Source organism: Callospermophilus lateralis, chromosome 5 (genome assembly GCF_048772815.1).
Source record: "Callospermophilus lateralis isolate mCalLat2 chromosome 5, mCalLat2.hap1, whole genome shotgun sequence".
Lineage (NCBI taxonomy): Eukaryota > Metazoa > Chordata > Mammalia > Rodentia > Sciuridae > Callospermophilus > Callospermophilus lateralis.
In genome coordinates, this window is record NC_135309.1 from 24368737 (window position 1) to 24657094 (window position 288358).

General features: G+C 37.0%; 1 protein-coding gene across 1 annotated transcript; it reads left to right on the forward strand.

Annotated features, from left to right (window-relative positions):
• Positions 1–5073: 5073 nt before the first annotated feature.
• On the forward strand, positions 5074–233484 carry Gabrb2 (gamma-aminobutyric acid type A receptor subunit beta2). The gene is made up of 10 exons (XM_076856374.2): positions 5074–5147; positions 5842–6070; positions 6194–6285; positions 7300–7367; positions 86552–86772; positions 123335–123417; positions 192528–192665; positions 194304–194456; positions 197609–197853; positions 230593–233484. Exons 2-10 carry the CDS (start codon positions 5994–5996, stop codon positions 230938–230940), a joined length of 1425 nt encoding a protein of 474 aa, XP_076712489.1. The 5' UTR covers positions 5074–5147; positions 5842–5993; the 3' UTR covers positions 230941–233484.
• Positions 233485–288358: the final 54874 nt, after the last annotated feature.

A 288358-nucleotide genomic window follows, 5' to 3' on the forward strand; every position in this document is an offset into this window, starting at 1 on the left:
TGAGGATCTTCTCCAAAACCACCATTTCCTGTTGCTTTTCTAGCAGCAGGTCAGAGGGACCACCTGGAACCTGTGGGTGTATCTCATACTTTTTCAATAAAAATGGTTATAAAGTTAGAAAACCTTATCACCACCCAACAAGTAAACTAAATCATCTGTCTGTAGGGATAGAATCTTGCTAGCAAGGGGAAAGTGTGACATATCTTTTGAATTTCATACCATGAGTGTATAATACCGCTTTGAAATTTTTTGTGAGTTTTTAAAGGATTTAATACATTTGATTAGTTCTCCCTTACTAGTATATTCTGTGTCATTGGATTTGATAATAATGTATTAATTTTCATCTTACCGTTAGGATCCATACAAATTTGACCAAAGCTTCTGATAGCTGTCACTGTCTTTTGCTAGAAATTTCTCTTCTAGATCATCCAGACTGAAGGATCATTAAATATACACACATTCCCTCAAAAATAAGTTTTAAGAATATTCTATAAGTACTATATTACTATATTTTATAATCAGCAATGAGGAAGGCAAAGAAAAAAAATCAAGGTAATAGTTTTTTATTTCCATGAAGGAAGATAGAAAAATAGGTAAAATATGGTTATTGTAACATAGTCACATAGTTATAAAGCAAAAAAAAAAAAAAAAAAAATCAGAGCAGAAAAGGGAAATATAGTATCAAGATGAAAAGTTTGCATAGTCCCTAGTCCATCCCTCAGTTCTGAGCTTTAGTTGCATACAGCAAAATGTCCATGATAAATTGAATTGACTAGATACTCAATATGACCAAAATGAGTACATATCATCTCCATCAACTCTCTTCTACCACTACCACTGAGTTACTCAAACCAGAAACGTATGAGTCATCCCTGAATCCTGCTCAAACCTCACTCTCCATGTCCCATCTGTCACAGAGGTTAGCAACTTCTCCCACGTGGCTGTAAGTCACTTCTATTCATTGTCACTGTCACTATCCTAATTCAAACCAACGTCATCTCTCACCAGGTCCTTGCAAATTCTTCCTGACACATCCCTTACAGCCATTACTGTCTTCTTCCAGTGTGATTAAAACTCATCTGTCACACTTCTGCTTCAACCCATCCATGGTCCCAGTCATCCTTCCCAGCTCTTAACTGCTGGGAAGGAGAACTAAGAATTAATAGCCATTTTTACCCCAGTCCAATACAACAACAATCTTACTGTCCTTCTCATTCTTCATTTATGCCATCCCTTCTTGACCCAGGAAATTTATTCATATAAGTTCCTCTGCCTGGAATATTCTTTTCTGTATCAGGTTGGCCTATCTTTCAAATTCCAACTGAATTTCTTCAGGCAAGTTTTACCTACAACCTCAGAATGAGCTACATACATCAATTATGGGTTCCACGATCTCCTATCTTTTTCACTTCACACATTACATTTACACCTATTTCTATGCTAGTTTTCTCTGCAACAACAGAGTGCAAACTTCAAGATAAGGGTCATGTCTGACTTTTCAGTTCATTATCCCTAGTGCTTGTTCAACAATGCATGATAAAGAGTAAGTGCTGTATATATGCATTACATATATGTATACACGATTGAATATTATGAAGAAGAATGACAGATGGTTGATGACTGTTTTTAATTTGCATTTATTTATATAGTATACAATCAGATTACATTGAAGCATGATTTTTTTTTTTTTTTTTTTTTTTTTGGTACCAGGGATTGAGATGCTTATCCATTGAGCCACAACCTTTTTTATTTTTTATTCTAAGTCAGGATCTCACTAAGTTGTTTAGGCCTTACTAAATTGGGGAGGCTAGCCTCAAACTTGAGATCCTCCTGTCTCAGTCTACTGAGTTGCTGGGATTACAGGTGTTTGCACCACACCTAACTGAAGCATGATATCCTAATAGTACTTAAATTTTGCCTACTCATTGTACATTTGGGATTATGTTCTCCAGCAACTGACACATTCTCAGATTCCATGTGACTTTTCTCATTTCACATCTTCCAAGCAACCATATCAGGAATGTCTTCAAGACGAGATGTCCAGAGTTAATTTGCCATACAATAAAGACCCATTTTAGGCATCAGTAAATTTAAGGTTTATAACAAGAAGGAATGCAATTTTAATTATGTTAGTTACAGCTACTGATAAGCAAAGACCCTGTGATGTTACTACCTAGACAAAACCAATATTCTTTCATCTTTTTTTATTCTAATTGCCGCTTGAGTCTTTAATACTAATCTTCTTTTGAACCTTCATTTATTTTCTGGAAATGTCTGCTCCTCCCTTTCTTCTCAGACAAAGCTAAAACTGTACCAAATTTTATGTCCTCTCAATCTTTTTAAATAAATGACACTAAGGCTTCTTTTGCTTTCTTTCCATTCATTATATCTTGTTCATTAAAAGATTGCTTTATTTATTAATAACACAGCAAAGGTTACACATATTACATCATTTTACAACAGTCCAGTGGAGAAGATACTCTTCTTCCAGGAAAGGAAACTGAGGCTTGGAGAGGTTAGATCAATTGTCTAAGTATTTGAACTAGACTTTGAAGGGAAGGAAGGTTTACCTCCTTTTTTTTTTTTTTTTTTTTTTTTTGGTGGTGCTGGGGATTAAACCCAGGGCCTTGTGCACGGAAGGCAGGCATCCTACCAACTGAGCTACATCCCCAGCCCTTACCTACATTCTTTATGCTCAATTTGTACTGCACTATTTTACTTGTTGAGATGCAAACTCCTTTTATTTAACTCTTATCCCTTAATTTTAGGTACACAGTAGGTCTTCAACACATACTTAGTACTCCCTGGGTCATTGTCATCCAACACATACTTTAAGTACTCCCTGGGTCATTATCATCGTTTTAGATGGGTGAGAGTATTTGTGGCTTCTTTTGTTTACTAAATTTTGTTCTAAGAACCTAAACTGAAGTGGGCCTAGTAGAAGGGGGCTGGAATATAGGAAATACAAAGTCAATAATGGTTAAAGAAAAGCCCCGTTTTGAGATATTTTCTGGGAGAGCAGAACTTTAGAAGGATTCTTCATTTGGTTGCCTGAGTATTAAATTATTTCGTGAATCCTCTGGTTACAAATGCTGATAAGCCAAACGTTTTTTTTTTTTTTTTTTTTTTTTTTTTTTTTTTTGCCTCTTCATTGTAGTTAGCTTGTGTAAAAGATTCCCACTGTATGCAATACTGGGGCGGGGAGCAGGGGGAGCAAGAAAGTCAGCTATTTGCCTTGGCCATAGGTCTGTAACTGGCAACCCAAGTGCATACAGATAGGAGATTTACAGATTCTCTTCCCTTCTTCTCCCTCCCACTTTCCCTCCAGTGTTTTGCTTTGGATGGCCTCCAGCGAGTTTCGGAGCCTGATAGAGCGTCACGCTGCAGATGTGCGCTATGTCTGTAGTTGTTTTAAAGTGCTGTTTTACCCATCTCTAACCTAGAAACTTCCTTAGCCGGTGAAAGCTCACAGCTCCCCCTTCCTGTTCGCCCTCCCTCCAAGGGAAACCCCTAGCCTTCACAAATTCCTTGGAGTCTTCTCCCTAAACTGCCTGCAAATGACCCTTTAACCCAGGAGGGGGAGGTGAAAAGTTATCAGGAGGTGTGTGGCTCATGACTGCATCCTGGACCGGATGGACCCCTAGTGCTGCAAAGTCCTGGAGCCTGCAGCTGGACCCAGCCGCCTGCAGAGGACCCTGCAGCCCAGGGACCCACCCTCTCCAGGGTCCTGCCGGTACCGGACTGGGCACCACGGTCCCCCAGCTCCTCTCACCGCCACCCACCACAGGCTCAAGAGGTCAGCGGGCCGCAGCGAAGATCTGGCAGCAGTCAGGGATCTGGACTTGAAGTTGTCTAGTCTGGTGGTTAGGAACGCTGTTTCCCAGGTGCAATTGCCTCTCTCCACCTGAGTGACCTTGGGCAAGTTCCAAAGCTTCAGTGCACCAATTTCTAAATCCATAAAATGGGGGCACTGAAGTGATAACTAAAAGCTAGGATTGTTGTTAAGAGTTAATATAGCATTTCCCAGCACGTAGTAGGGGCTCTTTTTTAACGGTTACAACGTTTAGTAGTAGCAGTAGTAGTTGGAGACTAAGCACTGTGGTCCAAAATGCAGGTTTGAGCTCCGGCTCTTCCTGTTCTTCGCTAGGGAGTGGGGGCCAAGGGAGCGGAAGCAAGTGCCCTATCCCTTTACCCCCTTCCAAAGTAAACTCGAGATTACTCAGAGCCTGTAGTCGCGGTCTAGGGGCTCCTTCAGAGGGCCCTGACATCCGTGCCGTGAGGGTCCCTTTCTCTGAAGCGGAGGAAATATTTGGTGAATTGGGTACCTTTTCCCTCCCTCACTCCCCATCTTCATCTTGCTAAATTCTCTGGGTCCCAGTAGCCGCGGTGAACCTACTGGGGCCTCAGGCAGGAGGGAAGAGGCAGCCTCGGGGTGTGCCATTCCCTCCGGGCTGGGGAAGGGAAGAAAGGAAGAGGTGGTGCGGACACCCAGGGAGAACCCGCTGCCTCGGGCGGTCGCGAGCCTTTTCTTCATTTTGCCTGCCTTCTAGGGACCGCTGGAGCTTGTTGGATCTAGGGGCGCAATCCTTGAACGCCGGGTGTCCAGCTCCCCAAACCGGACCTAGGGGTTGGAAGCGCCCGCTCCGCGTGCCGCTGGAGTGGGCGGTGAGCGCGGGCGCGCGGGGTAAGGAGGGCGCGCGGCGGTGGGGAGTGTGCCTGCACGTGTGTGCGCGCGCCGGTGCGCGTGCGTTTGAGGGAGTGTGGGGGGCCTGGCCAAGGCGCGTCCCACCCTGCCGCCCACCTGCCCTTCCAGCACCGTGCCGCTGCCCACACCCTCTCGTCCCCAGCACCTGTGCTAGAGCACTGACCACCCGCCCCTGCCACCCCCTGCAGCCCTCATGCCCCCATGTCCCACCTCCCCCTCATCCAAACCCCACCCTGCCCACTAAGAGTTTCCCAATGCAGATTCAGACCAAAACCTGGAGAGACAGCCTTGCCTTCCTGCTCCCCTCGCCCCCTCCCCCTCCTGCTATAAATAACCAGTACTAGCGGGTCAGGAACGTCACACCGCCAGAAACCAGGACCCAGAGGTTTTCTTCTCTGGGAATAGGGGGCAAAGGGTGAGGAGGAAGAGAAAGGAATCGCTCGTGAGTAGTGAAGAAAAGATCGCTCTTTGACTCCTGAGACAGACTGAGCATCATTTTATTCTTTTTGTTCTTTCCTTTATTTTTTTTTTATTTCCTTTTAAAAAATGTTTTCCATTTCTTTCTTCTTCTCCGCACTCTCCCCACCCGCCCCAAATCCATGGGGTTGCTCCACACTCCTCCAATTGGTTTCTTTCCTCCCTCCCTCCGCCCCTGATTCCCTTTCCCACCCACCCCACCCCCACTGAACGTCCCCACCCCCACCCTAGTCTTGCCCCAGGCTGGGGATGCTATTCACCTAGGGAAATAAAGTTCAAACTCCTGGTCCCTGTCAGCCTGCTCAGACCTGAAGTGGGCTTCCGGGCACCCATTTTCCATTCGCACCCGACACCTGCTCTCCTCTAAATTCTTAATCTGGTTTTGCATATTTAAGGGGACACACACACACACACACACACACACACACGCATGCAGGCACACACCGAAAACCCACAACCCGCGAGGTGCAAAACTGCCTCCTGCAACTACTGAAACTTACCAGACGCTGTAGTTGTTTTTGTTTTGACGAAAGATCAACAAAGATTTTACTCTGGAATGATTCTGTGGGGTGACTTTCTATATAATTCAAGTATGTATATATTATACATGTATATGCTTTTCCTTTTTCCCCTTTAATTTTTTTTTTTTTTTAAACAAGGAAATCTGCTCCGTCCGCGGCAGCCACTGCTGCCCCTTTGATGTTTTGGTACGCCGTGCGCATGCGCCTCACATTAGAATTACTGCACTGGGCAGACTAAGTTGGATCTCCTCTCTTCACTGAAACCCTCAATCCCATCAAAAACTAAAGGGATGTGGAGAGTCCGGAAAAGGGGCTACTTTGGGATTTGGTCATTCCCCTTAATAATCGCCGCTGTGTGTGCGCAGAGGTAAGTGTCTTTTTTCCTTTCTTACTTGGCGGAATTCTGTCTGCATACCTCTGTGAGAAGGATGCTGAAGACGATGTGCTTGCTTCCTCATTGATGCCTGTTTATTGTCATTTCTTTCTTTAGTGTCAATGACCCTAGTAATATGTCGCTGGTTAAAGAGACGGTGGATAGACTGCTGAAAGGCTATGACATTCGTCTGAGACCAGATTTTGGAGGTAATGGGGTTGCCTTGCAAATAAGAAACAGCCCAGCTACAGCTGAAGCTGCCTTTTGAGCTTTGTGTGCACTCTCTTCCTCCCCCTTAGTTGAGGGTACATGTGGCACACTGAATGAATCTCTGTTTTCCCATATTGAAAAAGGGATCCAAACTTATGCTGATGTGTTACTACCCAACACTTGAGAGGTCTTTCAGAGACCCTCTTAGTGTGGACTCAGATTTGGTGACTTGCTTTCCTTTGCCTTCACTGTTACAAATCCTTTGCTTTACTGTCTTTGCTTCGGTGAGAGACAAGCCTGTTAAGTTTGGTTAATGGTGTGCCCAGAGAATCTGTCTTGCAGAAGGCCATAGTGAACATTTTTGAGAACAAGATGTGCAGGCAATTGGTTGAGAGGTGGCATTAACCCCCTGTGCCCGCCTACTTTGGAAGAGTTCCTTTGGCCACGGTTTAAAGTGGCTCATCTGAATATCATCCATTCCTCCAAGCTTCAGCAGCCTGAGGGAGAAGGGGAGGGGCTGTGGGGTAAGAGGGTAAGGGGGCAGCTGGGGTAGGTAGAAAATGACATCTGTCCCTGCAGTCCTAAATATAGTGATATACTCATTTAATTTTGCTTTAGACTTTTCTGGCATTCACAGAGTTAAAACCTACACACCTAGGGGGTGTGGGAAAGAATGAGGAGGAGGGGGTTTCAATGCAATATATAAAAATCCTCTCCTCTAGAATGATTCTTAAGCTTCTCTTAGTTGTGTGCATTCACAAGCTGAGACATCTACACATGTAGTCAGAGCTGGAATCCCTCAACCACCAGCACACGTGTGTGCATATTCAGTGGAGCAGTTCCTAGAGGAGTGGGTGTCTACCACTGTTTTTGCAAAGCAGCAGGGAAGTGAAGCATTTGAGGATTAGCAGTGGAGAGGGGTTTGAGGCAGGGTGTCCCATGCCTAAAAGACAACTCTTGTTAAGAATGAATAAGTTCTCAGAAATCACATGGATGACCATGTTGGTTTGCAGGTCCCCCCGTGGCTGTGGGAATGAACATTGACATTGCCAGCATTGACATGGTTTCTGAAGTCAATATGGTGAGTATGGAGGTTTATGGCTATGTCTGTGCAGACCTTTGATTAGGAATAGGGTTAAGGAGGGAGCTGGCCATTGATGGTGGGATATGTGGGAATATATGTGTGTGAGGAGGAGGAAAGGGCATGACATTTTGCCTTGAAATTCACTGTGTTTGAGGTTACAGAACTGGCTCATTTTGGTCCCTAATATTGTTTCTTTTCAACCTGATTCTGACACTTGGGTCTTGGTGTAGAATGAGAAAAATGGATCACATGTTTGTTCCTGAAAGGCAGCCACATGCTGGAGACCCCTGCAGATGTGACCTTTCTTAAGGCTTCATAGAAAATTCATTTCATGAGTGGTTTTTTTTTTTTTTTTTGGAAGGGGTTAGCTTAAGAGAAAAGGAAAGAGGTAGTTTTTATTATCATTTAACAGAAAAATTATTTGACAGAGAGTATAACCTACAAACTAAATTATGGTACGAAGAGGCTAAACAAAAAAATCTTGGATACTGAGGCCCACTTGTTGCTTTTGGAAATCGCCTATTTATAGTTAATGATAACCCCATTCCCCATCCCCATGGCTTGCCACAGGCTTTAACCCTTTTAGTTCATGAAAACAAAAGTAAAAAGTATCATTCAGTTCCTAAAAGGCTGGCTAAGTTCCACGTGTCATCTCTGGTCACTTCTGGAGTGTTATTCATCTTGTGCCCTAAGCTTGTATGATTCATTGACAGCTTCTTTAGTGGTTACCTTCCTGGACTTGGGGCTAAGAGAAAAAGCCTCTGTGTTCCCCAAACGGGAAGCACTTGTGGGGGGTTTGCTTCATGCAGGAGCGCCCCCTGCTGCCCATGTTGGAGCACTGCAGACATGCATGATGATAAGTGTCCCAGATTCCCCCACTGAGGTGAGGCATTTCTCTGGTAACTTTTCTAATTTAAAGTTTTTTCCTTTAGAAAAGCCCATCTAAATGGGCCACACTTTGATGTAAATCTCCAGAGTTACTTTTGACAGAGCACACAGCACATTTAAGAATATTGTGCATCCTTCTATCCAGAAGATGGATGGATAACTAAAGAAAGGGAGTGTAGTGTGTAAGATTTTATGCAGACACTTCTTGGCCAGCCATCAGGAACTGAGAATTAGAGCTCTTATTTATTAACTCAAGATGGTCAATGTACCAAACTGCTAAGTTTTGAACAGGCTCTCAACATCACACACGTTTCCATATTCCCTGAATTTAAACAGGAACCTGAAATGACCAGTACAACCCTTATCCATTGCCCCCAAATAAGTGATAGTGTGTGTGGGATTATGTCAAGATTCTGAAGAATCTTATGAAAACTTAAAGGAATGTTCAACTATTTCAGCAATGTTGTAGTGACATGAATCTTTTTGTGTCCTAAGTATTGGGAAAGTTTTTATGATACAAATGTCAATACTGACCAAAGACAATATTGGATCGTGCAGAACCACACATTATGAGATTCCCTGTGTGGACAGACAGTGTTTGTTAAATGAATTTCTCAGCTATATAGATAATCACTTTGGGGGGATTCGAGATTTTTCATCAGTTTATATTCTGAGTTTCAACATAAAAATAGGAAATGGTCTCAATGTGGGTATCTCCTAAGTTCCAGGTACTTGATTCTAGATTGTGTTGCTGAAAACAAAGTTATATATAAAGTCATGTGTGATTCTGTGTGTCCTACATGTGGTTGGATTAGACACTTTTGTATGTTTTTTTTTTGTAAATTTATGCCGTTTTCCTGCTCTCAAATTATATTTTAATACTTGCTTCCTTAGAGGATTATTAAAATGGTGTTTTGTGGGAAAATAGTAGGAAGAATCTAGAATCCAAAGAGACAATCATGAGATGACTAGAGTTTATTGCAGTAGGTTAACTGAGCACTTAAGTGAGTTCCATAGAAAGTTGTTTGAGTGGTAGAGTTTTTGTTTTCTTTTCCTTTCTTAAGTTGTATTTATTTTTTCCCTTTATGAAACATTTTGGAGAGATATCTCAGGTGGACTCCATGCCAAGACCTGCAAGTCAAAATATAGATCCAGCTAAGGAGAGGTGTCATCATTTAAAGCTATTTACTGTGGCTGAAAATCATGGGATGTTGAAAGTACAAAAATAAATGTCAAGTTGTAAATGGGACAGCATTGCAGCATTACTGATTAGAACCGAGTGTTAAAAGTTTGAAGCCAAGGCTGGGGTTGGGGCTCAGTGGTGGAGCACTTGCCCCACATGTGTGAGGCACTGGGTTCAATTCTCAGCACCACAAATAAATAAATGAATAAAATAAAGATCCATCAACAACTAAAAAAATATTTTTTAAAAAAGTTTGAAGCCAGATTCCTTTCTTATCCTAATGCTAACACTGGTGGATATGTTCAACTACATTGTAGCTTGTTGAAAAATGAGCATCATTTTAGCTAGCAACCCCAAGAATCTAAAACTAATCCTCCAAAGAATTTTTTTTTATTATATCTGTTGCTGCTACTTTATTTTTAAATGTAGTTGCTTGCTTCAAAGCAACAGATGAGTAATTCCATCACTAGTGCTTAAGATGATGTTTGTAGTATATTGTCCTTTGAACACATTTCTAAAAGGGTTAGGATCTTTTGGTTAGTTCCATTAATTATTTAAGTGAAATTTCAGTTGATTAATATGCATATCTCTCCCTCATTATCCTTTTTGTACTGCAGCCTCTGGTAATTGTAACTTTCTTATTCTAGCACATCTTTCTTTGAAGAATGCTGGCACTAGACCATTTTAAATTAGTGTTGACTCATTTGTGTTGAAGAAAAAATGTCCATCCATGTCAATGTGATGCTTCTTATAAGTGACAATGATGAAAAGACCCTGGACTGAATCAGGAGTCTTGGATGGTAGTTGTACTGCTGGTGCTTAGTCATACTGAGGATAGTCACAGCCTGAGTGAGCTCAGTTTCCTTCTTGTTAAGAGAAAGTAATAGTCCCATTTTACCCATCTCAGGTGACCACCAGAATTAATAAAAGATATATGTGAATGTATTGGTGCGCTATGAACAGAAATTAATACCATCCTAGTACCCAAGAGACAAAGTCTCAAGCACTCCTGCTGCTGTCCTACATGTCTTTGCATTGATAATCTACCTCTTTAGGTCTTAGTTTGCTCATCTTTGGAACGAGAAGGAGAATGTTCAGTTCACTTCCAACTCAGAGTTACATGTGTCTCCTGCTTGGTTTGTAATAGCAACTCTACTGCGTATAGAGAAGTTTCAGGAAAACTTGGGGATTTATAAAAGCATTAGGAAAATGCGAAACTCCTAAATGGCTTAGAGTTGAGAGTTCTAAGGAAGGTGGCAATTGTATTTAAGCCATGAGACTCAGATGACTGTCACCCCGTGAAAGATCTTTGGAGGAATGAGACTTCAATTAGAATGCTCCTGAGCAGGAAGCTTGGCTTTGGAATGAAATATTTTTAGATGTTTTGGTTAAATTGGCAGGAATCTTTTTGTTAAGATTCTTTGATGAAAAGTGCATTTTAAGATTCAAATTTGGCTCTGAGGATTATGGACCAAAATAGCTTTCTCTTCATTTAAAGCAGATTCTTCTCCATCTTGAAGCAACACATTTGCCAACCAACGAGTGAAGCAATATTTCACTTTTGAGGAAAGAGTTCTAGTAAACACATACACAAATTACCTTTTTATGGAATGGCAAATGGAGAAAAGTATCGCTTTTTTTTTTTTTAAACAGATGTTTCTTGCATCACCAGCTGCACAATTTAAAATTCCATTCAACCAATACTTATTTAGCTGCCACTATGAGCCCAGCATGTGTAAGACCTCAGGGACAGAGTAGTGAACAAGACCAGGCTGTCCCTTGACCTCATGAAACTTAACATCTAGGTGTTCTCTAATCTAAAATTCCACATCAGGTGCTTACTATGCTTCTGCCTAGTTTAATTCTGATCTTTTCTCTAAACCTTTTCTGCCCAGAAGGTACACAAGTGCGTGCACAGTTGTCTCTCTCCTATCAGTTCCTTTGTTCCTTGTTCATTTCTCCAGTCATTTCATGCTTGGTATCTCAACTTGCCTTATATTTTAGACAGTTGTTCTATCTTATTCTGTCGTGTTTATAATTTATTTCTAGACAAGGCACTGTCTCCTCCAGTGGGCGAATGCCACAAATAATGAATGAGGAATTCACTTTCTTAGTAGGAATTCATGGTTGGTCACCACACACTGTACTATCTATGTGGATAAATAGAGCAGAGAATCATAGCACTCAGCTTTGAGACATTCACCATTTAAAATATCAGCATAGGATCACAAGTGCTTTGAAGAGAAAATCGACAGAACATAGTAGGCATATAGAATACTGATGCACTGCATAGAAATTAGCTTGAGGAAAAAGGGGTTAGAGATCTGTGGACAAATGTTCCAAGCAGGGGGAAAAATGCAAGTGACACAGGAAAAATAAATGGTATTAGGGATTTGAAAATAGGTTTAAATGGAGCAAAGGGGTGAGAAAACTGGCGTTAAAGCCGCGGGGAGTGGCCAATTTTGTGTTTTCCCAGTAGTACAACTTTTTTTCCCAAAGGTAGTAGGGACCCAAGAAGGGGTGTCCTTAGGAGAATGACATGAGCAGATTCACACCTCTAGGAGGTGATGTGAAGGGTGGCCGGTGGGCTCATCTGCATCAAGACTTAAGGTTGGGAGATGAGATGGACACCTGCTGCAGAAACCCGGGAAGTATTGACAAACTCAGAAAGGGGTGAAAATGAGCAGAGGTGGAATTAGTGTATTTCCAGAGCAGAAGTGGATTTTGGTAAATTCCACTTCCAGTGGTTTCATTTATCACTACAGGGAGGATGGGGAGAGCAGTGGATGCTGGGAGGATGCAATATGTGTGTAGACAGTGAGTTGAGCTTGGAAAGTGCTAATTTTCCTTGCACAAGGAACTCCCAGTGGAGTTAACCAGTAGGTGATTCCTTAGCTAGGGGGATTGCGATGATGAGAGAGAGACGGCACTTATAACTGAGTGGGCACAGAGAAGAAACTGGGCAGACAACTCAAAGTGAGGTCTTGTGGGCCCTGTAATTTTCAGTGATAGGAAATCATAAAGGAGCCTACAAAAGAGATTAATACACAGCTCAGGAGCAGGCGGAAAGGTAGAGTAAGGCCCTCCTGATGATAAAGCAAGAAGAGCATGTAAAAGAGCAGCAAATGACCAGCTGTGTCAGATGCCACGAGAGTCGGTTGTAATTAGTTGTGAGACTCGTCTCCCAGATGTTCTACGAGGACACGTTGGTACAGTGCCGTCAAAGGAGGTTTGGTGGATGGAGAATACACTTTTGGAAAGTTTGGATCTTAAGGGAATTGGGGAGAAGGAAACAGATGAAAAGGAATCCTGTAAGTTGGAGGGAAATACTGTTTAGAAGGAAGCAGGTTGAGGATGAAGAGGGGAGGTGGGTGGGGAGGAGCAGAAGGAGGCTGAAGGCTTTCTTGCCTGAAGACCTTCAAGTTCTCAGCGACAGGAGACACTTTCTACTGAGATTCAGGGATTAAAATCAGCTGCTGTGAGGAAGAGGTGAGTGAGATGTCTCAGGAAGCATGACCATGACCTGATGAAGGGTGTGTGAACTCGGTGGCTACCAGGAGACTCTAATTCTGTAAGAGCAGTTCTTTGAAACTCCTACTCTATTTGGGCAAGCTCTTTTCATGACTACTTTTTCTCCTTCACTTTCTCCTCTCCTCCTCTTCCCTCCCCTCCCCTCCCCCCCCTCCTCCTTCTCCTCCTCTATGTGTACAGTGCTCAGTCATCTCCATCACCATTACCAGCAGCAGCATTGGTATCACATTAATATAATAATATTACCTAGTGTTTACTGAGTCCCTAACTTATACAGATATTGTATTAATGTTCATCATCTAAATCAGACCTCCTGTAGAAACTGAGATTCCCTACAATCAAAAGGGGAACTTGAGGCCCAGAAAGGTTAAGTGGCTTATTCAAGGTCACTCAGGTAGCAGGTGATCATTCTCCCATCCCCGGTTCTTAGCGTGTGGTACATGCTGCTTTTAAATGCAGCAAGGCTTTCTTCTTTGATCATTTCCATTCCATGCTGACCCTGTTTCTTCACAGCTATTTTTGTTCTTGTTTTGGAGACAGTGAGTGGATCAAATAGAACTAATCCTTCACGAGATGCTTCTGTTGCTCCTCTCCATCTTTATCTTCAAAATGTTTTGATTTTATTAAAGTGATTGTTTCAAGTAGTGTTTTATTCAGTATGGGTTAAATGTAAGACACAGTTCCTGTCCTTGGGAAACTTATATTTTATGTTACATCTACTTAACAGAATTCCCAAGGAGTAAAGGAAGATTTATGTAGAATCTCAAGGAGTTGGAGGTGTTGCTTTTGTCCTCAATTCTTTCATTGCAAATGGGTGACATTTGTTAGCTGTCTAATAATATTTCTAGTGCTTCAGCAAATTCTGTCAGGTAACCATCCAGGTTAATAATGTATGATATATAATTGCAAGGAAATGTTGCTTGATTCATTCTCAAGAACTTTGTGGTTTTAAGTTTTGGGTGGGTGTAGTATAGAAAGACCACACCCTTTTTTTGGGGGGGGGCGGGGATGGGTAACAGGGATTGAACTTGGAGACACTCAACCACCGAGTCACATCCCCAGTCTTAGTTTTTGTATTTTTATTTAGAGACAAGGTTTTACTGAACTGCTTAGCACCTTGCTTTTTGCTGAGGCTGGCTTTGAACCAGTGATCCTCCTGCCTCAGCCTTCCAAGCTGCTGGGATTACAGGCATGCACCACTGTGCCTGGTTTTCTTTTTCTTTCTTTCTTTCTTTTTTTTTTCCTTAAGATAACACTTTTAGCTGCACTTTTTGTTTGTTTGTTGAGAATGAATAATTTGTGCATTTTGATTGGTTGTCCCCCAAAATAGTTCTCTTAAAGAGAGAGAACTAGAGGTTTATTTTCACCTCTTGCCTGACCTCATATTTCATCAATTTTAAACATCTATACACTTGATAGTTTCTCAAACTGTTTCTCTTGGCTAATGCTTGGGACAAACCCTTACTGTTACTTTATGCTACTGAACAATGCTTTTACTTGACTGAGGCATGAAATGAAAAGCTGACTATGGGCTTAGTCTGTCCGAGAAAGCAGGTAAGGGAAGTATCTTGGATTTCATATTTTAAAAGTGCATCTGTGTGTTTTAGCTCTTTTCCCCCCAAATGATGAAATATTCCTGGGAATTCCCACATGAACACAAGTAGGAGAAAGTGTTCTTTGGTGGGGGAGGAGGGCTTACTTTTAGGAGGGACACGGGCTTGTTTTGCAGCTGTTTTATACCAGGTTTCTAACCTTGGTGCTGTTGGCACTTTGAGCCAGACAATGCTGTGTTGTGGAGGGCTGCATCCAGCACTTCATGACCTTTCACAGTGTCCCTGGCCTCTACTTCCATGATGCCAGTGGCACCCTGGAAATTTTGAAAGCCAAAAAATGTCTCTAGAAATTGCCAAGCATGCCCTGGGGTGCAACACTGTCCCCTTGAAGAAGCATGGTGTGAAGAGTCACCATGTGCTACCTAGCAAGTGGAGGAAAGGAGGGAGGGCTCTTGAGCGCAATCGCTACTTTCACTTATGGTTAGTGGGATATTGTGGAAAAAACAATTTAAAAATACTAATCAGCATCCATATCCTCATCTTTTCATTTCACCTGTTTTAGTTTGCCTGTGTTACATCCTAGTTCTTGTTTAGTATTCATATTTTGCAGATTGCACTTAGTTATCTTGGTGATGAGATGTTACACTGTATATTTTAATTTAATAGATCATGGTTATCTTTACAGTGTTATTTCTAAAAAGTATACAACATTTCTACCACCCATGTCAACGAGTATGTATTTTTCCAGTCTTTAGTTTTGCACATATGTGCCCACATAGGAACATATTGGCAATTTCTTTGCCAACGGCCCATACTTTTTTCAAAATGGGAATCTATTAAATCCATTTTGTAGTTTGTTAGCCATAATTCTACTGGTAGACTATTTGAAAATGAAGTAACATATTATTTACTTTTACTTGTGCACCATGCATAATAATATGGAAGTCAAATTCAAAATAGAGAACTGAATTTAAAAAAACATGGAGGTTTAAGTATGTATTTGTCAATGTTATTTATTACCTTGACCTATTACTTTGACACAGCTAATCTTTACTCAGCTTCTATCCTGATATTACTCAGATTTTCCAAAATCACACTGTTTTCAAATGACATAAACAAAACTTTGAAGCAGGCCATTAAAAGAGGAAGAAGGAATTAGAAGGGTAAGAGTTTTTTAAAGATAGAAACACAAGATTTATGTTACTTCCAATCATGCATTTTATTGGAAAACTATGTGTTTTATTAAGTAAGGAGATATATGAGTTTACACTATGCTGTCACAATTTATATGGAAGAATATGGGGGATGTGTTGAGCCATTGACTTGCTCTGGTGCTCTGTTTTGCCACATTCTATTGGCATCTCTACCTTGCTCTGCAATTTGGCACCTACTGCCCATTGTCTTGCCAAGAGGTCTTAACTTAGAAGTAATTCTTTAAGCAATTGAAGATGAAGTAAGTTCTCTCCTAACACAATAGGAACAATTAAATGAATCAAGTTTTAGAGTGAATCCACATGTATCTTAAAAAAGCGATATGTGAGTAAGCCATAGAGGAAGATCTAGAGATTTTGAGCCCAGTTTCTCTGCATCCCCAGAGCTGAGCTCATTCCTGATAATTACTAGATGCTCAGCAAATATGGACAGAGTTTGTTGGAGGAGTCGTTGAAGGACTATCATAGGCTACCAGAAAATGTGTCTCAAGTCCTAATTAATCTGGCACTGTATCAATTAGGCTGTATTGTAGAAGGTTTTGAGACAGGTGTAGCACCAGAATTAAACCTCTCTTTAGAATCTAGAAGAATTTATCATATTTGCCTAAGGGAAAGAGAGGGAAAGATGGAGACAAGAATGTTTCAGAGGGGGGACAGGAATGTGGCATATTCCTTAGGTCTAGAACTAGAAATAAAACATCGAAAATTAATTTTTTTACAGTTATTCTTAAACATTTTTGCACAAGAAAATTATCAATCTGGTGTTAATATTCATATTTTCTGAATCTATGCTCAGAACCTGAATCAGCAGGTCTGAGGTAGTTTCAGGATTCTTCATGTTTAAAGCTCTCTAGATGACTCTGGTGGAGGTACTACCATCGAGGAGGGTGTTATGTTCAGAACACTAGTTTAAGTGAAGTAGAAGTGAATATCATCACTGATAACAGAACTAGATAACAGCTGAGGGTCTCTGGTTGTAGTAAGGATTTTTCCAATGATAAAGACCCAATTGTACTGAGTGGCTGGGATTTGTAGAGGAAGATTTCATGGAAGAGGGAGAGCTTGAACTAAAAAAGAAGGAACAGGACAATAGATGGAGAGTAAATAGAATTGTCCTGTTGGAGAAGGAAGTGGGACATGGACAATATGAAAAAATGTCATTGCATGTTAGCAATAATGGGGTTACTAAGACAAAACTCTAGGGTGTGTATGACTATCTCATTTAACACAAAGAAATCATACGAACTAGGAATCAACATTGTCTCTTACAAATCTGGAAGCTAAGCACTAGAGAGGTCATCTAATTTCTAAAATTCCACAGGAAGTAAGTAGATAGGAATGCTGGGGTGCATATATAGGGGGAAGTTTAATTGCATACTACCTTGAGAGCTCTGCAGAGCAGACATTAAGATTTCTTAGGTACAGGCTATGACATGAGTCCTAAGCATTTTCACAAGAAACAAAGGAGAAAACAAAAGAAACTTGCTTAACGTAAGACTGGGAAAGCGAAAATGTATTTTCCTTTAAAAACTGCCATTTAGAATATCTTCACTAATTTTATTGACACATATGCTAGTTTTAGAAAAACTGAATTAGGTCTATCTAGTAAGAGGAGGGATGAACAACGCAGCATACTTTTTGGTACTGTGAATAAATAGATAATAGCAACATGAGTTACTTGAAAATGTCTGAAAAACATCAGAACATATTGGCATTTTAGTAGACACATTGCTATATGATTTGTATAATCCTTCCTTGTTTCAAAGATGGATGATTGCTTGGTTAGTAGTAGTGGTCGTATCACATACTTTATGTGAGTAAAATGCCACTGCATCCCTTTCTGTCATTACTTGCAGCTGCTTTGTCATAGAGCTTGAAGGTATGCTTAAATGTTAAGGCCTAACTGACGGAGCACCTTGACGTTGATGCCTCCAAGATCGATATTTCACTTTTTCATTGGTGCAAGATCATTAAGTAAAAAATTCGAAAAGTGTTTACCCACAGATTTCTCCATGACTCTGTCAGATATCCATTTATGTAGGGAAAAAAAAAAATACCTGAGATAATCAACTTAAAGAGACAAAAGATTTGTTTTGGCTCGTGGTTTCAGAGGTTTCAGTCCCTGGTCACTTGGCCCTGTTACTTTGGCCTGTGGCAGCACAGTGTGTCTGAGTATGTGGCAGACAAATCCTGTTCACCTGTTGGCAGCCTGGAAGCAAATAGAGAGGGGAAGAAAAAGGAGTCTGGTTCCAATGTTCCTCTCAAAGTATCCCCCAAGGGCTTAACTTCCTCTCCCTGGGCCCCACCTCTGAAGTGCTCCACCTGCTCCCAGTAGTGCCAGGAGCTGGGGACCTGTACCGTACACATGGGCCTTTGGGACACATTCCAGAAAAACTACAGCAACAGTTTTAATTAAATGATTAGTCTCTAAAAGTCAATTTTTCACTCTGCTACTTTATTTTTACATTTAATTAAAATGATGTTATTTCTATGTAAATCTTGTTATTTTGGCCCAAGCACTTCAGAGAGATAAATCTGTTTCATAATTATGCATCTTTTAAAATTATTGGTATGAAATACCCATTAATTCATATCTATTATAATTATATTTCCATAAGTTTATGTAATTTATTCCATCTTTGCACTGTCAATGTTATCATAATTAATATCTCTTCATGTATGAATTATGTCATATTCTTATACTAATATATGATGGATCATAAAATTATAAATATGTTTATTAATATATTTTGTTATTTTGACCCTATCATTTCATATAGATAGGAAGGTTTAACTATAGTTAGTTATTAGAGCTTTGAATCTTTTCTAATAAATTAACCTAAAAAAATTCCATTTTACAATGAAGGTTTCATGGATATCACTTGAAAAAATACTTCTAATGTTTATCTGTTAGTATTATGTAACAGTTTCCTGAGTAGGCCCTGCTTTTTGTAAGTCATCTGTGTGTGTTCATGTACATGCATGCACACATTTATATATGTGGGTGTACAAACACATATATACATGCATATATGTACACATATATTTGAATGCTTATGAACCTAAAGTTTGCCACATATAAGTTTGTAATTTTTGGACCAAATTGTGAAAATTAATTCATAATTTTGACCACAGAGACATCTATCCATATAGGTCTCTAGTAAGAACTAATCATTATTGCTTGCGCACTTACCATGGGTTCAGTGCCCAGGTCGAGATGCATATTATGTTTTAACTAAATTAAACTTCACAATAGCTTTATAGTTGAAGGAATCTAACTGTGCTCATTTTACAGAGGAGGAATTTAAGTTTTGAGTGATTAACTTACTCAGGGTCGCAGGCTGGTTATTGCTGAGACTTAAACTTCTGGCTAACCTGCTCACTACGTGTAAATGTATCTGTTTCCCTACATACATCATGTGATGTATTATCCAGCAAAATAGAAATTTAAAGAAGATTTGGTAAAAGTAAACAAGTTATGATATTTTTATCTCATACTCACTTTGACACTTATCTAAATTTTTTCACTTGCCATGAAAATAAATATTAATCTCATGAATAGTAGCAAATTCAAGGCTGTTTCAATTTGCACATAATTCTACTAATGGGAAGTATTGCATAGTAGGATTTAAACTGAGATAATTTAAAAGTGATTGATGTTTTCTATGAGTATCGTCACATTTTCTTCTATGTTGCAATCCCTAAAGCATCAACACAGAAAAAGTAGTGTTTTAGTGTGCTGTGCATCTCTTTCAAGAGGAAGTGTTTGTTTTAAAGTTGAAACTAATTTTCCTGATTCTTGGGACTACAGGTTAAGTAGGTTGGCAAAGGACTATATCAGATTGTTAGATTTTAAGCAAATTGCAGAAGTCATCTTTTAAACTTAATTGTTTTTGTAAGGGTGCTGACTTCATCGGCCCATTGATTATTCAAGGAGTATTTTTTAGCTTGAAACTTGAATGAAACAATTTATGGAACATTTGAAACAAATACCATCAATAAAAAGCTGACATGATAAAGAATTTTAAATATGAATGAACAGATGCCAATTATTAGGTTGTGAAATCTAATCACCGTTTCTTTGTACTTGTCATGGAATCCACCACAGTTCACAAAATGAAATATTAGTGCTCTAATCTCTTTTTCTTCACCTACAAAAAGCTTGGATATCTAGTTTGAAAATGTATACTTCTGTTTCTTTGGCCAAGTGAGCATTTGAGTTGCTACGTTGGAGGAAGATCTCTTGCAGGGTTCTCTGATGGGCTGTGTACATCATTTCTCTTTCAAGCGTGGTTAAGCTTCCGTACTTCCCACACTGGTGGGATTGATGTGCTGGGCTATCTAAATTTGAGTCTAGCTCATTTGTTGGAAGAATGCTCCTAAATGTTTACTTGAATCCCATTGGTGTGCCTATATGGCAAACCATTTTTAAAATAGAATCCACTAGAGAATGACTCCTTTATTTTAAAAGTCATAATATTTTAAGTTCTTGCCAAACTTTCAGATAAAAGATTTATATAGAATTTGAGACCACAAGAAAAGCAAAAAGTTACTTTATTTTCTTCTGACGCTTTCCAGTGCCTTTTCTTAGACCTCAGGTTTGAGAGGCCAAGTTCTGTTTTGTAAAAAATCTAATAAAATCATTGTGCCGTTTTCTTTTGAACACTACAGATAAATATTTTCTGACAAATATATTACTGTCTGGTTATTTGGAAAGATCAGCTCTCATTTTAATATCTTAAATGACATGTTTTCTAAGAGACCATACAACTCTTCCTATTTATTTGATGAGTCAGTTTTGAGAACCATGTTTTAGACTTAGCTTACCTTGTTTGTTTACCACTGGCTCAGATTTTCATCCTAGGTAATCCAGTTAGGTAGAAATGTGTTGTTTTATGCAACTTTCTTCCTCTATTGGGTTCTTTAGTCTAAGTGGTAAATGTTGTAAACATGTCCTGCTTTTAAAATTCTCAGATTTGGACAAAATACCTCTTCATTGATCATATTCTCATTTAAGAAAGTAGCAACAATCTCTGAGCTCTGGATTTCCCATTCCGTTATCATTTTAGCGCACTGTGCCCTGGAGGTAAGAGCAGCCTCTGCCTGTGCTGTTGGACTTTACAGAGAGCAGCATGAGACCAAGAGAGGGAGGTGGAGAGAATTGAAAGGATGAATATCTTTGGCTTGAGTGTCTTAATTACTTGAGAAATAAAAGGCCTTTTTTTGTACATCATAGCTGAGTTTTGTTTGGTATGCAAGAATATTAAAGTTATGCAACAAGGATATGTACTATAAGAATGTGTAAGAATCAGAGAATTGTTTTTCTTTTTTCGTGCTGGGGATTGAACCCAAGGCATTGCACATGGTATTCACTCACTGTATCACAGAGCTACATCCCTAGTCCTTGACCTTTTGAATTTACATGATATGGAATAAAATATATATATATATATATACACACACACACACACACACACACACACTGGGTTTTTAAGCATTTCATAGTTTAAATACAAACATTTTATTTTGTAAGACTCACTGAAATACAGGATTTGAAAAATTGTATTATAACTCAGACACATAACTGACTTGTCACTGATCATGATTCCTAATTACTGAAACTCACCATTTCTTAAGAAAGACTGTGAAATTAAATGTTATTTTAAAGTTATTTCGCACATCATTTAAAAAAAATCAGTGAAATAAGAAGTATTGTCACATTTTACAGATGGGTAGGCTGAGGGTTAAAAGATTTCCTGGAAGATAGAATGAACTATAACCAAGAAATGACAGTCCCCTTTGCAGCATCTAGAAAGTGCTGGAACCAGGATTGCAGCCTGATTTCCCTTATGTCATTATTTTTGTGTTCTAAAGTTAAGGAAAGAGAATTTGAAAAAAAAAAAAAAAATAGAGTGGATGGGCCACCAACTCATTATTCCAGAATGATGGTCCATAGTCCACATTCCAACTTCTCTGATGATTTTTGAGAAACCCAGAAAAATCAGACAAATTGAGTGTATAGAATATAGAGTCTTGTAGTCTTGCAAAAGAAGATGGTTCATGTCATTTATGTATCAATTTAACTAATACCTGTTTCAGCATCACAAGAATTTGTGGGTAAATTGAAGGTTATGATTCATATTTTCTTCATTTTTGTAAATCATCTTTCATTCTTGTGGCACGAATTCAATTTTTGCTCAAAACAGAAATCTGTTCTGAAAGAAGTGGATGCTAATCCTGAGAATTAAGAGCAAAATTAGATTTTGACTAAATTTTACAAGAGGCTTTCAGAGCTAAGAAAACATCAACCCTCCATGTCCTACTTGCTATTTTAATGAGTCAGTACCTCTCTCAGAATACTCAGTCAACTGATGATTAGCATTTGTATAAAATAGTAATTGTGATGTGTTTCAAGATCAGTTCAAAAGACTTCAGTCTGAATAAGCTTGTGTTCAAATTTGATAAGAGTATGTTGCTCAAACAAAATGTTTCTACTTTCTTTTTCTTTTTTCTAGTTTATCACATATTCAAATGGACTGACAAAAAAATAAATAAAATTATGTTAGATATAGCATACATGTGAAATATTGTGTGTATATGTCCAGCATTTAAAACTAATTACTAAGTCTTATGTTTCTCTAGAGAGGAAACAATACCAAAATGACATTGCATTTTTAATAGTTTTTTTCTGTATTTATTCTGAAAATATCAGTGGATCAAAAGCAGGAGTTCTGAAAGTCCTGGCTTTGTCTCATATTTTTTTCTAATGACATTTAAGACAGGGGACAAATTTCTTAAATTCTGTACAGTAGTTTCTATATTGGGTAATAAAGACATTTAAATGAAAGATGCAAAGTAACTTCCAAGTGATACGTTGGATTTGTAAAGAAGGTTGATTTGTCATATAAATTTCTTCATAATTCTATATTGATTTTATTACTTACTCCTGTCCATTATAAAAAATAGTAAATATAATAAATAATGCAAAATAATTTTTAAAAAAGTTTTTGATAGTTGTAGATGGACAGTTGGCTTTATTTTATCTATTTGTTTTTATGTGGTGCCAAGGATCAAACCCAATGACTCATACATGCTAGGCAAGTACTCTGCAACTGAGCTTCAGCCTCAGCCCTAATGTAGTATAATATCGTTGTTCAGAAATGATTATCTTCAGACTTCATGGGATATCAAATATCTACACATGAAATAAAACAGAATGATATAACATGTCATGTTCTAAAATATAATTTTTGCATTTACTATTTTGTGAAAGTATTTTGATGCTATCTCCAATTTTTTAATTGTTGCATAAAAATTCATCATATGCCTATGCTATATTTACCAAATCAGTCTTCTATTGATGGATATTAAGATCATTTGGAGAAATTTTCCTATTTTGAACTAAACTATATTGAACACTCTGTATGTGCATATTTGATTGTAAAATTATTTCCCTTGGCTAATTCTTGGTAATTGGCTGACTGGCCCCCAGAACATGTACATCTTACATCTTGATACTTACGACAGAATTGTTTCCTTAAAAATGTGCCAGCTTTTATTCACATTTCCATATATGCATTCAGTTGGCACACCCTCACTTCCCCAGTCTTAGGTTTCTCTCTCTGCATGTATGTTTTTTTTTTCATCTTTGCTACTCTGATAGCTAAAATTGGTTATTTCCTGCAATAATTAAGCTAACTGAAACTCAATTTTGTGTTTAAAGTCCATTTTTAATTCTTCACTCTGAATTGCCTTTTCATATCACTCACTGATTTTGTTTCCTTCTTTCCTATTGATATGTTAGGACTTAATAATAAGAATATAAGGCCTTGTGCCATATATAACAGAAAAATTACCTTGTTCAAGAACTTTGTAAGTCATGTGTTTTATAGTCCCCAAACTTTATATTTGTGTGCATTAGCATGTTAATTTTTTATTTTGTAGTTTCTGATCTTTGGTTTCAGACCTTGAAAACACTTGTCTTCACCAAAATTTTTAGAAAAAAACTAAAGGAAATGGAGATCTAACAAAAAACTCAGAGAAAAAAGGAACTCAGGAGTCTGACCTGGTGCAAGTCTGCCTTATCTGCCCAAATCCCTGTACCAGTCAGAAGTAAGCCCCACAAAATAGTTGACCAACCCCTACCATGACCTGGCCCTCCCAAACCCTATAAAACTCAGACCCTTGTTGTAGCCAGTCACCATTTGCCCTCTTAAAAACGTGCCCCTCTGCTGCTTAGTAAAGAATAGCTGATCTGTTGAAGTCTTGTCTCCTTTTATTTTTTCTTTTTGTATTCTCTTTCATTTGCTTTCAATAAGCATTCAAATGTGCTTTCAATATTTTAAAAATTTTTTCTTACATTAAAATTAATTTGAAATGTATTTTGGGAGATGTTCTGAAGCAGAAACCTGTATATGTAGGTGAGTAGATTGATAGTTGTCACAATAAAATTTCATAAAATAATCTATTCTTTCACTAATGGTTACAGGGTTATTTATCATGTGGGGAATTTCATAAGCCCTTAGGTCTATATTTCTACTCTGCAATTGCTTCATTAATATTTGTAACAGTATCATGTGAGTTTCTTTATTCTTAAATATGAGACAAATCTTATTATGTATATACTTATTTATATTTTATCTTCATGAAAAAGTTAAGCATTCATAAAATCCTTAAATCTTACTAAGTTCAAAAATACTACCACTGTTTTTGTGAAGATACTAAATTTTTTTGAGGAATATAAAGGAAATTTACTTCTCAACAGCATTGGTTCTTTCTATTGAGGAACATGATATTTCTTTCCATTCATACATATTCTTTTATGTTCTTCAGTAAAATTTTATCATTTTCTCTGTGTAGGTCTTACACATTTCTTGTTAAATTTATTCCCATAGGCCCTCCATAATTCTTGTTAAATATATTCTTTGGTACTTTGCAGTTTTTATGATTATTGTGAATGGGATTTTTATATTCAATGATTATTTTTTTGATTCTTGGCCAAATGAACAAATGTCAAATAACCCCCTGAGAACATTCATCTTCCAGCTTTACAGTTCTGGCTCCCATTTCCATTTCAGTATATGCATGAGACACCTCCAGTGTGGCTAACACACTAGAAAGACATATGCGGAGACCTCATGCATTTCTTTCAAGTTTATTCTATTCTTAATCAATTTCAACATGTAAACAGTGATTGTTCCAGTTTAATTTTAATCCTCTGTCTATAGCTCACTTGGCCCAAAGAATTAACATGAATTACCACTGAGAGTGTAATCTTAAAGTTCCCTTCAATGATTTTAACTTGATCCAGTAAAATTTAGATGAAAACTATAGCCCCTGCTTAGGTTATTTCATTTTTATCTTGCATATTTTAAGTGCTATAACAATAAGAAAAAATTTTTAATATAGTCAGCAAAATCATTCTCGTGCTATGCCTAACCTATATTTTCTGTTACTCGAAGGATGAATGATATTTATAATTTGTGGGTAAGAGATATGTCATGTTGACAACAGTTATAGTCAGAGAATAAAACAGTGTAAGTGACACACTGTGTGTGCATCCTTGCCTCACATAGCTACTTTTGAGTGTTGACGTGGCTGGATTCAATACAAAAACAGAATATGACTTATATCTGGGTTTTTGATCACCTTAAAATTGAGGACCATGAAGCCCTCCTATTATAGTAGTCTGAGGTGATAATTGATTTGTCATTTTGAATACATTGACTTGCTAGCCTGTTTTCCTGAACAGTTTTGATGATCATGTTGATCCATTCATCTAAGAATGTCTTAGATGAGCATGGAGTTCAAGATTTCTAGAAAATAGTTCAAAATATGTTATTGAAATTCAGAGGAAATATGTCCTATACATTTTAGGAAATTTAGATTCTTCAGTTGAATTTTAACCTTTGTTGTGGTTAAGTCAGATATACCTTCAAGAAAAAGCCAAAAGTGTCAGAAATTACAGGAGAGAAGCATTTCTATAAACCAAGCCAGCATTGTTCATACTATGAGTCATTTGGCTGTTGTGGACACACATGCGTGTACACACACACACACACACACATACACACACGAGAATATAAAATGGATTACTTCTTTTAAAAAGAGCTTATAACCTACAGGTTTGATACTGGTAAACTACAGGAGTAAGATGGGATATAATTTAAAATGATAATATCTTATGGGTCAGCTTGAAAAGATTGTACTTTTTTGGACAGGAAAATATGCTTCCTGTAACTTAGTTGAGACACTTGAGAAGAAAGCTGATATTCCATATAGTTTTGCATGAGTTTACTGATTATATATTTAGCCTTGCAAAAGAGACTGTCTATCCTGAATGGATGATTTATTAAAAATCAATGTGCTACTCTTTAGTAATTTCAGTCTTCCTTCTGAGATCTTCCTTCTGTATCAGACAGACCTGGTCTTTTGACAATGAAGTCTTGGTTCTATATATGTTAATAAAAAATACAAATACAGTACAGCCATAAATAGCATAATTCTGCATATTCTAGTGTCATCCTCTCCAAAGTACAATCAAGAGGGTGATTGTGCCTTGTGTTCAAATTTGTGTTGTATTAATTTATGAAGTTTTATGACCTAATAATATATGGATACTTTTAAGAAGATTAATATTTTGATTAATATATGGATTAGAATCAATAAAATCTTTATATGCTTCATCCAATGGAGCTTTATCCTGCTGAACAATTGATCTCATATCCCGTTAGACTCTACTTAGGGTAGTTATGATCACTTCTGTTTCCTTGGCTGTTCCAACCATAGGCAGGTTTAGCTAAAAAGGATCTGACTCAGAGTGGTTACATAAGAAATGAATTAAATTAATGTTAAAATAGCCAATAATCCCTTTTATTAGTGCTTCTTTCTCCTAAGAATTTATGGTGCAACCAGATTATAGTGTTGTTCAAAAGTTATCATTGCCTGCATTTTTCAACCAGCAATTTTTACTCAAGGTTGTTTCAGCTGAATTTTGGAATTTGTTCTGGAAGCCTTTGTACTGCATTATCACAGTAGTCCTACAGTTATGTAAGACTCTGCATATCAATAGAGGTGACAGTAGTATATGCAGAGCTCTTCAAAGAATGCTTCTTATTTGTTGGCCAGCAGATCTAACTTGACATCTGTAGGCAGACAGTATTTATTTCTGAATTTTGTGCACTAAGATTGTGGCTAAGATTAAAAACAAAACCCAAGAGCACAGCTAAGCAGAAGTACCAGATTGTACATAAACTGTGGTTTAATTGTTGTGACTTAACTGTGAGAAAATATACCATAATATTTGAAATGTAAGGAAAACAGGAAAGTCAGCAGTGAACTAATTTAGCCTATTGCATAAATAAAGTTTTAACTTAAGTCCTTGACAGTCTTTTAATACTGAATGTCTTTAAAATTGGTTGAATTGTGTTTAAGGAACAGAATGAAAAATAGTCTGAATCTTATTGCTAGATCATAACTAAATGCATTTGGTTCTTACCTTTCCAGCTAGTGGAAACACATTTTTTTCTTAAAACTGATGAAGACAGGGTTACATTAGAAAATTTGTAAAGTGCATGCTTTTCCCTTGATATTTTTATAAACACTGGTAGCATCTCAGAGCAGTTGAAGTTCTGAGATATGAAGCTTAACTCTGTTGCTTACAACCTATGCAATGTAGTCCAAATTAATTAATTTATCAACTCATCACTTTTCTCATCAGTAGGATGAGAAAAAGAATGGTATCCGCCCCAAAAGATTATTCCCAAAATTTAATGATTAATACGTGAGAAGTCTTATTGACGTTCTCTACCCATAACAGATCTTCATAAATAATACCTACTAATAATATCACATACTCACACATTTAATTTTGCATGATTTCACAGCTCAGCTTATTTAGAAGGGGAATCAAATCCAGGTACCAATATCTTGAAAAGCATGCGAAAATTTAATGTTCATAGAAGCTGTTTAGTGGAGAGGCACTAGGGTAGGATTCAGAAGACCTAAATTCCAAATCTGTCATATACACTCACTAGTTTGTGACCTTGGGTAGTATTTTCTCATTTTCTCCCTTTCCTTCCCCCGCCCCCCTCAGCTCTAGTTCTATTTCTGTGGGTGGAAAAAAGGATTGCATTAATATATCCTTCCAGTTCAGAAATACTGAAAATGTTTAAATAATAACAAAAACCAATAGTCTTTTTTTTTCTTTAAATTTCGGAATGTGCAACCGAAGTTGAAAAGAACAAGGGAAGAAAAGAGCATTGCTTGTAAGGTTTTGGGGGGAAAAAAAGCTAACTATGGTTGTGTTGTTTATCAGAAAGTGTGCTTCTTTCTAACTGAATGTTTTGCCGTTGTTTTTCAGAATCAGTTCTTTGCAAATTCTGTAGAGTTTTGGTGGTATAATCCTCCCAAGGTGTTCTGTCTGCAGGAGTCTGCAGTAAAATTGTTAGGTGCTAATATTTCTGAATATTAATATCTGTTGACATGTCTGAAAAGAATCTTATGGAAATGCTAAAATGCAAAACAGGAGACTGGCTCTCCTCATAGCTCTTTCTGATGTAGTTTTGTGTCAAATCACATGTTTAATCTTAATTGTGTGATAACACCTAGGGGATTATTAAATGTTCATGAGGCCAATAAGAACTCTATCTTCAACAGATAAAGGTCCAAGGTTCATATACAGAATATAACACCCTTTTTTACTGGAAATAGTACAGGTTTCACCCAGGGAGAGTCAGGTGCCCCAGTGCACGGCTGTGTGGTGTCTATTTGGCTTCTGTGATCAAGGGAAAAAAATAGAAGAACTGATTTTGCAGCCATGCCAGAGAGACAGCTCAGTCTTCTCTCTTTTGTATGGAAATAGTTGCCAAGGTCATTTTCATAGTGCAAAAAATAGTCAAAGAAAATATTGATGTTCAGAAGATACGGCTCTTTCTCCTTTCAAAGTTAGGTTTACCCACTTTGCTGATGCAGAGAATTATGACTTTGACATTACAGACTTGCTCAGCTCTCCATCTCCAAGATTTGGTGTAGATTTTGTCCTTCAGTTTGCATTAAGACCATCACCTTCAGAACTTTGCTGTGTTCAACCAATGCTCTTTTCTGGTTGAATATCAATACTTCCTCCAGTGATGATACCAGTGTTAATATTGTCACCACATTTGACAAAATTGAAAGTACTTTAATATAATTTCCCACCATATGTGGGAGGCAGACATAACAAGTGTTGGTGTTTCCTGTCTCTTTCTCTCTTTCCCTCCCTCCCACTGCTTAGAAAATAAATTCCAGAGATGTTAAGTGTCCTGTTAATACTGAATGTCACCTGTAGAAATTCTACCAAGTAGTAGAATTTTGACTAGAATTCTGATTTTGAAAACTAGTTATTAATTAGTGCTTTAGCTATTAATTCAGGAAACATATTGTTGGAAGATTAATCAAGGAAAATATTTTTCTTTTAATATTATTAAGAAAGAGGGATGAAGGTGCTCATTGGTAAGGTACTTAGAGCAAGTACCGGATGTATTTCTTTAAAGCGATGGTGAACTTGGTAGTTAACCCCAAAGGCTCAGCTCAGTCTTACTAAGCATACTTTTATTTTGATATCTTGAACCTGGAGAAAACAGTAAAAACAATGGGTCTCCATGGTCCACAGATTTCTCTAAGTTTGAAGAACTGACACATTTGATCAAGCATCATAAATCATTGGTGTTCTTAGTCATAGTCAACAAAGTAGACCTCCTGCAGACAAGCTACAAAATCAGTAAATATGATTTGTTAGACCTGTTTTCTGAGCAAAGTATTGCAGCAGATATTGATTGCTTGGCAAAGTTCATTGATCGCTGAGGCCTAGCACTGTGATGAGGAGCTTAGCCACACTCTTTATTCATTCATTTCATGAGGCAAATATGCTTTCTCCATATTTGTGGAGCCTGCACTAAAAAACAGAGCTTTGTTCTGGGGAGTTAGCCAGAGTGCTGTCATAGATACCGTCTTACAGAACATGTTCTAACCCCAGCATTCGTATATCAAGGATTTGTGACTATAGGCACGTTATATAATCTCTGAGTCTCAATGTCCTCAACTGTGAAATGAGGTAATTTCCTACTTGAAGTTCATTGAAGATTAAATATGATAATAGCTGTATTTTTAGGGTATTTTCTCTATATAGGAAACATTCGTTAAAATCAGCTTCGATACATGTAATGTTGTCATTGCATTATGTCAAAAGGAGCATTAATCCCAAAGAAGTTATGGAAAAAGAAGATGTAGTAATAGGTAGCCAATAACTGAATATTAAGAATTTGAAAAGACTAAAATAAGCAATAGAATTTTTTGTTTTCTGACTACATAGTTTCATGATAATTTGTTCTTTGTTAAACTAAGGCATACAAATGAAAATTAGCAAGGCAAATGTCACCTTCCATTTTACCAGATTTGTATCCCTTCATTTTATGAAGAGCTGAGTATCACTTAGGTAAGTGTTGAAGTTACAGGTGACACAAACAAGTACTTTGACATCCAGCTTTTTAAAGATACTCTTCTCTACTACTAGAAGCAGCTGCAGAAATACTTTCTAATTATCTAACACACATAATTTCCTATCCAGTTGGAAGGTGTGGTTGTTTTTCTTTTAAGGTTGGTTCAAACCTTTTCCTCTTACCATTAATGTCCTTATATCTCACTTGGCATTCAGTTAGCCAAAAAACAAGTAACTATGGCTCATTTTATGTTCTTTTCAGTACATAATTTAATATCAACATTGGTTAAAGAGGGAAAACCAACACTGATTAAGAAAATTGTGAAAAGAGAAAATGAGCATGGTGTTAGAGTCCATTAAAAATGCATTTTCTGCTCCACTTTGACCTTGCTTTGCTCATTGGAATGGTATCTTGGACTTATATGTTTAAATCATAAGATTTATGAATTCAACAAATTGCATAATGACTTGCTAAGTTTTATCTTTCCTTACCTTTGCTCATTTTAAATTATTTTTGTCTTCTTAAATTGTGATATTATTATTTTAGTTCCCCATAAAACAGTCTGTGGGATTTTTCTGAATTTAGATTTGTTTCTTTAATCTGCATTTTCTTTAGCTGTTAGGAACCATTTATTGATTGCCCTCATGTCTCATTTAATCACTGCTCAGTCTTTGGTGAGACTTACATGCAACATGATTCTTTAAAAATAGCACACTTCTGTAATATGAAAATTGTGCTGATTTCCCCTGCATCAGAAGACAGGTAGCCATCTTTAGTGGGAGAATGATTCTTAAAGGGTAGGTAGCTAGAGGACAGCTGTCTCAACCTACTCTATAAATTAGTGAGTATATTTCTGGTAAACCTGTACATGTTTAAACAAGGGGTGATGCCTTAGTGTAGAATAAATACAATCACTGTACTCCTAAGCAAAGTGGTTTTGAATTGTAAGATAATCAAAAGAAGTGTTACAGATCTACTCAGTGTCTACACATGTGCATGGATGGATTTCTTTTCTCTTTCCAAGAGGGATCCTCTACCCTCTCACCTGCCTATAATCACCTCTTTTCTGTTATATGCCAGATGGCACAGCAGTTTTCAAGATAGTGACATCCACACTTAACCTTTCTCTGCAGCCTCCAAAGTGGCCATTGGAACAGGTTCATTACCACTTCATAAACTCTGCCCCAAGGCTACTTATCAACCTTATAAAGCTCAAAGGTAGTTTATATGTTGATACCTAAGAAACAATCCCTACTGCTTCCCAAAGCTCTTTGTTTTGAGTTGATAAATACCAATTTAAATTAAAATTTAATATTGGAGGTGTATCAATAGCTTGTGCTACGTGTATGGCACAGATAAAGTCATAGTTTATAATGTCCTGCCTTACATTTGAAAATAATGAATCCCACAATGTATGTAATTATAATGCACTAATGAAAATCAAATTAAAAGAAAGAAAATGAGCATACTTTAGGATGTCTTCTAAGTATACCCAGTGACTTTATCTGTGTGTCTCTTACTATCTTGCATGAGCCAAAACATTTCCGTTTTGTGAACAAATTTAGAGCAAATTTTGAGGATCTTTGGTGCATGCATAATGCCATGTTTGCAAATGTTTGTGCTCTCAATAATCAAAAAGAATTGTATTGACTAGTAGTCTAATATTTAAAAGACTCTATGAAGGCGTCATAGATAGTAATAGGTATTTATTTCCAGTTTTCACCACCAAATGTGTCTTCTACTATGAATGATCACATGTCAAGAAAACTCAGAGGATTAATTTTTACCATTTGAAGTGTTAGAACTTAATTCTGAATACCTCTTTTTTTTTTTTTTCTGTTAGGATATGATGAATATCAAGGGATTGTAATGTCACTAGGTAAGAGCTTTGTATGAGGCCCCCACTTCAGTGACAGATTAAAACTAAGTCTTTCTTTCCTTATAATTGATATTTTTCCAATCATTGAATATTGTTTTAGCTCTGAAAAAATGACTGCTTTTGCATGTTCTCAAAGGGATTTTTCCCCTTTTGCACTTTTTATTTTGTATAAAATATTCAAAGAATAAGCTTTTCCCACATAGGAGGAAAAAAGTCAACTGAAATTCTATTTCTCCGGTGTGGTGTACATCAGTGTTCTTTCGTGGCCAAATTAGAAGTTTCCAGTTTTATTTTGTCACCTGTGAGTTATTTTAGTCAAATTTTCTTTCTTTTTTTTTTTTTCTCACCAGAATTTAGCTAGGATGTGTTTGTTAGACTTGGCCTTTAGACTGTTTTTTTTTTTAATGTCTTTTTTTTAATCAGTGTATTATAATTATACACAATGGTGAAATTCAATGTGATATGCTCACACATGCACATAGGATAATTTGGCCAATTTCATTCCTCAATTCCCTTCCTTCTCCTCCAGTCTCACCTTGTTTCCCTCCTACTCTGTTACTTGTCTCCTATTTTCCTAAGATTCACTTTGGTGAATCTTTTCTCTATAGCTTCCAAATATAGGAAGAAACACAGACCCCTTGACTTTCTGAGTCTAGTATATTTTTTAACTTGATATTCTCTAGTTATATCCATTTTCCTGCAAATAACAATTTCATTTTTCTTCATGGCTGAGTAAAGTTCCAGTGGTGTTTGTACCACATTTTCTTTATCCATGTATCTGTTGAAATAATATTTACAGCATTGGAGGCATAGTTCTTTGAAATACTGTGATATTTTTGTGCATCCTGAGCACAGAGTATGATGTTGGTAGGGGGTCACTGCAATTACTGCAATACCCAGCTAATTTACCCTGGGTTTCTGGAGAGGGAGTTTGTATCAATCTCTGGGTCAAGTTTTCTTCCAGTTCAGAATAGGGATGAGAAGCACAGGCATATAAAAATGTGTCTGCAACCTTACATCACCTCTAATGACTTCAGCCAAAGCCACTGGAGTAGTTATCCCTGACACTAACAAACCACAGTGAAAGTACATCTTTTTCAACTTAACTCACATTTTTTTTGTAAGGACCTCATCCATTCCTGTACAAATTTATCTCAAGTGAGTTAACCACAATAGAAGAAGCTAGAGTGTCTTATCTGATGAAGAGTCTTCCATGTTGGCAAATATGACCATGTTAGCTCTCCAAGGATGCTGCGGGGTGTTTTCTCAGTGTCACTGACATAAACCCAGGAAAAATTGTAAGTGGGTTTTTTTTCTTTCTTTCAAAGACAACCACACACATCTGATCATACTCCTTTTTCTCCAGCTTTACCTCCATCTGTAGTGTCTTTTGTGGAAGATTTGGGTCCCAAACACCTAATGAGTTCCCTGTAATATCTTTCATCATGTCATTTTGTGTCCTAGAAATTCATATGTTCATATCAGAGGAGCTGACTGAGCCATTTAAATTTAGTCACAGAGCAGAGCAGGGCATCAAAATCATAATTGACACATTGATGCTGCCTTAGAGACATGAAAGAAGTAAGGGGTTTATTCCTTCTCTTAAAGAAAGTGTAGGTTGTTGCCAAAAACAAAAGTAGAGATGGCTGAGGGACTGGGAAGCAATAGCCATGGGAACTCATATTTTTCAGTTCCTTGAGTTAGAGCTTCATTCTTGTCCTTGTCTTGTGATCATTTGAGCATGGATTAAGCACAATTTGGGGATAATATAAATTTGCAGTATTTCAGTGTGAAAATTTGATGAAATGTACTGGACATGGCCCTTGGCAAAATAAAGTCTTTTGCACTGAGAGCTTTCTAAAGGACAAGAACTAAGTCCTGTTTCATGTTCTTTGTAAACCGAGCAACACAGGTATTCAGAACAGTATAGTTCTTCAGAAACTACACTGCTCTTGAAGCCATGAAATGGCAAGTTTGTGTTTATTTTGTCCCTTATCATTTATTTATCTTTGGGAAATTTCAATGCTTGTCTCATGTTCACTTCCTTTAATAATACAGGCATAGAAGTGATTGTTTGAATTTACTATGATGAAATCACGTGCCCTTTACAAAAGCCATGATATATACATATGATTTAAGAGGGATTTGGGATTTAGGTAATCAATTACCAAGCCTAAAAGTAGGGCTAGTCTATATAGTCTCCTCATTACAACAGCAAAAATGTTAATAATACCTAACTCAAAGAACTACTGTGGGTATTAAATAAAATAATCCATATAAAGTCGTTAGCACTGATTTCAAGGGTATACTCAACAAATATTATCTAAAATATTGATGATCAATATGCACAACTAAAGAAGTTAGTGTTCCTCAACAACAATATTTATAAAGTGTTTTACTCATTGAAGCCCTACCTACTATATGCATCTTTGCTAGCAAGTATTATTTGGCAGATGAGGAAAATGAGAGTAAGAGGGGAAGTAAAATACTCACATCCACTCCACTGGCAAATGTCAGAGTCTAAACTCAAAGTTTGCAAGCAAAACTTCAAAGTTCATAGTCATTTTCTAGAGCAGTTGCCTCTTGACATACCTTCATGAAGTGGGAATCCGAAACACTGCCCTGACATCTGGCTGACCTTGGTGTACCAGGTTGATCATGCCCGAGATGTTCTCAAACACCTTTGTGGCAACATGTGCTGTTTGTCTTTTTGTTCCATCTGTACTTTCTTTGTCTGTTTTTGGTTGAGTTGCTTAGTCTGTAGATGGAACCTGAACGTGTTTTCCTACCTATCAAATGAATATGCTGATGGGGATCTTGTGAAGCAATTTGAGAATTACATTTTTATTTTATCTGAAATAATCTTGAAGAGTTCCAGCCACAAAGTAGGAATTCATGAATTATTTTTTTGTTATAAACATAAAAGGGAGAAATTCTTTTATCAGCTCTTCTACATGTGCTTCCAACCTTTAGCTCTAAGAAGCTTAGTTAATACATTTGCATGGTAATTAAAAATCAGTGACGTTTAAAGGAACTTAAATCCACTGTGGAATTAATAGGATATGCGAAGCATATCAGAACTTAAACATCTTTTCTTTCCAGATAATTAAAATGCTTAGGAAAAATAAAAACAGAAAAAAATCTCTAGTAAAATTTAGTGTCTCACAGCTATCCTTGTATGCTATGATATATTCATTCGTTTTCTGAATTAAAAAGATCTGTTTTGCAAATAATCCCCTGGGTAGAAGAGAACATATTTTTCAATAATAAACTCATATTGTTGAAAACAAAACAGTTTCTTTTACTTTTGAATTTTAAAGAAGAATTTGAATTCCATTTCCATTCATGTTTAGTGAAAGTGCTAAATACAATTTCAGAGAAATCTGTTGAAGGTTTTAATTTGGAAATGATCAGAAGGAGATTTTAAAGAGAAACAATATTATCTTTCATAGAAGAGACTGACTTTGGGAACAACTTATTCAAACTACCAAGTTTGCATAACATGGTCCTCTTGCCTACCTAAGTATTAAGTATACTTAAATATGCATACAGTACAGAGTACTCTGAACTGTATACATGCAACAGAGTAAATGAATTGACTTCTGTGACAAGAACCTTATTCTATATGACTGCAATGACAAAATATTGATAAGTGGTATTATAACTACTCTTTAATGAGCACCAGGTTTGGGAAGGTCTTGGGTTTACATACATTTTCTCATTTTAAAGTCATTAGCAATCTGAGAGTAAAGTATATTTAGTGTAAGGAAAGGAGAGATTGGAAAGAGAAAGCAGTTCCCTATGTTCACACATATCATGAATAAAGGAGGCTGGTCTGATTCAAAATTCATGTCAAGGTTTGAGATGACTGGAATTCAGAGTGATGTGTAGAGATTTATCTTGGCTGAGAAATCTGGGAAACTGCAGAGTACTACCTACAGAGTTAGACAACTCTAAGGCTATGATTCTTCTGTGACTGTAGATCCACTGTGCAAGTTTCATAATTAGTGCATATCATTTGCATGCAAAATGAGAACATTTGGGGGTAGTCTACCTTATAACTCCATTAGAAATGGGAAAAATATATATATACACACATGTGTATATATGTCTGTATCTACATACACACACTTCTAGAAATAGAGGGAAGGCAAGTCCTATTCTTGTTTCCATTTATTTATTCAACAGATACTCATTAAACATTTGCTCTAGGGCAGACACTATATCTAGGAGATAAAAAGATGAACAAGTCAGACCAGATGTTTTCTCTTATGATGCTTATTCTACTGCAGTAGACAAACAATAATCAAGTCAATATGCAAATAAGAAAATTACACAGTGTTCTGTGCAGAAACTGAACAGGTGGATACATGAGAGAGCGACTAAGGGTGGCGAATAAGAGGTTGACATTTCAAAGAGGTTGCATTTAAGCTGGGTTATGAAGGATAAGAGAGGCTACTCTTGGGGAAAGGTGAGGGAAGAGTGTCTACACTCTGACTGGAAAACCAGCAAATACATTTGTAATCGTTTAAGCAAAAGTGTCAGGTGTTGAACACATCACTGTGGTCTCTGGAGCTTTGATCATGAAATTCTGGAATGAAATCACACTTAGCTGATATTTTTGGCATGGGAAGAGTACAACTATATGGAAAACACCTGCTTTCTTGCTTCAAATGAAATGTAGCCAAAAATGCCTGACTTTGAAATGGATTTGTTTTTGAGTAAGCAACAAAATGATGCTTTTGATAATATATTATAGCTCATCTCCAGCTTCTTTGTAGTTAGCATTTTCAGTGTGTGTGTTTTCTGTAGCAATTTCTATTGTGGGTCATTTTTAATTGAGTTTTATGAATAGTTGCTTTTGGGGGGATCAGAGAAGTAGAGTTTTATCTAAACCTAAGTGTGATATTATAAAATGATTCTAAAAATAAAATTAGATTGCCTTGGTAATATTAACAATTGGTCTAGATTGAATTGTGTCCCTCAAAAGTCGTATATTTTTGTCCTGCCTCCCATTAATTCAGAATATTACCTTGGTTAGAAATAGGATTTTTACAGAGGTAATCAATTAAAATGAGTTAAGAGGATAGGTCATAATGCAATATGACTAGTGTCCTTATAGAAGGGGGAGATTTAGGAAGATTACACTTATAAAGGGAAGATGATATGAAGAGATATAGAGAGAAGACAGATATTTACAAGCCCTCAACAGCAGCCTGTCTTGTAAACACTTTGATTTTGAACTTCTGGCCTCTAGACCTGTGAGACAGTAAAACTCTTTTTAAAACTACCTACTTTACAGTACTTTTTTATGGTAGCCCTAGCACATTTATATAACCATCAATTTATGAAAATGAGAAATACATAATACACATAAGCCAAAAATAGTTGTTGGTTATATTTCTTGTCCTAGAATGTTATTATTCTGCTGCACCTTTCATTTGAGTGATAACCAAATGTCATTTTGTTATTTTGTCATAATTAGTAGCTTAATAAGAACAGCTTAAGATAAAATTGGGAGGTAATTTTTTTTCTTGGAGCCTGTATTTTATAGCCTGGAAAGAACAAATTGAAGATCAATTTGGGGATATAAAAAGAAAATGATCCTATCCATTTTACAAAAGAAAAGAGCAAGATTTATGAAGTGCTTTGGCCTATCTTTTCAACCTTCTGCTATGTATTTTCACATGGGACAGTACTAACATTTGCTGTCAGTGTGAATCTATGGCTGAAAAATATGCCTAAAATGATTGTGTTTCATACATATATGATGTTAATGCTTTCTAAATTATTGTAGGCCAACATTTTTTACTATGAAATAATGGAGTGTTCAGTTATCTTAATGTGTACAGACAGTCCAAATGCAGTTAGTGCCATGATTTTTACCATAACATGATCACCATTTTCTTGACTCTTCTGTAAAAAGTATATAATTCTTTTTTTTTTCTCGAGAAAGAGAGAGAGAGAGAGAGAGAGAGAGAGAGAGAGAGAGAGAGAGAGAATTTATTTATTTTTCAGTTTTCGGTGGACACAACATCTCTATTTTATTTTTATGTGGTGCTGAGGATCGAACCCAGCGCCCCATGCATGCCAGGAGAGTGCGTTACCGCTTGAGCCACATCCCCAGACCCAAGAATATAATTCTGTTTTAAATTTTTTTTATTAGTTGTTTATGAACCTTTATTTTATTTATTTATATGTGGTGCTAAGAATCAAACCCAGTGCCTCAAACATGATAGGCAAGTACTCTACCACTGAGCCACAATCCCGGATTTGAAAGAATATAATTCTGAACCTTAACTATGGATAAAATGTTGATAAAAGAAGAGAGAAGATCAAAAGCAGGACATTTAAATCATCTTGAAAATGAACTTCCTCCTTGCCTTCATTTGAAAAGTGAAGTCTCAATTCCAAAAGTAATGTTCAGTTATTTGAATTAATGTCAGATTATTTAAATACACTCATATATGTGCACATAACCCATGGTCTTCAAGGCTCTAGTGGAAATCCAGGCTTGGAGTTTAAAAGTTCCCAAATAATATGTTGTAAAATCAGGTTTTAAAAGTTGTAGTTATTTTTTTTTTAATTTAAAGAGGGATTGTCTGAGAAGGTGAAACTCAATTCTAATATGCAGGTGTGGTCATAAATTAACTTTATACAAGGAGCAGGGGGGCAAAAGGTGAAGAGGGAACTGAAGGTGTGAAATGAGAGGCGGTGAGGCTTTGGGAAGTGGTGTAAGGTGTGAGGTGGAGATGACAGTGGTTTCCTTAAGACAGCAGCGGTGGGGCTTGGAGGATGGATTCCACCTCATCCCAGAAGGCTGTGGTGGGGCATAAGGCCACTGCTCTCCTTAGTCAGTTTGCATCCTGTTCTGAATATTAAGTGTTGAGTATACGACTCCAGGGAGGAGGTGATGAGAAGAGAGGTTTGAGAAATACTTAGGAGGCAGGGTCAGCAGGATATACATGTAAATAAAAATGTGTTCTAATATAATGCTTTAATCAATATGAATATATGCAAGGTATAGTGAGGGTTCCAACTGAATGACGATTAACTCTTTGAGGTTGACACAAAGGCAAAAGCTGAAAACACAGAATGTGATGTCTGAGCTGGTGTTCCTTATGCAAAAAAATGGGACAAATGCTTTTCGAAAGGCAAATGGTATGGTACACATTGACTTATACAGCTACACACTGATTTATACAGCTAGACAGTAACGTGAAGACATCATAGAGATGTTGCTGAAAAGCTATTTTGTATCGCAAGGTACTGGGCTAGATGGAAATCACTAAAATCTGCTCAGCAAATCATATTGATTTATTTTAAACATCTGTAAATTTTATTATTCATTTATTTATTTATTGTCACTGAGATTGCACACAGGGCCCTGGGCATGCTGAATATGGCTCTCCTACTGAGAGAGATCTCCTACTGCAGCCCTCATATTTGATCTGTTCTTTTTATACAATATTATATCAGTTGCTTGAGCAATTTAGTCAGAGAGTACATTTTACATGCCATGTTTTACATCTGTGAGGTTGAGGCTAATTCAAAGTGAATGAAATAAGAAAGGTCCTGTGCTCTGTTTAGGTAGTGTTGCTTCATTTCTTTATATAGCTATCTATAATGGAATTAAACATTATTAGTTAAAAATGGGCCACAAAGGCTCTCCAAAGAGAGAATAGCTCAAAGGAAATGATTTTGTTCTGGCAGATTAATTTTACCTAACCTACACAATGTTGGCTTACAGATTTCTACGCCTTGTTTTTCTAATAGTAGTGGAACGCTCTATAATTATGAAGGCATGAACAAAGATGACCATCTCAATGACACGTGAAACTAATTACAAGTACAGAGCGAGTAATCTGGCCTACACTTTTGTGAATTTGTGTCAGGGCAAAATACAAGACGCTCATCCGTTTGTCTGCCAACCGCATCCTTCAGCTGTGTACTTAATTGTCTCTTCTTTGAAACAAGAGAGCCAGTCTTAGTTTCCCTTTGAAAAACTCAGCAGTTTATTTTCCTTAACACAAATTTAAATAAAAATGACTTATATAGTTTTTTTTTTTTTTTAATGCCCATCTACTTCTTAAAGTGACAGCTGCAGAGAAGGGTTGTTGTATTGAGAGACAAGGAATGTATTATTCCTTTCTCATGGTGCCCTAGTGCCATGATCAGGAGTTCCTGGTCTTGCTTCAGAGAAATTGGCTTCAAAACTCATCCCCCACCTCTAAAGCCTCATCTATAAAATGGGGACACCACTGTAACCCCTGCTACTGTACTTTTAGTTTATAACCTGTTTGCTCATCTAAAATGCAAGTTTATAGTATCAGGGACTTGAGATCTAGTTTCTCCATAACCCTAGTCCCTAAACCATGGCTTGCCACAACCTAAGTCTTATCAGAATTTGTGGAATAATTGAATGAATTAAAAGCATATGTAGCTACAGATTGGTTTTTAGTGTTTTTCCTTTGTACCTTATAGTCTTACATAATAGTGAGGTTCATTTTGACATATTCATAAAATGCATCTAACATAATTTGTACCATTTAAATCCAAGTACTTCCCTTTTTCCTCCCCTTCTCCCTAGAATCCCCTTCTTTTACTCTACTGGTCTTCCTTCTATTTATTTTTTGGTTTAAATTGATACATTATCATATACTTAAAAATGGAATTCATTGTGATATATTCATATATGCATGGAGTATGATTTGAACAATTTACATAGGGTTTTAGTGAGGGGCAAATAGGTTTATATGTAGAAAGCCTCCTGGATAGTGCCTAAGAATAGGTAGATAGTAATATAGAAACTCCCTTTTGGTATACATAGTCATTTTGTATACATAGATTTCCATTACTCTTGGATAAATATCTAGAAGTGGGATTGCTGGATCTTGGAATAGACATGTCTAACTTTATAAGACAGTCGAACTATTCTGTAAAGTAGTTATTTCATTTCACAATTTTACCAGTATGTATAGGAATTTGGACTGCTCTTCATTTTTGTTAACAGTTGTTACTGCTCCTTTTAAATTTAGCCATTCTAAAGGGGGTGTAGTGGTATTTCATTGTGGTCTTAATTTGCATTTTTTTCTGATGACTAATGGTCTTAAGCAATTTTTTCATGTGCTTATTGGCCAGTTTGCATATCTTCTTTTGTGAAGTGACTGTTTTAGGTTTTTTTTTTCATTTTTAATTGGGTTATGTGTCAGTTTATTATTGAATTGTAGCAGTTATGTACATATTCTGGGTGTAGTCCCTTATAAGACATTTGCACACACACGTACACACGTATAAAAATAAATTTTCTCTTGGTCTGTGATTGGCCTACTCACTTTCATAACACCCTTTTATTTTTATTTCAGAATAATTTTAGATTTACAGAAGAGCTGCAGTGATAGTACAGAGAGTTCCCAAATACCATTTGCCTAGGCTCCTCTAATAGTAACATCTTATATAACCATGATACATTTATCAAAATTAAGAAGTTAACATCAATGCAATACTGTACAAAGCCTATAGTTTTCTTTTTCTGATTTTCCCAGTTTTTCTACTAATGTCTGTTTTTTTCCAATCCAAGATATCACATTGTGCTTGGTTTTCTTGTTTCCTTACTCTCCTTCATTCTAGGACAGACGATTCTCAGGTTTTCCTTGTCTTTCATGGCCTTGATAATTTTGAAGAGTTCTGGCCAGGTATCTCATAGAGTGTCTCTCAGTTTAGGCTTATTAGGGTTTGAGGCATTCCCCCCAAAGTTCCTACATGATTACAGGAATGCTCAGAGATGAGGTGATTGGATCACAAGCTGTAACCTGATCAGTGCATCCTAGTCTGGGTGCACTGACTGAGTGGTAACTGTGGGCAGGTGGGGCATGGCTGGAAGAGGTGGATCACAGGGGGACATGCCCTGGAAACATTCATCCTCCCTCAGCCCCTTCCACACTCATTCTCTCTGCATCCTGGCTGCTTTGGGAGTGGCTTTGCTCCTCCATGGCCTCCTCTATGTTCTGCCTCGCTGTTTGGCCTAGAGCAATAGAGTCAGCAGACCATGGAAGGAACCTTTGGAACTCTGAGCCCAAATAAACCTTCCCTCTTTTAAATTGTTCTTGTTGTATATGTTGGTCAGAGTGACACAAAACTGCTAACATGTGGCTTAATAGCCTTCTGACAAACAGAAGTTTAAACATTTGGGGAATTCAGTTTGTCAGTGTTTTTTACACAATGAATGCTTCCTATGTTATTCAAAAAACTTTCACCATCCAGAGTTTACCAAAGTATTCTCCTGTGTCTTCTCCTAGAAGTTTGATAGTTGTCACTTTTACTTTTAGGTTATGATTAAATTTGAATTAATTTTTCCCCTTTCCCCTCACTTCCTCTTATATGTAATTTTGTATAACAATAAGGGTCTCCTTCCATTTCCATGCAATTTCCCTTCTCTCTCCCTTTCCTTCCCCCCTCTTGTACCTGTTTAATGGTGATCATCTTCTCATGCTCTTCCTCCCTGCTCTGTTGTTAGTTGCCCTCCTTATATCAAAGAAGACATTTGGCATTTGTTTTTTAGGGATTGGTTAGCTTCACTTAGCATAATCTGCTCTAATGCCATCTATTTCCCTGCAAATGCCATGATTTTGTCATTTTTTAGTGCTGAGTAATACGCCATTGTGTATAAATGCCACATTTTTTTTATTCATTCATCTCTTGAAGGGCATCTAGGTTGGTTCCACAGTCTAGCTATTGTGAATTGTGCTGCTATGAACATTGATGTAGCAGTATCCCTGTAGTATGCTCTTTTAAGGTCTTTAGGGAATAGTCCGAGAAGGGGAATAGCTGGGTCAAATGGTGGTTCCATTCCCAGCTTTCCCAGGAATCTCCATACTGCTTTCCAAATTGGCCATACCAATTTGCAGTCTCACCAGCAATGTACAAGTGGACCCTTTTCCCCACATCCTCGCCAGCACTTGTTGTTGTTTGACTTCATAATGGCTGCCAATCTTACTGGGGTGAGATGGTATCTTAGGAAAGGCAGCAGAATCCAACATACACTAGTATGGCAGTATGTAAAAAAGTGGATGTGTAACCGATGTGATTCTGCAATTTGTATACGGGGTAAAAATGGGAGTTCATAATCCGCTTGAATCAAATGTATGAAATATGATATGTCAACAGCTTTGTAATGTTTTGAACAACTAATAAAAAAATTTGAATTAATTTTTCTCCATAGAAGAAGGTGGGGAGTCAAGTTTCATTTTTTTCCCCCTTTTTCTTTATAGGTAACTAGTTTACTAACATTCTTTGTTTAATAGTCTGATCCTTTTCCATTTAATTGCATTGGTGTCTTTGGTAGAAATGAAAATACCTCGGTGTGGTTTTGTTTCTGGATTCTAGCCTGCTGTATTGCTCTACTTGTCTCTTATACTGATGGTACCATCGTGATTACTGTAGCTTTAGAAATGGTTGGTAAACTTTTTCTCAGAGGAGTACATAGCAAATATTTTGGGATTGCAAGCCATAAGGCCTTTGTCACAATTACTCATTTTTGACATTATACCATGAAAGCAGGTACAGATAATATAGGTATGTTAGATTCACTAAAATTTTGTTTATCAAATTAAGAAGCATCTTGAAAGCAGTAATTTGCAGATAGATACATCAGAATAAGACTTGAAAGCAGATAATACAACGTCTTCAACTTAGTTCTTCTTGTTCATAATTCTTGTAGTTATTATAGGCCTTATGAAGATTCACATAAATTAGAAAAAGCTAATTAATTTCTACCAAATTGCCTGTTGAAAGTTTATTTACATTGTGTCAAATTCGTAGGTCAATCTGGGGGGAATTGACATCTTAGCAATATTTTGTCTTCCCTCCTTGAGCAGAATGTAGGTCTTTATTTACACAGGTCTTTATCTCATGGATGTAGAGGTGTTGCTCATGATTTGTTAAAATGTTCCTCAAGTGTTTTGTAGTTTTATGTTTTTAAAAATGGTGTGACTTAATTTATTTTTCAGTTGTACAATTATGGGATTCACATTCTGTGACCTTTCTAAATTTCTTCGTTAAGTCATAGGATTTTATTTGTAGATTCTTTAGGATTTTTTATGTTATGCAACCATGTCATCTGTGAGAAACAGTTTTCAGACTTCCTTTTTAGTCTTTATTATTTTACTTCTGATTATTTGTGTTTCTGAATATTAATTATGATGATATCTCCATATATGTATATTCTTTATAAGAATGAGGAAGTTCCTTTCTAATTGCTATGGGTTTCCTTTAATTCATGAATTAGTAATAAATTTTGCCACATGCTTTTTCTAAAATTATTAATACAATAATTTGCTTTTATTTCATAACATTGAATGAAGTATATTAGTCAATTGAACAATTCTGAAGCCTGTTGACATCCCCGGGATAACCTTCTTTTGATCATGCTATATGAAACCTTTAATATATCACTAGTATTCTAATATTCTGGTAACGATTTTCATGTCCATGCTTTTGTGGGAAATAGATGTGTAACTTTCTTTTCTAGCCATATCCTTTCTTAGTTTTGTTTTAAGGACTATTCTGACTTCAAAAAAATACGAGGAATAATAAAGATATTTCTTTAGAATCAGTCACATTGTTTTTTTCATTAATTTTGATACAACTCACCTATGAGGCCATTTGGTGTCATAAGGTTCTTTTTTGTGTGTTAATCTCTTTTACCATTTGGAATCATATTTATTCCAGTTATTGGGCTATTCATATTTTTGCTCCATGAATTGTTACTCTAAATGTTTTGGTCTTTCTTCAAGATTGATAAATGTGTACACAGGAAATTGTTCATAATATTTTTTTATTTTCCTTTTAATGCCTTTGGCCTCTGTGGTGATAGTGCCTTATTTTTATTCTAGATTTGATGGTTGGGATTCCCTTATCTGTTTTCTTTCTCCCTCTTCTCATTATGACAGAGAGTTTCTCAATATGGTTGATGTTTTCAAAGAATCTGCTTTTTGTCTCGTTTCTTCTGTTTTGCTGGGTTTCACGTTAATATTTATTATTTCTTTCTTTTTAATTTTGGCTGATTTTGAACTTCTTTTCATCATTCCATAAAGAAAATTCTGTATAAATAGTTTTGAGCCATTCTTCTTTTCAACTATAAGCATGTCATGCTACACATTAGACTCTGAAAACTATTTTGGCAGCATTCCACAAATTCTGAAGTGTTTTGTTTTTATATTATGTAAGTGCAAAATATTTTATTATTTCTCTTACTTTTGTGTAGTCTATGAGTTATTTAAATTTGATTTTATATATTGTAAAATTATCCAAAGTTTTCTTCTTCTTGTTATTGAGATCAAATGTGATTTTATCATTGTCAGAGAAAATAGTATAAATCACTAGGGATCATAGACTATTCTAGTATGTGGGTTATTAATTTAATAAACACTTCATATGTACCAGGATATATGCATATTATTCAGAGTATTTGGGGCATAAATATTAATTTGATTATTTTGATTTGAATCATTTACATCTTCATTTTTCTTTTTTGGGGGGGTCTCTATTATCTGTCAGCTAGTGAGAGTATTGTTACCACGTAAAACAAAAATTGTGGATTTTCTTCTACTTTTGCCTTTAGATCTATCAGGTTTCGCTTTATATATTTCACAGCTCTGTTTAGATGCTTATAGATTTCATTTACACCTTTGATGTGTTTTGATATTTTTATCACTGCATTATTACATCTTTATATTTAATCATGTTTCTTTGTCAGAAGTTAATTTTTCCAGTTTTAATGTGACTGGTGCAGTCTTCTTAAGATTAGTTAATAATGATATTCTTCCATTCTTTAATCTCTCTCTGCATTTTTAAATTTAGAATGGAAAGCCTGAAAGTGTGTCTTCCTTTCTAATCCATTGTGATCATCTCTGTCTGATAAATGGAATATGTAGTACATTCACATTTACATTTAATATAATGTGGATATATTTGAGATGTTTAAATCAATCATATTATTACTTCTGTTCCATTTGTCATGTAACGTATTTTTGTTTATTTGTTTGTCTTACCAAGTTTTCCATAGAAGGTTTTTTGTTTTGTTTTGTTAACTTTTTAATCTTCTTTTTCAGTTTTGGTGTTTCTATTTGATTTTTTTAAAAATTAGTTTTCGCTATATCAAATGTAGTTCCCAATCTGTTTTCTTATCATGCACACCTTTTCCTTTGAATCCACTAAAATATTTATAAAAATTGCTTTAAAATCTTTATCAAAAGAAAGACACGGTTTCTAGAACCAGAAAAGACAAAATAAAACAATGCAAACAAACAAACAAAAAACCCTCGTGGTCTTCTATCACTGACTATTTTCTTTTTCTTTAGAATCACCACATTTTTCTGCTTCCTCTAGTCTAAGAGGTTCTCTGACATCTTTGTTCTCTGGTCCAGTGGAAGTTTCTGAAAACATCACATGAACTGTGAAATTCTCATTCAGCTAACAGATCTCCAGAAGATGTTGTTTTGCAAAGTCTTAAAAAGTTTTGCAGTGCTCATGAATGTTTAGTTTTAGCCAAGTTTCAGCAGGAAACTCCTGTGGCAATTCCTGGAGTTTCTTTTCTATGAAATTTTCAGTTCTTCAGAACCCTGTCCTGTACTTTGTTCCCTAAATTCGAGCTGCCTCATCAGCATCAAATCTTGATCTTGTTTCTTCTGCCTAGCCAGACTTCTTTTCCCTACTTAGAGTACAGTTTCCTTTGTTGTACTTTGGACAGAAATACCATGCAGGAGGTCCTAATAATTGTGAGTCTTCATTCTTTTGCCCAAGGATCACAACTTTGAGCCATCTAGTGTCCAATACTTAAACATAGTTGATTACTGTATTTTTTATAGTTTGATCATTTTTTGTCATTGTTCCTCATAACCAGATAGAATGCATTTTCATTTCTTTTTTGATTATCTCATTTTTTTAGCATTTATTTTTTAGTTTTAGGTGGACACAGTATCTTTATTTTATTTTTATGTGGCGCTGAAGATCGAACCCAGTGCCTTATGCATGCTAGGCAAGTGCTGTAAAACTGAACCCCAACCCAGCCCTAACCCAGCCCTTTTTTTAACTTTTTTTTTTCAAGATGGAATCTCACTAAGTTGCTTAGAGCCTCACTAAGTTGCTGACGTTGGCTTTGAACTTCAGATCCTCTTGTCTTAGCCTCCCAGGCTGCTGGTGTTATAGGCATGAGCCATAGTGCCCAGCTAAGAAAACTTTTGATTCATAAATTTTTAAGTACATATTTTTGTGCAAATGTGCATGTTCCATATCTATATCTAGAAGAGAGATTGACTCTTTATGTTGACTGTATTCAATAATGAAACTACTGATCTTTTAAATAATTGTCTTATTTATTTAGTATCATCCACATTGCAACGTATCTAAGCCTATAGTTTAGTGAAGTTCATTGTACCAAAACAACTTTATCTTTTCACCTTGTTTTAGGTTCTGATTTGCATCATATTTTCTCTATCAATATAATGAAGTTACATTAGGCTTCCATAAAATAATGGATATATGAACATTTTTATAAGTTATATTATACATATACAATTTTATATAAGGAAATATAAAAGTTTCATGTTTATGTATAAGTATTTACACACAAGTCTAAATTAATAAAAATAATTTTATAATGAATCATTTAAAATACATAACTTAATTTTATATTTCATTCTTTACATTCATTTATATTTACATATAAAACAATTTAATAATTAAGTAATATCTATTGTTTTCTCACAATTTTTAGTTACTTATCATCTTATTTTAGCTTTCTTGTCCTTGTAGAAAGGGTGAAATGCATAAATGCCCAGATTTAAATAAAGAAAGATACACAATACACCTAAAAGAAAATGAGTTTCAATGTCAAATGAGTTTCTCTTGATTATTTTTGGAAAATAGGTTAGGAAAATTTGTTTAATAATGAAAAAGTGTAGCAGTAGCTTAAGACCAAGCACTTCAACTGGTAGGTCTCTAAAACTGTGCCATTAACATTGAAAATCAAAGGATAATTAGGTCACTGTCTTTTAAACTGGCAGAAAGGAAAATAGCATAGTTAACAGTTTCAAAAATACAGCAGTGAAAAGACTACTGCAATTTACAATAGATGGTGGAAAATCACAACTGTCTGTTGAAAGACCTGTGGTTGAAAGGTAATTAATTCCACATTGCTAACAACAGATTATTTTCTCATCCCTTAAATACTACTCACAGAACCCCCCACCCCCACCCATTTTGATTGTTTGCACACAAACTTGGCATGAAATAGAAGTTCAGACTTATTTTTGGAAGCAAATCTCATACATGTGTATAGGTCTTCGTTTTTTCCTTGACTTCAAGATAGTTTTATAATCTATTCAATGAATTTCTAATATATGTGTTTTCTGTAGAACCCTTTATTAAAGACCTTTTTCAGGGATTTCACTAAACACTGAACATCTGTTACTTAAAACATCTTTTTAATTAGATGATACATGCCCTTTAACAAATATCAAGAAAAAATTGGTTAGTAGTAATAGATTCAATTTAAAAGATTTGGGGAAATTTTGACCTTCCTTGCTTAATCTAACTGGACATATCTTTTCATAGCATGAAACTTGAAATGCAAATCACCTATTAACAGTCTCCTTTTAATGAACTGAAGTTTTACTTTCTCAATGAAAAGAGTATGTATGCAAGTGTCTATAATCACGGAAGGCTTAAGGGAGACCCATGGTCTTAGCTCAGACATTATTTGAAAAGTGATTATAAACTAATAGGAAAGAGAAATCAAAACCAGAACAACAGAAGCTGAAAACACCTAGCAAACAAATGAAAGAAATCATTAACCAATGCCCTATTACAGATTACCTGAAAAATAGGCACTTTATATACATTTTGCCAACTAACTTCCATAAAAATCCTACCATGTTATGGTTTAGATTTTGAATGTCTCCCAGAGGCTGGTGTGCTAAGGCTTGATTGCTAGCCTGTAGTGCTACTGGGAGATGGTGGAAACTCTAGGAGGTGGAGCCTAGTGGGTAGAACTCAGGTGACTTAGGATGTGCTTTTGTGGGGGATATTGGGACTCTAGCCCCTCTGCCCCCCGCACCTTTTTAGATTCAGTTGTTAGCAATTTACTGTCAAGTTGTGGTATAGAGAAGAGCATGTCCATGACTTGTACTTGGCAGTGTTTTTTTTAAAAAAGGGGGGAATCAGGCACAGAGCTATATACGTCACTGAAAAATCACTGTCCAGTGGTCAGAGTGAAGCCTGCTGTCAGTTATAAAGACTTCTCACTCTACTTTCATGTGTAACTATTTAGAACAAATAAAAATAAAGAAAAAAATGGTGAACAGGTTCAAGGTAAAAGTGTTTAGTAAATATCTATAATGAACATTTGGAAATCACATCTTTGGTATGAAATTTAAAATTATGAACACTGACTGGTCATTCATCCAAAAAACTAAAAGAAACTTAAAAATTTATTTTTCCCACCTTTAGGCCTTATGCAGAAAAGGACATAAAGATAGCCAGCATTCCCCTCTGTCTTTCTCTCTCTTTTCGCTTTCTGGTTACTGTAAGTTGGGAAGTTTCCTCTACCACGTGCTCCTTGCCATCATGTTCTGCCTCACCACAGGCCCATGGGCAACAAGGTCAAAGAGCTATGATCTGAAACCTCTGAAACCATGGTCTAAAATAAGTCTTTCTTCCCTTAAGTTGATTTTCTCAGTCATTTTGTCACAGTAATGGAAATCTAAAGTATTTGATGCCCATTTTGCAGATGGATGTGCATTTGTTGGATCCCTAGACCCATGTTCTTTCCATTGCTATGAATCAACTTCAAGATCACCTATTCTACCCCCTTTGTTTTTCTGTACACAAGAAAAAAAAAAGAAGAAAAAGAAAGAAAAGAAATAGCCAACCAACCAAATATGCACAGAAAATTAAACTGAGTCCACCAAGAAAGATGGAGGTTCTTAATTTACTTAATTAAGCACATGATGGAGAGTAACCTTAATATTCAGTTCTGGACATCCCCAGAGCTTTTCTATGGTAGAAGACTCAGCAACATTTCCCTCATTTCCTCATCTTAGGAAATGAGCTCAGAGAGAGCCCACTTATGCAGATTTTAAAAAGCTGCAGTTCTACACCCACAAGACCCATAGACCTTACATCCTGGGGATTTTGAACAACTTGCCTTGTTTTATTGCTTTTGAATGATTTCATTTTTCATTGCTTTCCTAGCCAGTAGGCTTGGTATTTGAACCATGAAATCAATTTTCCTCCTCAGAGAATGTGAAGGGCTACAGGATATAGTACTTTCTCTGAAAACAATTATTAATAGAGACAAGCAAGGCAATTAGTAGGCATTCACATTTACCATAGTGTGTTCCTCTTCTTCCCTATCCCTCAGAAGGAGGACAAAACACTTGGCTTTTTCATGCTTCTCCTTTATAGAGTCTGTCTAGTGGGCGTTGTGATAAATGGCTTGAAACCAAGTTTGCTCTCTCCATGTTTGCCACCTATTATTGCTCATAATTTGGACATCAGGAAATAGCACATGACTTTTCTCTCAAGTAAGAGAAAGACCTGATAGTCATTGCCTTATTTTGATTTATTTTTTAAATATAGTGATTGATAAGCTAGTATTAGGGGAAAAAAAGCGTTGGATGTATGGCCTTCGATAAAATATGACTGCAGGAAGAATCTTAATGGATTACTGTGCTTGATTTGGTGAGTGGAATTTTATAGTCTTTTTTTTTAAGCTAAAATACAAGGTCATGGCAGATTCAGTGTATCACAGCCAAGAGTACAGAGAGACAGAGATAAGATATTTTTGGTCCATAATAAACTCTAAACTAAAATGGTATTGGTACTATTTTGAAAGAGAGAAGAAATAAAGCTAGATAATCGGAATATTTCTTAACTCCTTATTAAAGAAAAAGTGGTGATTCTTCAAAGATGTCCAGGTAAGTTAGTACAATTACATGGCACACACATTCTTTGTTATTGGAATTCTACTAAGGATCAATCATGATATGTTGTAAGACATTTTTCTTATTCATTTCTTTCTTCATTTCTTTGTATCATTTAGTGCTGACACATAACAAAACATGTTCAAGTACTCAGGAAAAGCGTTATAAGTTTCATTTAATAATGAATTTTTTCCCTATCTGCACCACTTATTGTAGTTTTTCAGTGAATGTTGTGGGTGAAACTATGTATACACACTTTAGTTCCCAAAGTGGATTATTACCAAACGTTTTTCTAAGAAACATCTCATACCAAAAACAATCAAGGAAACTTTCTAGGATATTGAGTTTGACTAAGGAAGCCCAGTAAAGGAAAATTTCACCTAAAGTATATAGGCATAAAAATGGATGGCTACAATCCAAAAACAGAAGTAGCTTCACTGGATGTGGGTTGAGTCAAGTTAGATTTGAGCATAGTCCAGCAGCCTCCCTGGAGAAGAAATGAAATAAGTTTCTTGTGACCTTGCCTTCTCTCTCTATCCAACCAAGGAACCTGAAAGGTTTTAACAAAACCTAGGATGTATGATGTATTCGGAGGACTTTGAGCTACAAGGGGGAAGGGATTTTGTGAAGTGAATGCTGTCTTGGTAATGTTTGGGTTATACTGTCTCACAGTACAACCTTCACAATTCTACCTCAACATCACAGACTGGCTGAATTTAGCCTAGGTTTCCTGGGAATGTCTAGATTTTTTTTTTTTTTTTTTTTTTTTTTGTTGTTTTTTAAGGCAGTGCATTTAAATTTGATGATGAGATCACATGATCATGACCTGCTGAGCTGAGATTAGATTCTGCCTATTATATAGCACACTTCAGCAATCATAATGCCTCTGTCCTGGGCAGTGTTAATGACCATCCCCACACCTGGAGCTCTGTCCTCCAGGTTTATTTCTTGTAGCAAGCCTCAAAGATCAGGTTTTGTGAGAGAGTTGACAGATGTCAGCTGAACCATTTCTAAGAAACCCTACTGTCTGTGCATTTAAAGAAGAGATGCAGTCATTTTTAACTACCTGTAAGCTTGAAGCAGTGTGGTTTTGATGAGAAGTATAATGCATGGACTTGGTGAGTTAGAACTCATCTTGGGAGGTTCAATAACTTTGAAACCAGTTTCTGAGCATTTTATGTATAAGACACAAAACTCTAACATCAGGGTGACTCTCCTTAAATGTTTTTTTTTCTTAATGGGATGGGGGGGTACCTGGGATTGAACTCAGGGGTGCTTAACCACTAAGCCACACCCCCAGCCCTTTTTTGTATTTTATTTAGAGTCAGGGTTCCACTGAATTGCTTAATGCCTCTCTTTTGCTTAAGCTGGATTTGAACTCACAGTCCTCCTGCCTCAGCCTTCTGAGCTGCTGAGATTACAGGCATGAGCTGTCTTCTACCACCTAATGTTGAGTATTTTTGAGTTATGCATTTTTGAATGAATAAAGGCTGAAAGGAAGCTGAGGAGCATGGATTTGATAGGGAATATAGCCACTATTATGAAATAATTTAATCAAGTATTAATGATATTACATATGATCAAATTATTCACTAATGAATCATTTTGCCAGGTTCATAAAGATGCAGTGGTTAAGGATGCTCCTCATAAAGTTATCAATATTGGTATAAAATGCAATTAACAGTAAAGCCACATTACTCTATTGGATAATTACTCTAAAATTGAGGGGAATCCTCTGTAGACAATAACATGATGATGTAGAATATGTCTAAGATACATTTTAAGTAAAAAACAAATAGCAGTACAGCACAGGTTTTTGGAATGTTCTATGACCTTTGACAGTGGTTATTCGAAGATTTTAGTTGATTGTTAACTTCCCCTTTATTTTCTTCTGTTTTCTACACTTGCCTTTTTATTAGAAAATCAATATATCTCTTGTTTTTTGAGAAAAATATTAGAAATAAAATGAATTGAAAAATTAACAAGTGATGAGCAGCTGTGTACCCTGTACCTGTTGGGAGGTGTTTTTTTAATTTTTTTTTTTTTTTTAGTTGTAGGTGGACACAATACCTTTATTTTATTTATTTATTTTTATGTGGTCTTGAAGATCAAGCCCAGTGCCTCACACGTGCTAAGTGAGCACGCACTCTAACACTGAGCTATAAGCCCAGTCCCTGTTTAGAGGTTCTGAAAAATTAAATGCTTTACTCTTTTTAACAATTCTCTGAAGAAACATTATGGTAACTATTTTATTGATAGGGATATTGAATGGCAGAGTTTACATAACTAGTTCAAAGTCCAGTCACAAAGTTGGTAAGGAATAGAGTCAGTGATCTCTCACTGGTCTCTTGGAATTTTACAACCCTGTCCACATTGCCTCCTTGACAGCATTTTGGTGGGTTGTTGCCAATGGCCATCAGTCTCTGCTTTGCTGTATGGGTTGTCACAGTGCCCAGGACCTTTGCATCTAGTGAGGAATGGAAATGGAAAGTCTCATTTGATTGCAGAGTGTGTACTATGAAGGTTTACAATAGTGAACCAAAGATAAGCTCAGCTTATCTTTCAATTTTTTTTCTGTTTCTTTGATCCTGCTAATTATGCAGCATAAGGCAATGGAACTGTATAACCCCTTTCTTGTGCTCTGCTAACCACGAGGAAATCTTACGTTGCTGCCTTTAGACTAATGTATTTCCTTTTGGAGATGACCCTGTCTTTTGTTTAACTAATAGCATAGTTGAAACCTCAGAAATACTTTCAGAGACCAAAATTTACTCATGACTACGATTTTAATCATGGAGTCTTGAATACCATTCACCCTCTGGAGGACAGAATCCATTATTTTGAAATGCTGGCATTTAATTTCTCAAGAGTGCTTTGATAAAGAGGAAATTCAGAATGATTCAGGTCAACCATCTTCAAATTTTTCTAAAAGGGAGTAAACAATAAAAAAAAAATTAAAATGAGTGAAACTGAAATGCCTTTTTAAATGTTAAACCATTAATTTATTTCTAAATTATTTTACTATATCAGTCTGTGATTTATTATACAGTATTTTTGTTATGAAATAATAATTGAACTTTCTACATTATTTTTATTTTTGAACAAACTATTAGGATTCAGGTAACTGTTAGTACTATGCAAAATAGATAGTTCTTAATGAGTTTATGAGGTAGGATTTAGGTAAGGAAACTTTGCCACTGGACAGGCAAAAGTAATTAGTAATTAGTAATTCCCTAATTCAAACTGTTTAGGCGAATGAAGCAGGTGGATACCAAATTTGAGACCAGCCTGAGCAACTTAGCAAGACCCTGTTTTGAAATAATCCTAAAGTAGAGGACTGGGGATGTAGATCAATAATAGACTAGACTACTAGCCTAGGTTTGGTCCTAGTATGGCCAAAAAATAAACAACAAAAGACAGAAAAAGAAAAGTTTGCCTATGATAACAATGTTCAAATAATCTTACAATCACACATAGGTAGAAAATACTTGTGAATTAAATTTTAAAGTATTTTTTAAATGAGGATGATAACGTTGGAAATAATCAATTGTAATATTACAGTATTATGTTTTACTTTTCTTTTTACTTTGGAAACATCAATAAAAACCCTTTAAAAATAATATTTTATAATTTAAAAGTAAATTATGATTTTAAATGTTAGACTGTTGCAAAAGTTAATTTAGACAGCTATAACCAATGAAAAGGACTTTGTATAGATTATTTTATACTTTTTTCTCCTCATATACTCACAAGGTTTCTAAGTAATGGAATATACTCTATTTGAGGAGGCATTATGACAAATGCCAATGTTATGTTTCTCATTTGAACTTACTTTAGATAATTAAAAAAATAAATAAATGAAATACCAATTGGAATTTCAAGCTTGAAAATGTACAATATTCCAGTAACTCTAAGCATTATATGCTGCCTGGAGAAATATCAAATAAACCGTATAGTGCAGACTTTGGCAGCACTTAGAATGCTATTCACATTTAATGCTTTTCCACATAGAAAGATAAGTTCACCTTCTTACACCTCAGGAGCTACTAGAAATATTTTCCTTCATCTTACACACATATCAGGAAATTTATCTCCACAGCCTTTTGACACCTATATATAGATAGGAAAACCTCAGAGATTTATATTTCATATTGAAACTAGTATGGTAGAGAAAAAATTAAGCCAACTTTTATAATTTCTCCTCATTTATAATGTAGCAACATTCTCAAACTCTTATTTTTGCATCATTAACCTTAGAACATCATGCAATATCCAAGCAATTCAAATAATGTTTTTAGTTCTATTTTAGTTCTGTCACCGCCATATTGACTAAAGTGCTTATCCATCATTGGTGTTTGAATTTGAGTTCTTATTAGAAGCCATTCCTTATTATGAACATAGATTCATAATAGTAGTGATTTTTATAGAAGGTTATATCATATCAAGTAGGGTTTTATAAAGCAAGAATTCTTCAACATTAGCAAATAAATTAGTGTAATTTACTATATTAAAGGATTCAAGGTAAAAATAAATTACAGTTTCTGTAGATGCTTAAAAGATATTCTGTTAAGGTGGCCAGATATCATACAGGTATATAAATGTTGGCAATTTTTCTCTGTACTAGCAAGAATCCATTAAGCTATAGTGGAAATATACCTTGAAATAATATTTATGGTAGGAAGGACAAAGTTGAATCTAAGTAATTTTACAAATAGAAATTTTCTTGAAACTATGATATTCTAATGTTCTTTCAAATTGATCTTGAAACAATGAAATTTTCATCAAAATGTCAGTGTGATTTTTAAAAAGAGTAACCTGGGAGTCTTTTATTTCAAAGAGTAAATGTGTGAATTAAGTAGATCAATGAAACTTAGCACATGAAGAGTGACATTTCAGAGAGTAGGGAAAGGAATAAATATCTGAAATGATTAATGGCTATAAGATAAAATTTGAACTTGATAAATTAGACGATTTTTTTCTTCTACTTCTTTTCCAGAATTAGATTGGAACCACTTACAGTGAAGTATTATCATCTATAATATGTCTCCTTTGTATCAATGATGACAAAGTTTTAAAATGAAAGAAGGCATTAATGGCAAATTAAAAGAAGTTTTGCAATGAGTACATAAACTATAAATAAAAAACATTTCTCTCTTAAGGGACACTAAATAGTGACATGGCAGGATTCACTGGCTCAACTCCCATAGGAAAGAACTTCAGGCTTCCTTCTATCTGTTCAGATTTAATTTTTCCTGTATAGTATCAGATTTCTCCTTCTAAGTAATCAGCTGGAGCCCCCATATCATAGGTAGGAAACTTGTCTTTTTGATTATTATTAACATTATTGCTGTTGTTTTCCTGACTTTTTTTCTGTATCTCTTTAAAAAAAAAAAAATCAGTTTTGTTGTTATGGTTAAGTTCGTTAAAATGCTTTTCATTTTATAATGCTGACTTTATCTACCCCAGATGTGTTCCCTTTTAGTGAAGAATATTATTCTTTTATTGATGAAGGGGGGATTGGGGGCCCCTGATGCCTCAGAGCTTTTCAGAATGCAGAGCAGTTGTAAAGAGAGGAAGAAGAGCTCTAAGTAGTGGGTAGTTCCGATGCCTTTTGGAGAAAGACCTAGGACAAGGGAATGTTTGTCAGCATGTGAGAACCATGTCTCACTCTGGAAGTACAGCTAAAGAATGTTTTGAAGAAGTTCAGCAGGAGCAGATCTGGGTTTCAGCTTCTGTTAGCTCTGACCAAAATTCATTGTGAAGTTACTATGGGACATCCACAGCATAAGGCTTTGGTGTCTTGATCCAGTTACTAATTTTAGACCCATATCTCCTCTTCTGTAAAACTGGTGTAAATTTTAACAGGATAAAACTTGAGAGTTGGGCAGACATTAATAATCCTGGATGCTTGTTGAACACAACACTGTGCTATTCAGTATGTTAGGTGTTTAGGGGATACTATCTCAGTTAAGCCTAAGGTGGGTTCTACCAGGAGGTGCTCATCATCTCTCTTCTATTATTCGTGAAGAGGTTTGTGATTGCCAGTGATGTACCCAAGTTCACTTTGCAGGTAAGCCATAAACCACACTTGAGAACTACTTCTCTGGCTCTAAACTTTTTCCATGGATGATTTCTTCAGACTTTTTTTTTTTTTTTTAATGGAGATTTATGTTTATCTCCCCCAATGCTGGACATAACAGCTAATGCTTTTAGAAATTGCTTTTGGAATCCAAGACAAAATAAGACAATTTGTGAAACTGATGAAAGTCTCTTAGACAGTAAGTACAGGTAAATTACTTGCATGGTTACATAACTGAATACATTTGCAGCTGAGACAATATTTTCCCCTAAAAACCACTGAAAGCATTGATTCGTGGGCAGATTTTGTTTTCTCTGAAGTCTAGTGATCAGTTTCTATGCCTGTAGCACAAACATTGGATTTTCTCATGCCAAAAACCATTTTTCTGTATCTCCTACCCCATAAACCATAATATGAGACTTATTGGCATGCTTTAGAGAAGCATTTCATTTAACTGAGGATTTAAGTCTATAAAAACAGTGCAATCTCATAAAGAGAAGGAGTTTGTATTCTTATAGTCCTCGAGTGGTGACTACAGTGGGTCTAAGGCTATTAGGCTTAATGTAAGTAAGGACGTTTAGTCTAATGCTACACATTTTAGGGTGGCATTTTCTTTATTCTGAAAGGAAAGCTCCTTCACTATATAATCCCTTCAATGCAGTTTGTTTAACTTGTTATATGGAAAAAAAAAGAAAAGTGTATGCAGCCTGAAATGTTGCCCATTTCACTAAGCTGCTGTCCCAGTGAAGTCTTCTGCTCCTTAGTCTAGTTTCCTGTGTTTGAGTTTAAATTCCCTCATTTTCTATCTACACAGCATTCACAAACTCATTTGCTTTGCTCGACCTGTAGATTGATTTTTTTTTTCATACATAAGAAAGGCAGGCAATGACAATAGGCACCCCCTAAGACTACTAATGAAGATTGAGTGATCTAATCTATGTAAAGTGCCTGGTATGAAATACATGTTTAATAAATGTTACCTATTTTCATCTGCTTCATTTATGTTTGCCTTTTTTTTGTGTGTGTGTGTGTGTGTGGGGGGGTTACTAATAAGAAGAGGCTTTCACATAATTTCGAGGATCATCTACATTTCCTTGAACTCACATTACTACATGATGAATAGTTTAGGCTGAACCTGGGCTGATCATCTCTGCAGGGAAGAAACTGTGATTAGCACATCTATTACCCAGAGCTTTGTTACTCAGCAGTCATTCATCCTCAAGGCAAGTCATCTGTTTGCTCCAAGAAGAGTGGCTGTTTCATTAGAGTCTGTGGTTCCAACCGTCAGATGCAGATCAGCTTGAATTTTCAGATTTTTTCTTATTTCAGAATGTCTCTGGTCTCAGGAATAGGTTTACCTCTTGACACAAAATTGAAGCTTAGGCACTTAACATGATGAAACAAAATAATGGTTGCAACACAACCAGGAGCATATTTTTGATTCACGAGCTTCCTAAGTGCTTTCCCGGCTGGAATGATACCTGTTGTTTACTGTATAGCCAGGATATTAACCTACAGCTTTTGTAAATATTTTTTTCTGAAATGGAACTACACAAAATTAGTAACAAAGGAGCAAATACGTTTGTTTTAAACTGGAAAGGACATGTTTATTGCTATATGAATACTGGATTAATTAGACAAGAGTTTAGAAGTCGTATTAGTTTTAGCACTTGGGGATCCTAAAAAGACAACCATAATGTCCAGAACTCATCCGTCTTTACAACTGGGAGATTTCCTCAAAACATTCTGTAGTCAAAAGCCAGTAATCAGGAAGTAGTAAGAGGCAATAGCTATTTCCATTTAACTAAAGGATTCACAACTATCTTTCTAGACAAGGAAACTTGTGTATACAGTAATTTCTCAGCCTCACTTCAAGATTAAAGTGAGATAATGCATGACAGATAAAGAAGAATAAAAGACCCTCTGAGAAGCTAAAGGACAAAGTTCACGGTGCCTCAAATCTTTTTCCTAGGATAGAATCTACATGTCCACATCACCATATGACTGAGAGGGTCTCTTGTAGCTGGTTCTTGAAATTTCTTATAAGAAAATGAAAAAGTAAAAATAAAAACCTAAGTCCCAGACATTTGGTTCAAGCCCTGTTTTCTGGTTTACTCTCTATGGTGTCCTTCACTTTGCATCCAAACCATTTTGAGTCTTGAAGCAGTAGTTGTATTAACAGAAGAAGCCATCGCAGAGGGATGATGAGGAATTTATCCTTCCTATTCAACTGGCAGTTGTTTTCTGGTATAAGGTGTGTAGAAAAGGTTCTTGGCATTCTAACCCAGGTGGCCATACTCTGGTCCCTTCCAGTTCTTGAGTTCTGGATAATTAAAATATAGGGACTTAAGAATTTAGGACAGCTGTAGGTGAATTCTCTTTAACCTTTTGTAGTCCATAACTCTAGCTGCCATTCATCCAGTGCTACTCTGTGTCAGACCCTAGGACAAGGGCTTCTCACATGTCACTTTGTCTAATGTTCACAGCTACTTTGTGAATTGGGAATTAATATTACTATTTCACAGGTGAGCAAATAGATAAAAAGAATAAATGAGCAGCCCAAATTCATACAACTGAAAGAGCAGAGCAGGCACAGAATTCTAAATCCAAGAATATGTTTAGCCTCTTACTGCAGAGTTTCCAGTGCTCACTTTTACTCAAGAGATAGGAAGAACTTTACTCACACCTTTACCAAAACCTTTCTATTTTGTTTCCATGTGCCAAAAACTTATTTCACATTTTCCCTTTTGATCGTTCAAGTTCCATAATTTTCAACCAAATGGTAACATTAGCAATTTAATAGACATGGTATTTTTCACTCAAAACAATTAAGAGTGTAGGAAGTGGGGAATAAAATGACTATTCCAAGATCTTTCTTATTACCTATCCCAGTCCAATTTGCAACTTGCTTTATCACTGTGGTAAAATAAAATTGGAGATCTCTGTGGAAATTTGTCACGAGAAGCAGGATATATAACCATACACATATAGTTGTTTAATATACATGTACATTTTGTATATTATATATACAAATATTAGTTTGTTGTTTCTGTGTGTGCAGTTTGACATACTGAACCACTGGAATTAATTTCCCAGATTAGTTTTTCATCCAACATGAGAGTAAGGGGCAAAACATGAGCAAGTTTTACCAGCAAAATTGGAGGAGGAATATTTTTAGAATCTGTGGGGCCACTAAGGCAGGTAGACCTGGAATGAATGTCAGCTCCTTGGCTTTTGCATAGCATGAGGACAGACTGTGGAACAAGGTACTTGTTCTACTTGAATTTTGTTCAGGAAGTACCCAGTGTAGTTGCTGAATGAAAGAGCTAATTTTTGCTCTCCAGAGATTCAGTAAAGACTCCTTCTCGTTCAGCAATTTGAAGCATACAGAAAAACTAATAGCACATGAGTTGTGTGAGCTCTCTTTACTGACATCCAAAATTATTTGTATGAAATAGTTCATCACAGTGACCTTTCTGGCATTTTCGAAGATAGCAGAGCCCCAGTGTTGAGCTGATGGCTCTTTGAAAGGAGTATTTATTATCTCTAGCTGAGGAGGAGGGAACTTAGAAAGATAGGACTGAGTGGGAGGGAAAAGCATATCTATCTTTTCTAGCGTTGCATAATGAATGCAAGTTGATGTATAAATTCCTGCATTATACAGTTGACTTAACAACGGCACAAACGGATGCCTTCACACTGAGGTGCCATCCTTCTGGACTAACCTCTGTGTACTCAGGCAAGGGTATTTATGTTGCTGTGTGAACTAGGCTGGAACATATCATACATGGGATGGGAATCTCTGTCAGTGATACATGCAGGAGATTAAAATGCAATCCATCATTGTTGACAGAGTGCCTTCAGGTGTGCGTTTGCAGGAATTTAGACTCAATGGGCAATGTCTTTAGTTACGGAGACTGTTCAGTTATAGTGGATGAATGATACAGATCAAGCTTGGAGGGCAGGAATGAAACATTTATGATGCTTATTTCCAAGCAGGGAGCCCACTAGTTTTTTTCCTTTCACTTTTTCTCTGCCAATTTTTATCTATTCTTCAAAGTTTAATGTGGATTCATCTGCGTTTGAGTAACTAATAGTAAGAGGTCCACATATCAGTCACAATTCACTTATGGCCAGTGACAGAAACAGAACACAAACAGGCTTAAGCCAAGAGGGAATGTATTGACTCGCTAATTAAAATGACCAGGGATTATTTTGGTTTCAGGCATGGCTGAATCTAGGTGCTTAAACAAAATCATCAGGAATCAGCCTTTGTTGACTGTACTTGCTATTTTGTTCTCTTTATTTCCAACCCGGTGCTTTCCAAATGGAGAACTCCTTCCTCCACAATGGGTGCATTCATATTCATTCTCTCTCTCTCTCTCTCTCTCTCTCTCTGTCTCTCTTTCTCACACACACACACACACACACACACACATACACACACACTTCAGGGTATGTGAGAAATGAGGGAGTGAGTACCATTGACCTACCTGTAGCTCCCAAAACTTCTCTGAACCAGGAGGCTGAAATAATCCAGCCAGGTTTATCTTTCAACATCTAAGGAGTTGATACCATCTAAATGACATGAACACAGGGAAGAAGGGAGATGGTTTCCCCAGTCATTGGTTCACTGTAAGCAAAAATGCAAGCTGAGTAGGTAGAAACACCAAGTGCCACTTCCTCCCTCTCGTAAACTCTACTGCAGGTTGAGCATTCCTAAAGAAAATTCGAAATTTGATGTGCTAGAAAATGTGAAAGTCTCTAATCATCAAAATGGTGCCACAAGTGGAAAATTTCATACCTGCCTCTGATGAGTTGCAATCAAAACAGGTGCTCTTAGGATATTATATAATTATTTTTAGATCTATGTATAAGGCTAACATGAAACATAAGTGGGTTCTATACCCAAATGTCTCAGATGTATGTGTAGGTATTCTAGAATCCCCAAATAACTTTCAATTCAAACCATTTTGGGTCCAAGTATTTTAGATAAAAGGTACTTAATCTGTGTTGACCATTCCACTCTCTGAATTTTAGCATGAAATTATAGTGGCCATGGAAACAGTGCCCGGTTTGAATCCTGTTCTGTCTTAGAACTATTTCTTTCAACAAGTCACAAAGCTCTCAGGTTTCTTACTTTGAAAAAAAAAAATAAAAGAGTTTAACATTATCTATGCTTTTGATTTATTATTATATTTAAATATATCAAACATAACATAGCATGTTTTGTATATTTTAAGGCCTCAGTACTGAGCAGAGAAGTTGTTATTCATTACCTCAGCTATAATCACCATGAAATATTTATTTAGTTTAAGCTTTTATCTGACATATATATCTTCTCATATATCATTGATATCTGCAATGACTCTGATATGGCTTTTTAATCTATATCTGTACCCTACCCTTGCCTGACAAGATATTCCTTTTCTCCATACTAGATTTTTCCATTTTGATAGCTGTAATTTTCAGAGAATCATATCTTTGGTTGAATCCGGTATTCATCTCAAGTAAATGCCTCTATGCATGCTTCTAGATTCAGAATCATATACAAATATTTTATTTTTTTTCTCCCATTTGATGATTTTCCTAATGTATGACCAAAGTAATGTGCATAAACATTACTTTCCTTCCCCCAGGGTATCTTCAGACCATCTCTTCTAAGTATTACTCATGTTTTTAGCTCTATCATCCTTTTGTGGTCGAAGGTGAGTTGCTTTCTCATATATTCATCTATCTATCCATCCATATATTCACAAGTACTTTTAAGCACTTACTCATTAGGCCAGTCATTGGTGGTGCTAGGATGCATTATTGACCATAATAACCAGAACAGTGACAAGTCCTCCACCTTTAGAGAACAGAAGTTCTAGAAGTAAAAAGATAATCAGAAAACATGATCAGTTACATATGCACAGGCTTGCACAGGTAATTTACTATTTATTATAAGGTGAATTTACAAAGTGTTATATAACTGGAGGACCTGCTTATCAATCAATAGATATCACACCAAATCTCACTAGAATGATATATGAGCTGAAACCTGAAGAAGAAATCCCACATACGCTATGAAAAGAATGATGTCCTCCAAAAGCCAGAGTGGTGGCCTTTTTCCTTAGTATCAGTGAGTTCCCAAATAACATTATTAACTGCTTCACTATGTGCTAATGCCAGGCACTACACATATAGCTGAATACGGAAAATATAATCCCTGCCTTAGTACAATTCACAGTACCTCAGAGAGAACTGCAAGTGAGAAATTGCAATTCAGTGTGATAAACTCTGCTCCAGAAGAAATATGCAATGCTGTCACTGCATATTGGAGGACGTGAAACCCAAATTTGAATAAGGGGGAAGATGGCAGTGAAGGTGAGGAATCAATCATTTTACAAGACTTTGCAAAGGAAGTAGCATATATTTTACAACCTAAAGGGTGAATAGGATTTGCTTGATTTAAGAGGGGAAGGAAAGAGTGATGAAGATGGAGGGAATAGCATGTATGAAGGTCTGGATGTTGGGGACCCTTGCAGATCAAGGAAATTAAAGAAGTCCCATGTTCAGTAGTGTGAGCCGTGAGCTTGGGCAAGTCCTAATAGACCACAAGGAAAAGTTTGGACCCCACCCTGAAGGCTCTAGAACAGTACTGAAGGACATGTTAAAAGGGTGAGGAAAGGAGAAGAATTGCATTTTGGAAAGCTGCCTTTGGCACGAGTGTGGAGAATGTTTGAGAGGTAACAGGACTGGATGAAGAAGTGAGGCCAGTTGTAGTGACCCAGGTGAGGTGCAGTTGTGGCCTGAACGCAGAGGGGTTGGGGGTAGAGACAAGTGTGAGCGCACTTGTACACTCAATCGCATAAAATAGACTTCATCCCATGATAGTTGAATGTTCTTTAATATATTCAATATGACGCATAACCTAATGTTTCTATAAATCTATGTAAACAGCGGGCTCCATCTTTAGTTTGCTCTGGGCAGAGATTCAGCGGGAGGAGGAATTCCTGAACTAACAAGGCTTCCTTTAGAGAGTCTTCTCCCCAGCCAACCCCCCTAGGATTGTCTGATCTTGGTTCCTCTGTTGTTCCTGAAAGGTGGGTCATTTCTCAGGGAAATGTCCAGTTATCACCCACATGATAGGGCCTCCATAGCATCCAGTTGAGTACAGTAAAGAAAACTTCCTGAAAGAATAGAAATGTATTAGAGGGGATGGTAAATACATGTGGTTATCTCCAGGAAATAAATATTTTTTTCAAGATAACTTTGTGTAGATATTCTAAATCTGGGAGTAGTTATAGAACACCTATTGTAGTCTCTGAAGCCACCCAGGAATAAAGAGAGTGAAAGATTGAATCAAGACAGGAAGATTCATAATCAACGTAGACGTGTTCAAATTAAATAAAGATCTGCTACTGCTGCTGCTCTCCTCCTCCTCCTCCTCCTCCTCTCTCTCTCCCTCCTTCCCCCCCCCCACTCTGCATTCCTTTTGTGCCTTAATATATGGCAGATTTCTCAAGGCCCATATCAGTTATGGTTTTTGAAGAGCGTCAGCACTAAGCATGCGAATGAGCGAACACCACAGGGAATCACATTTCTTACAGTGGCCACCATCTATCGTTGCAACGCCTGTCTTGCCAGGTAGAGGTTTTTGTTACTGGGAGTATCCAAGCAGAATTTGAGTTACCATCTGTCAGGGATTTGGGCAGAATTCTTTCATTAAGGAGGCAGGTTGGAAAAAAAGAAAATAAATTTATGGTAATCTCACCACTTTTAACGTTTTAATGTACTTTGGCTAGATTTTGTCTAGCTAAAACCACAAATGTAGACATATGTATTTTATGATGCTTTATGCTGTGCTTCAAACTATCAGTTCTTGCTTTTTATCACAATGTGTTGGTTTATTCTCATAACATATCACATTTTAGTTCTCCAAAGTTCTCTTTTTTGAACGGTCAACTTTTCAGAACCAGGATTCTGAATCCAGGGATCCAACATACATCTGAGAATTATTTACTTGGAATTTATTTTAGTGTAGTTCAGTCCCTTTTTTTAGAACACTGAGTCAGTGAGAATATCAGATCAATAGTTGAATAGAATATTTTGCTTATTGTTTTCCCCCTATCCAGTATCTTAAGTTTTTAATAATGAAATCATTTTATTTATTCAAATGGATTTTTTTTTTTGAAGAGAACTTATGTGCTCTATTTGGTCAGAGGATTATACATTAAGCAAAAAATTAAGGGGCCTGCTCTTGGAATAACTTACAGGTTAAGACAGAAATGAGAACCAACATGTCCTTCCTAAATCACTGAAGCATCATAACTAAATGACAGAAAGGCTGATTACGGGGCTGCTACCATGTGATAATTCCTCAAGATGTGCTTCAAAGGACTGTGATTCATTACACAGTCAAATGAAGAAACCTTGGATTAAACAAGGCTAAGAAGTTTATTTACTGCAGGATTTCTCATAGCCATTAAACTACTGTGCATGGCGAATATCCAAGAAAACATTGGATATGTGTAGTGTTTTCCAAATACATTGGCTCATTGCACAATTTTATTGAGAAATGTTTTAGTGGAACTACTGTTGCATGGAACACATTTTGTCTAGGCTGATGATATATATGAAAATCTTAGCACAGGCAGGTAGGAGATATTCTATGCAAGTCAAGGTTCTCAAGTTAAATTGAATTGTTGCTGCCTAGTTTTTCCAGCTGTTAAATGTGGAACAAAATACCCAACTCAAATGATAGTCTCTTCCACTTCTGTGTGAAGTAGGGCAGACTTTATTAATGGGTCATATGCCAGGGGTTAGGCATCCTTGGAATTTTTTGAAATACAGATTCCCCAGGTATGTTTTTCAGAAGAAATTATGTGGCCATGTCCAAGCCTGTGGGGTACTTCCTTTCTAAGACTAGGACTTATAGATTTAATTCTATAGAGAAGAATGTAACCATTCTTTAGGTAAATTGGACAGTGGTACAGTGATCAATTTAACTTATATATGGAAAGGAGCTTCAATATTGACAGACATTAAAGATGCCCTTTTCTAAGAAATTCAAATGGCCAACGAATATGTGAAAAAAAAATGTTCAACATCTTCTGGAGTCAATGAAATGCAAATTAAAACTACATTGAGATTTTGTCTATCTTCAGTCAGAATGGCAATCATCAAGGTTACAAATAACAATAATTGCTAGCAAGGATGTGGAGAAAAGGTACACTCATACATTTTTGATGGGACTGCAAATTAGCACAACCACTTTGGAAAGCACATGAAGGTTCCTCAATAAACTAGGAATGGAACCACCATTTGACCCAGCTATCCCACTCCTCAGTATATATCCAGAGGATTTACAATCAGCATCCTACAGTAATGTAGCCACATCAATGTTTATACACCTCAATTCACAATAACCAAGTTATGGAACCAGCATAGATGCCCATCAACAGATGAACTGATGAAGAAAATATGATATAAATATACACCACAGGGTTTTTACTCAGTCATAAAGAATGAAATTGTATCATTTGCTGGTAAATGGATGAAAGTGGAGAACATCACACTGACTGATATAAGCCAGACTCAGAAAGTCAAGGGTCAAGTGATTTATCTCAGATGTGGAAGCTAGTGGGAAAGAATGGGGGAGAGAAAGGAATAAGAAAAGGCAAACAGAAGATAAGCCAATAGATTAGAGGAAGGGAATAAAAGGGGGAGAGAGGAGGAGGGGAAAGGGGACGTACTAAGGAGTGAAATCTGACAAATTGTGCTCTGTCCATGTATGAATATACCACAATGAATCCTGCATGTACACACACACACATATATTTATACATACATACATATATGTGTATATATGTATATCTCATATACAATATGTATTATATGTATTATTTAGATACACATTATATATAATTATGATGTACTGATTGAATATTCATAATAGAGGGGAGATCAGTAGAGTACAGCAAGTGAATCACTGGAAGGGAGAAGAGAAGGAAAGGAAAGCTACTGGGAAATGAAATTTATCAAATTATGTTCATATATGAACATGGCATAATGAGTCCCACTTTTATGTGTAGTTATAATGCACCATTAACATTAATTAATTTTTAAAAAGATGATTCATTCTGCCATGAGATAGTCTTGAGAAAGAAGAATTGAAGTGAGATGGAAGGTAGTAGGACTTTGAAAAATGCCCCAGTGAGGGCCATGCCTACTACCTGGAACCCAAAGAAAACAGGAACTATGCTGGAAAAGCTGAGCCCAGTACTTATGGCAGTCTTCTGCTGGAAGTTTCCTTTCCTAAGTCTCTGAAACCAAGGCGCACACACAAGCCTGTTGAGGGGTGCGCTTCCCTTAACCACTTGGCCACCCACATCCTTGGAGGCATTTCAGGGTTGAATGGGAAAATTGAAAGCAGCCTGGCTCTCTGCTCCTGGTGAACCTTAGGGGAGAGAGTTTGAGACTGTGTTGTCTGACTCCCTGCCCCCATGCTGTCTCCACCCCGACTTTAAGTGCCCATGCAGTTTGAGGCAGAATTATAAGTTTCATCGTTTCAGTTTCCTCTTCTGTAAATTTAGATTGGATTAAGGAGCTTCCTATGTAGGAAGTGGATTTCCCACGAAGGTCAGGGATCCAGGGCTCTGGATTGCTTTTGACTCACTTTGGAAGTTGGGAAAGATGCATTCTTACTTTGTCTGTCTTTCAAGTTAGACTCCACTCCACGTTTTCAGTTCATTATTAAGTTCTGAATGTATACTGACAACTCTGCCCTCAGAGTCCAGGTATCAGGATATGTGTTAACTTTTGTTTAAGTCTTAGCACATTTTTATTATTTTTTTCTTGAATGGATTAAATCCCACTATGGTTTACTCTGCTTTGGATGGAAAATACTGTACCTTATTAGCAGGCTCTGTTTGGAGTGTCTCTTTGCAGAGACAGTAATTCAAAAAACAGTGCTATTCTAATTGATATTTGTGCCATATAAAAAATTTTAAATCATCATTCATTTTTTTTTCTCTTGAAAATTTATTTCACTTTATAAGGAACAGCACCATTTGCCATAGGGTCCTGATAAATCTATGGCAATTTCCTTTTGGAAGTAAATATTATTATTAAAAAATTTATGGAAGAGAAAACACTTAAAGTGACTATACAGATTTTGTACTGAGTTCCTAGCCTGTTCTAGGGTTTTTATATATATTAACTTTAATACAAAGACTCTGTATATTTAATATGTGATTCTATTTTTATCTAATTGCCTTTATTCTTTACTTCAGGAAAACTAGATTTTTTATACAAATCAGGCTAGTGTGTTATACTTTGCAAGATACTTGATAAAAAATAAGTAACCACATATTTGGTCACATGCATTTGTTGCTTAAATAGTTGTTTATTTATGTTATTGAGTATTCATATAATGTTTCATATTGGCTTTTCATCTGTCACATGTATTTGTTAGTCAAGAAGGAAACGTAAATTTGCTATTGATCTAAATTCCAAAATGATGACTTTCTGGTTTAGTTGACAGTGGAAATATTTTCTCATAATTTCTTTTTAAATATGCTAAAATGAGAAGCATTATCACATTCACCATCAAAACATAAACTTTGAAGTGTTCCCTAATGGATAAAAGTAGCACTTTTTAAATTTTATGAAGTGAACCATTGGCCCTGACATGATCAGGTTTACTGTGTTGGTGATATCAGATTCAACCCTGGTTCCTGGTTAACACAGTTGTAATCAAATCCTCTTGAGAAGTAGGTGAGTTACTAAGGAGTAGTGAAGAATGCTAATTTGTGTCTTTGGTTGAATACAAGAATGACAACAGATATCTTATTAAGAACAGTTGCTTGTTTTACTTGCTTGTTTCAACTACTAATGGCTGGTGCCCATGTTTACTTTATCCTGAGACAGAGCACTTATTATGCTCTTTAATTCTTAAAATAATTTATTCTGCAGACATGATTATCTCTGACTTGCAAAGATTATAGGGCTTGTCTTATGGAAGGTGGCACAGAACATCAGAGATCTAGCCACCAAAAACCTTCTTTCATCCTAATCAATGAATTTAAGAGCTAATTACAGAATGAATTTATGAAACTTTTCAGTATTAGAGTAACATGAGATTCTGTAATCAACTCCAAAATTCCAGTGACTTGACACAGTAGAAGCTTATTTCTCATTTGGAACAGCTCAGTGAAGCTGTTCCTTTTTTTTTAGAAGGCAGGTTTCCTCTGTGTTGTGACTAAGGGATGTTGGCTCCTTATGTTTGGGGACTCTGCCTTTGTACAGGGTCATAAAAATGAAATGAGGCTCTCCGTGCCCTGAAAGTGGGAGAGCATGCTGGCTTGCATTTGATGACTTCGTGAAGATTGCGGGGGGGTGGATGTGGTGAAGAGAGGGGGAAAAAATAGTTCCAGGCATGGTATTCTCATAGACTATAGAGATTATGAAGTCATAGGTGTGTGTGTGCGTGTGCATGCGTGCACTCTAGTTACAAGCTGCAAGATCTTAGATGCACAATACTGAGAGCACTGTGTTGAAAGAGTTCCCTGAAGAAAGATATAGTGTCCTCATGGTTACTGTGGTATTTTGAGCGGTTGAAGTTTTCTTCATCATGTTCTTTTCATAGTATTCATATTTTCTATAATGATTTCATGAGAGTAAAATCCTTAAAGCATTCTTTCAAAAGACCACCTCCAGTCATGTCTAGAGATTTTACAGGGACTAGCCTAGAGTGAGGCCATCAGGATCATGTATATGGTGAACTTTCAGAAAGCAAGGTATATGGTAGAACGGTAAAGGGATGGGGTGCCGTTTCAATCCCAGAAATCCAGGCCTGGTTGTGTGTTCTGTGGAGATGAAGAATGTTTGCTGCAGAGTGTGATAAAACTCTCTGTGCTCAATGCCAGTTTGGTCCCTTAAAAAATATATATATATCTTTGCCTTCAAAAGCAGTCATATGCATTTATGTTTCATCTCAGCCATCAGGTATTCTCTTGGAAGTATTGACTAAGCCTATTCTCTTTGCTTCTGCAAATTGACCTTCTTCTCAGCTTCTACAAGCTTGTCAAAAGTATGAACACAGTGACATGTGCTTATTTTAAGATGTCCTTTCCTTTTAGTACTGTCAGATCTCTGCAGAGGCTGCTGCTTCAGAGAGAATGAGCCCAGCCCATGCTGAGCAGAATGAAAATAAGCATCTGAAAAATTGAAAAAGGGTCCACATAGCACTTCTTGTCTCTTTCTGTCAGTTTCCTCATATTCCCGCCCCCAACTTTTCTTATAAGTGGAAAAAATGCTCAGAATCAAAGGAAAAAATGAACTGGTCCATTAAGGGTAGATAGGCATTGCTCATCACAAATGTGAGTAAATAAGGTAAGACATTTATTTGAAATTAAGAAACACATAATAGGATAAGTAGGCATTGCAGTCAGCCATAACAAATGCTCATGAATATCTATGTGGGATATCCATTTGCTTCCCCAATATTTCTTGTGAAGTCATTATTTTGTAACCAGCAGATTTAATGAACCATTATAGAAAACTCCATAGGGGATCAAAAAACACGAGAAGCATGTTGTAAATAATTTTGTTTCGGGGATGCTTAATTATACTGTCTACCACCAGCCAGTATGCTGTAGTCAGGAAATAGATCTTAAAACTTGGCTCAGATTTGAAAGATCACTTTTGAGACCACTATCAGTTGTTGCACATCAGGCCAAGAGAGCAGTTTACATCAGTGATCACTGTGTGTTTAGTTGATTTGAAAGTAAAGGAGTGAAATGTGTGTGAGTTCTGTTTATTATCCAAGGTGAAATTTAAAAAATAACTTGATAATATCATGTGTTGGAGACATAAAGTACAGTTTTCCTTGCATTTCTTTCCTAGAAAACATATGTATACCAAGTTTATCATGTTGGTCAAACTAATCTCTGCACAACCCCATGGAAATAGAGAGTTGATGGTGACTTTTTTTACCCCCTTAGTATGTTTGTGCAAAAGGAGAGGGAAAGAATTCCAGCTTTTCTTATATTTTTATGATGATATTTCCTGTTAAAAAGTTCAAAGAGGGGCTGGGGCTGTAGCTCAATGGTAAAGCACTTACCTAGCATGTGTGAGGCATGGGTTCGATTCTCAGCACTGCATATGAATTAAAAAAAAAAAAGTCTGTCAACAATTAAAAAATTATTAAAAAAAAAAGTTAAAAGAATGTTTGCTAAATAACTATATAAAAACCAAAACTTATAGAGAAGGAGATTGTTGGTTTGTGAAATCATTCTTCATGTAGTAATGAGTGTCCTTCATATACTTGGGGAAAAAAATTGAATATTCAGTAGTTATTATGTTTCACACTGGGGTACTCCCAGTCTCCAAAACTCTTTCCATCTTGTAAGACTAAATATCTGTGATATTAAACAACTCCCCTTTTACTCCTCTTGCTGCTCCTGGAAACCACTATTGTTCTTTCTGTCTTTATGAATTGGATTAGTCCAAATTCTCATGTGAGTGGATTTACAAAGTATTTGACTTTTCATCACTGGCCTGCCTACTCAATGTCGTCGAGTTTCTTCCATGTTGTATCATTTTATCCATTGACAGACATTTGAACTGTTTCCATCTTTTGGCTATTGTGAGTCCTATGATTAAGAACATGAGTGTGCACTATAAAAGATGATCATCTTGGTTTCTTTTTTTTTCTTTGTGGTGCTGGGGATTGAACCCAGGGCTTTATGCTTGGGGCCAAGAGCTGTACCCTGAGATGCGCCCTCTGCTTTGAATTCTTTGCAGCATATACCCAGAAGTGGGATTGCTGGGTCATTTGGCAATTCTGTTTTTGTATTTTTGAATAATAGCCATATTGTTTTCTATGGCAGCTGCATCATTTCTCATTCTCGACAATAATGCAAGGACTTCAATTTCTCCACATTTTCGTCAGCACTTACTTTATATGGTTTCTTTGTTTATGGTATCTACCCTAGTATGGGTGAGAGGCTCTCTCTTGGTGATTTTTGATTTGTGTTTCTGTAAAAATTAGTAATGTTTAGCATCTTTTATTTATTCCATCATTTGTGTATTATCTTTGGAAAAGTATTTTCTAGGCTTTAGCCCATTTTGAAGTCAGATTATTTGGCTTTATACTGTTGAGTTGTAGGAGTTATTTATATATTCGGGAGGCTAACACCTTATCAAATGTGTGGTTTACAAATATTTCATTGGTTTCCCTTTCATTCTGCTGATTGTTTCAAATTTCCTGTGTTCTTATTTGTCTATTTTTGCTTTTGTTGCTTGTGCTAATGGTCATATCCAAGAAGTCATTGCTAAATGCAGGGTCATGAAAGTTCTCCCCTGTGCTTTCTTCTAAGAGTTTTTTAGTTGTAGATATTGTGTTTCAGTCTTTAATCCGTTCTGTTACCTTTCGTATGTTGGGTAGGATAAGAATCTAACCTTATTTTTTTACATGTAGATATATTCAGTTTTCCCAGTACCATTTGTTGAAGAGACTGTTTCCCTCTCTTAACTAGTTTTGACCCCCTTGCATGAGGTAGTTTTCCATATGTGCAAAATTTTTTTTCTGATCTCTCCATTGTAATAAGTTTTGAAGTTAGGAACTATGAGACTTCCTATTTTCTTCCCTCTTTTTGTCCAGGATTTTTTTTCTTATTCTTCTTTTCCTCTTTTTTTTTTTTTTTTTTTTTTTTTGGCCTATTTGAGAATCTTTGAGATTTCTCATGAATTTTAAGTAGATTTTTCCATTTCTGCAAAAAGTGTTATTCAGATTTTGATAGAAATTGCATTAAAGTGTGGATTTCTCTGAGTAGTATTAAAGTCTTTAAATATGAGTGTTTCCAATCCATGAACAGGGAGTTTATTTCCAATTATCATTATTCTTTCATTGCTTTCAGCATCATTCTATTTTTCAGAGTATGAGTCTTTCAAGACCTTGATGAAATTTAATCCTGTTTCATTCTTTTTGTTGGTATTGCAAATGAAGTTGTTTTCTTAGTTTTCTTTTTGTCTTATCCATAGTTAATATATAGAAATGCAATTGATTTTTGAGTGTTGATTTTGTATTTTGCAAGTTGTCTAAATTGATTTTTTTTGTTATAACAGGGTTTTTTTTTTTTTTTTGTAGACTGCTTAAGGGTTTTGTGCATATAGAATTATGTCATCTGTGAACAGAGATAATGTTATCTGTTCCTTTCCAATTTGGATGTCTTTTCTTTGTTTTTCTTGTCCAATTGCACTGGCTGGTACGGCCAATATTATGTTGAATAGATGTAGTAATAGCCAACACCCTTGTCTTGTTCTCATCATAATGGAAATGCTTTCAGTCTTCCACAGGTGATTATGATGTTGGCTGTGGGCTTTTCTATTCTTATTATGCATAGGCAGTTTCCTTCTTCAGTTTGCTCAATGTTTTCATCCTGAAAATTTGCTGAAAACGTTACTGAATTTTGTCAAATGCTTTTTCTGCATCAATTGAAATGATCGTGTGATTTTTTTTTCATATTTAAAATGTGATTTATTACATTTCTTGATTTTCATAAGTTGAACCACCCTTATATTCCAGTAATAGACTCTACATTGTTGTGGTGTATAATCAGTTTGGTGTGCTGTTCCATCCTGTTTAATATTTTTGTGAGGATATTTTTTTTTGCATTATTTATCAGAAATATTGATCCCTACCTTTCTTTTCTTGTAGTTTCTTTTATCTGATTTTGGTATTACAATAAAGCTGAGTGTGTAGAATAAGTTTGAACACGTTTCTTCCTCTTCTGTCTTTCGGAAGACTTTGGCTGGGATATTAACTCTTCCGATGTTTGGTAGAACTCACCAGTGAAGTCATCAGCTTCTGGTCTTTTCCTTATTGGGAGATTCTTAATATACTTTCATATCATTCTGTTTATATGTGACAGCATATGTGTATATTTCCATTCATTCAATTGAAAGCAAATGAATAAATTGTTTTCTTTTTAAGCTAAGTCAGCAAGATAATCCTTCTTCCTCCTGGTGTTTTCTTAACCTTTTGGTGAACACAAGTGTAACCAGCACACATAAATTAAAGCTTTAAAGGTGATCACAGCTGGCTTGCCCTCACATTGAGTGCCACCATCACCAGGGTTTGGAGTTACATTGTTTTATTTATTCCTGTCATCAGCCAGTGTGTTAGAATGGAAATGGAAGGGAGGAAGAATACTCTATAATTTAGAGTTTCTTAATGAGTAAAGTTCTGAGGAAAGCTGAGAAAAACATCCTGACTGAATGAATCTCATGGCTGAATTGACTTTATCTCTAAGATGATAGGGGAGACCAAATGATTCCTAATGATCTCTGGAAGGCCTCTCCTATCAAAGCTGCATGCAGGTCTCCAGGTCTTCACCATGCTCAGATAAGGCAGGGTAGGTTCACCAAAGATGCATGACCAACAGCTATTCTCTTCTCCAAGCCCTTCCTACTCTAGGGCCTTGACACTGATTCTTGAACTTGGAACTCTCTTCCTTCCTGTCTTTGTATGGCTGGGCTTTTTCCCCTTCATTCAATCCTCTGCTGTAATATCACCTGCTGACAGATTCCTCATCTGCCCTTTCTAATGTGACTGCTTCCCCCATATCTTGATCCTTTCTCAACATTTATTATGTTTTTTTTTTTATGTGCTAGCATGCCTCAGAAAATGATATTTGCTTACTTGGTTATAGTCATTCTTTCCTACTAGACTGATAATTTGGCTTTCACCAATGATCCTGGCCTGGAACTCTGGTCCTTTGGGGCCACAGTCTCCCTTGGCATCATTCCCAATCCTTAATGGGTACAAATTTTATTTGACTCTGCATCTTTAAACGTCAACAAATGCAGAGGAGTCATTTGGCAAGTCTGACATGGGTGGAGTGCCTTCAGGATCTAGCAACAATGGTTGATGATATCCAGATGTTGTTCTGTGAGTGATGAACATCTACTAACACAACATGGGAAAGGACAGCAGGAAAAAAGTAAATGGTATAATTTTTATCTAAAAATTCACCAAAGTAAGATGCAAAATTAGATTCAGTCTTTGAGTGAGTTAGAGTCTTATTCAAATGTGTCTTGTCCTTTAAGCAAAATTGCTCCTAACTTAGTGTCTCACACATGAAACAAATGGAATCTTTAACTATTATTTCTGTGCTCTTTCTAGGAAAAAAGTTATCCTTTGTGTTTTGTATTCATTAAACTTATGTTCTTTGTATGCAATTTTCCCCAGCTTGAATCATGGCATCAGTAATGAGTTTGTTATACAAAACCAGGTTGTTTTAATCTTTCTTCATAGTGTGAGTGAGTTAATGCAAACACCTTTTGGGTAAAATTGTGTCTCTATGCACACTTGGGAACACTTGCATGTGTATGCAATTTCACTTTTCAAACCACAGAAAATGCCTAGAAATCAACATTCATCCTTTTTGTTTTCCTCTCCAAGATAGAATTTATGTTACATGTGCTCAAAATTATTTTTGATCTTTTTGTTGGTGTATATGGTAGCGTGTGTACATATATTCTTTGTTTATTAAGTTTTGGAGGAAGGTGAAGGAGAATGGAAGCAATGTTGGGATTTCCAACATTGGAGACATTTCCAACATTGGGAGACAAACTCAAATTTAGCAGAAAGATGGGTATTCCAGAGGCACCTTGATATAATACTCAGAATGTAGTCAAATATCCCAGAAACTCTATAGCCAGATTGTGCCTTGGAAACATTGTTCACCATTCTGTCTCAGATGAATCACTTAGAAATGAAAATAATGAGAATAAAGGCTAATAACAATGGAAAATTTTTCTGGAACACTAAGTCTGAGCCAAGCATTCTGCTTTTCACATTCTTTGGGTGAACTCATTCGCTAATAGTAATTATCATTTCCCTTGTTCCACAGAGCATGGTCTCTGATGGAGGTTAGGTAGCATGCCCAAGGTCTCAGAGCAGCTAGCAAGTGGTAAATCCTATGTGAAACTTACAGTGCTATTGTGATGACAGGTGAAAGCATATATGTAAAATGGATAGATCCAGGGGATGAGGTTAGGTATTTAAAACTGGGTACAGAAACATGAGGAAAAAAAAATACTCTAAGGTAATATGAGATAACTTGTGAAATAATAAGCAGAAATTGATAGGTAATAGATCATGCATATAAGGTCTATTTTTAATGCTGATTTATCAAGGTGAATTGAGTTCAATACTGGTCATATTACATATAAACATAAAAGACAGAGATGGCCAGTGATAGTGGATGGATTTTATAGACATCCTTAGAACTCTGTTAGTCCTTAGTCCTATTGCCACTGAGAGGGTAAGTTTATAATAAAATGCAAAGGGAACTATGCAAAATAGTGAAAAAGCTCACTGCCTCGACCGTGTGCATTTTAGTTTCAATGCAAGATGATAATTAGTTGCTTTTGAAATTGGATTTCCCTTATGGGTGATCTCAGTTGCAGGTCCCATGTCCCAAATGTGTGTCTAACAGTTATTCAGGGCTGATACCATGTGCTTCTTCCAAAATGCTGCAATTGAACATCTGTTGTGATGGCTTCCATTAAGGCGGAGCTGAGTTTTACTCCATTACGTTCTAGTTTAGGAGGTGGCAAATGTGTGTGGACATATTACCATGACCTATAATTGGATCAGCAATTTGTTGGGCTCAGATGTGGAAGACAGAACCTTTTAAAGAGCTGGGAAGATGGAAACAGCTTGTCAGAAAATTTACATGTCTCTCAGAGATTCCTTTGCTTTAAGTAGATAAGTTGTGTCCTTTGGAAATCCTTGTCTCTGGCCCTATGATCTTAGCTGGTAGAACTGCAGCAGCTGTGAAAAACGAAAGAACACCAGTTGTCTCTTGGGATGTTTGAAATGTGAGAAAAAGAAAAAATGAAAACTAACTTTCAAACGCCAGTTGGTGGAGAGAGAAAAAATTCCTCAGGGGTTTAAGAATAATAGTTAAGAGACTTAAATCATCAAAGCTTAAAACATGTAGGAAACATAAAGAAGGGAAAACTTGGCCTGGGGTTGGGGCTTGGTGGTAGAACACTCACCTGGCATGTGTGAGGCACTGGGTTCAATCCTCAGCATCACATAAAAATAAAACAAAGGTATTGTGTCCACCTACAATTAAAATACACACACACACACACACACACACACACACACAAAGAAGTGAAAACTTTGGTGTATTCATGAACACACACATCCTATGCTAAAGATCCGATGCCTGAATCACTTTATAGAGAAGTGATGACTTGGTTTCTGATACCCCCCAAATTACAAATTAACTAAAAAATTGAAAACCACATGACATCTCACCACAGAGAGATACCACCATTAATATTTAGATATATTGTCTTTTGCAGTCTTTTTCTTAATATAATCTATATGTTTCCAAATTTAAGTCATGTCACGCACATTAATTTTCAGCATTTAAAAAATATATCTAATAATTTATATTATTAACATATTTAGAAAATCTAGCATATTGATAATTTCACAATATTATTTTTATTCCTGTATATGTTTCATTGTATATTTGTACTATATTTAATTTACTTAGTTTCATATTAAAGATTCAACTCTTCACTGGATTTGAGTTGAGTTCTGAGTATCAGGAAAGATCTAACCACTCTTGAAGACAGAGCTTTTCAGTCAGCTGTGAAGACAAGGCTCATAAAGGCTTCAGGAGTTTGAAGTATTTGCAAAGCAGAAAAGATCAGTGTGGATGGGCTTAGCTTTTTGATGTGAAGAGGGAGAATAGAAGGTGAGATCAAAGAAGTAGTTGGGATCCTGATCCTGTAAGGCCATCGTAGTAGGTTTGGATTTTATTCTGAGTGTAAGTAAAAGCTTTTGAATTATTTTATTTAAGGAAGACATGTGATCTATCTGCTTTTATGTTTTGACTACCCTTTACAGGGCAAGGGTGAGACAGGAGACAGTACCAATGGCATTATAATAGCTCACACATAATAGGGCCTTATAATAGATTGTTAGTATTGAAGACAGATGTAAGAAATTTGTGACAATATTTAGAGGGAAAGCTGTGAACACTTACTACTTAATTATTTTCTAAAAATATCACTAGATGAGAAAATTGGAACAAAAATCATGCACATCTTAGAGATCTCTGCACGTGTTCTCAAGAACAGGCGATTATAGTTCCTTCCATTTACCAGAAAGTGTGCTAAATATTGACTGTGTACAAATGAATAAGATGCAATCTTTACTCTCAAGGAGGTCACAGTCTATGATGCCTCATTGCTGTCACTAAAATACCTGAAAGGAACAACTTTGAGGAGAAAAGACTTATTTATTGACTTTTATGGTTTCAGAGGATTCACCCCATGGTTGACCAGCGCTAAGGCAGAGACATCATGGCAGAAGGGGGCATGGGAACAAAAGCTGTCAGCCCAGGGCAGCTGGGAAGCAAAGAGTAAGTCAGACAGGAAGGGGCTAGGGACAGATATAGTCCCCAAGGTCAGGCCCCCAGTGGCCTTTTTCTCCATCCATGCCCCACCTTCCTACAGTTACCATATAAAACATTCAAATTATTAACCTATCAAATGGATTAATCCACTTATGGGGTTATAGCCTCACAATCCGGTCCTTTCTTCTCTGAAATGCTCTGCATGAGGAACCATGCTTTCAACACATGAGTTTTATGTGGGGAGATACCAGTTCCAAATCAAAATATTCTATAAAGTTAGTTTTTATTACAGAATTATTTAGGTGATAATTTATGTATCAAATGTAATGTCTTTGTCCTATACAAGGAAAAAAATCATAAGATTTTACATAAAAAATAGTCTGGCATCCTAATCTTTGAAAGTAAGTCATTTTGTGTCACACTTCTTAAAAAAAAATAGAAATACTAATTAGAAAAACTGAAAGACTTTTCTAAACATCCCCCAAATTGAATTAGGTCCTGTGTGATAAATGTGCATGTTGAACAAACATTGGGCTTGATTCACATGAAACTGGTATCGCATTTAAATTAAACATGTATTAGTACTTCTTAAATCACAGGTTTTTTACTGCCTTGAAAATATTAGCCCTGACTTAGAAAAATCAAGGGCTCAAATTCTCAGCTCAGAAACTCAGTTTTGGTAAACCACTAGAAAAAGAATAAAGGATAATATATTAGAAACCATTATTCTTTCAGCCAGGGGTGATTAAGAGCAAGTTAAATTATTTTTTTCTAAATTTTAAAAGCTTTAAAGCAAATTGGAATTTCTCTGGGAACATCTAATCTTAGAAGAACTCAATAAGCAAGACTAATCACCAAAGTTCAAGATTTTAGCACAGTAATAGTCATTTTCAAAGCTTGGAAAGTGGAGCTATAATAAAGAAAATTAAACATCCCATACCTTATCACTGATGCAAACAACATTTAACAACTGATTATTAAAAATAAAATGTTATGTGTCTTTTCATCCTTAAATAGCAGACCAAACATATGTGGAGACAACTCTTTACTCTGATGTCTTTCCCAGATAGAGAAATGTTAGGGAAGAAACAACAATGATGTTGAGAGTTTTTCCCATATCCATAGTCTTTGGACGAAGGAAGGAAAAGGTCCATGGATTAGAAATGCTTAGGTGCCTAGAGAAGAAGAAAACACGTGGGGAAGCCACAGAGATAAAGGAGGGACAAGGTGAAAGTCAAACTTGAAGGGTGAGTAGTGATTTAGGTCCAGGTGGATACAGGCTACCCATCTGCAGCCTGCAGGATCGAGACCAGGGGATACCACACTTGACCTCCAGAAAGCAAGTCCTGAGCTGGAAGTGCTCAGGGCAATGCCACAGGTAGGGAAATTGCTAGATAAATGGAGAGTGATCTGCAAGGAGCTACTTCTCACTATTTAATGGTAGAACACCTTCAGGCATTTATGTTGGTGTTTGCTTACTAATTTGTCACACTGGTCAACTGAGTGAAAACATTGGTTCAGCATGGATGACAAAGAGAGGTAGAAACTTAGATGAAAAAAAAAAACCACTGTGAATATAGACATGAGCTTAATAACGTTATCATTTACTTTAGTCCTAAAATACCTACCCAGGTTATTTATTAATCATGAAGGAATCACAGCTTCAGGGTGGAGAAGTCTGGCAGATACTACCTTAACCACTGTACAAGATGATATCCCCAGAAATAAGACCTACGGAGAGTATTTATTCCTAATATGGTGCAGATGGCATCGTCAAGGTGACATTCTGGCCCAAACCGAAAAATCTCAACCTAATCATAAGGACACGTCAGATAAATCCAAACTGGAAAACCTTCAACCACGTAACACTGCTATATTTCAAAAGTACTGACATCAGAAAGGAAAGACTGAGGAACTGTCACAGGTTCCAGCAGCTGGGAACTAAGGTCAAGTTTGGATTGTGGATACATCTTGAAACAGAAAAGGACATTAGTGAATAAAGGTGTGCTATTTTAATAAGCTTTGTACTTTGGCTAATAATAATAAAATGGTAAGTAAAAAAATAAGAAAGTGAACTTTCTAATTTGATATTGTCTTATGATCATAGAAAATTTTAATTTTTGATGAAGTTTTGTAAAAAAGTACTAAAGAGAAATTCTGTACTAATTTTGCTCTGAACTATAAGATAAATTAAATGGAAAGCAATTTGAAATACAATAACAAAACAGCAGAATTTAGTGTGTGTGTGTGTGTGTACGTGTCTCCAAATTTCCAAATTTCCAGTAATAGTTGTTATTTTCCCAGGTAGGAAAAAAAAATGACACAAAAAAATACATGAATAGGCAATTTAAAAATTAATAAAGTTAAAAGAGGTAAGAAAAAATACAGAAAGAGAAACACACACACAAATTGTTTCACTATTTATTTTCTAGAATTCTAAGCCAAATAGACAGGAAAATTTAAAATCTTGGTATAAGGAAAAGAAAATTACAAAGACAGCAAAACAAAAATAAAAATGAAAAGAAATTCAGATGTTAAGAAGATTTTTTTGCATGAGAGCATGATTGGAATGTGAGTTCAGCAGAGCCTGACATAGAACAGACCGATTTTATTCCTAGAAGTGGCCTCTGAAGCTGCCAGGTCCACGGGCCTCATTGCACACAGTGGGATCTAAGAGTCTATGACCATTTGGGGTGGTCTGGCCAGGCCCTGTGGGAGACTGTGGGACACCCTTCCCCTGTGCATGGAGGAAACTTACTTTATGCATATGCCTGTTCTCCTCACCCCACGTATCCAACCAACCCTTGTTTTTTCAAATTCCTAAGTTCATTAGATATAGTTTTTCTTTAGAGTTGGAAACATGCTGTGACTCCAAAGGATTCACTCAAGGTCATTCTGAAGGGAGGTGGGACTATTAGGATATGGACGTGGATGTGTCTGACCCAAGACATGCTTTTAAAAAGCCCTTACCTGAGTTTCAACAAATGCATAACATCCTGTAACCACTGCAGCTAGGAGATGCAGAACAGTGCTGTCGCCCACATCATTTCCTCCTGCTCACCATTTGAAGTCAGCCTCCTCACCCAGCTGTTCTTTGCCTATACAGTTTTTCCTTTTCCAGAATGTCATACAGATGGTTTCCTATAGTGCATACCCTTTTGATCCTGTCTTCTTTCACTTAAAATTCTACATTTGTAAGCCATTGATGTTGTTTCATATTTTGATATTTTTCTTTTTCATTGCTGAGTAATATTCTGTGTTGTGGATGTATTATGTTTTGTTTATTCCTTCATCTTCTGAGGAATGGTCATATGGCTTCTTGTTTGGACCAATTAAATGCAGCTACTGTAATATTTGCACCCAGGAGTGGGATTCCTAGATCATAGATCAAACGTATGCTAACTTTGTAAAAAACTAACAAACTGTTTCCCAAGTGGCTGGTAATTTTGTATTTCTGCTTGTAATGTGGAGGCTTTCTTTCAGTGGCTGTGCATTTCAGCACTTGGAACTTCCCATTGTTTTTCATGTTTTTACTTGAACTTTTCTAATGGTAGCAGGATCTCTTTATGTATTTTTGTTTGCTTTTTGCATTTGTTTTTTCTTTTGTACCAGAGATTGAACCTTGGAGTGCTTAACCACTCAGCCACATTGCCAGACCTTTTAACTTTTTATTTGAGACAGCGTCTCCCTAAGTTGCTTAGGGCCTTGCTAAGTTGCTGGCCCTGTATTCGACCTTGGGATCCTCCTGTTTTAGCCTCCTAAGCTGCTGGGATTATAGGCATGCACCACCCCACCAGGCTCTCTTTATGGTTTTTAATTTGTTTTTTCATAATGACTCATGATGTTTAACATGATTTCATAAGCTTAGCATTTGTATGCCTTCTTTTTTTTCTGGAAAAGTCATATACTTTATTTTACCTTTTAAATTTTTAAATTTGTTTTAATTAGTGATACATGACAGTAGAATGCTTTTATACACTTTGGTATATCATATATAGATGGGATATAATTTCTCATTTTTCTGAGTGTACATGTTGCAGCATCACATTGGTCATGCAGTCACATATATACATACTATAATAATGTCTGTTTCGTTCTACTGTCTTTCCTATGCCCACATCCCCTCCCCTTCCCCTTCATCAATTCCCTCTGCCTAGTCTAGGGTAACACTGTTCTTTCCTAGTGCCCCCTGCCTTATTGTGAATTAGCATCCACATATTAGAGAAAACATTCTGCATTTTCTGTTGCTAAGTGTTGCTCATATCTTTTGTATATTTCTTATTGGCTTGTTTGATGAGTTTTGAGGATTCTTTATTCCTTTATGTTGTCACATATGTGGGCGGTCAACATTTTATCCCAGTCTGTGGTTTGTATTTGTACTCTCTTCATTCTGTTTTTCATGCAGCAAATTTTTTTTAGATTTATTGAGATTCAGTTGACCAATTTTTTTTTTTTTTCCTATTGGTTGTTCTTTTGGATTTGCATTAGAGAAGTCTTTGTCTAACTCAAGTTCACGAAGAATTTCTTCGGTTTCATTTCAAGGTTTTGTAATTTTACTTGTTTTTGCTTCAATCTATGATGGATTTACATGATATGAACGCCAGGTCAAGTTTCTATGTCTATTTGCACATAGATGTCCCAGTTAACCTAATTCATTTGTTGAAAACATCAGACATTCTACAGTCTGTACCTCTGACACAAATCAAGTGAACATACTGGTGTAGGGGTTTGTTTTTAGACTCTCCTGTTTCATCAGTCTCTGTTTCTATCAATGCTACTACTCTGTCTTAGTCTGGCATAGGAGTAACTCTTACAATCAAAGTCAATCCTTCAAATTGGATCTTCCCTTTTAGCATCATTTTGGCTGTTCTTCTTCCTTTATTTTCCACATAAAACTTAGAACCTTTTTGTGAATATGTTCAAAAAAATCTGCTAGGTAGTATCTGGCTAGGGACTGAGTTTCATCTCTAGGTCAATTCAGAGAGAATTGGCATCTTACTGTTCACTCTGTGAATCCAAGAACATGCTATATCTCTCCACGTAGGCATGGATGCTTTTGGCTCTGTGTACGTGCATGTGCGTTTTACTTTAAGTAGATAACAGAAATAGAAGAAAAATAAAACAAATATGAATTTCCCTTCTGTGATGGTCTTTCTTCTCCTTGTGCTGCCCTCTACCATATGCTTTGCAAAGTTCACAGTTAGATGCTATTTTATTCCTTCCAGGATCAGGATTTATACTCGAAATTAGTTGGAGAAAGAGCATATAGTAGGCTTACTCTAACTTGTTTAATGTTAAAAATCTTTTGTCTTTAGTTTTAATCATCTAAATCCCTTCCTGTTTGGAGATAACATGGATTGCAGATTCAAAAGCTTCTTCCCCTTTTGATAATGTCAGGATGTGTAATTTAAAAATAAATGAAATGGAAATTGATGTGACAGTTTGCAGAATCACCAGGGTCTGTCTGGGAGCATTTCTTAGCAGGCAATAACTTGCTGACAAATAACAGGAGTTAGCATGTAACACAGGATCTCACAATATTACCATTTATTTAGCCCCAAAGAGAATATAATTTCATGTGTCCAAACACATCTCAGCTGATTGGTAAACTCTAGCATCTTCCAAACTAAATTCTCCTAAATCTCAATGGGATTTATTATCAAGGAGGTATAAATAGCTTTATCTTCCAATAAAAATAATAATCATATTTTCCATTTTATCTGCAAGAATTTGAAATCCCCGAATTTATCCTCTCCAAGTATTAATTGAATTTTTAATATATGTCCTCTTTTTAAGTTATTTGTAATGTACACACATGAAAAAAAAAACAACTGGCCTTTTTTTCTGTTTTCTAGCTACATAATTTGAGAATCTTCAAGTTTATATATATATATATATATATATATATATATATATATATATATATATATATATATAAAGCTTTTCTAGGACTGTGGACTAAAACAGCATGCTGCAGAAAAGAAGCCCACCATGGGATATTTGATATGCTGTTAGAATGTTAATTTATCTTTTGTTAGAATAGAAGTTTGGTCATAAATTTAAAAGGTTGCACAGGGACTTATGAATTTCTTCCAAATATGTACATTTTTGAAACCACAGAAAACATTTTACTGTTTTCACAGGGACTGTAGTTTGCTTTAAAAAACTATTCTATGTTTATAGCATATCATCTTATAAGTTATGTTTTCAAATGGTGTAACTAAATTATGATTGTAAATCTCAACCAAGTGTGGGAAGTGAGGACTTCATGAAGATTAAAGCATCTTACACACAGAACTGTCCAATTATGGGCAGAAGTCCAACTGGTGTGCCTTATGGGACCCTCATTGATTCATTATTTGTGCCCCAGGCATTGTGTTGCACCTGGGGTTTCCGAGATGATTAAAACATCATCCTAGTTTCTTTTTTCTTGAAACCCTCAAGTAGGGCGTAGTGAATTGATTTTGAACTAGAATTGTAATTATCTTTTTTCAAATGAACATTTGGTCCTTCACTTAGTGGTTCAGATGAAGGGGAGAAAGCAATTACATTGTACCCATAGGCCTCTAGTGGATAAAATCTTACAATAAATATGCAGGTGATTCATTCATAATGTATAGCTTTTGTAGTTTATAAATTTCACTTGAGTTCTACATTTAATTCCCTTTATAATTTCCTGATTAGGCCAGGCTTGAATTAAAAGCCCTGTTTATAGTTACTCTAAAAGAAATATAAAAGAAGTGATATAAATGTATACCCTAGAAAAAAAGTAGAGAAATAATAAAGTTGAAATTCCAAGGTCAGTGCTCCCTCTGTAGCATTTCATTTTCTGAAAAACGAGGAGCCCCGCATGTTGATCCATAATCCATGGATTTAAATCCTCATGTTGTATTGACTGAGTTAATGTTGTTCAGTTAGCTAGGAAGTCAGCTAAGACTTGGTGAAAATGTCACCACTGCTGGGAAACTCATATGGATTAGACTGATTAGGATTCTCTCTCTTTTTTTTTAACTCTTGCAGTTGCTACAGTAATAAATTAATTACTTTCTAAACTATTATTTTAAATTTGCATTCCGTACCGAAGTGTGAACTTCATGAGGCTTTTTCTCTTCACTGGTCCATTACCACTCTGTGCATCACTGGGCTCTAAACAGCAGGTCTCTGTTCTTTTCTTTACATATTCCAATCCCATGTTTCCTCAGGTCCTTTGCAGATTCTCCAATTGCTTGGGATATTCTGCTGAGAGCCAGTGAATTGGGCTCATTACCTGGTCTCAACATGCCAACTCCTTAAAGACCTTTTTCTTTACAATCCCAGTGAAGTATCTCATGTTCTCCTTTCTTTGCATAGTAGAATGGAACATTATTTGACATTATTTTATCATCTTTCTATGCTTTATTTAAAACTTTCCTGAGAACATGCATTTAACCTTTTTTTTAAAAAAAAAAAAACAAAAAACTTTTTACCCCATTTCCTCCGTGATGCCCGTCACATCATACTTACAAATAACACATTTGTTGAATGAATGAATATATGAAACCTTAGGTCTGATATGCTCATTAATTCTTTTAGAAGACAAGAAAACAAGTACATGGTTATTTTTTTAAAAAATATGTTATGACCCACCTACAATAGTCCTGAATACTACACTTTCAAAAATGCAAATTAATTATCAAGTATTTATGTCTTAGTATCTTTCCTCCTGGGAAATATATTATAAACTTCCTATGGATATATTTTCTTCCCTCCTCCTGTATTTAAAGCCCCTGCCAAAGTGCATGTATGGCACATAGTGGTTGTCTAGGAAGAATGTATTTAATAAAATATATTTGTGTACTTTTCTAGGGGTAGTTTATGGTGTTTGGCCATATGTATTTTTTTCTCAGTAACAATGAGGTGCTTGTCTATGCAACAAGTCTATTTTGGTAACAAATAAAAACTTTTCTTCTCATATCCACAGGATTATACCTTGACAATGTACTTTCAGCAAGCCTGGAGAGATAAGAGGCTGTCCTATAATGTAATACCTTTAAACTTGACTTTGGACAACAGAGTGGCAGATCAGCTCTGGGTGCCTGATACCTACTTCCTGAACGATAAGAAGTCATTTGTTCATGGAGTGACTGTCAAAAACCGCATGATCCGCCTGCATCCAGATGGCACAGTCCTTTATGGCCTCAGGTCTGTAATATCCATTTTAATATTTAACTTTTCCTGAACAAAATAATTATTGATTTTTGTAACAGAAGAGTAATGTGCTGTTTTCTTTACTCTGCCTGCAATTTTGCTGATAAACAGTTAAACCTCCTATCCAGTAAATATCTGAGAGCTTAGGATAGCATGTTTACAAAGGGACTTAGCGCCAGCTAAGACTAAGTTTTTTTTTTTTTTTTTTTTTTTCTGAATTATCTTCCAAAATCAGCTGCTGATCCTAAAGCTGCTTTCTTTAAGGAACAGGGATAAACAATATCAAAATAACAGAGATGCAAGGTTTCTTCAGAATGGAAAAAAAAAATCATGGATGCTGAATGATTGTGTTTGAATGTGGCAGATGCTCTGTTTTGTAAATTGCTCCTGAGCTGCCTGAACTGGGTCATGGTCCTCTGATGACAGGAAGGCTTAGTGTGCCCTCACACCCTCCAAGGAGCATTCTGACCTGAAAATAAACAAAGTAGTTGTCTTGTGCTTATTAATAGGATATTCATACTCTTAAAGGTACCTCCCTGTCAGAAAAGAATTGTGATGCTATGCTATGTGGATAAGGATCATTTTAAATTAGGCAGTTTCTACTTTTAAATTTTATTTTGTATTAAAAGGAATGTATGACTTCCAGGGGAAAATGAAGAAAATACACACGTGCGCACACGCGCGCGCACACACACACACACACATATTTCTGAGAATAATACAATGCAGAGAATTTCTTTTCATTATAGTTCACATCTACTCAACTGGCAGTTGATTGCATTTGATCAACAATTGATACAGATCTTAGTCTGGACATAGTGCAGTGGTGGGAATAAGTCACTGTTGCTAATAAAATAACATTCATCAAGGATGTATTATAGTGGAAGTTATTACAAATTTTAACATTTTCAGTAACCTCTGATCTATTCTATTTTATGGAATGGTGATGATAGTAATAATAATAGTATTATCCATTGATTGAACACTAGAGTTAAGTGTTGAGCTAAGTGTTTCCCATGCATTATCATACAGTAGTCTCCCCCTTATCTACAGTTTGACTTTCTTCCATTTCAACTGTGTGGTCTGAAAATATATAAAAATTCCAGAAATAAATTACATGTTTAAATTTGCACTATTCTGAGTTACATGATAAATCTTAGTTGCCATCTGGCTCTCTCTCTCACCTGGGATGTGAATCATCTTTTTGTTCAGTGTTTCCTTGCAGTATATACTGCCCAACTATTAGTCACTTAGTAACTGTCTTGGTAATCATGTCCTATCAAAGTATTGCAGTGCTTGCATTCAAATAATCCTTATTTTTTTAATATGGTCCTAAATTGCCAGTTCACATATGCCAATTTGGCAGTTCACATGTGCCAAAGAGATGTTGTAAAATGCTCCCTTTAAGTGAAAAAGTGAATGTTTTTGAGTTACAAGGAATGAAAAAGCATCATACACTTAATTTGCTAAGATCCATAATAAGGAATGTACCTTTTAAGTGTAAAATTGTGAAGAAGGAAAAAGATTTCTGAGCTAGTTTTCTCTCCCACCTCAAAATGTAAAAGTTATAGCCACAGTAAGTGATAAGTGCTTAGTTAAGATGGAAAAAGCATTAGAATTGTGGGTGGAAGACATGTCAAGAAAATGTGTTCCCTTTGACAATAGTATCTTCTGCTAAATAGAACTGAGCCTAAGAAGACTTTGACACAGGATCCCCAGAATCCATTGACACCAAACCATTTACTGCAAGAAAGGATGGTCACACCAATTCAGAAATAGGTTTAAACTGAAAAAAATATAAAATTTACTGGGAAGGCTGCATCTGCTGATGCAGAAGCTGCTGTCACATTTCTGGCAGAATTGAAGAAGCTGATTAAGGACAAAGGATCGCATCCAAAGTACATCTTCAAATTCAGTGAAACTGAGCTCTTTTGAACTAAGATATGCAATAGAACCCACATTCAAAGAAAAAAAAAAAAGGAAACGAGGGCGTGAAGTATGGAAGGGCAGGTTGTCAACTGTGGTACTGTGAGGCAATAGGGCATGTGAGAAAGTCAGGCCTAGGATGCAGAGTAGAGAATGCACATGCACTTGAAACAAAAATGAGTTTTCTGCCCATGTTCTGGCAACATAATCAGAGAGAGTGGGCAACAGCCATCCTGTTTATGAAAAAGTTCTTCTAGTGCTTCATCTCAGAAGTGAGAAAATACTTGGAAGAGGGAAAGTTGGAATTTGAAGTCCTATTAATAGTAGACATTGTTCCTGGCCATCTCGAATCTGCTTACTATGTAAATCAAAATGCCCACATTCTATGTTTACCTCTGAATACAATCTCATTGCTTTAGATCCTTGGCCAGAGCATTGCTCAGTTTGTCAAGGCCACATATATCCACCTGGCATTTGATTGCATTAGATCAGCAGATGATATAGGCCTTAATCTGGATATAATACAGCAATGGTAATAATTCACTACTGCTGATGAAATAATATCCATCAAAAATTCCAATGATGAGTTGAAACAAGACATTGTCAATATCCTTGGGAGTAACTTAAAGAGTGAGGTAATAGATTATGGTAAAGTCTTCCCAGGGAATGATGGAAAAGTTAAGAAAATCATTTCCAGGACAAGGCAAGTAGGCGGAGAAGGATTTGCCAACACACTTGGTGAAAAAGTGGAGCAACATATGGAAGGCCATCAAGAAGTGTTAACAGATGAGGAATTTTAAGAACTCAATGAGTCTCCCATAGAGACAGAATAAGATGAAGAAGAAAAACCTGAAGCAGAACCAGCAGTGTGGGCATTCCTAAAATTTGCTGAAGGATTTCTAATTATGCAGACATTAAGGGACAAGACTATGGAATGCGATCCTCAGATGGAACGCAGCATGAAAGTTACCCATGGGATCACTGAAGGATTGCAACCTCCGCAGCAGCAATGCGTTGATGAGTTCAAAAGGAAGACCAGTAACTTCTGGTTATGATGTTCTTCCAAAATTTTTCTGCAGTCAGCTACCAAAGATCACTAACCACTGACATTACCTCATCCTGACATCCACCCATCAATATTGTCATGGTTCTGTGATCCCAGATCACCCGCAGCAGATGATCCTCCTCCTGACACACCGTCAGAAGGTCCGTGGTCACCTAATGCTGCATCACAATGCCCTTGCCGGTCACTTCTCTGCATCTCCTCAGGCTGGCTTTGCATCGCCTCACATCATCGCATAAGAAGGTGAGTGCAATAAGAAAATTTAAGAGAGAACACATTCCATTCACCTAAACTCAAGTGCTGTGTGGTTATAATTGTTCTATTTTATTATCAGGTACTGTTATTGATCTCTTACTATGCTTTGCTTTATAAATAAAACTGTACCAAGGGTGTTTATGCATAGGAAAAAGCATAGTATACATAGGGTTTGATTCCCCCGCTCCATGGCGTTAGGCATCCACTGGAGATCTTGGAAAACATCCCTCCCAAGGATAAGGGGGAGCTACTGTATTAATCCTTATAATATCCCCACATATTAGGAACTGTTGTGATTTTACATTCAAATGAACAAACAGAAGATGATGAGCCTTGCCCAAGAACACACACACAAAAATAAAAATCATTGGAGATGGTATTTGAACTCTGTTCCAGTTTCAAAACCAGAGCCCAATGCTTCACAGGGATACCTCTACTTGAATATTTTTCTTACCTGTTTTATCTCATTTTTATTTTCTGCTTGACTCATGTGTGATCATAGACCCTGAGATTCAGATTCTGTTTATCATGGTTGTAGAGAGAACGGCATTTAGCTGTCAAGGGAGAGGGGGGAAAAAACAAAGGAAGGACAGAGAGGGAGCCCTGAAGGCAAAATAATGGATTAGACGCCCACACTGCTCACTTACATGCTTCTTTAGGAAGGAAGAAAAACAGAAAATACATTGAACATTGTCTGAAAAAATTCCACCACCGTGGTGACTTTAAAAATCACTAATGGAAATAATTGTGTTCAGCAGATACATTTTGCTAAACATATATCTTGAAGTCAACCACGTAACACAGGCAATCACAAAGATCTTAATGAATGAGTGGCCGTGTGGACCATGGAAAACGGGGATCTGGAAAGGTTGTAGCTCCCACTTCTTAAAAAGTTAAGCATAGAGAGAAGTAGGGATCTGGAAGAAGGCAGAGGAGAGACAGAAATGATAAATTGGCCACTGGGCAGGGAACAATGGGAGGGAGGACTGCTAATGGCAAGCAGTGGCCACGCAGCGGACTCGGTGATGGACATACTTTTCCCATCAAATCGTCTCATCTTCAAAGAATTCATGCAGAAATCATCCCGAGCTCTTACTCTTTCCCTACAATACTCACCTTTAGGATAGAGATCTGTTGTATTTTCTTTTTAAATCCAGTACTGATACTGGCTGCGGCCGCACATAACCTGTATTCCGAGCAGCTTGGGAGCCTGAGGCAGGAGGATCATGAGTTCAAAGCCAGCCCCAGCAACTTAGTGAGGCACTAAGCAACTCAGTAGGAAACTGTCTCTAAATAAAATATTTTAAAAGGACTGTGGGAGGGACTGGGGTTGTGGGTCAGCTGTAGAGCGCTCACCTAGTGCGACCGAGTCCCTGGGTTCGATCCTTAGCACCACATAAAAATAAATAAATTTAAAAAACAAAGGTATTGTGTCCAACTACAACAAAGAATAAATAAATAATTTTTTTTTTTAAAGTGAGCGGCAGGGGATGTGGCTCAGTGGTTAAGTGCCTGTGGACTCAATCCCCAATACCAATAATAATAATAATAGCAATATGAATAACAAATCCAGTACTGACAAAGCACCTACATGTAAATAGCAACTCAGTGAATATTGGAAATGAATTTGTGAATGTGTACATATGTAGTTGAGTGTACAGGAAAATTGGCAATCAGAATATCTTTGGATTTGAGAGAGACAAGGAATACCAGTACAGATGATGAATTGACTTCTTTGCATTGTCACTAGTCATACCCCCCCCCCAAAAAAAAGTGACTACTCCATTGTTCATTTGTACCATTAAGACCAAATGGATACCATTTCTGTGCTTTGAACATTTGATGGTAGGAAATCATCATTCTCCCATCCCCACTTCCCAAAAAGGGTTGCTAGATCAAACATGCAGATTCCTGAAAGCATTTGACATGCACAGAGCAGCCTCACAAATTGTGATTGTTTTCTCAATTGTATTGTTAATTCAGAAAATTAATTTTTAAAACATTTATGAATGTACCATTTCATTTTTTATGGATAAATAGTAGAACATTTTATTTCAACTAAAAATGTCCACTGACAGGGTTGATTCACAGATGCTCAGATCCTCCTCCTGCTCATCCACCCACAATTTTGTCATTTTTTTTTATTGCTAACAGTCTAACAGGAAATTTACCTTGTGTCAGTATTCAATAATGTCTGTATTGAAACAACACTTAAAATGTCAATATCAGAGGGTAGTCCTCAATGAAGGATTTAACATATACTCATCACTCTGTGAGAACTATGCTTGCATTATCTCATTTAATGTTAACTTTAGGTCTACAAAGTAGATGGTACTAGTTTCTCCATATTACATGAAGAAATGATGTCATGTATAAGATTACACTGCCACTGTGCTTGGGCTCATAGTCATCTGAACACTGAATGCAGAGGTACTACTCTTCATCACTCTGTCCTATTCTTCACATGATGGTAAGATGGAAATAAATAGTAGGAATCACCTGAACGTACCTGGCAGAAAATTAAAAAGAGGTTAAGAAAAGCTCTGTTTTTCCATTGACTCTATAGATATAGACTTTATTCTTGATCGATCAAATAAGGTCCAGAATAACAAGTGCATTTTTACGTCTTGAGTTCAAGTGTTTAGGTCTTCAGTTCAAGTTTACTAAAAGATGATTCAGGGTGTGTAGATTCCTAGGGTACTGGTAAGACCATTGTGAAGAACTTGGTGTTGGTGGGTTCATCAGCCTGACTAAAGCAAACTGCAAGGGAGTCATCCAGACCTGATCAGGGAGGCTGAGATAGGTAGAGCTTTCAATACTGAGACGGTGAACAAGGAATAACAAGGCCTTTGAGCTGAATGCCAGGTAAGTTCAAGGCATAAGCTAAGAGTATAAACTCCCCGCACCTTGAGACCTGGGAAGGCTGGAAGGAGGAGGGACAGACACTCATTCACAGGATCTGAGTGAGCTTCTTTCATAGGTTTTTCTATGGTGAAATGTTCAGGCATTAAAACACAGTAAAGAGAGAGAAAGCTATATGGCAAAAGGTAATGCTTGTTGAATTCAGTGATGGCTATGTAGGTGTTCATTGTGTCATTCTTTCTACTTGTCTGTATGTTTGAAAATGTTCATAACAAAATTTGGAAAAGGAGACAGTTATACTTCAGATGTCAATAGTCCTTTAGTTCTGTTATCTAGGAAACATGACTCATAATTTAAGAGATCTGTAGTCAAGTAATGTTCTTTCTGACCTTTTGGAGGTGGAGAATCGTCTAAGAACAGGAGGAGCTGTATTTACAGAAAGGCCATCTCATTTCAGTGTATGTGCGGCTCAGTGGGTGGCATCCATGACCACAGATGGCCAGGCTAAGCTACCATCCAAACATCAAGGTCAAAGCTCTCCAGCTAATACTTGGCTAACTTCCTTGTGAAATTCTCCCACAAGAGCATGCCCATTGCTTCTGACTGCGTCCAGCAAGAGTGCCAAGTCTACTCATGGTGATGCATTGTATTTGGTTAGCATGAGTTTTGAGCATTGCACACTAACTTCTCTGCAGCAAGCCCTCATCAAGGTACCAGGGCTGTTGGAAGTTCAAACTGTGAGGACTGAGACTTAGAAATAGGAAAAATATATTAGATCTTCCTGTGATAGGCTATTTTCTGATCCTGATTAGATCTCTGTTCGTTTCCCCTTCTCCAACAACTTAGATGTGCAGCTTCCTCTCCGTTTTCCCATTGTTCATCAGGTTGATAATAATTTAGACTCAGGGAACAGAGTCCTAATACTGCAGGGGTGGATAAGTGGACACAACTGTGCACATCAACCAGTTTCTGAACCAAGCGCTGTTTAATAGAGCTTGGGCTTTAATTCCGTCTTTGGTCTCTCACTTCTTGCTGAACCTTGATTTGATTCTCCAGGGGCGAATTTGGTGATATAAATTTTGTTATAACTCATCATTTTTGTATCAAGGATCCATGAATGTAAAAGAATACACCAACATCAGACGAGAAAATGAAATGCTTTATGGAGTAGCACACTAACAGGTGGATAGTGAGTGTTTAAAGTTACTTGATGTTACTGAATCAGTGAATGTAGAGATGGGTAGAAAATTTTAGTTTTACCTGTTATTTTTTCATTATTTTGTGAAGGAAGACAGGAGGTCTTTTGTCTAGAACCAGGAGACAATGCCAGGGTCTCTGCCTGCCTCGTCTAGAATGAGAAGGAGCTAGTGAAGAGAACTTGGAGGACTGTCGGATGTGTTGAGGACACAGATGTACTGGAGCCAGTGATCTCCAGCCATTGCATGTGGTTGCTTGAGCTCAGCAGTAAGCAGTAGGTTCCTGGTTTAAGACCTGAGCAACTGTGACAGTCTTTAAAAGCTGTCCTGTGGCCCATTTGAAGCACGTGGTCAGTAACTTTCATTTACTCAAGCATTGCATGATTCTTCTTAAACCAAACCTTTCCTTTCCTTCTCTTCATGTCTTATCACGCCTCCATTTTTTCTCAGCTTTATTTAAAGAGCTATGGTAAAAAGTTATGAACAATGTTTTTTCCTCCCTATCAGAAAATTGTAGTTTGTGGCTGAAAAATAGTGAGATCTTTGAATATAATCTCACCAACTTATTCCTTTCTGACTGTTGTAACAAAATGCCACAAAAGGGTGCCTTATAACTTCAGAAAAGTCACAGTTATGGAGTCTGTAAGTGCAGAAAGAAGGTACGGTAGCATCTGAGGTTATATTTAAGGAGGCCATGTTCCTGGCTCCTGAGGACACCCTCTCTTGTGTCCTCACCTGGGGAGAGGAAGGCAGCTGTGTCCTCACCCAGTGGAGACACTTTTATAAGGGACTTGATGGCATTGATGATAGCCGTACCCTCAGGGTCTAACCACCTCCAGAGGCCTCACCTCCTCATACCCTCACTTTCTGATGAGGGTCAACTCATGAATCAGAAGGAAATGAATATTCAGACCATAAATAAACACACACCCTTCCTCGCTTTAGCTAAAGCCTAATGACTCCACTTTGATAATAAAATAAAATACTCTTATATTTTACTATACTCTTTAGAGATTTTAATCAAGAGGTACGGCCAGGTAGAAGAAGAATGTTTTTGTGGCAGTAACCAAGCTGCAGAACTGTCAATGAAAGACTTTTCGATTGAGTAGGCAGAAGAATTCATAGCTAATTATATACCAGATAGTCTGAAGAGATTGAAGGGCCTTCTATTCCAAAATAATATTGATACAATCAGGTTAAAAAAAAAATAACAGAAAATGGAGAATTTTTTAAAATATTTTTAGTTGTAGATGGACACAATACCTCTATTTTATTTATTTATTTATTTATTTATTTATTTATTTATTTATTTTTATGTGGTGCTGAGGATCAAGCTCAGTGCCTCACGCATGCTAGGCAAGAGCTCTACCACTGAGTCACAACTCCATCCCCAAAATACAGAATTTTTATCCATAAACCTGGCTAAAGTATAGCAGGTAGAAACCAGTTTAATATAGTGTTGACCATTATAAAGAACATTATATGTGTGTAATTCAGATTGTTATTTATTTATAATATACATATGTTAAAAGTAAATATATCATATATAAGATTTCAAAACTAATGAGTAATTATATTATTCAGGGAATTAGAGACCAATACACTAGTCTGAAAATTAGTAATTCATCTAATTATTTACTTAAATGATTACTAAATGTTTATTCTACCTCCTAAAACCTATAACTATGTGATTTTGCTAATACAAGGCAAATATCTTTTTAGAACTTCCATTTAATTATGCACATAGCAGTATTTAACATTTTTTTAGTACTCTGGCCATGGCATTTATCTCCTTGAAAAATTTTTAGTTCATTAAAAATAAAAACAATATAATTACATTCATTTGTATAAAAGAGCAGTCAACCTGAATTATCAATAAGTAATATCCTTTTGTAAACACAATAGTGGATATTTTAATAAAAACAGAATCTACAACCAAATTGGACATTATTATTTATGACAAGCAATTAACTTTTCATCATAAATATTTGTCACATTAAAAACTTTTCAAAAAGAAAACCCTCATCCCATTATGAAATGACATTTATTTCTCCTTGAAAATTTAAAAAATATGATTAGATTATGAAAAAAGTTCCCTAATCCTGCCACTCAGAGGTAACTGTTACTTGTTCCTTTTCTATACACTTTCATGTAGTTTTCTTCTGAAAAAGTATTTATGTGATTTTTTTAAACAAAAATGAATCCTCTTCCAGGCGAATTGGTGCATGCCTATAATCCCAGCAGTTCAGGAGGCTGAGATAGGAGGAGTGCGAGTTCAAATCCAGCCTCAGCAACAGGGAGACACTAAGCAATTCAGTAAGATCCTGTCTCTAATAATAAAATACAAAATTGGACTGGGGATGTGGCTCAGTGGTTGAGTGCCCCTGAGTTCAATCCCTGGTACCCACCCCCCTCCAAAAAAAAAACCCCAAACAAAAACAAAAACAAAAAAAGAATACTCTTCGTACCATTTTGTGTTCTGAGTTTTTAAAACAGTGTATGATGTATATGGTTGCCTTGTCAGTAAAACCCTCCTCAATTTCGTTCTTTAATCATTATAGGACATACTTAGGTTAAATTACTTCATCCAATATAGGATGTGGTTTATGGTTTTCATGTAGGGTGAAAATGTGCTTGTGGTCATTGCTGTAAAATGTATTACTATTACTTAACATGAACTTAATGTTTTAATGAGAGGCAAAGCTATTTGCAGCACAGTTTTTTATCTTACAGTTGTGCGGTTGCAATTTGTTAAAAATGCTCTGGAGCTGCACTGTTGCTGACTTCACTAGGACAGCTCTGGAAGGAATGGCTTTCTTGCTCTCTATCATAGCTGACCCCTCTGAAAATAGCAATTTGTTTTTATGTGAGGAGGAGGGAGGCCTTGACTTCACATGCATGCCTCCCGTAGATAACACTGGATCAGAAACTTGTCACTTCTAATTAAAGTTTCACATTCTTAAAGAAAGATCCAGCACGAAGCAGAAGGCAATTCAGCCACCTCCTGCTACGTCTGTTCTGTCATTGGGAAAATGGCAAAGGATAATGTCAGCCAGTAATGGACTTAGACAAGCAGGGTTTTATTATATTTCATCCTTTCTCTTCTCCAAAAGTTTTACCACAGGGATAACTAACTATCCACCCCATGCTGAAATGCAGTCTATTAAACATTAATATATCAATTTTTAACTTGGATTTCCTAATTGGCTTAATTCATTTTCATAGATCTATTCAGTGCATATATTTTGTCAGGCAGAACAAAAGCGATTTTATTAAGAATATCAGTTCCTTCTGGCCAGAGTGTGACAAACAACTCTCTTCAGTTTTCCCAGCCTTCAAACAGAAGAAAAAAAAAAAGAAAACAAAACAAAATCTCTCTGCCTGCCCCTGTGTGGGAAAAGACTCATAAAATGGAGTGTTACAGAATACATTCTTTTTTCAAAAAGATGTTGTTCATTTTTAAAACACCTTTCTTTCCCATATTTTTTCCATAAGATAGAATTATTTAAATTAAAAATAAAGGTATTTGGAGGTTATTTCAAGCATCTTCAAGTTCATTTTCTAGTTTAAAGGGAGATTTGGAGAGGATAGCAATTGTACCTCCATATAGAGATACCAGTAGAGCAGAGCTGAATCTCAAACTTCCAACTTCCAAACCAGGGTTTGTTCTTGTTTTTATTGCTTCTGCAGCTGCTGCTGCCTGTGATGTTACTCTGTTACTTAGAGCTGTCATTGTCTGGCTGACATCAGTAGCAAATAGTTCAAATCTAAATCAACAGTACTAGGATCAGAAGCACACCATCCCTCAGACCTTGGAAACAGAGACAGTATGTACCTATGATTCCAGGAAATAACCTCGGCTTTTTTTGGTTCAACACTTAGCTGGATATTTGTTTAAAAACACTTAAAAGAGGAAAAGCGAATCTGGCCACCTTTCTTCTTCCTAAATTTTACGGACCCATGCTCCAGTCATCAGTGAGTATCCTTTCCTATCATCTAGATGGGTCCCTCATTGTCCTAATGTCCTTTGACTTCAGAAGAAAGTTTTCTTTGACTGTGTTTTTGTCACAAAGGTGACCCCCCCTGCACAGTTGAAGTGGCCCTGGGAGTCCATAGGCACCAGTTCTTGTGATTTCGTGGGATGAATGTTAGATAAATCTCACAGAATAACAAGCAGAAGTTTATTAGATAGAGTGAGAGTAGAGACTTTCAGGACAGGCATTGCTTGGGCCACCTTGTCGGGGAGGAGGACATGGTTCTTACAGAGTCAGGGTTTTTCAGAATTTTGGGTCCCTTGTTCTCACCTTAGTTGTTCATCTCCCCAGGTGGTTACTACCCTGTTGTTTAGCCCTCAGCAACTTTTTTGTTAAGATTGTATTGACCTAGTCCCAAGGGTAGAGACTGCCTGGTCCAGAGGGATGGGTGTGAGGTGGTCTTGAGATGCTAATTCCCTTAAGGAGTGATAATTAACTATGATTGGGGAGGTTTGGCACACTATTCCCATTTCCCAGGTACATGTCTGGTTTGATAAAGTTTTCTGTTACCCCCAGTCCTGTGACCTATGGGTTCTCTTTGATGTATATGTCTGATGTCCTCCCTGTGGGTTACCACCCTTCTTTATTCTTCCTCCTCCCATTTGTTCATGGTTAAAGAAATACTTAGCATTTGTAGTGTTGAAAGTTGGCACCAAGCCCAAAAGTGTAAAGGGTACCTCTGAAGGACAAAGGAATAATCAGAGACTCCAGGGATTTTCAAGTAGGTAGGAAGTACTCCTAAGAAAGACATGACCCTCATGGTTATACAAAATACATGTATGATGATGTGAGAGAAAAAAAAAAAAGGATAGGGTCACCTTAGATTGGGTAGAGAGAAGTGATGGGAGAGGAGGGGAGGGGAAGCGGGGAAAGAAAGGACAGTAGAATAAAATAGACATCATTATTTCTGTGTGTATATACGTGATTGCATGACCAATGTGATTCTGCAACCTGTACACTCAGAAAAATGAGAAATTATATCCCATCTGATTCAAATGTATGTTATGTCTAGGTCTTTGTACTGTCATGTGTAACTAATTAAAACAAAAAAAATTAAAAAATAAAAAATAAATGACAATTACATTATTTTAACAACAACAAAAAAAGAAAGACATGAATTTTCTATTGCAGGCTGAAAAATAAATATTGTATTGTCACTGAAGTGGCAAAAAGGAGAAGCATCGAAATCCATGGAGGATATGTTGTTCATAGGCTGTAAAAATGTCTGTGAACGTATAGCATTGCTACACACAGCAGTTTCAGTGGTAGAATATGCATATACCTGATATCATTACATGTGGACCCTCAGTCACCAGAATTCTGCAAACATGAGAAGAACCTAGTTTTTCATTTTATTTTGTTTTGTTTTATTTTATTATAAGCAAAGTGTTTCCTAGTGGATGTTTAAAATTTTGCTATTATGAATAATAGCAAATAATGCCTTCATTGTATAATTGAGGAAACTAAGGTTTTGGACAGTAAGTAATTTGTTAATGAGTTTCAGGGCTCGAGTTACCTCAAAGTCCATTTTCTCAGTCACCTCTCCAGAGTATGCAAGAATTCAGTCTCTGTCCAGGTAGATGCAAAATCTTCTATGGAAAATGTTGATGTAAGAAAAAGAATGGAGAGCTTAAATTTCTAAGATCCTGAAAGGAACTTTGAACAGCCATTCATTTGATATCTAGATAGAAATCATAGTTATCATGAAGAAGTTGATGAATCTGGCTCTCTTGGCTTTAAACAAGACTCCACAGTAGGGATCAGTGCTATTTCCAGTTAATCTGTAGCTGTTCCCATAGAATATGATATTTTTTCATTAGGTGTAACATAATAGGATCACCTCTTTCATGTTTTTTTTTTTTTTTTCTTGAAGGAGTTTATCTTATTATGCAACTGCTTAAAAATCCTTAAACACTGAAGGTCATTTTTGTTTCACTTTGAACTCCCAAGTTCAAGTAAAATAGTGCTACATGCACTATTGTTTGTAATTTGGGGCATGGGGATTTGGGAATTTTATTCTATTTTAGAATTACACAGCCATATTGTAGAGTTTTAACAGAGCTCTGGACTAGAGAAAAATGATCCTTATTCTCAGATTAGGTCAGTCCTCAATTTAATTAGAAACAGGTGCAACATTTTTCATTGGAGGTGCAGAGGCCACAATGGGGTGAGCAGTTTCTTAGAGTGGCCTTTAAAGCTCCCAGAGACTTTGAAGGCCACTACAATTCACTCTGCACAGGTTTTTCTGTTGAATTAAGGAATCGCAATTCATGTAATCCAAGAAAAACTTATTCAAATAACCTGTAAACTTTCATTTCAAGCTGTGCAAACATTCTCCCTTTGAGACTCTTGATGCTGACTTTAGCATCAATACTTGTCCTGGAGGGGAAGCTGTAAATGTGGAGCCGTTTTTTGCGGCTGAAAGGTACCTTCGTCCTCCACCCTATTGAGGAAGATCACAAAGTACAATGAAGAAAACCTATATTTATTGGGGCTGGGAATGTGTCTCAATTGGTGGCGCACTCACCTGGCATGTGTGCGGCCCGGGTTCGATCCTCAGCACCATATACAAACAGAGATGTTGTGTCTGCCGAGAACTAAAAAAATAAATATTAAAAAATTCTCTCTCTCTCTCTCTCTCTCTCTCTCTCTCTCTCTCTCTCCCACTCTCTCTTTAAAAGAAAAAAGAAAACCTATATTTATTTTCTGGAGCAAGTAATGATAGTTGTTTCAGCTTTATTCCTCATGGGGAGGGGGGGGAAAGAATATAAACAATTATCCAATCTATGTAAATTACCTCCAAATTTTTAAGTGATTTTTGGTGAAAGTTTGAGTTACTTGCTTTGCTAAACCAATAGAAGAGGAAGATTTCTCACCTCTCCCTACCTCTTTATTTTGGAGATCACAGAGAAGCAAGCCTTCTTTTTGGTAACCAAACCAGTGTAATAGGTTAATGACTTCAATCATATTCACTGTATTATGAAATGCTCAGACTATCTTACTTCTCAGAAGTAGCTCATTATCTGCACTCTGTGGACAGAATAAAAGGCAACACAATGCTAAATGGCTATAAATCCTTGGAGGAAGATGCTAATTCCATGTTGGATTGTTCTCACTAGGCATAATGGAGAAAATAATTAGGACTTTATATTTTAGCAGCTGTAATAGGCTGACAACTAAGGGAAACTACTGAAATGACCAGAATAAAGAACAAAGATCCTTCTGGCATCAACACACTGGAAAGCATCTGTGCATTTTACATCATTGCATAATGAGGCCAAAGAACACAAAGCCAGTGGAGAAGCAGAATTTCAGTGCTGGAAGAACTTGGACTTGGGATCTGACTTCTTTGTTTCATGGCCTCTCTGTATCAAAACTTAGCTGTGCTCCAACTTTCTGAGCTTCAGCTCCCTTATCAGTAAAATAGGGCTTACACAGTGCCTATGTTGTAATAGTATTAGGGAAATTAAGTGAACAAATGATTGTTTGTTAGGAAAGTGCTTGGCACATACTGTTTATAAAGATTAGTTGCTATTCCTAGGATTGCTGTATATGACTAACCTTGACCTATTCTGCTTGCTGATTACGATAAGTGAGATGTATTATTCAGCTTCTCATCATTGTGACCAAAACACCTGATAAGAACAACGTGGAGGAGGAAAAGTTTATTTTGGCTCATGGTTTCAGAGGTTCAGTTCATGGTTGACTGACTTCATTGCTCTGAGCCCAAGATGAGGCAGAACATCATGGCGGAGGGCATGGCAGAGAAGTGCTACTCCACTCATGGTGGCCAGGAAGCAGAGAGAAAGGAAGGGTCATAGAGAAGATGCACCCTTCCAGGGTCCACCTCCAATGGCCTGCCTTCTCTAGCCATACCCCATCATAATACAGTTAGTACCCAGTCAGTCAGTCAGTCCAAGGTCTGATGGACCAATTAGTTACAGCTCTCATAATCTAATCATTTACCTCTAAATTTCTTTCATGAACCCTGAAGCTTTTGGAGGACACATCATAGAGGATGATTTTGGCAAGAGAAAAGGATGCCGGCTGATCTGTATTATTTCTATTACCATGTCAGGCATTGGGGGTCTACAGAAACCAATGAGACATCCAGTCTCTGACTCAAAAACTTGGGGGTTAGTAAGGGAATCCTACATATGGTAGAAAGATTAAAAGAAGTAGGGTAAATAAATGATAGCCAAACAGTGGAGTCAAGAACTTGGAGGTTGAAATTTACTATCTTTGAATCTTTTTGAAAGTGAACTACCAGCTCTGTGTTGAAAAAAAAAAAATACCATTTAAGAATGTGATCAAAAGTAAATAATAAGTCCTTTTATTTTTAAAAGAAAAGGACTTTGAGGCTTACACAAATTTAGTAACTTGTTCCAAGTAGCATAACTATAGATTTAAAAGGAAAGGATAGATTCCAAGATTAATTCCAAAGCCTGGATCTTCTTTTGTGATGTTTTAAACCTTTTAATGCAAAGTATGGACTGGGGTCGGGGGAAATAGCAGACTATGATGCACTCAGAATTTTTGTAAGTCTAATAGTTGAATGTAACTATTTATTCTGACCCCCTAAACATTAATGTCTATGGCAGGGTTGTGAAAGGAAGTTAGAGATGATATTAGAATTACTAATATTAGTAATTCTAACTTATATTTAATGAAATGGACTGATTGTTGTTCAGTGAATCATTAAACATTTAATTCATTTATGCATCAATCCATCGTATCAGCATCTCTCGTTGCAAGAGTGACTAAGCCAAATATAGTGCTACCTCCAGAAGCTTCTGCTTACAGAAGACGACGTATGTAAACCACCAGCAAAGGGATATTTAATGATAAATATAAGTCCTACAAATTATCATGTATTTGTTGAAGAAAATTAAATAGAATTATATAAATTTTTAAAAATGACTGTAAGACAGAGATGGACTTCTACTTTATAAGGAGACATTTTATTTGAGATGTTATTACTGAAAACCATGCAAATAGATACTTATGGTAGGAGTGTGCTAGTCAGAAAGAAGAGAAGCACAGTGGTCCTAAGGGCAGAAGAAATGTATGTGCTCACAGGAAGAACTTCCTAACCTCTTTGACATTGCTTTCTGTCTTCTTTACAACTGTGCATCGTTTACTCTGCCTGTTGGGCTCTCCTCTCTAGATTATCAGCTACGTAAGAGCACGAACCTCTGTTTTTTCGCCACTGCTTGTATCCTAACATCTTGAACAGTGCCTATCCACAGGAATCAATTAAAAAATATTTGTTAAATGAAGAAGCAAATAGCATTTTCTGGCATCAGTCTAACTATTTCACTGTTGGCTGAACGGGATCTATGGTCTCTGCAGGATTGATCCCAGATTTCTTTGTCATTCAACTAAATCTCAACGCAGGAAACTGATTTGCATTATGAGGTAAATTAATAGAGAAGCATAAAATCAAATTGATATCATTTGGAACCCAGTCATCAAAGATTATGTTTTAATAAGGTGAAAAACAAATCTAATTGTCCTTTCTAATAGACAGTGCATGGTCTTTGTGTTTATTGGTGAGGAAGACAGCATTAGCAGGGAGTTTGTGCTTGAGGCAATATCAGTTTCAACAGGTGATAATAAGGCATTTTGAAAACAAGGACAGGATCAGCAACTGGCATGAATTCAACTTCCCACACTGGGACTTAAGTAAAAATGTGAGTTGACTGTGTAGAAAGTAAAAATTTCCATTATCATGGCATTTTCTTATACCATATACCACTTGCAATCCATGCAACATTTTAATCGATCTGCAGGGTAGTCAAGTTCGAGAGTTATACCCAGGTGAAATTTAGATGACCCTTGTAGACTTCCTTCTACCAAAGATGAGTTAGTGAGAAACCACTTTCTAATAAGAGTCTAGTCTTTTCAAATGCATATCTCAGAAATTCATCATGGCTGAGTTTAAGGGGACTATTCTCTTTTATTCATGATAATCAAATATTATGTAACTAAAAATGTTCAGCTTCTTACTGATTTTCTTACTGATTGCACAGCAGGTATGCATATATGCCATTTGGACAATGCTGACTGTACAGTAGAGTGTGTGTGTGTGTGCCCAGGTACACACACATATTCCCTGTGATATGAGGCAAGGCAAGCAGTGGCAGGAGAGAAGAGAAACTAACTACCATGTGGCCAAAAGGAACAAATTTTCCCCCAAACAGTATTACTCCTAAGTCTTAAATATTTGAACTCAATTGGCTGGGTTCATGGTCTGATTCTCTCTTTGGGACATTAGATATAAGGAACACAAGGGTCAGTCTCATACAATGTAAAAGGTGCTTATAATGTGATAACAAGAAACCCTGTGCTGTGCCCCACCCCAGTTGTCTCTTCCTTATCTAATTGGCAGGTGAACAAATTGCATTTTTCACTGTAATACCAATGAGATTGGCTCAGGGTTAGTTCAAGGAATCTTTAAAAGTTCCTGGGTTTTAAGTGGTGAAACATCACTTCCAAGGGTGGGGAGACATTATCCACAACTTGGTCTTCACTTAAGTTACCTTGGAGAAGGAGAACTGTGTCCACTGCATGGGAGGTCGGGGCTGGACAGAGATACCCCTGAAAGAACAGAGGTGAGAAATCAACCCCAGTGTGAAAGTGAGCTTCTAAACAGAAGAAAAATGGGTGCATTACTCTGAGAGGCCAGGTCCCAAATAATCTTAATTAACAGACATTCTGATTTGGGGAACTTCAAGTTCTGAAATCACCAAAGAGGCTCAATTAAGCCTGGGTCCCTGAACAAGTTTTAATGTTTATTTTATTGACAAAATGACAGACATCTTAGAAAGTATAGCTCTGATCTCCTTTTCCTTTCTTGAGGTTTAGTGGTTTCAGTGGGATACTCAGGCTTCTGTGTGTCTTTGTTTTTTGTTTTTTTGTTGTTGTTGTTGTTGTTGTTTTGTTTTTTCTTTTTCCCATCATAAATGGAATAGTTGATTCAACTTCCTCCTCCGTGGTATTTTAAAATTCTAAAAACAAAATTCCTATAATTAAATGACAACCTTCTTTAATTACAAAGAGCTATTTCATCTTGGCAAATTTTCAATTTCCGTACTCATGGGTAGAATAGTGTAACACATGCAGAGCCAAGTTGACAACGGATCCTTACCATAGTTGCTTCCTGCAGAGATCTGAGGCTAGGGAAGGTGTGATTCTGTATTCCTGGTGCTGTCAACTATTGCAGCCCAGTTTGGAGTTGAGGGAAGGGGTTCCCTGTGCAGACAGCATTTACCTCAAGTCAGCTACTGAACAGGAGTGTATTCCCTATATGAGCCATGACATCTTCCTGCTTCAAAACATGGCTTCTGTTTCCTTATTTATTTTTCCTACTGCTCTGAGGTTAAGAGAACCAACTGAATCAAGAGTGATTTAGGGACACTGGGCTTTTGACTTCGTTGGATAGCACCATCTGCGTGAACAGATGGGGAAACGTGTCATAGGGCTAGAGGGGGACTCTGGGATCAACAAAGAGGAGAGAAATTAAAAGGGAGTACAGTGGCAGGGGAGAGAAGAATGAGTGTCAGTGCCTGGGAAATCTGTGCACTCTGACCCAGGTAGTGGTCACTAAGAGGTTGCCATCCTGGAATCCAAGGGTCCCTAGGGAAGTGAGCCCTGCATGCAATGATGCAGGCAGATTGCTCAGCACTAGGAATGGGCACCTGCCCATGATCTCTCTGCTGACGAGGAGATCCCTGGTGCTGTTATTTACAACTCCCATGGAGGATAGCATGGCTTAGTTTCAATTAAGCTTTCAACATGGCCACTGGCCAGCAAAAGGGATGCCTCAGTGTCCTGGTGGTAAAGATGATGCCCTACTGTGGATGCATCATTACAAATGCATCCCCCAAATGGACACAGAGCATATATTTTTGCTCATGATATTCATCACATGTTTATTTCTCATTCATTTATTTGTCAATCTTTCATTTTAACTCACACTGAGTAGTTATTTTGTGCCAGATACTATAACAAATGCTTCCCATGCTTTCACGCTAAGAGGTGGGCATTTTTTTACATAGAGAAAAACAAATCTCAGGAGCATTAAATCCTGTGCCTAAAGTCACACAGCTGTCAATGATAGAGATGAATATTGGATCCAGGCCTATTGGACTCCTGAAATTATATCATTATTCCATATTGCTTCTTCTGCCTTCATTTTCTTTGATCACATGACATTATAATTGACAAAGTGTCACTTTTTCTGTTTGAAGATTCATAATGCATGAGTGATTGTTTTCTGAGCGATAGCTCCTATGTTACAGAAAAAAAAAATCTGTAAGCTTAGATTCAACACATCTTTGGTAGTCAAGAAATGTTGCTCACATATTAGCTTAGTGTATTATTAGTTCATGTCACATATCTGTAGGTTTTATGGACTAATAAGGCATGCAGCATAATTGTTGGCATTATAGTAGAATTGTTGTTTAAAAAAAATAGACAGTGCATGTCTGAAAAAGTACTGGAATCTCTATTCACAATCTTCTAAGAATCTGTTCAGAAATTTCCCCCCTCCACTCCCTCTTTCTCTCTCCTTTTGCCTAGCCCATACTTTTAATGGACATAATTTTTGTTTCTAGATATCTAAATAATGTGTGATGCTCATTGGAAATCTGAATGGTAAAGAATTTAAAAGTGTTAAATGTTGAAAGAGAAAACAGCCTTCAGAAAGATGCATCATTAATATTGTTTTGTGTTATGTCTGTGAATTTTCTTATGCTTTAATTTCTTCCATGCATAGTTCCTCGAAATTACCCTCTAACATACAAAACAGTATAGAATAGGTCCCTCTAAGCACATCTTCTTGGGGCATTTTGCACATGTTATCAGATAGTCTTTGTCTGTGGACCTGTGATATCTTCCTCCCCATAAAAATAAGCATGTATCTCAAAGGCATCATTGAGCAACAAAAGCCAGACACAAAAGAAGCATACTCTAGTATTGCTATTATATGAAGTACAAAACAGACAAAACTAATCTGCAGGAGCAGAAATCCTAAGAGTGGTTCCCTTTGGGGAGGGGTGCTGGTGAAGGGGAAATGTAGAGGGTATCTAGTGTGCTGTGGTCCAAAAGTTTGGCCCCTATACAATGTCATTCTATAATAATGCACATTGCATATTCCAGCCTCATGTGGGTGCTATTACTCAGGTTGTTTCAATAAAAAGTTTTAAAAGGTTATATGTTAATAAAGAGTTTAAAATCATGAACCCTTGTATAGATTTGGTGGCACATCCCCAAATTGGCCTCCAGAGCGCATGGATATAACTCTGAGCATGTAAGTGCCTGCATGTCATCTCTTTGAGTTCTCTTGAGGGCACTCATATTTACCTTAATTGATTGTTCAGTGCACAGTTAGATAATAGATCCATCCATTTGACTTGCAAAGGAGTTATTTTACACCAAAATGGAATAAGCTCATAGTTTAAATGGTGTTAGTCTTATTTCAACATAAGTTTCTATGAAAAGGGGCAAAGATTGGATCATTGTATTTAAGCCTTGATTTGGTGTCACTCTTGAATAGCTAATATTTGCTCTGGGGCAGGTCAAGCATCTGTGAGTAAAGGTCATGGACCCAGACACTAATGGGGCTTGTTTCATTACCTAGTGGAGAGGATCTGGAACAGTCTAATGTAAAGAGTGGGAACTTAGAGCAACTGGAGAACCCATCTCACTCTAAAAGGAATTCAGTCTCACAGCTCAAAACTATGCACTGACCATTTGAAAGAGTTGGTTAAATTCATCCTGTGGCGCCTATAAAGCATTAATCTGCATATGACTTATTGTGAAGCACCTGGCATAGTTCTTCAGACAGATAGATAAAATGACATTTTAATTCCATTTCATCACTGATACACCAGTCTTATACGTAGTAGCAGTTCAAGATCTACTTCAATAAAATGTTACAGTGATTATGCTTTAAATATAAAATTGTGTTTTCCAAAATTAAGAAACTTGAATTACTAATCTTTGATTATTTTCAAATGAATCTGAGGGTGGAAGTGCTGCATCTTTCATTGTGTTTTGCAGCTCTTCTTTAAAAACAAAACATTAATAGAGGAAGTGTTAAAATCCTGTGCGGTGAGATCTGTAGAAATTGCTCATTGTCGTTGAGTGTTTTACTTTTGTATTTTTGTAGGATACTTGAACAGTTGTTATGGTGAAAGTCCAAGGTATACTTCCTGTGTTCCCTCTTGCTATGGAGGCCTGTTGGATAGAGCATTCCAGCCAGTTATGTAAAAAGAAGGCATAACTGTGAATTTGCTACTCTAGACCTGTTTAAAGTAATATACTTTCATTATAAATATCATCATGCTAGGCATGCAAGTATGTGTCAAAAGACTAATAGCAATGTTTTTTTGCAATTATGTTTTTACTGCTCCATTCTTTCTTTTATTTAAAGACTGTTTTCCCATTTTTCCCTTAACCTCTCTCGGAGTGTTCAGATTGATTATAGCAATGATGATAGGAGCAGTTAACAAATATTGAACTCTTAGGATTTGGAAGTGACTGTTCTAAGTTTTTCCTGAGATTGGCTTGTTTGAATTCTCTCAAGCAGTGATATAAAATAGGCATTTTTATCCACATTTTACAGAAAGGGAAAATGAAATTTAGAGGAATTTATAGTATCCCCTATATCAAAGATTTGGAAATATCAGGTCCAGATTGAAATATGAGACGAGTTCCACATGTCACCTTACCTCTTATCCGAAATGCTAATGCTGTGTCTTTGGATACGTATTTGTGAATCTAGAGGAGTCTTCCTGTTCTATTTTAAATCTTGCTTATTTCTCCAACTCACCAATTTTCTGAGAAAAATTTACAGTAATTCCTCCCATTTCCCTTACTGTGCATATTGACTTTAACTCACAACTCTTCTCTCATGTAATGCATTATAAGAACAATTTACAACAATACCATAGGTAATCCATCCTTACTTATTTCTGCTTTAGCATGGTCTAAATCGTCTACCTACCTGTATTATGTGAACGGGAAAGTAGACTATTAGTCATTTAACTGGCTTTTATCATGGTGAGCTTTTCTATCACACTTCCCAGGGAACTTGAGCATAAATGCTTATATCAAAACGTTGTTTCCTGATTCTTAAATCAATTTTTTTTCTTTCCTGACTTTCTTAATGTTTTTAAAACAAGTTTTATGATCTTGTCACTCAAATGGTAGCGGGAGCATGTCATCAGGCTATCCAATTCCATGTTATTCTCATATCTACTGTGTAGGCCAGGAATCATTGTTGCCTCTCTGAAGACAATCGCATGACCACCTCAAGCTGCACTGTTGGGAAATGGTGAACACTGGTGTTTGTGCCCAAGACTTAAGTGGCAGAATGAATCAAGGACATATTCTTTCCTCTGAACTGAACTAATACCAATAAGAGCAATAACACACTCACTTCATAAAATATTTTTGTCCTTGCATCTCCTACACGGCTTACTTTGAGGATAAAATAAAAATGAACTAAAATTCAAAGACGTGCATTATTAAAATGATGTCTGCACAGGAAGCTCTCCGATGGGGTTTTCTGCATGAGCTCAACGTTTCTTACTGACTTGGATAAACCCTTCTCCCCCAGTGAACTTTAGGTAGGTGTTGGGCACAGTCATCTTTGGTCACCACTGACTCTGTGTCAATTAAGGTGAACCACTTAGTTTCTCAGAGGCCAGTTTTAATCAATTATGAAATCACAGGTCACATCAAGGGCTGCTTAAAATCCACTCTCAGAACAGATTCAATTACTGAAGTATTTGGCATAGGACTTTTTAAAATTAGGGTATCTCAATTTCAAGTTCATATTTCTTTTTTTAAAAAATATTTCTTTCTAGTTGTCACTAAACCTTTACTTTATTTATTTATATGTGGTGCTGAATTGAACCCAGTGTCTCACATCAAGTTTATATCTCTCAGTTATCTCAAGACAATAAGCGGATGCTGAGATGTGTTATATCGGTCTGTTTTCTGATACTACAGACTGGGTAGTTAATAAAAGAGTTTCATTTTGTCTCACTGGCTGTGGTCTAAGATTGATAGTCTTCTTTTTGTTTAATTTTAATCTTTAAAAGCCACCTATATTTAATCATGGGCGGTGGGGGAGGCGCTCAATCCTGATGACTTTATCTAATTCTAATCACCTCTGAAAAACCCCATCTCCAAAGACCAGGAATTGAATTTAGTTCCCAGGCTCTTACTACCAGGTAATGGGGATTAAACTTCAACACATGAGCCCTTGAAGGACACACTCACACAGCACTTGTTTAGATAGAAAATGTGTTTTCTTTAGTGCACCACAGTCCCCACCATTCCCTGCTGTCTTATGTTAAAGCTAATCCTCATTCTGTAGAGGCCATACATTTGAGCCTATAGGTGCTTGACTTTCTGAGTTTTGGATTAGACTACTTTACAATGGTAGCATTCTTTGTTCTGCGTTATAATCATGCTGTGCAAATTTCAATAGATAATGCATAAACTAGGTTGTCTGGAATTTATAGTCAACCACTGTTTGCCATCATCCACCTTTCACCAGTTCAAATTTTGCCAAATTTGATTACCGCTCAAGTTACTCCTTTCATTATACCAATTTGTTCCATCTCTGATCCAGTTCTCTCATACTGCCTGAATAACCCTCCAAGCTACACCCTCTGTCTAGCAAACTCTTGTCCACCCCGTATCACATATTGTATAGTTCCCTTCCTCTGCAGTGACTGCTTCAGTACTTGCCCTCTTGACTAGAAATCTTATATACAAATTATTGGTACTTTAGATGTGATACCTAATAGTAATAAATATAAATCAACATAAGCATGATTAGTTTCATTCATGGCTAAACATTGACCATGCCAAAGTATTATGAAGTTGTTTTAGTCCTTACGTGCATACTCACTGATATGTGTTGTTATTGTTCCTGTGCTGCTGTTATTATTGAGGCTCAAAGAGGTTAAATAAGATATCCAGGGTTACAATGCTGTTGTCATCAGCTTTTTGTCACGGTGACAAAATATCTGAGATGAACAATATATAAAGAATAAAGGTTTTATTTTGGCCCTTGGTCTCAGAAGTGTCCGTTCATGGTCTTTGACCCTGATGTTTTAAGCCTGAGGCAGCATGGTGCATTATGGAAGGAACACGAAGCCAAGAGGACCTGATCATCTCATCTCATGATGACCAGGAAGCAAAAAAAACGGAGAAAGAGAGCAGGAGGGACCTCAGGTTCTAATGTCTCCTTCAAGGGTACATCTCCAATGATCTGACTTCCTTCCTAAAGGTCCCACACCTCCCAGTAGGGTTGTAGTCTGCTGATCAAGCCTTCAACACATGGGCCTTCAAGGAACATTCAAGAAACAAATTAGAGCAGCTGTTATCTTCCTGATCAGTTTATCTTGTATCTGGGCTTTGCTTGTAAGGTTATTGAAGTCAAGCCCTGCATCTTAATAGCTTAATAAAATGCCTATGACAGGGCTACCTAGCAAGGGCCCTGCTCTCTAAAAGTAGATTCACATTAGTCTACTTCCTGTCATTCAGCTATAACACAACGCTGGAACTTAATGCTTTTCTAACTTTCATTATCCAAATTGTAAAAAAAAATTGAACACTTGGAAATTTTAGATGGTAAAGGTATACACCCCAATTTTAATACGTAGACTCATTTTTAATTCCCTAGTAACAGAGAATAAAACAGTGATTACCAGAAATGGGGGTGAGGAGGAAATGGGGAGCTTTAAGTCAAAGGGTACTAAGTCGGGGGTGTGCAGGATGAACAAGTCCAGATGTTGAGGGTACAACATGATGACTGTATTCCACCAGGGATTCCTGCTGATTAGTGGAATCTGGCTTCTGTTGTCACACATGCACTGACAGTATGTTGGTTTGCTTCTCTGTATTTCATTACATCATGTTCTAAACATGTGTGTATATATATATATATATATATATATATATATATATATATATACATATATCTAAACACACATATGTGTATGTACATATATAAATACTATATATGCACACATGTATCTATTTGTACATATATACATTGTATATATATTTATACACATACACTATGTATGTATATACACCCACAATGAAATGTAAACAAATAAATAATAACCATTAGCTTGTTGCCTTATATTTTCCTGAGGAATGACAAATAGTTGCTCATTGTGAGATTATCATTTTTTCCTCTCAGGTAAAGAAAGCCTGATAAGCTTTGGGTTGTGTTGTATGGGAAAGACAAGGACACTATTGAGGAAACAAAGGTAAAATCAGTTGTGTCACAGTGGTACAATGCATCTTAATCACTTAAAAATAATTACTCTAGAAATAATTGCTCATTAGCAACATTGTGGTGTAACACCACCACAGATGCCTTAACTAATGGGACACTTGAGCATGAAAATTACAACCAACAGGTAATGTTGCGTCCAGTGCTTTGGAGACTACTCCTAAGCCATTTTGTTAATAATTACCTGACAGAGACTTGTCTTTACCTTGCCCTTGTCATCTCTAAGCATGTGTTGAAATACTTTAATGTTTATAAACTGCATTGCAGCTCTTTAGATGTGTAATTACATTTAGCAACCTCTGAAGTTATCGTCTGTTTTATTAAGCTCAAATCCATTAAAAGTCAAATTAGCAAATGTGTGCTGAAGCTACAGAAGATTTCAGCATTTGCTCCTGTTTTCATGAACCAGAAAGTGCAAGCCATCTCAGAAACCACCCTCCTGGCAGGAGTGGCCCCCACTACATCACCTTGACAGAGGAACCTGATCTAGACACATCAACTCCAGAAAGGGAAGTCTGCCACCTACCCTGGAGAGCCATTTTCTTAGTTTTACAGCTCTCACTATCAGCTAAGTCATCTTTCTATTTAAACTGAATTGCCAAGTCCTTCATGTTAGACTTATGACCATGACTTCCTGCTTGGTTCACAGCAGAAAATGGAAACAGCTCATCATCCCTCCCTGGGGCCCTCCATAATAATGGGGGCTGTTATTATACCTATTGGTCTTCATTTGCTTTTCCAGTTGGAAAACAGAGCTCATACGACTATGTGTGAAACAATGAATTCTTAGGTTTTAATACCCAGTAGTGTTTTACTGCACCATGGAGTCCTTCTGCCTTCTTGTTTTCATTTCTTTTCTTGAGAGAAAAAAAACAGAGACAGAAAAGACAGAGACTAAGCTGGGGGGTTTGGAAAAGCTCCTCAAGGTGGCTGTTCTTGAACATCATGTCCATCCTCTCAGTTTCCCATCTCCCAGCCTGGATGAACGGAGATTGTCTATATGAAAACAGTGTCCTGTGTCTTTTATCTTCTGATATCTAATATCAATTTTCTTTTTTCTTCCAGGGATCAGGCATGATTATCTTCACCCCTGTCTTTTTGCTGATGTTCTCTAGTAATATTTCAGTGACATTTATCATAAATTGTGTATCTCTTTCAACATATTTTTATTCTTTTGTTTTTGTGAACCTTTTCTGTTTCTTTGAAATCCTTCTTCACAGTGAGTCCGAGTTTCTTTGTATTATGATTCATTTCATTCTGCCTTGATTCATTATTTAGGCAGCTTAGCTTCTAACTGAATATGCCATCATTTGGGTACAAAGCAATTTTCTTTTTTTTTTTTTCTTTGTGTTTTTCAACAACCTTACATTACAGATGCAGTTTGGAAGGAATGTCAGTAAAGTATGTATTTGTTTGTTTGTTTGTTTCCTGACAACTAATTTTTTTGGTTTGTCTGATGTAGTCTTTCTGAGTTTTAGGAGCTCTCTGTATTTCAGTTTGTGGTTGCGGAGACCCGCCTGCCCTCCCCTCCCCTACCCCACCACAACACAAACTTAAATGAGACAAAGCTTCTGGGAAATGAAGTGATTCCCCTAATTCAGAAGAAAAGCCTTCTCTTTGCTTTTTGGTCCAATTCTTTTGGCCAGGCTTCCTAAGAATCCTGGGTAAGTGATTCTCCAGTGTTCCATAGGACCTCTGTCATATTGACTCCTCCTGTATATATGCTGCTTCAAAGTCTCACAGCAAGAGATGAAATCAAGACCAGAGCTCAGGGATGCTCACTGTTCAGGCTTCTTTCAAATGATCTTGACCCTCACGCCTGTGTGCTGGATGGTTTTGTATCAGCCCGCCAGATACATGCCCACCACTCCCGTTACAAGTCCGGCAGTGGAGAACACCAATGTGCTACATTTTGCCCTTTAAATTAAATTCCCTTTAAAAATTACCAGATATAAACCTACAGGAACATGATGTAAAAGGTTCCTGAGATCCAGGTTACTCTGTATAAAAGATAGTCCAATTTGTATTCTTATCAGTAATTATGAGAATTTATCAAATTCCCTACTTAATACCTTATTAAAAAATCGACAGTTTGCCAAGAGAAAGATGGTACCCTTCTGATTCCATGAAAAGTCCAGCCTGCATCCCCAGTACACACAATTTGTCAACTTCAATTCCTGATGGACTGAAGGATTCGGTATAAAATATGAAACCATAAAACAAATTTGTGAGATATTTTATCTTAAGACAGAGGATTTTTCAGATATAAAAGCAGGGTAGGAAGAAAAATGATAGCTTTAATGATAACAAAATACCAAAAACTCTAGTGGACTACTAAGAGAAAGAGAAACAAAACATTCTCTGGACAAAGTGGGGGGAAAAAACCCTACAAAGTACATGAATAAATAATTTATAATTAAAGAAATTGAAACTGCTGCTAAATATAGAAAAAAATTATCTGATAATCATAGCTTTCCAAAGATGGACTAGGTTCCTTTCAGAGAGAGTGAGTTCCAAGTCACTGGATAGATTCATTAGAACAATAATTATAGAGATCTTATGGAAGGAATTCAGTCTTCAGAAAGATATTTGGATAGAAATCGTTTAATCATCTCTTCTACTTTGAGAACCCATAATTAAGTGATGATATGTCTACTGATATTTTAATGACACATGCAATTTATTGAAGTGGCTCCCTTTGACTCAGTTATGCTGACCAACATTTCCAGCCTTTACAGAGGATAAATGCTATGCAAATAAAATAAGTTAGCAGCAATGAGCAGCCGTGGTAGAAATTGAAGCAGACAGGGAAAATGGTCTTTATAAGGTTCCTCAGAGACAAACAGTACACATTCATTGCAGAAACAGGGAAACTACAAAAAACATTAGAAAACAAAAGCCAATCCTATTTTCTTTGCTTCTTTTAGTACACTTTTAGTAATCTAACTGCACACTATGTATTTTGCCAGAGCCATGGAAAGCTGACCGAAAGAGTCCTTATAATATAGATTTATATGATTTTGTTTTCACACTAATCTCTTAAAGTGGAATTTCATTATCAAAGGATTGTACATTCCGTGGGTTTTGCTTAATGTCGTCAAATTACCCTCCACAAAGTTTGTACCAATTTACACTCCCCCCAGCAGCGTGTGCAAAAGGATCGATTTCTCTGCAGAGTACATAGTACCTGATCCTATACTTCCTTTAATTTTGTGCTGATTATATAAACACCAATTGTCAAGGTTTAATGTGTATTTCTAATACAAATTAGTGGTTTCTAATGCTGTTAAGCATTTCCCCACGTATTTTCTACCTATTTTATGTAAACTACCTCATTTCTAAATAGTAAAAAATAAAATAAAATACCATTTAAATGGAAATTTTTACCTTTAGAGATTAGAGTGGCAGTAAGCCTTGAGACTAGGCTGTTTATGGATTTTGTTGAAGTAAAAAACGTATCCTGAGTTGTGGGTATGTGACAGCAGACAGCTCTAAGTAATTTATTTTTCATGTTTAAAAAAATAACAGCAGCAGTAACAACAGTAAAACCTATTTTACTTCAGGGTTTAAGGTTATAATAGTTGCAACCTTGTACTGCAGGGGAACTTTGTGAGGGCATGTTAGAGCCTGACCACAGAATATGTCACCCACTGAATTCAGTGAAGTATTCTATAGAGATGGTCAGAGAGAGAAAGACACAGAGGGATTGGTCAGACATAGTTTTCCTCTGCCACCTGGAAGATTGCATGAGGTGGTGGGAAGGGAGGTTGTTTAAGGGCCACTGTAATCCTAGGCTTTCACTCCAATGGCAGTACTCTTGCCAGAACTTCCATGCTAGGATGGGTGAGGACCAGCCCTCATTCCCCTTCTTTTCCCAAATGATGAACCTTAATCAACATTCTTCAGATTCTGCTATGGGGAACTCTGCCTTGGACAGACATGAGTCTCATTAACAAATACATGCACAGGGTCATTTTAGGTACTGATAGGTATTCTGAAGGAAATAAAAAGGATGAGGGAATGACCAGTGGAGGGCAGGGAGGGCTACTTTAGCTAGAGCAAGGGGGGAGACTTCTTAGGTGGGCCATGATGAACTGAGACCAGAATAATAGGAAGGAGATAGTTCGTTTAGGGTAGAGGGAATGTTCCTTTCCTTCTCCCCATTTCCCAAGACAAAGGACCTTGGACCTGAATGGTTCTAATTTTTTTTTTTTTTTTTTGACAGTCTAACTGGTAAGAACCTCAGATTTTAAAATACATTTCTATAATGTATTCTATCAGCCAGAAACCCAACAGGAAACAGATGGCACACTGAAAATGGAATAATTTGAGGAGTGTGCAATAAAAGGGTGATTTACAAATAGACAAACAGCACCCTCCCCCTCTGGACAGGTTGTCATCCGCTCTCTGGTCTTCCAGTCTTAGAGGGTAAGAGCAGGATTGGACAAGGGAACCCTGATGGGTTCCACAGGAAGGGAGGATGAGCAGCAGTTCCCTGGATTTCATTTTCTTTAAACTCCTGCTCTGTTCCCAGTGGCCAAATCTACCCTGAAGCCAGAGAGCCAGAGAGCCAGAGAGCCAGAGAGCCAGATTTGGAGATCCAAAGAGTCCAGTGTTTAGTGGTACAGAAATTGTGGCTAGGGGTAGAGGGTGGGGCTGGCAAGGCAAAGTACCAATCCATCATGTACAGTTTACATTTTAAAATTATATTTGGAAGAAGAGAAAAGAGACCCTGCTGAGATTGGAACTTAATCCCTCACGAACTAGCTGTGAATTGACATCCATTGGCCACTTAAAAAAAAAAATTGTAAAAAAAAAAAAAAAAAGACTGGTACAAAACTAATGTCTTATGTTCTGAAATATAATGTCTCTGATGTGTCATGCATCAAAACAAAATATAATAATTATGTTTTAATGAATGAGATTAAAAATGTACCCAGCATATTGAAACATTGTTTTAAATTGTGAAAAAAAAAAAAAAACTACTGAAATAATCAGAGTCCCAGCTTTCATTACTGTATTTCTACTCTGTAAGGTGATTCTCATTCAGTTCAATCTCTTAATGTGATACAAAGTCAGATTTCAGTTGTTAGATGATGAGTCAAAAAATAGAACAATTGCATTTTCTCAGAGCCTTATACTTCCTTTTAGGCATAGTTTAGGAAGAAGTGGGGATAGTCCCACTACTGATGTGAGCAATGCAATTTGTAGATGAGACAACCAATAATGCAGTTTGGGAGAGGGGTAAACAAGAGATTGACAACAGAAGAATAATACTTAGGTTGATATGTATTTATCTACTAATATTTTTGATTAAGTAGGATTTATTTGTTCACAAAATGAGATTTCATCAGAGGCTGCTGTTCGGATCCCACAGACTTGCTATTTAAGGAAGTATCTTTCATAACAGTGCCCACATTTGTGACAGACACCTAGGCAGCCCTTTAGTGGTCACAGTATCTTTGCAGAGGATAAGATTCCAGAAAATCAAAGAGTCACAGAAGGCCAGACAGCTGTGGAAGAGTACAAATAGCTCTAATCTGAAATGCATGATTTATCAAATGGGAACATGATTGCTAGCAATCTTACTTTTTTGGGTGATTACAAAGTTGAGCGTAGTAGTGCATGTGACTCTATGTGAGGACTTATAAAAGAGCTTTCAGAAACAATTATGCATGAGTCTTGGAGAGTTTAATTTAAGCCCAAGGCCCCTGTGAAGGTAAATGAAGAGGACAAAATGGCAAAAAAGAAAAAAAAAATGGTGAGGGAGACCTTCAATCGGGAGAATATTAAATAGAACTCCTTGGGGAGGCCTGTATTTTTGCTCGGCTGGGGTGGGCTAATCTACATAATTGACTAAAACAGAATGAACAGCTGTGAAATCCTGCATTTGGATGTGTGGGTAAAACAAAATTACAAAATATACAAGGTCACAGAACATGATGTGTTTTCATAGGATTATAGAATTTCTAAGCTTGTTTGGGCTATAAGAAATTGACCAATCTTCCAGAGAGGCTGAATTATTTTATCAAGGTCATCTAGCTAGTTAGTTAAAGCATACTATTAAATACGTGGACTCTGCAAAGCTTCCTGGGTTCACATCCTGGCTCTCCCACTTACCATGGGATTCTTGGGGGAAAACCACTTTCTGTTGTCTCAATTTTCACATCTATAAAATGAGAATAGCAATCGGACTTAATTGAGGAAATACATTCCAGTGACACAGAATGGTGTTTTGAACTTATTAGTAAGTCATCAATTAATATTAGGTATGCTTGTCACAAGTGAGAGAGCCAAAGCTGAAGTCACCTACCTCCCATAACAATGTTCTACCTATTTACCCCATTAAAAACAACAACAGTAATGAGAGTTATAGGGGAGAGATTAGTTTCCCAACCCAAATGGTTGCAAGACAAAGCATAATGTCTTCTTTTAGAATAGGACAACAGAAGTGTTTAAAGGACCTTTGAGGGAAGAGGCTCAGATGAGAACTTTTCAAAATTTGGGTTCATACACTAATGTTTAAATTCAGTATTTGGACCTTTTTATTTGCCAATCTGAAATTCTGAACTTAGTGTTTTTTTTGTTTTTTTTTTTTTTTTGCTTTAAAGCTTGCAAAAATACATATTGATATCTTTTTGATAACTGAACTTTTAACATGTTGATTTTCCTGTGATAATGATGCATCCCAGTGCCAGATGATCCTTTTATCCTTCATAATTAAAATATGTTGTGCTTTTAAGTAAATGTGTATTTTAGCAAAGCAAAAGCATGCTGTGTATCAGAACAGTATGTTTCAAATAAAGTTGTTAATGAGTCATGTGATTTTCTTTTAACATGAAGATGTTCAATAAATTCTTATGGAATTGGATTGTCACCTGTATGAAAGAATCAACCAAAGCATAAGTACAAAGTCACTTTATTTACTCCTTATAACATCTGGTTGAAATTCTAACCAGGTTTTCACGTGCTCAGATACTTGTGTGACTCTGAATCCTAAGGAGTCTGCAGAAAAGCCTAAGTGATGTTACACTAATTATAATTCTATGGCTTTTCATATTGGCTGAGTGACAAAATCATCAGTTATTACTTAACAATTTCCTTTGGTCTTATCCAAACTGGAATTCACAATATCATATTCCACTTGGAATGATATGGTAGCATTGTTAATTCTCTGGTCATAACACTATAAAATTTCTGTTATGGCTTTGGTAAAAAATGCTGGCTGAGCTGTTGTATTTCTTGGTTTTATACATGCCTTTAGTGACTCCTTGGGCTATGTGGTGTACTAAGTTTTCTTGCTGTACATTAGTATTTTATGACAAAAGTCATTTTGGGGTGACAGCAGCCAATAGCTAAGTAGTAAAAAGTTTATCCAAAGACCTCTTTGCCCAAGCAGAATATTGACAGTTTCCAGGCACAGCTTTTATCATGTGGTATAGTTCATCCCCACAGAAGACATTTCCAGCTTTGACTATAGATGGTTTGCCAGAGGTAAACAAGGCACATTCCAGAGCATAGTTTACTGTTTCCTTTGCTTGAAGGCAGAGCTATCTCCATATATATATTAAACCTAATCAGGATACCTGCATAAAAGTCTTCTAGCCTCATTTCATAGTCTCCTGCTACTGTAGGGGCGTTGAGATATTTAAGGCCATTATTGAAGTTTATCAGGATCCACAGAGGCATGTTCACGAAAAGCCCATTAACTGTGTTTATTGCATTGACTTATTCCTGTAGAGTCTCTGTCCTGTTTTAAATCAAAAAGTCCCAAAGAGCAGATTCAGATGCTCATTGCTAGGCTTTTCTGAATAACATTCCTTCCATGATAACTTCTTCAGTAACAATGACTTGACTCTCAAATTTACTTGAGAATTTTTACATAAATTAGGCACTTAAGGAGAATTGCCTAGAAATTCTTAGTTTGAGAATACTTATAATCATAGATTTTTCTTTTTAATTTATTATTATGGGTATTATAATCATCATCATTATCTTAAATTGGTGACATGTACCAGGCACACGTACTTAAAATGCAAAGATGACAAAATTGTTTGTGGTTCCTGATCTCAGAAAACACTTGAAAAAAGATGCAGGTTTGTTATGCATCTATATAGTCTGTCTGACAGAGTTCCATATACATGCATGTAAAGTAATTATTTATTTTGCATATTTATGTTCTGGGAAGTTATTTACATCCATATATATGTACATATAAATGGTTTATTTATAAGTTTTTATATTCTACATTTCTTCATTTACATAAACTTGTGCCTAGACAATAAATTGTGGTAAAATATCTTATCGTGGTATCTACTCATTAGCAGGTAGTAATAACTACAGCAGAAGGTGCAGAACATATTATGAGTTACAAATCTCTTCCTACTTTTGCCATCCTACAACAAATTAGGATGGCAGGTTTTTATTTGCAAAACAGGGCAACCAAGTGTCAGCAACTACAGATCAAGATTCCAAATGGTTGATTTTGGCTCCAAATTTCGTACTTTTGTCCAATAGGAGACACTTACCAATGCTTTGTGAATAGTTAATAGAAAATATTTTAATGTCTGTTAGCTGTATAATGTATTGTGCAATTAAAAAAATAGTAAAACAGACGTAAGTGTGAATGTTGTAAGAAAAACACTTTCTTCTACTTATTTTTAAGATATGAAGAGGACTTGCTCTTGTGATAGCCTTAGCTATTTTATTTTTCCTGGTGTCCATGGCATTGGTTCAGAGATGGCAATTGCCATGAATGTACATTATCACAAAGACTGACCCGCCACCTATTGCAACACTGCAATTTCACCTCACTTGCAGTTTGTCTTTCTGTACCTGTCGCCTTCTTGATTATGTGTATGCCTTTCTACCATTCATGTCTTCTGGATTCATTTTATTCAATGAATTTAATTTTCTCCATTTCTGCAGGTAGGAATTAATTCTGCTATTTTACAAGTGTAATACTGGTGTTTGGTATGCCTATCATGTATCTAATCTCTTTTCCCTTGAAACCTTCCATTCCACATATTCATGTCTCTTTTAGCAGCAATTCAGACTGTATCTTCATCTAAAAACACAAATGAACAAAACAATCAGTGGACCAGTGAGAAATTCATATAAGTATCACTTAATTAAAATGAATTGTAATGTTTCAACCTTGATAAAAGAGTGAGATGTGAATGTTAGTTTTAATAGGATTTATGGCATATAGAAATCTGGTAAATCTCAATGAAAGCAAAAGTCATCACACTGACAATCAGATAAACTCTAGTATTATTTATGTAGGGTTGCTTAAATCAGTTAAGTTATATCTATTGTTAAAAATATAAAAAGAACCTTTATAACCTAAGACACATTATGAATTTAAAAAAGAATATAAATTATGCCATAAAATAATCCTTCAAATACAAAGATTTAGAGTGAGCAAAACCAACTGCTTACATCATTAAAAATCCATATGTTTATTTATTCAACAGATGTATATTGAGTGCCTTGCCTCGAATATAGTGGAATGTACCCTTACACAGCTTAAACTTTACTGGAAGAAATAGTTCAAAGAAAAATGAATAATAAAGATAATTTCAGATTGTGGTAATTGCTTAAAGGAAATGAGTAGAAACCTGAAATGGATCATTAGTCATGGCAGCCACTTTGGTGGCCTGCTGGGGAGGGGCTTCTTGGGGGAGGTGATTCTGAGCTGAATGATCAGAAGAGAGGCTCTGTGTAGGCCTTGAAGATTCTTGTTCTAGGCAGAAAGAACAGGTGTCATGGCTGAAGGACACTGAGCTAGGACACAGTGTGTTAGGTGATCAGGAAGAAGAACATGGACAGAGATTCCAAAACATAATGGGCCATAGCCAGGACTTGGGATTTTCTTGGAAGAATCACTGAAAAAATTAAGCTGAGGAGTATAAAATCGAATTTATACTCCTGTGTGGAGGTGAGGCAGGGGGACACCTACTCAGTGGGGAGGCAGTGGAAAAGGTAAGGAATTGAAGCAGAGTAGCCAACAGGGCGTGTTGAAGAAAAGGAAGGAATCAGAGTGATCTTCAGACGTATAAAAAAGGAAAACAAAAATTAACAAAATATATACCTTTATAGAAAAGTTTATCAACCTAAGGAGGCAATGATTCTTTATGCTAAGTGAATCGAATATTTTTAATCTTTAGTTGACAATCCTATGCTGTTCTAAGGAATTCCATACACTCCTTCTACTTGGATTACAGGTTTAAACTGTACTCAAGGTTCTTTTAATTAAAAAAAAATCTAACTATACACTATTTTTTCCAAGCTAGAACTACATCTTTTTTCCCTCTTCCCAGCACAGAGCATTGTGCTCCTCACAATAAGCATAAGTTGGTCAAATTCAACATTAGTTTGTTCTCTTAGTTTTCTTCAGGAGATGTAAAGTTTAAAAGTTTTAAAGCACTTGCATACTACTCTACTATAGAAAGAAAGGTGAAAAATGGTAGATTGAAGGTAAGGTTGTTGAAAAATGCGATTTTAGGGTCTTGAGAAAGGAAGGAGGAAACCTGAGAGGAAGAGGAATATTGCTTGTCTCTCATTTACCTGTGTGGTTGATAGAACATTCGGGGGACTGCACCCAGACATGGGAACTGCCTGCCTCACAAACACTGTCAGGTGATTTTTGCATGAGTAGTTAATGGTCCACTCTTAGGGAAATACTGATTTAGTCCAGTCTCTGCCTTGTAATCATCATGAACCTCATACAGGAAAGTGTTTTATCGAAAATTGCATCACTTCTTTTCTTTAGAGCTTAGGCTAAATCACAGTCACCCAGAGAGTCCAGATTTATCCGAGACACCTGGGTTTAACTTTCCAGCTCAGGTCATGGCCCTGCTAATGATGCATATTACTCTTTCTCTTCTAGAATCACAACCACAGCTGCCTGCATGATGGACCTGCGGCGGTACCCACTGGATGAACAAAACTGCACCCTGGAAATTGAAAGCTGTAAGTGTCTCTGAGAATCCAGCTAGAGGGAACTCTGCTGTAAGCTTTTCTCGGGGCAGGGGCCCCTACACTGGTGGCTGTGCAGACCAAAGTCCTGCAGAAGTTCTGCTAAGCACAAAAAACTTAGTGGAAGGAGGTGGTGACAAACAACATCTCCCCTCCATTATGCTGCCACCCTTTTATTCCTGTCTCTATTTCCTTAAATGAGAGGTTTAATGGAAGAAATAATCTGGGAATAAAAGGAAGTTGATAGGATCCTGGAAGGAGACCAAAGGCTATTCCAGACATTTAAAGTATGGAATTGGTGCAAATGGTTGCAATTGACTTGAGAAAATAGGTGCAGGTGGCGCTGTCTCATAAAATCTCCCAATGGTCTGTCTGCCTCTCTGTGTCTCTTTGTAATTGTTAAGTGATGTGGCCTTCCATATTGATTAGTTAAGGTGTCCTTAAATTATGGATTAATGGAATGTTTTGTTCTAGTTTTAAAACTCTGTTTTTGGTGTCCAACGTTTATATTCTTGCTGAAGTGTGTGTGTGTGTGTGTGTGTGTGTGTGTGTGTATTCATTGTATTTACTGTTCTGAAGCACGGTGGCTTTTGTAGGCTGTGGTTTTAGCTCCATGTTGATTCAGTCACCTGCCCTGTTGGTTGGGCTAAAATGTTGATTGGTAACCTGTCTTCATATCAAAAATCACACAGGAAGTTATCTGAAGTGGAAGAACATTCTGAATCTCTTTTTCTTTGTCAATTCTTTGGAATGCTTGCATTCCTTCTCCGGCTAAATAGTTGGGAGCTGACAATTTTACATCCAGTTTTCTAGGTACTCAGTAGCTGCATTGCTGGGAAGACATTCTCATCGTTAGGGAGGAATTTTAGCTGTGGCAGACCATGGGACTCCAGATCACTGCTCTGAGCAGAAATGCAGTATTTATGACACATTGTGGGTATTTTTGAAGAATTCAAAAGCTAGGTTCTGAGGATAATTAAACTTGCATGCATTTTGTAAAAGCTGATTGCTTACAAATATTCCAAATAATCATTATTTTCCAGTTAGATCTTTGCCATACAAAACTATTTTAAGAAATTGGTCTATAGGATTTCAGAGATTTATTGTATGTAAATGTCAGTGGGACAGCATCATTACTGCATGTTGCTTTTTCTTAACTTGTGGTTCAATTTATTGTACAATATTGCTAAGAATTCAAACTCTGACAATTTCACATTGTGGATGTAAGGTTATTTCTTTAAAGGCAAGTTGCTGTCCACCACTCACGAATTGTTTGTGATAAGAGCAGGTTTTGAGGTAGAATTTACACTGAGATTTTAAATAATCACACCTCTCCATGGAGGAAGCATTTTTATTGCTCTTATTTAAATAGTCTTCCATATTCCTCTCAGATAAGTAAATGAGGCCTTTTGAGTTTTTAAATAATTGTTACTGGTAGATTATAATTATACAGATATATCATGCTATATTTATATATACACATAATATAATTTGATCAATCTTATTCCCCAACACCTTGGCCTTTCTGTTTGAAAGAACTGATACCTAAAGACCTGAGCAACACCCAAATATTTTGTGATGTTATTAATTTTTGACAGAGATACTGAAAATTGACATGATAATTTATTAAGCTTTATATGTTTTATTTAAGATTAGTTACTCTGTGAAATGAAGTAAATATCAATATTTCTGTCTTTATAACTAGGGTAACAGACTCAAAAAGTTAAAGTTATTTGTCCAAGATCACTCAGCTCCTTAATGGCAGAGTAGATTGATGCTGATGCAGTTAATACCTGGTTTACCTTAGTAAAGACACTGATTTTGAGGGACCTGATTAAAAGAACTCCAATCTTAGCCCCCTTATTCTGAAAATCAGGAAATTTTCCCAAAGGGAAATTGGGACTTAACAATGTGTAGGCAGATAACAGATCATTTCTATAGAGAATAGAATATCATATTGCTTTAACAACATGCAGATACCCAGACTTTGTTATTATAAATAGTTTCCTAGCTGAACAGAGTGAAGCTTACCTTTCTATCCCTTAAACAACTAGCTTCTGATTGATGATTGGCATTCCACCTTATAAATATAAATAAATAAATCCACTTATTTATCCTGTGTCTCTCTTTTTCTTTCTCCCTCATCTTTCTCCTTCCACTTTCTTCCCTTTCTCTCTCCTTCTTTTCTTTCCTTCCTCCCTTTCTCAAATGAAATCACCCTAATAGTAGCATTGCTAAATCATTAACACCTCGTCAACATTCAAAGTGGGTTTATTGGTTCAGTTCTTCTCTGAAGAAGATCACATAATTCCTGATTCCTGCTGGCTTGGAGTGTTATGCTCAAATTCGGGACCCCCAAAGACCACCAGAGACCCAAGATCGATGTAAGCAGCAAAGGGTGTTTATTGCGAGCTAGCTCAGTCCTCCGCATGCACACACACAGCAACTGGTGACACTGAGAGGCCCTGAGCCCAGGGTTTGCAGCAATTTTATACATTCTTTGGAGAAGGCAGGGACCCTCACATACATCATAGCATCTCTTAGCAAATCATCACACACCACGGGAAAATCAAATAACAACTCTAAAACATGATTAGCACATTCACTGGCGGGAACAAGTTGGGTAGGGGTGATTGGTCAGTACAAAAGGGGTATTCATTTGAACTGATTGGTTTAAGCCAAGAGGGGTATACGTGCTGAACTACATGGTTTCCCAACATGTTATCAACCACCATAAACTACTGGGAGGGTCATCTGGCATCCCTGATATTTCCCTGTCTCATGCTGATTGGTGGCTGCTAGGGGGTTGCTATGGATCCCCACCTAGCCTGACTGAGTCAGGGACACCTGGCACAGCAGCAGATCTCTCCTGTTATTTGTAGATAAACAACTTAGCAGGGTGGGAATGTGCTTAGGAGAGCTCTGTGGGTTTTTCCAAGGACAAAGGCCATGTCCCTTCCTTGGATAGGCTTTGCTCTGAGATAGAGGCTGGTTTTTCAGGAGTAGGGGAACCTTAGGAATGAGTTCTTTGCTCATTTGTTCATTCATTAATTTATTTAGGAATTTACTTATTTATTATTTATTGAGAACTAATTATTTATCATGAATTCTGATAAGCTTTAGCATAATGGAAAGAACAATAGATACTTTCTGCCCTCTGTGATGAGGAAGATGGATATAATTTAAATAAACACATACACAAATATAAAATTGCATTAGTCAAAAGTGCTATCTGGGTATTTAGTTTTATAAGGTCTTAAAGAAAGAGAATTTATAGAAGTCTGGAAGTAAACTGCTGGGGATTCTAGGTGGTCAGAATGGACTATGTTTGCTTCATTACTGTTTTTAGATTTAAAATGACAGAGATGTCCTATAGGATCAATGGGATCTGCAGAATTAAATGGGCCCTGATAGTACTTATCACTATACAGGCCATGAACCAAACTGCCCAAATAGAATTCATTAAAAGGTGCTTCCATTTATTTCACTCTATTAAAGCTGTCTTTCATCTACTTGTTCCTCTCATCTCTATGATCAGAGACTACTCATCATTTTTTGTCTTTGTAGCATGGGCATTTACACATTCATGGACATATCTTGTCTAAATTTGTCTCTGAACCTGTCAGGACAGGTTGGGAAAGGGACACTGTAATATTTTCCTATTTTTTTCTAGGGTGTTACTCTAAAAGTACCAGATAACACTTGCCTATGTAAATACAGTTTTTTGAATGTTCTTGCTAGTAATAAATTCTAGTACAGAAATAATGAATGGTCTGAAGGTTGCTGATGCTGTTAGTACAAGCCAAAGATCTCTTCCAAGGGACAGAGCAGGTCAGGTTGAGGCCAGCTAGCTGATATTGGTATAAGAAAGCTGAGCTGTTGCAGATTTAACAGAGCCAGCCCTGTAACTATTCCAATTTTGAGGAGTCTGACTATATCCCATTTCTCAATTTCTCATTTTTTAATGTAGCATACTAAGGAAATTCACAGTATAAAATGTTTTGCTGACCTTATGACAGTGTGACTAGAACTTTATATAGTTTTAAAAAGAGAGAAATCTTTGACTCATATTAACAGTCTGAAATCATATTTGGCAGCAATGGATTTCCAAAGCATTGGTAAACTTGAGACCATTTATTATTTCTGTACTGGAATTTATTACTAAGTAGCAAGAACATTCAAAAGAACTGTATTTCCTTAGTATGTTCCATCCGTAAATTTAAAAAAAAATGTAAAAAATGGGAGTGAGAGGAAAAAACATATCCTCAAAATGGGAAGAGTCAGGGGTGGCTCTATTAATTCTGCACCAGCTCAGCTTTCTAATACCAATATCAGCTATCTGGCCTCATCATGACCTGCTCAGTCTCTTGGAAGAGCAAGGAAGCCTCATTCTGTCTCCAACACCAGTTTCAGGTTCTTCACTGGGGTCATATGAACTCCTTGTTTCGAAAGGAATATGGAATTCTCCCATCTGGATGCTTTGATAACTAGTTCAAGTAATTAAAAATGCAAAGTGTTCTTTTTTTCTCCTCTTCTTTTGGTGTGCATTTATCTCATCCTATCTCAGGCTGAGTAGAAAATGTAGACACAATGTCTTAGAGGATGAGTTTAATGCTGTCTCAACTCTGTTGGTTTTCTAGTCAGTCTCAACCTTTGTGGGATCCACAGTGAATCATACGGTGCAGAACACTGCTCTTCATTAGGCAGTTTCACAGGATTTACCAAGTGTGGGCTGAGATGGATAACCAGACATCATCTTTTAAGATCTTACAAAAACTATCTTACACACTGACCTTTTTGACAGTATCAGACATTAGTTCTTTCTGGCCTCTAAAGTCACTGATTATCAGAGTGATATTGGAGAAGTCACTCTACCTAACCAGACCTTAATTTCCTCATGGATAAAATGGGGACAATTATATCTACCACATGAGGTTTTATGAGAATAAATGTAATACTAGAGATGAAGAATCTTGCACATTGGATGTGGTAAATAGTAACTTCAGTCACCTCATAAATAGTAACTTCAGCCATTAATAATAATTACCATAATAATAGAAGTTTTCATTATATTTTTAAAGGGTCCCATTATAGTCAGTCATAGTGACACATACCTATAATGTTAGAGATTCTGGAGTCTGAGGCAGGAGGATCAGAAGTTCAAGGCCAGCCTCAGCAACTTGGTAAGGTCGTAAGCAACTTAGGGAAACCCTGTCTCAAAAATGAAACGTTTTTTTGAAAAGTAGGGGCTGAGGGTGTAGCTCAGTGGTTAAGTGCCCCTGGGTTCAATTCCTGGTACCAAAAATAAAATAATTTTCAGAACTAATAAATCCAGCTACAGATGGATGCTTAGTACAGCTTTGCCTTTCTTGACTTTTATGCAGTTTATTCTAGTCCTTGTAGTGACATTCCAGGTTTATTTCATCTGTGATGCTATTTACCTTCTCTTAGAATGATTCACCCACCTGTGTCTACAGTATAAAATGCAAATTATCATCTTTGGCTTTGGCCTGAGGAAATAGAGTTAATAACTAGCTTTAACATCCAAAGACGTATATTTAAAACTGCTGTGACATCTGTTGGATGTCAGTCCATTTGTAAATATTATCCATTCGTGGTTTTATTAATATTTCAACTGGCCAAATAAGGCCATCACCTGCTTATCAGGTAAAGCTTCCATGACTGTTGAAGAAGGGGTCCCTGTGAGTAACAATAAACAAGCACCAACCCCTCATCCTAAGAGAGATTCACCATGCTGTAGGAAAGCAGAGGGTAGATATGTGCCTGCTGCTGCCTTACAGAATCTCAGTTTGGATATCTTAAAAACAACTTGCTGATAGGTTATTGATGGAATGAAGGTTGTATTTTCTTTATCTAACAATTTTATTTTAAATCACCCTTTTGACGAGATCAATATAGATGTGTACATTTAAGCATTTGAGGTATTCATTGCAAATATACTATAACAAAGGCTTAATATTAAATCTTGGAAGCCAGATATACTAAATACCAGCTAATACTTTCATAAATATAACTATAATATATTGGAAAATGTAGAAGCAAGATCAGTGCCATAGATAGATAGATAGATAGATAGATAGATAGATAGATAGATGATAGATAGATGGCAGTGGGGGTGACCTGGTTAGTGTGGCTTCCTCAAGTTAACTAAATAGGTACCTTAGCTTCTTCAAGCTCAGTTTTATCATCTTTTAAAAATTGTGATCCTTATAAATAATGAGATAAACAAGACATAGATTTTATGATCTTTATAAATAATGAGACAAACAAGACGTAGGCTTTTGTGCAATGCTTGACACTGATATTTTTATATGTAATGGCTCTTATCATTATAAACATCATCATCATCGTTATCAAATTATACCTGGAATATTGTGCTCGGAGTCACAGCACTTTAAAAATATTTAGCAATCTGAACAACCAAAATGTAAATGGTACATAAACCAGGGCATTTGAAGGACCCAGTAGAAGAAACTGGAATTGGGGGCAGGAAGGCACATTTACCCCATGGAAGGGAAATTTAGGCTAGTGGCAGGGGTGCTGTGTTTGAACAGGATGGCTGTTTTCAAATAAGCACAGAATTTCCTCCCAAGAGAACACACTATATCTAACCTAAGGGCAAAATCCGACCAACCCTGAAAAATGCCAAAAGACAATTTGGGGTTGAAGAGTAAAAAACAGAAAATTTCATAGCAATTGTAACTGGCAAAAAAATCAGATAGGTTGCAGTATTCTTTAAGACCATTTCCTGGGGATGAAGGACTTCTGTCATTGGACCAGTGATGAGGTTGTGATAATTTCTAAGTGGCTTTACATTGAGGGTTGCTTGGCACCAGCAAAAATCAAAGGATTTTAATTAGAGGACAATCAGGCAAGCAATGGTTTATGTGAGGTTGTAGATCCCATATACATATATCTCTGGGAGCACACTCCTCCAGAACAGATGAAAATCGCCTCCCTGCTAAGATTTCAAGTAGGACAGTGCCTGTGGCTGATGGTCTATTGTTATTCAGCCTGTAATCTTTCTTTTCTCAGATTTTCCTCATAGGATTACGTTTTACAGTTATGTCTGTGTAGAATAAGGTTAAGGCCCTCATATTTTTTCTGCCTTTCTAAATAATCAAATCCCCCTTGAGTCTTCTGATCTACTTAAGGCTCAACAGAAGATAAGGTGTGTGTACATGTGTCGGTGCACATACACGTATGGAGTGGGAGAGATCAAGTGGAGCGTGTTAAATAATGAAGCTCCCAAGCATTTTAGCTGACCTTGGAATTATTTTGAATTAGAAAAATATTTCTGTGACATTCCAGCAAGGCTTCGTCATAATTATTTATCAAGGAAATAGCAAAGAACATTGCAAATGCTCCACAGAGTCACTGCGTACAAATTTCATTTGCAACGCTGTTGTTCTGATAGTTTCTGGAATTGAAACTAGTATTGTGGAACTGAGGGGTTTATCTTCCTGGCAATCCTGTGGAGACATTTTGCTGGAATGTGCTCTTGGTTTAACAGTTATCAGTCCCTGAAGACCACGGATGAGTACCTGGATGTGTACTTAGTTTCAGTACCTCATCAGTTGTTATTCTGACCTCAGTGTTCATCTGGACTTCAAGATTTCTGTCCCTTCAGGTCTTCTATTATTTGAAAGTATGGAGTCAGATCTAAAGCGTCTGTCTTGATATTGAGTTCAAACCCTTTAAAGTGTGTGTTTTCCCCTGGTATAAAGAAATGTTATTTTTTTTTCAAGTTTTTCAATTCTTCTTTTTATAGTCTCCATTTTCTCTTTCTGAGAGTCCTACTAGATAGGTCTTGGGTCTCCTATCTTGGTCTCCAATGGATCTGAACTAAAATGCATAGGCTTTTTTGTCTTTCAGATTGCTAATATTTATTTTTTTTAAATTTCATAGAGAGAAGGTAAATATTTTGTTTGGCAACCATGTTTTCCATTTCTAAAGACTCTTATTTATTTTTGAATGCCTGTTTTCCACAGTCTCTTGTCCTTCTATGGAATGGCATTTTTAAGGATTCCTCTGTATTTTCAACTTCTCTTAGGCCCCCTTCCCTTTCTGTTCCCTTCCATGATGGTGTATGTTTTTTACCTTGTTCCTTATTTCTCCTGCTGTTGATTTTTTTTTAACATGTCTTCTGATCTTGGTACTCAGTTCATGTTTGTAATAAAGTCCTAGTTTGATCAGAACAAGTAGCTGATATGGGTTTTCTGAAACAAACTGGGTTTCCTGGGCACTTGTGTGTTGTCCAGGAAGGGGACTGGGCACTCTTATTGGGTGCCCTATTCAAGGGAGTGGGCCTCTCACACTTAACTGACACTTTGATCTGGGGTTTGGACACTATAGATTATTTCTTCCTTTCACGACTAGGAGGAACTGATGTAACTGAAATTTGTTCTTCCCCATTTGTAGAGGTGCCCAAGGCTCTCTGGGGCCCCATTTTCTGTCTCTCTTCAGTACAATACCTAAAGGAGGTCTCTACACAGCTTGGCTTGGTGAAAGTACTTTCTTAGCATCATCCACTACGTGGTCACCACAGCTGCTGACATGACTGGGAGATGGTTCCACACACAAGCTCAAGGTCTGTGTCTGTCAGTTCTCTAGGACACAGGTTCTCAGCCTTTCTGCAATACGGTTATATTACTGGTGATATTGTGAAATTCCCAATGATGGAGCCCCACCACAGACCTATTGAATCAGTAAATTAGAAGCTCTGTAGGTGATGACGGTGAGTGCTCAAGGCACGGTACTTGTTAGATGGTACAGACCTGTAACCAAGTTTTCGTCCTCTCAGAAGACTCTTGAATAACACTAATGAGTAAGACGAGGTCACAGTAGTGAATTGCCACATCATAGAAAGTATAAAATTAACAATTCCAGATATAAATTTGGGTAATATTTTACTAAGGAAAGTGCCTACTTAAACTTCTAGGATGAAGGTTTTATGGTATTACTTCTTCACACTTAGTTTACATTCATAATGATGTTTGATGAGACTTCTAGGTTATGTGGACGTTTTTCTAATACAAAATGAATGAGTATAAGGAGGAATCATTTAATCCTTCAGGATCATTAGAATTATTTTATGCATTGAAATAAGTGAAGAGAAGTAACTTGGAATATCAGAAATCATTGATATTATTGAAAAACTGACTAAAACCCAGAGTTCAGGGAAACTTAGCCCTTTGACTACGTGGTAACCACAGCTGTGAAGTTTAGGAATGTGTTGGCAAGGAGCTCAGCTTCCAGCCTACAGAACAGCATGGAGCAATTACAAGATACAGATTCCCATCACAGCTTTTTGAAACTGAAGCATTTTCTTAATAGCTAAGTGAATTCCTAAACCTTTCCTGACACCGTGTGTTTGAGAGGCTGTGCTGAGAAACCCACCTGGTAGATACTCACCTTTCTGAAGGTGACAGCCACCTTCTTTTAAGTTCCCACTGTCAATATTTGTCTTGCTTTGAAATTACCCATTTGATCGAGGATATAGTTCCTCATCTGCATATTACCAATTTCTCCGTGGCAAATTTCATAGAGAGAAGGTGTGGAGGCACAAACTTGTTTATTTAGTTATCTTTTAGGCTCAGGAAAGAGGCCAACAATGCCATCATCCTCCAACCTGTCTCTTCCTGGCTGGGCTTCATTTTGTACATGATTCTAATTAGGTGAAAATGTCACATTTGTGGATTCCTTAGCATTTTGAGTAAAGGCTGGCAAGCATTCTGTAAAGCCTGATGTGAACGTTATAAGCCAGAGGCATAAATACACCTGCAGACCCAGAGCTCCTCCAGAGGACTCCTGTTGTTCTCCTTAGATAGTCACAGTCCTTTGAACTCAGTCTTTTCTCAAATTCTGAACTTGGTTCCCTGTATCACCGCTCGAAGATACCTACCTTGCCAAGGGCTGTCAGTAATGCTGGTTCATGTTTGCCAGTCATTTACCACTTTCTCTATGAAGCCTCCAGAGCCTAGTCTTTACCCCTTCCCGACCTCCATTAACAGCCAGCCCCATGATTATTACATTACTAGCATGATCACCATCCTCACCATTATCAGTAGGAACTACCATTTATCACACATTTCTGCCTGGCTTTGTGCTGTCTGTATACATATACTTCATCTCATCTTGCTCCCTCATGTGCTAGCGACTGATATCATTTTCTCTTCAAAGATGAGGATGTGGATCTTAGAGAAGTGTAACTTTTGTCACGCTGCTCAGGCCAGCAGGTATGTGTATTGATTAAGGGTTAATGGAAGAGAATAGAAGCTGATGTAGCTGATTTAAGCATAGGAGGTTTATTTGGCTTACAGAATTCTTGCAAGGACTAACAAACAAGACTATTGGCTGAACTTTTGGCTGTGACTCCCAGGACCACAGCCCAGCCTTCTCTTGCCAAGGCAGACTCTGATTCTTCTGGGATACTGTGACCACACACTGAATGCAGTGCCTCTGCTCTGGCTTCTGGAAACAAGCTCTACTGCTTCTTAGGTAGGATACACTATAGATGTGCTGTGTGCACAAAGAGATTAAGTACAGGTCACTGCCTTCCCACTCAATCCAGTCCTGATTGATGGACTGCATTTGATGGGAAGATCCTGGATCACATTTACAACTGTAGATAAAGTCAAAGCTGGGGAACATAGTTTTTAGTGAGATAATATCTTCTTTCAAATAATTTCTAAGCTGGGATTTGAATACAGGTTGGTCTGGTTTTAGAGCCTCTGTCTTTGTTGTATTTATTGCTTCCCTGTTTTTAGTGTAACAGCAGATTAACTAACACATTTCTTTTGGATTATAACTAATTTATACCCAATAATTCTATTACCTAATTAAATCCTACCTAATAAATTGTATGTTTTTAGAAGATATTTGTTATTTTTTTTCTCCCACCCTATGTTGGAACACTATATTTAAGGAAACCTCTATTCTGTATGAGATTCCACCTCCCATAATGGAAGCCTAAAAAACCAGATACTCGCTTTCAGCTTCTCTGGGGTGCCAAGACCAACACGTCACCCATCATATGACTTTGAATTGGAAATCTGGGGCAGAAGAACTGGTAACGTGAGAAAAGTCCAGCTTAAGAAGGGACTCAGTCATGGCAGGGGGTGGGTGGCAGTGCTCAGTGGCACATGTCAGTGGCATCTGCAAAGAACTACAATATCTTAACCCTGTGGAGCTGGCCCTGATGAATGTACCAGACCAAACATGCTCTGAAATTTGGAAATTTTTCCTCAAAGGATAGCATCCACCACTGGCCCCTTGCCTTCTATAAGCTGTTCTTCATCTGTTTAATAAATACCTTTTCTATTTGATTTAGCCCAATCCACTTTCTATTGTTTGCAGCCAAGAACCTTGATGGCTTGTGTTTATACTGGAAGGGTAAGGTCCTAAGTTATCTTTTATGTCCTTTGGTGCTTTGTGTATGACAGAACATCATTACATTCATCAGTTCACTGTATTTGTTTCATTAAGGTTCATTCTAGACACACGTCCTTTAACAAATGAACACTAATGGCATTAAGAATCCCCTAATGTATATGCACCTCTATTGGGATTTATCAACCTTCTCCCTCACAATCTCTTTGGCAAGTGACTCCAGGCTATTTAAATGAAAATATTAGATACTTTGTGTGAACTGTCTTACGGTCATCTTCATGTATCTGTATCTACCTATCTTTTGATGAGTTGCTGGATTCTACTGGGTACTAAGTGCATGACATTCACTGTATCATTTAATATATCAGCCTGATGAGATATTAAAAGGCACAAAAAGATTAAGTAAAGGTCACACGGCTAATGAAGTGTGGAGTTGGGATTCAGTCCTAGACGGTCTCTCCCCATGGATCATGCTCTGGCTCAGCTCTCCACTGAACTGTGTCTGCATTAAAAGCATCCCAGGAAAGACGACACTTAAGTCCTGTGCACAGTAATAGTCTAACCAGGCACTGGCTTAAACCATTTTAAGATGGGAAGTGACTCTGGACACTTTTATCCCTGGTTTTAAGGAAAGTACTTACACTTTGTCGATATGGGTATCTTGGGATCCTGGAGTCCATAATGGGCCAAGAATCTCTTAAATCTTTGCTAGTCTCATTGTTTCGCTAAACTTTTTTTTCCCCCCAATAAACAGGACATTTTACAGGATCTATTTCTCACCAAAATAAAGCTACTCTCAGTTTAATTAATTGCAAATGCTCCTTTCTACCACCTATAGAGATAAAAAATGTATTCTGGTTATAAATTCTGAGACATTTTGTTTATACTTAAAATTCTGACATAAAGTACAACTTGAGTGTACATTTAATCATATTCACTGCCAAATGGTAAAGGTTGATGGACAGAAACAGGAAATTTGCATTAAGAATGAACTGGCCTTGAGTTCAGTCATGGTGGCTGCTTTGAATTATAATTGTATTGGAATCACTTAATAGGTAAACAAAAAACAGTGTATTATAAATTGCTTATATATGCAGCAAAGTTGTTATTTGACTATGTCTTTCCAATTTCTCTCTTCTCTTTTTAGTTCTTTTAGGCCATTCTAGCTGGATACAGTTTTGGGTTGTGAAGATGCATTACAGAACATTCTTCAAAGATGATTTTTTTTTTTTTTTTACCAGAAATTGACCCTAGTGGTGCTTAACAACCAAGTCACATCCCCATCCCTTTTTTAAAAAATTTTATTTAGAGGCAAGGTCTGGCTAAGTTGCTAGTGCTTCAGTAAATTGCTGAGCCTGGCTTTGAACTCATGATCTTCCTGACTCAGCCTCTTGAGCCGCTGGGATTATAGGCATGTGCCATCACACTCTCTTCAAAATTTCCCATTAAAACAAAAAACAAAACTTCCAATAACTACCACTTAAAATGCCATTTTGAAGTATACATTTGACTAATCTCTTTCCATTGACCATTTCATTTAATCCACACAATAGCCTCTTGGATAGGTATAAAGTCATTCCTACTTTACAGTTGGGGAAAGGGGGCGTGGTTAAGAATTTAAAACACAACAGTATGCACTGAGATTGAAATTAATTTAATACTGATTTAGCCTTTTGTGTTTTTTTGTTTGTTTGTTTGTTTTTTTTGGTGCTAGGAATTGAACCCAAGGCCTTATGCATCTGAGGCAAGCACTCTACCAACTGAGCTATATTCCCAGCCTTTCAATTAATTTAATACTGAAAGTCTAGTCATTTTAAAACTTTCCCCCAACTTTATTCAGGTTTAAGTGGTAAAAAAATGGAATATCTGCATTGTGAATGATCAGATACTTGATATATGTGTTGTGAAGTTACTAACACAAACTAAGAAGGTAGTAATTTAACCATGTCATGATACTCACTCACTAACTTAGTAGAAACAAGATAGGCTTAAAATTAAAGCTGATTATTCAGTTTAGCACATACCTATTGATACCTTACCAGTATTGGGAAATCACAGGAAGAATTGGGAGAAAATATGTTAAAAAATATCAGGAGCCTAGGAAGGTATTTATTACAAACAAACAAACAAACAAAAATAACTGGTGCGGGGAGAGTTTGCAATGGTGATTTTAACCACCTCTCTCAATCCAAGACAATGAGAATATTGTCGTTTTTTTTTTTTCCAAAAAAATTTTCTCAACTCTCCATTGCCAAGTAAGAGATAGTGACAGTCCTGAAGCAATAAGAAATCATATTTCCTCTGATCCCTCTGTCCTCACAGTTTGAAGTTGCAGTGATCTCTGATCCAACTCCTACCCAGGAGGAAAGTTTGAAATGCATTTGGATTAGGATATTTTTCAGCATCCTTATGGGGCTCATTTAAATTGTTACTTTTCTAGGTCCAATTTCTGATATTTTGAGCTTGTTGGTTAACTATTATGTGCATCTATAACTCTACAATAGAACCCAAAAATATCTGAGGACAAATTTCTGAATCACAGTATGCAACATAGAAAATGATGCTCTAAAATTCCCACCTAAAGTAAGTTTCTTGCTTTGGCTATCAAACACAGAAAGATGATAAAAAAAAAAAAAGAAAGAAACTTCTCTTTGACACATTTTCCTGGACCTTCCACTTACATTCTTAATCATAAATACCCAGAAGAGGATGTACTAACAATTAATTACATCTTGCAGCTTACATGGGATTGTATAGAATTAGCTCTTGATGGCTGAAAGAAGGAGAGGAGGCTGGTAGCATGGGCAGTCTTGGCTCATCAACCTGTTTTTAGTTAAGATTCAGAGAGGGATCATTGTATTGGGGAAATATGTTTCTTGAAGAGTCTTGGGGATATTTTACTTTGCTGCTCTTTTTGCCTACAATATATTTTTCTTTCTTTCTTTTTATTTTTGTTGTTTTTTTTTTCTTTTTTGCTTAGCTAGCTCTTATTCACCTTCAAATCTAAAACCAAACTTATTTCTTAGCAAAAGCCTTCCTTAATTTCTCTCTCAAAAAAAATTCTTCAAATAATTTTTTTCACAATTGCAATATTTATTTGTTCTGTTTTATAATCAAGGCCTTCCTTTCTTTTTTGGAATATAAGTACCCTAAGGTGGGCACATGCTCATGTTTTTTTAATTGTTGCATTATAATTATATAAAGTAGTTATGATTTATTGTGATATTTGTATATGCACATGTTGTAATGTGGTCAATTTCAATGCCTAGTTCCTCCCCTTTGCTTTCCTCACCCACTTTCCCCCAGTGCATGTCCTCCACTGGTGTCCCATTTGTTTTCATGAGATTGTTTTATTTACTGTTTTACTCTCTAGCTTCCACATATGAGAGAAAACATACAATCTTTGGCTTTATGAGCCTGTCTTATTTCACTTAACATTATGTTCTCCATTTCCATCCATCTTCCTGAAAATGAAGAATTTTGTTTTTCTTTATGACTAAGTGAAGCTCCAGTGTGTATATATCACATTTTCTTTCCCTATTCATGTATCGATAGATTTTCTTTCTCATTATGTTCAAAGAATTGAATACAAAGCACTGTGACAATTTAGAAATGTATTGAATAATGCATGATGTATAGATGGATGGATGGTTGGATGCATAAGAAAAAGCCAGTCCAAACCACATTTCATTATTATTTGCTTCATTGAAGGGGCTGTGTTCTGCTTTGACCTCAAACTTGAGCCATCACCACTTGCTGAAAAACAAATAAGACGGCTGAGGTTGTGACTCAGTGGTAGAGCAATTACCTAGCATGTGTGAAGCACTAGGTTTGATTCTCAGCATCACATATAAATAAGTGAATAAAATAAAGCTCCATCAACATATAAAAACATTTATAAAAACAAATAAGAGCAAGGAAAAATGGACCTATGTGTTTCCTGGAAACTCTTCATAAATCAATTTCTATGCATGTATGAGTCTGTTAGGATGAACCCCACCATTAATCCCTTAAAAACAAACAAAGAACAACAACAAAAAACCATTGGGAACCAACTATTACCTGCCTTCCCTTCATTTTAATTTGTCACCAAAGGTGGAGAGTAAATAACCCCTACAGTGAATGATCCTGTGCCCTTTCTTCTTCATTGTGTGGAGAGTTGCTTAATTGAAATTTGAAGGACAAACCACTCCTGGAATCCTCTTAGTTGCTCATGATTTATTGCCATTTTTACACATTGATGGATGTGATATACTAACTTTGTTAAAGATTTTTGCATCATAAGGAGAATTGGATTATGATATTTTCCTTTTGGATAATATGTTTGTAAGGAATTGGTCTTAGAGTTATGCTGGCCTCAAAAAGGAATTGAAGGCATTGTCTTTCCTCTGTTTTCTGAAAGTTTCTGCTTGTGCTGATGCTTCTTTTTCTTTCTTGAATGTGTGATAAAATTCATAAGTAAAATCATTTGGAGCTTTTTTGAGGAAGTTTTGGATAAATTCAGACTTATTAGATAAGGTGCTTTTAGAGATAGGATTTTCTATTTCTTCTTGTGTCATTCTTGGTAAGCTATGTTGCTCAAGATATTTTTTTTTTCTTCTAAGATGTAGAAATTTGCATGAAGTTGTTCATAGTACTCTTTTATTATCCTTTTCATGCCCAACTATCTGTAGTGATAGCCCCTTTTCTTTCTTGATGTTAGAGATTATATCTCTCTCTCTCTTGCTCTCTCTCTCTTGCTCTCTCTCTCTCTCTCTCTCTCTCTCTCTCTCTGTCTCTCTGTCTCTGTCTCTTTCTCTCTTTTGATAAGTTTTACTACTTATTTATCAATTTTGTTAGTATTTTCCAAGAAGCATCTTCTGGCTCTGGTAGTTTTCTCTGTCTATCTTCAAAGTTTTCATTATTTTTTTTTCTGGTTCTATCCAATTTTGTAAAAGACGGTTAAAACATTCCAGCTACCTCTGTGTAATTATTTTTTAATTCTGTAAATGTTTACTTCATGTCACTTTAGGCATTATTTGTGACATACACATTGACTATCTTTAGGACTTGCTGATGAATTTTCCCTTTTATCATTATGAAATTTCTCTTTTTGTCTCTGGTAATATTGTTTTTGTCTCAAAATATGTTATAGTTAATGTTAAAAGCACCATTCTGTCATCTTTATCATGGTCACTTTTAACACAATCAGTCTTTTTATACCAATGTATTTTCAGTGGATGTGCATCTTTATATTTATAGTGGTTTCTTACAGGCTTCATGTTACCTTCTTACTTTTCATGAACTTTGACATCTCTGCTTTTAAGTTAGACCAGATGTGGGCAAACTGTGACCCATGGGCCAAATCCAGCCTTGTCTTTTTTGTACAACCCACATGTTAAAAATATTATTTACAAGTTTAAAGAGCTGCAAGAATTAATGGGAAACTTTACACCTGATCCTGCTGTAAAATGACTCTAAAATGTGATAGCTTTCCACTGTTTCCTTCACTGGCTACTCCTAAAGTTGTACTCACTTTCTGATAAATCACAGTCTTGTGATTATATGGGGGTTTCATACAACTTTTCAATCAAAGAGCTTTCATGTGTTTTTAGTAAAACAATCAGGCCTTGTTATGTAATTTCATCCTGTTTTACTTTGGTCATTCCTTACGTCAGTCATTTCTGCATTCCCACTCTAAAACAGAAATAAAACAAAAATCTCTAGCCATAAACAAATTTTTTAATGACATCACTCATATTTAATCTGAATTCTTAATTAAAAAAAAGTTTGTATGGCACATAAGAATAACCCTGTCACATACACATCAACTCATTAATAAAATGTTTTTTTTAAAGTTGTTCAACTAGCTATAGATCCAAATGAACCTTTAAATTAACTCTTACCTACTGATCAATATGATTATCTATTGACTTTGAAAAGAATATGTTTTTAGAGTTAAACTATGAAATACTAATAACTGATATTTCTTAAATGCTCTATATTACCAATTAACATTTTGATTTATTTCTATGCAGTAGTTAATATAATTGTAGAAATTACCAGTAATGTTCCCATTTTCAGTTGAGAAATATGAATTACAGAAAAGGTACACAACTTCACCTAAGTTGCACAGAGTAATAGAGTCAGAATTTAGGCCCAGGCTATGGACTACAAAACCTGAAATTTAAACAACCACTCTTACATCAGGACATTACTGAAAGAGCACTCTATTCTGGTACAGGAGACCTAAGAAAGAGTCACTGACTAGGCACACAGAATGGAGGAGAGAGACCAGGTAGTCACTAGGTTCTTTTAGTTCAAAATTTTATGATTGCTCTTGCTTACTAAATATCTGATAAGTTCCATATGAAGAAGAGAGGAAAATCATAAATATTATCACACAGACCTTTTTTCAAGGTCCTAGTCAACATTTTTGCATCTGTGTATGTGACAGAAATGAGCTTTGAACATGGCTCTGTCTGCCCCAGGGGTGGCTTCGTAGAATTGGGTTTGGGCAGGTGCACAGGACCCCATAATTAGAGGAGTGTCACACTGGTGTAATGCTCTGCTGTCCCTGTTCTGATAACCTTGTTAATATTTGAGCAGGAAACCCACAAGTTATGGCACTAATCCTACTCCCAACCCTTCTGGAGTAGTCTCAAGAAGCTGCACAGATAGCAGAAGGTTTGCCTCAGGAATTGGGGCTAGAAGTTGCTCTGCTGTGGGGACACAGTCTGACTCAGCCCCCTCATAGAGGACCGGAGCATCAGTAGATGGTGTTTTGATTTTTGTGGTGCATTCTCTTTTGCCTCTTGCCTTTGATACTCTCAAAGAGAAATTTCCCATTACATTTTGTTGATGTCTTTGGGTCAGTACCTGTTTTTTCTCCAATTGGAGAAAAAGGAAACACTTTTTTGCTTAGATCTTTAACTTAGAGATTGAGAAAGAGACATTTCATAATGTGTTGTCCTCATTTGCTCTCTGGGCATGATTCTTAATGCTAACATTGTGAATTCTTTGTTGACTATGAGGCTATGTTTTCTAACCCATATGAGAATTCAGAATTTGTGTTCCAAATAGAACAAGGCCAGATTCCACCCTGAGAACTATTTCACATTCAACTTCCTCTTCCTCCTACCCTACAGGACTCCAGGAGAGTATCTCAGTGATTCAAGAAATTAAATGGATTTTTTTTTTATGAAGTAGATCGCCTATTAACCCTTCTTATGTATTACAGATTTAAAAAAAAAAAAAATCTGTCTTGTTAAATTGACCTGACATTCTCAGAAAAAAAAAAAAAAAAGTGGGGGGCAGGGCTTGCCATTTTAAAACATATGCTCCTGCTTGACAAAGTTAGTTGAAGCAAAACTGTCAAATGCCAACCTGCAGAGTATTAAAATTGCAACAAAATGTCAGGAGAAATGGGAAAAACCGCTGAATTTTAGAAAATCTGTCATGACGACCGCATTGCACGTTTCTCTCTGCTAAGTTCGGGTGACATATGGAAGTTTAAAAATATAACCTAATGATGCGTCTTTATGGCAAGACGTTTACATAACCTAATTGCCGTAGAACTGCCATTGCTGGTTAATTCATTAGGATAATGAAAGAGGGTGTTCCTCAGAGCTGAGCAGAAATGAGTTCTGCCCAACTACACTGACAGCCGCAGAAACATACATTTTCTATTTTTGCTTCTTATTTGAAGCCTAAATAGATGCACATGGTTAAATGTAGTATGATATTTTGAACCATTTTCCTTGGCACATGGAGGTGAGTGTAAGAACTTGGTGAGCATGAGACAGTGCTAAAGCCCCTCTAGTTCAAGAGGAGGCTGGACATCCAGCAGCAGGAAGATGGAGATGGAGACAAGTGCCGAGGGCTGATAGATATCCTGCAAAAAGGGTGGGCTCTTAGTTTCCACTTAAGCTTCGCTAACTTTTAAATTTTGAAGCAGCCTCAGATTTATAAAACATTGCAAATATAGTAAAGAGAGTTCCCTCATGCTCCTCACCCAGATTTCCCTCAACATTTCACATAAACATCTACAAAACTGAAAAGAAAAAAAACTACAATGTTAAAATCCTGTTAATAAACCTTTATTCAGATTTTTCCATGTTTTCCACTAACATCCTTTTCCTGCTTGAGAATCCAATCCAGTATCCTGCATTGAGTTATATCACCTTTTTAATCTCCCTTAATATATATCTCAACTTTTATTTTTGTTCCATGACCCTTGTACTTTAGAAGAATACTACTGGTCTAGTATTTTTAATTATATCCCTCAATTTCAGTTTGTCTGATATTTTTTCATGGTTAGATTAGTCCACTCAAAGGTTTAATTTACCTCTTTAAGGAAGTACACAAAATCAAGGAGAGCTCAGTAAAGGGCAGCAGATAGCATGCCTCCACTGTTATATTCACATTTGACTACATAAAGGCCAATATAGTTAAGCCATTGTAATTGTCTACTTGTTTAGGCATGGGCTGGCTGTAAGTGTATCATATGCTAGTTCATTTCAGACTTTCTTTAAGGAAAATAGCACCGAGTAAAATGTGCCAGGTACAATGTTTTATCTCCAATGCTAAATTTTATTGTCAAACAACCCTACAAAGTAGGTATTACTATTATTGCCATTATCATTATCTTGGGATTGAAAAGAATTTAAGCTCAGGAAAATTTAAGTGAAGTTCTAGTTGCGTAGCTCATAGTGTTTCTGGAAAGCATCCTTTAACCTAAATCCTTCCAATTCCAGTGCCTATATTATTTACTCATTAAGCAAGAAAATTTTAGTTCCTATAATTTATTTTTACCTGAGAGAAGACCATGAAAAATATTAGAATTAGGATGCATTCTAGGGAGTTTTGAGTTGTTCTAGATATTGAAATATGGTGAAAACTTCTTTGAAAAAAAGATGTCATGAATTCATATTGGTCAAAACATACTCCCAAACAATTCCTTAACCCCTGGCTTCTCTCATTATCTGTTCATCTCTTTTCCTCTCCTTTTTCTCCCTCCTCTCCATGCACAGGCACATTTTCTGTCAATCCATTTATCTGCAGAGGTAATATGGAATAGGACATCTGTGAAGGATTATGCTTATGAAAAAATCTCATTGATTGCTGAAATTTCTTATGCTTCCGTACCAAGATGATATTTAGTCGAAGTTCAGGGTTTTTTTCACACTTTTAATATGATTCAGCAAAGTAAAAGATTTGGGAAATATATTTTAAAAGTTTAGTTGTCTACAGCTTTACATGGTGAACAGATTAAGATCTCAGGTACTTGCTAAATTGGATCATCTGGATGATGACAAACATTTAAAACCTTAACTTCTAACGATTTCAGCCTCAACTTGGATACATCAAATTCTGGAACTGCTCCCATTGTCTGCTGTTATAAGAAAGTGCACTCAATTGAGAGTTACATATTCTCTAGTTCAACAATCCAATTTTACAGATAAGTAATCAATATTTTTCAGGTCATTGATCTGGTTAATGACAGAATCATGGCTAGAGCATCTGTGTCATAAGTCATTTTCTCCTTCATAGCCCACGATTTAAAAAAAAATTTTTGTTAAAATAAAGCCTTCAATTACACTTATTTTCAACACATGCACCATATGAATATTGTATGTGACATTCTTTGCACTAGGATCAAACATAGAGTGAAATTATTGTCTCCAGGAATATTATATCTTCTTAATAACATAAATATTAATCAACATGTTGCCAGTGAGGGCAAACTAGAGCTTGAAGGTGGCTGAGGTTTGGGGATGCAGTAACTTTATGCTATTTGATCAGCTGGAGAAATATTTTTAAAAACTCCTAGGATGTTATCTGATTTTAGGGTGTTTTTTTGTGACATGAGAATTATTAGATGCATAGTAGCCAGTGCAACTCCCATTGTACCTCTTCTAGAGTTAAAATTCACCAAGGATGTTCTATGTTCCATAGGACAATTTTTGTGCCAACATATGTGGTTTATATAATAAAAAGTCAACATCCTAAGCAAATTATGATTCTCAATCTGAAAAATGTGAACCAGTTGTAAATAATAAGTTCATGAAATGGTATATCTTTATTTTATTATTTTCAACACATCCACTGAATAATTCTTAAAGCCTTTTTCTACTGACAGCTTTGATGAATGCAGTTTTGTGTGTCTTTTCTGCTGAAACTTTCAGAAATGTTTTTACAAGTTAGAGTCAAGAGGCTGGCAGTTCATGAATGCAGTAGCCTTTACTTTAAACACCTAAGAAAAACTTTTAAAAAAAAAAATATGTACTCAAAAGAATTTTCTATTATCTCAAATCTTCTTATGAATTCTTAGTCATTGAAAAATGTGTGTGTGTGTATTTACTTGTAGATAGACACAATACCTTTCTTTCTTCCTCCCTCCCTCCCTTCTTTCCTTCCTTTCTTTAATGTGCTGAGCATTGAACCTAGTGCCTCACATGTGCTAGGCAAGAGCTCTACTACAGAGTCCCAGCCCCAGCTGGGATTCTTACTTATGTACTTCAAGTGAACTAAGAGCAACTCTGAATTTAAAGCTACATGTGCTAGTTTGTGACCCCCAAATCATAGCTTTATCGTCTATATTCTAACTAATCTATGTTTTGGCTGCTGTCTGTAAAAATGTGTTGTTGACTTTGTGTGCCAGTTTTATAAGGTATAATTGAAATTAAATTCATACAGCTGTTACACTTTGTGTATTTATATATTTCAGGACTTAATTGTTTCAGGTATAGTATTTTAAAAGCATGACATTTTAAATTTTATCTCCAAGTGCCTCTGTTGTGAGTAGTTTAACTATTTAAACCAACAGTTTATTATATTATTTTGAATTTGATTTTAGAGTTTCTAGTTTTCAGTGTTAAGTTTAACTTTATAGTCCTTTCCTGATGAAAATAGGTTGGCATGAAAATTGGACTTTCTCAGGTCAGTTACATGGAGTTTATTACCTACTTCAGCATAAAAACAGAGAAACTGAGCAGTGGTTGACATTAGGAGTGCATGGATTCTGTTTGGTCCAGATACCTTGCACTCTGTATTTGCACCAATGAATTAATACATGTGTTCTTTGAAATCCAGAGTATTAACTTTGAGAAAAAACAAAATTATAATTTGAGTCATAAACCTTTAGAAAAGTTTCATATTACTTTTGTAATCTCAAAGGATACATTCTTAATAATGCAAACAGATCACTTAAATAATTCCTTCTTGCGGATCAGATTCCTCAGCTTATTCTTCATTTATTGGTCAAATTCAAATTTCAATTTTTAGTGGTTTTATCTTTAGAAAATTTCTATTCCAGCTCTCCAAACAGATATTTATTTTAAGATACAATGCAGCCTCATATTGTCAATGCAGACCAATTGAATATTTTATCCTATTGTCAAATTATTCAACTGAATTCGTCTGACAGACAAATTGTTCAATTGATCTGAGCAAACCAGGAGGTATGAGGCTGGGGAAGGCTTCAATGATCACAGCCTCTTGCTTCCCCAAGGGAGATTTGGTGATGTTGGTGTACTGGGCTGAGAACCTGCTCAGACACAGGAGATGACACAGGGATTACCAAACCTTTTATTATTATTATTATTATTATTATTATTATTAGTTGCTCAAGACAATACAGTGATCTTGACATATCATACATTTGATTCAAATAGAGTATGAATTCTCATTTTTCCATGTGTACAGATTGCAGGATCACATTGGTTATACATCCATGTGTATACATACAGCAATCCTAGTGTCAGTTGTATACTGCTGCCCTCTCTATCCCCCCTCCCCTTCCCTCCCATCACTATTTTCTACCCATTCTACTGTGAAACTTCTCTCTCTCTCTCTCTCTCTCTCTCTCTCTCTCTTTTCTTCCCTTCCCCCTTACACCATCGTATATGTATTTTGTGAACCCATGAGGGTCTCCTTCTGTCTTCCGAATCCCTAAAAAACAAATGCCGAATGTCTTCTCTGATATAAGGGAGGTGACTCAAAACAGAGTAGGAAGGAAGAGCATAAGAAGAAGATTACCACGAAAGGAAAAGAGGAGGGAGAGAAAGGGAGCGAGAAGGGGAATTGCACCCAACCTTTTATACCAACAACGCCAGCATAATTAACTTACCTTGTTAGAATGAGCAGTCTCCAGATTTGCACCATCAGGAATACCAGGACAGCAGGCCCAGTCAGCAATTGCCACAGATTAGAAAAAGGGACAATTTATTTTAACAACAAAATATTACATTAATATTTCATCATGAGATACAAATATGAAAACTATTAAATTCCTTTATCATCCTCCCTCTCATTGTCTTACTAGATTGCTAAGACTGGCCTAAAACTTGCCTTACTCCTGCCTCAGCCTCCTGAGTAGTTAGGATTATAGGTGTGCACCACCACTCCCAACCCTTTGTACTTTATTTGGAAAGAATTTTTTTCAGTTCTTTCCAGTTGTATTTTCACCTGATTAATAATGAATTTCATCACAGGAAAGTAGTCTTTTTGAATGTGGTCTCATCAGCTAGTCTTTTTGCTTTCTGATTTTTAAGCTTTGTGCTTTTCTTATGATATCTCACTACTTCCAAGATAATGGAAATATGTTCTTAGGTATTTTTATATGTTCTTTCAAAGTATTGGTATAACCCAGTATGCCCATAACAAGTGATGCCCTTGACTTCTTCAATAGGATTCTGTGTGCCAAGCAGTTTGCTGGGATATATGAGGAATAAGGCCAGCTCTCTCTTAACTGAAGGATTGTAAGGGGTTGGCAGTGCAGATTTAGCACAGGTGTAGAGAATCCAGGTGCCAAGCTAAGTTCCTCTTTCATCTTCTAGACTGGCTTTGCTGTGGAGACAATTGAAGGATACTGGAAATTATTTAAGTGATTTATGTGGCATTAAATCATAATAAGGGTCCTACAGGCTGAGAAATTTTATGTGGGAAATCAACTCAGTACTGAAGGTGTTGGCAGAGTTCACTGGCTGAGATAAATCTCTAAGGGCTGCCTAGGCAAAGTGCAAAGCTCATATGGGTTACAAGATGCTTGGTGTACTGTGTCAAACCATGAACTTGTGGGTGTGACTAGTGATCACATTAGCAGAATAATTGGGACATAAATAGAAACAGAAAAGAAACAATTTGAGTTGGGAGTGCTTAAGAAACACCTAGTGAAATCCAGGGATCCACTCATCTTCTGAATATATAGGTGCACGTATTGCGTTGCACACCACTCGCACACACACATGCATGTGTGCTCACACATTCTCACACTCTTACAATATACAGTGGGTAACAGCTGTGGAAAGCTGATCTGTAGCAAGCAGTGTTCCAAACTTTGTAAATGTTGTACTTTGCATATCTCACTTCACATTCCTAAGAAGTATATGAACTCCAGGGATCATTACTCTTTGGGGGAGCAAGGCCACAGACTTGTAGACAAGGTAAACAACTTAACTTGTCTGGTGCAGGTAGAAGAGAGGAAGGAAGTTTGAACAGACACTTCCACCCCAGAGTTTACATGCACAGCATGACTTGGATGGCCAGCACCTCCCAACAACCCTGCTGCAAAAGAATTTCACAGCCAATGTTTGTGTAGCCCATTATAGTTTGCAGGATAATTTTGCAGTCTTCACCATGTTTAATTATCCCTGTTATCAGCTACAGTCCCCAGCGTGAACTTTTGTCTTCTGATTTTATAAAGAGGAGAACTGAGGCATAGAATTTATAAATCACTTATCAAAGACCACATAAAAAGTCGGTGCTAGTACCCAGAAGAGAAAGTGTATATTTAGATTTTCTTTTTCCTAAGGTGATAAGTTCATTCTCTCCTTTTCAATGACTGACAACCACAAACACCACTTTGGAAGAGCAGGTGAAAACTTAACAAAACTTCTTAAGTGTAGGAACTGAGGTGTCATTGAAACACTACGCTTCTAATTTAAACTGGGTTTTCCACACACAGACTGGTTTTACCTGCTAATCCCTCTGCTCTTTTATTGGAAAATGTCATGAAGGACTGAACTCATGTACTCTGGTACTCTTATGTTCAAATTCAAAGTCCCCATTATAGATAAAGTACTGCCACAGTAGGGACCATATGTATGTCACTCAGTATTCCATGTCTATTGGTTAGCCCAGGGCATGGCACAGGGTGAATAATCAATTAATGCTTGTTGATTTCACAGAAGAATGTTGCTTTGTCACTTTGTGATTATAGTGGCTCTTAAGCCACTGAATACTAAAAAGCTACGATCAATTCCCCTATCTCCCATTTGGCCACCCAGAACCTTTTGTCCCCAAAAGAAAAAAAGAAAAAGAACAATCTTGAAATACTAAAGAAAATGTAAAGTAACAATTTCAAGCATCAATAACCAAGGTGGTTGATGTTTGTTCTATAAAGAATTTTCCAAACGAGAAGACCTCTGCATATTACAAATGAGGAAGAAGCAAGGACAGAAAAGTTTGCCAGAAAGGTGTTTGCAGAGAAATGTTCATGAAAGACTTTTGCAGTAAACACTTAAAGATGATTGATGTGCCAGAATTCAGTTGGGAATATGTGCAGAGAAGCTAGAGATGGAGATATGCTGGGCAGAAATTTGTATCTGTAGTGGAAGGAAATGCCCATTCCAGTTCCTGAGATAGGGGCTCTTGGCTTAGGGAAGACTTGAGAAAACCAGAGACCATGTGTATTCTGAATGTTCACCAGGGTGCTGGGGCTGCAGATGGGGATTGCTTATTCTGCAGTCAATTTCATGAATGCCTGGGGTTTGGTCCTGGGAAAGAGTATATAAAGAGGGAATGGACAAACTCTGATTTTGAAAGAGGAGGACTCACAGAAAATGTAAAACTACATGATTTTATCTTCTCATTCCTATCACCCCTAATACCACACATCAAGGGACAGTTCTCCTCATAGTTCTCAGAAAATGGGTGGGTTAGGCAGGATATAATGGGAGCATGGGATTTTTATGAGAAAATCACTGTGCCTCTCTGGTTCACCTAGTAGAGGGCCTGCCTTATAATAAAGACTGGATAAATATTTGTTGTTGAACTCAAAAAACTTCACTTTTCTGATCTTTGTTTTGGCCTTTGGCACAATTATTCTCAGTAACATTAGCTGTTCCCAAGAGTCAAATTTGAATTCCGGACAAGGGTTCATTAAGAGATCATCTCATATTTATATCAAAACCAATAACTTATCATAGAGCTGGCACATGGCCCATTCTATTAGTGGGTACGTGTTAGATGAGTGACAGGATAAATGGAGGAAGTAGAACACTTACAGTTACTATTAAAGAAGCCTGGCATAACCTCCACTGTTCTGAGACACTAGAAAGTACATCCCACCCTACTCCGTACCCGCCATGATTATACACTGCTACATAACACATGAAGAACCCAGACTCTTATCTATGTTCTGAATTAAAGAAAATACGAAGTGTGCAGAAATCTATCTTAAAGAATAAATTCACTATTCCATATGGTTTAATGGAGGCTATCTCAATTAAAATGCTTTGTCTTTTTAATTAGCTAGTTGACCACATAAATAAGCTCCCAGTGGAATTTTTATATATATATATATATATATATATATATACACACACACACACACACACACACACACACACACACAATTTTTCATATACTCTCAGAAATTTTACTGAAAATGTGAAGGAATCTCCAGGTTAAAAAACTTAATTGTAATGTGAAAATTTCAACATCAACTGCTTATTTGGCATTAAGTAATTATTGTAAATTTCTTGGTGTTCTTTTTAGATGAGATGATATTTTGCCTGAGATCTGCTTGGAAATATCTGTGGTTTGTGTGGGAGGGTAGGATATATTTCAGCACTGTTCACTGCAGTGTTTTGCTATGATGGTCATGTTCAACTGGTTTGTAGAGCTTCATAATGTAGGAGTTATTCACCACAAATAGCTCACGAGCTCTTGAAATGTGGCCATTATAGGTGAGGAACTAAATTTTCTATGTTGTTTAATGTTAGTTTTATTTCATTTTAATTGGCTAATTTTAATTTGATTTTTAAATTTTTGTTTTAGTTGTAAATGGACACAATACCTTTATTTTATTTATTTATTTTTATGTGGTGTTGAGGATCAGACCCAGTGCCTCACCCATGCCAGGCAAGCGCTCTATTACTGAGCCACAACCCTTGCACCTTACTTTGATTTTAATTGACAAGTGATAAGTGGCAACTGTATTAGACAATATAGGAACAGAAACACATTATTGGCCATGAAATGATGATACTTAGAGCTAGGTGATGATACTGTCACTTATATAAACTTGTTTCTCAGTTAAATATTGGAAGAGTCCATAGTAAAATTTTAAGGGAGTTGAAAATAAACTGAAAGACAAATATCACATGATCTCATTAATATGTTGGACCTAAAAACACTGAATTCAAAACAGAATAGAATGGTACTTGTCAATTGCTGGGTAGATGAAAGGGGAAGATACTGATTAAAGCTGACAAACTTTCAGGGGTAAGATGATCTAGTTTGGGGGATCTCAAGTGCAACATGGATGTGCTAATTATTTTGTGATAATCATTACACAATGCAAGGGTGCATCAGTCTTCACACGGTATACCTTGAATACATGCAATTTTTGTCAGTTAAATATTTTTGAAATGGATATTGAAAAAAAATACCCTGTATACACAGCAAGAGGAAAAAAATGAATCCTTCAAAGCCCTGCTCTTTTGATGTCTATCCAGGGTCCTCTTTAGAGGATGAACAAAGGCTCTTTGGATTCTTGGCAGCCTCCCCTTAGAAACTGCCAAAAGACTAGTGCAGGGGAATGCATGTGGACTGAAAGCCTCTGGGAATCTATGCGCTTGCTTGAAAGATAAATGGAAACCTGGTTTGCCAACGTGAAGAATAGGCCTGCCTGACCATATTACAGGGTGAACGAACGTGGAACCCTGTTTGGAATTGAGCCATGTGGCTACCACTCAGTGAGAGAAAAACTAAACATGCCACATAATCCAGAAGATTCTATAGCAACAAGTGGACTCTAGGTCCTTGGGAGGCATGTCACAGTGAGTATGGCTGGGAAGGAGGACACACAATGTGTGAGTGACATCCAGATGTTCACTCACCCAGCAAAGAAAAAGAATGGCTTGGAATAATCAGGAGTCTTTATGACAGAAATATTATGAATCCAGCATCATTTCCTTGCATGATTAAAGACAGTGACTCAAATAGAGGATTGTAGGAGTTCAAACTGTGATTGGCAGAAGCAATGAGGAAAATGGATTTGTGCTACACTAGGAGGCAGGGAGCTTGAAAGTGTGTCCTCCGCCTCAGTCTGATAGGTATCTAAATAACTTGAGTGATGTCTCTGATGGAGTAGTTCCTTATTCCATAATAACATGCTCTCCAGACTTCAGGCTGGCTGTAGAGAATAGAGCTCTTCCTGGGACTGAAAGGAGCTAACCCTCACAGCCTGACATTTACCCTTATTTGCCACATGTAGGTTCATCTCCTTATTCTTCCTCCCGCTGTCCTTTTTAGCCCTTCCTTTTCCTTTCAACATCTTTGATCAAGTGTGGACAAAATGAATATTTTCTTCACGCACACAGCAAGGCTAAAATTAGATTGACCATCTCACAAATGGTTACACTAATATGTGACTATATAAAAATGGAAATGAACAGAAAATCTAACATGCAAACAGATAATATTACTTATTAGTAATATTAATGGATTGACATGAATTGAAAATATACTGCACATCTGATTTCTTACTATGCATATAAATATTATCTGTTGATCTGCATACCAGACTTATATATTAGATAGTATACTTCTTTAATAGATGAAAAAATGAATTCAGAGAGATTAATCTTTTGATTTAAATTGCAAAGCTAACAAGTAAGAAACTAGATATGAACCTGAATTTTCTCACTCCAAAGCTCATTCTGTTACATACTTCAGTATTCTATATTATTTCATCTTCAGCTTGGAGAAGCATATATAATATTTCCCTATCTGGTCCTACCTGCTTCCTAGTGGCAGAGAACATTTTACTTTTTTGTAGAGTACCCTGAATATCTATTCACATGGTTTAGAATAAAGCTCAGCCACTTCTATAGGAATATGGGCTCAACCCAAGTCTTCAATCAGCCAGCCATGCCAGAATATATCCTTGCACATAAAAAATGAATTATCCATACAGCTCACCTGTAGATCTTCCTCCCACCCTTAATCGCCTACCTTGGATCCACTCTTGCCTTACTTGCAGAGGAGGGCACAGTTAGCATTATACCCTCTAATTTATCCTAAATCTTTAGGATGATAATGTTATTGCAGGGACAGGAGGGCTGGTGATGGTAATAGATTCCATCTACTGAATTCTTCATAATCCCAAGGGGTTGCACTCAGCACTTTATTCATATATTTGCTTAGTTCCAACAGTAGCTTTTATAAAATCCATTTTATGAATGCAGAAACAGAGGTTCAGGATATTTAAGTGACTATCCCAAAGTCTTTCAGCCTGGAAAATGCAAAGGCTGGAATTTGAACTCCATGCTACATGATTCCAAAACTCATGTTTCTTCTACTGCAAAATTAAAATGGAAGTAAGTATATGTATAGGGAGGCCTGAGGGCCCCTTTAAAACTGCCATGTGGACATCAGCACCTGTTTTTCCTCATCTTCCCTTGTTCTGAACTTGGTGATAGGCTTATGAAGTCAAGCAAAGGTTTGTTTGTTTTATAATAAGAGAGTTTTCTGACTTTCCCTTGACCCCTTCCCACTCACCACCACATTCAATAAAGCCCATTTCTTTACCTCCCTTTAAAATCTTGGAAAGAATTGATCTCTGATCTCGGGTTACATTGTGTTTTGTGGCAATACAAATGTAACCACTTCACTGAACTCTCATTTGGATTCCATGGGACGCCTGCATTCACCCTCATGCTTGGAACATTTGTGGCGTTGAAAGTCTCTGCATTGCTAAAAACTTGGTTGAACTCACCTCTGGAAACTTTGCTGGAGATTGAACCAGTGTCTTCACATGCAGGGCAAGCACTGCACACTGAGCTATACCGTCAGCCCATCTTTACTTTCTAATTTTAAAAAGTCAGATCTCCCTTTTCACAGAATTGCGTGTCCTGAACAGAAAGTTAAGTGACTCAGCATTGCTCCCAAGACTTTGCACAAGAAGCTAATTCCTCCTGACAGTCACAATGCGGCTCAGATCCAAACTCCTGAGGTCTAGTTGCTACTATCTGCAGTTGGGTCCAAGTTGGTGCAGTTGACTTCCAAATAGAGACTTATGCATGTCATGAAAAGAGAGAGAGAGAGAGAGAGAGAGAGAGAGAGAGAGAGAGATTTGTAAATTCCAAAATTTTGTTAAGCTACAGTGAAGGTGACCTGGTTTCCACAAAATAATAAAGCTGCTTTCCGGGGCCCAGGTGACAGTTTACACTTTCAATGTGAATTGCTCTGCTGCATGGGGGAAGGAAAGGAAAGGGACAGATTCAAGAATTCCTGGCACACATATGGCATCTTTCACCTCACATTTTCACCATACTCAGATCACTTCAAAATATCTAGTTCCTGAAGTTTCAAAAAAAAAAAAAAAAAAAAAAGGTACTTTTGTGGAAGGAAATTGCAGAATAAGGCAAGTTTGATTTTAATAATAATGGATTCTATTTCACACTATTAATGTGTGTCCCTTGGATCAAAATGCTCCCCAACATTTACTTAAAGTGTTGACTTCTGGACCATACTTCAGGCTTAATGAATCAGATCCTATAGAAGAAAGACCCCAAGCAAGAAGTTTATGGAAGGATAATTAAGTGACTTAGGAAGGAATTGTGGGTGATGAACTGTGTATGGTTTGTAGGTACTGGGCACCTGTTTGTTACTGTAAGGAACTGTGTCCTTCGCCTCTCTTTCAGCACCTTGCTCCTTTCCTCCTGCAGGAATTCCTCCCATATTTTGTCCCATTTGCTCTCTAGAAAGAATTTGGTCATCTCTTTCACACTCTGACAAAACAGTGGTTCCAAGTGTTACCCCTTCTAGAAACTACATTTACAACTCAACACCTGTTCATCCCTTAGCTTCTTTTCAACCAAAAGAGCGAAGCTAGTGAAGCTCTGTTAAATACAATTTGAATTGAGTCAAGAAGAAAAGATCAATAGACATGGTAGGCAGCGAAATCATATTTAAATGGCTATTAGAATTAACGTATGAAACTGTACTCCATGCCCAGAAAGTGTTGCTTTATCATCCAGAACACGTGGACAACTGGAAGAGGTAAAAATCAATGTAATAGGAAGGCGATGAAATTGGGGAGAATGGATTATTCTTAATATCTTAATAGAGATCACCTTGTAGGTGTATGGTTCTCTGATTGCTGTGGGACTTTAAAAAATATTGCTTAAATATTTGAAGTGTTTACAAATACAAACACTTCTCGGGTGGAAAAATAAACTCTTGAAGCTCAGGAAAGGTGCGTGCTCACACATACATACACACACTCTGCAGTAATATTATTTTTTTAACATAAAGAGGTGTGTGCGTGGCTCCTGATAAACTTCATAGTGTGAAAAGAGTGTCAATTCTTGTGATATCTATCATTTGGTTTTTTATTAGTAGTTAGTAAATATGTCTTGTATTGCTTACACAACTATGGGTCTATGTTTTAAATGTCTATGTTTTAAATACCTATGTTTTCCACTGAGCATGCTCCTGAGGACCTCTTCTTTCATCTTAGTCACTGTCTGCATGTCCAGTATCAAACTATGTATGGGTATGCAGAGAAGCCCAGTTAGGTGCTTATGGATGAGACAAGTATGTTTTATGTTTTGTTCAAATTAAAAACCAGCATCATTTCCAAGGTGCTTTAAACAAGAAAACAAGAGAAGGTGGTTTGGTGAAGACTGGTAAGGAGGAGGAAATCATTTCTAGTCTAGCTGAATCCCTTTAGAAATCCTCTTTCTGGATTGCCTTAAAGTGAGTTGCTTTGACCAGCTCTCCTGTGACTCCTACAAACACATTCCTTTGCATCCTACCTAGAATCCAGGAAGTCCTACAACTTGAATGAAACTATAACTGATTCCATTTTATACTGTCATTTTTGCTTTAAAATATCAAGATGTGCTTTTCAAACCATCCTCTCTGTTACATTATTGAGACATATTTTAATCAGTTTCTATCAAGTATTATTTTTTTAGCAAAATAAGACTGGATTTGGGAAATGATGATTATTTAGTCTCAGAAATTCTTTTAACAGCTTTTCCACCTTGTATATCATAGTAAACATATCACCATGATGGATATCGCTTCAAAGCCAGAAATGACCTTTTAGGAAAAACAGATTTTGCCTCCATAACTGTACCCAAAATAATATAATAATAATCACATGACTTCAATCCAACTGCTTAGCTTATTTTATGGACTGGAGTAAAGTTATATATATATATATATATGACAGCAGAACACATGACAATTCATATTACGTGTATAGAGTACAAATTTTTTATATCTCTGGTTGTATACAAAGTATATTCACGCCAATTCATGTCTTTATACATGTATTTTGGATAATGATGTCCATCACATTCCACCATCATTTCTAAAACAATAATAAGTGTTGGTAAGGATGCGGGGAAAAAGGTAAGCTCTTACACTGCTAGTGGGACTGCAAATTGATGCAGCCAATATGGAAGGCAGTATGGAGATTCCTTGGAAAATTGAAAATGGAACCACCATTTCACCCAGCTATCCCTCTACTCGGTCTATACTCAAAGGATTTGAAAAACAGCATACTCCAGGGACACAGCCACATCAATGTTTATAGCAGCACAATTCACAATAGCTAAACTGTGGGTCTAACCTAGATGTCCTTCAGTGGATGAATGGATAAAAAAAAATGTGGCATTTATACATGATGGAATATTACTCAGCAATAAAAAAGAACAAGATTATGGCATTTGCAGGGAAATGGAGGGCATTAGAGAAGATTATGCTAAGTGAAGTTAGCCAATCCCAAAAAACAAATGCCAAATGTCTTCTCTGATTTAAGGGGGGTGACTCAAAATGGGGTTGGGAGGGAGAGTAAGGGAGGAAGATTACCTCTAGACAGGGAATAGGGGTGGGAGGGAAAAAGAGGGAGAAGGGGAATAGCATGGATGGTGAAAGGAGACCCTCATCACTATACAAAATACGTGTACGAAGACCTGAATTTGGTGTCAATATACCCTATATATAATCAGAGAGATGATAAATTGTTAAATAATGGTGTATTAAGAATTGTAATGCAAAAATAAATAATAAATAAAATAAAATTTGACATATACACAATGGAATATTATTAAGCAATGAAAGAAATATAATCCTGGCATTTGCAGGTAAATGATGGAGTTGGAGAATATAATGTTAAGTGAAGTTAGCCAATCCAAAATAAACAAATGCTGAATGTTTTCTCTGATACGAAGAGGCTTATTCATAGTGGGGTAGGGAGGGGGAGCATAGGAGGAAGGGGACATGAGGTTAGAAATGATGGAGTAAAGTTTTTTGCAAGTAGTTAATAATAGGTATTGTAGGAAATTAAGATTGGTGTAGAAATAATAATCCCTTCCCTCAGGTAGTTCACATATTGGCATTCATGAGACAACATTTTTACTCTCCTCATTAGTATTAACAACATCTATTGCACATTTACTAAGCACTGCTCAGCTATATAATTAAGATTACTTAAGCCATACAGCCATCTCCTATTAGCTATTATCATCATTCCAATTTACAATGATGAAACAGTCTCCAAAAGGTTAAGTAAATTTTGCAAGGATAAAGCTAGTAAGCATGTCGTCTTACATATTTATTATCATACTTCCCAGAATTCTCACTCCCAAAGAAACAGGGAGTAATAAAATTTAAAACAGAATCCCAAGCGGGAAATGTTCACTGATTTTTCAACCTGAACAGCATTATGCATGTTGGTTAAATATGTAGTAGTAAACTTCATGCTATGTTCAGAGAAATTATGAATCAGAGAGGATTTTATGAGTTGATTTGTAAACATAATCTTTATTTATGTAGGAAAGTTAAGTTTCACAAACCAAATAACTGACTTATAAATATAATAAGGGATTTTATAAGGAGAAAAATAAATGTAGAATTCTTTAGACTCCTACACTAAACATAACTTAGCCCAATCAAGTAATTTGATAAGGCATCACACGCTTATCCTGGAGTGTTGAGTAAATTGCTTTCCAGATAAAAGTGGCCCCTGCCATCAAAGAACTTGCAATCTAGAACAATTCTTGTTCATTTCTCTTCAGCAGACTTTGGCCACTCTGTTTTGTTTTCTTCTTATAAGACTGCTAATAGTTCAAGAGCAAAACCATTCCGGTCAAGTGGAATGATTTCAATTGCTTTTTTTTTTTGCTGTGAAAACTCATTTCTCAAGAGATATGAGTTTAATCGGTCAGCAATGGTATCATGTTTTGTATTTCTCCCTTAGTAAATGCTTTCTGCAGATGTAAAACACTTTCTTCAGGGACTTGTGGCTAGTTCCTGACGATGCATTATGGGGGGTACCCCCCTCTTCTATCACAGAACCCATTTGACTTAACCTGTGTGATGGAATTGACCCTAATTACAGCAGTAATTAAAATTTATTATAGAAAGGAAAGTATGTCACAGTTTGTATCATTTTTTAGGAACATAGAGGATTGTTACAATTTAGATATGTGATGTCCCCCAAAAGCTCATGTGGGAGTCAATGCAAAAGACTTTAGAAGTAAATTGATCAGGTTATGAGTTCCTTAACCTGATCAGTGTGTTAATCCACTGACTGGGATTAACCAGATAGTAACCTGAGGTGGACAGGGTGTGGCTGGAGGAGGTGGGTAATTGCGTGGGTAGGGGGGGAGGGGGTGTGTTGGGGAGGGGGGAAGGGGGAGTGGGGGGGCGGGGGGGATGTCTTTGAGGTTTATGTTTTGTCCATATTGAGCAGAGATCTCTCTCTCTGTTTCCTGGTATAATGTCTGAGCTGCTTCACCCCATGCCCCTCTGCCACCATGTTCTTCTGCCTTGCCTCCAGTCCGAAGGAGTGGAGCTGGCTGTCTATGGGATGAGATTTCTGAAACCATGAGCCCCCAGATAAACTTTTAATCTTCTAAAATTGTTCTTATCAGGTTATTTTAAAGGGAGGGGGTGCTTACAGCAGGGAAAAAGCTAACTAAAACAAGGATATTGATAAGTATCCTTGATACTAGTAAGTATTAGAGCAGGGAACATTTTGTTTTTTGGCAAATAATTTTCATCGGGTTATAAATGTGTATTCAGAGAACCCACTGGTTAAATTCACCAATAGTATATCAATCCATCAGTACTATAAATATCCTTACATAAGCAGCAGTTGAAATTATCTGCAGCCTCTCACTCCAGATGTTTCTTGAATATCTTGTTTTATTCTGATTCTAAGCTGTGGTCAACTTGGGAAGGAGACATTCTTCTTCATCTTTCTTTACATGGGCTTCATTTCTGACCCTTTCCTCTGTTGGGCCTTATTAATCATGAATTAGGTCATTTCTTACAGAGTTTAAATTCATCTACATCCTAGAATTCTTCACATCATGGCTGATTCCAATTCGACCAGGTTAGTAAATGGAAAGTTGGCTCTGAATCATTATCTCTGTTATTAGCCTAAACTAAGGTCACTTAATACTCTGCCAATCCTTTTATGTCTAAACGAGGCTTTTACTTTTGTTTCTGTATCTGCTTCAAAGATGATTGAAACTATGTCTTTGTAATATTCAATAAATGATATCAAATTTTTAGTTTTTATAAAAATAACCATGAGTACCAAGCCTTTTAACTTTTTTTTTAATTTAATAAATCTGTGCCTAATTGGCTAAATGATACAGATTTGTTGGAGGAAATAGTAATAGTAAAAAGAAAAAAAAAGATCGAAGTGTACACTTTGATTCAAGGAGATGTTTCATCTTGACTATTAAATAGAAGTAGCAGCAGAAGGTTAAGGTCAACTGTAGAATCTAGATTGTGTGGTCAATTATATAACCTAAATCAATAATTGAATTTGCTAGCGATGAGCCAAAATAAGAATTTTGTTTTCTGGTGGTTCAAGAATCATCATCCAAATAATTATGACCAGCATCATCTTTGTCATCACAAATGACACCACAGCCAACAATCAGTGAATATGTTTAAATACCAGACTGTTTAAAGGCATTGTCTCTTTTAAACCTTATGATGTCCTTTTGTTACCCCTTATTTTTTTATGTAGACAAAAATACAGAAATCAAGCAAAAGTCATTCTAATTTTATCAGTAATGGGACTGCTACCAGAATCCAATCCTCTGTGGTTCAAAAATCCTCCCTTACCTTGTTATAAAATTGATTTTCAGGAGCCTTCTTTAGTTATGGAATCAATGGGATTGTTATATTTTCAAAGGAAGAGCCAGCCACAGAGGCCAAGTCACTATGGAGTCAGGTGGGCAACAGTCAGGGAGAAGCAGGACATGCAGAGATGGTATCACCCACTGTTTGGAAAGCAAAGAGCCATTCTCCAGTTCCTCCTGATGGCATCCAGGACTCCAGGACACTGCTCCTATGTGTCCTGATACCCAGGCTTTTATATGAAATTATTTTTATATGAAATTATTTTTAAGCAGCGCTTGTCTGTTCTCAGATTTAGTTTCCAGGCCACATATTTATAACCTCCATTATAAAGATTTAAACTTGCTCTCTTCCTGCTTGGTGTTTTGAAGCCATTCTTTTGATAAACAGCTGTTGAATACTTACTGTGGACTATGATTCATGCTAGTGTCTGAGGGCTCGAAAGGACTCACCTTAAATACTCAGACAGCTTTCTGAATAATGAAGGATGTGAAAAGCAAATAATCAGTTTCTAAATCTTCTGTTTGTGTCCCACACAAAACTAGATAGTGTAAGACATTGTTAAACATAAGAAATACAGCTTTGAGCTCAGCAGGAGCATTTATTAACTTATTTATTCAACGAACCTGTATTGAATTCCTACCACATGCCAATCGCTATCCTCAGTTCTACACATGAGCAATTCAAAAAAAATTTTTGCCCTTGAGAAGATTATATGACACTTGATTGAGAAAGCAGGTGTAAAACCAATAAACATAACGAGGGAAGTGTAATATGTAGTGTGAAGAACAGTTAGGCAACATAGGGAAATACAGAACAAGGAGGTAAAGGTTGCTAATTTATATGTTGTAATCCTGGAAAGCCATTCCAGTGTGTTGGGATTTGAACAGAGATGAAGGCAATTGGGGACAGAGTCATGTTTTTATTGGAAAAAAACACCATTTCTAGGAAAAGAGTAAAGTATTTGCAAGAGCCAAACCATTTTTAGGTCTCTTGCTAATCACCTAGAGATTTGATAGCTTTAATGGGGTGTAGTGTGTGAGAAATGGTAAGGTATTCATCATGTTTAGAAGTAAATGCTAGTGGTGTATGATGATGGGTATCTTGAGACAAATGAGGACTCAAGAATGGAAGAAATGGAGCTTTGCAGCAGTGGAGACCTTTCCGTGAGGAACCAGTTCGTCATACTGGTTACCATTTTGAGGATGTTAGCATTGAAGTGCTTCTAGACATTCGAATCTAGGTGGGATGTCAAGAAAGCACTTGAATACAAAAGAATAGAGTTCAGGAGGGGACTGGGCTAGAGATGACAACATAAAAGAAGGGATGAAAGACGGAACTCAAGTGATTGGCACAGACTTAAAGTACCATGGTTTGAAGAATGCAGGCATTGTTATGACCTGAAAAAGCTGCAAAGTGCTTAGTGAAGAGATCGGCTATAGAGAAGGAGAAGCTGCAAAGTAAGTGCCATTTGAGGGACCAAATTCCTGGCATGCACAAAAGATACAGGTGGGAGCAAATAGCTGGGGAACAGTGAACTTGAGTCTCGACTCTCCTTTGCCCAGGATAGTTCTGAATATTCTGACACACAGAAATCTGTTCTGCAAGGTGATCTATCAGAGAGGGAGAGGGAGAGGGAGAGGGAGAGGGAGAGGGAGAGGGAGAGAGAGAGAGAGAGAGAGAGAGAAGTGTGTTTTTATCAGCTTGTTCATTATTGTGACCAAAAGACCCAACAAGGATACTTAGAGGAGGAAGAGTTTATTTTGGCTCATAGTTTTAAAGGTTATGTCCAAGGTCAGTGAACTCCAAAGCTCTGGGCTCAAGATGAAGCAGAACACCTTGGTGGAAGGGCATGGTGAGGGAAAGAAGCTTAGAACATGATAGGCAGGAAGGGGGGAGAGGAAGAGAGCAAGAGAGAGAGAGAGAGAGAGAGAGAGAGAGAGAGAGAGAGAGAGAGCTCTGCTCTTCTCACCAGGGAAAAATATAAATATAAAACATATCCCCATAACCTATTCCAGGCACACCCTACCTGCCCATCCACTGAATTAATGCACCAATTAGGTTATGCTTCTCATAATCTAATCATTTTACCTCTGAAAACTCTTGTTTTATCTCACATAAGCATTTGGGGGACACCTCATATTTAAGCCATAATTGAGACCATAGCCCAAAAGTAGGAAGGCATAGTACATGGTGATGGATAATATATGTTTCATCAATGGATCAATGGGGGAAAGATGAATTTTTCAAATGCGGTTCTCCTTGGATGTGAACCCCACAGGAGCTGAATTCAAGAAGTGATGTGAGAAAACTTTTTCTTAATTTTATGAGTATGCTGAGGTTGATTCCCTTGAAATGCATTATCTGTTTGAAATGCTTCTGTAAGTCACAGATTCAGTGGGAATCTGTGGGGACATTTAGCCCAGAAAGGCAGAACTTTTGTGTCTATGATTGAGTTCTCTCTTGCCTGTGAGATGAGAAAGGAATGTTACTTGGGTATTTTTTTATGATTACTTAACCATAGTCATTGCACTTGGATGCCCAAGGGATACCTTCATATAACACATATTTACATGTGGCTAGGAATTTCCAAGAAGAAAAATTATGTATAACTACATGCATCAACCTAGAAAGCAGCAAATGTGATGATCTGAAATATTTGATCCTCCCAGTGATCTCCCTGTAAATTCGTGTTCTGTGTTAGTAAGTGTGGCAGGAGCTGCTCATTCCTGATTGGAGGAGTGTTACAGTGATTTCAGTGCAGCAGAGGGTGGAGTGTAGGCTCTGTGGTCCCTGTAATCCAGGTATGCAGCTTGTCTATGTCACTGCTTTCATAACCTGTCCTTTATTTGCTTCATCTGTAAAAAGAGGTATTATAATGCAAAATCCAAATTGATAAGAATTTTCAGTGAATTAATGAATCATGCAACATGCTTAGACCAGTGTGTGAAACAGAGTCAACATTCAATAAATATTGTTAATATTAAATAAATGATGTTGATAACTGGAAGACAGGCGTGTGCATGAATGCTTTTCTGGCAATACAGAATGGTAAAAAGAAGGGAGAGATATGAAGATTAGTATACCTTAGTGAATGTTAAATTATTCTGAGTCTTAGGAAAGGCAGATATAAATGAGTTTGTATCTCAGACTTGAAGACACTTTTAGAAATGAACCAAAATAGGAGCTAGGGTCTCAGATAGTAGTGGCTGTTAGAGAGGTAAGAAAATAAGTAAAATCGAAAAAGCGTAACCACAAGGGGCTATGGGGACCACACAGGAACCAGTGGAGCCCATTCCTTTCCTAAAGAAGGTAGACTGCAGCTGCAGAAGGTCATGACCATGTTAAGAGCATCTGATAGAGGCATATAGTCCCAGTGGATCCACATTTTCTAATTTTTCAAAGAGAACTTACAAATTCTGAAATGTTTGGCAAGTAAATTTTTTAAATCCACACCACCAGAGGTGATCCAAAACAAAACATCTGCAGGTCTGACTTGACTTCCTTACCAGCTCTGGGTAAAAATGGCAGTAACAAAAATTCAACAGACAAGAGTCAGTTTCATCTACTAGCTAATCCCTGCATTATATAAGAGTTTTATGAGCCATAGGTTTAACTCCCCTTTGGATACAACAAAAGGACTCTTAAGATTCTTTCCATCATTAGACTCTTAGCATGGACATATACAGTTCCTTCAGTATTGTCATCTGGTCTTCCCCTTGTCCCTGAATACCAGCTGTGGATTAAAGCTCTGTTACATGGGCCAATTATGGCTCTCTTTATGCCATACTATCAGTGCTTTCTTTCCATAGAAATTCAGATTAACAGGTTTTAATTTTTGGTCCACAGAATAATTTAGAGGCTAGTAAAAGAAAAAATGGCTGGACTATGGCTTTTCTTCTTTGTGGATACATATTTTAGAAATGATCCAAAATAGATAATATAGATAGGTAATGAATAGATATATAGAGAGATTTGATGCATGCATACACACATACATGTAAACATCATTATTTCGAGAGAATTATTTATTCATAATTTAATTTTATATATGTAATTGAATGGTCATTATTTTTACCTTTTCCTTTAACGTTGAGGTCTTTCTAAAAGTGTTCTTCCAAGAGAATTTCTTTCCAAATCTGAGAAACAAAGAGCTTCTGTTTGATGGCAATATCTACCCCTTTATATTTCAGATTTTGATTTTTGTCAGAGAGGGGGTTGGAAGTAAGAATAGGTCTTAACACTCCCTTGGTGCCCAGTCTGACCAGCTGTCAAAAGTAAGAGAAGGAAGAAGTGAGAAAAAGTGTAAGAAAAATAACTTCAGAAATCTTAAATACCATAGAACTCTTAAATACTGCTAGAGGAATTTCTGTGGAAACAGGGTAGGAACATTATTTCCTGCGCTGTAGGAAATCTATTACCAAGTATATGCTGAGTTTCCCAAAAGTTGGGGCTTTCATGTGCACATCAATGTTTTCTCCACCAACCTTAGTCATCAAGGCAACATCTTTAATGACCACTTGGCTCCTCTTCCAGTTAGATTTTCCAGTGAACATTAGAGGTGGCTGCTGCCTGTTGAGTTCAGGCCATTACTGAACATGGCGGGAGGACATTGGAAGTGTGTGGACTACTAAATCACTTTATTTACAAGTAGCAGAAGATTTAATTCTCTGGCTGGGAGATACTAAGTATCTGGTTTTGCCAAACACTTAATTGAATTCTGGACGTGAAGAAAGAAAGCAGATATGTTGGATGATCCATGGCCAATGGGAACATTAGAGCTCAGTCTCCTCTAGGCAAAATGACAGATTTACAGAGTTTGGCTGCAAAGCTCCTGGCACATATAGACAAACGTAGATGGTGGATCTATTCACATCCCTTTTTCTGGATCAGTCATTCTCCTAAAATTATTTTCACTCTACTTCTACACAAGCCATGTCCCTCAAAACTGGAGCTAAATTTATATTTGTCTGCCCTATGATTGCTAGATTGAGCTAAGACTGCTTACTTCTTGGGGAAAAAAGCACCAAAGACCAAATGACACTTGTTCTACCTTACTCCTTTGTATAAACCATTCCACCGTTTTCAGATACGTAATCTGAATTTTTTTTTTCCTTCTCATTTTTGAAGAGAAGAAATACCTTCTTGAAAAGGGCATATTCCAATGCCATATAATACTGAACCGAGTCTTAACTTTGTTTTTAGTCCTTAGTGATTGGTCTTAAGATTCCTACCCTGGGCTGGGGTTAGAGCTCAGTGGTGGAGCACTTGCCTAGCATGGATAAGGCATTTGGTTCAATTCTCAGCATCACATATAAATAATAAATAAATAGTCCATCAACAACTAAAAATCATTTTTAAAAAGGAAGAAAGATTTCTAGCCCTACCAGAGTCTTCATTATACTGAGATGATAGATAAAATGTATGGAACATTTTGGTCATCAACTGGTCTTCAGCAGACTGGAAGGAGAAGACTGAAAGGCAGAAACAGCTTAATTTTTTTTAAAAGTAAAGATCCGAGAAACTGCCAGGGAAACTTCCTTGACATCATTAATTACCTTCTCGAGGTAGTGCACAATAAGAAAGCCGCCACTTAATATCACACTTTGAAGAAAGGCAAAGGCACTAATGCACTGAAGACTCTTGTATTAAAGGTTTTAGATTAGTGCAAACATGGTGAGCTTCTAGTTACGCTGAAAATAGCAAGGCTGTCATGAAAATTCTACATGTAATTTGGCAGAGCTAGTCCCAAGAGGAAAGGAGCTTTACCCACCTAAGCACATTGACTAATTTTTAATGAAATCTTGATTAACTTAATTATCCATGTCAAAGAGTGCAGTAACCATTCTGTCTCTCTTCCTCCCTCTCAAGTCTTCATTTCCTTCTTCTGTGTCCTCTCCCCATTTTTCCCCCCCTCACTCCCATGATTTAAACAGCAATGGAATAAATCTAACTTCTGATGTAGGAAAATCACATACCCTCCTTTCTCTTCCTCCCTCCCCCCTTCCTCTTTCTTCCTCTCTTTCTGAGAAATCATTTGTTCTTTCCAGTGTAAATGAAAAGTTCAAGTCTGCTTTCTATAAAATATATCTTCATAAATGAAGAGATGGTATTCACTCATATGTATGAGAAATCTGCATGAGATATGCATATTTAATGCATATTCTTATCTATAGAGTCAAAAATAGAACTGCCATTTAAAATATTATTTTAAGGGGGGGAAAAAAGTTCCTCTTAAAACTCCTTAATTGAGAACAATTCAGTGGTCTCCCAGCAGGAGCTGACAGTTTCCCTGCAGGAAATCTATTTCGCAGCATAGATTTGGGTATGGTAATCTTTTGCAACCACATGAGAGAAACTGGGAACTCTATCAGAATTTCTAAATCAAGTTGTTCTAATAATAAGAGCTAAAGAAATCTAAAGGTTAGCAGCCTCGGAGCTAGAAGTTGCCAAATGTAGAACCTACAGATCCAGTCCATACCATCACTTAGTTGCCAACATATATAATCGAGTCAACTTCTAGTTTCTCCTAAAATGAAACAAGACCTAATGATACACATTCTGTCAACAATACTTGGACCCTGTGTTATACTACCAAGCACCTCTTTAAATGTGAAAACGTGACCTCCAGTACAGATTAAACAATGAGCTGTCAATCCAGAAACTTAGAAGGCAATGAACTAAAATCAGATCTCACTCTTTCTACCTAATCTCTTAACAAGCTCTACCAAGCCTCCTTCAGAATGTCTCTTATCATCTCTCATCCAGCCTCACAAACATTTCTCTCATCTGAGTCTTTCTCCTGTTTTGTTTGGGCCATAGTCATTTGGACTGGTACTGGAAAATCGACATGCCCTCAAATACCAGGCCGTTTCTGTAACTCAGTCAGAGCAGATGTAGAGAGTGCCTCATCTACAGTAGGCTGTCTCCACTTTGGGAGACTATTGCCATCAGATGCAGATTTTATTTTTGTTTTGGACTCTCCAACCACCCTACCTTAAGGTTTTCTGTCTTCCATTATGATCTCTAAAATATTGCTAGGTAAATCTTCCTAAAACCTTCTTTTCTAGTGTGCTTTACTGCTTGAAAACGTAAGGTAATTTCCATGGCCTACATATAACCTTCAGATCAGCACAGCTGTCCCAGGGGTCAAGACCTAACTGTTCGATTTTGATTTTAAAATTATCTGGTATGTGCCCAATTAATGATTGAAAACTCATGGAAGACTTTCAGACTGAAGGATGATATGATAATTTTAGCAATTTGGATGTTCACCTGTCCATTTAAGGGGAGGTGGCGTTCAGATATTGGTTATGACAAAGGACTGAGAATTACTTTTAGAGGAACAAATCTTATGTCTCCTGGTTTAAGTTTAAAAAAAAAAAAAAAACGAATAGAAGGATTGAATAGTTCAGGATAGATAGAACATTCAGTATAGTTAGAAAAATTCAGAAATAAAAACAGCAAACAGAGACTATAGGGCTAATTTATTTCTTCTTCGAAGTCTGACAATTTATTTAAAAGACAACCGAATTCACTTATTGTGTAGAAGATTTTTCAATGTTAATGCTTTTCTGTTTCCAGAAATTGCACGTGCGTTTTATTTTATAATTTTCCAGTTGGAATAAGTATCAGGATCCCCCTTTTGTTTGGGAGGAAGGTTTGTCAAAGCAGACTGCTATGTGTCTAAAGCCACAGTGTTAATTGGTATTTAAATCTGAACTGATACACTTATTTCCTGAATCCTAGTCTAGGAGAAATTTTGCTTTGCCAGCTCTGTGAAGACAGGCACTGTAGCATCATAGAGATTTTTCTGCTTTTGTCTTTCCAGGCTTGGGCCTATCACACTTAAAACAGTGACATAGAAGTCTGTCACTAACCAGTCCCATCATCAGTAATTCACAGTCACATCAGTTGAGTAGACATTTTAGTAGTTAATTCCAGACAAGTATTGATATATTGTGTATATTATTGCCTTGGAGAGGTCTCCAATTTTTCCACCTTTTCTGATATTTTTCCTCTCTAATGCCTAACAAGTTATTTGTGTGAGATGAGATCACAAGGATAAATCACAATATTGCAGAGAACTTATATTTATCTGTGCATATTAGACAGTAGACATGAGATTTCTATATCAAGTGTGCCAGGTGCAGAGAACTAAATCTCTGCTGATCTGCCTGATGGAACATACCCTTCAGGAGTTTCATTCCAGATGAATCTTTAAAATTTCCCATTAAAATACCTCCTTATCTTCGGAGGAGACATTTAAGGCTGTGAAATGCTGTTGTCTGTTTCCCAGTGTTAATGTTTGAAGCATACTTGGTCTTTGAAAATGTATGTGATTCCCACTGAACTTTTAAACATGTGGTAACATTTTTCTGAAACTCAAAGTGACATTTCTCAGGATATTGTGAAGATAAGGAAAAACTAGGCTTTCAATAATGCAGTTGAAAGAGATATAGCCAGTAACAGGTGTGCATGTGAATATGAATTGTATTATTAGTAGGAACTGAGAGGGAAATTGAATTAAATATCACAAACCCAAAATTCTAAAGTATGAATTAGAGAAGCTAGAAGGAGGTGGTAATTCTTTATAAGTTAAAGTTAAAACAATGCTTTCGTAAGTTAAAACAATGCTAACTCATAATATTAAAGCAAACTCAAAATATGTGATTGGTTAGTCTTAACAATGTATTTGAATTTTCAATAACAATAATAACATCTAACAATGACTAAGCTCTTAGTATGTACTAGGCCTCATGCTGAGCATCTTCTTCTGGATTATCTCATTTATCTTCACAACTGACCTGTGTCTTTGTAATAAATTGTAGCATTCTAATGTATCTTAAAAATCGTGTACAGAAAATTTCCTCTATATTTACAATTAGAAAATGTCCTATTAAATGTTAAACTGTGATTTCAAAAAATACATAGAGCAGAATTTGAAATTTAATATAGACTACAGATATCACAAGATTCCCAAATCAGAATCTTGAAAGATTAACAAATTAGAAAATATGTTTATTGTCTCACAGAGTTTCCCCTTATCAATGAAAAGTACCTTAAGCAATACCTGAATTTCTAACCTAATAGATTTTTCTTTAAACAATACATTTTGCTAATGGTTCTCAACAAATCAGACTTAACTAACTTACCCTAATGACCCTGTTCTGACTTTTCTATGAAAAAAATGGGGGACATTTCTGCATTCTTGCATGCTTTCTTTCAATCAGTTATTAAGTGAGCATTAATCATGTGCAAATGGGGACAATAGTGATTGTAATCCCTGCTCTCAAGGTACCCAGACGACTGGTATTTGGATAGAAAAAAAAAATTGTTGTTAAATTAGATCTCTGCTGATTTTGTTCAGATAATTTCAAATGATTGGTTCTAAATTTATGGTCTTTGTGCACATTCACTTGAATAAGATTCAAGTATCCAAATGTGGAGAACAATTAGCTTCCTATTTCATAGCTAAGAGCAACGGAAACATAGAAACCCTTCGACAGTGGAGAAATAATAGGTATTCTTTGGTCACTGCCTCATCAGCAGTATTCTGCCTTGGAGCTAGCTGTGCCAGTCATACTTTTCATTTCAGTTGCACTTTGAAAGAGATTCCCTTTCTATGACTGTCATTTCCTTTCGAAATGGTTTATTGTATTCTTTGGAATCTAGGTTACTTTTTATATCATTGAATCTCTGAGGAATTGGCCAGAACAAAATGCTCCCTGATATTAAAGTGCCAACTTAGCTGGGGCTTTGTAGAACTCTTACTAGATGAGTTGAGAGCTTTTGATGCCATCTCATTGGACACATGAAGCACACAGTATGGTGCCAATGGTAGGTGAATGGAGGACCCACCTGGGCTCAAACCTATCCCTAAAAATCATCCCAAGTTGTGCAATGTAGTCAGATTTCAAAGACGGAAAGAAAGGCCATTCACAAAACCCATTGTATAACAAGAATAAAAATAAAATAGAGACTCATTAATTACCAGCATTTTCATTACACTATATAAAAGGCTCATGTGCATCCTTCTTGAACAAATAGTTAACAAGGGAAGCTCCAAAGCCTTGTGAATAAGAAAACACTTTGACTATGAACAGGCAACAAAGAGAATTATGGCTTTGTTACTTATTAGTTAATTTGAGCAGATATCTTAACCTCTTTGTGTTTCTAATTCTTTTTGTCTGAAAAACTGTGATAATAATGTTTTTAATGGGGATACTTCATGTGCATAAACATGCCTGTCACATTTTATGTTATTAAAAGGTAGAGGAAGTTGGTGGTGGTGACAAGACTGTAACTAATGAGGTCATATTAAGCATATTATGAGTGACTTAGACATGCAACACTATTATATTAACATGCATTTCAAAAAATGATACAAATGGGCATGAAACAATTATCAAACAAATTGAAATGTTTGATAAACATTCCAAATTTTGTTTTGTAGTTATTCAGGAAAGGAGAAACAATATGGGTGAAAGAGATCGAGTCTAACAAACATTTAATCTGGATCTTGAAAGTTCAACATGAGAAAAATATTGAGTCAGTCACTATTCTTTCTGTAAAAGTGGAATGTATCTTAGAGCCAGACAAAGCAAAAACAGAAATCTAGGCTGTATCATCATAAGTCTATGGTCAAGAGCATTGGTCTGTCCTTTCTGTTAGCTCTTGATCTCAGCTGTCCTTCCACTATTGCCTGAGGCTCCCTTGTAACCAGTAACTTGCCTTAACATGTCCAAAACCTTCTTCATCTGAAAAAGCAGACATTTTTGATCATGACTGAAGACAGGAGGAAGTCCTTGAAAGTGACATTTGGTTGTGAGATTATCTTCTAATGAAACCCAGAAAGCCTTTCTTAATAAAAGAATGTTTGAAAACACTTTTTAAATGGTTTTTCTGGGTAAGTCACTTTATCATATAATTGAAGAGTTCTTTAAAGAATATCAAAACTAATCTGTAATTTAAGATGAATTTCAAAGAAATCTGACTTATGATATGCAATCATTATAGTGACTAGAATGACTTCTTTTTTTTTTGGGGGGGGCGGTCCCCCAGTACTGGTAATGAAAGTCTGTGTGTTGTATCACAAATAATTTCTCTATTTCTCACTAAAGGCATGCATAAAAAGGTCCAATAAAATATTTTTAAATTGCTTTAAATCCAAATTTTCATATGTATGTTGTCATTATACATGTTTTTTAATATCATCACTTTGAAATTCAGCTTAGAAAATTATGTGTCCATTCATTATCTTTTTATTAAAAAACTGCTATGTATTAAAAAACTGCAATGGGTATAACATGGTAAATAGCACAGAAAGAAAAAAAAAACCCATATCTGTGTCCTAAAGTCTTCGCATTTATCATATATCCAGATGAACTTAACACGTGACCCATGAGGAAAACCCTACAGAGTATAAAATTAAAATGATTACCAAATAATACAAATAAATCTACACTCATGCATAGATTGTCCTATATACATGTCCATATAAATATAAAGAATTGATTTTTGTATGTTTTCTACTCATTATACACAAATGAAAATTGAAGTAGTATTAAAAGTAGTATAATCACGTAAATTAATAGGTATTATCCCAAGCTTGTACATTGATAGAATGAATATTAAAGGCCTTATATTTTTTAAAAAATACTGTGTGATATTTATCACTTGAATACCCTGAGTAAAATGTGAAGCCGAGATAAATGAGTTTTACAAAAAACAGTGTACCTTGGGGCTGGGTATGTAGGTCAGTAGGAGAGCCCTTGCCTAGCATGCACAGGGCCCTGGATTTAATCCCCAGCAAAACAGAAACAAACAAATCTTTTTTTCCCTTTCATTTGTTGAAATTATAAACAGAACACAGATAGTGAAAATTAACTTCTTTTAGAATCTTCTTTGACTAAAATCACATTATGACTAAGATAGTAATAGGCTCTTAGGCTTTTGAAGCATAGACAGCTATTTTCTGAATAGCCAAACTTTTCCTGACAACCCATTAGGCCTTATTTGTAAATATAGTTTGTTGCACTGCAGATTAAGGATTGCCTTATAACTCAAATGTTTCATATTGTTGCAGGAAGAGGAAGTTGCAGCTAAAATAAATAAATAATAAAGCAAGCCATGGATCTGGGGTTAAATCCCAGTTGTGTTCTACACTTGTGCTGTGTCCATGATCAGAAAACATATTCTGTCTTATTTCTTTCATTTTGTTTTTTGACAATGGAAAATTTTAACCATATAGGAAAATAGAAAATACACTGTAATGAGCTCTCATGAAGCCACTATCCAGCTTTAACAGTCTTATTATTTAATCTATGGTCTTAACCTTACCCCCACTACCCATCGAATCTCAGACATCTTGTAATTGTATCCACAGGAATTTCAGTTGTAACATCAAAACATCAAAGCTCTTTCTAAAGCATGAATTAAAACAATTATTACCCCTAAAAATTTGGACTAATTTCTTAATATCACCCAAATTTCATTCAGTGTTCATGCATCTTTAATTATTTCGGTTTAAAACAATTTGGTTGCTCAATTAAGACTTAAGATGTTCACAGCATTGTAATTGTTCTTAACTAATTTTCCATGTGTAATTTCTTGCCTCCTCCTCTTTGTCCTTTTTTTCCCTTATATTTTTTTTATGTGGAAGAACCTGACTCATGTTTTAATTTAGAGTTTCCCAGAGTCTGAAAGAATGCTGACTGCATTATGGTCATGTGCTACTCTTTAAAGGGTTCTTAACTCTTATCTTTTGTATGTTTCCCTCAGTGTTTTGTTTTGGGGGATTTTTTTGCTCTCCCAACCTTGTGTTAAGGTCTAAGACCATAAGCAAGTTTCAGTTGTATTATATTTTTTTGCAAAAAAAAAAAAAATTTCATAGTGAGAATTGCTTTTGCATCAGGAGATACATAAGATTTGATTTCCTCTCTTTTTGTGATGTTAGCAACCTACATTTATCACTTCACTGAAGAATGGTCAGTTATACAATTGGTATTGTTCTTTCTTAATTTATTAGCTGGAATATTTATAGAAACACAATTCCCTCATATAATCTAGCTGTTAATCATAGTAGACAAGGGACAATACTTTGCTCCTCCTTTTATTTACCAATTTTCAAAATACTGAATTGGTTCTCTGCTATTCTCCAGTGTTGACCATTGTAGGGTATATGTGTGTCTACGTATGTGCATGCACAATTGAATTTAAATATATGTAATATTTTGATGCACTGCAGATTTCATTTTTATTGATATACAAAGCATAACTTATTTTTACAAAGAGGAACCTCTTTAAGTCAACACCTGAGATTTTTGGATACAACTCTAGTGTTCTTTGGTTTCTTCTGGGCCTCCTAATAGGATTAGATGTTCTAAGTTCATCCAATATGGTCAGCTATTCCTGCTCCAGTCAGGGAGACAGCTATTTTTCTACATAGCTGTAGTAGCATTTAGAGAGAAATGACAGTTAGAAACCACAATGAAGGCAGCAGCTTTGTGCATTGCTACAGGCTTGGTCCCTTCTGAGACTTTTCAGTAGACTGCTATAGTGAAAATAATCGCTCTCTTTCACTATCTTTCCCTCTCTCCCTCTTCAATACTGTGCTTGACCCAGGGGAGCTATACCAGTGAGTGAGCTATATCTCTACTACTTTTTATTTTTATTTTGAGGTAGGGTCTCCCTGAGTTTCCCAGCCTGGACTTGAACCTACAGTTCTCCTGCCTCAGTCTTCTGGGTCACTGGGATTATACTGTGTGCTGCCCTGACCCATCTCTTTTCCATTTTTAAAAGATAAAATATAGCTGGAGTTATTACAGATTCATTAACCCCACTGATTTTCCCCTTGTATCTCCTTTCTACTATATTGTACAATGCAGTTCTTAATATGTTTGACATGTTTAAATTAAAATGAGGATAAAAATAATTCATTCATAGGATGGTTCTATGAAGACAAAACCCAAAGCATTGTTTACCACAAGGAATGGTAAAGTTTCAAAAAGAGACTTCAAGTTACTATCTATCTGTCATCATCATGTGCTACTAAAGACATACCTATCCTTCCATCATCCACCTACCCTGAGAGGAAGAAATCATGTGTTTAGAAAATGTGCATGTAAAGTGGTAGAGATGCCACCTCATTCCTTTGAGGTCACTTCAATTCAAACTAACCTACAATGGTACTAGCATCAATGAAACAAATCTGAGATTTACAGATGCTTATCAGTGTTTTTTAGAGGTCTCCAGACAATACATTCTATTGTCAACTCTACATAGTAAGAAATGGTTACAAAATGACATAGGTGAAGCAAAATAGCAGATATTTTACAAGCCATCTTGTTGAGTTTTGAATGTGTATATGTGTATGTTTGTGTTTTGTGTAGTACATCTTACCCACAGATCTGCAACAGTTTGGATTAAGCATGCTTAAATGTATTTAGATGTGATAAAATGAAGTAGGATTTTCCCCCATTTTCAATATAAACAAAAGATAGTCCCACATAATGGTGCCCGAGATTTTCATCACTAAAATATCAAGTGAAAGTTGCCACTTGTGGATTTCCCTGTAGGGAAGGCTGTTTCTTTGCCACTCTATATGCTGGTTAAGGTATAGCAGAAATGAAGGAAAAAGCTCAAGTAAAGAGTAGTGACTGGTCCTACTTTCTATTCATGACCATAAACTTCAGCCAAACCTTTAATGTTGCAGTATAGCAGTGTCTTACCTGTCTGGTCCTTTATTCCCACTCGCATCTGAACAACTCTCTCATCATTTCTCTCCTCTCTCCTTACTTCCTCAGCTCCTCCTCCACCAGGCTCACTCTTGGCCATGGTCTAGCTTTCCACCTCACTAAGAAAACTGAATCATCATAGGAGGACTTAGAATACCCCCTCCACCCACCCACACCCACAAAGCCACCTTGTCCCAGCTGCTCTCATACTTACATCTAAATATAATTTCTTCATCTTGCCCACTCAGGGGCATGGCTCCAGCCATTCACCCTTTCTCCTGCATCATCAATTTTTGTTTGCTGCTGACAGTATTTCAAGAAGGCTATTATTTCTTCTAATTTAACACACAACAAAATAATAATAATCTTCATTTTGAGCAACAAACACAGCTAGTTACCATGCCACTTCTTGTCCCCTTCTGTAGCAAAATTCTTTTAGTCATCGATTTCCATTTTATTGTGAAGTTATCCCAGGATGCCTTTCCCTTCTACCATGACTCCTCTGTGCCTGTCATCATTGTTGATGACGTCTACATAACCTACTCAGGTGGGTACTCTTCATCTCATGGGACCTGTTTAGCTGGATCACTTGACACTGTTAGTTACTCTTTTCTGTTTTATATTTTCCTTCTTTAAATTTTTGGAAACCCCTGTCCTCAGGATTCCTCTTTACCTTACTTATCATTTTTTTTCCTCTTTTTTTTTTTTTTTTTTTACTTTATGGTTCTCTTCTCTTTAGCCTAAATTCTTAATACAGCTTACACCAAGGCTGAGTTCTTAAAATCCTTGCTAGTCTACTTTCACTTCTGTAAACTATCTCACAAAGGTGCATAGCTGTAACTATAATCGACATATTGATGACATACTAATATTTATCTCCACTCCAAACTTTTCCCCCCCAGTACTAGAATTTATATCTACAATTTTGTATACCTGAAACCAAACTCCTTATATCTTCTCTCCAATACCCACAATACATGTGGCCTTTCCCATCTCAGTTAATGCTAACTCACCCTTCCATTTGCTGAGGTCAGGACAGCAACCATGGGATCATAATTGTCCATCCTATTTATTTTACATCCTACATACACTGCTCTTTGGAACTTCAAAATATTTCTAACATTCCACTACTTCAGATCATTTCTGTTGCTTCCACCCTGCTCTAGGGCATCGTTATTACTTACGTGGATGTAAGAAGGCACTTTGACTGGTGTCCCTTCATCCTACCAACCCCCATGTAGAACATTTTAAACATAGAAACTTAAAATAATCTCTTAACCCACATGCCAGATGATGTCATTTTTTTTTTTTTTTTGCTTAAAGCCCTCACTCAGAGTAGAAGCCACACACATTTCAAAATGTATGAAATTATATATTACATGTCCATCTCCCCAGCACTTCTCTAACTTCATCTCCTACTTTTTTTTTTGCTCATTCTGTGGCAGTTTGACACGCCGAATTTGACATTGTTCCTTCAGTGCACCACCCATGATCCTGGTTTGGCTTCTATGCATTGACTTTCCTTTGTCTCTGGGATGCTCTTCCACAGACAGGCTCATGGCTGAATCCTTCATCACTTATGTTTGTCCAGATGCCAGATTTCCTATAAGGAAACAAGGGCACCTTGGTACACTTCCAAGACTATAGATACTTCTTACCTTGCTTTATTTTTTCAGTTCTTCAAAGCACATATACCTTACATTATTTTCAAACATAGCATATAATTTACCGATTTGTTATACATACTGAATATTGTCTCTCTCCCAAATAGCAATACCTGGCACATTTCTTGAGTAACCCTAGATACCAACAACTAGAATTTTTTAAAATCACATTTCGAATTACTTTTTAAAATTTTTCAATTATAATGTATAATGCATGTAACTGTAGACATGCAGTGAATATTTTCTGAATAAGATTATAGCCACAAGCAGTCTCAGAGACCTCCTCCAAAGAATGTCCCATATTCTCTGAGAATATCTAGGGCTCCAAGGATATCCAGGATTCTTTGTGAACCGGGACCTAAACCACACTTTAGAATGAGAATAGCTCTGTGTTTCGCTCTTGGCACCCTCTGATTTTCCCAAGAGTCCCATCCACATTTTCCACAACTTCATTGTTCTGTTTCTGCATATGGGCTTCCTCCACTTCCTCATTGCCAATTTTGGTCTCTCTGTTCCTGTTCTGTCCTTCCCTATGAAACTATAATCTTTTCATATTCCATTGGAAATGAACTGCCTATCTCAACATCTTGAGTTCAGATTCTTAGCAAAGGAGTATGATTGATACAGCATGAAGCAGACAACCACTCAAGTATAATCACCCATAGCAGGGATAAGGAAGTAGTAATTTATCTACCCTAGCCATCCTCTATATTCTGTCATGCGCCCAGCATAAATTATAAAGATGGATGGAACCCAGATTCAGATCATCTAGGGCCTTGTCAAACATAGGGCTACTTTCAAATGATGTGAAATTATTCTGGTGCTTTTATTATAATCAATCTTAAAATCTGAGATTCAGTTAGCCTTTTCAAGTGCCAGTTTGCTCACATTTGGTAAATTCACAAATTTGAAAAAAAAAAATGTAGTGAATATCAGTCTATTTTTGCCTTCACTTGATCCTAATCATGTAAATGTGTTGATCCTACAGTCCGTCTTTCATTCTCATTTACCTCATTCTTGCTGTATATTGTGTGTTAAAACCATATTATTCATCGTCGTGCCTTGTAATGTTGGACAACTTAAGGTTCCAGTCCTAGCAATAAGTGTTGGCGAGGATGTGGGGGAAGAAGCACACTCATACATTGCTGTTGGGACTGCAAACTGGTGCAACCACCCTGGAATGCAGTATGGAGATTCCTTAGAAAACTTGGAATGGAACCACCATTTGACCTAACTATCCCACTCCTCAGTCTATATCCAAAGGACTTAAAAATAGCATACTACAGTAATGCAGCCACATCAATGTTTATAAGCAGCTCAATTCACTATAGCTAAACTGTGGAACCAACCTAGATGTCCTTCAATAGATGAATGGATAAAGAAATTATGTTATTAGTTCACAGTGGAATATTACTCAGCATTAAAAGACAATAACATTATGGAATTTTGAGGTAGATTGATGGAGTTGGAGACTATCATGCTAAACGAAGTAAGCCAGTCTCAAAAAAACAAAGGTCAAATGTTCTGTCTGATAAATGGATGCTGATCCGTAATGGCGGCCGGGGGGGGGGGGCATGGGAAAAAAGGAGGAACTTTGGGCAAAGGGGAGAGGGGGTATAGGGGCAGGAATGATGGTGAAATGAGAAGTAAATTATTACCCTAGGTAAATGTATGACTGCACTTATGGGGCAATGTTGTGTTGTGTACAACCAGAGAAATGAAAAGTTGTGCTGCAGTTGTGTACAATGATTCAAAATGCATCCTGCTATCATATATTGATTTATTTTATATTGTATATCATATAAAATAAATCAATGAATTTTTAGGAAAAGAGCAGACTAGGGTATGAGAAGTAAAGTTGTTATTTCAGCAAATTATTAACATAAGTTGACTTTTGAGTAAGATATTTTTGTGACTCAAATCAGGCACTTTATAGAAGTATCATCACCCCTGTTGTATAAAGACAGTACTGCAAGGATTGTTACTTTATAGTATTAATACTAAATAAGTTTTCATGCACTTGGCAAAGCTCCCATCTGAACCAAGAACCATGAGCATATCTTTGGTTTGTGTATTTGTTCATGTTTTATGTGGTGTTTTTTAAAGTTCATCTGCTCTTCTGATATGTTAAACTTCACATCTATTTAAGATGCTTTCAGTTTATTTGAACATGTTGTAGATGATGAGACCAATTTTAGCTATTATACCCTTGTTAATCAACAGTTAAGAATGAACTTCATCTTAAACACTCAAAAACTTGTTTGGAGCAACATCTGGGCACCAATCAATATTATAGATGCTCGATCTCTTACACACACCCCACAGTGAACAAGAGAGACAGATTTCTGACCCATAGAAACTTATATGATTGTTTCTGAGTGATCAACTATAAATAACATTAAGCAAGGAAATATTGCAGAAAGCAGTTCAGCCGTTATCATGGGGGGTCCTGGTGACACTCATCTTAGGACAAGGAGATCAGGCTTCATGAGGGGGTCACTGAAGCAAGCCTAGATGGAGAACAGATGACATCCATCTAAAGATCTGCATAAAGTAAATGCAGGAAAGTGCTAAGGCCCAGAGACAGGGGAGTGAGCATTTAGTATTTAAAGAACAAAAGAGAAGTTTAGATCGGTGTGGCTAAAAGGACAAAGAAAAATGTAGAAGATAGCCTCGAAGAGGTAGGCAGAACAAAAGTCAATCCTATGAAGATGTTTACTTTACTTCTTTGGTAAAATGGGAAGTTATTGGGAGTTTTAAGCAGAGTGACTCTGTTGAGTCATTCTTTTAAAGCTCACTGCCTCCTCTAGATTGTAGGGTCTTAAAAGTGGAAGGAGTGAAGCCAGATAGCCAGGTTTCCAGGCATGAGATGATGCCGTCACAGTCATGTTCTATGATATTAGTAGGAGATAGGGAGAATTAGAGTTGCGGGGGAGATCTCATACAAGTTTCTGGAAGTTGCTTTGGGAAAGGTGAAAGGGTCACCATTGCAATTGATAGAAAGATAGGAAGGTATGTAAATAGATAGATAGAAGGAAAGAATACTACTTATTCTTTTAGATCTCAAAGTTATACTCTCAGAATACCCCATGTATAAGAAAATGTAAGTACTTACTAGGGCATTCTTGAATTTTTTAAGGATTTTTTCAAGCTGTAGAGCACAGTTTCTTCTGATGCTTAAATGTGACCCATGAGTCAGAGTCAGCTAGTACAGTAGTTAAATATGAAAAAGGCTCCTGGGTCCAAACAGGTCTCCATAGTTAGAGTCTCCAAGGGGTCAAGCCCAAGAACAGAAAGATTTAACAGGCTCTGGAGGAGATTTGTTGGCACTGTAAAATTTCGGGACACTGCAGAGCTGAATTATACTTAATGTCCTGGGCCACTGCTCTTTTGTTTTGTTTTAATTTTTTTTAATTGTAGATGGACACAATATCCTTATTTTTATTTGTTTATTTTTATGTGGTGCTGAGGATCGAACCTAGGGCATCGTGCATGCGAGGCAAGCACTCTACCACTGAGCTACAACCCAGCCACTCCTGTGGTCACTGTTTTAAATGCTGGTTTTCTACATCAGTAGTATTAGCTCTTTTGTTTTTCCTTTTATCATCAAAACCACTTATAAATAAAACTGTAGTTCTTTAAAGGTAACATGATTTAGAGAAAACTGTTCCCAAACTTAAGTCTATTGGAAAAAGAAATTAACTACAATGAGCTTCTACTGAATACCCTTTAGAAAAGCTCAACTCAAGCATCAAAGAACAACTATCATCTTTTGTTTACAAGTGCATTAGCTATTGAAGGACTTTTTTGGTTCCATATGAATTTTCTGATTTTTTTTCCTATTTTCATAAAAAATACTGCTGGAACCTTACTAGGGATTGTACTAAACCTGTGCACTGTTTTCGGGAGTATAGATGTTACAACAAAATTTATTTCTTACATTCAGGAGTCTTTCCCTTTATTGTGTCACCTTCAGTGTCTTTTATCAAAGTTCTTTACTTTTCGCAGTTATTTCACCTCATTTGTTGAATTTATTCCAAACTATTTTTTGTAGCTAATTTAAATAGGATTGTTTTCTTGATTTCTTTTTCAGATAGTTTATTGTTAATATATGGAAATATTGATTACTATGTTGATTTTTTATTCTTTATCTTTACAGAATGTGTGAGTTCTGTCACTTTTCAGTGCAGTCTCAACATTAGGTGTATATGTCTGATCATGTCATCTGCAAACAGGGATCTTTAAGTTCTTCCTTCCCAATTTGTATTCCTCTAATTTCTTTCTCTTTCCTCATTTCTCTGGTGAGGACTTCAAGTGCTGGGTTGAGTACAAGTTGTGAAAGTGAATGTCCTTATCTTGCTTCTGATCAAAGGAAAGCTTTGCACTTTTAACAGTGCATAGGATGTTAACTGTGGGCTGGTCAGATGGTCTTTAAGAGTTGAGAACATTCCTTTTATACTTAGCTCATTGAGTGTTTATGTCATAAAAGGTTTTACTACTTATTTATTTGTGGCTAACGAATTACCTGTAAACTTTAAGCAGCAGACATTTATTCATAGTGTCTGAGTTTTGGGAATAGGAGTTATCTTCACTAGGTGACTCTGGCTCTAAGTCTGTCATGAGGTTGCAGTCTAGCTGTTGTCTAGAGCTGCAGTCTCATCTGAAGGCTCAAATGGGCAAGAGTCAGCTTCCAGCCTCACAGGGTGTTGGCAGGCCTCAGTTCCTTAGGAACCATTGGATTAAAGACCTCATGTCCTCTGAATGTTGGTTGGAAGCCTCCCTGACTTCCCCAACATGTGGGTCTCTCCTTGGGGCAGCTCACATCATGGAGGAGCAAGGAACCTGGAAGACAGAAAAAATGCACAAGCATATCCAAGGAGCTTCAGCCTTGTCATAACCTTAAGTGAAATTTCATCACTTTGTTCTGTTTGTGAGAAGCACAATGTTAAGTCCAACCCAAGCTCCATGGGAAGGGAAGAAAGACCTACCCACCATTTGTGAGTGATAATAGTGGCAAATTTTATACTTATCTTTAAAATCACCACTGCAGGCTAATTCTGTGTCCAAACTGAATAAAAAGATAATGAAGACCTAAGGATGCTTCAGTTAGCTTGGCTGAATTTGAGTCTTTTCTTGGTGATTATTTAATTGTTATATCTTTCCATGTCCTATATTTCTTCTTCAGTGTTAATGTTATCTTTTTATCTATTAAGGAATTGTTCTCTCCTCAAATCAGGAATAAAATCAATAGTTTAGGAGGAAAAAAGGATGTACATGAACATTGGTCAAGACTACATGTGCTAACTTAAGCCATTTTCGGGGTATACCTTTTTTTAAAAAGATGAGAATGTTTTATTTCATGTTAGAAGTCTCCAATATGAACACCCAGCTTTTCACTAGAGAAACTACTCTCAGGGTCCTGTTTCTGTGCATAAATTGCACCAGTGATTAGGGGCCACACTAAGAGAGTGGCAGCTTACTTTATCTACAAATGTATGTAGACCTTCTACTTGATGGAGAGGCAGATATGGCTGGACAGTACCTTCAATTGTAAACAAATGTGTTAGTTTCCTATTATAAAAATGCAATTCCATGTCATCAAAGGAGATCACATTATTTACATCAAATTTCAAGAATTTTGATTATATATATATATATATATATATATATATATATATATATATATATATATTTTTTTTTTTTTTTTAACTTAGTTGAGACATAAAGCTGACCTTTAAGTCTTTAGCTATTCAAGACTAAATTATTTTTACTTGTATTACATAGGAAAACAAGGTTGTTAGTTTGGGAATGATTTTTAATGATTTGAAATTTAATGAATTGTTTATTTTATTTAACACCTGGGAGTCCCTGAGACCTTCTCAGGATGTCCTCAAGGTCAAAGCTCCCTTCCCAACAGTGCCAAAACTATATTTGTCTTATTTACTCTCATTCTCTCACAATGTACAGCCATGCTTTCCAGAGGCTACATGAAATGAGTTTTTGCAATAACTCACTGCAGAAGCAAACATGAGAATACAATTATTATCTGTTAAATCCCTAACAAAAAAGAAGTATGAGAAATTTTGAAAAAAAATACACTCTGTTCATATTTTTTATTTATAAAAATATAATTATTCTCCACAGAAATTGTTGTTGATATTGGCAAGTAATAGGATACTATTGTTGATTTCAACTAATTAGTGATAAGTATCTTTAAATGCATGTTTTAATTTCTAGCATGGCAAATATCAATAGCCATAACTCATACAAACAACAGCTTTTTGTAGTCTTTAGTAATTATTCAGCATGAAGGGCAACTGAGACCAAAAACTTGTGGGTTAGTAAATTAGAACAAGACTATCTTTTCAGAAGTGGAAACTGAGGTTTGAGTGTATGAATTGCTCAAGGTTCTATGGCTCATATATAGCAGGACAGGGACAGAAATCTAGGTAGGTCTTCTGATTTGTTACACCATATGGCTCAGCCTCTTAATATTCATTAAACAGTGGGAGATCCCCTGCAGCACTTCTCAGCTGTGCTTCTGAATGCTATCCTGGTAGTGAAGTTGTATATTCCATACTACTCCACGGGGGACAGAAGGCTTTGTTTTCTGTTTTAAATAGAACTTAGTGTTCTCCATTAGTATTTGCTACTTAAGGATATAACCCAAAATCTAGAGGATTAAAACAAAAGCCCTTATTATTGCTCCATGGGCTACAGGTCAGCTGGGAGGTTCTGCCAGGCATGGCTGATTTTAGATGCTCTCACACATGCATCTATTGTCCTCTCACAGGTAGGCTGGGGACTTACTGTCTGCTGCAGTGAAGGTAACTGGTCACATGCCCCTCGTCATCCAGCAGAGTTGCTGAAGAGTAAAGGTGCATTGCAAAACATCTTGGAGCCCATGTTCAGAACTAGCTCACCATTGCTTTTGATTAAAGCAGGTGGCTATAGCTGCTCAGCTTCAAGGTGTGGGGAGGTAGTCTTCCCTTTCATGGTAGGAGTCACATTGCAAAGCAGAGTGGAAACAATGAGAGGAAGCAGCAAAGAAATATTTCCACCACGTTATAGAATAATTCAAAAATATGACTTTGAATCATACATGAGATGATAAATATGGTAACTGAGGGATTGAGTGCAAGCATTAAAGAGGAATTAATTCAGTTCCCATTTCTGACATTGGGGCAAGTGACTTAACCTCTTTAAATTGCAGGTTCCGCATCTATAAAATAAGGAAAACAGTTTCTATGTCAGAGGGTTTTATTAAGCCCTAGATGAGGTAATGCTCATGAAGCACTTGGCTTCACACAGGAAATGCTCTGAAAACATGAGCTAGTGGCTATTTGATGAAGCCCTTACTCTGGCTCAGTTCAGTGAACTCTTCCTGACTCCCCCAGACAAAAGAGCAATGGCATATTTAATGGTGCATGTCTGTCTGCATGAGCAGCATGTAAGCCTTCAGCTCCTATGGCCTCCCTCCTGCTGTTTACATAAGCCTCTCACCAAGCACAGTTCCAGTCCCTCTCAGTAAACACCTACTACACATCTGACACTCACTACCCACCATGCCAAGCTATGTAGATTGCAAATTTACAGAACATGTTTTCTCAATGAGACAGTTGAGTAAAGGAGCTGCATACCTTACCAGGAAATATGAATTAGAGTTATTGAGTACTCACAGGAGGCATTATACAAGCACATGTTAGGTGCATATGTCCACAGTGTATGGACAATATAAACTTTTTTCTTATCAGTGAGGATGCATACTTACAATCCATGTCACAAACAACTCTTTAAATCAAAAATTTATCTGCAAGAGCATCCTGTCTCTCATTCCTTAAATAAGCAAGTCCTCAGCTGACCCCATGTCCCAGTGAAGATATGCAAAAGAATGGGGTAAGATGAGAGGCCCAAATCAGTTCTGACGTCAGCCAGCTAGTCCTTTACTTCCTGTGTCACCCCTTATTAGGAAGCAGATGGGTTGGAATAACAGCTGATGGCACTAGATTGCACAGCTGTATATATCGCCTTGGTCATTCAGTCGGCCTTGTTTTATCACTCCTGAGTTAGCAAACTCTTCTTTGTGGCTATACCCACTTCTCACCAGGGGAGCATTATTGCCTTTGAGCTGTATGTACCAGCTCTCTCTGGAGACTTGTGTGGCAGATTGGTTTCCAAAATCTACCAGCCCCCAGGAATTCATTTCCAGAGGGCTGTGACCACTCAAACAGTACTTTTGTTTGTCTCAGGAATGCCAATGTGTATTAAAAGCAGCATCAGGAGGATTGCTTCAATACAGAGGCCTTTGCTACAGCCTGATAGCTTCCTTTTATGGACTGGTCCTGGCAGCACTGCCTTTCTTAAAAGATGTTGAGGCTACTGCGCAGAACTTCTGCATCCAACCACAATGGCATTCACACTTGCCATCCTATCCACCTGCCATTCAGTGAATGGCATCTGCTAATGACTACCCTGTCAAAAGTGAATCTGATGGACCACAGGCCAAGGTGTTAGTATGTTCACTCACAGTTCAATTCAGCAAGCTAGTCCAATGTCACCCTGAGTTAAGACCTTTATCAAGAAGAGAAGTGCCACAGAGAGGGACCATATATGGCTCTTGATAAGATAGTGGCAAAAACCAGCACATCACCCAATTCTCTAATGCAAAACTATCTGTGAGAAGCACAGTAGCAGAAATCAAGCTGGAGTGCTATAGAAACATGAGGTAAGGAAAGAGAGAAAAATGAGACAGAGTCTTGTTGGAAATTGAAGTTGTTCCTTAGAAGATGCAGAGACTTGATGTGAGTGGGAAAATGTTTCGGGTAACAAATAACTGGAATTAACTGAGAGTCAGGAGGTTACTGAGGGTTGCTGAAGAGGATGGGTAGTTGATGAAAGACTTGAAAGAGAAAGAAGTATAATAGAAGACAGGGCTGCACAAAGAAGCCACATGATGGAGTTTCAAATACCCTACTGAAGAATTCTCATTTAATTCTGGACCAACTGGGAAGGCCATCTGGAATTTTTCTATATTTTTGCTTTTCATATTGTTTCATCTTATTAAAGCATAGAAATCGCATCATCCATCTGTTTTTAAATAAAGCCACAGTAGTCACTTTTGTAGCGTAATTTGGAGAAAGAGGAAACCCCTAAAAGGTTGCTGACTAATCCATTGAGGAATATAAATAAAAGATGAGGAAGTCTAAAGAGGTCAGTAGTCTTAGCCCTAATAAAGCTAAACATTTAAATAAAACTGGTATAAATATAAATGAGAAAAATTTTGGACCTAACCCCATCTCCTATTCTCTGTTGTTAGTGCCTGTTGATGATTATTGGTCATAAACCATTAATGAAAACCAGGCCTCTGGATAGACAGCAACAGAAACTTCTCTATCCCTCATAAGAAATGCATAGCTAGGAAAAGGCATTTTAACTTTGGACCTCATAAAACTTTTCAGATAAAAAAAAAAAAACTCGTTCTACTCTGACTCAGGCTATATTCAAGATATTCCTTGCCTGCCTCCTTTGGCACAGTAAAAAACAAACACTCTGTAAAATCTTTTAACCCCTTGCTATATCAAGGACTGTCCATGGACAGGCAGTATCAGCTCTTCTGGGAGTTTGTAAGCACTGGAGAATCTCAGGCTTCACTATTAAATCAGAATCTTCATTCTAACAAGATTTACAGGTGATTTCTATGCACATCAAGTTTGAAAAGCACTGACCTATTTATTAAGCCAAAACTTTTCAAGCTCTTCTGTATTACTTTAGTACTTAGAGACTGTTCATTTGGGCAAATCAGGGTTAGATGCAGGTAAGATCCTGATAACCATAGCCTGCTCCTGTTCTCTATAGGGACAGGACTGTGTAAAGAGGTGCGTAGGGTTCTACATTCTGCACTTGGTAGTTGCTGTAACTGTTTATTGTGGCTATTTTTGTTTATTAATATTTTAAAGTTTTTAGCATGAATCTTTACACAAATTGCTTAATCTCTCCAAAAGTAATTTTTTTAAAACTTAAGAAACACATCGTGGAGCTAAACTTGCAGAAACAGCCACCAGATATTCCTACACCCAACACAAACAACAAATACAGAGCTTTGCATTAAAAATTTGAATGGAGAAATGTTCTTTAAAGCCCACAATTGGACAGTTTACCTCATTATTATAGATTTTCTATTACCTTTCATCATAAGATTTGAATTTAAAAGTGGCAGTCACACACATACACACATACACACACACACACACACACAGATAGGTTATCTTTGAATGCTAGGCCATGACTTGATGGTGTTTTTACAAAGATAACACTGCATAACACTAGGTAATCAATTCTGACCTACCCTAGGCCAATTATTTTAAACTGCTTGAGGTCTAGCAATGATTTGACAGCTGAACATTTGTGTCTAGCAGACCATCTAAAGAGCAGAGAGAATAAGATGCAATTAAGGAGTCAGGGCAGTCATCAGAGTGTCTTTGGAATACTTTCACCCTGTTGAATTTGAAGATCGGTGGCTGACAAGTGTGTGTCTTTCTCTTTGCTTCCTGAAAAAAACCCTGTATTCTAGCAGAGCATCCAGGTCTGTGAATGGAGTGAGTGTGTTCTGATTGTGGACCCATAAGCTTCTGATGAGGGCCACTTGAGCTGTTTGTCTTTTTGCTGAGCGCGTCATCCTGTTACTTCCCTAAAATGTAAAATGTTTGCGATGCCCCCCACCTGCCCCATGCCTTGCTCCATTAACAAGGCAGTTCTGTGTTATTCAAGATGTTTTCTTCTCTTCTGGAAACTTTTTTGGAGAAAAAAGTATTTACTAAAGAAGCAAAATAAGGTTCAGAGGGACTGTGGGGCTTTTCAAGTGTTTACCTCACTGTAGGGGTCATTACTTAAAAGGATTGTATTTAAGGTCCCTAAAAATCTTCATTATTTGTCCAGTGTGTAAGGAATGATTACACCTGGGTGGGTGTTTTTATATGCTAAAAATTATCTTGTAAAATAGATTTGGGTTATGACATGGCTAAATAGAGTTAAATGGATTCTTTATTGCAAAATCTTCTATTCTTTGTTGTGTTTAATGTTTTGTGACTTTACATAACAAGTGGCCCAAACGTGCTGTTACCCTCAAATATTTTGATGGTGGAATCCTTTTTCCATGAAGCACATTATAGGATTAATGACTCTTAGAACAGAAATCAAGACTTACCAATAGTTCCTTTCAGACTAATAATAGGAACCACGTGAAATTTGTTAATACTGATAGGCAATTGCATGCTAATCTTTTTAACATTGAAGCATTTGATTCAGAAAGTATATAAAGTGTTGTGGTGGTCACATAAAGGGAAGAAAATCTGAGGTAAGATGTTTCTTGAGACGATTCTTAAAAACTCAAAACCACCTGTATCTATTGTGAACTGACATAACCCTGACTCTAAATTCTCACTCATTCCCAACAGGGTATGATGACAGAATCCACAGGTTAAAACCACAGAGAAGTGACAGATTTTGTTGGATGCAATGGGAAGTCCCATATATATAATTGCCCTAATACATTTACTTACCCAATCGAGGAGCAAAATACTAAATGAGTAATGATAAAAACCATAACTCACTTTTTTGGTTTTCCACTAGGAAAACATAAATGGAGGCATTTGGGGATTTACTTCTTTCCAGTGTTCTCATAGCTGCCTATAATTTAACGTCTTGGTACAGCTTTGACTTTTGGCATGATAAATTATTCTAAAATAAAATATTTACTTAATAAATAACAAATATGCATGTACACTGACAGCAGAGACAGAAAATCTTTTTTAACATATCATGTTATACAATAAAATAACGTCACAATTGTAAGAATGTATTCAGTTATTTTGTGGATGTGTTTAAAATGGCATTTCTGTTCCTTAGATCTTGTGGAGTATGTGTTTTTATCAGTATTTAAAAGAGAGTGTATCCATCATTCATTTTTTTTTATAAACTTATAAATGTGTGTATTTTTCCTTCCTGATCAGAGGCTTGTAGCATGTCATATAACTTTAATTCCTCATGGTAAATGACAATGAATTTATATTTTAGTGTATTCATAGACCATCTGAATTTATTATGTGGGTTACATTTTTTATGCTAATGTTATAAAATAATTGAATGACTCAGCTTCTGGAATTCCATGAATAAAATATAAAAGATAGGTTTGATTTGCAATACATAAATGAAAGGCTTTCGTGCATCTCCTACTGATATCTTTTTAAAAGAATCCAATTATTTTTCACTCATTATGAGAGCTGTAAAAGTTAGGTCATATATATTTGCATATGTTTTCTTTTCATTTTAATCACTTTGAAAGGCTGTTAAATATTCCTCCAGAGAAGACTGAAAATAAGAAGAAAACTAGGTCCACTTTAAGCTAATCCTACGCAGTTCACTGAACTGGATTTTGAACTTGACCCACCATGGCTGTGTCATGGATCATTCACTTTTTGTCTTCAGAAATGGATGATGTAAAAGAACCCATTTGCTTTCCACCCAGAACATTTCATATTCAGCTAAGCAAAATGATTTCAGGTGATTTTGCTTTTGCAGTAGCTTAGAAGAATTGTATACAATATGTTGTTTTATTGTGTTGAATTCTAAAACCTTAGACATCAAAATAACCTTCATATTTCTTATTATATCAGTGTCCAAGCACTTTCCTAGAGTTGCATAGTGTGGTCAAACAGCTGAGCTTCTCCTTTTGAAAATGCTTATAATGTGTAGAACTGGTGTCAAAATGGTATGCAACTAGATGTTCATTTTTTATAATTCTTACTAAAATACTATCAGCTAAAATTTATAATCATTATATGCCAAGTAACTTTTTAAACATATAATTTTCACCTACATGCAACTCTGTGAAGCAGCCATTATTATTGTCCCAATTTGTAGATGAGAAAATAGGAAACAAAAAAGTAATGTAATTTAGGGAAAACTGTCACATAGAGAAAAGTAAAATAAAGAACCTCTGGATTCTTCTTAAAGGTTCTCATTGCATTCTTCAAATTAATTTCAACAATGTTTATTTAGTGCCAACTCTATGCCAGGGACAATGCTAAGAGCAGGGGCAGAGATGTAAACAGCCTTCGTCTCTTCACAATGGATGAACATCTGGATAATGCTTCAACAGAAACAACCAGCCACTATCCACATCTGTATAAGGTTATCATTTTATCCATTCCATAACATTTACTTAGTATCTGCTCCCTACCACATATTAACGAGCAAATACTGTCAAACATTTGGCATTTTGACAAAAGCGTATCATTCTTGGTAATGTTTCTGCATGTGGAACAACCAATAGGCATCTCCTACACCACTGAGTTGGATTGGCATAGATATTCTCATTCTTCTACCTGCAGATATTTTCTGCAGTAAGATTTATAGTGATGGACATAAGAAGGTAAATACTGAGGAAGGTAAGGAGGAGAGGCATCTGGAGAATTAAAAATCCTCCTCCTAAGCTTAGACTTGGTCCATTATGGGAAATATTGAGGTGACTCTTTTCTTATTCTCTTTCTTTGAAGATGGCTGCATTTTATTTGTATAAAAATGGATAATTACTTTCTTGTACATATGTTTGGTATTTCCTAGAGGAGATGCAGTAGGAAAATTCTTTCTTTGGGTCAGTCACATTTACATGACAACAATTCTTGACTCATCAGATGTGTCATTGTTTAAAAAAAAAAAAAAACTTTTTTGTAGTTGTAGATGGACAGAATGCCTTTATTTTATTTCTTTATTTTTATATCATGCTAAGGATCAAACCCAGTGCCTCACATATACTAGGCAAGCGTTCTGCCACTAAGCTACAGCCCCAGCCCCAGATGTGTAATTTTAATTAATTAACTTGCCGTATGGGTGTCTAATAGTTGTAATGCATATAAGTGCTGCTCCCTGTGGAATGATTATTATGAAAATTAAATGAAATAATGAAAGTAAAGGTTTTTTTTTTTAGTAGAGTTCCCAGTAATATCAATGGCAGTGTTCAATAAGTTTGTTTGCTATTATTTTAATTCTTTTCATTATCTTCCTCCTTTATCTGCTAGACAAGTGGTTCTCAATGTTTTCACATGCCAACTACAATAGAATTATCTGCATAGTCTGAACAGTCAGGCTTTAGACCAGTGGCTGGCTAACTCACTAGGAATCTCTGATGAATTCTCAGGAACATGAAATGATGAGCCCAGGCTCCTGGGTTTTGAACTTGAACTCTCTGTGAACAGGAAGGGTTTATGGCTCTAGAAGCATGTGAACTGAATCAGTCAGTGGTGGTTGGGATTTAATAACATCTATATGTTTATCATAGAAGTCAAGGAGAATCTGAGGGCTGCTTTCAAGGGAGATGATTATCTTCCTATTTCAAAGATACCCCTTTTTATGTTTAGACATTATACTTTCTATGTTAGGATGCTCTTCTAACTACCTAGTTTGATTCTAGGAGCTATTGCCATTTTTTTTCTGTTATTCTAAATTGTTTATTGGTGATGGAATTATCACTATTACTGAACTAGTTTATAACAGAGATCTATATAAAGAACCAATGAGAAATCAGATTGCATTTGAGATGTTGTTCTAGACCCGTGGTATATGTGTCCATATGAGGAAAATTGAAACCTTAGAAAAAGTCCAGTTATCCTTTGGGGCAGTCACATGTCAAGGGACAAATAACTTACATGATCTTTTTTTTTTATTTATTAGATGGGCATATACCTTTATTTTATTTATTTTTATGTGGTTGGTACTGAGGATCAAACCAAGTGCCTCACACATGCAAGGCAAGCACTCTGTCACTGAGCCACAACCCCAGAATTTACACAGTCTTTATGATTTGTGTGTGTGTGTCTCTTAGACTTGCCTGCCTCTTAGACTTGTAAACAATCCAGATGCAAAAGTTCTTTGAAGAGATAAATATGGTATCACTTTAAATTTAATATATGCAAATGTATGCATTTTGTTGGGGAGATTTTTTGAGGGGGTGAATAAGTTTGTAAAATGTCATTAATATACACTGGACTCCATTGCATACTTCCATGTATCACACTGATTGTGGTCCAGTGTGGGCTATTCATTACAGTTAGATGTTTGAGTATTAGTTATTGATATCTGTGCTTATTTGTTGAAATTGTACTCAGACCCATGGCTTGAAAATGTCATTGGAACAAAGAACAGGTCTTTGCTCTACACACTCCTTTCCCCAGAGACTGCACTGATTGAGCATAGGTATTTGATAAATAACAGTGCACACAGCATGTATGCTACTCCTCAGAACTATTGGAATTAGTGTTATATTGATTTGGGGATGTTTTTAATTGGATGTGTTATAAAATCAAATTTAGAGATCATGTATGTGAATATTGAAAAATTGATTACCCACTTCTTCATAATCATGTCTCTTCTGACATGAAAGCCAAATATATTGTAATTCAGATATTTTATATTATTGGGGAGTGTTTGGAAGCTTTCAGTACTGAACTGATCGTTTCAATGAGTTTTCTCCTCTTCTGTCCTCTTTGAGTGCAATTTAGAGTTATGTGGTAACGTGATAGGAAAGCGTTTCCTAGAGTGAGGTTTATAACCAGATAAACCTAGTTTCAAGCCCCATCTGCACTTCCCAGTTGCAAGAGGCTGTGAGTAGTTGATTTCTCTACACCTGTGTTTCCCCATGAGGGTCTAGTCATATTTCCCTAGTGGGATCTCTATAGGGGGTTTTAATGTGGTAGTAGACTCCACATGCTGACTATGGTATTTGACACATTTTGACCTTTAGATGTAGCTTTTAAAGTTGCTCTTCTAAACAGATGTTCTTTTTCTTTTCTGTTTTCTTTCTTTCTTTTTTTTTTTTTTTTTTTTGGATGCGTGTGTGTGTTTCCTTTTACAGATGGATATACCACTGATGACATTGAGTTTTACTGGCGTGGGGATGACAATGCCGTGACAGGAGTAACCAAGATTGAGCTCCCGCAGTTCTCCATCGTGGACTACAAACTTATCACCAAGAAGGTTGTTTTCTCCACAGGTTCGTATCGGGGAAATGAGTCTTCATCATAGTTTGTCAAAAGGCTTCCTGTCCCAGGAAAGGATCATGCCTCTGAAGGATTTGGCTCTGCTGAAAACCCTGCTCCCCACAGAGCCTGCAGCTCCATCCAGAACCCAGGCAGCTCCTCTCCAGAAGATGCCCCAGCAAAGCTCAGAGGGTCATCTGCTTGTGCCTCGTGCTAGAGAAGGGACTAAGATTTTAGAAACAGGGTACAGACGAGTTGAAGACCTGAGTCAGGGAGGTCCCCGGCTCTATGCATTCCTTAGAACTTATGGTCATCCTGGGGCCTAGAATGACACCGTGGAAGCCCTCAGGCAGCAGAGGAGAAGAGTTTTATGATCTTCACCCTTCTGCCCCTTCCAGACGTTGACATCATCCTACTGTCTTTGCCACCTTGGCCCTTTCAACCCTGAGACTGGAGATTGCCAGACTTGATGTCATCCACATAATTTTTTACATTTTTTTAAACAAAAAAACCAAGAAAACAATTATTTGCTAGATATTAATTTAGTAGCAAAAGAAATTGAAATATTACAAGAAGGATCCGCTTTATGTATTTTCCCATCGAAGTGAACCCCATTGGCACAGTAATGGTAATACTGTAACAGTAAATATAGAATCACATTTCTGCTAAGAATTCAGATACTTCTTGTTCCTACAAACCACAAACCATTTAAAGCAAGAGCTGTGTGACTTGGTAAATATACCAAGTTGCCTCTAGCTTAAAAAACTATTTCCAAAGTGGGATGTCTTCCAAATCCTTAAAAAGATGAAAACATAAAGGAAAGAAAGCAAACTGAAAACTCTTCCAAAGGATAGAATCTTTCAACCCCTAAAGCTCTTTGGGAATGAGTTGCTGCTTCAAATATTCGTACTTTCATATAAAGACATATTAGCCCAAGAAGACTGAATAAAGCTTCTCTCAGATAGTGGAAGTATCTCCCGTGCAGTGCATTAACGTGAACTTTTTATATTGTAACAATGTGCTCTCCCGTGACTCTCATCCAAAAAGTAATGCCCTAGATCACTACAACCAAAAACCCAGACTTAGTAACCTATACTGTTAGTTGTTTTTCCCAAAAATGTTGCTCAAAAGCAATGATTCTTCACCATCTTGTGGATCAGGGAGCATTGAAATTGTTAAGAACTAATAAAGGATGCATGCGCGTGAAAATCTACACAGAAGGGATTTTTATTTTCTATGATCAGAGCATGCAGCGTTATTCTTATGTAAGAGAAAAGCTATAGGATGAACTTGCTGGGGGACAATTAAGAAAGGCAACAAAAGGTTCTCCCAAATAGTCTTGTCATCACAATGGCAGAGAATCAGTCTCTGTTCCTGCAGTGTATGGCGCTGAGCAGGGAAAAGCAGGAATCCTTTTTAATCACTGGTGAGTATAGGATGTATTCCACACTGAGAAGCTTCTGCCACTGAGTAGCTCCTGCTAATTAAAACCCCAGTGCTCTCAGACTGTTTTTGCTGGGGGGAAAAACAAGTTCCTAAACCAAGAGCTAGAATTGAATTTAGGGAATATGTCAAAATGTTTACGGACTTTAATGGAAAGCATTGTGTAGCTATTAATTAATAATGATAACATTCTGAAATTGCCTTTCTAGGGTCCTATCCCAGATTGTCCCTCAGCTTTAAGCTTAAGAGAAATATTGGCTACTTCATCCTGCAAACATACATGCCTTCCATCTTGATTACGATCCTCTCCTGGGTCTCTTTCTGGATTAATTATGATGCGTCAGCTGCCAGAGTGGCTTTAGGTAAGCCATTTTCCAACTGCATGTGGGGTTTCACTCTGTGCCTGCATGTCTGCACATGCGTGCAGTTTCCTACCCAGGGATTTGTAATGCCTGACAAGACTGGACCTTGCCCATTACAAGAATTTAGCCTTCAGACTTTGGGTGATCTGATTCACCATTAAATCAATTAATCACGAATTAAAGCTCTTCCATGTCAAAATTAGTTAACTATATAGCTGTTGGTAATGAAATTAGATTCATTGGTTTCGTATTTTTATTGAAACATATTTCATGTAATATTGCTTGCATAATCGTTCAATTTGCATCCATTCTTTGCTTCTATACCTGAGAAGAGCTCCTTTCCAACTTTTTTTCATGAGACAAGGATATGCAATATGTAGTGGATGGATAAGCAAAAAGGATTCTACAGTTTTATCAGTGGTTTTGAGCAGCATACAGAGGACAGAGACAGCAGAAAAAGAACACTGGGAAATCACCTGTGGCATGGCTTATCATAAGGATAATTTTTTTTTTCTCTTATAACAACAGGAGGAGGATACTAAATTATATTTCTTACACATTTTTGTTATTAACTCTGGGTAAAGTAAATTTATGACCTTCAGTACAATCTTCATCATTTTCAGTTCTGACTATTCCCCTTAAAATATTGAATTGTTGACTTCTTCACCACGAGATCTCAAATTCCATTATGGCTTTCTTAGAAAGTCATTCATTATTCATTCAAAAAAGTATCTGTTGAATTCCTGATATGGTCTAACCAGACGGTGCACTGGATACAGCAGTCCTCTTCTGGAAGGTTTACTCAGGTAGTAAAAGATAGACAACAAATTGAATAACCATGCATAATATAGTATAGGGTAAATCTGTAGAGGGAAATCAACCAGGTAAGAGGGCTTGAGTATACAACAGAGAACACTTTAGGAAAATCAAGGCTGATCTCAGCGCAGAAGTTGTCCATAAAACACAAGAGTTCAAGATGAAGACCCAAGTAGCTCAGTTGGTGATGATATACCCTGCTACTGCGAGTACCCTGAGGCAGGAACCATCAAAATAGGTTCGCAAGAGTCTTCTGAGGTCAGGATAGAGTAAGCTCAAGGGGCGGAGTAAAGATGATATTGGGGAGGGAGGAATGAAAGATCATGAAGGTTTTTATAGACTATGATACAGACAGACATTGCCATTGAGCAAAAAAATGACAAGATTTGATTTCAGTTTGAAAGGGGTTCACATTGGCTGATGTTAAGGTTAAATTATAATGGCCCAAGGATGGAAGGGAGTAGAAGAAATGACCTCTGGCAAGGCCTCTGATATATACTCTTAAAATGCTGCCCCATGAGGACTAGCCATAGGTATAACTTTCATTATGCGATGAATTTTCCTCCCACCATACTGAAGGATCCCCAGGGGAAGATCCAAATCTGGTATTGTATCCATAGGGTCCTGCCTGGGGAATGATGCTCAGTAATTGTTCCCTGAATGAAGGAATGCATACAGTTGGAGAATATCCTATTTTGCTAAAGTTAAATCTGTTATCTACTTTGTGTGTGTGTTATAGAATCAAGAAATAATCATTTACTTTTTAAAGGAGATTTTTGAAACATCTTTTTAGGTGAGCAATTTGCTATTATTTTCAGAAATACCTCAAAATCAGACTTAGTCAAATCAACATTGTGTCATCATGTGGAGCAGGGTAGTCTATAGTTGAAATGAAGAAGAGAACAAAAATGATTAACAAAGAAAAGAGAGGAGAACCGTTAAGATACTTCATTCAACATAAAGCAAAACCAAGGCTCAAATCTATATTTTCTGAAGTTTTTCATGAAAATCTACAAAAGCAAAATTAAAAGTATGATGTTATTGGTAGATAAAAATCAAATCAGAAAACTGTGTCCTCAAAAAGTCATAGAAATAAAATTTAGCCTTTGAGATATGCTGTTTGGGTAGTGTTAAAGGGAACAGTTAAAAAAAACGCTGTTTTAAACAGTCAGGGTACAACTTCCCATCTGTGTGATTTGACCTCTGAGCTTTGTCTATTTTCACATCAGTGTTTGACAACAAAGTTGGAATTTATCATGCTCAGAACTCTGGATTCCTGTGCTCTTTACCTTCCAATTACAACCTCGAGGAAAACTACTTCCGACAGCCAGAACTGTTCGCCCTACTGGATGAGCAGTTAGAGTCTAACCCAGAGTGGCATTTCCCATAGGACTCTTATAATACTTCTTCTGAGCTGTTTATGTGGGCATTGTGCCTGATTGTCCAACCCTAAGCCATGAGAACTGACTCCTGCTTCTCTGCTACCCTCCACTTCCAGTTTCTGAAATGTTGACAGTGGTTCATTTAATGCCATCTGTATAATGTGTTCACTGATTTCAGAATCATTGCTGTTATTTTACTTCCCCTCTGTCATTTAAGTGGATTTTTCCAGAAGCCTCTGAACTGGTGTTCTTTATTGTCTTGCCTGTGTCTCCCACACTTCACACTGCTACCAGAGTGACTGTCCTAAATTCAGTTGTTTATAAGTTTCCTGCTTGAAGCTGGCCAGTGCTTCACTTTGCCTTTAATTTAAACGTCTTCTTGGGCTCCCCATCTTGCAGCCCTTTCTTGAATCTCCCCTCTTCTCACAATTCAATTCATCCTGCTTAATAATGCACCCATAATTTTTCTTGCAAACCCAACCTTTTATATCAAGTTTTCTCCACCCCAGTACCCTGATGTATTCCTTAAATATTGACCTCCAGGCCTTGTTCACCAGGGTAATGATCACTCAGTCTTCAGAAATCTGCTTAGACATATCCATTTCCTATTCTCCTCCCCACTACCTCACAGAACTGAGCTAGGGTCTTCCCCATATACTCATTTTATGCATACGGTTATGATAGCATTTAATTCACTAGTTATAATAAGTATAAATCAAAAAAATATAATGAAAGGAAATCTCCCAAAGTGATTAATGTTCACCATAAACTAATTTATGTATATCCCCAGGGCCTATCACAGAGCTGATATATAATAAGTGCCCAGTAAATATGTTGTGGTTCATATAAATGAGTAAAATTAACCTTTCCAGTGATTGTAAGAGCAAAAAAGAAATGGGAACATCATTATTCTAACTTTTTTCTTTTTCCTTTTTTTTTTTTTTTTTTTTTCAGGAATTACAACTGTACTAACAATGACCACAATCAACACTCACCTCCGGGAAACTCTCCCCAAAATCCCTTATGTGAAGGCCATTGACATGTACCTAATGGGGTGCTTTGTCTTCGTTTTCATGGCCCTTCTGGAATATGCTTTGGTCAACTACATCTTCTTTGGGAGAGGACCCCAACGCCAAAAGAAAGCCGCAGAGAAGGCTGCTAGTGCCAACAATGAGAAGATGCGCCTAGATGTCAACAAGGTAAATTCAGAGGGCAAGCCCTCTTGCTTCTTAAGTGCATAGAGGAATGCTACTAGTATAGGCTAATGGCCTTCCTCAAAACAGGAGGAAACCAAAGTCCCAGGGAGAAAATAGATAATTTTCCCCAAATTACAAATATATTTAGTGAGAAAGGCACAATTATGGCCCAAACTCATCACCCAAACTTTGGGTGATGCCCTTTCCATGAACTGTAGGTTTTCCCAAAACTTTGTCAGAGAACCACCTATGTGACTTTTTCCCCAGGCATAAGTATATTGTCTATTTTATTTACATTTCTTTAATTTATTCACCTTATTTAAATTTTTATACTTTTATGTCACTCAAATTATTAATACTTTCTGGAGGATTTTTTTTAATAAATAACAAAACTTTGGACCTAAAATATTTATTCTCTTAAACTTAAAAGTATCATAAACAATTCTAGAGATGTGTTAAGACCCCCCAGCAAGAAATCGAAACTTCCCCCTTGAGGTCATCAGACAAGTGTGGAAGGAAAAAAAAAAAAAAAAGAGGAATAGATTTTTTCATTTAGTGACACAGGATTACTTGCACATACACCCTTATCATTGAAGCAGTTGACATAGGAGGCCACCATCTTGTTTATGTCAGGCATAGTCAAAGACTTCCTGCATGATAGTAAACACTGTTTATTATTTAGAACAGTCGTTTTCAACCTCAGCTGCCAAATGGAATGATGTGTAGAGGATTCAAGAATACTGAAGGCAGGATCCCTTCCCCCAGAATTCTCATTTGAGTCTCTTGGGGTATGCCTTGATTGCATACTCCTTAGTTTCCTCAGGAATTCTGATTTGCAGCCAAGTTGAGAAATCACCACTTTGAGGCTTCTGTCAAGAGTCCCAATGGAGTTAATCCATATTAATCCCAGAATGGAACTTTACCTGGCTTCCTGTTATAGAACTTTCTGCACTAGACTGTGTAATTGTATATGCATTTCCCAATAGTCCAAATTTAGATCCTTTGAAATAGATAATGAAAACAAGGTCTTGACTTAGTATCTGCCTGAAGTAGTGTTTAGCAAATAATGTGTAATATTCAATTCAATAAAATGGTAATAGGACAAAGAAAGCAACAAAATGTTTAAACCATATGGAGTTATTCTGTATAATAATAATAATAATAATAATTGATTATTTAATTGATATTTTAATTTTGTCTAGCTTCAGATTAATTTCAGGGTAGAACATATAAATAATCTCTACCATTGGGATTTATTTGAGTAAACCCTGTGGAAACTTATGTTTCCCACATACCCATAGGTCTGTTGTTTGATTTTAGACTATTCTCTAACCAAAGGCACTTCTTTCTCAGAACATGATACTAATAGTAATGCAAATAATAAACATAGGCTTTGAAAGCCAATGTGAGCCATGGTGCCAAGGAAATTATTAATTTCTTACCAATGCCCAGGGTATCAGTGAATGGAGTCTTTTGGTTGGTAGATTCCAACCTACACTCATGGCTTTCTTGGGCTGTCAAATGTCAGAGTACTTTTAACATCCATTTCATGATTTACCTAATATTATAGTCTTAGTAAAGGAAAGAGAATGAATAAATAGCAGTATCTCAGAGGACTGCACCTTAAAATGAGTTTAAATCAATTGCCTAACGCAAGGCTGACTTAATAAGATAGCATCTGAGCTCTCTCACTTTCATCTACCCTATTTTTCATACTAATTTGCATTTATATGATAAATTTAAGATCTAGACGGTGGATATTTTATATGAACTGAATCTGGAAAGCTTTAGATGTTTTACACTCAATTGTACTGAGCTGGAGTAGAGAAAGCTTCACTTATCAGGTACCTCACCAGGTTGAAAAGCCCATCCTCTTGGCTGCAGATAGATCCACAACTGAGGTGATAAAATACAAGAGAATAAGAAAGATATCTAGAAATCCTCCTTTTTCAGTGTTTCACAGACAGGGGCGATTTTGTCTCCCAGAGAATTCTTGGCAGTGTCAGAAGATATTTTTGGATGTCAAACTATGAGAAGGGCATTGCTACTGGTATCCAGCATGATGCAGTCAGGGATGCTACTATCCACCAGCTAGTGCAGAGGACAGCTTTCTGTAGCAAAGACCTGTCCAGCTCAGAGCATCTGCTCCTCAGCCTCAAACATGAGAAACTGAGGCCAGAAAAGAACAATATGTTTGTGTTATTCTTAAAATTCTTTCATAGAAGTGACCTCCATACGAGGTAAGGACTCTGCTAGTCTTAAATATTAATAAACTATTAGTGTCAGGCATTATTACTTTTAAAATAAAATTTATAGTTTCCACACTTATGGGCGATGCTTGCTTGTGCATTTTATGTGGTCTAGCATGTAGGAGGCAGTCACGACCCTTAAGGAGAATATGACTTGGAAAGGAATATTGTATGGCAGAAATTATAAAGTTAAAGCAAGGAAATCACTTTTTAATGTGTGTTCACTCTAAAGTTTATAACAAACCCACTATGTCAAGCTTTATTGAATAGAATGGAATACATCTAGATTAGATCAAAACAAAAAAAGTTGCATCTAAAATTCCAGGTCCCCATGGTTTCTTTTTCAACCCAGCATGAAAGACTGGAGGGGATCCACACTGGGTTCTGATTGTCCAATGCTTTCTTTTGTGTTGGTGTCAGGAATAAGGCTACTATTTCTTGTAGAGCATTGTGAATGGGGTAGTTTTCCATGTCCCTTCTTTTCGGTTGTCTTTTTTCAAAGATCAGGCACATATCATCAGCTCAATATTTTATACTGGGTAAAAAAAATCAGTCACTAGGAGAGGGATTGAATTTTTCACCTTTGGTAGTTTCCTAGAGTTGAAAGTAGTGTGTCCAATCACCTAAACTTACTGTTAAACTGCTCTGCCCTGAGGTCAGGGATGGATCAAAATAGAAAGCCAGCCCAGATGGGAACCCATTGTTCCTTGAGCAGATTCTTCCATACTTTTCCTATTTCTGTGTTGTTTTCTCTTAACTTTTTATTTGAAGAAGGAAGTTTGTGGCTTCTAAATTACTATCCTGTTATTTTAGTGATGCAAAAACTAAAACCCTTAAAGAAAATGCAGCAGCCCAGGTTGCATAGCGAAGTAAACACTTCTGAGATGTGCTTTGGGTTTTCCCAGCCATATTCAGTGTCTATTCCACAGTGCTAACAAATGAAAAAAGTAAAGTTACATTGAAAAGTTCGTTCCACATCAGTTCATATATTCAACTCAATTGATTTCACAAAAAAAAAAAAAAAGGAAGAAAAACTCTTTGCACATAGAAATCCATAAGCAAGTGTCACTTTCACAGTTGCCTTCAAGTGACAAATGACGATGGGAAATATCAAGACTTTTTAAGCAGTCTTCACACCAACATGAAGTCTATGAAGTAGTTTTCCCAAGTGTCCTCCACAGTTCAGAAAATATAATACCCTCCAAAATAAGAGTAAAAATAAATTTTAAAAAATCCAATCTCCCTGCTAGTATCAGGAGAGTCCTTCCTGTTGTCCCTTGAATTCTTGTGTATATGTGTGCACTACTGAGTGTTTCCTGATAGAATTTGCTTTTGATTAATTTTCCTCCCTGTTTTTGATCAGGCCTTCAAGTTTTCAGCTCTCCTTTATTTTTCCTTAAAGTCTTATGTTTTCTCCTGTTTTATTTTTCTGCCAATTACTAAGTATATGCATGTTTGGAAAGTTAGTTAGTCTTGCCTTTTAGCCATGTTACTTATTACATATTTGAAATGCCTCCAGTATCTTTACTGTATTGAGAAACCCACAACCCCCAGTTTTCTTTTTTTTCAAGCATATAAATAATTTTATGCTGAAATTTGATAGAAGTCTTGTAGAAATTTTAAATTCAATAAAGTAATACATAAAAGATGAACATTTGAAAATATATAATTTTCATATACACCAAAAATGAAATCAGAGAAAAAAAATCATATTCATAAGCATCACAATAGAGATGCCCCAAAAGATCTTCTTTTGAAGGTGTTCTTTATTCTACATTCATGGTTGTTGTGAATCTCTGTATTGTCTTTTCCCATTGTGCCTAATCTTTTGTAATGCAAAGCCGCTAAGATTTCTTTAATCTATTTCTACTGCTTGGAATTAATTTTTTAAAAATACATTTTCTAAACCCCCAAATAATTGGCATTCCCATGCTCTGTTAGCATTGCTCTATCTTTATGCTTTCTAGAGACCAGTAGCATTTATCTATATCCAATTTACTTTAACAACCCATCCCAAACTACTGGCATCAGTCGACTTAATTAGCACATTCTCTACTTTGTCTTCCAGATTTTTTATAAAGATATTAAACAAAATGGGACCCAATATCGATCCTTGTGGGACCCCACTGGAAACCTCTCCCCAACTAGACGGACTACCAATTACGATTTCTCTCTGTATACGGTTAGATAGCCAGTTTTTAATCCATTTATTTGTATTTCTGTTGGGACCAATTTGCTTAGCTGTTCCCTTTAAAGTAATGTTTGAGATCTTTGCAGATAACTTATAGACATGCATCCATAGAGATTTGGGGATAAGTTCAGGTTTTCATGAGACCTTAATGGGGTTTTCTCGGGTTTGTTTTTTCCAATATGGCTATGGTGGACCTAAGCCTCAGTATTCCAATGAAGAACTGTTGTTAAGCTAGAGAAAGAAAGCAGTTGGCTCTTGTTTTGAGATCTCTTTGCATTTTTCTTAAAAGAATAGAGTATAGAACATTTGATGGCATTTCTTGGTTTTGTTGTTGATTGTTTTTTGTTTTTGTTTTGTTTTGTTTTGTTTTTTCCTGGTTAGTTGAGTAAGTAGGAAATGAAACGTTTCCATCATTCTATTGGTTGGCTCAGAATTCAGGAACCTGTACTTTCTATCCTAGATTATTAATTTGTGTCTAAGGATGTTATACTTGCATCAAGTCCTTGTTGCTTTATGATTTATTTTATGAATATGTATTATCTTGGCGGGCTCAGAACTATCATAACGATGGATATGAGGCACCAATTGAAATCATTGCTTGTCAAAAATCATGATTTAAATGAATTTTTAAAATAGTGTATTTTTTTTTTTTTTGCCAATACTTTACAGTTTAGCTTCTGAATCCTCATGTGTTTGCTATTTTAATTGGCAAATTGTTATTCGTATTGCTCTTCCAACTGGAGGAAGAGCAGGGGGATGATGATCATTGGCACTATCTTACCTGATCATCCACTTATTCAACTCCGGGGTTTTTGTTTTTGTCTTATTAATTACTATTTCTCGGTGAGGCAGTGAATAATATTGAATGTTTCTAAATGTTTTCTAAAAGGACTTGATGCCAGGACTTGACTTCCATTATTTCAGCTTCTGCATATCATACTCTTCCTTAATTTTATTGCTTTGGGTTAGAATCCTGGATGCCTCATTGTTTCGCCTTGGAATGGGGGGTGGGGCAGGTATGGATAATCTATGAAATCACTACTTTATTTTGGTATTGGGTGACTTGTTACTTTTGTTACTGGTTATGAAATTTCCTGATAGCTTTCCAGAGCAGGGATGTTTGAAAGGTTAATTGCTATATTAGTTTTAATCCCCTCAACATTCTAGCACCTACTGTGTCTGAACTCTTGTTTATCTCAATTATGTTTTTGCCACTGTTCTTACTTTTTAAGGTTAGTGCGTCTTGTTGAAATAAGTCAATTGATTTCATTGGACAAGTATTCTGTGTAGAATGCTAATAATTAGAAGAAAACATGAATGAAAGTTAGAATTTGGATTTGTGATAAAAGCAAAGGGTTGAAGAATGGGGTATTTTTTAAAATCAAAGCACAGCTTGTGATTGGTCCAGTGACTGGGTTAAGTCACTGGAAAAATCAGGATGTCCTCCTGCCATGAGGATATCTTAAAGCAAACTTGCTGCTTTAAGTACATTAAATTGTTTACCTGATGGCTTGAAAAAGCTGATACAATAAGATCTAATTATTTAGAACCCCTAGTTTTTCAAGCTCTCTTTCTTTGTTTCTCAAAAATAGTTAAAAGATTCAATGATTTTCACTAAAGTATAAATTTTTATGTCTTCTGGTTTTAAACTTCTTTGTTTCAGATACGTCTGTATTCTATTCTTTGAGTCCTCTTTTAAGTTCATATTTGGAGTATGAAATAAGGATTAATATTCAGCAGTTTAAATAATGAGTTTTCTATGATCAAACCCGGAATCTTTAGACCAGCGAGTTGTTGTTGGTGATTCTGAGGGGCACTGGGACCTGGTGGATTTCAGTCGGGCTGAGCTGAGTTCACATGCAGGCGTCGTCTTTTATGAGCTGTGTGACATGGGGCATATTTAGCCTGTCAAGTTCCTCAGATGAAAATTGAAACACTAATTTCTGCCTTATGGAGCTGTTACGAGGATTAAGTGAGATAATTGTGTTAAGGACCTTCTACAGTACCAGGCACAGAGCCTTCTATCCATAGTTGGTATTCATATCAAGATGGTGGTAGAGAGTGTGTATCTTTCTCGGTTTTTATTTTCATCTTTTAAGCTTTATTATTATTTTTCTGATTATGAAGCTAATTCATAATTGTTCTTAAAAATATGTTTAAAAGGCAGTGAAGACCTTCTCTACCCTCTGACAGATACAATCCGTAATATCATTGTTGATGCTCTTTTACATAAATCATCTGTTATAATTTTCCACTTTACCTCTTCATATATTTAAGTATGTATCATTTCTAATGGCTATATTTTATTGAATGTAAATACCACAATTTAATTAACATTTATTAAGTGAGTACTTACTGTTAGATGTCTTCTTTGTTTCTAAGAGATTCCACCTTATAAACAGCCCTAAAAGAAGCATTCCCGTTGCTAACATGTTCCCACACCTTTGATTTCTGGCATATTTCTTAAAATGGAATTGCTTGGTCCAAAATGATGTTCATCTAAAGTGAAACATTGATGTATATGTCCAAATTGCTCCCTAATACATTCTGCTATAGTTTCCATCTCTACTGGCATCTTAGGAAAGTGTGGCAGTGCCTATGTACATGCATACATGCACACGCCTGCACATAATCACCTCACTCATGAAAGGAGGAAAACACACAAACTGGCATTTAACTATCCAGTTATGACAAGAATTAAAGTAGCAAATCAGAAGAATCAAACCCCATATACAGTTTCTCTCTCTCTGTCCAAAATCACATAGGATAAAATAGTAATGGAAAAACAAAATCAAAGCAACCAACACCCAATCCAGATCAAGACTGCACTGGGCAGAGATGAAGAATCTCAGCAAAGAAGCAGTATGTCCATTGTGCAAAATAAACTTACCAAATGCGATGAGGAAGACCTCATGCAAAAGATAGATAATGACTCTTTTGCTGGGGGCTGAAAAAAAAGTATACCTCAGAATAAACTTAAAATTTCCATATCAAAGTTTTTTTTGTTTTTTTTTTTTTTTTTGGTACTGGGAATTGAATCCAGAGGCACTACACCACTGAGCCACATTCGTAGCCCTTTTTTATATTTTATTTTGAGATAGGGTCTTGCTAAGTTGCTGAGGGCCCCACTACATTGCTGAGACTGGCTTTGAACTTGTGATCCTCCTACCTCAGCCTCACAAACTACTGGGATTACAGGCCTAGTCTACCACTTCTGGTGTTGTTTTGTTTTGTTTTGTTTTGCTTTGTTTTTGTTTGTTTGTATTGGGTATGAAACTCAGGGCTCTTAAACACTGAATCTTATCACCAGCCCTTTTTATTTTATATTTTGAAATACAATCTCACTAAATTGCTGAGGCTGGCCTTGAGCTTAAAATCCTCCTGTTTCAACCTCCTGGATCACTGGGATTACAGGCACGTGCACCATGCCCAACTCCATAATAACTTTTTTCTCACCAGAAATTAAAAGAGAATAACAAACCAAAGATCAAGAATGAGATGAAAGAGATTAGAAGAGGGAAAGTGAAGCCAAACCCATCTTTAAATAAATTAATAAATGACTATGTCTTAGAATGTCATACTTACATTATCCTAAACTAACAGAAAAATCTAACTTCCACTGAAAAAGAGCATCTGACCCCGAAGTCTTCAACTATAAATCCTATCAAACAGTAAAAATCAAGTGCCTTCAGTGATATTGGAATCTTCAGGTCATTACGTAGAAAAACTTATGATTTAGAAATTCTATGAATATGGTGACAACCCACATTTAAGAAAAATAAATTCATGAGAAAAAGCTATGAATCCCCTTCAATAAATGAATACTGAGAAGAAACAAAATTCTTAAATCAATTTGAATATAGAGAAAACTGAATGCAAACTGTAACAAAACAGCCTAATGTCGTCTCAAAATACAAGGATAGGGGATGGGGTTGTAGCTCAGTGGTAGAGTGCTCGCCTATTATGCATGAGGCCCTGGGTTCGATCCTCAGCACCACATAAATATAAAATGAAGATATTGTGTCAACCTAAAACTAAAAAATAAATATTAAAAAATATTGATTTAAAAAAATACAAGGATAATATTTATCATATATAAGTTGAAAGAGTGAAAATTTTTTCCCCTTTTGATACCAAGAAGACTATTAAAAATTTAATCAAGCTTGGCTTTAAATTTAAATCCCTTAGGAAACTAGAGAGCAATGAACATTCCCTGAATGGGTCTCCCTCTTTGTGTTTATCTACCATAGTAACTGATGCTTTGTCTCTTGCATCTCATCTTAGAGTGAAACAGTAAAAGCTAGGAAAAGAAATGGATGCTCACCATTGCCTTGTTAATTAACTTTTAAAAAATATTAGCTAATGCAGTTAAGTGAGAAAAAGAAAGAATTTGAAAAAGAAGGAGGAATAAATGAAGAAATTTACTCCTAAGCAAAAAGCAAAACCCAAAAGAAAAAGTACATGTCATTTTATTTAAGCAAAATATAGGCAACCTAGGAAAATCTTTCAGAAACAGTATGAAAAGTTAGGGAAGTTTCCATGGCTTTCCTATGTAAAAAATATGTAAATAGTATCAAAAATGGAAGGAAAGAAAGCTCTGATACCAGAAAGTTCTTACTGAAAGAAAATTTTGCTTTTCCCAAGAGAAATCTTATATTATTTAAATACGCAACATTTTAAAGGGGTTTATTCTATGAGTTTAGTGTCATTTCATTGGTTACTACAATGAACTTTAATTTTAGCTTTATTTCTTCGATGGTTTGTTTTAAATTTTTGACACAGTAATCTGAAAATTTTATGAAAAAAATACATATTGTAATTAGCAAAATGAAAACTGATGAGAGAAGAATATCTCTATTAGAAGTTCAAGTGAACTGTGAAACCACAGTAATGGATGTAGTACAACAATAGCCCAGTGCACCATATAAAGAGAATAAAAACTGGTTTAGAAACATAATCAAAGTAAGTTCTTAATAAATATGTCATTTCGTATCATTGGTAGTATGAATTATTCAACTATTTGTGAATATTTAAATGTAATACCATTTATCTAACCTCTTTGAAAATTAAATTCAAGATAAGTCAAAGATCTATTTTTAAAAAGAGAAAGTACTACATAAAAGGCAAAAAATGTATAAATGGCATGAAAACATGGGTTATATAGAAAACATGAGAGAAAAATCTTGAATCCAGGAAATAATATATTTGGCCTTGTAAAAATATTTAATTGCTGGGTTTTCCTTTCTCTCTCACCATTCCTATCAGTAATCCTTTTCTTTCTACAATAAATGCATATTTTTATCTTTCTAACTATATTTTTAAAGCACATGGTTATTTTTCACTTGCATAATAGTTAAAAACATAGGAAAGTGAAAACCATCTGACTCCCATTTTTTCCCCCTGGGAAAAAACACAGGCATATTCTGTAATATTTTTTCCTGTATCTGTTTCTACGTCTGTGTGAGAAGACCTTTCTTTTCACTGTCCTTTAGTAAGCTTTGATTGCTGCTTGCTCTTTGCAGCTTATTAGGAGTGTAATCTTTCGTAAATTTGTACTAACAGCTGACCATCTTTCCATATATCTATGAGCTGTTTTAATTGGCTTCTCTGTGAATTAGCTATTCCTTTTCTCATTCATTTATCTTAAGTGTCCTTTATTCTCTGTTTTAAGAGTCCTAAGTATAATTAAGATACTAATCATGAATTGCTATGTGATTTTCAGAAATATTTCCCAAGCTATCATTCATGCTATGAGTTTTTAATTCTCATCTTATCCAGTTATCCACACATTTGTATATTGGGGGTCTTCTGAAAGGCAAAAGTCCTCTTGAAATCCCTTTTGAGCATGTCAGGAGACTCAGGATCCAGGTCTCAACTTGGACACCTGTTAAGCCAAATATGTGAGATGACACAAGGAAACTCTCATGAATCAGGGTGAGATCCCCATGATCTGATTCACCCTAAACATCATGTCTTTCTAGAACATTTCAATTTTCTCACCTGAATTTCACTGGAACCTCATTTCCTTTCAGTTAAACCGACTTTCATTTATTTCCCTCACTTCCTTTCAGCTAAACCTACTTTTATTTCTTTTCCACTTTAATATATATGTGTGCACACTTAAAACAAGGTGTCTGTCCGACTGTTTCTTATAGAATCTTTGCATTAGCAAGTCTACTTTGGGGAAAATGAGGGGGGAAACTCTATAGAGAGAAATATTCTAAAATAATTTCTTGAGTTAGCAGTAACTAAACGTACTATTCTGTCCTAAAAATGACTCATCTAAAAGGATATGCTTCTTATACTGGATAAATTAGGATATAATTTAAATGGTTTTAAGCTGTCAGGTGCGATAATTTAGCAGGCAGGTACATTAAATTATAATATTGCACCCTGGGATAGTGTTTATAACTTTTCAAAATGATTACTGTGGAATCTCATTTAATTATCACAATAAAACCTCTAGATACATAGAGGGTGGAGCTAACCCCATTTAATAGATGTGAAAAGGAACACAGACACGTAGGATGTCACTATGACACAGGCTCTTGGGAACAGTGCTGGTGGAACCTCTGGTCCACCATGTCCCTTTCCTCTGCTGCGATTGCCTCTCTGTGTCCCTTCTGAGTCAGTGAACCTATCTGGTCATCCTCGTTTGTACAAGGAAGCCAAGACTTTGTTATGACCCATGGTCTTTCAATCTGGTGTTTTTCTAGAATGGGAATCACAACTGAAGAGTTCAATTTTATAAACATATTTAATATGTCAGAAAACCTAGATCGCCACTCAACAAAATTGAGCCAACCACAGTTCATATATGAAGCTAAGATTCTTCCAAGTGCAGGCCTGGTTTTCATTTTGGAATTTGAAATCCAACATCTGCGGCATACCTCTACCATGTTGCTAGGTCATGATCAAAAGCCAGCTGTGGGTTATTAACCTGGTTTTCAAGGAAAAGATATTGTTTTTAAGGCAAATATTCACCTCCTGAAGCTCCTGAAGTTAATAGGAAACTTCAATTCACTATGAATATTATTTTTTTATTCTTTCCTCAATAAGTATATCTGTATTTTATAGTATTTACTTTATACTCAATAAAATCTTAGATACTAGGAAATGTCATAGCAGTTCTACTTCATGAAAAAAATTTTTGCCATGAAAACTTTGGAAATATTATGAACTATTTATTGAAAAAGAAAGAAAGAAAGGAAACTATGTTCCTTGGGCAGCTCTGGGAAGCAAGAGCTGGCATTAATTTTTTATTAACCATCTTTCTATTAATATTAAATTATTTTGTTATAAAAAAACAGTACCTCCAGCAAGTACCTCCTCGTGTTCCTAAAAAAATTAAGAATTTTTTATGTCCTCTGCTGCAAAGAGGTTTGCAGAGTTGCTTGATGCTTATTTAATTTTGACAAAGGGCACCTAGGGAGAGAGAACAAAAATGGACCCTGACATAATTTTGAAATCTCCCTAAGCAATAAATAAGCTGCGTCTTTGCCTCTCAACATTTCTACAAGCTTCTACTGCAGAATATTTCTAGAAGCTAGACCACCTTCAAGGGCTCTATATAGTAAACGTCCCCCAGTGAATCGGAGAATTCCTGCTTTGGCTCCCTAGGAGGGAGTTAAGCTAAGAATTCAGAGTGCCAGCTGGGGTAGCATAGGCTACCCCAGCTGGCACTCTGAGAATTCACTGCAAAAGGAGTCCTCATGTGGGAATGCTGCCTTATGAGGATTTCAAGTTTCTTTGGTTTAGGATCAAAGATTATTATTATTTATTAATTGCACATATTTATGGATGCGGTGTGAAAATCCAGTGCATGTATACAAAGCGTACCGCTCAAATCAGGGTAATTAACATTTCCATCTCCTTTTTATGTTTGGAAAGGTCAAGTTCCTCTTTTCTAGTTCCTTACATATATAATAGGTTATTGTGATCTGTAGTTACCCCCACTGTGCTATAGAATGCCAGAACTTATTTCTATTTCATTTTTTTAAATAATATTCTTGTCTTTTTTGTTGTAGATGAACACAATACCTTTATTTTATTTATTTATTTTTATGTGGGGCTAAGGATACAAGCCAGTGCCTCACACATGCCAGACACAATCCCAGCCCCTCATTCAGTTTTCATGCCTGTTGTCCAATGTGTTCTTCTTTCTTTCCTGCCCCTTTCTCCACCCCTCCTCCACATTCTTCACAGTCTCTGGGAATCGCTATTGTGCATTCAGGTAGACTCTTAGCTCAAGGATCATTTAAAATAGTAGTTGAAAATGTTGGCCCCCTGAAACCAAAGATACGAGCTATGTTCCTTTGAGAGTCACCTATAGTTTTTCAACTTATAGTGGCCAGTTGCAGGACAACCCCAAACTCTTCTTCATGGGGTACAGATTTGGAAGGAACATCATGAATGTGTTGACCGTTCAACAAGCATTTATCCTGTTATTGTGCCTGAAATCTAGTGTGGTGATTAAGGTCACAGGGAGACCAGCTCAGTCAAATCAACTTGGGTTTGGATTAGGAGATGGCCCCACAGTCCAGGCCTCAAGACTGCCACTTATTAGTGAGCATGGGAAACCTCTTTGAGCTTCAGTTCCTTCATGTGCCTTAAAGTTTACAGTTCCACCATGAAGAGATGGTCTTCAGAATTACATGGGGTGTACATAGAAAGTACGCAGCAGGCACTTGAGAAGAGGTCACTGCAGAGTTGATGTCTACCATGAGTGGTTCACAGGGACTGAATTCAGACTTTTCTGTTTCTTCAGGGTTGTTCCTAAACTTAGTAGCATTATTTCTGTCAGTGTGATGGAATAGTTCACTAGCACGATAATATTTTTAAATCCTGTGTGATAATCAGAATGGGTAACATTCAGGGCAGATATCATCTGCTATTGAACTTTGGAAGAGAGAGATAAAACCTTTAGATGCATGTTCAGGAAAAACTTCATGGAATAAAAGTATAGTCTATCTCAAGGCAAAAAAAAAAAAAAAAAAAAAGAAGGGGTAATGAGAACCTGCACAATCCAGCCAGGCAATGTGTGTCTACCATGGAAAAATATTATCTTAACTCTGGTAACAGATTTAATAGATCTTCTGATGTTATGTCAAAAGATACTGATGCCCACAGAGAACAAGTGACTAGTCCAAAGCCATACAGCAGATACATAATATAGACTAGACTCTACTCCAGTGATTCAGGATAACTGCCCATTGTGCAGCACTGCCTTCCATTCATGGACAGGATAGTTCATCATAATTTGACTTGCATCTGTCCTCAGTCTCTTTGTTCCAGCAAAGCACTTCTGAGAACCATGAGAGACAAGTCCATGTGGAACTGACAGCAGTTCTCCTAACAGAGACTTGGACAGTGAGGGTAGATGGTGCATGTGACAGTACTCATTGGGGTAATTCACTGTGTAATTGGTCAAATGCACAGAAGCCAATGGACCACAGCTGTGCAGGGATCCCTGGCTGAAGTGCATCTCCTAGTTCCCTCTGCAGCTCACTCTCCCCTGAGGGTTTAGTTGGAAGTTTGCCTGTGATTAATTCAGCATCCTGAAAAAGGAGCACACACACACAACATAAAATATTACCAACTAACCCTCCACTATACCAAGCTGAGGATGAAGACCATTCAGCACACTTGGAGAGCTACCCAAAGTTCTTGGAAAATTCCTTTTTTCTTTTGAATTCTATCGGCATTGACTTTTAGAATGCCATGAGATTTAAAGTATGGTTTCTTGTTACATCTTAATCTTTAATGTGCTCAGAAGTGACCTAGGGGTCTTGTCAAGGACACACTTGTATTCAGGAGGTCTACAACAACATTTCAGAGGCTACATTTCCCACACACTTTTCAGCAATGCCAAAGCACAGTTTGGATCACACTGAAGAACAAGAATGAAACCCAGGAAATGCCAATGAGAGACACTTTTGAGTATCAGCCCTGAGAACTATGTTGAGGATTCTGTAGCTGAGTTTGGGGTAGCTGGTCAATTAGTAGTACCTACCGTAAGCTTGGGAACAGGAAACAGAGCCTCAAAAACTCCCCTCATGTTAACATTTCTGTGGCTTACTCGGGATCACACAAACTAGTAAATGGTAGAACAAGGACTAAATAAATCTGGAATGTAAACCTAGATTTTTTTTTTCTCCCCAAGTTGCACATTTTAATCACAGATTGCATGTGAAACTGCTTTAAAATATCTCTCCTCGGTTCTATAATTGGCAGAGCCAGTCAGAGAATCCAATTTGGATTCAGGAAGCTGGGATACTCAACCTCGCTTAGTGTCTGAAAAGCTCTGTTACTATTGCAAAAGAATTTCTCTAGGCCTAAGTTTTCTTATCCAGAAGATGAGTGAGTCCTTATTTGGTTTTTCAGATTAATCCTGATATTATAGACAGGAATGAGCTAAACTCTGTGACAGAAAGTGAGGGTTTCAAATAAATGAAGGGAATTTTTATTACAAGTTCTATTGGAAGACGATGAAGTTTCCTCACAGAACTAGTATATTTAGAAAAGAATAAACAGACACACACCTTTCATGGTTCTAGGTTGAATGTATCTGAAATGATTGAAGTTACTATTTGGGATTTTAATTGAGTCTCTTTCATTTTTCTCCCCACCTTTAATGTGTCTAGCCTGTGACAACCATATATGATCATGGGTGGGGGGAGAACAAGCCAACTGGCAAAAATCTTAGGAACAGTATCTTGTTCTGACATCAGATGATGTCCATTAGTGACAAGGTGCCTTGTCTCATCATTCATATCCAGAAACAGAGATGGAAACTTCTGTTGCATTCAAAAGCCTCCAACAAACTTTTCCTGTCTTGTCACTGACTCAGTTGACTCAGTTTGCTTTAAGTCAGTCTTGGTACACCAGGAGTCTCTTCCAAAGGGATAGGTGTACCAAGACTGACTTAAAGCAGCTCATACCTGAGACAGGAAGTTGGTCTCCATTGTTGTTGCAATAAATGGGGTGGATTCTGCCAGAACACCCACTGCACGGGGGACAGAGGAAAACTAAAAGTTATTAGTTTGTCTGCTTATATAAATCAGCCAATTTGTATATTCTGCACAAGCGGTAGCCGTGTCAAGTCGCAAGTCCTTTTGTTATGTATCTAATCATGTGAAGACATGATTATGTCAGTGAGCTTTCCATTACTGTAACAAAGGCTAGAGATAAATCAACTTATAAATTAAAATGTTTGATTTCATATTATAGTTTTGGAATCTTAAGTCCATGACCAGGTGGCCCCATTGTTTAGGGCCTGGGGCACCATGTCATGCGGGACATGGGCACAGAAGAGCAAAACCATGCACCTCAGGGTTGGGAATGAAAAGTATAACAGAGGAAGAGGAGAAGCTGAGGTCCCCACTCTCCTCTTCAAAGGCATGCCCCCAAGACCAGAAAAGACCTCCCACGAGGCTCTACCTTGTGAAGTTTCCAATGCCTCCCAGTAGCAACAAGGGCTAGGTCTTTAAAACATGGGTTTGGGGGGAGACATTTCAGATCCAAATCATAGCATACCTTAAACACCTTACCTCAATCTTAAAATGACCCTTCAAATAATGCAGTGATGTAAATCAGTTTTAAAGATGAGGAAACTGAAGCTCAACTAAAATATGGAACTCACTCTAAATCACACAGCTAATGAGTTAAAGGAGTTGCAATTCAAAGCTGACTCCAAACTCATGTCTTCGGGATTTAATTAACTACATAAATGTTCTTATCTCTATTGAAACTTAAAATGCTACCACATAATACCATCCATAAAATGTAATTTCATATTATCATTATTATCATAATGAAACTCCCTTTGTAGATGCACTTAATTTGGAGGAAGAAAGACTTATTTCCCATAAATAAATGAAGCCAGAAATAGTCTGAAAACTTTGTTTTGCTGATGAGTGCAAGTTGTCCTTTCCCAAACTTTGACTGATAACTGTTGGCAGATAACAACGTGGAATATTTTTAGTTACTTTTTGCCTCTGCCCTCTGTCGGGATAAAGAACCAAGCAAGGTCTCCAAATTAAGCATTGGAAAGAAACATTATTCACAGTCTCTTCTTTCTGTGAATAATGAGTTCTCAACTTTGGACATTTTCCTGGCAGAATGAAACTAGAAGATTCACATAGCTCAAAACCTAGAGGAAGCTCCCTACCAAAGGCTGTAGCAAAGAGAAGCACCTGGGTTGGTGTACATATTTGTTTTGTAAAGAGTGACGGAGCAACTGCTCTGTATCTTCCTCTGTCTCCCCAAAAACCTTTCCCGATGAAGACAGCCTAAGCTCACTTCCGCCCACCCCCTCACTTCTACAGCATTCAAAGTCACTCTTCCTTGAGTCTGTCCTTTGTAGCATTCAGTGTTCTATATGAGTTGCCATATGTAATCCTTACTGCAGTCCAATAAGCAGATATTATTGTACCTGTTTTACAGTGGAGGATGTTGAGGCTCAGCAAGTTTAAGTATCTTACTCAAGACCGTAGTTTGGGGACCTTACCTTTAAACCCTGAGTATCCTGACTTCAGCATCCACATTCTTAAACACAGTACTACTGCTTCAGGCCAAAAAGAACAGGAATTTTTACAGGGACTCGCTGAAAGTCCCTGCAGTCTGGGGGTAAAGACTCTGCTAATATGGGGTCCTCTCATTTCATATATAGTGACTTTTTCTAAAATGTAGTCCAACCAAAGGTAGTAGAAGGGGTCCATATGGAAGACCCCTTAAATTGTCCTGCTTGGCACTTACTAAGTGTAATGTGCAGACACAGGGGCCTCCTCCCATCCCCTTACTTCCTCCAAGCCTAACAGGTCTGTGTTCCCCCCTGATTTTGTCCTTATTAATGCCCAAGGACACCTTTATCCTCCCCCATGATCTCTGTCTCCTGTCCTCTGATCTGATGGGAGTTCCCACAGGCATTAGTTATCCATCCTATTGCCTCAGTCCTCCTCTCAACACAATATAGGGAATTTCAGTCTTTGAAGGAGACATACATAAGGTCCTAGGAGGCAGTATAGTGGGAGTCTTAACTCTGAGAACTAAAATCTGACTTTGGGGTACAAACCTCAGCTCCCTCATTATTTATTGTGCTACTTTCAGCAAGGGCCCTGATTTTCTTCACTCTCAGCTCGTTCCCTATGGTATGAGGGCTAAACATTGTTCCTACTACAAAGAATCGCAGTGAGGAATCAATGTGTTTAATCCATGTACACTGCTTAAAACTGGGCTAGGAACATAGTTTGCATATCCACGGTTATTGACTAGTGGTCTTATCTGCTATTTCAGTGGATATTTCTTAGACCTTACCAAGCATGAACTTTGCCCTCACAGATGGCACATTGCAATGAGAAGACATACCTTAAACAAATTCTGTCAGAAGTATTAATATATAATTTTTCATGGCAATAAGGATAGGGAAGGAAGTATCCACATTGCTTTGATAGCATCCATTGTTGACCTGGTAAAATGCAGAGGGATCAAGGAAGGCTTTGCAATGGAAGGAACATTTGAACTTAGATCTGAAAGATGCAGGCCATGGAAGAGTAAGGAAGGATGAAAGAGGATCCTGCAGCTCTCACTTATCTGAAGAAGCAATTGTTAGGAATTCCTTGGTGCTATTCAAATAGCTTCATAGTATTCCGCATCAAATGAGTTCTACTAAGAGAACTCTATGGACTTTGTGAACTCTTCCGTTTTGATTAATCATGAGCCACTCACACTCACTATGACTTTTGGTCCATAGTCACACTATCCTTAGCATCAGTTATTTAGTCCTGGTTGTGCACAGTGCTTACCAGGACACATTTTAATTCATTTTGACCACACTATGGTTTTTAATTGCGGCTAAGTCAGTTTTCCTCAGTACTTTTTGTAAGTATTAAATATGAGTCTCAACTTACACTCACAGGATTCAGTAATCAGTGAGAATCCATATATCCCAACCAACCCATCTCTGTTTTAGAGATCTGTTTTGACATGACCTTCATGTGACCTCTCCTTCAAGTGCCAAAGGAAACTCAGATGCTATAGGAGAGAACTTGAATTCCAGGTCCCCAGCACATTCTCTGGAACAAGCACCTACTGCTTCTTCAGGCTGTACTTTTATGTCATGTTCATGGAAGTCCTGCCCATATGGTTTGCATTACGTCAGTTTTCTGGTTTCTTGACCAAATTAGATGAAGAACAACAGGAGGTGGAGGGTAAGATTAGGGAGAGTGACTGTGTCTCTCAGACATGAAGTGGAGCTGATTATAGTCTAGATGGGATATTTTAAAGTCTGTAGACAGATTCTGTTTCTTAGTTAGTATATTCCAGGGAGAAGGAGTGGTCAGATTTTAGATGAACTAAAAATTTGGTGCCTTGCCTAAGAGGCAGAAATAAAACTTTCATTTCTACTAGTTGAAACTAGAAATAGGTTATAATTTTCCTCTCACCAATAACTAAGGCAGTGGATGGATTGGTATGTCCAAACCCATCTTCATTAGTTTATGGGATAAGATTGGGGTTAACTTAAAAAGCCATGAACAAGAGAAAATCATGGGTCCCCCAGTGATCTGGGAAGATTTAAGTTACAACTTTTAGGTCAATCAGGGCCTTCCAATAAATTTTGAAATTTGACCTGATCAACTTCCACTTTCATTATTTACTGTTGTAGGCTTTGAAAGATTGTGAGGTGAAAGGAGTGTGGCTGCAGCCCCTCCAACCCCCTCATCTTAGTGATATGAACTCTTACAATTTTTAATAGCATGTGCAAGTCTCTGGGGACAAATGTGTTTCCTCTTCTAAAGGTTATCTGCCCTTCCCCCTCCCTCACCTCTGTGCCTTACAAACAGTAGACTTGGCTGTCTCCAGCATTCAGAAAGACACCAAGCAAGTGTTTTCTTTGGAATTATTAAAAAGTAAGTTGGGAAATTGTGTTACTAGTTAGACGATATGTATAGAAATCCTCAGCAAGACACCTCCCATGATGCTTTGAGGTGAGTGAACCAGGGAACAAAAAGATAGATCAAGGGCTGGGGTTATTTCTTGCCTCACACATGTGGGGCCCTTGGTTCGATCGTCAGCACCACATATAAATAAATAAATAAGTAAATAAATAAAGGTATTGTGTCCAACTACAAAAAAAAAAATATTAAAAAAAAAAGATCAGTTGCCAGGTGATAATGAACTGGAACAAGCCTTCGCCTCTCTTAAAATCTTTGTGAGTTATCAGAATTGCATAGGCAGATTCTCACATCTACCTTCCTAAAACTTGTTAAAATTAAGGTTTTAAGCCAAGTGCAGTAAAGTGGACATATTGTTCCAGCTATATGGGAGACTGAGGCAGGAGACTGTTTGAGAATCTCTTAATCCCAGAAATTTGGGGTCAGCCTGGGAAACAGAACAAGACAGACCCTATCTCTTAAAAAAAAAAAAAGAGGTTTTGAGCTCATTATAAAACCCAGCTCCACTCCATACTTTAATAATTCTAGTCCTCCTTTGAAGGAAAGAAATGTTCATTAAAATTTACAGATCACAAATAAGCTTCCTTCACTTGTTCCTTATTCAGAGATTTTCAATCTCATCCCGGTCTCTTTTTTCCCCTGTACAATGAAGATGACTCCCTCCATTCAACTTTAATTGAAACTAGTAGCATGTACTTTATTAAATTAAGAAAAGGCACCCAGAAAGAATTCTGGAACGTTCTAAAAGAAATTATTTAATTCATCATGCATTCACTCCTTGTGCTTTAACAATATTAAATGTAGCAATTTGAAATGTACTCTCCTCCAAATTTAACATTCATCCTTCCATATCAATCCAAATATTCTTTACAAAAATCAGTGATCTGTAGTTAATGTGTCAATCTTAATGGATTCCACATAAATTAATACATATAGAGAAAGGAAGCATTCTCTAGAGGAAATTAACTTGTTGCTGTGAGAGTGAAAGGAATTGAAGACTGTAAGCCAGAAAAATTAAGGAGGCCACATGAGCATTTCTGCAAAGGGAAATTTCTGCAGAGGAAATTTGCTGCAGCGAGGCCCCGTGGAATGAGGGAAAGAAGTGCTAGTACTGGAGCCAAACCCTGGTTTGCAAAGGAGCTGCAAGACTATAGGATTTTTTTTTCTTTTTTTTTTTTCTTGGTTGTTCAAAACATTACAAAGCTCTTGACATATCATATTTCATACATTAGATTCAAGTGGGTTATGAACTCCCATTTTTACCCCAAATACAGATTGCAGAATCACATCGGTTACACATCCACATTTTTACATAATGCCATATTAGTTACTGTTGTACTCTGCTACCTTTCCTATCCTCTACTATCCCCCCTCCCCTCCCCTCCCATCTTCTGTCTCTACCCCATCAGCTGTAATTCATTTCTCTCCCTGTTTTTTTTTCCCCCCATTCCCCTCACAACCTCTTATATGTAATTTTGTATAACAATGAGGGTCTCCCTCCATTTCCATGCAATTTCCCTTTTCTCTCCCTTTCCCTCCCACCTCATGTTTCTGTTTAATGTTAATCTTTTCCTCCTGCTCTTCCTCCCTGCTCTGTTCTTAGTTGCTCTCATTATATCAAAGAAGACATTTGGCATTTGTTTTTTAGGGATTGGCTAGCTTCACTTAGCATAATCTGCTCTAGTGCCATCCATTTCCCTGCAAATTCCATGATTTTTGTCAGGCAAATTTTTCTTATCTGTAATTCTTAATGTTATGCTATAGATTAAAAAAAAAAGAAAGAAAAAAGAAAAAGAAGAAGGTAGTTGGTAATTGCAGATTATATGGACCTGGGAGGAAAATTTTTATAAATTAAACCTAAAAGCAACTTTGCTAAAACAACCTGTGGAATGAATGCTCAGTTATGATTTTCACCACTACAGTGATGTTTAACATTTTGAATTGAAGTGGGCTTCAGGCAGGCTTGTGTTTTCACTTTTGTTTCAGAACAGAACCAACTTCTTCCCATTCTTCATTTCACCTGCTTTACATTTTATGACCTTCCTAGCCCAATTTTGAATGGGTGATCCCAGACTTAGTCTAACCCTGCCAGACATGCAATTAGCAAGTTTTGTCTTGAATGTTTACTTTGTACCAAAAAACGTTGTGGTCAGCATTCCAGATAAATAAGGCAGCAAGGCCCATGTTCTGCCCATGCTTTCCATCTTTGGGGACATAGAGATTCAGTTAGCTTCAGCAAGAAGATTGAACTGGTAGAGGGAGCGTGTCAAGACTTCCCTTAGCCCACCTACATTTTCTGCTTAAAACCACACTGAGGCCCAGACACAGTAAACCAGGATTAGAACCTGTGCTCATTACTGAGGTCAGTATCCTTTTCACTCTGCTAGTGGGCTTTGAAAAGGGCAGGGATCTGTGTAAGAAAGACCAAAAGGGTAAGAACATCAATTGAAAGACTGCTTAAGCTTGTCATAGGATTCCTCACTACTGAGGCTGTTAATTACAACTTTTATGTGAAAGGCTTATCTTCTGAAGACCTTTGGAAAGGAAAACCTTACTGTTCTCCTTCTGCTCCTGAGGTCTGCCTCCTACTTCTTCTGAAAACATCATTATCTCTCAAGTCAGTTACCTAAAACCTCCCCAGGCTCATTTGATTTCCCTGCTTGGCCAGATGGACTTCTGTGTGTGGGAAGCAGAATCATTTCACCTTATCACAACTTTAGAGGAGGAGAACCAGGCAGGTCACTCACCTGATCCATGAAAAATGAATTCATTAATGTGTTTCTTTACCAAACAGTTTACTAAAGAAATCTTGAGAAGTGTATCCATGAGAATTTAGAAATTGAAAATCAAAACAATAAAAACATAGTAGCATGTTTTCAAGCTGCCAGCATCCCCTTTCTTCATCCTACACTGAAATAATTAGTAGAGAGAGCACAAGGTTTGAATCTGTAAACATAAATTTAAATATTTTCAACTACTTAACTAGCTTTGAAATAGCCAGGAACTTCTGTGTTTTGTGGGTGTGTTTGTCAGCTTTTGTGACCAAAAGACATGACAGAAACAAGTTAGAGGGGAAAAAAATCTATTTGGGCTCATGGTTTCAGAGGTTCAGTTCTCTGTCAACTGACTCCATAGCTGCGAGCCTGAGGTAAGGCCAGACATCATGGTGGAAGGAAGCCGTGGAGGAAAACAGCTCATGACATGGCCACCAAGCAGCAGAGAGAACTCCACTCACCAGAGACAAAATATAACCACCAGAGGCACACCCCTAGTGACCTACTGCCTCCAGCCACATCCTACCTACCTACCTACAGTTACCACCCATTAACTTATATCAGTGGATTAATCCATTAACAGGGTTATACCATTCATAACATAATCATTTCACCTCTGAACATTCTTATGTTGTCTCACACATGACTCTTGGGGAACACTTCATATTCATACCATAACAGATGGGAATGGTTGTTACAGATAGCTGGTAATGCTGACTCCATCCTCACACTCTGGTTTTGAGAGTGTAGACACTGTACAGAAATCTAATAGAAGTAAGAAAATCAGTGTAAAAAAGTCCCAGTTTTTTTCCTACTGATTTTATTAAAAATAACTATCTTTTTATAAGAGTCCAGAAATGACCAAGATATTATGGTACTTGTCTTTCTGTGTCTGGATTATTTCACTTAACATAATCTTCTCCAGGGTAATCCATATTGCTGCAAACACATTAAATTGTTGTATGTCAATTAAAATTTGTTTTTAAAAGGAAAAAGAAAAAGAAACCCTTCTACCCTCCTGCAACTACCTGGATACTTTACCTGTTCTCTCGTATTTCCTTTCCAGTTGTAAACTCCCTCTGTTTGGGTTATTATTTCTCTGTTCACTTTGGTTCAGGGATTTAAAAGAGTCAAAGATGTTGGCCTCTCTTACTGTCCTCCAATCTCTGTTTCACATTCTGTTGGGTGAACTTTCTTTCACCTCCGAGAGTACTGAATGCATGCCAGGTAGTTTCAGAGTGTTTTTCCTCTAGAAAGAGTGCTTCGGATATTCCCATGTGGTCAGCAGTTCATTGCCTTAGCAGTTCAAGTCTCACAGGTCACAATGTCATTTCATGGACGATAAAACAAGATCTCCTACCCACAGTAATTGGAAATCGCACAGTGAGGATTTCTTGGACTTTCACAATTTCTCACTCCTCTTTTGATGACATGAGAGGTGAATTGGGATTTAAAATCGTACCATTCTCCGTCTCCAAGATAAGCTTGAGATGCTCTTTGGTCACTGAGGGATATGATCTGTTTTTCTGTATATGACCATAGACTATTCTAAGGCCATTCCTTCAGAGCACATACCTATCACGGAGAAAGGTGTAGAAAAGGAAGTGGTAAACTTGAAACCAAACCTGGAATTAACTGACTATTGTATAAAAATAAGGCCCACCCTTTGGTGGTCAATACAATATCTTTTTAAAGCAAAACAAAACTCTATTAGCCAAAGGTATTTCTTTCCAAATTGTGAAAAATGTTGGGATGAGGAGAAGAAAAAGAAACATAAGCCCTTTTAATCTAAAACATTCAATGTGAATTTGCCATTATTAGAACCATCAATTCATGGGTCCTTCTGGAAAATAAGTCAATTCAGCAGAGAAGTCTCTTCCTCTATGCAATAGAACAGTGGAATTGGTTAGTGTTTAAGCTGCCCTCATTTACAAGGGATCATTGGAGGAGTCTCTGGAATGGTGGTATGAATTAGTCAGTCTATTTCCCAAAACTTAGCACTTTATTCTTGATTGATAAGCATAATTAACTCCAGATAAAGCACAGTTTCAAGAGCACATTGTTGAATTGGAATCAGGAGAGAACTTAATAGAACCTCGTCAAAAACCATTTGGTCAGCTAGGCAATGGTGGTGAACACCTATAATCTCAGCAGCTCAGGAGGTTAAGACAGGAGGATCACGAGTTCAAAGCCAGCCTCACCAATGGCGTGGAGCTAAGCAACTCAGTGAGACCTTGTCTCTAAATAAAATACAAAATGGGGCTGGGGCCATGGCTCAGTGGTCAAGGGCCCTGAGATTGATCCCTGGTATACCCACCCCACCCCCAAAAGAAAAGAAAAAAAAAAAGAAACTGTTTTGTCAGGAATGGATTGCATAAGTATAAACTTGAGCATGGATAACAACTAGTGCAGAACCCAGGATGCACTCAAGGTCTGCCCTGGCACTCATGCCAAGGCAGTCCATGCCCAGGAACAGCAATCTGTCCAGTGCTATCTCTCTTTCTTCCATTTCATTTCATTTCCCTTTGCTTCCCTCTTTCTTGTGTCAAGTGCTATCGACAAAATCTTCACATCTCTTTGAATAGGTGAAAATGAATGCCAAGGAAACAAAATTTTGATAAATATTTTGGTATGTTTTCTAGGACAGTAGAGATGGCCAAGTATCCCTTCTGATTATGTATCAGAAAACTGTCTCTCATTAATGTCCTCATAAAAATAGGGACAGATCCTTGGTTTCTCCAATATCTTCACTGCTCAAGTGAAGAGAAAGACCGGACAGGTTGGTGCGCACGCTCGGTTTTAAAATTAGCTAAATTCCTTTTTCTAAAAATTTGTCACTGAAGTATATTCTGCAGAGTATTCCAAGATAAAACTCCTAACTGAGGAAAGTCTCAAGATATCCAGTCATATAGTCTGGTAATTAAGAACAGGAACCAGGGGAAAAAGAGATTAAGTACCAGCTCTACTACTTACCAACCGGGTAACTCTGAGCAAATCGCTAACTACCCCTAATCCTCAAGCTCCTCATTTTTAAAATGGGGACATTAGTAATACCTCTTAGATAGGATTATTGTCAATATCAGGACTAAATGATAATTGCATAAAACCTTTAATACGATGCCTAGTAAATAATAAACAACAGCTACATATGTTCTCGGGGAAAGCTGCTTTTCAGCTGGGAGGTATTCAGTTTTACATTATTTTTTTGGCCTCTGCTGCTCCTTCTTTGAAGTCATGTCCTTGTACTGCTTTTCAGTAGACTAGGGGTTTTCCAGGCATGGACCCCAGAGGAGCAGCCAAGAGTTACTGGAAACTTGTTAAAAACACAGATTATTGAAATTCATTCCAGAGTTACTGACTCAATAACCCTGGCAGTGGGGACCAGAGATCTGTTTTAATAAGACCTCAAGGGGATTCTGATGAACATTCAAGTTTGGGACCCACTTCAGTAGACTATCACCAACCAAACCATTACTAAGTCAGGCTTCCCGGATTGATTTTTAAGATAAGCTGAAGGCAGCATGTCATATTTCATTGACTGTCATAAACAGCCCAATATTGTTAGGCACTTCTCTTATTACTTATTAATAGTAAAATTTTAAGTCATTCACTTCATTTCTTTTTTCTGAGCTTCAGTTTCCTGCCTTGTCAAAGAGGAATGGTCTTTCTTTCACCTGTTAGAGTACTGAATGCATGCCAAGTTTATAAAGACTTAATTTCATATAAAAAAACACCTTATAAAAATAGACGCCTCAGTGGAAGCCATGGAAGGGTAATTATTATTGAACTGAACATGAAGCTATGAAAAGTTGTTTTCCTTTTACATAAACAGTGACGGATATGAAAAATAAATAAACTTAAAGGAGTGTCCCACAAGACTTTCTGCCCTTGTCCCTTAAACCACATGTAAGTCTCTCCATCTCCTCTGTTATCTTTGCCCTTGATCTGGGAAGTTTATGCATAGCACACTTTATATTTTGGGGGGGTGGGTGGCGAGGAGGTATTGAACTCAGGGGCACTCAACCACTGAGCCACATCCCTCACCCTATTTTGTAGTTTACACCTTTTGTTGGGAAAACAAGAACAAGAACAACAACAACAAAGAAACAAAAGAAAGTTTTAAAAAAGTATAGTCAGTTTAACAGCCTAGCAACTGCTGGGTTCTTAAGTTCCAGCCAAAAATATTGAAGCCCAACTCTGTGCTACATACTGAAAATGGTATTGCTCTAATGGATTTTCCATCATTCCAATTTGAGTAAGGGAAAAAATCTTATACAAGTGAAATTCCTTTAATTTCTTTCCTGCTTTGCCTATATTACACAATTGTTGAAACCATTAAATGTGATGAATTATGTCTCAATGAGGATTATCTGGATCTCAAAAAAAAAAAAAAAAAAAAAAACATAAAACCCAAATCTTGATGGTTTAAGAAAGAGAGAGGGACAGAAAAAGGGAGGGGAACGAGGGAGAGAGAGAGAGGGGAATAAGAAAGAAGAGGAGGAGGCAAAAGAAGAGGAAAGAGAAGGAAAGAGGAAAAGGAGGAAGAGAAGAATATTCTCGCTCAGTGTCAGCAAATGAGGCATGGCAGATGCAGAGACATGGTGGCATTGGGCCATGAATTCTCTTTTATGTTGGTTCTGTTCTATGTTAGAATCTGCATTCACAGTTGAACTATCTCAGTAGCTTGTGTAGATTCAGGGCTGTGTGCTTCTAGATGCACACCTCTAGACAGTATTTGAGAGTCTTCACTTAGGTGTGTCTATCTGAATGCTCCTGTATGTCATTGGCTCAGAAAAGTTTGTGTGCCCCTGCCTGAGGGGTGCTGTCCAGAGATCTGGCAAACGCCCCACCAGATCCACAGGAACTGAGAAGGTGAAAGTTGTGGGTTCCCAGACAGCTCTTGGAAGGAATGGGGTTGAGGAGCAGCCAAAATCCAGATGTCTTCTCTCCTTCCTGGAAAGTGCTGAAGCCCACAGGGCTTTACACCAGTTCTCACCTTTAGTGACCTTTAATTCCAAACTCTCACCATCCTTCTGTAAAGAAAATTTGCAAGATTCCAGCTGACAGTCCCTGCCACGTATGGAAAGGGTCTTTTATGAGCTCTGAACTCATAAAAGTTGTTGGGCCATCATGTCTCAGCATGGCCAAGTGAAAAAGACCTGATTCTAATTCCTGCTCTGCCCACTTATCCACTGTGTGAAGTTGTATTGTTTTCTAACCTCTCTGTGCCTTTTTTTCCCAAGCATGAAATGGATTAGTGCCTGCCCTACAGGGGTACTGGGGTAACAAAAGGGCTCAGTCCATAAGTTTTTAGTCATAGCTTCTAGATATTACTTGCTAGTTGCCCTTCCCTGGGGTAACAATGGGACATCTCTTGTGGAAGTGGATCATGGTGCCATGGCAATAAAGTTTCCAGATCTCAGGTACCTGAGCATGCTGCTCTAGAAAGACAACTGTATAACTAGAGGCAGAAACCTCAGAGCAGGGAAGGAATTCAAGAGGTAGGCCCCTGAATTTCCAGTCTTAAGACTGGGATTGCAAACTTAAACCCATCTTACTGATGCCTCACAAAGAGATTGAATTACTAGAGTTAAAAAAAAAGAATTAATTTCATTCATTAATATTTATTTATTGAACATCTACTATTTGCTAAGAGTATTCCAGAAGCTTGGGGATACAACAATAAATAAGACAGACCTTATGTGTGCCCTTATCAAGAAATATGATCTGAGCTGCTTGTGATGGCACATGCCTATAATCCTAGCAGCTCTGGAGGCTGAGGCAGGAGGATCATGAGTTCAAAGCCTGCCTCAGCAACTTAGTGAGATCCTGTCTCAAAATAAAATACAAAAAGGCTAGGGATGTTGCTCAGTGGTTAAGCACCTCACCAAATTAAATATATGTGTGTGTGTGTGTGTGTGTGTGTGTGTGTATACACACACATATACATATACACACATATATTTATAGATATTTATATATATGTATTTATGTACACATATATATATTGGGTTTATATTATATGTGTGTGTGTGTGTGTGTGTGTGTGTGTGTGTGTGTGTGTGTATCTCACCAGCACAGGAGATGTCTCTCTGGGGCCCTGGCCTCTGGGCTGCATTTTCCTGTGTGGTCAGAATCATGCCGGTGGACTCTGTGAACGTGGGGCACCTAATACTGACTCTCAGCCCATTGTTCCCTCTCCACCTAGGAAGTGAAATGCAGCTTCTGTTTGTCTTAACCTCACAATAAAAAATAATTTTAGGGGCTGGGGATAGCTCAGTTGGTAGAGTGCTTGCCTTGCACACACAAGGTCTTGTGTACAATCCCTGGCACCAAAAAATAATAAATAAATAAATAAAATTAATTTGGTTTAGAATTATTTATCGTATTTAGTAAATTCATTTATGTTTGGTAACACAAACATATAATGTGTTTAGAGCTATTAAGAATTATTCTCAGCATTTTACAGAGGCTAATAAAGGAAACAAGAATTTTTTTTTAATTATGATGATTTCCAAGTTCTGGTTTGTTTACCTGTCAATGGCATTTAATAACAAAGCAGTAGGAGATCAAATGCAACCATTCAATGAACATCTATTGCATTTTAATAAAGAGATCAATTACAATCTTTTCAGTTCTTGCTATGTTCAAAGTAGGGCTGAGTACTTTTTTGATGCACTGTTACTTATTTCTTTCAAACCACACCACTGGACTGGAATCAATATTTTCCTTGCTCTACATTTAAGAAAACAGAGCTCAGAGAGGTTGTATGATTTTTTCCCAGGGTCTCAAGGCTGTTACCCCAGAATCAAACCCTGCATTGTCTGAATCCAAAACTCAGAGATTGTTGGGAGCCACATCCTCCATTCGCCACCTGATAGACAAAAGGTGCAGTCCCAGGTGTTGATTGAGTCACTGTGCCAAACCTCCAGGAAGTGTGTGTTGGTGGCCCAGGAGTGATGGACATGGACACTCTAGTGTGGTTTACAGGGAGGGATTCACCTATTTTGTCGGGGGGTGGGGGGAGCACGGGGAGGGAGTGAAATATAGACTTTGTAGAAAATATGGGAAAGTAGTAGAGAAATTGGTCCTTCCAGGAAAGACAGGATGGGATAATCAGAGCAGTGTCTTGGGCCTTAACCATGATGTGCAGCCTAATGAACTACGGCCAGCTTTGTTCTGTCCCTGTTGAGAGATAAATTACACCTGGAGATGGTTATACCTTATCCCTCTCCACTTCACAGCTTCATGGTCATGGATAGGTGCTTTCTAGGAAAAGTTACTTTCCTTGTTCAGGTTAATTTGTTCCTTGACTATTAATGCGTTATATGAGTCTTATAATACGGTTGAAGTATTATGATGATATGACTGACCCCAAAGAGTAGCAGCACCTCATTAATTGATATTACTATTCAATACACCTCCCCTGCCACACACACCCTCCCACTTCCCCCTGACCAGAACTCCAGTGGGGATGACATGATTACCTTTACCTACAGAAAGGCCATTCTCCATCCCTTTTTCCATAAGGTCAAATTTATTCATTCAATCGATGTCAATCGCATTTTTATAACAAGATCGGTTACAAAATTTTGAGAGCTTACAGTGTGCACAGCGGAGCAACTCTGCAAGGCAAGGCACTTATCTTTTGGCAGTGGTTTTGGGGGGGTGCTTGGTTATGTATTGTCATTTTTTTTCTTTTTATCTCACTGGGATCTGTATATATATCCTACTTCATGTACAGCATGTCATAACAGTCAACTTTGTGAAGTACTTTAACGTTTCAAGTTCTTCTCACATATTTTAATTCAGCTAGTCTCCCCAAATCTCTGGAGTTCTTAGGTACCAATATAGTTGAAGAAACCCAAATTCAGAGGCATTTATTTTTCCAATGTCAAAAATAACAACTCAGGGTACCGGAGTTGTGGCTCAGTGGTAGAGTTCTTGCCAAGCATGTATGAGGTACTGGGTCTGATCTTCAGCACACATAAAAAATAAATAGAAATAAAGATATTAAAAGAAGAAAACAGTTAACTATTAAAAAATTTTTTTAAAAAAAATAAAGGTTGTCCCCAAAGGACAACCTTTTGACTCAAAGCTGGTGTTCTTTCTGGGGACTGTTACTATCATGGGGAACCAACCACCATGCTGACTTGCCCTACACTGCATCTAGACCATTTGGCACAGTACCAGGCACACCGAGGGTTTTCAATCAATACCTGTTAATTGGTGAAATGGACAAATAAGTCAATAAGGCTTCAGAAATTATCTAACTCAGCTTTTGATTTCTGTAGGTAATAAGATGGGACCCCAGTAAGATTAAACGGACTATCTAAGGATGATTTGTTTTAAACCTAGAACAAGTTTCCCCTCCTAGTAGTCCATTGCCTATAGTTTCTATTATGATTGTTACTGTTTTTTAGACTTTTAACTCAGCCAGTTCTGGTATTGAGTCACATATTCTTATAATAATTGCTCAGTGAAAAAAACAGTCATGCTGGTGTTTGAGAGGGGGAGAGCCCTGAGTGTCCTCATGCATAGTGGCCAAAAGAATATTTGCTAAAAAACTGTTTTCTAAGTGGTTAAAAAAAAAACTTTATAACCCAGAGAAGAACAGAAAATAAGCACATTATTGAAATATCAAGGAGCCATAGGTTTCCCATTTTCACCAGCTTTGCGTTCCTTGAGTTTTGGAAGATGGCACCCTCCCGCTTCTCACCTTTTGAGTTTTAATGACCAAGGTTTGAGTCCCAGTTCCATTTAGTATCTGTCTGACTCTGTGAAGTTTGATGAATGCCCTCACCTGTAAACTGGGAGAAGAATGCCTTTTAAGAGTATGGTTGTGAGAAGAATGCCTTTTAAGAGGATGTATGTTCTTGTAGCTGCCAAGAACTAGAAAATAGCACCAGCCTTGAAATATCTCTTTTCTTCCCTGGGGAGCAGGAACCCATCACTAAAACCATTAATCGACCTTTCTTTGACAGATCTGTTTCAAAATATATTGAGTTTAGTTTCCAAGTCTTAAAACATTTAAAATTAATTTTAATAATATATCTGTTTAGTCTTTTTACTATGCAAAATGCCACCATAAATAAACATACAGAATATCCAATCAAGGGGCAGACTAATTGGTCAGCTAATGCATACCAGCATGTTCTATATTTTTGCAGCTTCTGTTTCTCAAAAGCTATTTGATTTTAATTTATAATACAGGACCAGTAAACCATTTGAAAGCTAATTGTTAACATATAATCTTAGTAACCTTTTTTGCCATCTGCATAATTCATGAAGCTTAGAGAATTCATCATATCTTTCAATTGAGTAATCTTGTTTCCATGTGTCATTGGTGGCTATCACTTTTTTCCTTTACTTTGTAAATCCAAAAAGTTTAATGGAAATTTTTGTATTCTTATTGTCTACCAAAATAAGTAAGAGTCTATTAATAATGATAACTTGAGATGGCTAGATTCTATTATGTGTAACAATTGGGCCCTTTTAAAATTAAGGCACCCCATTCTTAACACAGCACTAAACATTATATAATAATTCAGTGTTTGAGAATCAGGATGTCAGTGTTCATCCTTTACTTTTGTCTTTGCAAGAAGAAATCATCAAGAGAGGTGACTCAGGTCTGGCATTGTAGCTCAGTGGTAGAGCGCTTGTCTAGCACATATGAGGCACTGGGTTCAATCCTCAGCATCACATAAATAAATTAAATAAAGGTATTGTGTCCATCTACAAGGAAAAAATTTTTTTAAAGAGAGCTGAATCAAGAGAATGCAATTGAGCAGTCAGCCTTGGGCCTGCTGTCTCTTCTAATCCTGTCCCCTTTCTTTCCTTTCAAGCCAGTCCCTTCCCAGACTCAGAACTGTCTACCTCCAACTCTGTTTAGTTGTTAGCCTCTCATTTTCAAATTCCTCGTTCTGAATTCTCTTATATTCTGGCAAGTCAAATGTGGCCTGTTTTATATTGCTCAAAATGGTTCTTTTAACTTATTTATATTGACATTGCAAATTTAAGGTGACATCTCTACTGTGGTTGTTCAAAAGTATCAATGAAATGAAATCACACACAAAAAAGTACTTGCCATATATAGCATGTCCTTACGAATTACTCACTACTTTTACTACTTCTAGTTTTGCCATTAAATCATCTACAAACTCTTATGAGCATAATCCAGAAATTCATTACCTGACATTATCTCATACCAAGTACAGTTTTTAATATTTTATGTGTTCATATAAAGACTATACATTCTTTAAAACATGCCAGGCCTTCTTCTAGTTATCTGCATACCCTAAACAAAATGATAGGCATACTCACACCACTCTATTCAGCATTCTAAAATTACATAATTGTCACAGTTCTCCAGAGCTGGATTATTATACCATTGCATGGATGGGAAAACTGAAACTCAAATTGCTTATGGGAACAGAGCCACACTTCGGACTCAACAGTGAAATAGCAAAGCCAGTTGTCTTTCCCACTGTGTGTCTTATCATATTTCCTTGCATTGTAAGCACCCACCAAGGCTTACTATTGTTTGAGTTGTCTTTTCTGATTCTTCTCCCTTGCAGATGGACCCCCACGAAAACATCTTACTGAGCACACTTGAAATCAAAAACGAAATGGCCACATCGGAGGCTGTGATGGGACTTGGAGACCCCAGGAGCACCATGATGGCCTACGATGCCTCCAACATCCAGTATCGGAAAGCCGGGTTGCCCAGGCACAGTTTTGGTCGAAATGCTCTGGAACGACACGTGGCGCAAAAGAAAAGTCGCCTGCGGAGACGCGCCTCGCAACTGAAGATCACCATCCCCGACTTGACTGACGTGAATGCCATAGATAGGTGGTCCCGCATATTCTTCCCAGTGGTTTTTTCCTTCTTCAACATCGTCTATTGGCTTTATTATGTGAACTAAAACATGGCCTCCCGTGGGAATCAAGGACTCGATTCCTCCTCAGAACAGTTGTACAGCCTGACGTAGGACTTGGAAAACACATCAATCCAGGACAAAAGTGATGCTAAAATACCTTAGTTGCTGGCCTATCCTGTGGTCCATTTCATACCGTTTGGGTTGCTTCTTCTAAGTAATGAATACACTAAGGTCCTTGTGGTTTTCCAGTTAAAGTGCAAGGGATGTAAGTCCATGATGACAGGATTGAGCTTGAGTATTCCGTTTTCATCTGCGTAGTAGGCAGCTACTCGGAGGGGAAACATTTTGAAGATATTCTGAAAAGGCTCAATAGCATTGTCAGTCATTGCCCTAAGATATGGTCATATCCAGACACTCTCTGTGTTCATTCTTAAGGTTGGCATGCTATTGAAATAGCGCTGTGCTCATGAAACATTATCAGCAGTACCATGCACACATGTTACTTTGGGATGGTCCGTGCCTATGTTATTAAGATGATCGTGATGTCATGGGGAGATAATTACCACTAAACTGGTAGCTTCTCATATAGTTGGAGCAGCATTAGGGTGGGGAGCCCAAGGGGGCTGGGGCCAAGGCAGAGACTTGGTCAGCAATTTGGTCATTGTCTGTGTTTGATGGAGTATAGGGAATCAACTAGGATATCCTTCATTTTGGCATTTAGAGATAGAGACTCTTCTGAACATTATCATACATGGGAGTACCCAAAAAATATTTTGCAAAAAATTATTTTCTAGGTGGCTAAAAAGTTAACAACACAGAGCAGAGTCAAAAATTCCAGAAATGAGTGTTGTAACAAATTTAAAGCAAGCAAGCAGAACCCTTATCACCACCCCACAGCATCTGGTCTGTACATACTGTGTCCAGTGGCAAAGGGTAGAGAGAGAATTATTTTTTTTCCAACATCACAAGATTTTGACAGCATATCTAAAGAGGTTTTTATAATTTATCTAATCAGAATACAGCCAGAAAATAGAAGAATTAGGGGAACTAAAAGTATCTTAGATGTTCAGCTTAGATCGGGAGTCATGCAGGAATATAGAATACAGACATGGCTAACAAATAGGTTATCTTCCTTCGAGAGTGCCAGGTATCTCTGGAACATTTCCCTATGAGTTTATTTTTTGAATTGAATAGGGTATTTCAAAAGGAGGATTTGTTTACTGCTTTAAAGGATTAATGGTTCTCTTCAGATTTTCTTGCTTCCAAACTTCTGATAATATTCTTAGGAGACAGGCACAGTAAGCCTTTGGGAGAGTGAGTGAACTCTATTTTCATATGGGCAATGAAGTTTACCTTTATAATTTTGAAAGCAAACAATACTTTAAAAGAGTTTGTGCATGAAAAAAGTTTGTGGGTTCACTGGATTTGATTTTCTTAACAGGTGCTTCCATTGTGTATATTGCAATCTGCTTAATCAAGAAAAATATGAAAACTAGTGGACAATAGGGTAATAATAGCGCCACATTAATCTGTTGAGAGTTATGAGCCTCGGTTGATATTGCAGAAAAATATAAAACTGATAATTAGGCTGACATGGTATATTGGTTTATTCTACCTTAAATTATGCCATTTGTTTCTTTTTGTATTAATTGGACATATGCATTCATATGTTGGACAGAAATGACAGTAGGCTGATAATATTTTATTTCTATCCATGTGAGGCTCATATTTTGCTTTTCGTGTAGAAAATAGTGAATTGTTAAATTTTCTGTAAAGTTTGATTTGAGTGAACTTTTTCTCAGAAGATGACTTTGCCGTTTCTACTTAGAAAACAAAAGCATCCTCTTTTTCAGAGTAACACTTCTAATCATGCATATATTTTCTTGTGGATAAAATGTATGTTTTCTTCCCCTCCTAATTCAGTAGTTTGGGATATTATGGAGTCCTGTTGCTCTCCTATTCTACCTAGTAGAGAACAACAACATAAGAAAAAATAATTTGTCATTCAACTTTCTGAATTTGCCCCAAGGTGGGATAAAAAAATTTTCCCCAGTGTAGAGAAGTCTGGCTTTTATTTCTGATTACATACTTGAACACCTCTGAGTATAATCTCTGGGCAGAATCTGACCAAGGATCTTCCCTGTATGCTCAGAGTAGAGGTTTCTCATGTTTCTCCAGGGACATGCTTTCTCCTAGGCAATCATTTTTTGGGCCGTCACACTAATAAAAGTGCCTGCCCCTTGTGGCCAGGGGGTAAAGTTTGAGTAGAAAATAACAGGAAGGAGCTTATCAATAACTCAGGGGCACAAGTCTAAAATGTCATTTCAGAAAGTTTTTTCTAGACATAACTCAGAGCCCAAGTCTAGAAGTGGGCTCTTATTTGCAATTTCCATAAAAGCCATAAAAATTCTTAATATTGTCATTCATGATTACAACAGAATTTTGGATGTCTAGGCAAGTCAACGATCTGAATCAATGTGGAGGGATACATCTTCATAGCATGAGCCTCAAATACATATGACCAGGAATTCATTTCTGCTCTCAACGATGTAAAGAAATGAGGTAAAGGAGAGAAGATGGAACCTTGAAATGTGTGTCCTAGATCGAAAATCATATATTGGCACTCAGTAAACATATAGATAGAAAAAAACTGACTCATCCTGTCCAGAAATAACAGTAGACATAGGATTTATTCTAAGCTATATGTTTAGTTGAATTTGAATGCAGTCATTAAATGCAAGGAAGGGTGCTAGGCTTCATAAATCCAGACAGTCAGTCAGCTTGATATCCAGTGGTTAAACTAAAGGACCACAAAGGTGTGTTTTTGCAATTCTGATATGATATTACTATCAGTTTATACATATGTATAGTTTTTCTTTTGATTATAAAACTGCAAGATAGCCAGCAATTAAGGTGTTTTCTCATCTTTGTGAAATTCATAGGAAATCTGACTCTAAAATGCACAGTCTAAATGAAATCTTCGATCTCAACCTGTATATATATATTGTACATGACTGCTAGTAGGTATGAAATGCACTTCAGAATTGAAAACCCATGCAACATAATCATGTGTTTGCAAAGGAATGTTACAATTCTTTCTACTGCAATTTAATAACAGGGGAAAAGACTCAAGCAGTGCCATCTAGACCTTTACTCATTTCTTCAAAAGCAGTGCTAAGTAAAATACTACTACTACTACTGATGATGATGATTTGTAAACCAAAAGACTTTACCTTCTAGCATTAGGAATACACAAAAATCTCGTCAGCTTAAAAAAGCACAACACATAAAGGAAGTGCAGTGGAATGCATAATGGAGAAATGAATCACATTTATTTTGTGCAAGACCTGCATTAAATTGGCAACTAAGACAATTTCCATTTTCTATAGGTAACTGTGTTCCTGTTTTAAGATTAACTTCATATTCAAAAACAGAAACAGCAAGACAACATCAACAAACACAGTTCTTACAACATATCTACATGTGTATATGTGTATATATATCGATCCATGTAAACATACATACATATATATGCATCCATATGTTGGAAAACAAAAGGAATAAGCTAATACGTTTTGTTTCCTTCACCAAACCAGTGTATATGTATTTTTAATTTAGCAACCAACAATCAACATATTGAAATAAGTAATACAGGGTACTGAGCATTTCTCGTATCAGCGCATCAATGCCCACAGTTCTTATGAACCTTTGCAGAGTTCGACACTACAATAGTACTGTACCTCGGAATATCCAAGTTAACTAGTTCTCACATTGCCTGTCTAATTGCTCTTTTTTAAGGATACAAATATTGTTGTCCATCAGTGATTTAAAAGTAAAAATGTCTTAAGAAAATGGAAAATGATAAAAATTCCTCCTGCAAGGAGAAAAAAAAAATGAAACTAAACCCACCATGTTGGTTAGGGAAAAATACAAGTGTAGCAATCATGCCATTTTGCTAAGTGTACAAAGTACATGTTATGTGAGCAACCATGACTTTCACTGAGAGTGTGTAAATATTAAAACAGATTTCTTAAATATTTTTAACTTCTAATTTGTATTTTATGGTAAGGCAACGTGCTAATTCTGTTTATGGCTTAAGTTGATGTGTTATAATATTATGTAAATAATCAAACATGCTGTAAATGAATAGTCAGTAGATACAAATAATTGTGTTTTCTTTTTATTTTTATTTTTTTGTTTGTATTTACTATGTACGGTTACTGGAGTGCCCGAGCAGAGTAATTTAAACACCCTTTTGCATAAATGGTTTGGGAATCCCAGACAGAAGGGTTTCAGTTTGCTATCTCATATGCGCACACAAACACCACATACACACACACACACACACACACAGACTCAAACATTCATAATCTTCCACTCCCCTCTGGTTCACTTCCTCTCACCCTCCCTGTGCTATGAGAAAACCTGGTAGTGTTTTCTGTAGTCAATTTGACAACCAAGAGATAGCCTTATAAATAGAAAATGGAGAAAGGAGAAATGATTATTGATATCTTAATAGAGTTTTTTTTAATATGTCAGATTTCTAGAAACCAAAGTTTGCAAATTAAATGTCAATTTTCAAAAAGTGAAAGTTTGTATTGATGGCACTACAGAAAATAAAAATGCTTATTCATAACAGCTCCAGACAATTGCTACACACAATGCACACTAGAAGGTTTTTTTTCTTCTTCTTTTAAACAGTAGCCTTTTTGTCCATAGATAGTATTGTTCCTTTCAACCAAAGACTCCAGAATTATTTTTTAAAAGGAAAAAAAAAAAAAAAACAGGGGAAATGGGGGGGTGGGAGACACTGCTTCACACCAAAGGTTTATAAAACATTTTCCAAATGCACTAGAAAGATTGTAGAAACTAGTAAGGAGTCAGCAGGATACTAATAAAGATACTTCCCTAAAGAAATGATTTTTAAAAGTGGGGGTGGGGGGCAGCGCTCTTAAATAGCTTAGTTTTTAGAAAATAATAAGTAGTAGAACATTGCTGTAGATGTTAAAAATTCTGACATCAAATTTTAATTTGCTTCAAAAAGTGCTTTTGTGATAAAGATAAATATGATCCAAAATGAGGAAAAACAAAATTAATGTTCTTTGAGTTCCTAAACCAAATGTCACTCCCCTATCACATTGTCCTCTATTCTGATACCATGTCTGTGTCCTTGCACCAGTTGAAACAAGTTGACAGTTCCCTCGGCTTACCTTATTTTTTGGTTCAATAATGAGAATTCAGCCATGGTAATTTTAAACCTAATTAACTCAAACAAAGTTGCCTATAATTAATTCCATACATTTTTAATTTTCCTTTGCATGGGTGTTTAAATAGTTCTGTTATAAATACTGTCCCTGCATAGTTCTGACCTGTCCTTTTATAAAAAGTGATATTCTAGTTTCTTCACAATGTAGTGATTATCAGCCTTACTGATGACCTTATAGCCTTTCTTAACATGCACATAATGCACATTTCCAATGTCTACAAAATGCAAACACAAGTGGATATCACTGCATCTGTTTTCATGTCTTTCTAAAAAGAGAACTATACTAAAATCTCTGGGATAAATGAGATAGTTAAAAAAAAATGAGGATTATAAATGAATAGCACATAAGAATTATTTTCTTGAATTTAAACTTATTGCAGCCAGTTTCAGCATGTAAATATATAATAATGTTGGCTAGTGTGTAATTCTTAAACTAAGAAATACAAATAAAAATTAAAAGGTTGTGCGTGTGGTTTCATTATGTTCAGAATATTTATGTTTTTGAACAGTTGTATGAATTATATCATAAAGTCAAGGTTTTGGTGTAAAGCAAAGTAAAGCTTGGGATCTCAGGACCTGCTGTCAGGCAGACTTCTATTTGAGTTTTGATTTGCCACTTATGAAGCAAATTATTATGCATAGAAGTCTCAATTTCATTGTCCCTCAAGCAGAGACACAATTTCACTTCACTTATAGGGTAATTGTAAAGATTAAAAGAAAAAAATCCATGAGGCACCCTTAGCAAAGTACAAGGTACAAAAGTGGTCTGTAAATAATATATGCGGCTCTTGTCAGTTGCCATCATTCTAGAATATTCAGTGTATATCTCACAAGTGTTTTTACTACAATATGTAAACTTCACAGCCATTATTAAGTGTTCTCTTTGTTTAGATATTGGATGTTAAGGATAAAAGACCTTGCTTTCTTCAGGAAACATGATAAACATAAGATGTTCATTTATTTGATATTAAACATACGTCTGCTGAAGACACCCTAGCCAGTTCACCTTTATTTAGTCCTTACCATAGTCCTGAAAGTAGAAGAAGCTCAAGCTCAGCAAGATTAAGTACCTTGTCAAGGAGAGGAAGAAGCAGCTGGATTTCTACCCAGACTGAACTCACCCCTAAATCCTTCCAAGTGATTTCCACCTCATCATTAAGAGTGGGTGACCAGGCTTATTTAATTCTTATTTGTTTGATCACTTCACAAGAAACATTTGTTGATAAACTCCCTGCCAGACCTAATAAACACACAAAGTCCCTGCACACTCCCAAACACATGGAACTATCCCAAGTCCAGTGAATCAGTTGGCGACGATTCCCATATTCTTTCCCCTTAGTGACTTTGAAATGACCAAACAGTACCTCAGTAGACTCATGCTGTGGGAGGTAGGGTGTCTGGACCCAATCATTCAATGAATTCACAGTTAAAGAAGAGTTATAACTACTAATGAGCAAGCAGCCCAGGTCATCTCAGGTGGTATTATAAATTATAAAATCTAGGAATGTGAAATTCTTAAACTTGCACTTGAAATCCCTCCTGCTAAGTTTCAGCATTTCTTATCCTCAGAGCACATATATGCTCAAATACATGAACATGCTCCTATGACTAGTGGTGGTGATGGCAGCAGGATGTATGTGTGTGTCTGTCTGTGCATGTGCCTGTGCTCAGTCAAGCCCAGGTGGGTGGCAGAGAGACGATGGGACCAACAGGTACAGGGTTCATGGTCCACATACTGCAAGAAGGGAAAGTGCTGAGATATTTACCCCCCAAAGTGCTGGTCAGTTGGTGTTGAGAAAAGTTCCTCTCTTATTTTCTAACCATTGGAGGATCTTCGAGGAGTCTGTTTATTAGATAGACTTGCACTCTTCTAAGACTTGCTCTAATTCTAAAATACACGGGATGTTTCAGGAAAATTATTTCTCTGAAAATTGAAGAAGACACAGAAGTGGAAAGCAGAATTAATATTATTAAATATTGTTCATGATAGGCAGAATTAATATTGTTAAAATAGTCAAAGTAACATAAGAAATATGCAAATTCAATGCAATCCCCATTAAAATATCAATGATATTCTTCACCCAGCAAGAAAAAAGTCTTAAAATTCATTCAGAAGAATAAAAGACCCAGAATAGTCAAAACAATTATAAACCAAAAAAGCAATATAGGAGGCATCACAATACCTGACTTTAAATTATACTACAGAGTGGCTGGGGTTGTGGCTCAGCAGTAGAGTACTCACCTCGCATGTGTGGGGCCCTGGGTTCGATCCTCAACACCACATATAAATAAATAAAGTATTGAGTCCACCTACAACTAAAACATATTTTAAAAATTATACTACAGAGCTATAGTAACAAAGACTGCATGGTACTGGCATAAAAACAAACACACCAAAACAAACAACCCAATCAATCAATGGGCTAAGAAGCTGAACAGATGCTTCTCAGAAGAAAATATACATTTGATCAACAAATATGTGAAAAATATTCAATATCTCTAGTAATTAGAGAAATGCAAATCAAAACTACTCTTAAGATTTCATCTCATGTCAGTCAGAATGGCAGTTATCAAGAATAAAGACAACAATAAATGTTGGCGAGGATGTGGGGAAAAAGATACACTTATACATTGCTGGTGGAACTGCAAATTGGTGCGACCAATCTGGAAAGCAGTATGGAGATTCCTCAGAAGACTTGGAATGGAACCACCATTTGACCCAGCTAGCCCCCTCTTCAATCATACCTAGGGGACTTAAAATCAGCATACAATAGTAATGCAGCTACATCAATGTTCATAACAGCTCAATTCACAATAGCTAAACTGTGGAAGCAACCTAGATGCCCTTCAATATATTAATGGATAAAGAAACTGTGGTATATATACACAATGGAATGTTACTCAGTATTAAGAGAGAATTATAATAAAATTATGGCATTTGCAGGTAAATGGATGGATCTGGAGAATATCATGCTAAGTGAAGTAAGCCAATCCCAAAAAATCAAGGCCAGATTTTCTCTCTGATAAGTGAAGGCTGATCCATAACAGGGAGTGGGGAGGCATGGGGAAAATGGAGGAATATTGACAGGGCAAAGGGGAGGGAGTGAAGAGAGGGTGCCTGGGGGCAGGAAAGATGGTTGAATTCGAGATGGACAGCATTACCCTAGATACATTTATGACTGCATATATGGTGTGATGCTACATTGTGCACAACCATAGAAATGTAAAGTTGTGCTGCAGTTGTGTATAATGAATCAAAATTCATTCTGCTGTTATATATACCTAATTAAAATAAATAAATTAATTAAAAAAACATACAGACCAATGGTACAGAATAAAAGCCACAGAGACAAACCCCACAGATACATTCATCTGATCCTTGACAAAGGTGCCAAACACACATAACAGAGAAAAGGGACAGCCATTTTACCAAATTGTGCTGGGAAAAATGGTTATCCGTATGTAAAAGAATGAGACCAGAGCCTTATCTCACACTGCACAAAAATCAACTCAAAATGGATCAAAGGTCTATTAAAAGGACCAAAAATGTAACCCCTAAAATAAGATGTAGAGGTAACATTCTAGCATATAGCCACAGGCAATGAGTTTCTCAATAGGACCCCTAAAGCTTAGGAAATAATGCCAAAGGTTAATAAATGTGATGGCATCAAACTTAAAAGTTTCTACACAGTAAACAAGAATGTTCATAAAGAGAGAATATGCAGACAGAAGAAAATCTTTTCTGTATACTTTTCTGACAGAGAATTATTATCTAAAATATGTAAAGAAGTTTAAAAACTCAACATCAAAAAAAATAATTCAGGGGCTGGAGCTGGGGCTCAGTGGTAGAGCGCTTGCCTACCACATGCAAGGACTGGGTTCGATCCTCAGCACCACATAAAAATAAATAAAATAAAGGTATTGTGTGGATTATTTATGAAAAACATTAAAAAATAACCCAACTAAACGGGAAAATGAACTAAACAGAAGCTTCTCGAAATATGAATGAGCAACAAATATATGAAAAAAAATTTAACATCATTAGCAATTTAGGAAATGCAAAGCAAAACTACACTGGGATTTTATCTCACACCAGTAGAATGGCAGACATTAAGAATACAAACAATAATAAGTGCTGGAGAGGATGTGGAGAAAAAGGAAAATTTTTTGGTGAGACAGTAAATTAGTCTCACTCCTCAAATGTCTAGGCATGGAATTACCATATGACCCAGTATTTATCCTAAAGAATTAAAGTCACCATACATAGCGATAAATGCATACCCATGTGTCTAACAGCATTATTACAACAGCCAAACTATAGAACCAGACTTGATATCTATCAGCAGATGAATTTAAAGAAAATGTGGTATATATGCACAATAGAATTTTATTGAGCCATAAAAAAATGAAATCATGTTCTTCTCAGGAAAAGTAGAGAACTTGAAAATATTATCTTGAGCAAAATAAGACAAATTCAGAAGGTCAAAGGTGGTATGTTTTCTCTCATGTGGACGATAGAAAGGAAAAAGGAAAAGAAAGGCGAGGAGAGGGAATCTCATGAAAATAGAAGGGAGATCGAAAAGGGACCCAGGGGAAGGAAAAGGGGAAATACTAGAGATTTGTTTTTTGTTATAACAAATAATATTATTGTGTGCATGTATGAATATATAACAACAAATCCGACAACTGTAATGCACCAATAAAAATGTGGACAAAAGAAAAATAAACATTTTGTAAGAAAAAAAAAGATCATTTCTCAGAACCATGAAATTCGTCTCTGAGAATAACAAAAATTTAAAGCTGAAAATTTTCAGGCATGACAGTAACCACAGTCAGTTCATAATGTTTAATTACCTAAAACAGACAGCAACAAAATATAAGAACATGTATGTCCTCTCAAATCTCCATGACAGAACATTACCTAAATGTTCAAATCCTCTCTTGTCCTCTATACTGCAGGGTCACCCCCCCCCAAAAAACATGGGCTAGAACCAAGGAACTATCTTGGTTTGATGATTGTCAGTTGATAAGTTTTGATAGCTTTGATAAGAAAAATTATCAATGTATTGCTTTGTTTGAGCTCTGGTCTCGATTCTCCTCTTTTTTGTTTCCTAGAACTAAGTGGTTTTGTGTATTTATATGCTTGCTTTTGCACTTCAGAGATTTTAATTAGAAGAAAGGAGAAACTGGTAAGGCATATCCAGAGATGCTGCTTACTATCCCACAAATACTGAGGACAATGAAGTTATCTTTAAGGGTAAGAGAGTGGAACAATTTCTTGGAAACTTGGGAGGAGAAAAGGCGGGCAGCAGGTTCATCCAAGAAGAGATGTGGACTTTATTCAGTGGCAGTACTCTGGGGAAATGGCAGACCTCAGAGCGCATTCTTAGGAAGCCATGCCCAGGGCACTATCACAGGAATCTGCTAGGATGGCCAACCACACCAAAAGAATAAAATAGGACAAGGCAACTCAGCAGCAGAGAAACGAAGCATTTTTCTATAAAGCTTTCTTTGAAAAGTTAGATTTATCACTCTGCACCCATCAGAGACCTAAGATTCTTTCCTAGTCTCCTCTCTCTATCCCAGTAGGTGAGATGAGAAACAAGAGAATGAATGTGATATTAGAATCTAACACAATGTTCCTAGAAGTAGGCATCCAAAAGGGAGGTGCACTTGGCTCTAGATCTAGAATTGAGAAGGCTAACAAGATGGGAAATTTTAGGGGCTGAGTTTGCGGCTCAGTGGCAGAGCACTTGCCTAGCATGTGTGGGGCACTGGATTTGATCCTTAGCACTGCATACAAAAATAAGCTCATGAAATAAAGGCATGCTGTCCATCTACAACTACAAAAAAAATTAAAGTTAGGAAATTTGAGTAGACCATCAATACATTCTTTTTCCTATGCCTTGCAAACTGAAATGCTTACAGATGGCTTAGTAGGAACTGTAAACAGGTAAGAGACTGGTGTCATATACTAGGAAGTGCTGGGATCTATATAGAGCTGGGTTGACAGCCACTGTTGAGGCTTGCCCAGTGCTATCCTGGGGAAATGCAAGTCCACTGTTGCCAGATCAAGAATGCAAGAGCCCCCAAGCACTGAATCTTCCACATTCCACACAGGTGTGTTCTGGTCTGAGCGACCTGACTGCTCCACTTGTCCTGTGCCCAAGGCCCACGCTGATAACCTATCGCTGTCATCCTCCAGCTTCGGCAGAGGAGGGAGCAGATAAGAAACTTCCTGAGACTGTATGTGGACGCACTTCTGTGCCATCTAACTGTGCCAGGATCCATGTTCTCCCCTGTCCTGGAGGTTGACGCCATGCAAACTCAAGAAAGTAAAAGGAGGCATTGGGGGGATTGCAGAAGTTGATGCACAATATGAACAGTCTTGTGGGGCATTAGTTCACACGGGAAAGTCTTTGTCCTCCTGCTTGGCTAATCCAGAAGCCCCTCATCTTTCCCCAGCAATTTCTGGACTTGTGGAGCAGGGAACTGGGCCTTGAGAAACAGTCCTAAGAAGTGATTTTGGTGAAGAGCAACAGAGTTATAAATGGGCAAGGCATTGTTGAGAGAGCTAGGGAGAGAGATCAGGGATAACACAGGGATACAGGACTCAAGGGGACGGACACTGTCATTTCAGAAGACATGACCAATCAAGGAAAGGAGCATGGGCATGCCAATCAAACAAGCTGTAGGCACTGCTCACAAAATATAGGGGCTCCAAGGACCTCCTGTAGACTGGACATGAAGTAATTCACACTTATAATCCTAGCATCTTGGGAGGTTGAGGCAAGAAAATAGTTAGGTCAAAGCCAGCCTCAGCAACAGTGAGGCGCTATGCAACTCAGTGAGATCCTGTCTCTAAATAAAATATACAATAGGGCTGGGGATGTGGCTCAGTGGTCTAGTACCCCTGAGTTCAATCCTCATTACCCCCACCACCACCAAAATAAAAAAAAATTAAATAATAACCAAAAATATCTAAAAAGAAGCAGTAGTGAGGGAAAAAAGAGATGTAAAAGAGGAGAAATTTGGTTTTAGTTACAATAATAAATGTCTACAGTTGATAAAATAGTTCAAAACCACTAGTATATAGGAGCCTGGTCCCAGCCTAGAGGTCCCTGGAAAGGAGCAGGAATAATGGGAAGGAGGGCAGGAAGAAATGAAAGGAGGAAGGAAAGATGAAGCTTAGAAACTTTTTACACCTGACACCGCCAACACTCTAGTGTGTGCTGTGAATTTAATAGAGGGAGCCATGAACTAGAATTGTCATGTCTCTGCTGCAGAGGACACAAAACTGCCCCTGGTATTACAGCCCACAATAGGCCAACTCCAAATCCCTGGCAGGCTGCCCCTTTGCTTTACTGCTACCAAATGTGTCTAGTGGCTTTAGTTCAGCTTTGGGGATAGCATCCTGGAAAGTGAAATCGGAAACAAGAACAAAGTTTTAAAAAGAAGAAATGAATTTTTATTCTTAAACTTCTGTTTCATGTTTATAGTTTTAGATTTATGTATGTGATTGGAAAAATATCCAAACTGCCAAAATCTAGACCTTTAATTTTGGCCTTTATTTATTTGGATGAGAGTGTATAACTATTTAAATAAATTGAATGAATAACTTAAAAATAGGGTCTAAAGAACTTTGAAAGTCCCCTTTCTTGCTTGCTTTCTCTCTCTTTTTAAAATAGCAATCTTTTTTTTCTATCATCTTTTAAAACAAATTTGAATTATTGAAGCAAGATCTCTTGATGTAAAAGATTGTGTTGAGTATTTTTCTTTCCCTTTTTCCATCGCCAAGCGGAAGGTTAAAGCTTTCACTACAGCTGAAACAACACAGAACAAGAAAGAGCATACCTCTCTGGTTATCTGGTCAACAGGACATGAAGAAGCTGACTCCTCCCAAGATATCAAGTAAGTTTCTGAATATTCAGGCTAATAACTGTTCCCAAAATGTTGTGCTATTTGTGGCAGGGAAATGTCATGTATTGTGTAAACATGTATTGTGTGCACACATCAGTATAAGAGGGGCCCACAGTATATTTCACATTTCCCATTCTCTAAGTAGAACAATTCTGACTTAAACCAAAAAGAAGAAAGAGGAGGAGGGGGAGGAGGGGAATGGGGGGAGAGAAGGAAGGGGAAAGGAGGGGGAGGGGGAGTGGGGAGGGAGATGAAGAGGAAGAGGAAAGAAATGGAAGGATTCTTTTTTCAGTTTGTTTTCTTTAGAGGTTTGAGGATACCCTTGAAGGAATCAAACTTGAAGGGATCAAAGCACCACTCCAGGCTGGTCACCTTTCAGAAACAGTTTGCCAAATCTTTATTTATTCATTTTAATTTCTCATTCCACTTGCCAGGGATTCATTTGAACATTTAGAGAATCTTTCACAATATACAAAATGAAACTATTGATGCATACAAAGTACAAAATGATTAATAAATAAAAACTTTTAAATGTTTTAAGGAGCTTCAGCAAAAATTAAATTACAGGAGTGGGGGGAATCTTGCCAGTGTGACGTGAGCTATTGTTTCCACCTTTGGCAGCACCTGGCTCTGGTTTTATTTCCATGACAGTCTGGGAGTGCTCAGGACTGTACCTTAGGGTTCCTGGTTTGTGATGGGCAAGCAAAAGCAAATTCATGGGAAGTTTCCCAAGCCCACAAAGCACGTGCTGAGCCTGCTGGTCCTCTGGATTTCAGACTCCCTTTCTCAGATGTATCAATTAGGCTTCTCTAGAAAAAAATAGAACCAATAGAATACATAAACATATATGGAGGGATTTATTGTAAGGAATTTCTCACATGATTATGAAAGCTGGAAAGTTCAAAATCTGCAAGGTTGACGAGCAGTCTAGAGATCCAGGGAAGAGCTCATGTTGTGGTTCAAGTTCAAAGGACATCTACTGAATTCCTTCTTGCTTGAGGGAGGTCCATCCTTTGTTCTGTTCCAGTTCTTCAACTGATGGGATGTCCCCCATCCATACTACGGAAGAAAATCTGCTTAGGTCAAAATCTACTAATGTAAATGCTAACCTTATCCAAAAGTACCTCCACAGAAACATCTAAAATACTATTTGATCATTTACGAGGGCAAGATGGCCCACAAGCTGACACATAAAACTGACCATCACATTAGCGTTTACCCTATACCACAGCCAAGGAAATGTTTTCAGAATGCAAATATAATCATGCCACTTCTCTGCCTAAAATCCTTCAAAGTTTCTCCTTTATCCTTAGGAAAAGCCCAAATGTACCATGGCTCCCAAGGTCTTCTGTGATCTACTCGTTGCTCACTCTTGCTGATTCTTGAACTCTAGCTCCCTTCAGGTTGAATTACTTTCAATTCCACAGACACTATTCACACCTTTACCTTCTTGTTCTTACTGTTTCTTCTTCCTAGAACATTCTCCTTCATTCCCAAAACTTTCCCCTCATAAATTTCTATTCATTTTTTTCCTAGTAAAATTTAGACTTCACTTCCTCAGGGAGAGCTTTCCCCATTCGAGAAGTGCTTATTGACTTATTCCCAGCACCCAGCTTTCTCTCCAGCACATAGCATCTGCTTAGTAACCATTTCTTAAGCAGCTAAATGAAATCTGCATGTTCTACAAGAATAACTCTGAGTATGGGTATGTGTAGTTTTAGGTGACGGGCATATCCTTGTTTGCTGTTTAATATACTTGCATTCTAAAAATCACTTATTTAAAAAATCTTTATTAAAAGACATGTTTGATTAACACCAAAGGGCATGCTAGCAGAGAGCTAGTTCATGCCAGAAGTTAAGTGTGTGGTATAGCCATTACAATGAATGAAGTTCAGGTCCAGTTCCCGTGCCACCTCACTTCTGAGTCTGTTCCATAACCTACAAAATACGAGAGGGGGAAGGTAGGTTAGATGATATATAGATAATTCAAACTATTTTTTATAATTACCGAAGTTTCCATGTGTAGCTCTGGCATACTTTGATATATGATGTAAAATTTGGAAACTGGCCCAGGTTTGAATGTAAAAGGGCATTGAGTCACCTGTCATAACATAGAAATTAAACTTATAAAACACTATCTCTATGACACGTTGTGACACCGGATTGACCATATGGAAATCATAAGGTAATTAACATGACTTTGAGTGCCACAGCAGCATAGTCATTTCTGGTGCTTTTACAACTACATTTTGATGTCAAAAGCACATGAGACTTCTGTATTTATAGTTGTTTGGTTAATGCATTATAATTACAGATGTAATCAAAAAGAGAATTTTTTTTTTACCTAAATGACACCTTTAATGACTTCTGAATAAGGCATGACTTCAATTAGAGATATCTTCAAAAAATCATACCTAATAGCCTCATTTATTAGAATACTAAATAGAAACTCTTTATTTCAAGGCCATCTCCTTTAATCTAATTTTCAAGGGAAGGGCATGGCTTCCTGAATATTATGGAAGAGAAATTTTTTTTTTTATGACTGGAGTTCAGCAAAGCTCATCTTACAGCAGAGAAATCACTGAATCATGTTTTTTTTCATCGTTAAAATAAATTCAACCGACCATTTTTCGACTGCCCACCAGATGCCAAGTGGTATAGAAAATGTAAAAGTGAACAAGTCTCTAACACCTGCTTGCAGTAGATTTAGAATGCAATGGGCAAGGGACAGCCCTGAATTGGGCCTTGAGGAATCAATCAGTAGAAGAGAGGAGGTCTGTTCTCTTCACACGAAGAGAAAAAGCACATTGCATAGCCTGAGAGTCTGTGAGATGGAAAGAAAGATAGTATATTTGTGAATGAATCAAGTTAAGAAGAGGTCATATTGGAGTGGACCCTAATCCAATGAGTATTTTCCTGGATAGATGAAGAACTTTGGGAAGAGAAACTCAGAGGGAAGAAGACTGTGTTGGGATGAAGCAAACGTTGTCATTATGCTGCCATAAGCTAAGGAATGCCAAGAATTACAACCACCACTAGATAGTAAGAAGAATTAAGGAAGATCCTCCCCTACACCCTTAGAAGAGAGCCTTCTTGGCCCTGTTATCCACCTTGAGGAAGGCATATCCTGGAATCCACTCATCCTAAAAGAAATACAAAAGGAATAGATCTGAACTCAATATATGCAGCAGAGTTACGTCGGCTAACCAGGGAACTAGGGAGGAGGACAAATGCTACCTCTTTCAAGCCATGAAGATTTGGAAGTTATTTTATGGCATTAAAAAAAAAAAAAAAAAAAAAAAAAGCTATTGCAGTATTTCTCTTGGTTTTAACTTATTTTGCAAACGCAATCATCTGTTTTTAGTTTTCTCTGGCCTTCCCCAAAGAAAAAGCTTTATCTGATAGACAACTTCCTACTTACCTAGTGATGGAAAATCCTGTTTATAGAGACTTAAATAGTTTATAATCCCTCACTTCTAGACATTAGGATAGAAAGAATTTTCCATGAAGTTGTATGGCAACATGCTTTCTCAGATAATTTCTTATAAGCTTCCACATTTTTTTTCTGTATGGAAATGTGCTTCTCTCAAAGAGTTAGAACATTGGCAGAAGTAACCAGAGAGATCGGAGTCCTCGGAGCCTAGAGTCTTACCTTGTGGAAGACAGGAACTCTACTAGTTTTTCAATACTTGAGGATGACTGAGCACTTTTTGCTTCAAGAACATACATAAAATTATCCAAGGTGTTCATTTTAGGAAATATATTCTAAAAATTTGGAAAGGTTTAGGGAGATTGGCTATCCAAATGGAATGGCATGAGCTCTATAGAACTGCCACAAGTTCAACGGCCAAGGCAGGCAGGGAATGCAGAATATTGTCAACAGAATCCAGGGTTGAGGTTAACAATGGGATTTTAATGCCACCGTCTCTACAACTGAAGCCTAACCCATATGAGTTCTTAGGTAGAGTATCTTGGTTTCTTCTCTTCATCTGTAAGCTGGAAATGAAGATATTATTAATGATGCAAGAATTTTTTGTGAGGATGATGTGATCCAAGTAGGTGTAGAATATTCAGCATGCACAGTGGGGCTAAAATAAGTGCTAGCTATTATGACCACCATTCTTGTTACTTTTTGATTCTGCATAATTCAGATTGTTGCCCACTGAATGCTTGTGTCTCCTGAGATTCATATGTCGAATACCCCCAATGTGATGGTACTTGATCATGGGCCTTTAGGAAGTTAGTAAGCCTAATTAGGGCACAACAGTGGGGCCCTCATAACTGTTTTTGTGACTTTATAGGAAATCACACCAAGAAAAGTCTCCATGATGTTATAGTGAGATGGAAGACACCAACAAACCTAGAAGAGAGCCGTCCCCATAGAGTGAGTCCCCTGGAACCCCGACCTTAGACATTCCAGCCTCCAGAACCACAGGAAAATTAATTCTTGTTGTTTAATCCAATTGGTCTGATACATTGCACGACAGTACTAGCAGATTAAAAAAGATTTCATTCTATTTTTTTATTCTTCTACTTATTCCAACCTTTGTGAGAATTAATACTTCCTAATTTATTCATCTTTCAGCTTTTTATATGTATTACTTAGGACTCTCCAAAGTGCAAATAACAGAAGCCTAACTCAAATTGGCTTAAAACAAAACAGAGAATGTATTTACGCGTACATACTACTAACCCACCAAACATCACAGCCTAACAACTCTGGGGAGTGGTGGTCTTTTACCCCTCTGCTCATGTGGTTGATTGGATGCTGTGAATCAAATTTGCTGCTGAGCATCACAAGACAGTAGCACAGGAGTTGGTCAAAATTTAAAATATACTTTCTGCTGAATGAATATTATTTTTGCAATTAATATTGTAGAAAATTATTGTAAAGTAAAAAAAAAATGTAAATGAAATGATCTGAAGTCTGAGGACCTTGTATACGTAATGGGAGGAAATCCTTTGGGCCCCTCTCCTCTGTCTACTTTTGCTTTGAACCCTTCTTCTATTTGCTCAAGAGAGACGGATGCTAGACAATTTTCTCAGACTGTGAATAGCCAAGGGCTACGTTGCCTGTGTGAAAAGCCACTAGGCACCTACACTGTCTACCTGGCCACTCCAGGTACAGTAGGGCCTGCGCTTCTCTTAAGAGCCATATGTTGGCATCAGGATGTTATGAAGGGAATGAAAAAAGATAGAAGAAACCCAGAAGGAAAGATTGAAGCTCTGCAGTACATGTCACAATGAGAGAGGAACTAAGATAGTGTGGTTCAGAGAAGTAAAGTTTTGGCCACCTTTGCAGTTGAGTTTCTACTGGGTAAATTTTATTGCTAAGAGAATGCTAATCAGTTGTTTGAGAAACCTACAAAAGTGGCAATGAATTTAAGTAAACATAAGAAAAAGTTTGGTCAGACATCTTCTTTAAGGCATCTTCTGCCTTTAACAGTCTCAAAATTTACCGCCAAGAGTAAATGTGGAATTTCCGACACTGAAATAATCAGTAAATATAACCTTGTATCATCATCAGCATCACCTCCAGCATCTTCTATTTATAACCTGATGGAAGCCATAAACTGAGGGGGATAGCTTCAGTTTTTTTCCCAGGACCTTGAGGAGCCTATGATCTAGGATGAGATGATTTCTGGATAAATTCCTGCCAAAACCCCATCTTTAAAATCTGAAAATCAGAAATTCATATTTTTCCTGCTATGTGATGCAATAGTTAATATGACAGCATTTACCACAACAGTGTTTGTGATTTGTGATTAGGCAAACTATACCAACTTTCTAACATGGGGGTGTCTGAAGTCCAGCCTTATGTTTGCTCAGGACTGGTTATTTGGAGCACTGGACCTGAGCTACTTTTAATGAATTTTTTCCATAGAACCTTCCTTCATGACAAGCTCTTAAGAGGTTCATTCCTTAGCTTTTGAAAATAAGTCCTAAACAAATTCATGTTGACATTTCATTTGGAATACTTGGTTATAAAGGGACTTGCCAAGTCAAATTATCTGAGTATTTTAAGAATGGTACATGCATCACCACATTTTTTATCATCTGTGTAATCAGGATACTGCTTACCCAATTCTCTGAGCTGTTAAAATTTTGTTTAAAGCATTTTCCAATTTGTTATGTATGAAAAGACAACCATTTTATTTTGCTTTTATTTCATTGTTAGATCAAACCATTTTTATTTCTTTTTTTGTGAACTAAGAAGGGACAAAAATGAAAATAGGCACATTTCTGGATACCAGTTTAAACAGAATTGAAATCAATGAAATGACAGGCATTTTATATTTGAATCAATACTCCAAAGTGACCTTTCCTGAAGGACATAAAAAAAAAGTGTGTTATTTTAAATTACCACTGGCTAAGTTCTTTGATTTTCTCTTCCTGCTCATGAATGATCAACATGGCTGCCCTTGTCAATCAATGCAGTTTATTGTGCTTCCTCCAACAATTATTATGTACAAGTATTCGAAGACAACCTTGGGTTTCTGAAAAATGGTAGAAACTGGGGAAATAGACTTTGATTACTGTTATAATTCATTCGGAAGAAATCCCACAATCATATAAATTGAGAACTTTATTGACCCTTGGCATTTGATTCAGTCTTTTATCAACATGTCATCTCATTCATTTTGTTCTAGCAACTATAGACTATACTTTCCAATCTTCAATTTAACCATGGGAAGAACCCATCAAGTTAGAATCAAATTAGCCGGACACAGTGGCACATGCCTATAATCCCACTGACTCGGGAGGCTGAGGCAGGAAGATGCCAAGTTCAAACCCAGCCTCAGTGACTTAGCAAGACCCTAAGCAACTCAGAGAGACTCTGTCTCCAAATAAAATATAAAAAAGCAACTGAGGATGGGACTCAGTGTTTGATTGCTCCTGAGTTTAATTCCCAGTATCCCAAACAAACAAACACACACAAACACAAAAAACAACTAGCTAGAATCAAGTTAAATCTTGAGTTTCTAGACCAGGGTTTTCCAAAATATTCACTGCTGGTGGATCACTCACATCTCAATCACCTGGGCAGCTCCCTCCCTTATCGACCAAATTATGGTCTCTGGAATAAAAACTTAAAACTTTATGCTTTTTTAACAATCCCCCAAATGTATTTGTGCTACATCCTATTCTCTGAGATATTTAATTATTGCCTCTCTTGCTTTTAATGGAAGAGCAGAGTAGCATTAAACTAGCTCAAATTTTATTTCCAATTCTCATATTGCTGTGGAATTAATTCACACATTCATTAAACTAGAGTGATAAGAAGGAAAAAAAAAACAACAGGAGAGATTCAAGTTGTGGAGCCTGAAGTTTTGGATGAATGTTATTCCCCAAACTCGCCAAAAATGTACAGAGCATCCCTTATTTAAGAGGCCCTTCACTTAGTTGTCTTAATAAGACCCAGTCAACTGAAAGACATCTTTCACAAATGATGAAGGACATGGTGCCTCATGTATTAACAATGTGATGTCCTGAGAGCCCATTGGTTGGGCTGAGAGCCAGACAGATCTGATATAAAGCAGCCTCCCAACTTCTTTCCTTATGACCTCCAAAGCCTTCCTCAACAACTTCAACTTTCTCATCTTCAGTTTTGCTAACTGTGCTAACAATGGCTAACACTTATTCTTTTTTGTAAATATTTAAGTATTCATAAATTTTCTAGTGTTCAAAGATATTTATTAAACCCCAATACAGAAAACGGTTAATCAAAACTACAAGTCTGTTTCCAATATCAAAAGAAAACGGAATAGCACTGAGTTGTGGGTCATTTATTTATTTTATTTATTTTTTATTTTTTTTAAAGAAAGAGTGAGAGAGGCAGAGAGAGGCAGAGAGATAATTTTTCATATATATATATATATATATATATATATATATATATATATATATATTTTAGTTTTTTTGGCAGACACAACATCTTTGTTTGTATGTGTTGCTGAGGATCGAACCCAGGCCGCACACATGCCAGGCGAGCGCACTACCGCTTGAGCCACATCCCCAGCCCCTGTGGGTCCATTAACTGGTGGCTTTTACGTACTTTAATATAGGAATATCTGATGAACCTGTTATGTTTCTATTGACCTGAAAGATGAGAAATAAAAAAAAAAAAAATCAAGTTTGTTTCTTTCTCTCAGACAACATGATAAGAAACAAAAAAAGCAAGCTCTTAGCCTCCAATTTGTTGAACTTCTTGTGACCTTAAATTTTATTTCACTGAAAAAGACAAGACAGTTGATCCAATAAAAAGATATCCACTCTGTGTAAATGAGTGGGCCTAGGAGCAAGAAAAACAAGTAAGAAATAAACTTACCTTTGATATAACAACCACAGGAAGTGACTAGAGAAAAGACTCAATTTTAATAACAAAGAGTGGAGGAAACTCTTCCAAAAGCAAGGGTCCTGGATGGAAGGGCTGTGGTGTGTGGGAATCTCTTTGAATGAAGCCATGTGACCCAACTCAACTGCTTGCTTCCCTTTGGAATAGACAAGGGAGTAGGACACCTCAGGAGTCTCCTCCAGGTGTTCTTGGCCTCAGTCAAGCGTCCATGTTTTCCCACCGTCAGAATGAGCTTTGTGAAGCAATTGGCCAGTCCTTGTGCACTCGTGATTTGTGCTGGGGTGGACATGTCATCCACAGGCTATGTAGAGTTCTTTTGTAGGAGGCTGATATGGAATTTGGGAGAGAGATCTATTTTTTGAAGACAGAGATTCCCAAGGGCACTGTTCAGTGTCTACATCCAACTATTACAAATGCCCAGGACTTTGCAGTTGCATGAGCCAATAAATTCCTTTTTTTTATGCTTTACCTAGTTTGACTTGATCCAATAGCAGTCTGATTTCATTGGTTTGAGTGACTAGGCTAGAAAAAAACTGGAACTACCACCAACTCAGTGGTCTTCACCAACAGTTGGCTGTTTTGAAGCATTTTGAGATGTTCCAAGAGTTTCTGTGGCTCCTGTCATTATTGCTATGTTAACTTGAGACTTTGATGGTCACAATGGTGTTTTTATCTCACTAATTTTGATCTGACCTGGATTCATACCTACAAGAACTGGTTTTCTCCTTATTTTGAAGACTGGGTGAGCTTTAGAGCATGCAGTTGGCTGGAAAGACCATAAACAAGACTGGTTTTGTGAGAAACAGCCTGCCAGGAATGCTGCCTTAGGCATATTGTGTGAGCAGCTGCCCTCAGCAGCAGTGAGAATCTATCAGAAAAGAAGATGGAGAAATAAGTTTGCAAGCAACAGTTTGAGATCAAGGGGATGAAGAGTGTGGAGCCCTTGCATGTATCCTCACTACCAACAGGATAGAAACCAGATGAGAGGAGCAAGACCCATCTATCCCCGGGAATGGAGTACAGGTTTGCTGTAAAGCCATCTGCATTTTGAATGGAATTCATCTTGTGCAAACTCAAATGATGATTCACTCTGTACTTGGACCCACTCCATTGAACAGGCTGTGAGCCCTCCATGGCTGCCAGGACGAATGGAGAGTATCCAAGTTGCTTCTGCTGTCCTGTCTCCATATCCTCCATTCTTGAACCTTCTCCAATCCTAAGTGACCTTCCAGGTCACTGGGACCTAGCCAATAATCCTGGGGAATATTGGAATGGTAAGATAGGATGGCAAAGAAGAAAGGGTAAATTATGAAATCAGACAGAATTGGGTTTGGGTCTCAATTTTTCTTCTTTGCTCTCTTTTTCCTTCCTTCGTTACTCATGAAGTACCTACTATGTCCACATACTGTATTAGGTACTAAGGATAAAGGGATGAACTAAAACAAACAAACAAAAAGATAGTATTTGCTCTTTTGAAATACATAGAAACATTCAATAATTGAACAACTTTATAATCCCTGGTTTGGAGCACCTTAATTCATCTGTCTCAGCCTCGGTCCTCACCTGTAAAATGGATAGCAAAATGCCTACCTTGCATAATTGAAGAAGACTTTAAGTAGTGAGATCTTGGAACATATAAACTTGAGGATTCTAGAGTACAAAAGAAACCTTCCTTAAAAGATTGTGAAAGTTTATTAATATTATGCAGAAACTTGTATATAATTAAGTCTTCTTGTGGGAACTAAGCAGAAGAAAAACTATGAATCTATAGGTCAATTGACCTCAGCTGTTCTTAGCCTCCCAGACTGTCATTGTGTGGAATGACAACATTGAAACAACTGGCATGATAGGGTTGCCAAAGAACTTGAGTTAGTTTCAAAAAAAAAAAAAAAAGGCAAACATTTTGATAACCCATTGCAGGCTGAAAACAGGGGTTTTCAATTGGAAGAGATCACACACAGGTGACAGTCTTGTAACTAGGGAAGGTGCTACTGGCATCCATTTAGTGGGTAAAATCCCTATACGCTGCCAAACATTCTATAATGCACAGGACAGCTCCACCCTTGTCCCTCCACACAAACCCAAGAATGATAGGGACCAAAAGGTAAAAAATGTCGAGACTGAAAACCCAGATTGTAATAAACTATGGAAATTCAAATTAATGTTGTGTCAGTTATTCCTGGATGATTTCAGCTACACATCATGGAGGAAGGACTCAGGAAGGAAGGATCTAACAATACTTCCCTCAACAATCTGAAATGTTGAGGAAAGGAAAAGAAGACTCACACATGAAAATAATTTGTAGAACAAAATAGACATCTCATACCCTAGTGTTATATCCCTGGTTTTAAGTCAAATGGTAATTCTTTCAGATTTGCTATTCACTTATCATATGACCATGTACTAGTTGTTTATCATTTCTGGACTATTCAATTTGCCATTGAAAATGGACTAAATGGTTCTGAAAGCAGAGTCCACCTTTAGAATTTCATGAGCTTAGACTTTTTTAAAAAAAGGATGTCATTTTTAATACCTTTATTATTTTTTTATTTATTTTTAAGTGGTGCTGGAGAACAAACCCTGGGCTTCATGTGTGCTAGGCAAGCACTCTACCACTGAGCCACCACCCCAGTCCAAGCATAGACTTTTGAATCCAATATCAGAGACTCAAATTCTTCTGTTTCCTAGGTAACAAAACTTGGATAAGTCATTGAAGGTCTTTGAAACTCAGTTTTATATATATCTCTCAGTAAACCTCCTAGCATATATATCTATGGTTTCCAGTTATATCATGAACTGTGGGAAATATTGAAATATTTTACATGGGACTGCATACTTTCACAGTATGAGTCAGAAACAAAGAAAGAATCAGGCTCTTTCTAAAGTCAGTGCATGTGGTCTCCCAGTAAGTCTCTTAGTGTGACCAATGGCTACTCTAAATACAGTGCAAGTTATCGCACTTCAGAATACTCGGCCACCCCATCGATGGGATAGAATAATTGCTACCCTAAAAGAACTATAGGATGTTATATGTTCTCTGTTTTCTAACATCCTTGCCCATCAGCTGGATATTCTCAGCTTCTTCATGTCTAGATCCAAAAAAGAACAAATCTTTCTTTTCAAATCAGCCTCTGGGCCCTCTTTATTCGTGCCAACACCAGGAAATAAGTGGAAAGAAGTTAAACAAAGAAATCTAGTACAAACATAAGCTGGCTCAGGGATTTAAACAGGAGCAAACAGACCATGCATTGCTTGAGATGGGGGTGGTAGTTTGGGGGAAGACATGTGGGGCAGGAAAGTTTGGGCAATAGCTATGGTATGTGTAACCTATTGAATATGAAAATAGGAGGGAGAGGATTTCTGTTTTAGTCAGCTTTTTCAATGGTGCAACCAAAAGACCTGACAAGAACCATTTTAGAGGAGGAAAAAATTTATTTGGTGCTCATGCTTAGTCCATAGACAGCCAAATCCAAAGCTGTGGGTCCAGGGTGAGGAAGAGCTTATATCAAAAGGGTGAGGTGGAGGAAAGCCGCTCAGCACAAAATAATCAATCAGAAAGCAGAGAGAGAGAGAGAGAGAGAGAGAGAGAGAGAGAGAGAGAGAATGTGTTCCTCACCAGGGGAACAAAATATGTACTCCTAAAGCACAGCTCCAGTGATCCACCTCCTCCAGCCAAACCCTACCTGCCTATATACCACCCAGTTAACCCATATGAGAAGATTAATGCTCTGATTAGATAAGGCTCTCATAACCAAATCATTTCACTTCTGAACCTTCTCATGTTGTCTCACTCATGAGCTTTGGGGGGACTCCTTGTATCTAAACCATAATAATTATTCTTGAGTATTAATGAAATCAGTATGTTGAAGATATCTGCCTTCTCAGTTTCTTTGTTGCACTAGTCACAGAAGTCAGCATATAAAATTGACACATCTATTTATCAAGGACCAAGGACGAATGGATTAAGAAAATGTGGAATACACAATGGAATATTATTCAACTACAAAAAGAAGGAAATCCTATCATTTGGACCAATATGGATGCCTCTGAAAGGTATTTTGCTAATTGAAATAGACATAGAAAGGTAAATACCACATGGTCTCATTTATAGGTGGAATCTGAAACAGTTCAACTCATAGAAGCAGGAAGTAGAGTGGTGGCTACCAGGGGCTGAGGAGGGTTGGGGGCAGAATAGGTATTGGCTGAAAGATATAAAATTCCAGTTACCAGAGAAGTAAGTTTGGGACTCCATCATATAACATTTTGAATGAAGATCATGTAATAATTTATGGTAAAATATTATAATAAAATAATATATGAAAAAATATTCTGCTGGCCTCATTATTTATCTAACACATGTTTTCAACTTTATGTTTAAACTCCCAAACATTCATACTGGCACTGTATACACTTATACATTAAATCCATTTATTTTTTTAGGTATATCCTAAAAATAAAGCTAATATAATAATTCATCAGGGGAATCTATTCAACGTGTACACAGTTGAAAATTTTTACTGTTGATTTGAAATGCAGTGATTCCATAATATCTGCATGTCAATTTGCTTCTGAAGAATACAAAGAGAAAGGGAAACTCTTTTTCAATAAAAAATATTCAGAAATGGAAATTATCATAACCATTAAACCATTAACTGTCTGCCAAATCCTCGAAGTGTGTTAGTGTGTGAAGTCTCTCTTGACATTTACTTTGTGGAATTTTTGGTTACACGCACGTACTATTTAGAAATCAAATATGCTGTTCCTTGGATGTTGTCATCTCCTCTGTGAGTTTTTAAGGAACTAAGTAAGATATTCATAAGTTGAGATCCCCTAGGAGAGTACTCAGGATTGTCATGAGATGATCTCTTGCACAAAACATAGTTCAACTACTGCAGAATAAATTCAACCTTCACTCAAGAGTTCGCAGAAGAAATAAGTAGAGATAACGCCAGGAGTGAATATGCTAGACAGACAGAGAAATCAGTCTTTTTGGAGGTAAAACTTATTCTGTAGTAGTTGAGGATAGACAAGTGCATGGGGGAAAATGAACTACTATACTAAAGTCTCCTCCCAGACCCTCACAAACATTTTTTTTCACAGCATAGCAGTTTCCTTCCCCCATGCTACCTCATCCATGGGGCATGGCTCCTCTGGTCAAAAGTAGAGCCAATCTACCCAATAAAAAGTTGGATATTGACTTCATGGAGACTGCAGGTCTCATGCAGTTATTTCATGAGTGAAGAAGCTGATCTGTCCTTTCCCTCATCTATCAAAGAACAGTCTCAGAAGTCTATAGAAGTTTGGGACAAATTCCAGGTCCAATTCAATATGAAATGTAGGGCTGGGGATGTGGCTCAAGCGGTAGCGCGCTCGCCTGGCATGCGTGCGACCCAGGTTCGATCCTCAGCACCACATACAAAGAAAGATGCTGTGTCCGCTGAAAACTAAAAAAAAAATAAATATTAAAAAAAATTCTCTCTCTCTTTCTCTCTCTCTCTCTTTAAAATAAAAAAAAATATGAAATGTAAACAAACAATCTTGTCAATAGCCTAAAGAAGTCAATCTTATTTTAACATTCCAACTGATTTCAGTTCTGTCAATGACATTATCAACTATCTGTTGGCAGTAATATTTTCAACTATGTAATTTTATGTAATTTTGTGAAATGCCGCAGTCTCTGGCTGGGCACAAATCACGAGTCTCCACACAGCTTGTAGATTCAAACAGCAATTCTTTATTCCCGAACTCACATCGGCCGTCTACAAACACGCTCTGGGGGAATCCACGTTCTCTGCCCAAATCCACTCTCTCCCAAATCCACTCTCTGCCCAAATCCACTCGGCATGGGCTTCTGTCTCCCAAAATATACTGTCTGACCCTAAGAACTCAAGAGGAACTCAGCAGCAGGATACGCCCTATTCTAAAGGGGAACACCCTAATCTCCTATTATGCTAAACCGCCCTATTCTAAAGGGGGAACACCCTAAACACGGATCCTGCCCTGGTCCTTGAGCAAGGTCACCTTTCAGAAGTCCTTCCACTAGACAGCATGGGAGTAAGCTGGCAAGGAATTTGTCATACCTACTTGGCTGATGGCTCCCAGCAGTGAAACGCTGCATATATTTTTCAGTTTTTTTGAGATATCATTCACTTACCATTAAATTTTCCCTTTAGAAGTAAATATACAGTTCAACAAACTTTTGCCAGTTCAGTGACTTGTACCACCATCATCACTATCACGATGTTTAGTTCTCCTTTCCCCTAAAACAAGCTGTATTCATAGCAGTCAATCCTTATTCAAGAACCCTCCTTCCCACTTACTCCTCGTAATTACTAATTTACTTATTTCTCTCGACTCTCTTGCTCATATTTCACATAAACTCAGTAGGTAGTCTTTGTGACTGATTTCTTTCACTTAGCATAATGTTTTCAAGGTTTATCCAGATTGCAGCATGGATCAGTACTTCATTTCTTTCTCAAGTGAACAATATTCCACTGTATGGATAAACTACATTTTGTTCATCCATTGAACAAGTGATGGACATTTCTGTTGTTTTGACTTTGGGAGCTATTATGAATAATGATGTTATGTGCATCCACAGACAGTTCAGGTTTTTATCTGAACATGTTGTAATTCTCTTGAATCTCTATTTATGGAGATTCGGTGCTTCATAAATTGAGATATGACCAAATGGTTTTCCACTGTGACTTCACTGTTTATAGTACCATCAAAAACAAATGACATTTCCAATTTCTTTACATATTCATTGAGAATTATTTGTCTGCCTTTATCATTATAGAAATCTCAAGAATCAGTAGAAAATGGTTCTTTTTTTGGCGGGGGGTGGGGGTAGGAGAGTAACTGGGGATTAAACTCAGGGGCACTCAACCACTAAGCCACATCCCAAGCCTTTTTGTATTTTATTTACAAACAGGGTCTCACTGAGTTTCTTAGCACCTTTCTTTTGCTGAGGCTGGCTTTGAACTTGATAGCTTCCTGCCTCAGCTTCCCGAGCTGCTGGGATTACAGGTGTGTGCCACTGGGCCCAGCTGAAATGATTCTTTATGTCCGTATTGGTCAATTTTTTCTTTTGTGGAGAAATATTTACTCAAATTCTTTAATCATTCTCTAGTTTGGCTATTTGCTTTTTTATTATCAAAATTCTGAATGTATTCTTTAACAAGTCTCTTGTTAAATATATGGCTTGCAATATTTTCTTCTTTGTGTTCTTTGAATTGCAAATTCTTTTATTTCAATTAAGTTTTATCTATTTTTATTTTGTCCCATGTGCTTCTTGTATCATATCTAAGAAGCATCACCTAATCCAAGATCAAAGGATTTATTTCCATTTTTTTTACTTAAAAAGTTTATAGTTTAACTCTGATATTTATATTTCTCATCTACTTTTTACTGAGTTTTATATACAATGTGAGAAAGGGGTCCAGCTTCATTCATATCCATGAGGAAATCCAATTATGTCATAACCTTTTGTTGAAAAGATTATGCTTTATCCACAGACTTAGGTTAAAACACTTTTCAAAAATTAATTGACCACAAATAAAGGATTTATTTCTGGGCTCTCAATTCTATACCATTGATCTATGTCTTGCCTGATTGTAGTATACCAACATTCTGAAGGTTTCAGAAATCAGGACATCTGAATCTTCCAATCTTCTTCTTTTTCAAGATTGTTTGACTCTTCTGCAACCCTTGAATTCCAACATAATTTATAGAATAAGCTTGTCAGTTTCTTCAAAAAGACCTGTGGAATTTTAATTGACATTGCACTGAATCTGTATTATAAGTGTGAGGATTATTGCTGTCTTAATAATATTGTGTTCTTTCAATGAACATGGGATGTCATTCCATTAATATATACTTAATTTCTTTCAAAAGCTTTTTGTAGTTATCAGTGTGCAAATTTTCCCCTTCTGCTATAGTTTTTTTTAATTATTCTTTTTATTGTTATTGTAAATTGAATGACTTTGATAATTTCATTTCAAATTGTTCTAGTGTATATAATTGACTTTACGTATTGATTTCCTACATTGTATGTTGCATATTTTGTTTCTTGAAATCTTTCTGAAATTATTTGCTAGTGCTGATTTTTACTATATTAGAGTCTTTTATATGAAACATATGTTATCTATGAATAGGAATAATTTTACTTTTTTCTTCATACTGTAAGTGCCTTTTATTTAATTTCTCCATTAATCACTCTGGCTAAGATCTCCACTGCAATGTTGATTATGTAAGTAGTGAGCCCAAATGTCCTTGTATTATTCTTGATCTCAAAGGGAAAGCACTCAGTCTTTTATCCTGAAGTATGATCTTAGCTGTGGTTGGGTTTTCCATCGATATGTTTTATCAGACAAGGGGAAGTTCTTTTCTATTCCTAAGTTGTTGATGTTTTTACAATGAAAGGGTATTAGATTTTGACAAGTGCCTTTTTTGGTATTGACTGAACCAATCATGTGTTTTCCCTCTTTATTCTATCAATGTGGCATATTACACTCATTGATCTTTTTTTACGTGGATTGATTTTTGTACATCCCATTTGTACATGTACAAATGGGTACATCCCATTTGTTCATGGTGTATAACCCTACTTATTTGTCATTCAATATGACTTGTTAGTTTTTCCTTGAGGATTTTTGCATCTATATTCCTAAGAAATATTAATTTTATTTTCTTGTGAATTTTCTGTATACCTTGGTATTAAGTTAGTAGCATCCTCACAGAATGAGATAGAAGGATTCTTCCTGTTTTCAACTTTTGGGAAAAGTTTGTAAGACCTGGCGTTAATTATTTTTTAAATATTTGGTGGGACTCACCAGTAAAGCCATTAGTCTTGGGCTTTTCTTTATTTTATTTTATTTATTTTATTGTGGCATTAGGAATTGAACCCAGGGGTACTTAATTACTGAGCCACATCCTCAGCCCTTTTTACTGTTTATTTTGAGACAGGGTCTTGCTCAGTTGCTTAGGACCTTGTTAATTTGCTGAGTCTTTTCTTGAACACGTGATCTCCTGCCTTAGCCTGCTGAGCCACTGGGATTGTAGGGATGCACCACCGTGTAGTCCTGGGCTTTCCTTATACGAAGATTTTGATTAATAATTCAATTTATCTGCTTGTTCTATTCACGTTACTGAGAATATTCATTTTTTTTTTCTAGAATTGGTTTTTGTAGTTAAAGTCTTTCTAAAAATATTTCCATTTCATCAAGGGCATTTCATTTGTTGGCTTACAAATGCATACTATATTCTCTTACAGTTCTTTATATTTATGCAGGGGTGATAGTAATGCCCCTCTTTTATCCCTTATTTTGGCAATTTGAATCCTCTTTTCATGGACATAGCAACTAGATGGCAAATCCGTAATTTAGTTTTACATTCCTATGCATCTGGGCTTTTCTCTTTGTCTCTCAGACTGTGGAATTCTCCGCCTGGTGAATAAACATAGGTGATTCTGCTTTGAAATCTCACTGTGTACATCAGTATCTATTAGGCACTTCACAGTGGAAAGACTTGTTCTCTCAAGTGTGGTCCCCAAAACTATAGCCCCAGTACCGTCTGAATGAAAAACTTGGGACCCAGCTCCAGATCTTCTAAATCATAATCTGCATTTTCCCAAGGTCCCTGGGTGATTTGTATGCACATGGAACTTCAAGAATCCTCAATTTAAAGGAAAGAGAATTTATCAAATCAGGCCTTTCCCTGTCACTATATTTCATCTGAGTCTCCAACATAGATATACAGTTTATGGGATGAGAAAAATCTCAGGAAGCTATTACAGAAAATTTCTTACCTGTTCCTTTCTTCCTCAAGGAATGTGATGGGCTGCCCCCCACAACCCAGAGGTCCACAGTAAATACAGTCATGTCAGCCCCTTTCACCCCATCCTTCTCTCTCCGTACTCCATCACCTCATTTCCACAGCCTCATGTGGCTGAAGACCCATCTTCTTCCCTCAGGAAGTTTGACTCTTGGTTTTTGATTTCACCCTGAAAAGTGCTTAAGCCTTCAGAAAAAATATTTACGATGTTCCCATCTGCTCCTTCAACATGGTGGGAGGTTTCTAAGGATCATTGAAAGGGTGAATACAAGTCCCACCATTCCAGATCAGACCTACCTACCAATACCCAGCCTCAGCCAGGCTGGTTTCCTTTACTAGTTAACCTCTCCTGACAACAAATATTGCTATTCCTCAGAGATAACACAGTCTATGCTGACATAATATTATACCAAAGGGATTTTTTTTATTCTTTAAATTTCTTTAATCACTCCCTCTATGGGGAAACAAACAAACAAACAAACAAACAGCCTTCACCAGCTACATCTCTCCTCCATGTTTGTGCTGATAATTGATAGCTTTTTATTACCTCACCTGATTTTGCATGAGAAACACACCAATATCAATGTTGCTTCTATTTGTGTTTTAGAAGCAATAACTCCATCTTCAGTGTATCTACTCTGATGCATACTCTTTTTTTAAAAAAATTCTTTTTTAGTTGTAGATGGAAACAATGACTTTATTTTATTTATTTATTTTTTATTTATGTGGTGCTGAGGATAGAACCCACTGCCCCGTGTATGCAAGCATGTTACAACTGAGCCACAATTCCAGCCCCTGATGCATACTCTCTTAAGTCTGTTTTCTTTTATTATGGAGTAGATATTCTAGTTTAAATTTTCAAACTCACTGCAAAGAATAACATCTATTTGGGGCCAGCCAGCAAAAGTAGTCACACTGTGTGAAATGATACCTTCCCAGGACCATGTTTGCTGTGGGTAAGATGGGACTGTGTTTTGAGAAAGTTTCTCACATTCTGATTTTCAATGAGTGCCAAGGTAAAAATAAGCTCCATACAAAAGTTCATTTTGAGAAAAAAAATTCAGTTTGGCTTAATAATTTTGTCTCCCCAAAGTCATAACTCAACTAGCACCATGTTAGTAAAGGAAATTCAAAAAAATTATTTCATTCAACATTCTATCCTCAAGGAGAGAAAATTTTAAGCCTTGTCCAAACAAAGGAAAAAATGGACCAAGAAAAAAAAAGTAAAATAAGTATAAATACTAAACTCTCAAAACCTAATAAAGTGTCTTTTCAAACAGTCTTTTTATTTCCACATTCTTTCTCCATTCCCATTGGCTTATATACTTGCTTTCAACCATTTGGGTACAAATAACAGAAAGCCATTCACACTAACTCACATGTGACTAGTTTAGGATTTGCTACTGTTGTTATTTTTAAGGTTACCTCCGAAAACCAAAGTCAGGAAATCCATTACAATAACAGTCAGAGCAGAAGCGGTTCAGAAAGTAGAGTGGCCATTCTCCCTCTCTCTGGGAATTTACAAACTCACTTCTTTACTTCTCCTTCAGCTTCTTCTCTCATTTCCCCATCTTTTCTGATGTCCCACAAATGTCATCATAAGGACAGCCCCACTGCTCCCAAGTTTAAATACTGTCTGAATTCAAGCACCAAAAGAACCTGACAACTTTGAAAACTAGTTCTCAACTCTCACGGGAGAGAATGTCAAGTCCAGTTTGCCCAGGCTTTCCCCAGGCCCAGATGTGTTCTGCCAGGGGCCACTTGCAGCTACTGACAGAGAGAATGGGGTTGGGTCATTGCCCCAAACAGTGTATATTGTGACACTCTGACTGTTTCTCACCCCTACCTTCCTGTTTCAGAACAGTAGCCCACAGTTCTTTTCTTAAGCATTTCAAAGATTCAGTTCCATCCATCTCAACCCTTTTAAGTACAGAACAGAATCGGTGTTTCCGCCAAGGAAAACAGTGAGATGAGAACAAGGATGTGGTAGTTTTTTAGGGCAGTCCAAGAGCCTGCAGATTGTGATGAGGCTCACACGCAGGGCGGCTGAATGAGGTCTGCTATCCCAGGGAGTTACTGATGGATAGAAACCTAGTTCCACTCGCTTTTGTAGCCTGGCAGTTCACACATTAAAGTCACTGCTATTAGTCTCTCTCAGAGCAATGTCCAAATAATGTAATAACATTTCACAGTTATTAGCCTCCTCTAAGTTATTGCACTTAGCTCCATCTTGGCAAAAAGCCCATGTCCTGGAGCAGAACTCAACTTTTAAACACCATAGCGATTGTCCTATTTTAAATAATGGACTTGCCAATGGAGACAAAAGGATTTTATGATCCTTGAAGAATCATTCACTTATCAATTTTAAATGTTAGGGCTTTAATGTTCTTGGAGATTAAATCAAAGCTGGAGCAGTGATCTCTCTACAGGTGTCAGAAGAATTGGTGAAACTACATTTCCGCCTTTGAGCTCGCTATCTGTGGGGTTCTAGTAACCCAAAAGGAGAATTCTCCATATTGGAGGAGGTTATAGCTACAGAAGTTACCTGTGGGGCAGAGAGTATGTATGGGGGCCGGGGGAGATGGCTGCAAAATAAAACGACAATGTCTGTTATCCTAAATGTCTTATCATGTCCTCAAATGACAAAGAGTTTCTTCTCAGTGGCATAATTAAATCCCGTTATGACTGAATAATATTGGGACAAATCAGTATTTCTTTATTTCTTGAATCCTAAAGGAAAGTTTGAAGATGGAGAGGTACTCCATATAAAATACAAGCTTTTCTCAAGAAAGGAACCGTGCCTACCTTGAGATGTGAACTTTCTCTTCCTCCTCTGTATTTCCTCCCTTGTAAAATATCCCATCACAGTCTAGAAAAAAAAAAAATACACTTATACACCTTGACCCTGAAGCTGATTGAACACAGATGTACATAGATGTCAGAGGTTTCCATTGCCACCAAACACAGCCCTGTACATATAGGTGAATGGACAGAGATATTGATCATTAGAAGGAAAGAATTAGGTAAATGTCTAGAAGATATAAATGTTGATGGAAAAAGACAAAATACCTCAGTCTTTGACAGTTGTCCCTATGATGTATGGGACTGGATTTCCCAAGTATTAAAGGTTTCTAGGATCCATATGATACATTTCACTTAGTAAGTGACCTTGAGTCAGTTTGTATTTCTCTAGATTTTCCTATTTTAGCATTTTGATTAAGACATTATATTCATTGGAGATTTGTTAGAACAAAAGAAGAACAAAGTTTCTATCTATGGCCAAATTGTGCATTATTCTGCCAAATAATGATACACAGAGCTGGTAGTCATAGTCAAAGGGCTTTTACAGACACAGCAATATTTAACCCCCATACCGATCAATATAAGCAAAACTAATTTTACAGATAAGGAAAAGTCGGGCTAGAAAGGTTAAATAACTCCTTAAAAACTGAATAAATCACATGTGACAGAGACATAACAGACTGAAATCTGATGTCCACACTGCTGCACAGTCCACAGCATATTCTGAGAACTGAAAATAAGCCCTGTGACTGAATTCCAGTTGCCAAGAATGAATTCCTGGTATGTCATTAGTTAGAATTGGTAAGCAAGTGCTCCAAAAATGTCCTGATTGCTCCCAGTTCCACCAACACTAGCAAGTAAGCATCTGCATCTTATTCCTCACTTATAAAATGCATGTCGCATGAAGGCTGAGCTTAGAGCTGATAACTGAGAAGACCTGAGCACAGTGCCTGGTATTCAGCAGAATTGTGCCCGACACATTCCCATTACAATATAGAACAACCCTTCCTAGGCGAAGGAAGCAAGATAGAGGTGAGTCCAGTAGCATCTTTCTCCTACTCTGCTCCCCTTAAGTGGCTTCCAGGTAGCAGATTGACCAACAGGGCATAAAAGCCTTCAGAAAGGCTGCCCCTCTGCCTTGTGAGTGGGCTTCGTGGATTTTATGCCTCCCTAAGCTCTGGGATTGATGGTTTTATTGATGGGACTTTATTCTTTTATGTTTCTTTTCATAGCTCCTCCTTTTTTTGAGTCTGGCTTGGTAAATGACAGCAATCTTTAGTGGTACATTTTCTCCTTATGTAAGGCCTATCTTTGGTCTGAATCTCTGCCCCGGATGAATTTCCAGCCACAAGGGCCAAGCAGGATTTCTACTTCCAGACACAAACTCTTCACTGATGATTTCCAGTGATTAATACTTAATGGAGTCCCTTTCAGAAACAATTTTATTCTTAATAAACTCTTACCTTTCTCATAAGACTTTATATTTCTTCATTGTATTTTTGGATGTGACTTTCTGATGACTTTCAAGTGCTTCTAAAACACATAATTATCATAGGTATTTTTACTTACATTTTTGGACTCTTTTATCTACCCTAAAAATGATATAAGCACAGCTCCTACCAGGAGAGCTCTCCAACATCACCCATCACTTAGACTTTTGGTCTCTCTCCCACTCTATAAATTGCTTGGACATTTTTGTTTGCCCAGAAATAACTGTTCCCAATCCATCCACCACCTTCACCTTATTTCTTATCTTCCCATTGTAAAACATTTACAATAATTTGTGTAAGAGGCACCAGATAAAAATAAGCTGAATGACATCTATGTGAGTGACGCCAGGACATTTAACTCACAGCTGCGTATGCGGGAAAGTTGAAAGGCAGCCTCTCAGGGCAGGTTCTCTCTGTCTCTCTTCATCTCTCTCTCTCTCCCCCCGCCATAATATAACTAATGAATGTTAAGAAAGAAGAATTAAAATGCTTAATATGCTCCTGTCATTTCTAGTTAGAGCTGCATTATTCCCTTCTAAAGTGAAAGAGGCAGAGTTGAGGAATTACACTATTTGGAGGGAAAATAAATCAAAGATCTGACTTCCCCCTCAACCCGAGATTAATCCTGATAGTGTATGAACATTGACAACCACCTCTTCCAGAGATGGAAAAGGATTCCTACTGGTTGAGTCTATCCTGGGAAGGAATGCCAGTGGCATTGACCTTCAGCCAAACCTGAGAAATAGTTCTCAGATTGTAATCTTTAAAAAAAAAAAAAAAGAAATTAAATATTGAACTTTATCAATTTTTTTCTGTGACCCCCATGGAGTCTTAAACATGATGTTAATCGTTGTGTATCATTTCTTTGGGGCAGCGGGAATTACCGTTGCAAACATCTTGGTTTTGCAAAGTTAAGCTGAGTGCCTACACCAGAATAAAGAAGCACAGATATGAGGAGCTGAAAATACCATCTGCATCAGTGGCAGAATATATTTCTACAGGGGTAATCTAGATTTTTGTTTCTGCTTCCTTTGTCTGTAGTGAAGTACGGGCAGGGTGAAGGGTAAGAAAGGGGCAGTATGTATGTCATAATTTGGAAATGGAATGTCTCCCAAAGTCCCATGTACTTAAAGGTACGGTCTCTAAGGCAGCAATATCCAGAGTTAGGGCTTTGGGGAAATCAATGGGTCACGAGGACCCTAACTTTATCAGTGGATTCATCCACTTGATGGATTAATACTTTGAAGGGAGTATTTGGAGGTGGGAACTAGTTGGAGGAAGTGGGTCATTGAGTTGAGTCCCAGAAAGCATAGCCTTCTCCCCAGCCCCTCTGCCATGTCACTGGCTCTCTCTTTCCTTCCAGGTATCATGAACTGAGTAGCTTTTCTCCACCATGTCCTTTTGCCATGATGCTCCAGCAGTGGAGCCAGCCAACGATGGACTGATACCTTTGAAACAGTGAATCAAAATAAACCTTTACTCCTTTAAGTCGTTTGTATAAGGTTCCTTTGGTCTTAGTAGTGAAAATCTCATACAACATGCAAATCTGTGAAAGTGTACCAGGCCAGGCATGGGATGAATTCCCTTTCTTTCAGAAGTCAGTGGGTCCCAGGAACAGTGATATTTGATAAAATATCACTGCTAAAAAAGTTGAAAAAGTTGAAGTGTTCCATTAATGCATTTAATTTCCTAAATGTTATTCTTAGGTCTACAGTTCAAAATCTTGGTTAAGCACCATAACCTGGGATTAGCCATTTTGGGGAAAGGGTATATAACTGGTTCATGTGGGAGGCTAGAAGGACTTTTGCAGGGAGAGGTGACCATTAGTGGAACATAGAACAGAGTGCCAGAGTGAGAGGAGACAAAAGACACCAGAATGAACCTCAGCAATGCATTATCATTCCCAGAGGATCTGCACAACAACCTGCAAGGGTAAAGGAGAGAAACTGATAGATTTTCTGTAGCTGTGAAGGATGGGACCTCAGATGGTATCAGATGACTGCTGAAAAATGACGCTTAATGCTGAGAAAGGGAGGGCATTCAGATTGCACACAGCCCCGCGTCTGTAAAGCAGTGGGTTTCTTGGGCTGATCTTTGCTCTTAGAGATTTGACATTTGAAGATATATCACTCTTCTTTCTTTACTCCTCTGATAATTCTGTGTATCTGCTTTATTCCCTCACAGTCACACCTCGGAGGAGAATTTTTATCTGTTTCTGTCTGTGTTACTATAATACATGTTTGGATTCAAAATCCAGTTAGTCAAGTCTCTGAGGGAGAAACTCAAAGGAAAACTACAGGGTGAGCAGGACCGAGGGTAGGAGAGTGGGAGGGAAGTGGGTGGGGGCACTGTGCAGATCTGATTTCCTTAGTGTCCTCCGCAGTTAAGATGAGGTATCACGATCATCTAATTTAACTTGTTGTCACCAACTGCACATGGCAGTGATGTGATCCTGAGAGATGACCTTTTATGTTAGGCTGCATCATTGGCCAGAAACCAGAGAGGACTGACTCAGATATCACTCCACAAAAGCCACTGTCAGGCAAAATAGAACAGAGGGAAATGAGCTTAGGGAAGTGTGCCTTTTACTTATAGGTCTAAGCAAAGTCCCTCATTCATGCACAGTGCCGTAAGTGTAGTCTGGGCGCTCCACAGGTTGATAATTTGCTAACATTTACTGAAGCACTTGTTAAGGGCCCAGCCTTGATTGAGCTAAATGCTTTTATCAATCATCTCATCACACCTAAAACCACTGAGGGAGATCAGTTCTATTATTATTTATTTGAAGGAGTAAAGGAAGGTTCAGAGAGGTTCAGACATTTGCTCAAGGTCACAAGAATACAGCAAAGAACCGCAGGGGGTTCTTCCAGCTGTCATGCCCCACAGTTTCTCCTGCCTTGCTTTCTCTACTTATTGTCTTCTCTTACCTTTCTACCTGTCTTGCTTTCCTTCCATGAGCCTCACCTGTCCTAGGTGACTCCCATGTTTAAATGTCTTGGGGTAGGCCAAGTGACTGCAGCAGGAGACGAGGATCCTAGCTATCCACATCTGAACCTGTACTCTCCTGCTGCAGTAATCCTGTTGAAGGGTTTTTCTGGGGGACACCAAGCCAGCTTGTGATTATCTTTTAACTCTTATCAGAGATCATGTGATCACAGACTGAAAAGCCACTTAGGTAGATCTCCAATTTGAAAAGTTGAGTACATTACCCAGAGCTCGCTCTTATACAATTACTCTCCGGGTAGAACAATTTATTTAAATTTTTTGACCTTCAATGTCTCGCCCACAAAATGGAGCCAATAGACTGCTACCCCATAAACAAAAGAGATGAAGTAATCCCTGAGGTAATGTATGTGATGTGTAAGGTTTACCTGCTATTATTAATAATAATAATTAAGAAAAGTTTCTAATCTCCATTAAACAGCAAAAGAAACTGAGATCCTTTTTTTTTTTGACTCAAATTCTACAACTAGTCTTTGACAGAGTCAAAAGCAAATCTTTCATTTAATAAGCATTAAATGAACATGTACCATGTGCCACACTCAATGGTAAATGCTGAGGACACTCAGATTAAAATGTTTGAGGCTCTCTTTCCAATTAGGCATATTTCTCTAAATATTCATCAATACTCCCAAAGGAAAGCTGAGGATCTTAGAAAAATGAATTGTCATCTCAAGGTCAAATATTAGATCCTGCAAACAGAGTGCACAAAATAATCACTCAGACACTCTGACACCGAGGCTGCTGCACATTCTATTCTACGGTGCTGCCTTCAGCCAAATGTAATTGGAAAAGAATATCTTCAGGAGACTAACACCCATTATGCAACATATTCCAACATCAGCTATAAATTATTCTCTCCATCAGTGCAGGAAATTGGGTGTTGACTGTGTTTAAGTTAGAAAAAAAAGAGTTGATTTAAATTCTACATGAGAATATCATTTAGAGAGTGAGGCCTCTGTTATCAAGAGCCATAGACTAAGAGTTTAGAAACGCTGCTTCCTAGTCCAACTTGATCCGATGCCGCTCCCTCCTATGCTGAACCCCAAGGCTGTTCTGGAACTAAGGGAGCATGTGTGCATGTGGGGAGGGTTAGGCTGGGGGTAGGGGAAGGATTGGGAAAGAGACCCAGATATTCACATATTGCCTTTCTTGCTGGCTCTGTCTTTACATTCACTTTTTAATTTATATTAGTTGCTTGGAGAATCACTTCTTAGAGTCTTTATTCACAAAGAATGGAAGAGGACACATCCATTGAAAGGTACTGAATCATGGACTTTCTGGGGATGAACTCCTGGGCCCTGGGTTCTGGGAAAGGAGCACAAGAGAGGGAAGAGGCCCATACCCTCCCAGCTGCAGGATTAAATCACCCCAAAGCAGCCTTTCCCACTCAGATTTTCGTCCCAAGTCCCCACCTTGCCCATCTTGTCCTAGTCAGAATTGCAGTGAGGTAACCAGAGGAGACAAAGTGTCAAAGGATGACCCCAGGGAACAGGAGACCTAGAGAGAAGTGAGCAGAAAAGAAATGGAAATGTGACAGAGGTTGGTATCTTGGTGGGTAAAGGAATAATGGTTCCCATTCTGAATGTCTACTTTGAGCCGAGCATTATTCATAAATTATGTACAATTCTTAAAAGCTAGTTAAGTACTACATCTGCATTTTAAGAGATAAAAAAAATGGAGACTTCTGAGGTTCAATGACTTGCCCAAGACTAAATAGTAATTGTCAGAGCTGAGTTTTACCCATGTCTGTCTCTAAAATCTACTCCCTTCCTACATGCTGGGATATATGAAGATACAACAAAGAAAAAGAGAGAGAGAAAAGAATATTTACATCAGCTACTCTCTGTATTCAAAACTCAAAACATTCAGTTCCCTCCTCTTAAAAAACAAAGAGACTGAGGTCCCATCCAGAAGCATGATTTTGGACAAATAGAAGTTAACATCCCCTGAAATCTGCATTGGCAAGTACACATTAGAGTAATTCAAAAGTAACCCTCATCTGATTCTCAGTAAATAAAATCCAATTTGGAGAAATCAGATAAATAAGATGAGCACAATAGCCATGTAAGATTCTGCAAGTGAAGACAAATAACTCTAAGCATGAAAAAATAAATTTCAGTTTCTTAAGATTCTTGAAGCCTACAAACTATAATAAAGATGGATCTTTGCGTGTAGCACCCTGACAATAAATCACAGGAGGAATGGTTGGGAGGGATTTTTTAAGGTCATTTTTTTCTTGTGCATTCACTGTACCTTCATCAAGTAATCTTCCAGGCTCTGCTTAAACATGTCCATGAATGTGGAACACATTGATTTTGGAAGAATTCTTGCACTGAGCTCAACTTTCTGCCATGGTAAGTCATAGAGAATACAATGCCTAAATAATTCATTTAGTTGAGAAATGCTGTTCATTTGGCACTATCCCTGGCTTCTTGAGAAACAAGCTGAAATAAAGGAAAGAGAAAGTTCAAACATTTTGGTGAAGAGTTTTCAAGATAACGGTGATGGGAATAATTAATGCAAGTGCAAATATGAGATTACTTTCTGGAAATGCTTATCTTACGAAATGAATCATAATTATAATGGCAAGACTTGGCATGAAATGAAAAGAAAGGGATAAAAAGTCTCTTCACAAATTTCTTTCTTTTTTTTTTTTTTAAATAAGATCTAGCCAAATCACTTGGTATTAGCTTTTCCTGAGGTTTATCATCAAAGGTATTCTTTATTAGGCTCTAGCTTTTTTCTAAAGCCACATTTGCTCAGATGAATTGATTTGGTAGAAGGAGAGCATTGAATGTCATTTGGTTGGATTTGTAAATGAAAAGCCCTGGTGAATCTAGAAGGAATGAATGTTGTGGTATCATTGATGCTGGGGGTGGGGGTCACAAGTCCTCTTGTGTCATTGCAGTGTACTCTGATCTCCTCTTGTTTCCCTCCACTCTCATACCTCACCACTGAATTATTTTTGCTGTCCTAAATCCTTACTCCCAGTACCAATCTGCTCTCCATAGCATCCAGTGGGACCTGTTAAAATCAAATGCAATCATATTCCTTCTCTGCCTAACCCTCGTTGGAAGCTGGTTGCTCTTACATTTTGTTTGTTTTGTTTTTAATATGAAATATGGGGCTGCACAATCAGTTCCTGCAAAGACCATTCCCCCACATATTAATCTCACAAATATCTCTCCTTCCCCTCTCTTTGCCCCTTGGTCTAGTGTTCTTTTGGCTGAATAAGCAGAAATAAATTATTCCTGTCCTATGACAAGGTCACTTCCCCTTATACTTATCCTTCCTGGTACTCATCACCATTTATATCTGACATTTTGAGCACTCTTGGGATTTCCCATTACACTACAAATTCAGAGATAGAACTACTTGCCATTATATGCCCAGTGTGTGGCACAAAGTAGGGCACATAAGCATTTGCTTAACAAATATATTCCTCAATGACCTGCTTTTATCTCCATTAGCTCTTTCCTTTCTACTTCAACCTCCAGAACATCTTCAGGCATCTGTACAGAAAACTTTCTGATAAATCACCCTGGACTTCCTCCATTCTCAAATTCATTTTCTGCATCTTAATAATTTGCTTGTTCCCTTCCACATAATCGTGCCGTCTTGATGGGCAGGGGCTGTAGTTGTACACTTCTGTGTCATTAGACAGAGCATAGTGCCTGACACTAGCAAACCCCCCAAACCATTTATTAACCAGTGATTAAGCTACAGGGTATGGTACTGTAGAACTGCTCTCAACTAATATGCTGGCTGCTTCTGAAAAAGATCCAAGTTACACCTATTAAAAAAAATGCACCTGTACATGGGGGTGGGTAGGGTTAAGGGGTGTCTGGAGGAAGCTAACACTGATTGGAATGTGTCCTTGACATTTTCCATTCCATCAGTACACCTATCTACAAAAGCAAAGGAAGTGAAGGGTCTACTGAGCATATCTGCAAGAAGAGAGCCTGGATGGTTCTGTTTCAACCAAATTAATTCATTGTTGAGATTTGGCTAGCCATATAGGAAGCCTCCTGGGTGTCTTCATTTGCTTTTGAAATATGAAAAGGTTTGTCATTGTTTGGCAGGAGTTATCCTCTTTATATTCTCCCTGAGGTAATAAAAATTGAAAAAAATCATTTTAGAAAAAAAAAATGTGGTTCCTCAATGAATCCTTTCAAAATGAAGAACAGGACTGTAGACATAGTCGCCATCCTGTCAGTCCACACCACACTATGCAAAGTGTGCTGTCTACCTCCAGAGCAGGGCTGAGGGTGGGTGGTGATACTGAAACTGTATTTGTGTTACATAAATCCCAAATTATTGGATCCAGAGGATATTTGACTCAAGTGGTTTAATTCCCATTCTTCTTCCAGGATTCTGGAATTGGTATTTCAGGATTCTATTCATGCTTCTTTTTTGCTTGCATAGAGAGGAATAAGCTGGGGGCTATAGCCTAGAGAAAGAGGCGAAAATGACACAGGACAGCAGCAGGGAGGAAGGTTGACAGGGCTTCAGGCAGACAGGACAGATGAGCAGACCAGCTGCCTTGATGCCTGGTACCTGTTTACTTCCACTGCTTTTAAGTCTGGATGGCTCAGGCTTCCTGTGATCAACTCCTGTTTCCTTCCAAGTTGCTCTCTTGATGTAATCTAGTTTGAGTATGTTGCTTACTTGAAACCAAAAATACTTGACCAAGGCCAGGATTTTACGGAATATATATGCTTATTCTGAGTCTTTAAACTATATTGAGTCTCAAAGCATTTGGAAAGGACTTTATTTTTAAAAAATTGGAAAAGAATAGAAATAGAACCCAGATCCATAGAGAAGTGAAGGGAGGTAGAAGTTGGGCCAAAGGGAAGGGGAGTCTTGCATCCAGGTGACTGGCTTGGGGACCTTTTGGCCTTCTTTAGGCAAGAAAGAGCAGCAGATTGCATAGACTTCCTGGCATGGTACCAGTCTCTCTAAATTGTCATAGAGAAGTTACCAGGTGACTAGAAAGCAGTAGTTCAAATGGTGTAGAAAAATCCAATTGTGTGCTAATCAATTGCTGGTTAAATTACTGAGAGAAGAGCTTATCTCCTAGTCCCTAAGCGCTTTGTTTTCTTGGCTATTCTTCATTGTTTTGGATTCACAAAGGATGTTTTTTTATTTTTTGTTTGTTTTCTCTAATGTCTATGGAGGACATAATGGGTTTTAGTAAACGAGGTACAAAGATACATGTGCCCCCGGAATAGCCCAGTCTCAAAGCTGTGTTTCAAGATTTTAAGTTAAGAAACATCATCGATATTAGTATAGGATGATGTCAACTATTAAAGAGCTGTCCTGGAAATGTATCTGTGTCATTTGTTTGATGAGGATGTAAAGTAATCGCAGTGCTGTATAAAGCAGAGATTTCCTGTGAGGTGAAGATACCCCCATTTTAGTAGCCAGGGTAGCAATGACATCAGTGGCAATTGCCATTCGAGGAGAGTTACTCTGTGCCAGCCACTTTGCAGAGGGCTTCATGGGGAGTTCATCAGAATCTTCAGCAACACTGTGATGAACATAATTTTTTTTTTTTGTTTAATTTAATTTTGAAAATAATTTTAATAGGAATTGCATTAAATCTGCATAGCGCTTTTGGTAGCACAGCCATTTTGGCACTGTTAATTCTGCCTATGCAAGGACATGGGAGATCTTTTCCATTTTCTAAGATCTTCTTCAATTTCTTTCTTTAGTGTTCTGTAGATTTCACTGTAGATGCCCTTCACTTCTTTTTTCAGATTCATTTACAAGTATTTTATTTTTTTGAGGCTATTGTGTATGGGATAGTTTACCTAATGTCTCCTTCAGCTGATTCATCATTGGTGTATAGGAATGCTTTTGATTTATGGGTGTTAATTTTATATCCTACTACTTTGCTGAATTCATTTATGAGTTCTAGAAGTTTTCTGGTGGAGTTTTTTGGGTCTTCTAAATACAGAATCATGTCATTGGGGGGAAAAAAAGATAATTTGAGCTCTTCTTTTCCTATTTGTATCCTTTAATTTATTTCTTTTGCCTAATTGCTCTGGCTAGAATTTCAAGGACTGTGTTGAATAGAAGTGATGAAAGAAGGCATCCCTGTCTTGTTTCAGGTTTTAGAAGGAATGCTTTTAATTTTGTTCCATTTAGAATGATGTTGGCCTTGGATTTACTATATATAGCTTTCACAATGTTGGGGTATATTCCTACTATCCCTAGTTTTTCTAGTATTTTGAACATGAAAGGGTGCTGTATTTTGTCAAATGCTTTTTCTGTGTCTATTGAGATGTGATTCTTGTCTTTAAGTCTATTGATGTGGTGAATTATGTTTACTGGTTTCTGTATGTTGAACCAACCTGGAATCCCTGGGATGAAACGCATTTGATCATGATGCATTATATTTTTAATGTGTTTTTGTATGTGATTTGTGAATATTTTAATAGAATTTTTGCATCTGTGTTCATCAGGGATCTTGGTCTGAAGTTTTCTTTTCTTGGTGTGTCTTCGTTTGGTTTTGGTGTCAGGGTGATACTAGCTTCACAGAATGAGTTTTGGAAGGATTCCTTCCATTTCTATTTCATGGAATAATTTGAAAAGAATTGGTTTAGTTCTTCTATGAAGGATTGGTAGAACTCTGCTGAGAATCCATCTGGTCTTGGGCTTTTCTTTGTTGGTAAGCTTTTGATGGCATCTTCAATTTTATTACTTGAGATTGATCTGTTTAAATTTTCTGTGCCCTCCTGGTTCAATTTGGGTAGGTGATATGCCTCTAGAAATTTGTTAATGTATTCAATATTTTATAATTTATTAGAGTATAAATTTTCAAAAATAGATCTGTAAGTTTATTTTGAAGAGGACTTTATTCCTAAAAAATCACTGAAATTTATCAAAGCACAAGGAAGACCAAGGGTTAAGATAGAACTGGTCCATTTAAACAAGCTTGGGTTACATACACCAGTTGTGAATCTTAGAGTAACTTTCAGGGAAAAAAACAAAAGTGAAAGAAGCGCAAGAACGCAAAGCCTAAAGCCTTCCTTGAAAATATTTAATATTAGAGACGTTTCAGTCTCTTAGAGCTTTAGCTTCCATTTTCAAAAGGTCTGCTCGGAGTATTTCACTGAGTCGTTTGAAGATGATTTTATTTTTCTTGTGATTAGAAAGGAAATAAAGAGGATTTTGCTAATGAGGAAATTCCTCAGGATTATAACCCTGAGGTGATCTAATTTGGTAAAAAGGAAAAAAAAATAATTTCTGTATGAAGTACTTAAAATGTTCATTTTAAGTACTCTCTCTGACATTTGATAGTAAGGCTCTCTCTGAATGTTTACAGAGTGTGTGTGTGTGTTTGTGTTTGTGTGTGTGTGTGTGTGTGTGTGTGTGTGTGTTTTCTAGGTGGGAAAAGGTACATTATAAAGACTCAAGGGACCTAAATGATAGTCCTGCCTTTAACCTTACTGAGAATGCTAAACAATCACTTCTCTTCTATTTCCCCATTCTCCTCAGCTGTAAAGAAGAAATTAGAATGTATTGGGACTCCGTTTAACAATGAAAATGCAAATATAGTTTATTCTATGTTTAACTGTGGTAGTAAGTGCTTGGCATTATGTGCTTATCTCACATGGAGTGGTGATCATTCACCAACCACAGGAAACTTTTCACTGGAAAGGCTTTCCAAAGTGTTTTTGTTTTTGTTTTTGTTGTTGTTATTTTCATATACTCCTTCCCTTGCCTTAGCCCTTTAGAAAGCATTATTGATAGGGTAATGGTACCTTGAGGGTTAATGGAAATTTCTGTAGCATAACATATAAATGTGATTGAAACAAATGGAGCATTTAAATCAATAACAACAAATCATTAGAACAGCTGGCAATTAACCTTTCATCTCTGTAAAGGATTATTTAGACAGTAAGGCATGGAAACATCTTGTATACAAGTGTGGTGTTAGTAGAAAACCTGCTGGTCCAAACACTGTTTTAATCATGAGTTGGAAATATGAAATGGAGCATAATTTAATTTTAAAACTGCTGTTTTTCAGATACAAAATTTCCAATGGTGACGGATGATAAGAGCGCAGAGTTTTCCATTTACATAGCAGTACTCTTCTTTGGATTACAGTATATTTTTATAAACACAATTTATTTAGGCTCTGCATGACTGGGATAAGGAATAGCTTTTGAGAAATGAGAAACATATCATGTAAAGAGGAAAAAAACCCACTCTTCTAAGTAAGAGAGAGGAGAAAGAATTGCCCTTTCGTGAAGTCAAATCATCTTCAAACCATTAAATAATCTTTGCTGTTTTTATCTAATTTATCTGTCACCTTTAGAGAAATCACAAAAGAGTTCAAGGTTGATTTGAAATATACTAGACTTAGAAAGACAATAGAACTAATGCACAGCATAACTTCAGCAATGTGAACTGGGACGTTCTTCGGCAAATGGTAGAACCGATAGCATTCTTTTGTTATTCATCCATGCAACAAAATTATTGAAGACCTACTATGTACATAGCCCTTTACAAAAGACTGGAAAAACACAATGATAAATTAACCTATTTTTTAAACTCAAGGAAAATAAAAACTAATAAGGAAGACAGGCAACTCATAATAGCTATATCACTGGATAAAGCAAGAGCTCATAAAAAAGATGTCATCCACTCTGAGAGGTTTGAGAAAGTACATTAGTAAAAAACAAAATCTGCGATCTGAGGAGTGAACAAGCATTGGCCAGGGGAAAAAGAAAGGAATGGATCTGTTATTAAAGAAATATCAAATGTGATAAAACTGAGAGAAACTGTGGAGCTGTCAGTACTTCCAACTAGCAGGAGGAGCATAGAGTTCAATGCTGGGAGAGGAGAGAGACAGGAGAGAGAGAAGTAGCAGCCATGTCATAAGGCACCTCAAGCATCCTACTAAGATTTTAGAGTGGGCTCCCTGACATGATTCTATGCCTTCAAGTCTCTACCCCACTCCCTCCCAGAGGTGCTCTTTGACCTGAGATTTAGATTGCAGGTATATTTTACAAAGTCTTCTTCACATGTTTCCCAGAGCCTTATTATCAAATGTCTCTAGGGATACTGGTTATCTCCATACTTCTGTGTCCTAACCAACAGCTTTTTCTCTCAGGTATACCAAAGGTGGCCTTACTTCCATTGTTTTTGACTCTTGACCTATTGGGGTAACCAAACCTTCCTTGACTGTGTCATAATTATCTTTAGTTGGTACATTACAGCTAGATTAGGAATACGTCAGTCTCACCAAAAGATTCTTTTCTAAGGGTCATGCAAATCATCCATAAAACAAGCCAAGAATGGACACCTTTGTGATAAAAGCCAAAATAAAGCATCCCTTAAAGACAACATAACTGATTCAGAAACCATTGGATCACACAGTTCTACCCTAATAGAGAAGAACCAAATTTAATCCCTTTCTTAGGTATAAATCAGCTTCAATGGAAGCCTTTAAAAACATTGATTTGCATTAAAAAATATTAAGCTGTTTTTGACTTATTAAAATTATTCCAAAGTTTGGCATATAGATATAATCTGGAGAGCTCAATTAAGCTGGGGTTGACCTAGTTGTCATTTTAGAAAAATTTTATTTCCTTGAGGTACTAAGAATTACAAATTTTTATATTTTATCAAAAGTGGAGAAAACAAGTTAGAAGTAGAGAATCTGGGGGAGTAGCTTAATGGTAAAGTACTTGTTACCATGGCTGAGGTCATGGGATCAGTCCCCCAGCCCTCCATACCACACACATGAAAGAAAGAAAGAAAGAAGGAAGGAAGGAAGGAAGGAAGGAAGGAAAGGGAAAGGAAAGGAAAAGAAAAGAAAAGAAAAAAAAGAAAAGAAAAAGAAAAAAGAATTGGAGGAGCATGGAGGTAGAGCAAGATGGTGGCCAAGGAAGGGCCTCAGTGATTTCTTCCTACAGACCCACCAAACTCAGTAGCTATTCACCAACAAACTACCAACAGAAAAAATAAGGAAATCAGATAAGAGACTTCAGCACCTGCCTTTTCTGTTAAACACATACACACACACACACACACACACACACACACAATGAATAAGGCAAGTAGGAAGGGTTGCCTGTGTCACCCTTCCCACAAATCCAAGGAGCACAGCATGGAGGAAGATACCTTCCATTTCCGGGAGGGAGAGAGAATTTTTAGGCCTGAGACTTGAAACACAGTACCAGACCTACCATGGTGAACCCCAGTACTGGGCAAAACTCTATAATCCCTACTAAGGGGTGGAGCACATGGAACCACTTAGCTGGGCTGCTCCCTGCAACCACCACCCTCCTCCAACATCCTGCATTAGTGGTGACTGAGCAGGCAGCAAGACTCTACTCACGGGGAGTAGGGAATGAAAGCTAGCACAGGAGTTGTCTTGGTGCCCAGTGCCAGGGCCCACTGCAGTGAAACCCAGGACCTGGTTGAAACTGAAGACACTGTGTGCAGGCTGGAGCTCATAGGTACAGCCCCTTATTGGCCTGCAACACATTCACCCTTCTCCTGAAACTGTGAAGGTCTTTGTGGCTGTGAGACTCTGCAGTAACCCAGCTTAGTGTCAGCTTTGGTGGCCACAGGAACATTACTACCACTTGTCCCCCAACAGTGTTCTCAGATTTTGCCAGACTGGTGCTTGCAGGAGGGGTTGTAGATCTGGTACAGCAGCAGGCAGAGTGGGATGGATTTGTGCTTTGGGGCTAGCTGTGTGTGCATTTTGGTGAACTCTAAGAACCTGCATATCCTTAAGGCTGTGAACCTCAGATGTGAACCACCATAATGTCAGGCTAGATGGCCAAGGAATTGTCTTCACCAACATTCCCCAAAACTTCAAGCAGCATAGCATGATTCAAGACTACATCTTTTGAGGGTAGACCAGTGTAGTAAGCCCATGGTTTTGATCTAGAACTTAGAGCTGGGCTGATGAAACCTAGCACAGGAGAGATCCTAATGGCCCTTATCCCCAGGTCTCCCTGCAGATGACAGCTCCAGGGCCAGAAGAAGATACACACCCAGTCTATCAGACTTCTACTCCAGTTGTCATCACTTATGGCAGGCTATACTTGCCTTGGGCCATGAGTCCATCTCAGCAATAGGCAGCCTAAAGTCCTTGATCCTGTGCTGGATTTGTGCTGGTCTTGATGATCTGTGGGCTCAGGTTATGACACTGCTTTTTGAAATAGGAAACCACAAGTGTAACATGGGAGTCTAGGGCTGGTCCTTCCATGATGTCCCTGCCCACAGCCTGGCAGATTCCCACAGTGCCTAACAACATGTTATTATCTATGGACAAAGAATCTGGGTCTATTTGTACCCCAGGGAGAAAACTGGGGAACAAATTATTTTTTTAAGTGCTTCTGTGATTCTTTCTGAACACTCCAGCGACAGGGGATTTGGCAAAAACCTGGACTTGTATCACTCACTCTCTCACCCTAAAACAATGACCACACTCTGGTTGCAGACTCCCAGTGCACCTGCACCTGGGCATCATCCAAACCCAAAATAGTGGAAGTGACTATAGGTGCAAAGAAAATAAGCAGCCTGTTTAAAATTTCTGTAAAGACAAACACAAAAGTCAGTTTAGGAAGACTGGAATAAATACTTAAACCTTCAAAGACCAGACAATGTCACATACCAATACACATCAAAAACTTTCATGAAGCCATGAATTCCCCTAATAATCAAAATAAGGATTCCCAAATTGGCCAGACAGTAATCAGTATGGGAAATCTCTCAGATGGGGAATTTGTTCTAAGCAAACTCAATGAAGTTGAAGAAAATGCAGAATAATATTTCATTACTCTAATAGAGAAACCTCACAAAGTGATGGAAGCAATTTATAAAAATCAAATAGAGATTCTTGAGCTGAAAAATGTACTTGGCAAAATTAAAAAATTCAAGAGAAATTATCAATGGCAGATCAGATCAAACTGAAGAAAGAATAAGTGAGTTTGAAGACAGGCAACATAAAAATACATAGAGGGGAAAAAAGAAAAAAGGATAAGGAGGAATGAAGAAAACTTACAGGAACTTTTGAGCCATAATAAAAGCAAATGTTCAGGTTATTGGGGTTAAAGAACAACTAGAGAATGTGAAATGAGTAGAAAGGATATTCAAAGAATTAAGAATATAAAACTTCCCAAACCTAAAAAAAAAAAGATACAAATTTCCTGGTAGAGAAAGGTCGAAGTTCACCTGTCAGATTTAACGCAACCAAGTCTGTCCCATCATTTTATGGTCAATTTCTCAAAGGTGAAAAATGAGGAAAAAATTCTAAAGGCTACAAGAGAAAAGTAACAAAGGACACATAAGAGCATCCTAATTAATCTGACAACAGACTTCCTAGTAAAAACCTTGCAGTTCTTGTTATTGATTTTTGCTTTATGTTTACCATGATGCTTATAACAAATATTTTTCTTATAATGAGCTATATTGAAATAATAGCAACATAACATGATCCTTAACAAAAAGAACAAGAGAAACAAAAAGAACAAGAGAAAACTACTCCGAACAGAATGAAATGAAAATTTTACTGTGCTGAAAGGAAAAAAAAATCTTTTGAGAATATAGTACCCAACAAAAGTATGCTTTAGAAATGAAGAAGAGATAAAGATATTACCAAACAACAACAACAAAAAAAAAGGTGAGAGAATATATTACCACTAGACCTGTTCTACAAAAATATTCCAAAGGATGTTTTCAAACTGAAAGAGATGTTAATGAGTAAGAAGAAAACATGGGAAGATATAAATCTCACTGGTTAGAGTAATTATGCAAAAGAAAAAAAATCAGAATGTTCTAATACTGTAAATATGGTACACAAGTCTTTCATATCTTTCGTACAAAAATTGTACAAATGATTAACAGCTATAACTACATTAATATATTAAGAGACAGACAATAAAGACATACAATAGGATATTTAAAATTCAAAATGTGAGAATAGAGTTGAAAGTGTATTTTTCTGTTCATACTAACTTTTCTCTTATTCTTTTTGTTTCTGTTCTTATCTTTACAATCATATTACATCAATCATGTAATTGTTTCAATTAGCTCATTATAAGAAAAAGATTTGTTATAAGCATTATGGTAACCGTAAAGCAAAAATCAATAAAATGAGTCCAAAATAATAATCAACTAACTAAAACTCACAAAAGTATATTACTTAGCCACAAAAGAAGACTCTGAGGGAGAAACAAACTACAACAAAACTAGAAAACAAATTTAAAGATGGCTGAAGTAAGTAAGACCTTACCTGTTTGTATTTACCTTCAATATAATTGGATTAAATTTTCAATTACAAGATATAGAAGGGGCTAGGGCTGCAGCTTATTGGTAGGGCTCTTACCTTGCACATGTGAGGGACTAGGTGAGGTATTGGGTTCTATCTTCAGCACCACATAAAAATAAATAAATAATAAGTAAAAATAAGGATATTGTGTCCATCAACAGCTAAACAAATATTTTTTTAAAAGACATAGAACGGGTTGGGGTTGTGGCCCAGCAGCAGAGTGCTCACCTAGCATGTGAGAGGCCCTGGGTCCGATCCTTAGCACCACATAAAAATAAATAAATAAAATGAAGGTATTCCGTACAACTACAACTAAAAAATAAATATTTTTAAAAAGACAGAAGGACTTAATAGATTTAAAAAAATAAAGACCCAAATATATGGCTTACAAAAAACTTGCTTCAATTCTAAAGATACACATAGCCTGAAAGTAAAGGTATAGAGTAAGGCTTTCCATGTAAGTAGAATTCAAAAGGAAGCAAGAGTGGCCATGTTTATCTCACAGAAAATAGACCTTAAATAAAAAGAGAGAAGAAAGGTCATCAAATAATGAAAAATTGATCAATTCAGCTAAAGAAAATAGTAATTCTAAATATACATGCACCCCAAATCAGAGCACCCAAATATGTAAACATTGATAGACCTAAAGGAAGTAATAGATTACAATGGAGTAATAATAAAGACTGAAACATCCCACTAATAGTAATGGGCAGATAATATAGATGGGAAAATAATAGAAGAGTAAAGTTAAAAGCACCCCAGTCAAATGGATCTAAGGGACATCTATCTATAGGATATTCTATACAACAGTTGCCAAATGTACATTTATTCATCAGCCCATGGTTGCTTCTCTAGGATAGATTATAGAGATATTTTTAAAAAATTTAAATTTGAAATTGGATCAGGCATATTTGATGACTGTGATGCAATAAAACAAAATCAATAACAAATAAAATTTTGGAAACTACGCAAATACACACAGACCAATTGAATAGAATATAGATCCCAAAAATATAGCTACACATCTATAGCTAACTGATTTTTAACAAAGATTCTAAGACTACCATTGAAAAGAAAAAGACAACCTTTTTAACAAATGATGGTGAGAAAGTCGAATCTTCACATTCAGAAGAACAAAAATAGACCCCTCTCTCTCGCCAGTTCAAAAAAATCACTTCAAAGTGCATTAAGACTTTAAAAAAAAAAAAAAAAAAAAGACTTAAATGTAAAACTTGCAACTCTGAAACTACTAGAAGGAAAACATTGGGGAAATGCTTTAGAACATTGGAATGGGTCAGGTTTTGAGGGCAAGATCCCAGAAGCACAGGGAGAAAAAGCAGAAAGAGACAACTGAAAATACATCAAGCTAAAAGGCTTCTGTACACCAGAGGAAAAAAAAAATCAAGATTGTGCAGAGACAACATACAGGGTCAAGAAAATATTTGCAAACTACATGTCTACAAGTGGTTGAAATCCAGAATTTATAATGAACTCCAAAAACTCAATAACAAAAAGAAAGAAAGTGTAAAACAAAACCAAATACTCTAATAAATGAACGAAATCCCTCAATAGATATTCCTCAAATGAAGACAAATTGTCAAAAGGTGTATGAAAAAAAAAAATGTTCAATATGGCTGGTTATTGGGGAAATGTGAATGAAAACTACAATGAGATAATGATATTGCCTCACCTGAGTAAGAATGGTAATTATAAGAATCATTGAAGATAGCAAATGCAGGGAAGGATGTGAGAAAAGGGAACACTTTCATACTGTTGGTGGGGTTATAGATGTGAATAGCTATCGCACTATTAGGTATATGTCCAGAGGAAATGATATCAGTATGCTTAGGAGACATCTGCACTTTCTTGTTTGTTGCAGATCTATTCACAAAAGTCAAGAAGCGGAAACAACTGAAGTATCCCTCTTTCAATGAGGAAAGGATGAGGAAATGTGGTACACTGTGAAATTATTCCACTATAAAAAGAATGTCATTTTCTGCAATGTGAATGGTCCTGAAGGACATCATGTTAAGTGAAATAAGCCAGGCTCAGAAAGACAAATCCTGCCTGGTCTCGCACCTCTGTGGAAGCTAAAAATCTTGAACTCATAGAACCTGAGAATATAATGGGATCACCAGAGGCTGGGGAAAGTAAGGTGAGGGAGGGATGGGGAAAAGTTCATCAGTGAGTACTAAGTTACAGTTAGATAAGAGAAAGAAGTTCTGACCTGCTTTGCAAAATGGGGATAATAAGGACTGGGAATGTGGCTCAGCAGTAGAGCACTTGCCTAGTATGTGCAAGGCCCTGGGATCAATCCTCAGCACCACATGAAAATAAATAAAATAAAGACATTGTGTCCAACTACAACTAAAAAATAAATATTATTTAAAAATGGGGTTAGTAATATTATGTTGTATACTTAAATATACTGGAAGATAGAATTTTGAATGATTTTACTGTAACGATAAATATTGGAAGATATGGGTATATGTAGCCTTATTTGAACATTACACAATATACATATGTATCAAAGCATTACATAGTACCCCCATTAGTAGGTATACATTTTTATGCTTTTATGTATTTATAAAAATAAGTTTTATAAAAGGAAGTAGAGGAAGACATTCTGAGAAAAGCACTTATAATTTTCTCTAAGCAACATATTCACAATGCCTAATGTAAGTAGGTGCTAGAAAATTCCAGCAAAATTATTCATACCTTCTTAATTCTTAGAATCATAGGAAGGGTGTGCTACTTTAGTCAATTTTTGAAACTCTCCTCCTTTCTGTCGCGTTTGATTTGAACAAGCATAAACTGTATGTCCTTTGTCATTCGAATGCTTTCAGATTTCTTGCTTTTCTCAAATCCAGCTAGGGTAGGGTAGTAGAGTCATTCATTCTAATAACACATTTTGAATTGTGAATAAGGGCTTAATATTGAATAGCCAAATAAAAAGGAGATTAATAAAACCTTTCTCCTCATAAAGGAAATGTGCAATGAAATGTTATTATTAGCACAATAGCCACTGCTGCCATTTGCAAGGCACTGTGATAAGCTCCCAGCTACCCAGGGGGCCCAGGCATTTTAAACTCCATTTTACATATGAAGAAAATCTCACAGAAAGAGATTTAGCATTTCATAGGTCATGCAGAGTGGCAGAGCCTGGCTACTTCCTAACCCAATCTATTGTGTCTTCTTTCTGGAAAATACTGAAAAAAGATTTCCCACCTTTCCTTCCCAAGCTGATCATGACCTTGATCCTGAGTTTTAGCCAATGCGCTTGGAGAGGAATGGGCAGTTCCGCTTTCAGACTTGATTCATTATATATCCTATATGCTTCCTCCTCCTTTTACCTAGACTTTGGAAACCATCTGCTATAGTTTGGATTTTAAATGTACCCTAGTGGCTCATGCTTCAAAGGCCTGAAGTGATGCTATTGGAAGGTGGTAGAAACTTTAAGAGGTGGGACCTAACGGGAGACCCTTAGGACATTGTGAGCATGATCATAAGGGTATTATGTGACCCACAGTCCCCTCCTCACTCTCTTTTGCTTCTCAGCTATAAATGTTGCCATGTCCTCACCACAATGTGCTGCCATAGGCCCAAAGCAATGGAGTCCACCTGATCATGGACAGATGTCTCCAAAACTATGAGTCGAAATAAACCTTTTCTCATTATACCTTGATTATCTAAGGTGTTTGTAACAGTGACAGCACTCTGACTGATGCACCATCTTTGAGCATGGTCAAGTTAGAAAGTAGAAGCAGTCCCAGTTTTTGAAACACTACTTGTAGAACAGCCACTAAGAAATCAAGAGTATTTGTGTTAAGGTCTGTAAACAAGCCCAGCATATTTGTTTTAGTCTTTTCACAAAATAATAGAGCTCTATTATATTAAACCACTAAGATTTGGGAGTTTAGTTTTGACAACATCTGGTGTTACCTTAACCAATATATATATATATATATATATATATATATATATATATATATATATTATAGAAACAGGAGGAGATTGAATTTTAACTAAGACGTGCATGCCTTACCCCAGAACAAATACAAGCACAGTGCTGGTTTCATCTAGATGTTAGGCTATTTTTTTCTCTAAGAGTTTACAGCCATAGAAAATATGATATGCCTAAGAAATTGCAATGTGATATTAACAATGACTGCTTATTTATGATAACTTGTTTGCTTATTTAGTAGTTTCATTGATTAACAATTTGAACAATTGGGAACAATTTTAGCAATTGTTTTAGCAATTGTTCCCCGAAGACCGAAGACCAAAAGACATAAATTATATGGGCTTCACTGACTGAGTTATTTGTCATCTAACACTATGGAATTTAGGTACTTAAATGTGCATTAGAATTTGGCAATATAAAAGTGAAATGAATTTCTGTTTCTGGGTATATTCATAATTGAGGATAAAAGTCATCATCCAGATGAAATTTTGCAGACCTATTTATATTCTAACATTTTGGTCTAAATGATATTTTTCTGGAAATTCATTCTGCTAGCATCAGGAAAATGAATTGTGATGGGATGTATGATGGTGTTTTCTGATATTGTGTTTGGCCCCTCCAGCCACTCTGTACTCCTGAAATCTAAAAGAAATAACCTGTCAAGGGGGTTTAGGAGTGAATGCTGTGTTTACCAGGACATGAAAGAGCTATTTTGTTAGGATTTCATCAACTCATCATCTCATAAATGATGCAAAATGTATACTGCAAGGTAAATTATACTCTGAAGTAATGTATTATTTTTGAGCTGTAATATGGAAATTCTTTTTTTAATTGAGATACAATATTGGTATATCCCAATGGGATATATTATGGTAATTTGATACATATATACAATGGGTACTAAAAATATCAGGTTAATAAACGTTTCCATCTTTTCAAACATTATGCATTTTTATGTTCTGGGAATTTTGTACTCCTATAGTCATTTTGAGTGTAGATTGTTTTAATCAATAAAGGGTTTGTATTTAGATCTGTGATTTGGGTTGCTTCTTGTGTGTGTGGTGATAGGAAGGGATCTAATTTCATTCTTGCCCTACCAGAAGAAGAACTAGAAATAATTCATCTCTGTGTTTTGGTGCTTTTCTTTGACCTTCTTTCTATTCCCTTCCTCCCTGATCTTCTCAGTCTCTAGAACTACTATTCCATCCTGTTCTTCTTTAAGAATGATTTGTTTCCACAAATGAGTGAGAACGTGTTTTATTTGTCTTTTTTTGTGACTGGTTTATTTTATTTAACACAATGACTGCCACTTCCATCCATGTTGCTGCAAATGACAGGATTTCATTCTTTTATATGGCAGAATAGTACTTCATTATGTACATATGCCACATTTCCATTATCCATTCATCCATTGATGGGCATCTGGATGGATTATATATTTTAACTTTTGTGAGTAGTACTGCAATAAATATGGAGGGCAAATATCTTTTCTTCATAATAATTTAATTTCCTTTGAGTATATTCCCAG

Excerpts from the sequence above, each read along its gene's own strand:
- Gabrb2 (XM_076856374.2), top strand. The coding sequence starts at position 5,994 with ATGTGGAGAGTCCGGAAAAGGGGCTACTTTGGGATTTGGTCATTCCCC. Across the intron at positions 6,071-6,193 it reads GCCGCTGTGTGTGCGCAGAG|TGTCAATGACCCTAGTAATA; the intron begins GTAAGTGTCTTT and ends TTCTTTCTTTAG. Across the intron at positions 197,854-230,592 it reads TGCGCCTAGATGTCAACAAG|ATGGACCCCCACGAAAACAT; the intron begins GTAAATTCAGAG and ends TCTCCCTTGCAG.